Here is a 243793-nt window from a genome sequence, read left to right as displayed (position 1 = left end):
ATGTTCCGAACAGGGCCGGTTCTAGACTTTTTGCTCCCTGAGGCAAACCTGTGAGCTGCCATAATTTGCTTTTAAGCCATACCAGTTGCCTGGCTATCCTGCTGATCCTCTGTCTCTAATACATTTAACCACAGACCCTGAACAAGCATGCAGCAGATCAGATGTTTCTGACATCAGATCTGACAAGATTAGCTACATGCTTGCTTCTGGTGTTAGACACTACCAGGTAACCGGTATTGTTTAAAAGGAAATAAATATGGCAGCCTCCATATACTTCTCACTACAGTTGTCCCTTTAAGGACAATAGTGGGTACAAGTTAAAAAAAAAAAAGCCAAGAACATTTCTCAACTCATTTTTCTGAGTTTAAAAGGGCTGTGGAGTCGGAGCAATTTTGGGTACCTGGAGTTGGAGTCGGTGGTTTCAATAAATTGAGAAGTCTGAGTCGGATTATTTTTGAACCAAATCCATAGCCTTTGTAAAAATTAGACTCGGAGGTTTCATAAACTGAGCAGTCGGATGTTTTTTGTACCAATGCCACAGCCCTGGTTTAAAAATTTTTTTTTGCATTTTAAAATCAAATTTTTTAAACCACCAGGTCTTTTTTAAAAAATGTTTTTAACTTGTATCCAGTATTCTCTAACATATGTAGCAGTTTCGGTGACAGTAGCATGAATGGGGAGTTAGCCATTCACTGCCAAAATTGGCACGAAATTATACGATAATTCATGCAAAATTCCAAGTGATTACACAAAATCAGTTGAATTAACAATTTGAAATTATGTGTAGGCAGCTGGGGGGGGGGGGGGGGGGGGTTGGGGGATGTTAAGCATTAGGAAGGCTGTGTGTGTGGGGGTGGGGGGGTGTGTGTGTGGGGGGGGGGGTGTTGTTGGGAGGGAGAGTTCTGTGTAAGAGTAGGATTAGGTTTAGCCATAGTAAAAGATTTAGATTTAAAACCAATATTTTACTATCAGCATTACTGGGCAGCCAAAAGTTCCAGGCACCAGACACGAGCTTTCGAGTCACGACGGACTCAAATGAAGTCTAATGACTCCGGGTGTGACTGCGGGATGGGGTGGGTTAACTTATCCAGAAGTCTTCGGGGATGTCTGCGTACGCGTCATGGGCGTAATAAAAGACATGTTGCATGACACTCACTTCACGCTTCCTCTTTCAAGTCGGAAGAAGGAAGCGCGGAAATTAGTTGTGGAGCGCGGCTTTCATTACACCTATGATGCTTAATGGAACGCAGACGTTCCAAAGACTTCTGGGTAAGTTAACCCACCCCATCCCGCAGTCACACCTGGAGTCATTTGAGTTCCAAATTTGAGTCCTTCTGGATTTGAAAGCCCAGGCCTACCAGGCACCTTTTATATGTGTGCAGGTAGGGGAGGAGTGGGGAAGTCTCCATGGCAACAGGATGCCATCTCCTCCCCATGGCCAAGCTCTCTGTCTCCCCACCAGTGTGGGGCTGTAGCCTGTAGCAAATCATTTTGATTAGGCAGGGAGAGGGAATTGTACTTTTGAGCTTTTGAGTGTCTCACATTACAAAGAAAGACAGAAGTTTGCCTTCTTAAAACAGAAGGTATTTGCTATCATTCAGGTTGCAGTGAGCATATGAGGTGTCCCACAATGCATCATTGCTGAATATGCATATTAACCCTTGTTGTCCCTGTAAGCTAGCCACACCTCCAGAACCGCTGCCATGCAATGAGGTGTTAGCTTGTTAACTGTACAGAGGCATAATAATCCAACATGCATGCAGAACTTCAGATTGACTGATCCTCATCAGTGCATGGCATGGATTAATGTGGCTCTATGGGGTAGGACCTGAAACACCCATCAAGCTCGTGGTGAACCAGGAAGGATTAACTAAGTAAACCAGGACAAGGTCCTCCAGCACCCAAGGCTAAGACACTAAAGTGCGCAACCCCCCCCCCCACCCCTCATCCCTCCCACCCCAGCCGGCACACACTGATTGCTATTAGACTAAGAGGGGCCCGCCCAACACCTTAATCTCTAGTTATCTGGCTTGCAGTCACTGCCATGTATCCCCTTTCCTTATTTCTCTCTGCTTCATACACAATAGGGGACTGATAGATGAGTGAGTTGTGCGCCCCCCTCCTACACTGCGCCCTGAGGCTGGAGCCTCTCACCTCTGCCTGGCCCTGTACAGTATTATGGTGTGATGTTATTGGGAGGGAGGAGGGTGATAGCTGAGGGAGTTGTGCGCCCCCTCCTACACTGCGCCCCGAGGCTGGAGCCACTCTAGCCTCTGCCTGGCCCTGGGGTAAACAACAACAACCCATAGCCTGGCAGCACCATACATTACCCTCTAACACTCACACCTGCCAAACTTTTTATTTTTAATTTTAAGTGACTGATATCTACTGTCCACTCATCCTAATAAATTTGACTCACTCCATCTTTCTTTGTAGTTATACATTTATTGTTGGCTAAAGCAAAAAAAAAAAAAAAAAAAAAAAAAAAAAAAATTCACATGAATAAAAACAAAAAGCAAACAAACATGCAGAACAGTGCAAACAACATTGTGTAACATTAACAACTCTTCCAGTCTCCGTCCCTCCCCATTGGCTTTACTACTTGGCGCTTTGAGTCCGCCAGGAGAAAAGCGCGTTATAAATGTTCTGTGTCTTGTCTTGCTAGTGGCAACTGAGGAGCCAACATAATCCCAGTCCCGTTGTCTGCCACAACCAGCTGCCACCCTGGGGAGGGACCGCCGCAGCTGTGACCATCTCAATCCTCTGAATCCGTGCCAAAAGACCCTGATGAGTTCCAGCCGCATCTGCAGCCCCCTCTTCTCTGTCGGAGCAGCCACTCAGGGGACATAAGAGTGGCCAAAAATCCACGCCACACAGCATCCCGAACCTGTAAGCAAAAACAGAAAACCCGACTTTAAACTGCACATGGTCCACTGGAAATGAAACTGCCAACTATCTACCAGATGCCCTTTTCACAGAATTTCATCCTGCCCAGGATGCATGTAAATCCAATACCTACCAGACTGCCAATGGCCAAGCTTCTTTACCGTTTCCGTGGACAAGCCCAATCCCACCATCTCCATGCTAATCCTAAACTAGTGCAATGCATAATCCCCGCTGTTCAGCCCCAATGCAGCCAAACACTTCATTAAGGCTATAAAATGAAAATAGACAGTGCCAACCCGTCCGTGTGAATCAAACGGTTTAAGTTTGGGACGAACCTCCTGGTACTGACCCCAGACATACACAGGACATGTGGCAGCCCCGTAAAGTATGCACAGGCAGCTCAACCCCCTTTTCCCTCTGATCAGTTTTCAAATGCTGAATTGTTACTATCAAGACCCCCCCCCTCAGCCAACGGTATATCCTCAGACCCCCCCCCCCCCCTCCTATTCCCATTGACTAGCTCACTAACCCTCAGTAGAGATGTCGCGAACGGTTCGCCTGCGAACGGTTCCAGGTGAACTTTGGTGGTTCGCGTTTGCCTGAGGAAGGCGAACTTTCCCGGAAGTTCGATTCACCCCATAATTCTCTATTGAGCAAAACTTTGACCCTCTACATCACAGTCAGCAGGCACATTGTTGCCAATCAGACTGCACTCACTCCTGGAGCCCCACCCCCCCTTATACAAGGCAAGGTCCTTGTGCCATTTTACTCACTAGTCTGCCTGCACTAATTAGTTAAGGGACAGCTGCTGACAGACTGCTAGAGAGAGTTTAGTTAGACTTATAGCCTCCCTCCTCCCTTCCTCCCGGAGGGTCTCATCTTCCAGGGAATTGTAGGCTTTTAAAAGCCAGCTTACATACCTTGGCCGGGAATTGAACTCAGGTCTTGGCTGGGAATTGAACCCAGGTCTTAGTGCTTGGTAGTCAGCTCTCTTAACCGCTATACTACCACCCACACTACATGCTGAAGGCAGCCTAGCATGTACCATTATGATATATCTAGAGAAAAACGAGCTTGCTTAAAGATTTGTAGGCTTTTAAAAGCCAGCGTACATACTTTGGCCGAGAATTGAACCCAGGTCTAGAGAAAAATGAGCTTGCTTAAGGATGTGTATTATGTCAAAAGCCAACTCACATTGGCCAAGAATAGAACACAGTCTCTGTGGCACAATTGGTTAGCGTGTTTGGCTGTTAACTAAAAGGTTGGTGGTTCAACCCCACCCAGGCATGGCCTTGCCTTTTGTGTTCAACAGTTGTCCGAAGAGAACCCCAGATAGCCATGTAGATTCATCTCTCTCTAGTAGGGATGGTCACCGATTTCCGCGGAATTGTATTTTCCGCAATTTTGGGCGAAAATTGGTCATTACGTTTGGTTGGAACGGAATTGCTTTTTCAATCCGGTAGAATACCGAAATTGCCTGTGAAATTCTGCTGGTATCCATTGATGCCATTGAAGTGAATTTTCAGCTTAAAACCATCAAGTCCTAAAGAGAGAGAGAAAGAGCAAGCTCATTTTTCTCTTGGGTATATCACAATGGTACATGCTAGGCTGCCTTCAGCATGTAGTGTTGGTGGTGGTGGTATAGCGGTTAAGAGAGCTGACTACCAAGCACTCAGACCTGGGTTCAATTCCCGGCCAAGGTATGTAAGCTGGCTTTTGAATTCATACAATTCCCTAAGCATGCTCATTTCTCTCTTGGATATATCACAATGGTACATGCTAGGCTGGCTTCAGCATGTAGCATTGCAGTGTGTTGTGTTGGTGGTATAATGGTTAGGATAGCAGCCTACCGAGCACTAGACCTGGGTTCAATTCCCGGCCAAGGTATGCAAGCTGGCTTTTAAAAGCCTACAATTCCCTGGAAGGAAGGGAGGAGGAAAGGAGGAAGGATACACTGCCTGAGCTTGTAAAGCAGTGTAGGCCTGTAATTGAACATTGAATGAGATGTGTGACCTTAAAATAGGGGTTTATGTGAAATCTAGATTTTTGCCTGGGACTTTTGATGCGTATGTCACTCAATCATGTGTTCCTCCAGGGATTAGAACCCTTGAAACATGTTTTCTATCATTTTTCCAGCCGGTAGAAATTCTAAATTTTTAAGTTCGCCTCCCCATTGAAGTCTATTGCGGTTCGCAAACTTTTTGGCGAACCAAACCTTTCGCGGAAGTTCACGAACAGGGTTCGGGAACCGAAAATCGGAGGTTTGCGACATCACTAACCCTCAGAGCCACATTATTATTATTATTATTATTATTATTATGCCAACATATTACGCAGCACTGTACAATAAATAGGATTACAGACAATGATAACAGGGGTGACAGAACAATACAAGTAACAAATCATAGATACAACAATACAGGTAATAAGCGATAAGATACACAACACAATGCAGATAGTAGTACATACCAGATCATAAACTGGAGTGGTAGTGGTAAAATTACCAGTTCCAAATTCTGGGTAAAGTGCACAGTGTCAAGTAAGATACACAAGGGGAGAGGGCCCTGCCAAAAGCTTACAATCTAGAGGGAGGGGTTGGTGACACGAAGGAGGGGGTACAGCAAGAAGTTATTGGCAGAAAGGATTAGGGCAGTGTTGAGTTGATGTAGGCCTCCTTGAAGTAGTGAGTTTTTAGTGCTTTTTTGAAGGTGTTGAAAGTGGGAGCGAGCCTGATGGGCAGTGGGAGAGAGTTCCACAGGATGGGGGCGGCTGTAGTGAAGTCCTGCAGTCGTGCGAGATGCGTGGGGGGTTAAGAGGAGGTCGTTGGAGGAGCGAAGTGGACGGCCAGGTGTATATCTGCTGACCAGGTCAGAGATGTAGGTTGGGCAGGACTTGTGTATGGATTTGTATGCCAAACATAGGATTTTGAAGCCGATTCTGAAGTGAATTGGAAGCCAATGAATGGATTTGCGTAGTGGAGTCGTGGAGACAGAGCGGTGGGAGGAGTATATGAGTCTGGCTGCTGCGTTCATGATGGATTTTAGGGGGGCGATGCGGTTTTGAGGAAGGCCTGACAAGAGGGAGTTGCAGTAGTCCAAGCGGGAGATGATGAGGGCGTGGACAAGGAGTTTGGCAGTGTCTGGGGTCAGGAAAGGCCGGATTTTGGAGATGTTGCGCAAGTGGAAATAGCAGGCTCTAGCTACGGTTTGGATGTGGGAGGTGAAGGAGAGGGCTGAGTCCAGGGTGACACCCAGGCAGCGGGCATGTGTGGTAGGGCGAATGATTGTGCAATTGACAGTGACAGGTCAGTGGGGGGTGAAGCAGCACGTGGCGGGAAGATTAGGAGTTCAGTCTTATCCAGGTTTAATTTTAGGAACCTGGCAGACATCCAAGATGAAATAGCCAAGAGGCCAGAGGATACCTTCTCCATGGTGGTGGAGAGGTCAGTGGTATGGAGGTAAATCTGGGTGTCATCTGCATATAGGTGATAGTTGAAACCCAGAGAGGAGAGGAGTTTTCCAATGGAGGCGGTGTAAATGGAGAAAAGCAGGGGACCAAGAACAGAGCCTTGGGGGACCCCAACTGAAAGTGGGAGGGAGGTTGAGGAGGAACCATTAAAGGAGGTCTTGAAGGAGCGATTTGAGAGGTAGGATGAAAACCATGCTAGGGCAAGGTCTTGGATACCCACAGATTGCAGGGACTGGAGAAGCAGGGATTGATCGACAGTGTTGAATGCTGATGAGAGGTCTAGGAGGAGAAGGATAGTGTATTTTCCTTCGGCCTTGGCAAGCGTGAGGTCATTGACGACCTTGGTGAGGGCAGTCTCGGTGGAGTGGCCTGGCCGAAATCCTGATTGTAGGGGGGTCAAACAGGGAGTTGGAGTCAAGGTAATGGGTCATGCGTTGGTGGACTACACGCTCCAGGAGTTTAGATGCAAAAGGGAGTAAGGAGATAGGGCGGTAGCTGGATGGAAGTGAGGGGTCTAGTGAGGGTTTTTTTAAGTAGGGGAAGTACAGTGGCCTGTTTGAAGTCAGAGGGGAAGGTACCCGTGGAGAGGGAGAGGTTAAACAGATGTGAGGACAGGAGCCAGAACAGGGAAGTGAGGACGGAGGCATTTGGATGGCACAGGGTCTAGGGGGCTGGAGGTGGCAGGAGAAGTGGCTAGGAGACGTCTGACTTCATCCTCTGATTGGCGTAAAGGCAGTGAGTGGTGGGTGGGGTGAGGAATAGGTATTGGTGGGAGAGGAAGAAGTGGTGGAGTGGAGGCATGAGATTTCCCGTCGGATGGTGGCTATTTTGTCGGTAAAGTGGGTGGACAGATCAGTGGCTGAGAGGGCGGAGGTGGGGGGAGGAGTGGTGGGGTTAAGGAGGGAGTTGAAGGTGGCGAAGAGGCGCCGAGGGTTGGAGGCTTGGGATCCGATCAAGGCAGCAAAGTATTTTTGTTTAGCATCAGTTAATGTGGAATAGAACAGCTGCAGGTTGGCCTTGTACACCAAGAAGTCGGAGTTCAGGCGGGATTTCCTCCATTTGTCCTCATAGGTGCGTGTCTGTTTTTGGAGGTTGCGAGTGTGTGCATTGTGCCAGGGCTGAGGGTTGATGGGACGGCTGGGGTGGAATGTGGGGGGTGCAGCAATGTCTAGGGCTGCTGAAAGGGCCTGGTTGTATTTGGCCACGGCTTGGTTTGGGCAGGTAACGTTTGGGAGGGTGGATGTGAGGGAGTGGAGGGGGTTGGCTAGCGCAGTTGGGTCTAGGTTACGCAAATCTCTCTGCCAACGACCTGAGGGTGGTGGAGGGTGGGGGGGGAGCATGATGGGGAGATGGAGAAAGTGAGAAGGTGATGGTCGGAGAGGGGGAAGGGTGTGATGTCCAGGTTGGGGAGGGTGGCGGATTTTGAGAGAATCAGGTCGAGAGTGTGGCCAGCACGGTGGGTGGGGGAATTGGTGTGTTGGGAGAGGCCAAGGGAAGTAGTGAGGGAGAGCAGTTGAGAGGCTTCAGGGGAGTAAGGACTGTCCATGGGGATGTTGAAGTCTCCAAGTATGATGGTGGGGAGGATGTGTGGGAGCCAAGAGGCCAGGTTGTCCAGGAATTGTTTAATGGAGGTGGATGGGGGCCGGTAAAGGACTGCAATGACTGCTGGAATGGGATGGTAGAGGCAGATAACATGTGTCTCAAAGGAGGTAAAGTGTAGGGAAGGGGGTGGCGTGAGGACACGGAAAGTGCAGGACGGGGAGAGAAGCAGACCCACCCCTCCCCCAGACCTGTTCTCTGGTCTGGGGGTGTGACTGAGGTGAAGCCCCCCATAAGAGAGGGCCGCTGCAGCAGCAGAGTCAGAGGGGGTGAGCCATGTCTCTGTGAGGGCAAGGAGGGTGAGGGAGTTGGAGAGGAAGAGGTCATGGATTTCAGTGAGTTTGTTACGGACTAATCTAGCATTCCAAAGGACGCAGGAGAGAGGGGTGGTGTGCTTGTGAGAGGTCTGGATGGGAATGAGGGAGGAGAGAGAGTGAGTGTGGGTGCGGGAAGGAACTGTGAGGGGGGGTGGAGACATGTTTAGAGTGGGGTGTGCATGGAGTCAGTGATGGAGTGGTATGGGAGAAGCGTGGGGCTGGAGGGCAAAATGGGAGGCTAGAATTAAATGAGGGGACCTTAGTGAGGACTAGGTGGTGAAGGAGCAGGTGGAGGAAGAGCATATTGTGATATGTAGATAGTGGAGGAAGAAGTGTGCAGAAAGGTGGAGGAGTCATGGAGTTTGAGAGTAGGGAGAGATGGTTTGTAAAGGCTGAGATGTTTAGCAGTGTTTAAATTTGTAAATAATGCAAATACCTCAGTGCTTAATGCTGCTGTATTGCTGGTGAATTCTGGTAAATTCAATTAGTAAGATCCTTAAAGCGATCCTTAAAATGCGAGCCGACAATCGTCAAAGCCGATGACATAAGACACCAGTGCAAAGGCCATATGAAACAATATAGTCCACCTCCCCAATTTCACCCATCACCCTGAACATACCCTTCAGAATATCCCAGGTCACCAGCCTTTCATCCTCTGGTTTATTATTCTTCTTCCAACCCTCCTTGGCCTGCCATGCAACAAAGGATTTAGTGATAAAAACAGGGAACACCAAGAGCCCCAATAGTGTAATTCGTACTGGACAAGGTGGCAATAAGTTTGTATTGCTAGATACTCACAAGTCAGGGTCACCAGCAGGCAACCACTGTAAAGGCAGGTGGGGAGATTGTCCTGACCCCACTCAGGATTAAAAAGTCGCTCTCTGTAGACAGGAAGAAAGGGCAGCAACCCTCCACCAAGGGTGGACTCAAAATTGTATACAATGAACAGAGGCGCCAAAAGTATAAGATTAGATTAAATGAGCTTAAAAATTTAAATGGCAAAATTGGAGGAAGTGGTGGTCTTACCTCCCTCAAGCAGACACGACAATGACTGCGATTCAGACAGTCAAACACATTTATTAGGAACTCCAAAAAGAAATGCAATGCGTTTCGCAGGTTCAACCCCGCTTCATCAGGCAATATAGGGAGGAGTATCAAACAATCTGCACAAGGATTCAAGTTAAGCGCCTCTGAGTCAGAGGCGCTTAACTTGAATCCTTGTGCAGATTGATACTCCTCCCTATATTGCCTGATGAAGCGGGGTTGAACCTGCGAAACGCGTTGTATTTCTTTTTGGAGTTCCTAATAAATGTGTTTGACTGTCTGAATCGCAGTCATTGTCGTGTCTGCTTGAGGGAGGTAAGACCACCACTTCCTCCAATTTTGCCATTTAAATTGGTTTTTAAGCTCATTTAATCTAATCTTATACTTTTGGCGCCTCTGTTCATTGTATACAAAGGATTTAGTGAAGTTAGGCCAACCCTGCATTTAGCCACCTTATCCATGCCCGCTGGAGAAACGCTGTTCTCCATCCAGTACCGCAGCAAACAATGGAACTCCTCCTCCCGGCCCACAATATTCTCCATGGTCCACACCTTATTACAACAGCCAAGTGCTTGGAGCCACTGACTTAATCCACAGCCACAACCCCCTCAGACCTTCCAGACAAGGCCCCACCCCATCACCAAGGTCCAGAAAGGATCCTACTTAAAATGAGACAATGCCTTCAGCAATCCATGACTTTTCCCAGGAATGTGCACGCCAGTAAAGTGATTATTAAAGCACAGGCAAGCCAACACAAACCAATGTAACACTCGCATGACTGGTGGGGATCCCGACTTCAAAAGCTGACACAGACATTGTCCAACCGAAAACAAACCACTCTTAACTCCAGGGAGAAGTCATCTGGCTACCCTATATACTATACTAGGGAGGAGGGGAGGTCCTCTGTTTAAGTGTGACTACTTAGATATGCAAGACTACTGAATATACTTATTTGGAGGCATATGACCAATTCTCTTATTTTTTTCTGTTTTTTAATCTTTAGCACCTAGCTACTGTATTTTATCTGGAGGCATGTGGCTACTGGATTCTTTTGTTTATAGGTTTATAGGCATGCAAATACATAATTATCTGGAAGCATGTGACTTTATATTACAGCACATGGCTACCTAAAGAGGTTCTCCATCCTAAAATACAAAATTCTGCAGCGCTGCTGTGATGAAGTTATAATGACCTGCGGAGTCTCGTCCCACGAATCAGCCCCAAAGATCCCGCCTACCCTTTCCTCCTACTCCCTGCAGTAAATAACTTGGCATTTTTTTCTCAGAGGAGAGAGGGGAAGGTGGAGCCAGGTGCCAGAAGTGGAGTGATGTGGGGGTCTTCAGGACGGCTTTGTGGGACAAGACACTGCAGGTAATTATAAGTCATTACAGCAGTGTTGCAGGATTTTCTTTTTAGGATGGAGATCCTCTTTAATTATCGTATCTAGGAAGGCTATGGCTATTTAACTGCTTGAGGACCATACCCCCCTCCCCCCAGTGACCAGGCCATTTTTTTCATTTCAGTACTCTGCAAAGCCAACTTAGCACACACAAAAGAGTCTTCCCTCCTTTTCTTTCCACCAACAGAACTTTCTGTTGGTGGAATCTGTTGCTGCCAGATTTAGTTTTTTTTATTGTAATTGTAATTTATTTAATAAAAAATGACTTAGCCTATTATTTTTTATTTATATAGCACCAACATCTTCCGTAGCGCTGTACATAGTACAAACAAATAATGGGGAACAAATATACAGAAGAAAAGAAATACAAGACACTGTACAGTCATGGCATTGAATAGAATAAATACAGATACATACATAGTTGATATGTAGTTGGTACATATGCATATGTTAAAATTACAGCAGTATGAGAAACACTAGGAGGAGGTCCCTGCCCTTGCGAGCTTACAATCTAGAGGGTAGTGGGGAGGAAACAAAGGGGAAGGAAACACCAGGATTAGTGGGTGAGCCAGTGTGCCTTCAGTGCTGCCTATAGCAAATTATAGGCTTTTCTGAACAGGTGTGTTTTCAGAGTACGTTTGAAGGTTTCCAGACTCGTGGCATGACGAACCGGCTGAGGGAGAGAGTTCCAAAGGAGAGGGACCGCCCGTGAGAAGTCTTGGATGCGAGAGTGAGAGGAGGTGACTAGGCTGGAGGACAAAAGGGTCTGTGAGGAACGGAGGGTCCGAGCGGGGAGGTATCTGGAGAGTAAAGAGGAAATGTATGGAGGCGACAGCTTGTGTAGAGCTTTGTATGCAAGTGTGAGAAGTTTAAACTGGATCCTTTGGGCAACTGGTAACCAGTGGAGGGATTGGCAGAGAGGGGCTGCCTCAGAGGATCTAGAAGAGAGGTGGATGAGACGGGCCGCAGAGTTTAGTAGGGATTGGAGAGGTGCCAGTCTGCTTTTTGGTAGACCACAGAGTAGGGTGTTGCAGTAGTCAAGACGGGAGATGATTAGGGCATGCACAAGCATTTTAGTTGCTTCTTGCGAAAGGAAGGGACGGATTCTGGAAATGTTTTTGAGATGGAAGTAGCAGGAGGTAGTTAAAGTGTTAATATGTGGTTTAAAGGAGAGCTCAGAGTCCAGAGTTACCCCTAGGCAACGAGCTTTGGGGGTTGATGCTATTGGGGTGTTCTCTACATTGATTGGGACAATGGGAGGTGGAACAGAGAGTGAAGGTGGAAATATCACAATCTCCGTTTTGCTCATATTGAGTTTAAGGAAGCGGGATGACATAAATGTAGATACAGCGGATAGACATTTGGGGACTTTTGATAGTAGTGTGGAGAGGTCTGGGGCAGAACAATAAATTTGGGTGTCATCAGCATAGAGGTGGTATTGAAACCCAAAAGAGCTTATTATCTGTCCCAGGCCATGGGTGTAAATGGAAAAGAGGAGGGGTCCAAGGACGGACCCTTGTGGTACTCCCACAGACAGTGGGCGTGGAGAGGAGTTGGTATTGGCATAGGAGACCATGAAAGAACGTCCAGACAGGTAAGAGTTGAGCCAGGAGTGTGCTAGGCCCTTGATTCCCAGTGTTGAGAGGGTCTGGAGAAGCAGGGTATGATCAACAGTGTCGAAGGCAGAGCACAGATCTAGGAGTATTAGTACCGAAAATCTGCCTTTGGCTTTAGCAACTAGGAGGTCATTGGCAACCTTAGTGAGAACTGTTTCTGTAGAGTGTTGAGGGCGGAAGCCAGACTGGAAGGGGTCCAACAGGGAATTAGCAGAGAGAAAGTTAGACAACTCTGAGTAAATGTGGCGTTCCAGCAGTTTGGAGGCAAAGGGAAGGAGAGAGACTGGGCGGTAATTAGAAAGGGCAGTAGAGTCTAAAGAGGGTTTTTTGATTAGTGGTGTTATCTGATAGCTTGTTTAAATGAAGAAGGGAAAGTGCCAGTTGAGATGGAAAGGTTAAACAGTGTTGTTAAAGCAGGAATGAGGGGGGAGGAGAGCTGGGGGATAAGATGAGAGGGAATAGGGTCTGAGGCGCATGTAGTAAGATGAGCTTTAGAGATTAGTGAAGAAAGACGCTGTTCAGTTAAGGCAGAGAAGATTGTTAGCGGGGAGGAGGTTTGAGTGGGTGAGTGGTTATGTGGAGAGGGATAGTTAATAGTAGGGGAGCTGCCAGGAGGAGAGGAAAAAGGAAGAGGTGATTGGACCGGTGAAGAGGGGTGCTTTTGAAAGCGGTTCTGTAGCGTTTCAATTTTGCTCACAAAATATGAAAGCGATAGCTTTGTGAGCTGCTCCAGGGAACAGCCAAGTGACAGGGCTGTCCCCAGTACAGTGCTGCACTAGATTGCAGCTCTGTACAAAAAAAAAAAAAAAAAAAAAAGGGCTGTTTCTTTCCCCTGTAGCCTGCCAGCAACGATCACAGCTGGCAGGCTGTTTACCGAGCAGAGCTCTGTCACTCAAGTGGGGATGCACATGCATGATCCGCTAATCTACAGCTACATGACCTGACCCCAATGGATAGATTGCATAAACAGCGACTGTATACATGAAGAGGAGTGTGAACACAACATATCCAACAAGCCCTTGTCAGGCATGTTCCGGGGTCCACATGCAGCAATGGTGGGACACCGGAGGCTTTGCAGGATGCAGATTCCCCCTCTCTTCCTAGGCATCTCTTGTCCTCAGTCTGCCTCGGGTACAATTTAAGTGTTCGGCCAGCTTATAAGTTGTTCAATTGATGAAGTGATTTATATTGGGCTGAAAAATCAATGATGCTCGAGCAGGGTGGAAGATTTCAGCACATTGCACAAGTATGTCCAATTGTCTGTCCCATTGCTACTTCGATCGATAAATTTGTATCTTATGACTACCAGTGTGTGGGGCTGTCACCGATATCTTCTCAATAGAAACATTTTGATATAAAACAATCTATTGAGCGATTAAGAACTCGATGACTGTATTTGGTTTGGGTGTGTAAACACCCTCTGGAAAAATACACAGGAGACAAAAGAAGGGAGCCCAATGGTGTGGTACGTAAAGACAAGTGATAATCATGGAAGTAAAAAGAACTACTCACAACGGTGGGTTGCAGAGGGGCAACCGACCGCAGGAAGCAGGTGGAGACAATAAACCGACTCCACTCAGGGACGGGGGTCACCGGGGATCTAGACGTGGTCACACTCCTTCGAAAAAAGAAAGGAGACAGATCTCTACCATGGTGGAACCACGGACACTGTCTCCACCCCTCAGATGGGTGACGTGTGGGGGTAATGGGTGCACCATTTGGGTTAAAAGAGGCGCCCTGGTGTGTGATCACGTTTAAAGACAGTTTAAAAAGGTAATGAGGTAGCTTACCCCAATGACGACAAAATCTCCAAGCTAAACCTATCACTTAGTTCGGCACTGCTATTGGCCTGAGGAAGCGGGCTCAGACCCGCGAAACGAGTTACCTGTGCGATCACTAAATAAAATCTTTTGTTACAAACATTTTGTCATCATTGAGGTAAGCTACCTCATTACCTTTTAAACTGTTTTTAAACATTTTTATCACACACCAGGGTGCCTCTTTAACCCAAATAGTGCATCGATGACCGTATGGCTACATTACTTTCATACAAGAACCATGGTTGGCTTCACGATGTCACAGGATCAGTCCTGGACTGACCCACGTCTACTGATCATCTCCCATGTATGGTAGATGCCTTAAAGTGAATGTTTACCAGAAAAAAAAAAAAAAAAAAAAAAAAAAAAAAAAAAAAAAAAAGAAAAAAAGTCAGATACTCACCTAAGGAGAGGGAAGGCTCGGTCCTAATGAGCCTTCCCTCTCCTCTCCCGGTGCCCAGTCCCGCGCAGGATCCCCCGTGGCAGTATTCGACCAGTTCGGTCAAATACTGCCACTTCTGCATGCCTTCGGGAGCACTCGGGCTCCGGATGACGCGGCCGCTCCATACTACGCATGCGCGAGCGCCCTCTATGACGCACTCGCGCGTACGTAGTATGGAGCGGCCCGTCTTCGGAAGCCTGAGTGCTCCCGAAGACCTTCGAAGTCCCTGCGGCGGCGGACGCGAACGGGAGAGCCAGCGCAGCACCGAGGGCACCGGGAGAGGAGAGGGAAGGCTCATTAGGACCGAGCCTTCCCTCTCCTTTGGTGAGTATCTGACTTCTTTTTTTACCGGTACCCATTGGCTTTAACCTACAGAAAGCACCAACTCCATAAGGCCAGAAACCCACTAGGAGCATTTTTTGTGAGCGCTTTGTGATGTGAGAAGCTCTTGCTAATGTAATGCTATGGGTGTGATCCCACTGGAGGGATGTGATTTTATAAACATCCCCCATAGCATTGCATGAGAAAGAGCTTTACAAATCACTGGCGCTTAGAAAAGGCTGCTAGTGGGATAAGCCCCTAATCACTATCACTGGTAATCAGCTTTCCTGGACCATGGAAGTGCCAATGCTGGTGGTGCCATCTGTGGGTCATGGCAGCTACCACAAAAGGTGAGAGCCATTTCTGGCGGTGGTGGAACAAGAGTGTTCAGGGCGATCCTGTAAAAGACCACACAGGGAATTCAGCTTTTCCTTTTGGTGTCCTCTGGAAAGTGCCGGCTGCTTACCTGGTAGCAGTGTTCCGGCGAGTCCTCCAGGACGGCCCCTCCTGAGATTGTGTAAGTCCCCCCTCCCAAATCGGAAACACCTTAAGAGAATTAAAATAATTAATTGATGCAGTATAAATCCCACCTCCTCACAATCTCCCACAGTTTATGCAAAGAGAAGAATAACGAACCACACTCCCCTTATAAATAAAAGTTAAAAAAGTCAGGGTTGGGAACTAGGCGGCCGTCCTGGAGGACTCGCCGGAACACTGCTACCAGGTAAGCAGCCGGCACTTCCTCCCTTCGTCCTCCAGGACGGCCCCTCCTGAGATTTAGCGAGAAATTTACCCTAGGGCGGGATGACTGCTTGCAGAACTTTACGACCAAAAGATTGGTCTTGAATGGAGGAGTTTAACTCCGTAATGCTTAACGAATGTCGAATGCCTGGACCATGTCGCAGCCCGACAATCTGTTCCAAAGAGACTCCCGACCTTTCTGCCCATGACGTCGATAAAGATCTGGTCGAGTGTGCTGTAATATGAGCAGGTGCTATTACCTGAGCTACTGAGTAAGCAAGAGTAATAACCTCCTTAATCCATCTAGACACCGTAGCTCTAGAGACCTGAACTCCTGTTCTAGAACCTCCGAAAGCTATCAGAAGGTTAGCTTAATTTCTCCAGTCCTTGGTTCTTCCCAATGGGACATGAAGTCTAAGATGCAATATAAGTACCACCTCATTCTACCTATCCTGAGTGCATTGAAGATTACCTTGAATCAGTAGGAGATTTAGCAATGGATTTAGGTGGGATATATCCATTTGTTGTGGAGGTTACGTGGAAAACTAATTACCGGTAACCATACTTTTTGGCTTCTGCTTGCCTACACCATAGGTGACCAATGAGAGTTAGAATATAACCTCTTCTCAGGATAGGACCACTCCAAGGATTGATTTCTTGGTAGATCCAAAACGATAGAGCTTTATGAATGTGACATAAGAGGCCCATGCGGTAGCTTCACCCTCATATCCAGTGAGCTTAATTTCCCTCTTTTTTAATTGAGAAATTAGCACATAAGGAAAAGATAAAGATTCCCTGATCCTTGTGGAAATCAGACCTAAGTTTCGTAGAAATAAGAGCGGTAACCTGAAATCAATTCTATTCTTCAGGACAGACATGGATGGTGGTTAAATGTATTGGGCCTGTATTTCTCCAATACACCTGGCCACCGCTGTCACCACCAACAAACATCTAAGGACTAAGTCTGTATAGTGATAGCCTTACTAATTCAGACGAATGGCAGCCTCACTTTAGGATGAGCAGACTGTTGGAATGTAAGTATACTTGAATTCTAGTCTCAAGTACTGAAGTCTAGTAAAGACGAGATACAGGGTCTCTTTAAGCAGAGTTTCTCGGAGAGAAATGATACAGTCATGTACCAGGAACATGTCCCTGTTGGAAGGCCACATAATGGGTTATCAGGTCTAACTGCCCCCGACAGTAGACGGACACCGTAAACAAAGCCAATATTTACAAAACATTGCATTCTTTGTAACTAGGTTATAAAGCAATGGCTTATTAATTAATAGAGGTGGGTCACATGCCCATGCCAACACAAGAATGCTTAATAAAGCCCTTTGAAAGGTGAAGAAGGCTGTCTCCGCTCTATCCCCTGTATGCTGATGAGTTTCTGGTGCCGGAGCAAAAGGTGTGTGGTGCTGTTGCCAATGGCAACCAGCATATAAATTCTTACACAGACCATGCCTTCAGATATCGAGAGGCCACTATAAAAATGGCCTGACCCTGCTTCACAAAGATCATCCAAGATCTGCAAGAACAATGGCACCTTTACCAAAGGTAGGGCTACAGCAGATGCCAAACCTGTTTTGGTCAGTCTGACGCAAAAAAGAATACCTGTGGTCTGATCCTACATCCCTTTTCGAAGTACCCTTCAAGGGGGAAAAAACAAAAACGTATGCTCCCCCCTGTGCCGCAAAAAAGTGTTCACACTCTGGAGAAAAAAAAAAAAAAACGAACAACATTGTTCCAAGCAGAAACCAGGTAGCTGCAAATTGTCAAACATTTGTTTGGACACCAGTTCTGAGATGGTTGTTTGCAACTCAACCTACATGTTAGAATAATATCCCTTCCTTTGAGATAAGCTGATCTCAAGGAAGCACCTTGTTCACTGCCCAGCAGAATGTCTGAGCATAGGAAGTTTAAGATTATGGGTGGACTATAAGTCCCACTTGTTAGTTTAAATTGAGTCACAAGTGTAATTCCCAGCGTGAAGATTCACGAATCTGTTTTCCAACCGATTCTCTCATTTCTGGAGAGTACTCCAGACTGCCAGTAGATTAAAGAGAATATTTTCTCCAGTGAAGCACACCTGTCATGCATTTAATTGAGATTCAGATGCCCTGTACAACTCCATAGTCTTGCATCTGTCGTAATAACGAATGGATTTTATAATTCATTCGATTGCAGATTTGGTTGAGAAGTCCATTTTTAGGGAGAGTGTCACTGGATCTGACATCCAGATCGATTTCTCTATCCAACCACTGACATAGAATTGCTGTTTGAAAGATTTTGTAGACAGCTTGTGCATAAGCAACAACTGGAATACAGGCAAAAGGAAAGACATAGCTTGTCTGTGACCGCCTTTGCTCTGAAGAACTATCAGAGTGTTTTTGATCCAATCCTTTCTGCAGATCCATCCTAAATACTCTACAGTTGTAAAACAACCTGCATATTATCATAGGTCTTCATTTTCACAGCTAGGTAAAGCTAGAAAATATCTTCTGTATACTCAGATTGCTGCTATTAAAATAATGTTCTTTCATAAAGATCCTGGGAACACTTGTAACCCATCAAGGAAGTACTCAGGACTGCAAATGAAAAAGACTTGGGATTGAATCCTGAATTGCTGCCTCAGCATTTATGTTGCGCTTCTGTCCCGACGGACGGAAGGCGTCTGAGCTGCAGCCATTAAGGTACGCTCAGTAGGCAGTAGCAGTTCCAAAGAGCCTCGCCCAAGGACTCCTTACCGAACAGGTGTAGGCTTTCTGATCAGGGAGAGCTAAGGTACTAATCCCAGTCCCCAGTGTCAGAGGTAGAGCCCTTAACCACCACACTAGCCACTGTCCCTTTAACAAACTTGCCATCAGAATAACTTATGCATCAACCTTGCATCTATTTATATGCAAAAAACAGTGTTGCATTTCAAATGTCTATGTGCAGAATCCCTGCACATAAGTAAAAACACATCTGCTAATAGCTTGACTCCTGTGCATATTCCCTGCACAAAATTATCTTCTGAAAGCACACCTGCTACCAGCATTATCTGAAAAGAGCACTTGCTATTGCAAACAGAATGTCTGTGTATAATTATTACACACCATTGTTATCTGAAAATTAGCTTTGCAAACTGAAGGTTTCTGTGCATATTTTTTGCATGTAATTCTGCATTGCATTCAGAACCCTGCATTCAGACTATGTGCCAATCCCTGAACATAACTCCTATCTGAAATGCACCATTGCATTCAGAATATCCATGTGCTAAACCCTGCACATAATTCTTATCTGATAAGTAGCATTGCATTCAGGATCTGTAAAGCACACCTGCTGGCAGATAAACTAAGCATGCATATAATTGTCTGAAAATGTATGCACACAAATCATTAACAGAAAACCCAAACTTGTTATAACATTTGTGCACAAATCATTACATGAAAGTATAACTGCTTTCAGAATATTATGGCCAACCAAAATATGTATGCATGTATTTGCATAATCCGCACCACAGCCATTCATTGTAATCAGCCATGCTTCAATCAAAATGCACAATCCCTGATTGTGGAAAAATCTACTTTGAGACCCAGATTTAAATGATTCCAACAATCAAGCAATTGATTATGTATATGGCTGCTCCCCTGTGGTATGAACGCTTGCATTCGAGGGAATTGCCAGAACAAAAAGGTGTAGCCTGCATAGGGCAAGAGGGTAAAGCTGCCCTGAAAGCTGAGAAAGTTGTAGCCATTTCCTGTTTCATGGGTTTCATCAGGTCAAATAAAGCTACTGTGGTACTTTCAGGTCCAGGAGCATAAGACTTAGACTTGATATAACAGACCAAACAAAGTCTTAGAGGTTCCTTCAGGCAACTTGCAACCACATTTAGTACATCAGCTAGACTTCGAAGTGCTTTTGAGTTTCTGTAGTACAAAACAACTCAAACACCAAGAGTCTTACTAACATGTACCCATTAACAATATGACAGGAGTCTGCAATAAACACTGCAATGTGTTTGCTTACCAGTGGATGTGACCTGACTGCTCAGTCTCACCAGTTGCAGCACTCTCCTGAGCTTCTGTGGTGGGCCCACTTGACTGCACCATGACCCCCTCAGAGCTGTAGCGTCTGCGTGTATAGCGTGGCCATGGTGGTTTACAAAACTCGCACTCAGCCGTCTAACACGATCAGTACGCATGACGGTTTATGCATGACGCAGTACGCACCACGCGCTCACGCGTATTCAATGATGCATACATGCAACCTATCATGCAAACTTGCGTCATATTCGGGCATGCGGAAAATCCGGCATCTCTGCTTACCGCCGCCATGCCCGCAGAAAGTATAATGAAGAGAGGGAACCTCTCCAGTCCCCTTCATTCAAAATAGGAAAAAACAGGTAACCTCCTGCTTAGCTTCCTATTCTAGGCCGCACACCAGTAACAAGCCTAACTTATACTTTACAAAAAAAATAAAAAAACAAAGAAAAAACAATAAAAATGGTGCAGCAGGTGCCAACAGGCTCCCCTACTGAAAGGAACAACCTTCCCTGGTGCTTCCGTGGTGAGGTCTGGGAAACAAACAAAAAACTGTGGGAGATTGTGAGGAGGTGGGATTTATACTGCATCAATTAATTATTTTAATTCTCCTAAGGTGTTTCCGATTTGGGAGGGGGGACTTACACAATCTCAGGAGGGGCCGTCCTGGAGGACGAAGGGAGGAAGATTAATTACAGTCTATGCGATGTTTTGGGTTTTTTTTTTGTTTTTTTGTTGTTGAGCACGACAAGCCAAGTGGGAGACTTAAAGAGGACATGTAACTTTAAAAACGACCCCTGGGGGTACTTACCTCGGAAGGGGGAAGTCTCTGGATCCTGTCGAGGTTTCCCCTGTCCCATGGTGGCAGCACTAGAGGTCCCCAAAACCACAGCCAACAAGGAAAGTCAGCTGTGGAGCAGTAGCTCCTGCAATATTTACTTCCCCAGCTCCAGCGCAGTAGCGGCTCTATGCTCAGGGAAGGTCAATATTTACATGGCCACCATTTGGTTATAGGTCCTCTGTAAAGGTTTTTGTGGACTATCAGTGGTCTTTAAAGCTGCAAAACCTCCTGAGCGGCGCAACACTCAGGAGGTTGATGGGCCATTACAGTCCCCCAGGATTAATCCAACTGATTGCATGACTACAAAGGGCTTAGCTAGCAGGTATAGGTAGCCGGCACCCCCCCCGATCCAGCCACTGTATACATTACCCAGCCTGGCTTCAGCGATTGGCTCAGCCTCCCCGCACAGCTCCGGTCTCTCTATGGGGCGGATCGGGTCTGCGCATGACGTGATGTACGATCCTCCCCATAGAGAGACCGGAGCTGTGCGGGGAGGCTGCGGCGATCGCTGGATAAGGTATAAGCGGGGGGGGGGGGATTCTGGGCGATCGGGGGGTGCCAGCTACCTATACCTGCTAGTCTAGTGCTAGCTAAGCCTTTTAAAGCCATGCAATTAGTTGGATTAATCCTGGAGGACTCCTGAGGTGAGTGATCGGTATGTCCAACACATTGTCAGGCATACCGCTAAGGAGATTAACTAGTTGTGTCTGTGAGGCTGCACATGTTAGTGTTGAATGTGACATTGTGAACAGGTGCAGCAAGCCTACAGTGACGTATTTAGGATATAGCATTAGGAGTGGGGAACGCACCAAACAATGTAAATGACCCATGTCTTCTGCTCGGCCTCTTGCCCTAGTTACATCACGTTACATAAAAGGCTTCAGCTAGCCATAACAGATTTTCTTACCTTCTCCAGAGAGACGGGAACCTCATCAATAATATTTTCAAATCCATTCAAGATGGTCCATTTTGTGTTTATGAGATTTACATTGATGGATGCTTCTGGATTCAGAATAGATTTAATCACCTTCTCCAGAAAGGTGGGAACCGCATCAAATACGTTGATCCTCAAGCATGGTGTCCAAGAGTACTGTACTTATTCAATTTGTGTCATACCCCAGAAAGGAATGCAATAACCTTGACTGTTACCAAGGCCCATATCTGCTAATAGACACCTTGTCCTGTTCTTAAAGTTTTTCTATTCTGCTCTTAATGAAATCCCACCTCGAGTTCTCTTTATGTTAGTGGGGCACAGAGGTTAAGCTCCTCACTTGGGTGCATTTTGAAAATATTCTATTGATGTCATTAGGTTGACATTCTTTGCTTCTTCTTTACCTTTACACACATCTACAAAAAAAAAAAAACCAAACAAAAAAAAAAAAAACAATTACTATAGGCATACAAAAGCCAGCTTCATAATATGAAACCAGATCAGCAAACATAGTACAATTTGATAGCAAAGCCTTGTACATTTAAGTTAGCAGCCTCTGCTGAGAATCTACCTTGTGTACAGCAGTCCCAGATCTCCTCTGACACAGCAAGAGATCAGCCTGGCAAATGGTCTTAGCCAACCACAAGCATGCTTCTCTTACTCACCTTACCAGCTCTGTCTTGCCATTGTTTCCCTCCGCCCTCAACAGCAGAAGAATACTTTGTTAGCGTAGAGGCTAGATAAGTGCCTGTACAGCACTGGGCACCACACGGTTGCTGAGGTTGAAGTATGTAGGCAGGTTAAGGGAGAGGTTGCAGGTGTACTTTCAGTTAAAGCATGCCGAGTATACCATGAACAAGCCCTTCCCTGTCAAAATGCTCTTGTACATGGCCTGTAGCTGTCAGAAGAAGAGGGTCCTGGGTGGAGATGGCCCGAACGGTTCGCCGAATGGTTCCAGGCAAACTTTGGGTGGTTCGTGATCGCATGCGAATGCAAACTTTCCCAGAAGTTTGGTTCGCCCCCATAGTGCACCATTAGGGTCAACTTTGACCCTCTACATCACAGTCAGCAGGCCTGTTGTAGCCAATCAGGCTACACCATCTCCTGGAGCCACCTCACCCCTTATATAAGGCAGGCAGTGCCAGCCATTATAGTCGTTAGTGTCCCTGTAGTAATTAGTGAAGGGAAAGCTGCTGGCAGACTCTTCGGTTAGGCTCTTGTAAGCTTGTTAGCTTGCTCCTAGCTGATTCTTATTCCTAAAATAGCACCCCACAACAGCTCTTTTGAGAGCTAATCTTGTTTTTTTTTTACCCTCCACCTTCCTTCCTCCTCCTCTCGTTTTGTCTTCCAGGGATTTGTAGGATGCCAGAAGCCAGCTTACATACCTTGGCTGGGAATTGAACCCAGGTCTGAGTGCATGGTAGGTAGCTCTCTTCACCACTATACCACCAACACTACATACTGAAGCCAGCCTAGCATGTACCATTGTGATATACCCAAGAGAAAAAAAAAATGAGCTTTCTTAGGGATTTGTAGGATATCAAAGGCAACCTCACATACATTGGCCAGGAATTGAACCCAGGTCAACTGCTTTGAAGGTAGCTATGCTCAACACTATACCACCAACACTACATGCTGAAGCCAACCTAGCATGTACCATTATGGTATATCCGAGAAAAATGAGCTTGCTTAGGGATTTGTAGGATATCAAAGGCAACCTCACATACATTGGCCAGGAATTGAACCCAGGTCAACTGCTTTGAAGGTAGCTATGCTCAACACTATACCACCAACACTACATGCTGAAGCCAACCTAGCATGTACCATTATGGTATATCCGAGAAAAATGAGCTTGCTTAGGGATTTGTAGGATGTCAAAAGCCAGCTCACATACATTGGCCAGGAATCGAACCCAGGTCAGCTGCTTGAAAGGCAGCTATGCTCACTACTATATGCTGAAGCTTCTTGGAGCAGACTTACTTCCTCCAAAAGACACATACATCCCCATAAAAAAAATCATTCAACTGCATGCACAGTCTCTGTGGCACAATTAGTTAGTGCATTCAGCTGTTAACCCGAAAGGTTGGTGGTTCAAGCCCACCCAGGGACAGCCTTGCCTTTTGCATTCAACAGCTGTCCAAAGAGAACCCCAGATAGCCATGTAGAATCATCTCTTTCTCTCTGGGCTTGAACCACCAACCTTTCGGTTAACAGCTGAACACACTAACTGACTGCACCATAGAGACTGTGCACACAGTTGTTGCTAAACGATTTTATGTGGATGCATGTGTGTCTTGAGGAGGGAGGAAAAAGTCTGCTCCAAGAAGTTTAACGCCACTTTAAACAAAACCTGTATATATCAAATTTCTACATATATTTTTATGATCCTTTCATGATGACAAAGGCCAGAAATAAGTAGGCAAAGGAGTGCCCATTTTTCAGTACGGCTAAGCGGTCTCACTCACTTTTTCCTACAACGAAGCATCTGCTATACTGCAGCAGAGTGGCGCAGTGGAAGCGTGCTGAGCCCATAAACCAGAGGTCGATGGATCGAAACCATCCTCTGCTAGGCATGATTTCATTTTTGCACCTCGCTTTATCGCATGGGCAAAACGGTTTCCATAGCCCTGTAAGAGAAAGTGTAATAAGGGTCCTGCCGTAACATAGATATTACGGTAGCTAAGACTACTCCTGGGCCTTTCTTGTAGTTGGAGATGAGTGAACTGTGACACCGCACTTAAAAAAAACAGCAAACAGAGAAGCTTCCCCATATTGGAGCATTGGATTTGGTAAAGTCTTAAGCCAATGTGTTGTAAGGCACAAGTAAGCTTTGGGTTAGCAGGAAAGGTTGCATGGCCACCTAGCTTTTCATCCTTCCCACCCTTGCCCTGGAATCTTCCAGACTTCATAGTGCTGTCCTTTGCTGTGTGTGTTGCACCAGCATCATCCAGGGGGGCACATGATCTTTCTGAAGTCTTGAATTGAAGCCTGTAAGCAGTATCACCATGTGTCCCACTGCTTTCATCTAGCAAATTAGACAAATAAGCAAGCTCATTTTTCTCTTGGGTATATCACAATGGTACATGCTAGGCTGGCTTCAGCATGTAGCATTGGTGGTACAGTGGTGAGCATAGCTGCCTTCCAAGCAGTTTGCGGGGTTCTTCACGACCCCTTAAAACATCTCTTCCATCACTTTTCTGGCCAGCATAATTTTATCTAATTTTCCAAGTTCGCCTCCCCATTGAAGTCTATTGCGATTTGCGAAAGTTCGCATGAACAGATCTTTCGCAGTAGGTTCGAACCTAAAATCAGAGGTTCGGGCCATCTCTTGTCCTGGGCTATGAAACTCACTGTCACATGTCTCATCTTCTCAGAGTACAGTTGCGCCTGATGACCAGCTCTAACCTTAACACTAAGTTTTAAATCTTACTTCCTCTTGCCCTATTCCCCAAAACAAAAGCCTTTACCCAACCAACGCTCACATAGGTCATCTTCATACCTCGCCAAGTAATAAACCAGCGTTCAGATGCAGAATATCAAACTACATACTGGGAGCTGTAACAGGTACAGTGAAGGAAAGAGAAAACGCAGGGGTACCAGGAGCCCTTATGGTGTATTATCGTCAGATGGTTTAAATAAAAAGAGTAGTAGATATACTCACAAGTGTGGGTTGCTATAGATGCAACCACTTCATCAGGCATGTGGGGAAGTCCCGTCCCCACTCGGTATTTATAGAGACTTTCTCTCTGACTACTACAACTACCTCATCTACAGGCCTCTCCCCTGTCCACTGCTTTAACATCCGCACCCGCAGCAGGCACTGGGTTTTCACTGAATTTGATCAGCACTCCAGCTACAAGCAAAGCATCCACTGGCTTAAGTCTTGGGCTTACTGGCTCCCTTTATCAAAATACAAATCCATCAATTGCAGCACCTTTATTTGACCTGAGAAAGCGGTTTGAGCCACAAAACGCGTTGTCTGAAGTGCTTATGTTTAACCTAATTCTTCACCAAGTGAATTCTCCTTATATAAGGGTACATTTGAACATACTACAAGGGCGCCTCCTATCCTTCTCAGATCATACTACATAGATTGGCCACAAGCAACTGCTGTATAAAAACACCAGCTACCACCAGTAAGGCCTCTTTTCCACGGGCAGTTAAACTGTACTGAGCAAGTGGTTGCCAGGCAGCAGCAAGCAGTTGCGAGAGTTGGAGAGGCATTTCACTGCCTATCAACTACCCGTGGAAATGAGGCCTCAGACCACATATTGGGCACCAGCATTTGGATATAAACCCTATGCAAAACCTGGCTAGAATACAGACATACATGGGTGCCCACTTAGAGCTGCTATGCTGCATGGGCTCTATGGCCACTCTAAGGGCAGGTTCGCAATTGTAAAACCAGTGTGAAATTTCAGCAGTTGTGCCACCGGCGTAACTACCGGGGATGCGACCCCATCAGCCGCAGGGGGGCCCAGGGCCCCTTTAGGGCCCACCCACCGTGTGCAGGGGAAGCGCTGCCACCCGCCCGATTCTGGACCCCCCCAGCCAGGTGTTCAACTGGCCGCAGCGTCTAATAGACGCCGCGCCAGTTCATTCCCCGCAGCCCCCCGGGGAGGCAGAGCAGGGCTACAGGAAGATGGCTGCCAAAGCCCTGCACTGGAGACTATTTGTGTCTCCAGTACAGGGCTTCGGACGCCATCTTGCCATAGACCTGCACTCTGCCTGTCAGCACGGGAGATGTGCTGCAGGAGTATCGTCGGGGGACCTGCGCACCAGAGGCTGGGAGAGGAGACTTCTGCCAGGTGAGTGAAATTTTTTTTTTTTTTTTTTTTGGCAACTGCTGCCCACGTTACAATTTTCTGGTGATTGCTGCCCACATCATGATTTACAGTGAAACGCTGCACCATTATGATTTGGCACCTATAGGGGGGGGGCATCCTAATATTCGTAGGGGGGCCCAGTGATTTCCAGTTACTCCCCTGATTTGTGCATGCAGCACTTTTGCAATTTTATACAAAATCTCATTAAGTCACTAAACACACCTGTAGCTGCAAACTAGCTCAAATGCATTTACAATAAACACATTGGTGTCAATTCTGGTAGGGTTATCAAACCAATGACCTCATGTGGTAATTACATTTAGGCCTCTTTTCCATGGACTTGATAGGCATTGAAATGCCTGGCAACTGCTCGCTGCTGCCTGGCAACTGCTCGCTGAGCACACAGCTCAGCAGTCCATGGAAAAGAGGCCTTAGCAATTCTGGTAGGTTTTAGTCACGTTTTACCTCATGAGGTAATTTGCATTAATTTTACTGAAAGTAGCTATTCTCATGGAAATTAGGGGGCATGTTAGCACATAATTTACTGATCAGTTGAAGACCTGCCTGTACCTGGCAGTAAAGTCAATTTGTATGCATTTTGCAGTTTTTAGTGGAGTTCCTATTCAGACTGTGTAATAGAAAATGGTAGAAAAAAAAACTCCAAATATTGACTGGATTTTTTTCTTTAGAAGGGATGCTTATAAATATAATTTTCATAGGTTGCTACATAATCAAATACACCTCCTCCCCCCCCATCCAAAAATAAATAGGATAGTCTTTGGAAGATTTTTTTTTCTTAACTTAAGACAATTAAAGACTACTATTTATTTACTGCACGGTTACTGCTGAAATACCTCACTTTATGCATTTACCTCATGTTCGGAAATTGAGAAAAATCTTTCAGAATCGCTAACAAAAGTGAAAAATACCGGTACTTCTTTTAGCCGGGTGCATCCAGCAGGTGGCGCCAATTACTATTCCCCCTCCAGGCCGCCATGGATAGTAGGGAAAGATGTAACTGGTGGAGTTTTGTCGCCACCTGCTGGATGCGCCCGGCTAACGGATAAGTACCAAAATACCTCATGAAATATTTTACCTACCTACCTACAAAAAAAAATTTACCTCACATAGCTACCAGAATTGTGGCCATTATTACCACAGAACTGTCAGTTATAAAACTTCATATGAACAGAACACACATTACATTCTAGCGGTGAGGCCTGATTTTCTCTTCTGCTACAAATCACTAGAATGGCTGGGTGGCTAATTGCCTAACATGTAACACCTATAGCAGTGACATGGCTGAATGGCTAGCTGCCTGATATATAACACAGCTCTGCTCAGTGTAACCACAAACAGATCTCTGCTTCATACATTTACCATGTTCATAAGTTGTTCACACATGGCATCCAATAACTGTCTAGCAGTCACGGATTCATTTTGAGCTTACAATGGCCTCTGTTCATAAAGCATTCCCACATGCGGTAATGCTCAAAACAACTGACTTTCCCGACCATTTAGCAAAGTGGGCATTCATAAAAGCTGTTTCCGCATGAAAAGCTACAATTCCTGAGCAGTGCAGGGAAATTACCGCCTTGTGCGGAGATTATCACAACACATCACTGAAGGTTAATTCATAAAGATTAGAGCAGACGGAAAGTGTGCGGAGAAACCTGGCTGTTTAGATAAGGCAATAAGCCAGAGGTAACAGGCAAGCTAATGGAGACAGACCTCCCAGGCAGCTGCAGAGAGAGGAGAGCAGACAAGGCATTCCGGAATACCAAGGCTGTGTTTAACCCCTTGGGTACCTGTTTTCAGATAAATTTCACATCAGAAAGCCTGCATGTGTAACATTTCTTGAACTTCTTGTAAGCTGTGGCAATTAGATTGTTTAGGAAGACTAAAGGTGCATACACACATCAGACTATAGTCTTTGGAAAATGAAAGATCACAGACCAATCTTACCACCCTTCATGTAGTATGAGAGCCATACTCTACACAGTCTTTTCTATGGAGCTGAACACATCAGAAAAAAAAAATCTTTGCAAGATGCTGCACACACAGATGCTGTACAGACACAAAAGATCAGTATCTGCAAAAGATCTGTTCCTGCCAAAAATCCATTCCTGCAAATTGCAATGATAGTCTATGAGATCTGCAGATCATCATACACACATGATTTAACCGACATTCATCTGCAGATCAAGCAATCATCCGAAGATCTGAAAATCCATCCTGGTGGATCTGATCTGCAGATGAATGTCAGTTAAATCGTGTGTATGATGATCTGCAGATCTCATAGACTATCATTGCAATTTGCAGGAATGGATTTTTGGCAGGAACAGATCTTTTGAGTGTGTGCAGCATGTTTGTGTGCAGCATCTTGCAGATTTTTCTGATGGGGAGTTCAGCTCCATAGAATAGACTGTAGGTATGGCTCTCATACTACATGGAAGGGGGTAAAATTGGTCTGTGATCTTTCATTTTCCAAAGACTATAGTCTGGTGTGTGTATGCACCTAAATAGACAGATTCAGGAGGAGGAGAGGCAGAAAATGCACATGTAAAGGGATGCTGGGGCTGCCTCCTTTATACTAAGGCTGTCTCTGCAGGAGAAAATGTAACAACTCAGCAGCACCACCAGTTTAGTGCAGGAATTCCCCGGCCTATTATCGCAAGTGTAAACTTTTATATGAATTAGCACACACAAGTCTAAAATACCGATGCGGTATTTTCCCTCCAAGATTTTTTTTCCTGCAAATGTTTTATGAATAGAGCCCAATATGGATAAAATACCTGAAAAAGGTAATTTCACATAGGTGATCTAAGGCCTCTTTTCCACGGACTGTTTCTAGCCAGTGAAATGCCTCTCAAACTCTGGCAACTGCTGCCTGGCAACTGCTCGCTGTGTACACAGCTCAACAGTTCGTGGAAGAGATGGCCTGGTCTCTTGCCTCATGTCTGATGAGAATAAGGTAGCCAGGCCAAGAGCCACCCCCTTAGTACTTTCCACAGGTAAAACTAATTGCTAAACATTAACAGACTCAGCCAATAGGTAGCCAAATCCTCATCTTGTATTTCAGCCGGTTACTTACATAGATATTTCAAATAATCCTATTCTTTTCCAATAGCTAATTGAGAAGTTACTGCTTTGCAGATTTTACTACTCAGAAATCAGTCTATTATATCAGTGATTCTCAAACCTGTCCTCGTGACTCCCCAGTGGTGCATGTTATGCAGGCAGCCTCACCTATGCACAGGCGGGGTAATTAGTGTCTCGGCTACATGGAATCCACCTAGCTGAGACACTAATTACCCCACCTGTGCATAGGGGAGGCTGCCTGCATAACATGCACCGCTGGGGAGTCACAAGGACAGTTGTGAAAAACACTGGATTACATCATGCTGAGCTTTTGAGCCACACACCTGCAACAAGAAGAAAGAGGAGAAGCGGGCACTGCTGCGTAAAATCCCTTTATAGTGGCCGGGTTACAGAGTGGTTGCAGTGGGGGGAGAGGGTTGCCTGACAGCTGTTTCGCAGGTATGCAACCTGCTTCTTCAGAGGCTAAAAGACATCTGCAGGAGATTCCATATTTATACATTAAGCCATCGCACTCACCATTCCAGACGTTCACCGTAACCAGCCTGAGACGCACGCCAGTGCCGGCCACTTCCTAGTCACGCCCCCCTCCTCGTCTGCACAGCATGTGAGCGGCTCCAGCCAATCAGCGAGCCGCGAGTCTCCCCGCCAATCTGCTCACTGCTCAGCTCATGTCACTGGGGGACGATCCATGGAGAGGCTCCAGCTTCTAGCAGGTCACCATGGTAACCCCGTCGCGGCTCACGTTGGCTGTGTAGTACGGATTAACCCCTGTGTTCCCATAGAAGGTACCTCCGTGGACCCAGCTGGATATGCGGTATCGCCGCAATTCCACGCAAAATGGTCCTAGTCATCGGGACTCGTCCATTGGGGCATCAGGGGTGGTTTACATAGTATGAGTGATCATTTGGCTCTATAAATAAAAAATAAAAAATATTTCTGTATAGACATTGGCATGTCCTGCAGGGTGAGCCCTGCCTTGCCACCATTTCTAAACAGAGACCACTCATATCTTTCAGGAGGGCTCGCACTGTGGGAGATGTCATAACTAACAGTGAATATGCTGCCCCTGAGGAACCTGGATGGTTGCAGAGATCAATACCTACTGGAGGCTTTAGGTGTGGCAATTGTAATCACTGCCACCAATACGTAGCGGGACGCAGCATCAGATTGGGAGGTCAAGTTCTACCCATCAAGCAATTTTTGCATTGTCGCAGCAAGTTTACTGTTTATTGTATTTTATGCCAGTGTGGCAGTTTTTACATTGGCCAAACAACTCGGATGCTGTGTACCCGGTTTCAAGAGCATGTCAATTCAGTAAGAACAGGTGTAGGAGCAGGTAGACTTATCCGACATGTAAGGGAGAATCACAATGGAAATGCTACATGCCTGAGCTTTGCTGGTATCATGACTGTGGAAGTACCCCGGAGGGGTGGGGATCGGGAACAGATGTTGCTGCAGCAGGAAGCTAGGATAATCTCGGTCACTAAAGCTTGTGGCCCTTTGGGATTGAACGATAGGAATGAGCTGCACTGCTTTCTAAACAAGTATAATTGATGCAACAATGTATATCATCCTCTTGCCCTTAGCTATGAATGTAATAATTACTTAAATGTCCATTATTCTTTTATTTTCCTTTCTCTCTCTTCCTTTTTCAAAAAATTTTTTTTTGGAAACAACAACTTTATGTAACATGTAGCAGGATGCTAGGCATAAATGTATGCATATAGACTGTTTGCATTTTTATTTTTTATTTTTTATTTATAGAGCCAAATGATCACTCATACTATGTAAACCACCCCTGATGCCCCAATGGACGAGTCCCGATGACTAGGACCATTTTGCGTGGAATTGCGGCGATACCGCATATCCAGCTGGGTCCACGGAGGTACCTTCTATGGGAACACAGGGGTTAATCCGTACTACACAGCCAACGTGAGCCGCGACGGGGTTACCATGGTGACCTGCTAGAAGCTGGAGCCTCTCCATGGATCGTCCCCCAGTGACGTGAGCTGAGCAGTGAGCAGATTGGCGGGGAGACTCGCGGCTCGCTGATTGGCTGGAGCCGCTCACATGCTGTGCAGACGAGGAGGGGGGCGTGACTAGGAAGTGGCCGGCACTGGCGTGCGTCTCAGGCTGGTTACGGTGAACGTCTGGAATGGTGAGTGCGATGGCTTAATGTATAAATATGGAATCTCCTGCAGATGTCTTTTAGCCTCTGAAGAAGCAGGTTGCATACCTGCGAAACAGCTGTCAGGCAACCCTCTCCCCCCACTGCAACCACTCTGTAACCCGGCCACTATAAAGGGATTTTACGCAGCAGTGCCCGCTTCTCCTCTTTCTTCAAGACGCTTCTGCAATCGGTGCACATTGCAGGTAAACCCATCTGAGGCCGTTCCATCCCTGCCGCATACTGGTGCCAGTTTTTTTCTGTTTTCTTTTCCCTAAGCACACACCTGCAACAAGCATCCAGCTAGTGGAGTCAGTCCAGAGACAAAGCATGTTCATTCTGGGCCAGTGACTCAAAGAGTATCATTCATTAAATGCTGAAAACAGCTGACTTTCCTGACCACGTAGCAAAGTCTCAATTCATGAAAGCTGTTTCCTGCATGAAAAACTACACTTACCGTGCAGGGAGATAAATCACCGCCTTGTGCAGTGACCACCTCCAGCACGTCGTAAAATGTAATAAATGTCAATTCATAAAGATAGGAGCAGCCAGTATTGAGACAAAGAAATGCCGGCTGCTTTGAATAGGCAATAAGCCAGCTGAAGAAGCGATAAGCCAGTGGATAGATACAGATCTCCCCCAGGCAGCAGCAGGGAAGAATAAACACAGCATCCTACAATATCAAGGCTGTGTTTTTAACCCTTTGGACTCTATTCACAAAACCATGTGCAGTAACTTTTTTGGGTGAAAAATTACCTCCAGGGATAATTCACTAAAAATAGTGAAAATAGTGAGTATTCACTAAAAATATACCAAGTGTGATAAATGTTTGATAAAAGTGCAGTGATAAACCTGTCAGTAATATGCATGGAAATAAAGCTTTTTTGACCACTGTAGGGCAGCCCATATGCTTGCCGCCCATTACACAGACGGCCCAGGAAAGCCTGTCACATTTACAGTGGGACCTCAACTCTTGCACAGGACAGAAGGAAAACATATAGAAATGTACCCCATATTATATAATTTAGCCTGTCTAATTCCCCCTCATCTGTGACTAATCACAACTGTAATTTTATCCCAGCTGTGCCAGCTGGCTGCCTCAGCAGAGCAGCTAATGTGTAAACACAGGATGTTAACCCTATGTCTGCTTCCATGAAAGCAGGGAGTACATACAAATTCAGCCAAAAATCTCCAGTGTATCAGCTGTAACAAAAATGTTTTTCTTTAAAGGTAATTATGCTGTTGCTCATCTTTTAGAGCAGAGATGAATTTCCTCCTCGGCATCTATAAAATCATCTAAAAGACTGTATGAGGTCTGAAAGGACACCCTGAGATTAGACACTCGTTTTTTCTGCCTTCTGTGTAAAAATAAACTCAAGCAGAGAAAGCTGAAAAGGCTCCATCCTGAAGGCCAAAAGCAGAGAAGTGATAATTATCACAGGCCATTTGTAGTGGGAAAAAAAAAAAAAAAAAAAAAAAAAAAAAAATCCTTAACACCAACTTTTCAATGGAGAATCTCAAATTGGAGATAAATGTTGAGGTAATTACCACACTTTTACCACATGAGGTAATTTAGGGAGAAAAAAAAATTGTGAATTTGAAAATGGAGATATTTTGGTCTGTGTTTATCACTACCTAATTTAACTCATGCAGTAACTCATTGAGAATAGAGCTCATAGTGGGAATTCCCTGCCAATAACAGAAATCTAGATAGATAATCCAACAATGGGCTCTCTTCACAAAGCATTACCACATTCAGCAATGCTGAAAACAGCTGATTTTACCGATCACCTTCCCAAATTACAATTCACAAAGATTCTGGCATACAGGAGCTCCCCCTGGTGGCTGCAGCACAGCTAAAGGTATGATCGGATACACAGCAGATAATACCCGAGTCATACATGCAGCTCCCTGCCTGCCTGCTGACCTGCTCCCCAGCTGGTAGGTCAGGGGTCCCCAACCACCGGGCCGCACCCCACTGCCGGTCTGTGGGCAGTTTTCAGCCGGGCCGTGGTGGGTCTGGCCTCTCACCCCACGGCCGCTGCTCCTGTTACCTTATGAGCTGGTGGGCGCTTCCTCAATTAGATTCCCTCGTAGCTCCTCTCCTCTTTGCAGCATCTTCTATTACAGCAGCGCATCACATGGCTGCTGGCAGGAGGGAAGGAAGCAGGACAGCGGTTCCCATGGCTACAGTGATGGCCACTACAGAAAGCCTCTCTCCTGCTCCCTTCCCTCCTTGCAGCAGCAGCGGGCCCAAGAGGAAAATGGCGGTCCCCGGCTGATAAAAGTTGGAGACTCCTGTGGTAAGTGACTTACCGAGCAGGGCTTAGTGAATTGAACCAGGCTTGTTTTGTTTCGGTTTTGGTAAATTGCAGAACTTCTGCCTCATACAGAAAATCTTTAGTGAATTTGGAGCAAAAAGTGTAAAATACCAAATGAGATATTTTACCAAACAAACTGCTTTTACTGACCTGCCTTTTGTGAATAGACCTCAATACCTGTTTGCTGTATCTCTCTCCACACTTCTCTCTTGTCACTTCTCTGCACACGGCCACGCCTTTATCCTCCCATAAGCCGCACCTCCTCATTGTATATTCACGCCTTCTCTACCTGTGCAGATAATTGGCAGGATTCACAAAGCTTTTTCACCTGTTTTCCTCTGTTTTCACCTTATCTATGTAAGGCCTCTTTTCCATGGACTGTTGAACTGTGTGCTCAGCAAGCAGTTACCAGGCAGCTATGAGCAGTTGTGAGAGTTTGAGAGGCATTTCACTGGCTATCAACAGTCCGTGGAAAAGAGGCCTTACATTTTTAAGCTTCCACAGAGCAACAATGTAATGGGCTCTATTCATAAAAGGTAGTGCGGTATTTCCCGATGTAGCGAGATATTACCGCTTGCGGAAAATTGTGTGTTTTGAGGTCATTCATTAAAAAAAAGTCTCATGCGGCTCGCTTGCGGTGTGAGGCGAGATGTATGCGATAATGTTGTGGTAATTGTGCGGTGATCGGCTAAAGTGTGCGGGAATATGGCGGTATGTTGGCGGAAATAGGCGTAGGTACTTATCCGTTAGCCGGGCGCATCCGGCAGGTGGCGCTAATTACTATTCCCCCTCCAGGCCGACATGGATAGTAGGGAAAGATGGGTACTTATCCGTTAGCCGGGCGCATCCGGCAGGTGGCGCTGTTGATGTTAATTCCAATCATAATTACTTCACGTAAACCTTGCCCTCTCTCCTATAGAACACTGGGGAGGGGACATGCGTGTCCCCCCGGAGTCGTTCGTCGCGGCATTGCGACTCTGGGGGGACACACATGTCCCCTCCCCAAGGCTCATACGAGAAAGGGCAAGAGGGAGAGGAGAGCGAGACACGAAGCAAGCCGGCGGCTTGATCTGTTTAAGCCGGGCGCATCCGGCGTTTACATTCACAGGTTTACGTGAAGTAATTATGATTGGAATTAACATCGACAGCGCCACCTGCAGGATGCGCCCGGCTAACGGATAAGTACCCATCTTTCCCTACTATCCATGTCGGCCTGGAGGGGGAATAGTAATTAGCGCCACCTGCCGGATGCGCCCGGCTAACGGATAAGTACCTAGGCGTATTTAGCGTAGTTTTCCCGCCGGAACCCTTGCCTTTTTAGAAGAAGTGGCGTAAAGGTCACGTGACGTGTTTAGGCGCCATTCGTACTTGGGAGTGGCGGTGGAGCAGGTGCTTGGCGAAAAAGAGAAGGAGAACAAAGCGCGCATTGGAGAGAGAGAGAGAGAGAGAGAGAGAGAGAGATCGGATCGGAGGTCAATAGGTGAGTGGTGATGTCGGGATCGCGAGGTGTGGTGCAGCAAAAGCAAGCATGTGTAAGTTTTCATTTTTCCCCATACATGCTGCAGCAGCGAGGGGCAGATTATTAAGGCCTGAACAACACATACCGCCATGCTGGTGCCAGTGATACATGGCCATGTGACGTGAAATCTGATGTGTGTGACGAACTGTATTTCTCCAAAGGTCAGCGTTCTATTGGCCACTGCATTTGTGATGGAAGATGTATTATCAGACGTCGTAATGTGTAGCATACTGAAATGCAGTAGTTCTCTATGTGAAATAATTGTATATGTGGACTGTACTCTGAACTGTACCTAGTGTAGTCAGTTCAAATGTTGGTATGGAGCAGGGTAGGGAATGTAATGAATACTATAGTTGTGTAGTGTATATTATGAAATGGAAGCACATGGATTAGTGTGTATGGAATTTTCTGCAGATGTGACATTTTCTTTCATGCAAGCTGCTCCCTACACATATGCTGCTAGTATTTGGATGGGAGGGCGAGCGACTGTAGGACATGAGGCCTAGTGTGTTGTTGCAGAAGGGATGGAGTAGTAATGGCTCTTGTACTGATGAGGGAGTGTGGGTGAAGGCGATATGGCAAGTCTAATGCGTGATCTTTTTGGCCATATTAGTAGTGTAATGTGGCCAAAGGGTGTGGCTTTCATTAATGGTGTATTGATGGAGGTAGTGCCTTCCATGTATACTTTACTTCGGACACACATTGCCAACATGTGTTGACTGGCGTTACAACATATCCTGCCACAAAACCATCATGAGTTTGAAACACACGTCACAGCAGCCACAATTGTGTAACAATAACACAGACTTTAAATTAGCAGTAAGTGCTCATGATGTACAGTATTGCCATAGTAGAGTAGCTTATCATGCATGTAGCCTTGTGTGTTCACTAGGTGCATGTTAAAGCTATTTTTGGATAGTGATTGTAAGTCATCAGCAAGTAATGGCCAAACTAAGGAGCAAAGGAGAAATGTTATACTGTGTAAAGCATTCGGTGCATGCTGCCATCTCTCATAAGTAGGATTACTTTCTGCTGTCATGTGGTGTAGTAGCATTGTTATGTTGTCCAATGTAAAAGAGGGGAACAAACATTTTTGGAGAATTCACCAATTTCTCACACTTGAAACAGTCAGAAACATGGAAGTGCGATTAGATTGTGCTGGTTGTTTCACACAAATACCAGTTGTACAGATCCCCCTGGTGGTCAGTTTGTGAAATAAGAAATCATTAACATGTACAATGCTTAATGAACGTATGTTTGGGCTCCCTTTGGAATATTGTTGATGTTGTGTTGTTAAAACAGTGCTGTTGCGTTTGCAAAACCACTACTCATTATTTACAAACATACTTCACATGCTTCTGCTATAGTGCATGGATGTTGCATATATTCTGAAAAAATTTCACTTAAACATTGTACAGTGTGTGTGCACCTTTAAGTCTGTCCTTGTTAGCTAGGTCATAAATCATTTGGCCCCAAAAGAATGGTGGCGGTCTTACAACATCAAAATTGTAGCATTGTGACCCATGGAAGATGTATTTTGCCTGTTTATCAGTCTTCCAGTGTATTACATGCAGGACCCCAGATGGCTGGTTCTAAACATACATCACGTATGTGTTGAACCATCCATCTGTGCTCCTGCATTTGAAGAGAATCTGTATTGTTAAAATCGCACAAAAGTAAACATACCAGTGCGTTAGGGGACATCTCCTATTACCCTCTGTCACAATTTCGCCGCTCCCCGCCGCATTAAAAGTGGTTAAAAACAGTTTTAAAAAGTTTGTTTATAAACAAACAAAATGGCCACCAAAACAGGAAGTAGGTTGATGTACAGCATGTCCACACATAGAAAATACATCCATACACAAGCAGGCTGTATACAGCCTTCCTTTTGAATCTCAAGAGATCAATGGGCTCTATTCTCAAAGAGCCAGATTTTCCGCAAAATTTTACCGCTATATTCCCGCCAGCGGTAAACTCTGCATTTTTTCAGCATTCACTAATATTTTCCGCATGTTTTCCGCATGCGGGAAAAAAGATGCGGAAACAGCCATTATTCATGCGGGAATCATGCGGTAAAAAGGACGCATGAAAAAGTGTTTAAAAAAAAAAGTTAAAGTCCAGCAAGCACAGCCCTTAAGCCTCCACACTTTATTAAAGTCAATGGGATGCGGAATATATCACCTACTACTTGTAGGTGATAAAAAAATCGGTAATTAACGACGAAATGATGCGCCTGAACATTTTTGAGAATTGATCTTTTATTGCGGAAAATACCGACTTTTGCGGAAAGTTTTCCGCAAGAATCCCGCACTTTTACCACACTTTTTCCGCATGCAGAAAAAACATGCGGAACATTTTGAGAATTCCAACTTGACGGTATTTTGGGTGCAAACTTCCCGCATGTACTTTACCGCATGCGGGAAGTCTTTGAGAATAGAGCCCATTGGGCTCTATTCTCAAAAGCATGTGCGGTATTTTTTATTTGTGCGGAAATTAAGCGCATGCGGAAAACGCCGCAAAATTTCCAGATTCACTAATATTTTCCGCATGTTTTCCGCATGCGTGAAAAAAGATGCGGAAACAGGCATTATTCATGCGGGAATCATGCGGTAAAAAGGTCGCATGAAAAAGTGTTTAAAAAAAAAAAGTTAAAGTCCACCAAGCACAGCCCTTAAGCCTCCACACTTCATTACAGTCAATGGGATGCGGAATATATCACCTACTTCTTGTAGGTGATAAAAATTCGGTAATTAACGAAGAAATGATGCGCCTGAACATCTTTGAGAATTGATCTTTTATTGCGGAAAATACCGACTTTTGCGGAAATTTTACCGCATGAATCCCGCACTTTTATCACACTTTTTCCGCATGCGGAAAAAACATGCGGAACATTTTGAGAATCCCAACTTGCCGGTATTTTGGGTGCAAACTTCCCGCATGTACTTTACCGCATGCGGAAACTCATTGAGAATAGAGCCCATTGTGTGTTTCTTTCCCCCTGCATCTCTCATGCACTGAAGTTTCAGGCTGCTCTTTTCTTCCTGCAAACAGCTTTGCCCTTGTCTGTAATTCTTCAGTATGTGAAAGCCCAGCCAGCTCAGAGGACGATTTATCCAGCTTGTAAAAGATAAGAGAGAGAAGAGAGAAGCTGCTCTAATCTAAACAACACACAGGCAGTGTGCTGTGCATAGAGGGGCCTGGAAGGGGGAGTTCATAGCAGAACCACAACACTGAAGAACTTGGCAGCCTTCCAGACACAGGCTGACAAGTCTGACAAGGGAAAGATACATTGATTTATTACAGAGACAGTGATAGTATAAAGTGCTGCAGTAAGCCAGAACACATTAGAATAGCTTTTGGAACTTGTAGGATGATAAAAAACAGGATGCAATTTTTGTTACGGAGTCTCTTTAATACACTGCCAGACTGATAAACAACCAACCTCTTCACTCCCACATAACGCTAGTCACGCACTCAATTATTTGCCTACCGATACAATAGAGTGTCCCATTCAAGAGTTCCATAATGACATTGCAATTCCAGAATAATATGTTTCTACGATAAAGCCAATAAATGTTGCAGCTGCGTAACAATCCCTGCAATTTCATATCCACACCTTTTAATCATCTAGTCATACTCAGAGGCCTGGTGCACACCAAAAACCGCTAGCAGATCCGCAAAATGCTAGCAGATTTTGAAACGCTTTTTCTTATTTTTCTGCAGCGTTTCAGCTAGCGTTTTGCGGTTTTGTGTAGCGGTTTTGGTATAGTAGATTTCATGTATTGTGTTGTACTGAACAGCTACTGTAACAAAAAACGCCTGGCAAACCGCTCTGAAGTGCCGTTTTTCAGAGCGGTTTGCGGTTTTCCTATACTTAACATTGAGGCAGAAACGCATCCGCAATCCAAAATCTGCAGCAGCCCGGGAGTATGCGTTTCTGCAAAACGCCTCCCGCTCTGGTGTGCACCAGCCCATTGAAATACATTACCCTAGCGGATCCGCACCCGCAAGCGGATCGCAAACCGCAGCAGAACCGCTCTGGTGTGCACTAGGCCAGAGTCCACGTTGTACATTTTTGGCCCAGAGCCTTGTGTCATGCTGCCGCTACGTTGTGGAACTCATTACCTGAACAGATCCGGACAGCTCCATCCCTGCCTGGTTTGCAAGCCACACAGATAACACACTGGTTGTGTTAGACATGTGCATAAATACAAATCTTCTTCTTGCAGAAGAATTATATCCCACTATCAATTAGTGAAGGAGAGAGAGGCTAAGCACTCTTACTCCTATGGGATCAAAGGAATACATGAAGGTCATGGTATTGTTTATAGTATGTTTACCTTTTTTCATGTGTATTGCAATGACCTCTGAGTAATTGACATATGTGAATATTTTCTTTAGGTTCACAGTCCCATCGAATCTTTTTCATATATATGACTCAGAAGAAGATGTATGTATACTTTGTTATGGGATATTCACATCAATGCACATATGCATATGTAGGTAATGTGTATTGGTTATAAATGTGTTGTGTTGTATGTTAAAGGTTGATGTCACGCAAATGGAGCACACACGGGAGGATATGGGTGTGGCAAGCCATCATGTCACGCAAATGGAGCACACACGGGAGGATATGGGTGTGGCAAGCCATCATGTCACGCAAATGGAGCACACACGGGAGGATATGGGTGTGCCAAGCCATCATGTCATGTTAAAGTCAAAGGTAATCCAAAATTCACATGTATGTTTCACATTGTTGAAAGGCTACCTTATGGGTTAATCAGGAGGAATTTTTGTTTGCACATATTTCAGAAAAATGTTACAATGCAAAAGGGCTCCTTCTGTGCAAAGAGTAAGAATAATTCCACAGCAGGATTAGGTGCAACTACACAACAGAACCCCAACCCAAAGCATAGTGTGAGTCACGTTATCATTTCATACATGTGTGTATTTTCTTACAATCATATGTAATACTTATATGTGATGGTGGACCTTGTGTTCCTTTACATAGGACAAACGTCATCCTCAGCAGCATAGAAAAGTATCTCTACAAACACCACAACAAGCCAAAGAAATGGTGAAGGTATGTGTACTTGATGTGCAGTATATGTCCATAGCTCATGATATTTGGTAATATTAGGAAACCTTGAGATTGTGAGCTGGTCCACACATGTCAAGTATTAGCGTATGTTACAAATGGATGTGAAGCTACAATGGTGACACTGTAAGCAGCCACGTACTACGTCACATGATGTCATTTATTTAGGATTGTGCAACAATCTGTTAATGACGACCACTGTTCAAAATATCTATACGTCTAATTATTAATATCACAGCACTAATAGAGATAACATAGTATATCTCAAGGACGGTCCTTAGTGGGCCCAAGGGCCACGATGTTTTTGAAGCCTGTGTGTGTTGTGTATTTTTGTTGACAAGAGGTGGTGCTTGGACATGGCAACTCCGAGCCAGTGTTTGACAAACTTGACAGTGTGCCATTCCTTAACGGAACAGGAGTTGACTATGGCCCAGCACTCAGTGTGTGTGCCCACACAGGATGTCTGTCTGGGAGCATTACAGGGCCTGGGGTTGTCTGCGTTCTTTCCACAAAAAACCATACACTAGTGGTTTACAGATCGTACATAAGTGCCGTGTACCGACATAATAATAAAGAATGTGATGGCCATGATTTTTATTAACCCACACCAAAATACCATTATACTCTGTAAGGTATATGATTATGCATGCGTCAACACATCTGTGTATGTGCAGCTGTAGTGTCGACATTGCTGTTGATATTCTCAACCCATGAAACATGTAATGTGTCGCACATGACATAATTTACACAAGGACATCAAGTCATGGATGTAATGACTCTGTAATATGTCCGTTTCATTTTCAAGTTAGGATATGTAATGTCTAAAAGAAAAGAACAATTTAAGAAATAGCATGATGATTATTGGAGTACAGATTTGTCCATTTCACTTCCATTTATGATGTATGGCTAATACAGTATTGTCTTTTGGCCCACCTTTAGGGACATGAAACACAGTACACTCCCAGTAAAGTGGATGGAGGAAGAATGATACAAAACAAATATTCTGGTGATCGCATCAAAAAGGTTAGTTTTGTTCTGCTTTTTATGTAGTCACATCATTGCCTTTCCATTGCTATTTTGTTCTCTCTCTCTCTTTTTCTCTTTCTCTTTCTTTCTCTCTTTCTTTCTCTTTCTCTTTCTCTTTCTCTCTCTTTCTCTCTCTCTTTCTCTTTCTCTCTCTTTCTCTCTTTCTTTCTCTCTCTCTTTCTCTCTTTCTCTTTCTTTTTCTCTCTCTCTCTCTCTCTCTCTTTCTCTTTCTCTCTCTTTCTCTCTCTCTCTTTCTTTCTCTCTCTCTTTCTCTTTCTCTCTTATAATACTGTGCAAGTAAGGTTTGCAACAATGAATGTTGTACTTTGTTTTGTAGTTGAAAGATCATGCCAACAATACATCCAAGACAAAAGCAAAACAATTGGATACAAAACAAACAATGCAAGAAAGTGAAGAAAGCCGAATGCAAGGCAAAAAACGGTGTACAGCACAAGATCCAAACGTAAGCACAAACATGTAGCCTAGATTGCACGTGACCACCGTATGCACTTATGTTGTATGCAGCACAAATGTACTAATGACCATGTATTCACTTGCTTTTACAGCATGAGGAACAAGCAGAAGAATATTTTTATGGTGGGAATGAGTTCGAGCAAAAAATATATGGAGGTCAGCGAGCATCAAACGAAGACAACACACAAGAGAGTGGAAGCCAAAATGGCAAAGGAAAAGCTGCAGTACAAGAGAGTGGTGATGTAAATAAAAGCAAGAAAAAACAACAAGTGCCCAAAAATGATGATGTTTCGTGTGACAGTGTTGATGAGCAACCTGTAGCAACAGTTGCCAAGAAAAAGACGCAGGAAAGAAACGCACGTTTTTCCTTTCAAGAAAATGTGGCTTTAGTTGAGAGTCTCATTCCTTTTTTTGATAAACTTCAAGGGAATTTAAAGCCATCGACTGATAGCTACTGGAAATTAAAAAAAATGGCAAGATATTACAGAGGCTGTGAATAGTGTTGGTGAATGTAAGCGAGACGTGGGGAATGTAAAAAAACGCATTCAAGATATTAAAAGGGATGTGTGTAATAAAATAACACAGGACGTAAAACAGAAGTAAGTGATGTGAAGCATATTATGATACTATTATATGGTAACTCGTATGTGGGAAATTATAACTGACATTACTTACTATGTTTGGTAATGATGTTTTCTAATATTTCACAGACAAAAAACCGGCAACTGTGGAGTACGTGTTTATTTTAAGGACTATGAAGAAGCCCTAAGGCCATACATAGACCAAGATTCAATTGTGGGCATTGAGGAAAAACATGACACTTTTGAGCAGTCAGGTAATGGATAGATATGTCATGTGTATATTAATTATCATCTTGTACAACGTCTATTGTTTTCTAGGTTCATTATGAAAACGTGATGGCGAGTAAAGGCATGAATGTCCACGTACTTTGACTTTTGCCCTCGTATACAGTACAGTACTATTAGATTCTGAGTTATGTAGTAGCTACAAAATGTGGGTACATGTAAGAGTGCTGTGCAGGTACTCAAAGGAAGACTCCCCTCATTCTCCATTATTTACAACTTAGTCATGCACAATCAGAACCAGGTTTATGGGTTATAGACCACACGTCTGTGTGAAATGTGCACAACATTCTCAGTGGATTCCCTACAGCTCTGCGGGGAGTCCATATGTAGAGTATAGTACTACTGTGTAACAAAGGAAACCTGAGACAGATGCAAATCGCAATCGCTAGCGGTTTGTATGAGTGGTTTGCAAGCGATTTCATGAGCGTTTTCAGGAGCGATTTTAAAAGTGTATTCAATTTGCCAGCAGTTGTGTATCAATTAGCGTTTTAATTCTGATTGGTCCTTTCAATTCATTTTAGTTGTGTTACAGTGTGCAGTCACGTCAAAACGCTAGCAAACGATTATGGCAGCGATGATATACTTTACATTGCAGAACCGCTAAACGCCAAAAATGCTGCATGTCCTGCGTTTTGCGATTTGGTAATCGTAGTCGCTCCAGTGCAATTTGGCCCATCCATTAACATTAGCTGAGCGTTTAAGGAAATCGCTAGCGGTTTGAATTGCTCCCTGAACGCTAATGGCCAAATTCCACTGGAGCGATTACCAAAATCACAAATGCAGGACATGCATTTTTACCATTTAGCGTTTCTGCCATGTAATGTATATAAACTCTGGCGTAATCACTCATCAAAACCTGCACAGAGTGAGTTTGCTAGCATTTTTACATTACTGCACACTGTAACAAAATTAAAATTGAAAGGACCAATCAGAATTACAATCGCTAAACAATCGCTAGCAAAACGCTTACACTTTTTTAAATCGCTACCGAAATCACCAGAAAAAGTTCATGAAATCACTCATACAAAACGCTAGCAAATATTGCGATTAGTGATAGCGATCGTGGGTTCCAGGCCATACCCAGCATGCACTGCGTCTGCAATGGTCACATGTGCACACAAGAGCCAATCATCATGTCTGTAACTGCTGACATCATGAGTTAGGCCTCTTTTTCGCGAAAAGTGGCTGACTCAGTCCTGACTCAGACAGGAAGTGACTACAGTGTGACCCTCACTGATAAGAAATTCCAACTATAAAACACTTTCCTAGCAGAAAATGGCTTCTGAGAGCAAGTAAGAGGTAAAAGAGGGGAATTTCTTATCAGTGAGGGTCACACTGTAGTCACTTCCTGTCTGAGTCAGGACTGAGTCAGCCACTTACATACCTGATATTTAACGCTTTCAGGCAGAGAAAGAAAAAAAGGAACACAGCATAGTTATCTGTATGCTAGGCACTGTACATACCCATGTCTATCTCATTATGTCACATTTCAGTTGGGGTATCCTTTAAAGTGGGACTTCAACTCTTGCGCTTGACAGAAGGAAAACAGAAATGCACCCTATAAGTATATAGAGAGTTTAGCCTGTCTAACTCCCCTTCATCTGGGAATAATCACAACTGTAATTTTAGCTCTCAGCTGTGCTAGCTGGCTGCCTCAGCAGAGCAGCTAATTTGTAAGCACAGGATGTTCATCCTATGTCTGCTTCCATGAAAGCAGGATGTACACACACTGGAGATTTATTGCAGAATTTGTATCCGCTGTAACAAATAAATGTTTTTTGTTTAAAGGTTATTATGCTGTTGCTTATCTTTTCGACCAGAGAGGAATTTCCTCCTTGGCACCTATAAAATCATCTAACAGACAGTACGAGGTCGGGAAGTGCACCTGACATTAGGCCCACCCGTCTTCTCTGTCTCCTGCTACGTACAAGTGACATGAATGCAAACAAGCAAAGCTCGAAAAGCTCCATGTTAGACTGCAACAGCAGATATGTGACAATGATCACCTGCCCTCTATAGGGGATAAAAGTCCTAATTTATCACCACTTATCCGCACAATGGGCTCTATTCTCAATGAGTTTCCGCATGCGGTAAAGTACATGCGGGAAGTTTGCACCCAAAATACCGGCAAGTTGGGATTCTCAAAATGTTCCGCATGTTTTTTCCGCATGCGGAAAAAGTGTGATAAAAGTGCGGGATTCATGCGGTAAAATTTCCGCAAAAGTCGGTATTTTCCGCAATAAAAGATCAATTCTCAAAGATGTTCAGGCGCATCATTTCTTCGTTAATTACCGAATTTTTATCACCTACAAGAAGTAGGTGATATATTCCGCATCCCATTGACTTTAATGAAGTGTGGAGGCTTAAGGGCTGTGCTTGGTGGACTTTAACTTTTTTTTTTTAAACACTTTTTCATGCGACCTTTTTACCGCATGATTCCCGCATGAATAATGGCTGTTTCCGCATCTTTTTTCCCGCATGCGGCAAACATGCGGAAAATGTTAGTGAATGCTAAAAAAATGCGGAGTTTACCGCTGGCGGGAATTTACCGGTAAAATTTTGCGGTACTTTTGGCTCTTTGAGAATAGAGCCCAATGGGCTCTATTCTCAATGAGTTTCCGCATGCGGTAAAGTACATGCGGGAAGTTTGCACCCAAAATACCGGCAAGTTGGGATTCTCAAAATGTTCCGCATGTTTTTTCCGCATGCGGAAAAAGTGTGATAAAAGTGCGGGATTCATGCGGTAAAATTTCCGCAAAAGTCGGTATTTTCCGCAATAAAAGATCAATTCTCAAAGATGTTCAGGCGCATCATTTCTTCGTTAATTACCGAATTTTTATCACCTACAAGAAGTAGGTGATATATTCCGCATCCCATTGACTTTAATGAAGTGTGGAGGCTTAAGGGCTGTGCTTGGTGGACTTTAACTTTTTTTTTTTAAACACTTTTTCATGCGACCTTTTTACCGCATGATTCCCGCATGAATAATGGCTGTTTCCGCATCTTTTTTCCCGCATGCGGCAAACATGCGGAAAATGTTAGTGAATGCTAAAAAAATGCGGAGTTTACCGCTGGCGGGAATTTACCGGTAAAATTTTGCGGTACTTTTGGCTCTTTGAGAATAGAGCCCAATGGGCTCTATTCTCAATGAGTTTCCGCATGCGGTAAAGTACATGCGGGAAGTTTGCACCCAAAATACCGGCAAGTTGGGATTCTCAAAATGTTCCGCATGTTTTTTCCGCATGCGGAAAAAGTGTGATAAAAGTGCGGGATTCATGCGGTAAAATTTCCGCAAAAGTCGGTATTTTCCGCAATAAAAGATCAATTCTCAAAGATGTTCAGGCGCATCATTTCTTCGTTAATTACCGAATTTTTATCACCTACAAGAAGTAGGTGATATATTCCGCATCCCATTGACTTTAATGAAGTGTGGAGGCTTAAGGGCTGTGCTTGGTGGACTTTAACTTTTTTTTTTTAAACACTTTTTCATGCGACCTTTTTACCGCATGATTCCCGCATGAATAATGCCTGTTTCCGCATCTTTTTTCCCGCATGCGGCAAACATGCGGAAAATGTTAGTGAATGCTAAAAAAATGCGGAGTTTACCGCTGGCGGGAATTTACCGGTAAAATTTTGCGGTACTTTTGGCTCTTTGAGAATAGAGCCCATCGGGCTCTATTCATAAAACATTTGCGGAGGGAAAACACCACATCGGTATTTTACACTTTTGTGTGCTAATTCATAAAAAAAGTTTACAGTTGCGATGAAAGGTCTGGGAATTCCCACATTAAACTAGCGGTGCTGCTGAGTTGATACATTGGGCTCTATTCATAAAAAAGTTGTGGCGAAAAAACTCCTGGAGGGAAAATACCGCAGCGGTATATTACACTTCTGGGTGGTCATTCAAAGAAATCTTGAAAGCTGCGATGCAAGTGCGGAGATCTCCCGCTGAAGGCTGGCGGTAAGCTGTCGGAAGGCATGCGGAAACACTTCAGCCGGCAGAGTCCCTTCTTGCACTGCTCTCTCTGGGAGGTCTGTCCCATTCACTTGTATGTAATCCGCAAAATCAGAGGAAGCGGTATTTCCCGTCCACATACCACTTCCTCTAAACTTCATGAATGGCCATTTTGTTACTTTTTTCTAGATAAATCTAGAAAAACACTGGAGAAGGCGGAAATTTCTCGCTCTGCTGGGGGATTGTAGATTTTCATGCGGGAACAGCTTTTATGAATGCCCACTTTGCTAAATGGACGGGAAAATCCGCTGTTTTGAGCGGAAAACTTGCGGTAACCTTTTATGAATAGAGCCCATTTTCTCCGTGCAGAGACAGCGTTACTATGGAAGAGGCAGCTCCAGCATCCCTTTAGGGCCTGTTTCCACTACATGCAGATTGGATGCAGAAAAACTCCAATGAATGCCTATGGGAAAATCTGCATCAGAAAAATCGTGTTTAGTGGAAACAAGCCCATAGACATTCATTGGAGTCAGTTTTTCTGCATCCAATCTGCATGTAGTGGAAACAGGCCCTTAGATGTTCTTTTTTTTTTTTAAACTGCCTCTCCTTGCCCTAAATCTGCGCTGAATCTGTCTATAATGCTGGGTATACACGGCACATTTATGCGCCGGAATCGAGCCGCTGTCCCCACTCGTCCCCGCGGATCGATTCCCGCTCGTCCTTATCCTTATCAGCGCTTCGTTTCTGTTCATTGTCCGCCCGCGGAGATCGAGCGCGGTATCGATACGCTGCGGTGATCGGAAAGGTTGGATCTTATCAATTGAGTCATCAGCTGCTTGATTGATAAGAACTATCTAGCCGTGTATGCCCAGCATTAAGGTAGCCATACACTGGTCGATTTGCCATTAGATCGACCAGCTGACAGATCCCTATCTGATCGAATCTGATCAGAGAGGGATCGTATGGCTGCGTTTACTGCAAACAGATTGTGAATCGATTTCAGCCTGAAACCGATCACAATCTGTGCAGCCGCCGCTACCACCTGTCCCCCCCCCCCCCCTATACATTACCTGAAGCTGGCTCCGGGTCCTCTTCTCCGAGCTGCACCCCGCACCGCATCCCAGCGTACACTGTGTCACTCCGTGACCAGGAAGTTCAAATAGAGCGCCCTCTATTTGAACTTCCTGGTCACTGGAGTGACACAGGAAATTAATGTACGCTGGGATAGAAGCGCGGAGAAGATGCCCGGGAGCCAGCGTCAGGTAATGTATAAGTATCGAATTGGCCGCCGCTAGCGACGCGCTCCCTACCCGCGGGCGATCGACGGAAAAAACCCGCACGGCACGATCGACGGACCGATCCGATTTCGGGAGGAAATCGGATCGGCGGGTGCGTTTAGCGCAAACGATTGGCAGCAGATTCGATCACAGTGATCGAATCTGCTGTCCAATCAGCGGCAAATCGGGCCAGTGTATGCCCAGCTTTAGTCTTTCTAAACAATTTATTTAATTGCTGCAGCTTAGAAGAACTTCAAGAAATGTTACACATGCAGGCTTTCTGATGTGAAATTTATCTGAAAACAGGTACTCAAGGGGTTAAACACAGCCTTGATATTCTGGAATGCCTTGTCTGCTCTCCTCTCACTGCAGCTGCCTGGGAGGTCTGTCCCATTAGCTTGCCTGTTACCTCTGGCTTATTGCCTTATCTAAACAGCCGGTAATCTCCGATCCCATTCCACCTGCTCTAATCTTTATGAATTGACATTTAGGGCTGGTGCACACCGAGCGGCTTTTTGGGCGTTTTCATATCCGCTTGCGGCTGCGGATCTGCTTGGTCAATATATCTCAATGGGGTGGTGCACACCAGAGCGGGAGGCGTTTTGCAGAAATGCATACTCCCGGGGTGAGGCATTTTTTGGATTGTGGATGCGTTTCTGCCTCAATGTTAAGTATAGGAAAAACACAAACCGCTCTGAAAAACGGCACTTCAGAGGGTTTTGCCAGGCGTTTTTTGTTACAGTAGCTGTTCAGTAACAGCTTTACTGTAACAATACAGGAAATCTACTACACCAAAACCGCTAGACAAAACCGCAAAACACTAGCTGAAACGCTACAGAAAAAGAAGAAAAAGCGTTTCAAAATCTGCTAGCGTTTTGCGGATCTGCTAGCGTTTTTTGGTGTGCACCGGCCCATAGTGACGTGTTGTGATAATCACCGCACAAGGCTATAATTTCCCGCACTGCTCAGGAATTGTAGCTTTTCATGTGGAAACAGCTTTTATTAAACCTCCTGGCGGTTTATTAAAATTCGCCAGGGGGCAGCAAAGACTTTTAAAAAAAAAAAAAAATTTCATGTAGCGAGACCTTGTCTCGCTACATGATTGCCGCTGCTCAGCGGCATCTCCCCCAGCCCCGTTCAAAGAACGGGATCTCCTGGAGGGCTTCCCCCGTCACCATGGCGACGAGCGGGATGACGTCATCGACGTCGTGACGTCAAAGGGGACTCTGATCCACCCCACAGCGCTGCCTGGCACTGATTGGCCAGGCAGCGCACGGGGTCTGGGGGCGGCTGCAGCGCGACGGATGGCGGCGGATCGGTGGGCGGCGGCGGCGGCGGCGATCGGATGTTACACGCACCTAGCAAAGTGCTAGCTGCGTGTAGCAAAAAAAATATGCAAATCGGACCAGCGGGGCCTGAGCGGTGCCTTCCGGCGGCATAGCTCGTGCTCAGCATGGGCTTACAGCCAGGGAGGTTAATGGACACTTTGCTAAATGGTTGGTAAAGTCAGCTGTTTTGAGTATTACCGCATGTGGGAATACTTTATGAATAGAGACCTTTAACTTCATTTCAATCTTCCTTTTCTTACCTTAATTATACTAAATTGTTGCTCTGTGGAAGCTTAAAAATGTAAGGCCTCTTTTCCACGGACTGATGATAGGCAGTGAAATGCCTCTCAAACTCTCACAACTGCTCATAGCTGCCTGGTAACTGCTTGCTGAGCACACAGTTCAACAGTCCATGGAAAAGAGGCCTTACATAGATAAGGTGAAAACAGGTGAAAAAGCTTTGTGAATCCTGCCAATTATCTGCACAGGTAGAGAAGGCGTGAATATACAATGAGGAGGCGTGGCGTATGGGAGGATAAAGGCGTGGCTTATGGGAGGATAAAGGTGTGGCTGTGTGCAGAGAGGTGACAAGAGAGAAGTGTGGAGAGAGATGCAGCAAACAGGTATTGAGGTCTATTCACAAAAGGCAGGTCAGTAAAAGCAGTTTGTTTGGTAAAATATCTTGTTTGGTATTTTACACTTTTTGCTCCAAATTCACTAAAGGTTTTCTGTATGAGGCAGAAGTTCTGTAATTTACCAAAAACAAAACAAACCTGGTTCAATTCACTAAGCCCTGCTCGGTAAGTCACTTACCACAGGAGTCTCCAACCTTTATCAGCTGGGGACCGCCATCCAGACCAAACTTTCCTCTTAGGCCCAGTGGAGTCGGGGTTAGCGGGGGGGAGTTGGGGTTAGCAGCAGGAGTCCCCCTGTTTGGAGTATATACACAGGTAGGTAGCCAGGTATGTGCCCCCTGCATAGCTAATATAGTTTCCCCTGTATAGCCCACTCCCTCCGTGGCTGCAGATCCTGTTACCTTATGAGCTGGCGGCTGCTTCCTCTCCTAGATCTCCCCATAGCCCCTCTCCTCCATGCAGCATCTTCCATTACAGCAGCGCATCCCACTGCTGCTGTAAGGAGGGAAGGGAGCAGGAGAGCCGCTTTCTGTAGCGGCGATCACTATAACCATGGGAACCGCCGCCCTGCTTCCTTCCCTCCTGCTAGCAGCCATGGGATGCGCTGCTGTAATAGAAGATGCTGCAGAGAGGAGCTACGGGGGAATCTAATTGAGGAAGCACCCACCAGCTCATAAGGTAACGGGAGCAGCGGCCACGGGGGGGGAGAGGCCAGACCTGCAACGGCCCGGTTGAAAACTGCCCACGGACTGGCAGTGGGGTGCGGCCCGGTGGTTGGGGACCCCTGACTTACCAGCTGGGAAGCAGGTCAGCAGGCAGGGAGCTGCATGTATGACTTGGGTATTCTCTGCTGTGTATCCTATCATACCTTTAGCTGTGCTGCAGCCACCAGGGGGAGCTCCTGTATGCCAGAATCTTTGTGAATTGTAATTTGGGAAGGTGATCGGTAAAATCAGCTGTTTTCAGCATTGCTGAATGTGGTAATGCTTTGTGAAGAGAGCCCATTGTTGGATTATCTAGCTATATTTCTGTTATTGGCAGGGAATTCCCACTATGGGCTCTATTCTCAATGAGTTACTGCATGAGTTAAATTAGGTAGTGATAAACACCGACCAAAATATCTCCATTTTCAAATTCATAATTTGGTTCTTATCCGTTAGCCGGGCGCATCCAGCAGGTGGCGACAAAACTCCACCAGAGTTACAGCTTTCCCTACTATCCATGTCGGCCTGGAGGGGGAATAGTAATTAGCGCCACCAGCCGGATGCGCCCGGCTAACGGATAAGTACCCATCATTTTTTTTCTCCCCAAATTACCTCATGTGGTAAAAGTGAGGTAATTACCTCCAAAATGTATCTCCAATTTGAGATTCTCAATTGAAAAGTTGGCGTTAATTAAGGTTTTTTTTTTTTTTTGTTTTTTTTTTTTACTTTTTTTTTATCATCACCTACAAATGGTATTTATCACTTCTCTGCTTTTGGCCTTCAGGATGTAGATTTTTGAGCTTTGTTTGCTCGAGTTTGTCAATTTTACACAGAAGGCAGAAAAGACGGGTGTGTCTCATCTCAGGGCGTCTCATCTCAGGGCGTCCTTTCAGACCTCGTACAGTCTTTTAGATTATTTTATAGATGCCGAGGAGGAAATTCCTCTCTGCTCTAAAAGATGAGCAACAGCATAATTACCTTTAAAGAAAAACATTTCTTTGTTACAGCTGATACAAATCCAGCAAAACATCTCCAGTGTATGTACTTCCTGCTTTCATGGAAGCAGACATAGGGTTAACATCCTGTGTTTACACATCAGCTGCTCTGCTGAGGCAGCCAGCTGGCACAGCTGAGAGATGAAATTACAGTTGGGATTATTCACAGATGAGGGGGGATTAGACAGGCTAAATTATATACATACAGGGTACATTTCTATATGTTTTCATTCTGTCCTGTACAAGAGCTGAGGTCCCCCTGTAAATGTGACAGGCTTTCCTGGGCCGTCTGTGTAATGGGCGGCAAGTATATGGGCTGCCCTACAGTGGTTAAAGCTTCATTTCCGTACATATTACTGACAGTTTTATCACCTGTTTTACGCACTTTTATTAAACCTTTATCACACTTGGTACATTTTTAGTGAATACTCACAATTTTCACTATTTTTAGTGAATTATCACTGGAGGTAATTTTTCACCCAATAGTTACCGCAGATGGTTTTGTGAATAGAGCCCTCTGTCTGGATTTGCATAGTCTGTCTGCATGCGAGATGGGCGGGGAAACGCTGCCTGTGTAATGCCTTGCTGTCCAGCTCACACTGTGCTGTGAAAACTGGACGGCATGCTGTAAGGCAGCACGGTGGCGTAGTGGTTGGCTCTCTCGCCTTGCAGCACTGGGTCCCTGGTTCGAATCCCAGCCAGGGCACTATCTGCAAAGAGTTTGTATGTTCTCTCCGTGTCTGCGTGGGTTTCCTCCGGGCACTCCGGTTTCCTCCCACATTCCAAAACCATACGGATAAGTTAATTGGCTCCCCCTAAAAAATTGGCCCTAGACTACAGTACTTACACTACATAATATAGACATATGGTAATGGTGGGATTAGATTGTGAGCTCCTTTGAGGGACAGTTAGTGTGTGTGTGTGTTTTCTTGCCACTGTGCACACCCCTGGCCCCGCCCACCAGCTGTCTGGGTCCGTCCTGCGCACATTCACAGTAGCAAAAAGCGCGGAGCCAATTACAGAGACAGTGTATGCAGGGACACTTGTCTCTTATTACGTAGGATTATTATTAGATTTATATGGTGCCAACATAATACATGGGCTTCAATTCATCAAGCATTGCCGCATGCGCTAATGCTGAAAACAGCTGACTTTGCGGAGCACTTAAGAAAATGTTAATTCATCAAAGCAGTTACCGCATGAGAAGCTGAGATTACAGAGCAATGAGATAAATGTCCGCCTTGTGCTGTGATTATCTCCACACATGTCAGTAATATGTCAGCAAATGTCAATTCATCGAGCTTACAGCATTCGCTAACACATTCGCTAATTCTCTCCAGCTCTCCCCTGTCGGTAACTTGCTTTCAATGCCTTCCTGTGGATGTCCTCATGATTGACATGGGACTTACGAGGCACATACCACAAAATAAAATATAAAACTCAACACACAACCTTAGTGGATAAAAATTGGCCGTAAGGCATTTGTTGCGGCTTTCAAATTAAAGTTGTTGGATAATTTTATTCAATAAAATACTTTAAATATTTAACACTTCAAGCTCAACTTTATTAAAACTAGAAAAACAAAAATAATCCAAAGTTAAGCATATCCAATCACCAATCATAGTCCAACAACTTCTAAAGTACTTAGCCCGCCCACCACCGTGGCAACTTTTACCGCCAATAAAGGCAATAGCCGACGACAGTCCCAAAAATCCGAGAAGAGGGAGGGGGATGACAGACACTGAGGAGAAAATGATGGCATACACTGAGCTGTGACAGGAGATGAAAGATCATTGGCTGCCAACAGGGGTCGAGTCCTGCGTGAATGCGGGTGGACGGCGTCCACTCACTTTTTCCTGGGCGTGAACGCCATCCACCCTAGCAGCATAGGCATTGCTAGCGTCATATGTCCCTGGCCCAGCTCTAGCAGCTCCAGCTGACGAGTGCAGCCATCCATTCATCCGCCCCCTGCCCAATCACAAGCACCGGGCAGGGGGCGTGTAGTTAGGGGCTGGAGAGAGCTTGAGTAGCTCCGCCCCTGCATGTGCAGACACCAGAGACGTATTTGCCCATCTACCGCATGGCATTCTGCTTTCCCCAGCCTGCTGCTGTCCTCACTCAGCCTCAGTGGCATTTATTACAAGGGTGCGGGCATACAGGGTGCTTCTGCAGTCAGTCACATCACAGCACATAGGACAGCTGAGCTATTGAGTAATGCTGTGTACAGTGTTTCAGTGTGTAGCCCCGCCTACCTCAGCCGTGCCTTCCTCCATTCACTTTATCGTGGCTGCTCAGAAATGTCTCTGCTGTGTCCAGCTAGAGCAGAGAGAGGCTCAGACTGAAGTGTGACACTGGAGGGGAAAGGGGTAAGAAGCTGCTGCAATTAATAAGACAAAGACAAATAACATTTATATCGCGCTTTTCTCCTGGTGGACTCAAAGCACCAGAGCAGCAGCCACTAGGGCGCGCTCTATAGGCAGTTGCAGTGTTAGGGAGACTTGCCTAAAAGGTCTCCTACTGAATAGGTGCTCGCTTACTGAACAGGCAGAGCCGAGACTCAAACCCTGGTCTCCTGTGTCAGAGGCAGAGCCCTTAAAGAGGAACTCCAGTGAAAATAATGTAATAAAAAAAGTGCTTCATTTTTACAATAATTATGTATACATGATTTAGTCAGTGTTTGCTCATTGTAAAATCTTTCCTCTCCCAGATTCACATTCTGACTTGTATTACATGGTGACATTGTTACTGTGGGCAGATTATGGAGCTGTTTCTAGCTGGTCTGGCTTTAACAGACAGCTATTTCCTGTCTGAACATTGTTACATTGTGACAGTTTGCCCAGAGTACCGTACGGTACCAGAGCCTCTTGTGGGAGGGGTTTCAGCACAAAATCAGTCATACAGCGCCCCCTGATGGTCTGTTTGTGAAAATCATTATTTTTCTCATGTAAAAGTGGGTATCAGCTACTGATTGGGATAAAGTTCAATTCTTGGTCGGAGTTTCTCTTTAAAGGGAAGGTTCAGGGAGGGGATTAAAAAAATAAAAAAAAAATGTCCACTTACCTGGGGCTTCCTCTAGCCCGTGGCAGGCAGGAGGTGCCCTCGCCGCCGCTCCCGGGGGTCTCCGGTGCCAGGCCGGGCTCTTTTGCGCTCCATTTCCTGGCACTTCTGCGTCCCACGCTGACGTCATCGGACGTCTGCCGGGCTGTACTGCGCAGGCGCAGTACTGCGCATGCGCAGTACAGCCCGGCGGACGTCCGATGGCGTGGGACGCAGAAGTGCCAGGAAATGGAGCGCAGAAGAGCCCGACCTGGCAGCCGGCCTGGCCAGGTCGGGCACCGGAGACCACCGGGAGCCTGCGGAGCGGCGGCGAGGGCACCTCCTGCCTGCCATGGGCTGGAGGAAGCCCCAGGTAAGTGGACATTTTTTTTTTATTTTTTTAATCCCCTCCCTGAACCTTCCCTTTAACCATTACACCATCCAGCCACTTATAAGATTCACACTTTTGAGAGTTTAGAAACAAATGTCCGTTTTGGAATTCACATGTAAATGCCCCCAGCACGGGGTGCCTGGCTGGCTGTGAGCTGCCAAAGTTGACTCAAGTAGCATTTGCAAAACAATGGCATCCAACACCAATGTAAACACTACATACAGGCAAGGCACTCTGCTGATAACCCAGACATCAGATAAGATGAAACAAGAATCCTTGCAGTATCCCTCTCCCCCCAGCATGCCCCGCATCTCTGCAGTTTCCTGCCAACCCTGTTGTTTTTAGCTGGTAAGTAGCAAGTGAATATGAGTCTGTCTGTCTGTCTGTCTGTCTGTCTGTCTGTCTGTCTGTCTGTCTGTCTGTCTGTCTGTCTGTCTGTCTGTCTGTCTGTCTGTCTGTCTGTCTGTCTGTCTGTCTGTCTGTCTGTCTGTCTGTCTGTCTGTCTGTCTGTCTGTCTGTCTGTCTGTCTGTCTGTCTGTCTGTCTGTCTGTCTGTCTGTCTGTCTGTCTGTCTGTCTGTCTGTCTGTCTGTCTGTCTGTCTGTCTGTCTGTCTAGATAGTAAACTAGCTGCAGCGTGTGCTGATCTGATACCTCCTGTATGTACGCTGTTCATTTCTACCCCCAGTATGTATATTAAGCCCCATCTACACAATACAATTCTTTATACGATTCGATTACGATTCTATTTACAATCCGATTAACCACTTCACCACTGAGGGCTTTTACCCCCTGACCACCAGAGCAATTTTCACCTTTCAGCGCTCCGTCCATTCATTCGACTATAACTTTATTATTACTTATCGCAATGAAATGAACTATATCTTGTTTTTTCCGCCACCAATTAGGCTTTCTTTAGGTGGGACATTATGCCAAGAATTCTTTTATTCTAAATGTGTTTTAATGGGGAAAATAGGAAAAAATGTGGGAAAAATTATTTTCAGTTTTCGGCCATTATAGTTTTTAAATAATGCATGCTACTGTAATTAAAACCCATTAAATTTATTTGCCCATTATTCCAGATTATAAAACCGTTTAAATTATGTCCCTATCACAATGTTTGGCCCCAATATTTTATTTGGAAATAAAGGTGCATTTCTTTCAGTTTTGCGTCCATCCCTAATTACAAGCCCATAGTTTATAAAGTAACAGTGTTATACCCTCTTGACATAAATATTTAAAAAGTTCAGTCCCTAAGGTAACTATTTATGTTTTTGTTTTTTTTATTGTATATATTTTTTTTTTCAAAATTACAAAAAAAATAATGGGGTGTGGGAGGTAATGAGTTAATTTATTATGTAAAACAATTTATTTGTATGTGTAAAATGCATTAGGGTGTAGTTTACTATTTGGACACAAGATGGCCACAGTGAGTATGTTTACATGCGACCGGAAGGACTCATACAGGAAGCAGTAGGAGGCTGGGAGACTCACAATGATCTCACTGTTTCTGAAAGAAGCAGCAGATCATTGCGGGGGTTTAGATCAACGAACGGGAATGGATTTTCCCGTTCATTGATCTCCGGGCGGGCGGCGGCGTGCACGAGCGGCGGGAGCGCGGACAGCGGCGGAAGGTACGGATTTCTCCGTCCCTGGTTTTTTAGGAGGGAGAAAAGGGGCGGAGAAATTCGTACCGCCGGGGGTAAAGTGGTTAAATCCAACATGTCCGATCGGGATTCAATTCGTTTTGCCATTGTTTTGCAATGGCTTATCGAATTGAATCGAATCCTGATCGGACATGTTGGATTTAATCGGATCGTAAATAGAATCGTACTCGAATCGTATAAAGAATCGTATCATGTAGATTGGGCTTTAAGAGCGGTTACTGTGTACTGAATGTAAACCAGCTGTATTGTGTGCTGATACTTGCTACCTCCAGTATAAGTTTTTTAAAGCCTGGTACACATACAATTTTGATTAGCCAATTGTAGTACTTCTAGATATTATGAGAGGCCCTAATACTACATGGGGGTGGTGAGATTGGTTAGAGATTGACCAATCAAAATTGAATGTGTATGCATCTTTACTCGGCTTTTACTGTAAACTACATGTATATTTGACCACACCCACATTCTGATGCGTGACCACACCCTTTTTTGGCTCAAATCGCGTGGCGCAGGGGTTTTTCGGGTGAGTCCACTCACCTTTCCCAGGACTAGATCATTGGCTGCCAATAACCCCGCTCCTTCTGACAGCTGCCAATCAGGCTCATCTCCAGATGCTCTTTGCCCAGATACCTGGCAGCCTCAGAAATCACCAGCCGGCCCCTGCAAGAAAGGAGGGAAAAGCAGTACCACAGAAAGACAAGTGTATATGAACCAATACATATATAATAGAATACCAATAACCTGTATTTTGTGGCCACAAAGTCCCAAGAGGCCCTCGCTCCATTATGTCACTCAGGCCTTATAGGAGCAGGCAGCTAATAGAAACAGCCCCTGTTCTCCTGCAAGTGCTGCTGATAGGTGGCATAGGCTTCTCCAGTGAAACACCCACTGCAGTGAGCAGAGAGAATGGGACAAGATATTTCCCAGGTTCCCTTCAGTGGTGTAACCCTTTGAGTCCCTGTTTGAGAATGCCAAGTTGCTAGTTGTGAAATCAATAAGCATGGCATTTGTAATGTCTCTGGGAAGTTAACCTCCTCAGCGGTATGGACGACTATACACGTCCATCACCGCCGGAGGTCGCCGCTCAGGCCCTGCTGGGCCGATTTGAGCGAAATAAAAAGCAGCACACGCAGCCGGCACTTTGCCAGCCGCGTGTGCTGCCTGATCGCGGCAAAAGAGGGACCCCCCCCAGCCGCCCGAGCCCTGCGCAGCCGGAACAAAAGTTCCGGCCAGCGCTAAGGGCTGGATCGGAGGCGGCTGACGTCAGGACGTCGGCTGACGTCCATGACGCCACTCCGCTTGTCGCTATGGCGACGATGTAAGCAGAACAAGGAAGGCTGCTCATTGTGGCCTTCCTTGTTTATTCTGGGCGCCGGAGGCGATCGAAAGAACGCCTCCGGAGCGCCCTCTAGTGGGCTTTCATGCAGCCAACTTTCAGTTGGCTGCATGAAACAGTTTTTTTTTAATTATAAAAAAACCCTCCCGCAGCCACCCTGGCGATCTTAATAGACCGCCAGGGAGGTTAATCTAAGTTGTGGCAATTAAGTAAAATGTTAAAGATTGATTGACAGATTCAGAGCAGCAGAGGCGGTATAAAAAAAACAGTAAATATAACACACGTTTACATCTAAATGGATGTCGGGATGCCTTCTATTGTAAGGCAGCTTGTAACACAGACACTCCAAGCTGCTCTGCACTGCTCTGCTGTTATCCAACAGCCTTTGTTGAATTGAACCCTTTGGGCTCTATTCACAAAACCATGTGCGGTAACTCTTTTTAGAGTGAAAAATTACCTCCACTGATAATTCACTAAAAATAGTGAAAAAAGTGAGTATTCACTAAAAATGTACCAAGTGTGATAAATGTTTGATAAAACAGGTGATAAAACAGGTGATAAAACAGTCAGTAATATGTACGGAAATAAAGCTTTTTTTTTTTTTTTTTTTGACCACTGTGGGGCAACCCATATACTTGTCACCCATTACACAGAGACGACCCAGGAAAGCCAGTCACATTTACAGTGGGACCTGAACTCTTGCACAGGACAGAAGGAAAACATATAGAAATGCACCCTGTATGTATATAATTTAGCCTGTCTAATTCCCCCTCATCTGTGACTAATCACAACTGTAATTTGAGCTCTCAGCTGTGCCAGCTGGCTGCCTCAGCAGAGCAGCTAATGTGTAAACACAGGATGTTAACCCTATGTCTGCTTCCATGAAAGCAGGAAGTACATACACTGGAGATTTTTTGCTGGATTTGTATCAGCTGTAACAAAAATGTTTTTCTTTAAAGGTAATTATGCTGTTGCTCATCTTTCATAGCAGAGAGGAATTTCCTCCTCTGCATCTATTAAATCATCTAAAAGACTGTACGAGGTCTGAAAGTGCGCCTAGAGATTAGACACACTCGTCTTTTCAGCCTTCTATGTGAACTTGAGCAAACAAAGCTCAAAAGGCTCCATCCTGAAGGCCAACAGCAGAGAAGTGATAATTATCACCTACCATTTGTAGGTGATAAAACAATCCTTAACACCAACTTTTCAATTGAGAATCTCAAATTGGAGATACATTTGGAGGTAATTACCACATTTTTACCGCATGAGGTAATTTAGGGAGAAAAAAAATTGTAAATTTGAAAATGGAGATATATTGGTCGGTGTTTTTTCACTACCAAATTTAACTTATGCGGTAACTCATTGAGAATAGAGCCCATTGTCTTACTATTGCTCAGGGCCGGATTTGTACTTTCCAGTGCCCTAGGCCTGCTGTCACCAAGCCCCCCCCCCCCAAAAAAAAATTTGTCCAACACTCTGACCAGCGATCATTGGTTTGAATGGGCTCATCTCAGTTGTGCTGCTCTGCCTCCCATTCAACAAATAATTCCTGTAATTTGTGCTCCTGCCCGGATGTGCACAGCAGCCGATAGTGTTCTGGGCATGCATACTTGAAAAAATGACGCTTATGTATGACCGGTACTTGTCAAGAATGCATAACACTGTACCGGCCTCGGTTGCTGTGCACATCTGGGCAGGAGCGAGATATTACAGGGAGCGCGAGTGGCCAGAGCATGCGCTGCTTCTTTGTCCTCTGTGCGACTGGCTGCAGTCAGAGCCACATACACGTGGCAGGGAGCGCGAGTGGCCAGAGCATGCACTGCTTCTTTGTCCTCTGTGCGACTGGCTGCAGTCAGAGCCACAGACAGGTGACAGGGAGCGCGAGTGGCAGGAGCATGCACTGCTTCTTTGTCCTCTGTGCGACTGGCTGCAGTCAGAGCCACAGACAGGTGGCAGGGAGCGCGAGTGGCCAGAGCATGCGCTGCTTCTTTGTCCTCTGTGCGACTGGCTGCAGTCAGAGCCACATACAGGTGGCAGGGAGCGTGAGTGGCCAGAGCATGCGCTGCTTCTTTGTCCTCTGTGAGACTGGCTGCAGTCAGAGCCACATACAGGTGGCAGGGAGCGCGAGTGGCCAGAGCATGCACTGCTTCTTTGTCCTCTGTGCGACTGGCTGCAGTCAGAGCCACAGACAGGTGACAGGGAGCGCGAGTGGCCAGAGCATGCGCTGCTTCTTTGTCCTCTGTGCGACTGGCTGCAGTCAGACCCACATACAGGTGACAGGGAGCGCGAGTGGCAGGAGCATGCGCTGCTTCTTTGTCCTCTGTGAGACTGGCTGCAGTCAGAGCCACATACAGGTGACAGGGAGCGCGAGTGGCAGGAGCATGCGCTGCTTCTTTGTCCTCTGTGCGACTGGCTGCAGTCAGAGCCACATACAGGTGGCAGGGAGCGCGAGTGGCCAGAGCATGCGCTGCTTCTTTGTCCTCTGTGTGACTGGCTGCAGTCAGACCCACATTCAGGTGACAGGGGGCGTGAGTGGCCAGAGCATGCGCTGCTTCTTTGTCCTCTGTGTGACTGGCTGCAGTCAGACCCACATTCAGGTGACAGGGGGCGTGAGTGGCCAGAGCATGCGCTGCTTCTTTGTCCTCTCTGCGACTGGCTGCAGTCAGACCCACATACAGGTGACAGGGAGCGCGAGTGGCAGGAGCATGCACTGCTTCTTTGTCCTCTGTGCGACTGGCTGCAGTCAGAGCCACAGACAGGGGGCAGGGAGCGCGAGTGGCAGGAGCATGCACTGCTTCTTTGTCCTCTGTGAGACTGGCTGCAGTCAGACCCACATACAGGTGACAGGGCAGTTCAATGGAGAGAAGCCCATCCAAAACAGAGAACAGGTAAGTAGCAAACATCCTGTCAGGACCCACTTTGGATGTTCTGTTGTAATTACAGTGGACCTGAACTCAGAACTTCCTCTCTGCTCTAAAAGATACGCAACAACATAACCTTTCAATAAAAAACATTTTTGTTACAGCTGATACAAATCCTGCAATAAATCTGCAGTGTGTCTACTTCCTGCTTTTATGGAAGCAGACATATTTTTAACATCCTGTGCTTTCAAATGAGCTTAGCTGTTGTGGCAGTCAGGTGACAGTGTAGAGAGCAAATTACAACTTGTGACACAGAGGAGGGGGAATTAGACAGGCTCTCTAAATACATACAGGGTACATTTCTCTGTTTTCCTTCTGTCCTGTACAAGAGTTCAGCTCCACTTTAAAGCATCTGAATGACATTTATTTACATTTGCTGAAAAATCTATGCATCTCTTTTGAATGCTGAATGTACATATGGTGGTGTGCTCTAACATATTGACAGTATACAGGAACAAAGTCTGAAGAAGGCTTATTTAAATTGCCTTTAAAACGTTTTTTTAGGGTAAGTGAGGCATGCAGCATCATGTTTTTTTAATGATGTGGGGACTTAAAATCCCTCTCTCAGATGGGAAATTCGAGTTTGCTCGGCTAGTGCTATTCAGATTTTTTTTTTTTGAAACATATTTTATTTGTTTTTTTGCAGAGTTTAATGACAAACAGTCGGTAGGGTTTACATGTTCCCTACATCAGTTAGAAACCTGAGGCACCAGGTCAAGTTGTATAAAGTTTACATTACTTGCTTTAACAGTGAAGGTGCCTGATATTTACCTATCTAAAACCATAAACTCCCCCCTCCCCCTCCCGCTAAACAAGGAGAAAAACTCCCCCCCCCCCCCCCCCCCCTTCCCCCTCCCTTGGTCAATCCTTTTTAGAAGGTTTATCATTAGGGTGTGTTTTAGTTGAGTTCCAAAAAATTTTTTGTCGTGGTTTGTCTTGTACGAGAGTCCAGAGGATGTCTTTACTTTAATTTGTGATTTCCAGTCTCCCCAACGTGCCTTGTAGTTGGGCAGTGCAATACCAGCCAGTGTATTTGAAGTGATCCATGAGGTTGTTCTTTTCGGTTGAGGTAAAAGTGGCTAAGATGAAGGGTTTCCAGGTTTTGAAAAGGTGTTTGGTTCGCTTTTCCTTGTGTACCAAGGCATCTAGCTTGTCTAGGTTGAACAGGTGTGTTAATTCTTCCTTGACATCCCATATGGAGGGGTGTGCTGCGTGTATCCATTTATTGAAGATCACTTTTCTAGAAGCAATAAGGACAATGTGCGGGAATGTGCCTATGCCCTTGGCTGGGGTACTTTCACCCTCATCACATGCCTTAGGGGCTTCGTAGTAATTAAATAGCAATAGGGCCGGGTCTAGCTGGAGTTTCTGCTTGCATGTTTGTTGTATGTAGTCCAAAACTTTCAGCCAAAATGTTTTGATGTGTGGGCATGACCATACACAGTGTACTATGTCTGCATTTGGTAATTGGCATTTGGGGCATTTTGGGGTATAATGTGGTGGAGGTCTGGCATATTTAATGTTGAAAGCGTATTTCGCTCTATGGATGAATTTGAGGTGCGATTCTCTCCACTTTTCTCCTATCATCAGCTTTCTAAAGGTGCCTAGTCCTGATACTATTTTTGTTGCCATGTTTGGGTCTGACAGGTCCTTGTTCCACGCCTGGAACGAGGAGCATGTCTGTGCGGAGTTGTCCTGGCTTTGTAGGGAGGTTTGTAATTGCGATAAGGATACCCTGGTTAAGTGTGGGGCTATGAAGGTGTCAAAGGCAGTTAAGTTCACTAAGCTAGAGAGGTCTTTTAGCTTGCTGGATATAAAGGCTCTCATTTGCCCGAAGTACAGAAAATGATGAGGGGGGAGGGAGAATTTTGTTCTAGCTTCAGAGAATGTTAATATTTTGTTTCTTCTTAGTTGTATGAGCTGGCCTAACTTTATCAATCCCCTCCTCTCCCAGTCCAGAAATCCCCTGTGTGTTAGGCTAGGGGGAAACCCAGGACTGCCCCAAAAGGGCATGTATTTTGTGACCTGGTAGGGGGTTTTAAATTTTTTGCAGACCTCTTTCCAGGTGATTATTGTATCTCGCATCGTTTCGCTGTATCTAAGGCGTAGAGGGAGAGATGCGGTTTTACTATGCAAAAGACCTGCTAGGGTCCATGGTTCGGCGTATGTTGCCTCTAGTGTGTAGTTAGAAAATATACTGGTGCCATTTATCCAGTCTCTGATGTGTCTGGTCATGCATGCCAGGTTGTATCGTCTGATGTCTGGTATGTTTAGTCCCCCTTTTTCTTTGGGCATCTGTAGTTTACGTAGGGCAATCCTGCGTTTTCCTCCACCCCATAGGAAGTGTGCAAAGGCCCTGTTTAAGTCTTTAATATCTGAGTGTTTCACGAGAATTGGAAGAGTTTGAAGTGGGTATAGTAGCCTGCCAAAGCTGACAGACTTGATCAGTGCCGCCCTGCCCACCAAATTGATTGGGAGGTTGGCCCAATTTGATAGTTGGCGTTTTATGCTGGAGATCAGTGGGGTATAATTCAGTGTATATAGGTGGTCTGGGTGTTTGCTGAAGTTTAGTCCCAAATATTTGATTTGTGAAACTATTTTTATGGGACACGTGGACTGTGGAGGGATAAGGGCCTGTTTGGATAGGAACATGATTTCGCATTTTGATACGTTGGCTTTAAAGCCGCTCTCTTTTCCCACTTTCTCTATTAGACTAAAAACCCTTTTGATTTGGTTTTCAGGATCCGACAGGAAGATCATGATGTCGTCGGCAAATAATGCTTGCGACAGCACCATGTCTCCTATTCGGATGCCTTCTATATTTTTATCTAGAATTCGGGCCAGTGGATCAAGCGCCAGGTTAAAGAGAAGAGGGGACAGGGGGCAGCCCTGTCTTGTTCCCTTTTCCAGTCTAAACCTGGGTGAGAGGAATCCTGGCGTATAAATTTGAGCACAGGGGTCAGTATGTGTAGCTTCGACTAATTTACGGAAGGGACCTGTGATGTTTGTCTTGTCTAATACTTTATTCAGCCAGTCCCATTGTACATTGTCGAAGGCTTTTTCCGCGTCTATCAATAGAACAGCATAGTTTTTACATGTGGATGGGTATGCTTTAACATAGTCCTGGGCAATTAAGAGTTTGCGTATATTGGAGACCGCTGATCTCTGTCTGACAAAACCTGTTTGGTGGGCGCTAACTAGTTTGGGCATTAATTCGGCAAGGCGGTCTGCCATTATTTTTGATAATAATTTAAGATCCTGGTTTATGAGCGATATGGGTCTATATGAGCAGGGCATCAGGGGGTCTTTACCTGGCTTTGGAAGTATTTTAATATATGCTATATTTGCGGAATTTGGGTATTTGCCTGTTTTTAGTATATGATTAAACAGGGATGTTAGTACAGGGGCTAGGTCAGTTTTTAGTAACTTATAAAATTCTGGGGTCAGTCCGTCTGGTCCGGGAGCCTTATTGTTAGCTAGATGTTTAATGGCTGAAATAGTTTCAGCGGTGGTGACTTCTGCGTTTAGGAATGTGAGGTCATCTTCATTAAGTTTAGGTAGGTCGATATTCTCTAGCCAGTCTGGGGGGGAATTCGTTTGGGTCTTTTGATTTTGGTACAGGGATTCATAGAAGATTTTAAAGGTGTCATTTATTTTGCGTGGATCGTGTGTGATCTGTTTAGCGTTTGTATATATGCTAGATATTACTTGGGTTGTATGGGGGGGTCTTGCTAGTCTGGACAGCATTGTGCCCATTTTGTTTCCATATTTGTGGTAGTATAGGTCTCTGTAAGATCTGAGGTATTTATCTCTAGTTTTCAGGCAAGTGTCTGTGTGGCCTTTGGCTCGGAGCCAGGCTAGTTTGTTTTCTGGAGTTGGTAAATCTAAAAAGGTTTTATGTGCCATGCGAAGAGCATCCACTGACTCTAGGTATTGTGCATTTGAGTGTTTTCTTTTGCCTGCAACATAGCTAATTATCCTTCCCCTTAGGACCGGCTTAGCTGCTTCCCAGAATAAAAAGGTGTCGGTTATGTGTTCTGTATTGGTGTCCTTGTATTCCCACCACCATTGTTGGAGCAGAGCTGCGAACCCTCATCCTGATATAAGTGATTTGGAAATCTCCAAAGGATGTCCGTGCCTTTCGGCATTTTGGGAAATATTGACAGTTGTATAGGGGCATGATCTGAGATTAGTAGGTCGAGTATTTCCGTGGACTCTATTTGTTGCATTAAAAGGGGTGAAGTAAAAAAATAATCTAACCTGGACCAGGAATTATATGGGTTAGAGAAGAAGGTGTATTGGGATTCGTCAGGATGAAGGGTTCTCCAGCTATCACATAAGCCTGCTTCTTTTACATAGTCTGCCAGCAGTTTTGATTTGTTTCTGGTCAAGGGGCTGGCTGGGGCGGGTCCAGACCTATCTTCTATGATATGCATTAGTGAGTTGAAATCTCCCCCTTGTATAAATTTTGCTGAGCTAACTGAAAGTGAGTTGGCAAGGAGAGACCCAAAAAAACTCTTATCTTCGTCTGTGGGGGCATAAACATTCATAATCTCATATTCCTCACAGTGAACCCGCAGTCGGATCTTCACCCATCTACCCTTATCGTCATTGCTGTGTTCTATCAGTTCTCCCGGGAAATTTTTGTGGATTAAAATTAGTACCCCTGATTTTCTCTCTTGAGATGGAGAGCCATAAATTTGTCCCACCCACGATTTTTTCATATAAATGAATTGTTCTTTGGTTAGGTGGGTTTCCTGCAGTAAAGCTATATCTGTGTGGATTTTTTTTAGGTGTCTCAATATCAGTGATCTTTTACCTGGGGATCTGAGTCCCTTTACATTCCAGCTAGTGACCTTGAAGGACATCCTAACCTGGGTCCAAGAGTCCGACTGCGCGTTTCACCTCCCTTATAGATTCAAATATTAAACAGTAGAAAGGATTGACCAAGTTTGACCCTCCCCCCCCTCCCCTTATGATAGCTAGTATTTGGCTGGAAATCAGCGACGTGGAGAATTGCTGAAATTAGCAGAAGTCCCAGCAAGCCATGACCGAAGCCATGGAGCATGTCGTGCCGGGAGTGTCTGTATATCAACCGAGCTCCATATATCTGAAAAGTTACTCCGAACATAAAAACTAAAACCAAAAACCAAAACATGAGAAAAATGACTTCGCTTCTTCCCTGGAAGCAGATAGTTACGTGTTAGCTCCAAGACTCGGCCTCCTATTGTGCAGCCTTTGCGAGTGTTCATATTGATCCTATGCGCTGTAAAAGTTGCAGAGGTAGCTGGTGAAAATTTTAAGCTGCATAGCTATTTCTAGTGCAGCAGTGCCCCCTAGTGGTTCTGAGAATCTAGTCCAGAATAAAAATCAATCCGGAGAGTTTTGTGATGCAGATATTGCATTGCTTTTAAGGAATTTTAAAGCCTCCTTTGCTGAGGTGAAAGAGTGGATGTCCTCATTTCCATCAGTAATTTTTAATATAGCAGGATATTGTAGGGAGAACCTTATCTTCTTCTGGATGCATATGGCGCATGCCGGGTTAAAGGCCTGTCTTTGTTTAGAGACCTCTGCGGAGTAATCATTGAATAGTCTAATGGTGTTTCCCTGGAATTCAAGGGGGCCCTCCAGTGCTCTGTATGCCCTCATTAGAGTTGTTTTGTCTGCGAAATCAAGGTAACGGGTCATTACCATTCTGGGGGGTCTTTTGTCGTCTGGGCTGCGGGGGGGCCCGACTCTGTGGGATCTCTCGACTTTGTATCCTTTTTTTAGGCCTAAAAGTTTGGGCAGTGTCGCAGCAGAAAAGTCATGGAGGGCCTGCATTTGCATGGATTCTGGGAGGCCTACTATTCTGATATTGTTCCGCCTAGAGCGGTTTTCTAGGTCTTGTAGCTTGGAGTACATCTGCTTATTATCATCTAGAAGGAATTGTACCTTGCTTTCTCTCTGCTTCTCTCTGTCCTCTAGTTTCTGTATACGGTCTTCCGCGTGTGCAAATCTGGTGTCTTGTTTCTGCAGCTGTCTGTGTATGTCTTTCATGGACCTGTCCAGGGCGGCTTGTATTGCAGCGTGTAACTCAGGTTTGAGGGTTTCTACAACTTCCGCAGCTATCTTGTTGTAGTCCACAGCCGGTGTCAGCTCACCTGCTTCCTGGGGGTTTGTTGTGGGATCCCAACCATCCCGCTGTTGGCTGTCTCCCCATTCGGGGGATTGGCTGCCGGCATTTGAGTGCTGCGGGGAGGTATCGGGCGCCATCTTGTCTTCCCCTTCCTCTCCCTCCTTGCTGCGTTTGCGACCCGACCGCATGACGTATCGGTCCATGTTTGGTACCGGAGTGAGCGCTGGTCTCACGGGGAGGTGTCCGCAGTCCGTTTAAGTGAGTGGGGGCACTTTATCTGCTGCTACGGCTGGTAACAGTCAGCGTGGTCTGCGGAGCTCCTCTCTCCTCCTGCTTACATCCAGGCGCCGGAACCGGAAGTCTTTTCGCTATTCAGATTTTAAAAAATATCCGAATTGCTATTCAAAGTTCGGATAGTGGAAAAAGTTCAGATTATCTGGGTAGTTCGGATACCCAAATATTGGATGAGCACTAGTGTTGGGCGAACATCTAGATGTTCGGGTTCGGGCCGAACAGGCCGAACATGGCCGCGATGTTCGGGTGTTCGACCCGAACTCCGAACATAATGGAAGTCAATGGGGACCCGAACTTTGTGCTTTGTAAAGCCTCCTTACATGCTACATACCCCAAATTTACAGGGTATGTGCACCTGGGGAGTGGGTACAAGAGGAAATTTTTTTTTTAGCAAAAAGAGCTTATAGTTTTTGAGAAAATCGATTTTAAAGTTTCAAAGGGAAAACTGTCTTTTAAATGCGGGACATGTCTGTTTTCTTTGCACAGGTAACATGCTTTTTGTCGGCATGCAGTCATAAATGTAATACATATAAGAGGTTCCAGGAAAAGGGACCGGTAACGCTAACCCAGCAGCAGCACACGTGATGGAACAGGAGGAGGGTGGCGCAGGAGGAGAAGGCCACGCTTTGAGACACAACAACCCAGGCCTTGCATGAGGACAAGAAGCGTGCGGATAGCAATTTGCATTTTGTCGCCATGCAGTCATAAATGTAATACAGATGAGAGGTTCAATAAACAGGGACCGGAAACGCTAACTCATCACAGATGTTCATTGTTCATGTTACTTGGTTGGGGTCCGGGAGTGTTGCGTAGTCGTTTCCAATCCAGGATTGATTCATTTTAATTTGAGTCAGACGGTCTGCATTTTCTGTGGAGAGGCGGATACGCCGCCGATCTGTGACGATGCCTCCGGCAGCACTGAAACAGCGTTCCGACATAACGCTGGCTGCCGGGCAAGCCAGCACCTCTATTGCGTACATTGCCAGTTTGTGCCAGGTGTCTAGCTTCGATACCCAATAGTTGAAGGGTGCAGATGGATTGTTCAACACAGCTACGCCATCTGACATGTAGTCCTTGACCATCTTCTCCAGGCGATCGGTGTTGGAGGTGGATCTGCACGCTTGCTGTTCTGTGTGCTGCTGCATGGGTGTCAGAAAATTTTCCCACTCCAAGGACACTGCCGATACCATTCCCTTTTGGGCACTAGCTGCGGCTTGTGGTGTTTGCTGCCCTCCTGGTCGTCCTGGGTTTGCGGAAGTCAGTCTGTCGGCGTACAACTGGCTAGAGGAGGGGGAGGATGTCAATCTCCTCTCTAAAGTCTCCACAAGGGCCTGCTGGTATTCTTCCATTTTGACCTGTCTGGCTCTTTCTTCAAGCAGTTTTGGAACATTGTGTTTGTACCGTGGATCCAGAAGGGTATAAACCCAGTAATTGGTGTTGTCCAGAATGCGCACAATGCGTGGGTCGCGTTCAATGCAGTCCTAGGCCGAAGAGGTCATAGCCTAGGGTCACAAAACCTGTTTATTTGGGCAATTTCAATGGTGGCGAGTCTGACGTACATAAATCGCAGCAATGGCCGTTAGCAACGTCTGAATCTCACGAAATGTCTCATGCAGGTAGAAGACATATTGTTAGACTTGGGCTCCAAAGATGGGTTCCCTACATCTCTGCAAACCAGAGTTACAGGGGTCCAAAATTGGTAAAATCCCCCATAGGATTTCATTGCCTCCCTATTTCACTTTCCAAAATCTCACATCTTTTCAAAGGGCAATGGCTCAGCAGTACCAAATTTTCTAGCATTGTAGGGACCCTTAGGGGGATCATGACTGGTGAGTTTTGCCACTGCTGAGCCATTGCCCTTTGAAATGGTGTGAGATTTTGGAACGGTAAATAGGAGGCCCAATGAAATCCTATGGGGGATTTTACCAATTTTGGACCCCTGTAACTCTGGTTTGCAGAGATGTAGGGACCCCATCTTTGGAATCCAAGTCTAACAATATGTCCTCTACCTGCATGAGACATTTCGTGAGATTCAGACTTTGCTAACGGCCATTGCTGCGATTTATGTACGTCAGACTCGCCACCATTGAAATTGCCCAAATAAACAGGTTTTGTGACCCTAGGCTATGACCTCTTCGGCCTAGGACTGCATTGAACGCGACCCACGCATTGTGCACATTCTGGACAACACCAATTACTGGGTTTATACCCTTCTGGATCCACGGTACAAACACAATGTTCCAAAACTGCTTGAAGAAAGAGCCAGACAGGTCAAAATGGAAGAATACCAGCAGGCCCTTGTGGAGACTTTAGAGAGGAGATTGACATCCTCCCCCTCCTCTAGCCAGTTGTATGCCGACAGACTGACTTCCGCAAACCCAGGACGACCAGGAGGGCAGCAAACACAAGCCGCAGCTAGTGCCCAAAAAGGGAATGGTATCGGCAGTGTCCTTGGAGTGGGAAAATTTTCTGACACCCATGCAGCAGCACACAGAACAGCAAGCGTGCAGATCCACCTCCAACACCGATCGCCTGGAGAAGATGGTCAAGGACTACATGTCAGATGGCGTAGCTGTGTTGAACAATCCATCTGCACCCTTCAACTATTGGGTATCGAAGCTAGACACCTGGCACAAACTGGCAATGTACGCAATAGAGGTGCTGGCTTGCCCGGCAGCCAGCATTATGTCGGAACGCTGTTTCAGTGCTGCCGGAGGCATCGTCACAGATCGGCGGCGTATCCGCCTCTCCACAGAAAATGCAGACCGTCTGACTCAAATTAAAATGAATCAATCCTGGATTGGAAACGACTACGCAACACTCCCGGACCCCAACCAAGTAACATGAACAATGAACATCTGTGATGGGTTAGCGTTTCCGGTCCCTGTTTATTGAACCTCTCATCTGTATTACATTTATGACTGCATGGCGACAAAATGCAAATTGCTATCCGCACGCTTCTTGTCCTCATGCAAGGCCTGGGTTGTTGTGTCTCAAAGCGTGGCCTTCTCCTCCTGCGCCACCCTCCTCCTGTTCCATCACGTGTGCTGCTGCTGGGTTAGCGTTACCGGTCCCTTTTCCTGGAACCTCTTATATGTATTACATTTATGACTGCATGCCGACAAAAAGCATGTTACCTGTGCAAAGAAAACAGACATTTCCCGCATTTAAAAGACAGTTTTCCCTTTGAAACTTTAAAATCGATTTTCTCAAACTATAAGCTCTTTTTTTTCCTCTTGTACCCACTCCCAAGGTGCACATACCCTGTAAATTTGGGGTATGTAGCATATAAGGAGGCTTTACAAAGCACGAAAGTTCGGGTCCCCATTGACTTCCATTATGTTCGGATTTCGGCCATGTTCGGCCCGAACATCTAGATGTTCGCCCAACACTACACGTGACCCGTTCGGCCAATCACAGCGCTAGCCGAACGTTCGGGTAACGTTCGGCCATGCGCTCTTAGTTCGGCCATATGGCCGAACAGTTTGGCCGAACACCAACAGGTGTTCGGCCGAACCCGAACATCACCCGAACAGGGTGATGTTCTGCAGAACCCGAACAGTGGCGAACACTGTTCGCCCAACACTAATGAGCACCACTGCTCAGGTGTATTTAAAATGACAGTTTAGCAATGAAAGGGGGAAAAAAAACAGCTTTTTTTTTTTTTATCCTGCAGTCTCATAGATGGTAGGAGCTGGAAGACAGAAAATAGTCAGGAAAGAGTTAACTAAGGAAGAGAAGCGACCACTGCTAAAACAGTCATAAATTAGGACTAGCTAAATAACTGCTGGGGTCAGTGTCAAAGTTGTAAAAGTGGTGAAGAAACTGCAGAGCTCTCTTATGTTTGGGAATGCCTGCATTAAAACTCAGCGGGACTTAGTTCTATCTGCTTTGTAATGTAAATCCCTGGTATTTCTCACATCAATCTGTAAGTCTATCATGCAAAGAAAGGAATGGATTATCAGGTGACCGTTATGATTGATCCTGATTGTTTTAACATATCAGGAAGTGAGAGAGAGATGCAGGGATTGGGGAACTCTGGAATTCAGCTATTAGTGCAGGGCGCTGGCTGGCTGCGGGACCAGAAGAGATGATTTACTTTGACATATGACCTCTTCTCTCTCCAAGTCATGCCGCCCTTATCTTATCTAATTTTATCGCCCTAGGCCGTGGCCTTCCTGGCCTTTCCAGAAATCCGGCCCTGCTATTGCTATAAATGAGCGTTTTGCTGATTTGTCATTTATTGTATCTCTTTCAGTCTCAGCCTTTTGCTTTGCAATATATTATTAAACATAGGCTGACGGACCACCATTATATTGCAGATTGCACAGAAGAAGGCACAAGGGAGAATGGACATTTCTTCTGATCTATGCAATACCTGGTGTTCTTCAGAAGGTGAGTAAATCTACTTTGACTAGCTGAACCCTTTTATGTATTGTGATGTAATTGGGGCAAGCGTCCGAGCAGAAGACATGGGTCAGTCCAGGACTGGACCTGTGAAATCATGAAGCCAGCCATGTTACGTGTATCAAAGTAACAGTAGCCATACAATCCATTGAGGTATTATTGATCAATGGATTGTTTTATAAGAAAACACTTCTATTGAGAAGAGTTCAGTGAAAGCCCCACACAGTGGTAGTCATAACTAGAGTGACCAGACGTCCCGGATTGCCCGGGATGCGTCCCGGATTCGGGGTCCGCTGTCCCAGGCTTAATGAGGTCCCGGGAAACGTCCCGCTTTCATCGGGACGTCCCGGCCTCGGGACTCTGGCCACTCTCTCCTCAATGAACTGGCAGCAGCGTCTATAGACGCCGTGCCAGTCCATTGCCTGCAGCCCCGCTCCAGCCTCCTCTTCCGGTGTCTGTTCCGACACCGGCAGAGCAGGGCTACGGCAAGATGGCTGCCGAAGCCCTGTACTGGAGACTATTTTTGTCTCCAGTACAGGGCTTCGGGCGCCATCTTGCCGTAGCCCTGTCAGCGCGGGAGACTGCAGGAGAAGTAAGACGGTCCCAGGATCAGCGCGCCAGAGGCCGGAGACTTCTGCCAGGTGAGTAAATCAATGCTTGTTTTTCCGGTGAAATGTTTGCCCGCATTGTTTCTTTTCCGGTGAAATGTTTGCCTGCATTGCGTTTCTTTTCTGGTGAAATGTTTGCCCGCATTGCGTTTACTTTGTACTGACATGTTGCCCGCATTGCAGTTATTTTGTGCTGACATGTTGCCTATTGCGTTTATTATCTGGTGTCCGGGGTAACAGTTACTGCATTTATTATTTAATGGTCATAGATGGCTATGTTTGCTGCTTTGTGGTTACGGTCTACTATTAGCATCACACAGTTTCTGCATACCCATGATGCAAAGTCTCGTTTGTCCACATCATGGCGTAAACACTGCTTTCTTATGCCTCGCTGTTACATCATTACGTTAGCTCCGCCCATACAATGTCATGGCCACGCCCATTTTTCGCCGCTGCGCGCGCCGCAGCCCCCCCCTAGTCTTCGCCGCTGCGCGCTCCTCAGTCCTCCCCACTTTTCATAACATGGGCCAAACTGTTCCCCGGCAGACATTTCCCAGTGAACATCGGGTGTTAGCATCAGCAGGAGAGCACATGGCGTGTTCGATTCACCCCTATACATCAAAGTCAGCAGACACATGGCAGCCAGCTAGGCTCTCCCCACCCCCCCACCTGGACCACTCCCGACCTATCAGAAAACCAGCACAGCAGCCATTTTACACTCTGCCTGTGGCTGCTGTGAGTGTAGGGAGAGAGCTGTGCTGCTACTAGGGAAAGTGTTAGGTCTGTGTTCTGTGTCCCCCAGTGGAGTTTCTTGCTGCTACAGTACCAATTCACCACCTACGTAACCCCAAAGGCCTTCTAAGGGCTGTGTTCTGTTCTTGTGATTATTGCTGTTCAGTGTGTCCACACAGTGCACGTTAGCTGTTGCAGACAGGTGCAGTCAGTGCTTAGTGCAAAAGTTCTTTACCCTTCTCAGGGCTGTTTTTTTTTTTTTTTTTCTCTTACTATTGTTATATTGCAGTTCTGTGTGTCCAGTACACCCATTAGCTTTTGGGCAAGGATACAGAGGCGCCAGTAGGATAAAACAAGATAAAAGGTTTAAAACGGTTTAGGTGGCGGTGGTGGACCGTCCACACACAAACAGACAAAAATCGCTGTTGATTGTAGAAAAAAAATCACAATTTATTCACATACTCCTACATAAAAGTGCAACGCGTTTCACAGGCAAACATCCCGCTTCATCAGGCAATAAACGAACGGAGTATCTCACAGCTCTGAGTATATTGATAGCTTGGCACCTCTGTGAACAGGTGCCAAGCTATCAATATACTCAGAGCTGTGAGATACTCCGTTCGTTTATTGCCTGATGAAGCGGGATGTTTGCCTGTGAAACGCGTTGCACTTTTATGTAGGAGTATGTGAATAAATTGTGATTTTTTTTTCTACAATCAACAGCGATTTTTGTCTGTTTGTGTGTGGACGGTCCACCACCGCCACCTAAACCGTTTTAAACCTTTTATCTTGTTTTATCCTACTGGCGCCTCTGTATCCTTGCATATTAAGTTGTCCACCCTTGGTGGAAGGGTGATATAACCTCTTTTCCTATCTACAGAGAGCGACATCTTAGTCCTGAGTGGGGTCAGGCTTAATCTCCCCACCTGCGTATACAGTGGTTGCCTTAGAGCAACCCAGGTTTGTAAGTATAATACTTACTTTTAACATTTTTCTCTATTTATACAACATACTACACTATATTGGGCTCTCGGTCTCCCTTTTCTCATTAGCTTTTGGAGACAGGTCTGTTGGTCCTAGTAGTGCACCGACCATAACCCAATTCTCCAGCCTGCAGAAATATGGCCGCCGGAGCTGGCTGCGCAGTTTGCATAGCCGCGAGTGCGGCTGCGCAGCTCTAAGGCCAACCCCCGATCTACGCTACAGGAAACAGCCTGTTACGTGGATTGGGGGTTGGCCCTAGCGCTGCGCAGCCGCGGCCAGCTTGGGTGGCCATCTTTCTGCAGGCTGGAGAGCCCGGGCAGTGCGGTCGGGGGCCGTTCAGGGGGCTACTGAGCGGCGGGAACCCAGCGAATGGCACAGAGGGTGCGAACGGCGTCCTCCGTGCCTTAAAAACTGATTCAGGTATCTAACTTTTTTTTAAACTGGCCTCGTAAGTCCTTTAAAGAGACACTGAAGCGAGAATAAATCTCGCTTCAGAGCTTATATTAAGCAGGGGCATGTGTGCCCCTGCTAAAACGCCACTATCCCGCGGCTGAACAGGGGTCCCTTACCAAACCCCCCTCCCCCTTGCAAAATCCACGACCAACTTGGTCGTAGATTTTGCTGCTGTTGAGGCAGGGCTAACTGATGCAGCCCTGCCTCTCAGCGCCGTCTATCAGCGGCGCATCGCTGCCTCTCCCCTGCCCCTCCCAGCGAAGGAAGACTGAGAGGGGCGGGGGAGAGGCGGGGATGCATGCCCCTGCTGAATATAACCTCTGAAGGGGGAGTTTTATTCTCGCTTCAGAGTCTCTTTAAGGGCAGAAATCACATTGCATGCTCAATTGCAGGCCTAAAGTGCTTTGAAACATCTTGCCTGTGTATACATCAATCAGGGAGTGTAATTAGTGTACTGCTTCACACTGACACACCAAACTCACTGTGTAATGCACTGCAAACAGCTGTTTGTGTAGTGGCGGCCATGCTGGACTGATGCGCACCATGGCGAGAGTGCAGGCCATGGTGGTTTTCAAGCCCATATGGTCACCGGGCTGTGGTAGCTCAATGAGAGAACAGCAGGGACTGTCCAGCTGATCAAATTTGATCTGTCCACAATGAAGCAACGACCTTATTATCTTGGGTGTGCCCCCCAACACTTTAATATAGCCAGCGGTCATTGCTTCATTGGGATACGCAAGCCCCTTCTCCGCGGCAAGGTAATGATCACGAAGGGGGATACATGCCTTTTGTTTGTTGTTGCAGCTGCAGTGCAGCCAGAAAAATTAGGCAGGCATGTACACGCACCAGAAAAATTATTATAGCCGCTGCTAGCAGCGGCCTTAAATTCTGGAATCCGCCTGGAGTCCTGGACCCTGTTGGTGGTGGCAGAGAAGGCAGTCAAGCGGCCTGCAGGCAGAGATGCTGTGTGTGGGGACTGACTTAGTCTTCGGTCATGCAGTAGCCCTCCGTGATCCATTCCTCATTCATTTTGATAAAGGTGAGGTACTGAACACTTTTGTGACTTAGGTGACTTCTCTTCTCAGTGACAATGCCTCTAGCTGCACTGAAGGTCCTTTCTGACAGGATGCTTGAGGCAGGGCAAGACAGAAGTTGGATGGCAAATTGGGTCCGCTCTGGCCACAGGTCAAGCCTGCGCACCCAGTAGTCCATCGCTGCTCATATTGTAGATGGTTCTTCCTCTACCATTGACAGTGTACGGCTGGGGAGTCTGTTCGATTCCGGCCCGGAGTTGGAGCCTAAAACTGCTACCACCACACATCCAAGGAAGTCAGCAGGCATGGCATGCCTTGCAAGTCCTGAGGTAGTGACAAACAATAATACAGGAGGACTTTCGAGGCCCTGCTATATATGACACTAATCAAATTTACTACCTTTAACGAGAATCTGTTATGGAGGGCAAGTCTGCCATCCATTCAAGTGAAAGGTATGCACTGACTGCCAGGTATAATACAATGTGCAGTCACAGATGCAGTGACTGGTATTACAATACAATGTGCAGTTGTCACACAGGTGCAGTTAACAGTTCTCTGCACAGCAGCTATCCCTTATCTAATTACTGCAGGCACATGAGTGAGTCCAATGCCTGATGCTGCCTGCCTTTTATAGGGGGGAGTGGCTCCAGGAGGGAGTGTAGCCTGATTGGCTACAATGGGCTGCTGACTGTGATGTACGGGGTCAAAGTTGACCCTCATAATGCACTATGGGGGCAAAGTGATCTTCCAGAAAAGTTGATGGTTCTCCGCGATCGCGAACCCCAGAAGATCGCCAGTTCCCGTTTTGCGGGCGAACCATTCGGGCCATCTCTAATTTTTAGTCCAATATTAATCACTTTTCATAAGTTGAACAAACTGATAATTTAGCCATACACTTAAGGCCCGTTTCCACTTGCGTGGTACGAATTTGTTGCAGAAAACGCAGATGTGAATTCGTACAAGTTTGTATGAGAATATTAATGCAAATTAGTGTACGTTTTTGTGTATGTTTGTAAGTATGCAAATTTAACCATGTCAGTGCCTGTGTGCTTTTACATTGATTGTAGGCAAAAATTTCAAATAGCGAAAACGCATGCAAAATTCCTATTACATTGCATGCAAATCACACACTAACCTTGCGGTGTGCGAATTCTGATGGCTCTGCTGGGCAGATTTTCTTGCACAGCAAACTGCACAGATTTCCTGACAAGTGGTAACAGGCCCATTTACTAGCATTGGTTATGTGAATCTGCCTGCAGAAAACCCACGCAGATTCGCTGTAGTGGAAACGGGCCCTAAAACTTTATACCTAATTAAGTGGCCCGGGTACCCCGATTCAATGCGTGGATTCAGGAAAACCAGCTGACTGATAAAATATGCAGACCAACTCCTTTATTACCTTACCGTGCAACGCCTCATCAAAAATGTACCCAGAGACTAGCATTTCAAGCTATACAATCAAATTGGCTAAATCTGTGGAACTTTGCGGGTCGTGGGAAGTAGCACTCACTGACATACAATATCCACATTCATGGTATTGCTTTTGAAGGTTCCCAGGGTATTTTTCACACCGGGAAATGTAGAGAACTGTTAAGAGATTGTTAGAGCCAGGTATAGCCACCGGGACAGGTAAAAGTGGTGCACATCGCCAGGGGAATAAAAATGGTGCTGCAATGACTTCAATTATATAATGCTATTTAGAATTATAAGTGTTAAAAATGGCGCATGCAGTGTGCCTTACGGTGCATACATACACCAGACCATAGTCTTTGGAAAATGAAAGATCAGAGACCAATCTTACCACCCTTCATATAGTATGAGAGCCATACCTACAGTCTATTCTATTGGCTGGCTGCATGACTACAGCAAACTGAAGGAGCGATTGCTGGCCGGGACAAGGTAATGTACGCAAATTGCACACACCCTCCACCTATGCCTACAGTGTCCCGCTGCGCCACTCCCCGCTGCCCATACTAGCCCCCCTGCATTTTTTAATTGTGCACCATTCTGCAATAAATCATAAAACGCTATTTACTGTTTTAATGTATTTACATTAAAACGGTAAATGGCATTTTAAGAATACTGAATACTGGAAAAAGGCTCTTGATCATGGCTATGCCGTGATCATGAGACCGTGATGAGCACCACTAGTGTTTGCAGAGTGGTATATAGTCTGGTCTGCTGTATCTTTATTCTACTGCAATGGTCCTCAATAATTGAATGTAGGCATCCCCTAGTAGCTGATGTTCTGTTCTATCTGTACACAAACACCATATAAAATCCTGCTCTGATATCAGGGTAGAGTGTTTTGGGTTGAATTACCAGTTTGATCTGGGTAAGGATGGTAACTTTCAGTTGTTGGTACAGGTAAACCTAATACATGCCCCAACATTGAAAGTGTGTGGTTAAATTGTACAGGTTTACAGTTTTCAGCCTTATCCTACATCAATTTCATCTGGTCTTGAGGCAGCTTTGCCTTTTCGAGTCTGATTAACTCCTTTGATAAGATCCTCAATAGTGTGGTAATGCGTACATCTAAAAATGGTGCAGGGAGAAAAATGGCGCACCGTTCCGCCGATAAATGCATCTTATTTGCAAAAAAAAACCCAACTTGTTTACTATTTCACGGTCACTTCCCCTAAGCGCTTTGAGTCCTATGGGAGAAGAGCACTATAGAAATGTTATTGTTATAGTTGTATGTGTATTGTTTTTGTAGACAGGTCTTTTCAGTACTTGCGCAGTCTGCACATTTTTTTTTTTATTTATTTTTTTCTATTGTCAGTTTAAAAAAAAAAAAAATCAATAACTAAAGCCCCGTTTTTATATTCCATCTGTCTACACACACATTGAAGTAAAAAGCAGCACACTTTCCACCTTCAAATACAGTGTACAGAGAAAGTCTGCCAGGGGCTGAGGCAGGAGAGGGAGTGCCATTGCTGCTGCCATGTCTGGGACTGGTTCACCGCCAACAAGAGGGTGCTCAGCTGTAAGGGATGCAGCAGAGAGGCATCCAGCAGCACAGCGGCCGCCGTTGGCATCCATTTTCAGCACCTTGGCTCACCATATGGCCATTCAGGACAGGCAGGCAGAGGCAGTGGTGGAGAAGCAGCCAATTACTTGTTCCCAGAACTCCGATTTGACCAGCAGCCGCAGCAGGCAATGCCCCCCCACTTGTTGTGACATCCACCCCAGCAGCCAGTGGTCAGCCCTCCCTGGATGAGAGCGTTCTGCCCCTCAGTTCATTGATCATTGGGCCTGATGTGGAGGAGGTTGGGCTCGGGCCAGCACAAGCAGATTTTGAGGATGAGGGGTCTGTGTCTGGGGATGTTGGAGGAAGAGGTGGTGGGGGGTCAGGAGAAAAGCTGATGGGAGGAAGAGGTGGTGGGGGGGTCAGGAGAAAAGCTGATGGGAGGAAGAGGTGGGGGGGGGGGGTCAGGAGAAAAGCTGTTGATGACGAGGATGATTGGCAAGACTTTCTTCATGTGCCTGAGGTCTCCAAAGGCAGCTTGGAGGATGGGGCACAGGAGCGTAGGCAATTGAATTGCCATATGTCAGGCAGGGGCAGGTCAAGCAGTGGGCATGGAAGGCAGGAGCCACAGCTCACTGCTTCAGCCGGCACCACCATCAGCAGCACCACGCAACCCCCAACCAGAGGGAAAGCCACCACACCCTCCTTCACACTGTAGCGTTTTTTTTTGTTTTTTTTTTTGTTTTTTTTTACATCCCCAATATGGAATTATTTTAATTTGTCCACCCGTTATGCAGTGTGTAACTCCTGCAAAAAAAACCTTGATCTCTGGGCGCAACATGGCTATGATGGGTACCTAAAGCCTCCAGACCCACCTGAGGAGCCAGCACTAGAATGCTTTTGCAGAGTTAAGAGGCTGAAGGTCCAGGAACAGGGTGGTCAGAGCAGGAGACCCACCCCATGGCATTCAGGAGCAGCCGCATCCCTCCCTCATGGTCATCAAGCCACTGCAGTACGAAAACGCATTTCTCACTCAAGTGCACCCTTGGCAGCTCATGCCACAGACATTGAGGCTGGTGAGGCAAGCCAGTCCTCATTGGCCTCCTCTGCTCCCTCAGCTTCCCATGTAGGACATTGGCAGACCCTGCTGAGTGGCAGCTTTCATGGTTTGACCAAGCCTCTGTCTCCTGGCCACAGGCACATCCGGAAGCTGAATGGCTTGCTGGCCTGGGCCATGTGTTTCCTGCTCCTTCTGTACTCCCTGGTGTAAGAGGGGAGTGATATGCGTGTGCTGCTCCAGTTTGGGAGCAGTTTTGGGAGCCGCTAGCTGTCCCTTATCGTGCACTGGGTGACATTGGTGGTAGGAGTGAGAACGCAGCAGCTAGCATGGCAGCAAGCCAGTTGGTGGTGCCACCAGTTCACGTGGGATCAGGGGGGATGCAGCAGGCTCCTCTGATCTCATAATAATTTTTTTTTCTTTTTTCTACACCCCACAAGCAATCAAGCCCACCTCAGCAGAAGCGAAAAGCCTCACCACTGCCAAGCGCTGCTGAAATTTCTCAGCCTGGGGAAGGATAAGCTTACTCGACCATATCCCCTGTTTGGCCCACGTTCTCAATTGGTGGCACAGCACTTCCTGCGCACCTAGCCGGAGATGGACCAGCTGCGCAGAAGCTGATGCACGATTTCCAATGCTCTGCCTCTGCAATGCTGGCCAACCTACAGCAGCATGAGGGCCTGCCATCACACCACTTGATCATAGATGTCCCAACTGGAACTCAACCCTGGCCATGTTGGAGTGGCTGCGCCAGCACAGGATAGCTGTCACCAGGTACAACTGTGAGGCAAACTTCTCTGGCTCCACCAACCTGCAGCTGATCTCCTCAGCTGAGTGGACACATGCAGCAACTGTGCCTGGTCTTGGCTCCCTTCCTGCATGGAACCAAGATGGTGAGCCGGGAGCGGGCCGTTTGAATGGGTTTGCCTGCTGGACAGGGCAGTGTATGATCTGATGGAACAGGGAGAGGCAGCCCTGACCTATCTGGATCAGGAGCAGTTGGCAGCACAGTCCACCTCCACAGGAGGACAACGACTTTTAGGCAGTGGAGTAGGAGTTGGCGGTCCCTAACCTGGATGCTGAGGGGGAGCAGCAGAGCACTGCTGCTGTTGTGCGCGGGGGGGGGGGGGGGTTCAGGAGGACATGGTGCAGGAAGACGAGGACAGGCATGTTGTCTCAGGGAGGGATGAAGATGTGTCTGCCAATGCCGGCCTCTTCCCCATGGGTGTGCACATGTTGCGCTGCCTTTTCAGGGACCCCCAGGTGACCCAGATGCATGCAAGGGAGGACATCTGGATCACCTTGATCCGGGACCTGCATCTGAAGGGGAAGCTGGGACAGTTCATGTTGTCACCATCCACCACTGAGCGCCGCACAAGGGATTGCAGGGGGCCCTTGTGCACAGACTTCAGGAAGCCTTCCCCCAGCCTTCCACCCCCACTGTTGCTATTCTGCCAACCCAGCAACAGGTGCCTGTGGCCACCAGCATCCGGCATACCGGAGACCTGCTGAGCCTAAGAGCCTGTATGCAGTGGAGCTGCCCAGAGCAGAGGTGCCAGCCATAGCATCCTCCAACCAGCAGTGACTTACCAGCATGGTGTCTGACTTCATGTCATTCAGCGGGCTGGGCATAGACAACCCCATGGAGCACTGGGTCAAGAGACTGGAGATCTGGAGTGAGCTTACCCAGTATGCCCTAGAAGTCCTGTCCTGCACCCCTTCCACTGTCCTATCCAAAAGATGCTTTAGTGCGGCCGATGGTGTGGTCACCAATAAACACTCAGCTGTTCAATGACTGTGTCAAAAACCCTGAGCAGTTCTTGCCTTTTTCATGATTGCTAACTCAGTAAAGGACCAGCCTTTAAAGCGTTGCTATCGTATAAATCCGGCATAGCGTGGTCTGAACCCTCTATAACAGTAATTATAGATTGACGGTATACCTTGAAATGAATCAGAGCACTCAGTATATGATTATATATAAAAAATTGTATTTGCTTATCATACAGCATATATACAAAATATGAACAGTTCCAAGTACTGTTTCCTTCTAACAGTATTCCATCTTATCAAGGCTTTATAGCCAAGCGATCATCAATCTTCTAAGTACATTCAAAAAAGAATATAACAGTTGTGTTATGTAGAATAAGATCAAAAATAGTCTCATCTGTGTCAATAGCTGTGTATATAATAGCTGTGTAAAACTTGTAGTAATCTTCTAGAAATAGCATAAAAAATAGCTTCTAAAAAAAACTTCTTGCTAACATCTTAACAAAACTTAATGCTGAACAATTTAATAAAGTAAGTCACCAGAATATTAAGCATATTACCCCTTCTCTGTCATCTCTTCAGCATCTAGAACCACTTGTGGAAAGGTAGCTTCTGCCTCATGTCTTCTCAGGAGATTGTTGGGCTTCTGCAAACTATGAGCTTTCAGCCCCTACTTTTATAGGGATAGGAAGCAATATGGCTGCCTAATCTGGAATTTCCCTGGATCCCAGGTTCTGATTGGCTAAAACTTAGTGCGTCAAACGCTATCTGTTTTGAATACCTAAATCACAATATTGTTTATAAATTCTTAATTACCTTATCTTGTGGGAATTAACATCATTTGGAGTGCTTGACATTTGATATAGGGTCATTTCTGACGCAGTTAATTAAAAATGGACGTCACCAGCCATCTTGTCTGCTGGCTGCCCCAGACATTGAGACTAAACAATGTCATTCATGACGCATTTCTGATAATATCCCCTTCTGCTAATTAGTTTTTGGAATGTGTCTGTACTTTCCCAGGTCAGGTTGACACCAACACAGACCTGTAAGAGCCTTCAGCAATGTAAGGCTTATTGAAGCATACAGGGCTTCTAATATACTTATTTAAATATAAAGCTTATTATATAATTCTTCTTAAAACAATGACTCATATAAGAAATAATTGCATATTAAATCTTAATATAAAATCATGTTTTATATATTTGTCTTTCAGGTGAATAAATCTATCATTTCAACCGGCAGAGGTAAGCATTTCAGAACATAACAATCTATTCAGAATTATAAAACTATGAAACTGCCAGGTGGCATCATTGAATCTTCTTTAACTAATTCGAAAACCTCTTATTTTAGATCTTTCATATTTTGACTTTCTCTAGCTGGGAAATTTTTCCTTGCTGGCTGTAACGACCTTGTACTAGAACACGTCAACTCTCTAGAATCCTAACAATCTCACGAGAATGTTTTACTGTCTCAAACCACCAGTTTTTAAATATATTTCATAGATAGATATATAAAGAGAGAGAATAACTATTGCTTTCTTTAGGACTGTATTGATCATTAATATTTTTATATATACATACACATGACAGCTTTTCCTGCATAAATAAAACCGCTAGAATTCTGACAACTGAATAAACTCACCTTCCTCAAAATTAAACCAGGCTTGGGTGGGAAGCAATTTCCTGGCCCCTGCTGTTGGTGACGGGGACATGAAGTGGCCGGGAATTTCAATAATGCCTGCCTTTCCAACGCAAGTTAGAACCTACTCCTAATTGTTGTTTTTTTTAGAGAGGTTAGAAGGCGGCCGGTCAGATTTATAAATAAGTTTACACTTTATCTGGTAGAGACAACAGCAACCATGAAAAAGGTGGGGTCCTACCTTAAAGTTGTCCCCTTAAGGGAAGTACTACTCCTAATTGGCCTGGTTCATTTAATCTTTTGCTGTGGTGCCACCCGGCATGTCTCCTGGCCTCATATGCTGCTGCTGCTCCTGCTGCAGCATTTCACTACTGTTCCCACCACCAGGGTCCATGGATGCTTATATTTTTGGCCAGAATGATGCTGTAATACCACCAGTGAGGTGCCATGGTCTTCTGTGCTGCTGCTGAGTGCTTAGTCCCCCTCCTGCTGCCGCTGATGTATTTCTCTACTAAAGTCTGTATCCACCGCCAGGGTTCATGGATGCTTTCATATTTGGGTGACATTTTTTTCATGCTGAGTTACGAATTAGGTGCCATGCCCTTCTGTGCTACTGCTGAGGACACACCTTAGTCCTCCCCCTGCTGCTGCCATTGATTTATTTCCCTACTACAGTCTGTGATCCTACCGCCAGGGAGCACTGCCTAGTTTGCCACCACACCTTACTACTTCTGCTTATGGGAATTACATAGCTAGCTCCCAGGGGTGTAAGAGAGCCTACTGGCGGTTCCACCCGGCTCACCAATTTGCCCAGTGCCCCTTTTTGATGTACATCCTAAAAGTGAACACCGCAGGCTGAAGAATAGTTGTTTGTATTCATGTCCAGCAGAGGTTTGTGAAGATTGTTGTTTCCTTCCTCAGACTAAACTGGCAAGAAGACCACCCCCCCCCCTTCCTGTTTGAATCGGCCTTTAGAACTCTGGATCTTATGGGTATGCAGAATATTGTGCAGGAAAGAGCCTACAAAAAAACACTGAAACGGTGAGTGTTGAAGGACCTACTAAAATAAAAATACATTTTAAATCTGGGCCCAGGTGGTGGTTTTTTTTTTTTTTTTTTTTTTTTTTTTTTTGACTCCAGTCCTAAAATTCCACTTTTTTTTTATTCAATAGTTAGCTCTTGCAATATCGGAATGGGTAAACAGCTTTCCCTGCGGCAGAATGCGGTTTCAAACCCCCGAATCCCCTGGGGAAAAAATGTGGGGAACGCTTCCTAGTAGCGGCAGAGCTTAGGGCTGTAGCTCTGCCTCTACTTGTGTCTATCGCTCCCCGCCCCTCTGTCTTCTTTCACTGAGAGATGGTGATCAGCGGTGATTGATGATGGAGGCAGAGCTACAGTGCTAAGCTCTGCCTCCCTGGTCAGCAAAATCCACGACTTTGCAAGTCATGGATTTTTGCCCCGGTATTTGGGGGGGTTGTGGGGGGTTAAACACAGCATTCTGGTTCTTACCTATTCTGATATTGCAGAAGAGAAATATTCAATAAAAAGAGGAATTTTCGGAGGCTTCAGAGTCTTTCACAGCCAGCATAGGCCACTCTTAGCGTTGTGGAACACTAGAAATGAAAAATGCCATTAAGCTTCTCACTCAGGACAACACCCCACCCATGAACTGTTAAAGAGAATAGTTTGTATTCAAGTCCAGCAGAGGTTTGTGGAGATTTTGGGGTTCATTGTCTTTCCTTCCTCCTCAGACTACAGCTTTGCTGATTCCAGTGGGGCCTTTCCAGCATCAATGACGGTATTGGAAGACATTGCCAGGCAGAAGAGCCATTAGAGACATTGGTGGAAGCGGTGAGTGCTGTAGCATCTACTGAAGAAACACCAGGGCCTGACCGGGAATGGCCAGCAGAGGCCGCTCTTTGGGCTGGGGCACACTAGACATGACAAAATGCAATCGCTTAGCTCTTGTCCCAGGAAAACACTCTGATACTAGTCTCCTCCCCCAGCTGTGGGCAGGAAGCTAGATTAGCATAACTCTTACATTTTTATTAGAAAATATATATTCTAAGGAGTATTAAAGATTTATGCTAATCTCGATTCCTGTCCAAAGATTGGGAAGGAGAAGAGTATTGGGGGAGCTGTCCTGAGGACCTCCTGGAAAACATGTTCCTGTAACTAATTTTGGTCTTTATTTTTGCAGCATTTTCCACATTGATTTCTGGTGCTTTGTGAAGCACCTTTGAAATGACTGCCAGTTATTTGTACAGCAATTGTGATTTCCTTTTTGTGTGGTTCTGGGTTGAAAAGAGATATAGATACCCATATCTGGGGCTTCCTCCTGCCCCATGGGCACGGATTGCTGCCACACTGCCTGTAGTTCCGGGTCCTGCAAATTCCTCCAGTCGCAGCTATTTACATATCTCTCAGCAGCTGCTGGAGAGATACATAAAGGGCGCACTTCCTCTTGTGCAGACTGGATGAAGTAACAGGACCCAATACCGGAGCTACAGGCAGCGGAGGACGGTGGCGTAGGAGCAATCCATGCCCATAAGTGATCCCACTTATTAAGATGAATGAGGCATGGATCCCGGAGGGTTACTGCATGCAGGATGACTTGTGACTCAGTCTCCACACAGCTGTCCTTCACCACCACCAACTAGGGTCCAAGAAACAATGGTTTTAAAAAATTCCTACAGGTAAATCCTGAAATATTAAGGCTGCTGCTACAAAACATCATTTTTCTGGCATGTGACTGTACATGCCTAATGATTCTGGCCTCTGGTGCTACACTGGCTGCAACAGCCAAAAAAGCCTGTACATGAGTCCATTCCCCTTTGTGATCGTTGCCTTGTCATGGTGAAGGGGCTTGCATATCTCAATGAAGCAATGACCTATATGAGTGAGTGTGTTGCCACACCAAAGTAAAGATCATTGTTGACAGACCAAATTTGATCAGCTGGATAAGTTTTGGCAAAAATACAATTTTTTTTGTTTGTTTTTTTGTTATGGATCTCCTCAGGTGATCAATAAAGCTTACAGGGCCCACACTGCAGAATCAGTGTACAGGGTGGACAATTTATATGGAAACACCTTAATAAAATGGGAATGGTTGGGGATATAAACTTCCTGTTTGTGGCACATTAGTATATGTGAGGGGGGAAACTTTTAAGATGGGTGGTGACCATGGCGGCCATTTTGAAGCTGGCCATTTTGAATCTAACTTTAGTTTTGATTTTTTTTCAATTAAGAGGGTCATGTGACACATCAAACTTCTTGGGAATTTCACAAGAAAAACAATGGTTTGCTTGGTTTTAACATAACTTAAAAGGTGTTCAATGTGTTCATGAAAGAATTAAGTGGTGAGAGGTCCAGGGCCCACCCTAACTTCCCTCTGGCTATTGCTTGGGGGCCCCAGCCAATGAGACTGGGGCCCCAGCTGTCTAGCGAACCAGTGCACCCGTGTGTCAGCTGTATACAGCCTGCCGCCCACAGTGCACCCGTGTGTCAGCTGTATACAGCCTGCCGCCCACAGTGCACCCGTGTCAGCTGTATACAGCCTGCCGCCCACAGTGCACCCGTGTGTCAGCTGTATACAGCCTGCCGCCCAGTGCACCCGTGTGTCAGCTGTATACAGCCTGCCGCCCACAGTGCACCCGTGTGTCAGCTGTATACAGCCTGCCGCCCACAGTGCACCCGTGTGTCAGCTGTATACAGCCTGCCGCCCACAGTGCACCCGTGTGTCAGCTTGTTGGATATGGTTTCTATGTTGGCATAGGTGTGGAACAGGGTGAAACCATCCCAAAGGCATGCTGAGGGGTAAAAACAGCTGGTGGTGTTTACAGAAACTAAAGTGAGATCCTGTTCAGCAAATCTACATCTGACACTATGCATTACCCTTGGGAACAGAAACAATCAGAGCTGGTCTAGCGACTAAATAGCCAGTGAAACTGGTGTTCTCCTATCTCAAAGAATGGGACCCTTGGATGCTAAAGCCATAAAAACCGAGGGGACAATGGAACTTCTCATGGGAACAGTCTTATTAGATGGGCAATAGCTAAATAGTTTCTATTTGTCTCTATGATGCCTGAGAAAGTTTCTATGAAAGGGTCATCTTTCAGATCCAAACACCTGTATGATCAGAGTGCCCCCTGGTGTCTTGCAGCCAACATCACAGGACTTCATGAGTGAGGTTATCATGCCATCTAGAGGTCCAAAGAACACAAATGGCAAGGACAGGGGGGGAGAGGAATGACACCTGAGCTTGAGGTGGTCGTGTAGGGGTGTATGTGAATGAATTTCTTGGCTTTTTAAGACTGAGAAAGGGACTCCATGAGAGAGAGCTTCCATAACATCCCAGAAGAAAAGCTTCCATAAGGTTCTATGAGATTCCACCAGCAGGAGCATAGAGCGACCTCAGACTCCACCAAGCCTCCATTTTGATGTTAGAAGTAGCCATCTTGCTTAAAATTTAGTACCTGCATTTATACCCAAATTAGTCAGAGTAGAAGACTAGAGGAGCGAACCCTAACATGTAATTTGATTCTACTTTGTTATACTTTTAATTTGGAAAAACAATAGAGTTACTGCAACAAGACTGTTTTATTTACCAAAGGAGCCGATACATCAGAGTGTTTCTGCCAATTGACCAGACAATTGAAGTATCGATCCATTTTGTGCATGGTTTATCTGAAATGATCATATTTATACTTTTAATCCAGTTGATGCCACTGAGGGATGATTTTTGATGGTTTCCTTTCCGATCGTGGTTGTCAAACTGGAAGGTTGATAATTTGCTAAAATGACAGATAGTGGGTACTTCAAGTCATCAGTACAGCAAGTTGTGCAAGTTACCATGAGATAACCATAAAGAAATCTAGGGATTATTGTGTTCACTTTGGGAAGTTTTCTGCATCAGATTGTTAGACTAATGGTGTCCATTAACAGTGACATTTTCTCAGATGATAGAATGTCCGATACAATAGCAATTGAAAGGAAAAGATCAGAAATCTGGGTCATAAATAGGATGAAAAATAGCTACTAATGCGATCATTTTACAATAGAAGGTAGATCAGCACATCAGCAAGCTGCCTCAGATGCCTAGAAACGCGCCTTGTACCCAAAATAGAAGCTGTGCATATACATTAACAGTAAATGCAGAACTACAGTGGGATGCTAAAGTTTGGGCAACCTTGTTAATAGTCATGATCATCCTGTATAAATCCCTGTCTCCTATATGATATATTTAACTGACATTTTTTATCATAACCACCACAGTGATATTTGAGAAGTGAAATGAAGTTTATTGGATTTACAGAAAGTGCACAATAATTGTTTAAAGGATTTTACTCAGTATCAGCAGATTCTGGAGACCAATGTCCAGGAATCAGTAACAAAGTTGACGCCACACCGGGGCTGGATCTGCCAACAAGGCAACAACCCTAAAGGCTGCTCAACATCCACTAAGACATTCATACAGAGTTCACCTAGCATGTCAGCAATAGATATACAGCAGGAAGACAAGTAAACGCTGCTACAGATATTGCTGTTATATTGCAACACCTCCAGTTTTTGCCTCAGTTAAGGGATTACTGTAACTGGGAGATTATGGAGATTTATGGAGCTTGGGAGAAGCTCCACAAGATGCCCCTGTACCATAGATGCACCAGGGTTGTGTATTTTTTTCCCTTATTTTTGTCCTCTAAACCTAGGTGCGTCTGATGGTCCGGAGCGTCTTATAGTCCGAAAAATACGGTATTTTTTATGACCTTCTGCTTTCCTGACTACTCTTCTGATCTCTGATTTGGTCCTTCGCTATATCTGATACTCTGTTGCCAAACTCTGCTTGTCTTAGGATTCCGCATCTGTCTCCTGTCTCTGTCCCTGATCTGTCTGTCTATTGCCGACTTGGCTTGCCCGACCTTGAGAGCTATCTCCTCAGTCAAGAGATAGCTCACAGACCTGTGGGTGACATCCTTCCTTGGGGTCACTCACACTCTGTCCTTCCCACTCCTAGCCTGACCCCTCCCTCGGGAGAGTCTCAGGCTTGCGGAAGGAACGTGTTATTGTGCAGTACTCCTTACTGCTGTGCACCTGCTCCTCAGGTGCAGTCCTCAAAGTATTACTGTTGCACCAAACACTCTTATTACTCAGGTGTCCAGAGGTTAGAGATATATCTGATTATCGGTGATACTGCAGATCATCAATAATTGGGTATATATATCTGTATTCTCGGTGATACTGCAGATCACCGGTAATCAGACCCTCTCTGTGTTACACCGATCGTTGCAATGCAGTTTTATAATATCTGTTGAATAATTTGGGGGGCGCGGGCCCCTTAAAATGAGTTTCCTGCAAACAGATCAAACTGGCTCGTTCCCTGCGGCATAAGTTCAGCATGGCAGACCTCTTTTCTGGGATGTTTAACCCCCTGACGTTGAGGGAAAGCCCCTTAAGTGACTGTTTGAACATAGGGCAAAAGCCCCGAGAGCCCCCCAGACCACCCGAACCCCAACCCCAGCCATACACTCACAATAGAAGGAAAGGAAGAGAGAAAAAAGAGAGAAAGGCACAGAAGGAAATAAAATTTTTAGTAGCTGTGTAACAAACCACAGAAAAATCACAGGAGGTATACTCATATATATATATATATATATACCGTCCTGCTACTAGGCCTCAAATAGGCCTGTGTATGGATAAACATATCCAAGACCTCCAGAAGCCTGAAAGGCTCACGGAATCGGGGTGGTAAAACACCCTGGGGTAAAAGTCCGCACCATGGTTAGGAGTGGAGTCTTTGCCTCCAAAACCCTGTGTGTCAACATGACATAATATAGCATATCCTCAGAAAGTAGAATGAAAGATCAGTAACGTTGCAAATATAACCATTTTATAACTGTCAGAATGTGTATCTGTATTCCCAAATCTAGGAGAACCAGGACCCAGACCCCCCCCCCCCCCCCCCCGGGGTCCACCCCCATTACCATAAAAGCCCAATAAGAAGAGGGGCAGGTGCTCTGTAAGAGCTCATCCTGTATTAACTGTAAACCAAAACCTCAGCTGCGGTCTGTATAGGCCTAGGCCCTACTCCGATGGAGGGCATTGAGCTAGCTCCTATCATGCTGATAGAGAACTTAAGTGGAACCCCCTGTCACCAGCAGCCCCCCCTCCCCGGGCCTAGGACCCTATGTCCGCACCTCCCAAGCTAACAACATCATGTAAGGTACATATGTGTAGCACATTACATCATAGGAAAACAGAGACTGGATGATATGAGGTAGGTATATAGCAACTAACCTATTACAGCATAGATGTATAGAGCACAAGATAAAACAAGAATTGTTGTGTGAATACACATAATGCAAACTGGGAGGGAGGCACGGGGATCCATCATTGTACTAGGGGGGACAGGGGGAGGCAGTCCAACGACACAGGGCCCCACCATCCATGGAACACCATCTTCAGAAGTCCGTGGAGGCAAGAAATAAGTCATTTAGATCCAGGTGTATAGGGCTGTCGTAAGTGTGATCCGAAAGAGACAAGGAGCTTAGCAGGCTGCAGTAGTCAAAACATTAAGCCTCGTCCCATAACAGCTCCAGGTCAAACACAGTCGTGATGGAGTTTTAAGCAGCCCACGAGTCTGTAGAGGATAAGGGGCAGACAAAGAGGAGGGAAATCCAGGCAGAGGCTCAAGTCTGTGGGATAGATCGTGTTAAAGTTAACAGGGGATCTGACAGCAAATCAAGATAGCAAAGTACTCACACTACTGACGCTTCGATCTGCGGTTTTTCAGCGGGCGGGATTGGTCAAGAGTCTGGGTCCCACTCTGGAAGATCAACCGACTGCATGGAGATCGCTGCAAAGAACTCAGGGAGCTCACGTGGATGGCGTAAAATGGCCGATTTGGATCCTTTTCGCACCACGAGCTGAAAGGGGAACCCCCAATGATAAGATGCTCCGGCTTTCTGAACAGCTTTGATAAGCGACCGTAGCGCCCATCGCTGCGCTAGGGTGGAGGGCGCCAGATCCTGGAAAAGGGAGATGGGAGAGCCCTGCCATTCCATATGATCTTTTCCACGAGCGGTTGCCATTATTTCCTCCTTCTCTTCATAATTGTGCAGGCGGCAGATGATGTCTCTCGGCAGGTCTTGATCCGAGGGGGCAGCACGCAGAGCTCTATGTGCGCGATCAAATTTGATTCTCTGATCCTCCGGCCGGTTCCGTACTCCATTAAAGATTTTACAGAGCGTGGGAATAATTTCCTCTGCTTGCACGGATTCCGGGACACCACGAATCCTAATGTTGTTTCGGCGCCCTCTGTTCTGCAGGTCCTCTAATTGCCAGCGGAAGGACTGTGAGGAGGCCAGTTGCTTTTCCCCAGCTGCTTTGAGGGATGCAACCTCAGCCCGCAGTGTGACTATGTCCGATTCCGTTGTGGAGACCCTCTCCGACAGGCCTGAAATGTCCGCATGGATCACCGCTATTTCAGTTCTGGTGGACGCGACTATCCTTTCTGTCTGCTCGTCCAGATCTTGCTTGGTAGGTAGGCTGCGGAGGTAACGCCAGATGTCCTCCAGGTTACAAAGTGCAGAAGGCCCCGCTCTCAGAGGTCGATGTAGCAGCCTGTTCTTCCTGAGCAGCGGGATCCGCCATCTTAGATGGAGCTGCGTTCGAGTTCAGGGTTTGGAAATAGCGGGTTACCGGTCTCTGTGTGGTAGGTTTCTGGCACCCAGCAGCAGCAGCAGATTGCTTCCCAGCTTTCTTCATACCCCTCGGGGTGGATTTTAGCGAGGACTTGTGCTTCTAAATAGCAGATTAAGGCACACGGGGACGGGAGCTCCACTACCACACAACTTCACTCCTCCATAGCCGGCTCCGCCCCCCCAACAATGATTGATTTAATTGTGGGTGAGTGGAAACAACCTGATAAGAGGCTGTTAATTACTAAATCATTTAAAAGGTGATATCCTTTTAATGAGGAGGAGGTTGCTAAATGGTCAAAATGTCCTAAAATTGATGCTGCCATTTCTAAATTATCCAAAGATTCTGCTATCCCTTTTGAAGATACGGGATTCTTGAAAGACATTTCAGATAGGAAAATGGAGACTCTTCTCAAAAAAAGCCTGGGAGGCAATCTCTGCCTCATTATCTCCTAATTTAGCAGCCACCTGCACTCGCATCAGCTAAAAATGGCGCTAATAGATATGGGCGTGGCTATATTTCTAATGTTAATTATTGTTTTTGTAAATTTACACTCAATTTTGCATATGTTTGGGCGCAAGTGCCTAAAATTGATATTTTACTTAAATCGATAAAGTAAACTCAATAATATTCCTAATTTTATTGTGGAATCGGCAATACCGCTAATTTGAAGTTTATGATGATATATCAGAACGAATATCCTAACGCTAAATAAAGATATATGTGAGTCATAATGATAACTTAAAAAGTCTATTGGTGTAATAAAGGTAAATGAACATGTTTAATGATGGAATGTAAGCAAATTCTGTCCAAATGCAAATCATTTTTTAATTATGAAAATATAACATCCACTGTATGGATGTAATGATATTTGACATTTCTATTTTACGATAATTTAGGGGTAGAAACCACCAGGGGGGTGGTTAAGGTTAGGCACCACCAGGGGGGTGGTTAGGGTTAGGCACCACCAGTGGGATGGTTAGGGTTAGGCACCACCAGGGGGTTGGTTAGGGTTAGGCACCACCAGGGGGTTGGTTAGGGTTAGGCACCACCAAGGGAGGGTTGTGTGTGAGAGTAGGGTTGGGTTAAGCTGTCTTGTTGAATTACATTACGATATTTAATGTTATTAGATTTTCGTTTTCAACTCACATATGTTTTAAAACTAATAATTGGAATTAACAATTTTACGTTACAAATACCATTAAATTATTATTTCTAAATTACGATATTTTTATTTTCCCAATAAATCGCGCCTGAATTTGACCAACTTTTTTAAATGTACGCCCTGCACTGCTCGTTGTTTAATTCTGTGTCTGCAGGAGATGCAGGCTCGTTTGAAAGATGGTGCTCCACTTGAAAACATTTCTCTATCAGTTGCCACCCTGAAACTAGCAGCTAAGTTCCTTGTGGATGCTTCTAGTGAGGCTGTCAGAATTTCTGCCAGATGCCTAGCCTTAATTCTGTTCGCAGACTTTTATGGCAAAAAAATTGGGAAGGTGATATGGCAACTAAAGTTACTGTGTGGCCTCCCATTTGAAGGAGACCTGATGTTTGGTTCAGCCCTTGAGCAAGCGCTAGAAAGGGCAGCTGAAAAGAAAGCCTTTTCCACCTCTCGAGAAAAAACAGGCTCCCAGAAAAAGATTTTGGGGTCCTAGAAAAAAATTAGAGGTAAGAAACTGAATAAAAAATTGCAAGTGGAAAAAGACCTCAAAGGTGTAAGGAAACACTGAAAAGCCGCCGCGTGTACTGATAGCAAGGCGGCTGGTTCTGCGTCTAGTACGGCGGGTTGCACGCAGCAGCATGCGTCTGGTGTGGCTGGGTCTGTTAGTTCACACAGATTCAGGAATACGCGCGCGCGCTGAGAGGCAGAACTTTTATGACGGCCAAGGGGGGGATCAGCTGACCGGCTGGTCAGCTGACCTCCGAGCAAGTAACTATTGGTCTATCACTTAGGGGTGGCGCCAGAGAGCGCTGCTCTATATATAGTTACTGCTGGCCAGTCACAAGTTGTCTGCCGTTGCGAACACTACGTGAAAGCACTCAGACCTTAGTCAGATCCTACAGTGTGCTTGAACCACGAGGACCTGGGAATTCACACTGAGCCAGATTTTGTGTTATCATTCTGTTATACTTCAGACTAGTTCCAGGGTGTAGAGACCACGGACCTCACACCCAAGACTAGGCATTGTTTGATATCTGTTATGACCTGTTGCTTTCCTGACTATCCCTCCGCTCTCTGATTCGGTATCATGCACATCTGATTATCCGTTGCCAACCCTGCCTGCCTTGGATACCGAATCAGCCTTCTGTCTTTGTACTTTATCTGTCCGTGTGTTGCCGACCTGGCTTGCCCGACCTCGAGAGCTATCTCTCCCCTTTAGGAGATAGTCTTCAGATCAGTTAGTGACATCCACCTTCAGGTGTCACTCACTCACTGGCCCTTCCTACTGTCAGCCTGAGACTCCACCCCTTGGAAGGTCTCAGGCTGCTGGAAGGTTCTCGTGCTTCTCTAAAGAGCAGTATTTCCCATACTGCCAAGGATCACCTGCTCATCAGGTGGTTTACTCAAAGTCATTACTGTTGCACCAAACACTCATGATATATACAGGTGTCCAGAGGTTAGTACTATATCTGTATTATTGGTGATTCTGCAGATCATCAATCAGGTATATATCTGTATTCTTGGTGATACTGCAGATCACCAATAATCAGATTCTCTCTGTGTGCTGACAACGATCGTTACAAAAGGCAAGGGCTTTCTCTTCAATCCACAATCCTCAAACACCCCCAAACAACCCAATACTGAACAATGACTATGTTCAGGTGGGGGACAGTTTGAAGGCATTTTCCCAGCTTGGTAAAAAAAATTTAAAAAGCAAATATATTTTCCAGACAATCGGGGAAGGGTACAGAATTACATTTTCCAGAAAATCTCTGAAACATTTTTTTTCGAGTGACAAGTTTTTTTGTTTTTTTTTGCAGCCCCCAGTGACGCAGTCTGCTATGGAAAAAGCGGTGGATAATCTTTTCCAAAAGGGGGTTGTGGAAGAGGTTCCATTTCAGGAGAGTGGAAGAGGGTTTTACTCCACTCTTCCTGGTTCCAAAACCGAATGGTGGTTTTGGCCTGATCATAAATCTTCGGTATTTGAACAGTTATGTAAAATACAAAAAGTTTCACATGGAATAAGTTTCTTCCACAATTCTGCTTCTGGTGAAGGATTACTTCATGGCGTCCATAGATCTTATGGACGCTTATTATCATGTATCCATTCTGCCGGCTCACTGGAAATATCTGAGAGCAGCAGTTTGCATTAGATCCCAGGTCCTTCACATGCAGTTCAAGGCAACTCCCATTTGGGATTTTAAGTGCGCCCAGGATCTTTACAAATATCATGATAGAAGTTGCAGCACATCTGAGAATGCAGAAGATCATTCTAGTACCTTATCTAGACAATGTGCTGATAGCTGCAAAATCCAAAGGTACTCTCCAAGAGCATATTCAGATAGTTCTGAAGGACCTGGGATGGATCTTGAATATAAAAAAATCCGACCTTACACCAGATCATAGAAGAGAATTTCTTGAAGTATCACTGGACACAGTGAACCAGATCTCCTGTCTTCCACAAAAGAAAGTGTATGAGATCTCCTGTACTCAGGAATTTCTGAGAGCAAAGTCTGTCACAGTAAGACAAGCTATGTCTCTCCTAGGCAAGTTCTCGGCATGTATTCCAGCTGTAGCCTGGGCTCAGGCAAAGTACAGAATCTTTCAACTGACAATACTGTGTCAGTGGATGGACAGACAGGAGGACCTTGATCAAAAAATCGATTTGTCAGATCCGGTGATTCAGTCTCTGAACTGGTGGACTTCCAGGCAAAACCTGCAAAAAGGTGTAAGTTGGATCTCGCAAAATCCAGTGATTACGACAGATGCGAGCCTCTGGGGATGGGGTGCTCATCTGGGTCGAATACATCCAAGGCAGGTTGTCTCCAATAGAAAAGACCTTCTCATCCAATCACAAAGCGTTGACGATCTGGAAGTCTCTACAGAGATGGGAAAATCTGCTTCAAACAAAAACATGATTGGTCACTCAAACAACCAGACATCAGTGACTCACATAAACGAACAAGGAGGAACTCCCAGTCCTCCACTAATATCTCTATTTTGCAAATTTCCGCTGGGCAGAGAACAAAGTTCTTTCCTTAAAGTCGGTTCACCTCAAGGGAAAGAACAATGTTCTAGCAGAATGGTTAAGCCGCCAGGGGCAAAATCGGAGCAACTGGTGTCTGAACAAAGAGGTCTTTCTGATGATTTGCAGCAAGTGGGGTCTTCCATCCATAGACCTGTTTGCTGCCTGGAACAATGCACTTCTTCCCAGATTCTGCTTCCTCAATCCCAGAGGCTCTCCGATATGTCTAGACGCATTCCTGCTTCACTGGGGTCTGCAGAGAGCATTTGTACACCCTCCCTTGAAATGAATCGGCAGAGTTCTACAGAAAGTGATCAAAGACCAGGCCTTGATAATCCTTATTGCCCCAGACTGGCCAAGAAGGCATTGGTATCCTCTGCTACTCTCCCTAGCAGTAGAGTAACCCATGGCCCTGCCGATCAGGGAAGATCTGCTGTATCAGGGACAAGTGTACCATCCCTCAATGGCAAGTCTGAACCTGAAGGCATGGCTTTTGAGTGCCGCCTGTTGAATCAAGGCCTATTCAAAAAAGTGGTTTCTACCTTGCTTCATGCAAGGAAACCGGTCACTTTCACTATCTCCGAATTTGGAAAGTGTTTTGTGAACAAAGGAAGAGTGAGGTTAAGTGGCAAAGGAAGAGAGGAGCTAGACAGCGATGGTAGGGGTGCACAGCGAAATGATAGCAAATGCTGTGCACACGCTTTCCGGCAGGACTGGAGCCACAGCTTGCCCATCTGCATGGCAAGGAGATGGAACAATCTGGAGTGCGGTGGAATTCAGTGTTGTGCCGTCCAGGTCTCAAGCTCTCTGGAGGAAGCCAGGAGACGCTGGCTGAAGATGCATGGCAAATCCCCTAAAGCTTACTGTTTGTACCACCTGCAGTGTGCACTGTGCAAACACGCTTGGCTGCCCGGGATAGTCTGCACAGTGGCATCCTTCAGACCAACCTCTTCTGGACAGCTGGAGAAAAACAGCTTTCAGTGGCAGCATGTGTTGGAGTGGGTGAGAACATGCTAGCCTGTATGACTATATCTGGGGGGATTACTGTTTATGGAGAGGACTTCTGTGACTATTGTGATTACTGTAATGGCTGGGGAATAATGTAATTTGGTCTTTACTATAACTGGGAGGGATTGCTGTAATGGGGGGGGGGGGGGGGGATTGCTGTAACTGTAGGCGATTACTGTAATTAGGTTACTGTATATGGGGGTTATTGTATATGGGGGTAACAGTAAGTTTGTGGGGGGTGGAGCTCCACAAGACGCCCCTGCACTATGGATGCACCTGATTTAGTATATATATATATATATATATATATATATATATATATGTATATATATATATATATATTTCCCCTGGTTTCTGTTCTCTAAACCTAGGTGTGTCTTATGGTCCAGAGCGTCAGATAGATAGATAGATAGATAGAGAAATAATTATTTGACCCCTCACTGATTTTGTAAGTTTGTCCAATGACAAAGAAATGAAGTCTCAGAACAGTATCATTTCAATGGTAGGTTTATTTTAACAGTGGCAGATAGCACATCAAAAGGAAAATCGAAAAAATAACCTTACATAAAAGATAGCAACTGATTTGCATTTCATTGAGTGAAATAAGTATTTGAACCCTCTAACAATAAAAGACTTAATACTTAGTGGAAAAACCCTTGTTTGCAAGCACAGAGGTCAAACGTTTCTTGTAATTGATGACTAAGTTTGCACACATTTTAGGAGGAATGTTGGTCCACTCCTCTTTGCAGATCATCTCTAAATCCGTAAGGTTTCGAGGCTGTCTCTGTGCAACTCTGAGCTTGAGCTCCCTCCATAGGTTTTCTATTGGATTAAGGTCCGGAGACTGACTAGGCCACTCCATGACCTTAATGTTCTTCTTCTTGAGCCACTCCTTTGTTGCCTTTGCTGTATGTTTTGGGTCATTGTCGTGCTGGAACACCCATCCACGACCCATTTTCAGTTTCCTGGCAGAGGGAAGGAGGTTGTCCAGGATTTCACGATACATGGCTCCGTCTCCGTCCATTTTCCCGTTAATGCGATTAAGTTGTCCTGTGCCCTTAGCAGAAAAACACCCCCAAAGCAAAATGTTTCCACCCCCATGCTTGACGGTGGGGACGGTGTTTTGGGGGTCATAGGCAGCATTTTTCTTCCTCCAAACACAGCGAGTTGCGTTAATGCCAAAAAGCTCTATTTTGGTCTCATCAGACCACAGCACCTTCTCCCAGTTACTCACAGAATCATTCAGGTGTTCATTGGCAAACTTCAGACGGGCCTGCACATGTGCCTTCTTGAGCAGGGGGACCTTGCGAGCCCTGCAGGATTTTAATCCATTGCGGTGTAATGTGTTTCCAATGGTTTTCTTGGTGACTGTGGTCCCTGCTAATTTGAGGTCATTCACTAACTCCTCCCGTGTAGTTCTAGGATGCTTTTTCTCCTTTCTCAGAACCATTGACACCCCACGAGGTGAGATCTTGCGTGGAGCCCCAGAGCGAGGTCGAGTGATGTTCATTTTGTGCTCCTTCCATTTTCGAACAATCGCATTAACAGTTGTCACCTTCTCTCCCAGCTTCTTGCTAATGGTTTTGTAGCCCATTCCAGCCTTGTGCAGGTCTACAATTTTGTCTCTGACATCCTTGGACAGCTCTTTGGTCTTTCCCATGTTGGAGAGTTTGGAGTCTGCTTGATTGATTGATTCTGTGGACAGGTGTATTTTATACAGGTGACTAGTTAAGACAGGTGTCCTTAATGAGGGTGACTAATTGAGTAGAAGTGTCTAACCACTCTGTGGGAGCCAGAACTCTTAATGGTTGGTAGGGGTTCAAAAACTTATTTCACTCAATGAAATGCAAATCAGTTGCTATCTTTTTTATTTAAGGTTATTTTTTCCATTTTCCTTTTGATGTGCTGTCTGCCACTGTTAAAATAAACCTACCATTGAAATGATACTGTTCTGAGACTTTTCATTTCTTTGTCATTGGACAAACTTACAAAATCAGTGAGGGGTCAAATAATTATTTCCTCCACTGTATGATTTGAAGTCTCCCCTGATTCACCTGACTGCCGTGGCAGATTTAAAAAGTACAGGATGTTAACAATCTAGCCATTTGGTTCCCAACTGCTGCTGTGCTAAGTGCTTCTGCCTTACTGTTACATTTTTTGCCTGGATGCTGAATACTCTCTGCCTGCTGTCTGCACCGACCTCTGCCTGGATTCTGACTACTCTGCCTGCTGTCTGCACCAACCTCTGCCTGGATGCTGACTACTCTCTGCCTGCTGTCTGCACCGACCTCTGCCTGGATGCTGACTACTCTCTGCCTGCTGTCTGCACCGACCTCTGCCTGGATTCTGACTACTCTCTGCCTGCTGTCTGCACCGACCTCTGCCTGGGTTTTGACTACTCTCTGCATGCTGTCTGCACCGACCTCTGCCTGGATTCTGACTACTCTCTGCCTGCAGCGACCTCTGCCTGGATGCTGACTACTCTCTGCCTGCTTCCTGCACCGACCTCTGCCTGGATTCTGACTACTCTCTGCCTGCTGTCTGCACCGACCTCTGCCTGGATTCTGACTACTCTCTGCCTGCTGTCTGCACCGACCTCTGCCTGGATTCTGACTACTCTCTGCCTGCCGCCTGCACCGACCTCTGCCTAGATTTTGACTACTCTCTGCCTGCCGCCTGCACCAACCTCTGCCTGGATTCTGACTACTCTCTGCCTGCTGTCTGCACCGACCTCTGCCTGGATTTTGACTACTCTCTGCCTGCCACTTGCACCAACTTCTGCCTGTATTAGACTCTGCCTGCCGCCTGCACCAACCTCTGCCTGGATTCTGACTACTCTCTGCCTGCTGTCTGCACCGACCTCTGCCTGGATTTTGACTACTCTCTGCCTGCTGTCTGCACCGACCTCTGCCTGGATTCTGACTACTCTCTGCCTGCCGCCTGCACCGACCTCTGCCTAGATTTTGACTACTCTCTGCCTGCCGCCTGCACCAACCTCTGCCTGGATTCTGACTACTCTCTGACTGCTGTCTGCACCGACCTCTGCCTGGATTTTGACTACTCTCTGCCTGCCGCCTGCACCAACCTCTGCCTGAATTTTGACTACTCTCTGCCTGCCGCCTGCACCAACCTCTGCCTGAATTTTGACTACTCTCTGCCTGTCGCCTGCACCAACCTCTGCCTGGATTTTGACTACTCTCTGCCTGTCGCCTGCACCAACCTTTGCCTGGATTTTCACTACTCTCTGCCTGCCGCCTGCACCAACCTCTGTCTGGATTTTCACTACTCTCTGCCTGCCGCCTGCACCAACCACTGCCTGGATTTTGACTACTCTCTGCCTGCCGCCTGCACCAACCTTTGCCTGGAATTTGACTACTCTCTGCCTGCCGCCTGCACCAACCTCTGCCTGGATTTTGATTACTCTCTGCCTGCCGCTTGCACCAACTTCTGCCTGGATTTTGACTACTCTCTGCCTGCCGCCTGCACCAACCTCTGCCTGGATTTTGACTGCTCTCTGCCTGCACCAATGTCTGCCTGGATTTTGACTACTCTCTGCCTGCCTTATTTGTACAGTTTCACAATTTAAGTTCAAAAATTTAATTCATTACACAAATTTGCGTTCCAGTCTTTTATTTGTATGCAGAATGTCTATCAGGCTTTTATTCTCATGTATTGTGGTGAGTTATTACTTAAGAATTGGATACCTAAAATTATTGAAAAAAAAATGTATTGCTTTTATACCCATAAATCCAGACACAAATGCACTGCTAGGGAGGTTAAAAAAGAGTTCTCTAACTTCACAGTTTACAAGGAAATTTTTGCAAAAACATATACATATGGCTTCTTTTCCTGCATGAACAAACCGCTATAATTCTGACTATTTCTATGCACGATGAATGTCACTATTGGGGTGCGTTGCAGTGAGGCAAGCAGTCATTATGCCGCACCGCAATGTACTACTGTGAAGATATGCTGCTAAGTGCATTTCATATACGTCGGAGGTAACGTTTGCCAAATTTCATGTGTCGGAGGTAACGTTTGCCAAATTTCATGTGTCGGAGGTTATGTTAACTGCATTGCATGTGTTGAAGGTTACATTTGTTGAATTTATTATTTGATGGGCAAAGTAGCTGCATTTGCTACTTTGGAGTTATAGTTGCAGCATTTGGAATTTTGTGGCTCATGATTATTAAATAGTATGCTAATACAAAAAAACCCACAATTAAAGGAAAATTAACCTGTTTACAACCGCATCATGCCGCTGGGCCTGAACGCGGTGGCTCCCCCAGGACTGCCTAACGTCTATTGACATCAAGTCCTGGGGGAGTGTTTTGTCGTCGATCACGTGTATGCGCATCACCCGGCATACAGTGCAAGCCCCCCTGTGTCATCAGCCTGCCGGCCAATTAGCAGCGCCAGCGGGCTGTAGCATTAGGATCTGGCCTATAGAACGCGTATAATACACGTTGTTTAGTAAACAATGTGTATTATACTGGCTGCCTCCTCCTCTGGTTGTCCCTTTGCTTGATCGACCACCAGAGAGGATGGCAGCCCTGTGAGTAATTACACACACACACACACACACACACACACACACACACACACACACACACACACACACACACACACACACACACACACACACACACACACACACACACACACACACACACACACACACACACACACACACACACACACACACACACACACACACACACACACACACTTTTTTAGGTTCCCTGACCCCCTGATCTCCCTTAGATCCCCTCAGATACCCCTCTGATCACCCCCAGTTGATTGTTTACACCTGATCTCCCCCCTAATCACCCACTGTCACCCATCAGATCACCCTCCCTGCCCTCTGATTCCCCCCCCCTTGCTATTGTTTACATGTGATCTACCCTATAAGGCCTGTAAACCGCCTTCTTTTCATCCCCTGATCACCACCTGTCACCATCTTTCACTCTCACCCATCAGATCAGGCCCTAATCAGCCCTCTGTTGGGCCCCTGTCCTCAGTTCCCATCACCCCCTGCTATTGTTTACTTGTGAGTTCTCCTCTGTAAGGCCTATTAACAGCCTTTTATCACCTCCTGCCAGCCCCCTTTGACTGTCATACATCTGATCAGGCCCTAATCAGCCCTCTGTGGGCTCCTGATCACCCCCTATTCCCCTCTTTCTGATCACTCCCCTGTTAGAGATGGCCCGAACCTCTGATTTTCGGTTCGCGAACTTCCGTGAAAGGTTCGGTTCGCGCGAACCGCAATAGACTCCAATGGGGAGGCGAACTTGGAAAGCTAGAAACACTTATGCTGGCCAGAAAAATGATGGAAAAGATGCTTCAAGGGGTCTAGTACATGGACGGAGACATGGTTGAGTGGGATAGATGTCAAAAGCCTCAAAAACCAGGTGGCCATAGCCCCTTAAGAGAAAGTGTCATTAGGGCCTTGCTGTAACATAGATTGTAGTGTAACTATTTCAACTAATGTACCCTTCTTAAACTTGAAGATTGTATACAAATGTAAGCAGAGTGGCGCAGCGGAAGTGTGCTGGGCCCATAACCTAGAGGTTGATGGATCAAAAACATCCTCTGCTAGGCATGATTTCATTTCAAGGGCCCTGCCGTAACATACATATTAGGGTAGCTAAGACTACTCCTGGGCCTTTCTTGTAGTTGAAGAGTTGAGTGAACTGTGACACCACACTTAAAACAAAAAAAAAACAAAAAAAAGACAGCAAACAGAGGAGCTTACCCATATTGGAGCATTGGATTTGGTCAAGTCTTAAGCCAATGTGTTGTAAGATACAAGTAAGCTTTAGGTTAGCAGGAATGGTTGCATGGCCACCTAGCTTTTCATCTTTCCCAGGCCAGCTAGGCTGGCTTCAGCCTGTAGTGTTGGTGGTATTGTGGTGAGCATAGCTGCCCTCCAAGCAGTTGACCTGTGTTTGCTCCCTGGGCAATGTATGTGAGCGTGCTTTTGAGATCCTACAAATCCCTGGAAGACAAGATCCTCCAGAGGAGGAAGAGGGAGAGAGGGAGGAGAGAGAGAGGCTATTCAAGGAATAACAATCAGCCAGGAGCAAGCTAACAAGAGCCAAACTAAGCTTTCCCTAGCAGAGCCTGTTAGCAGCTGTCCCTTCACTAATTACTGTAGGCAGACGAGTGAGTGTAATGGCCGGCGCTCCCTGCCTTTTATAAGGAAGGGGGGGGGGGCTCCAGGAGTGAGTGTAGCCTGATTGGCTACAATGTGCCAGCTGACTGTGATGTAGAGGGTCAAAGTTGGCCCTAATGGAGCATTATGGGGGCGAACCGAACTTCCGCAAATGTTCGCCTTCGCCGGCGAATGCGAACCACCCAAAGTTCGCCTGGAACCGTTCACCAGCGAACCGTTCGTGCCATCTCTAACCCCTGTCACTATCCTAGTGATCAGTGAAAACTGTCACTGTTTTAGTATCACTAGTGTTAACAGTTAGACCAGTGAGTTAGCTAGGCCCCTTTGTTAGGTAGTTAGCGTCAGTTAGCGCCCAGCCCACTACACTGCAGTGACTAATTAGTCGCTGATTAGCGTCATCACTGTCGCTAAACGGCATTGGTACTATATAGCATCTGTAAGTGATCAGTACTGATCGCAGTCAGATCTATATCAGCACGTTAAGGTCACCTTAGTGTAGGCTCCACTAAAAAGGCAGGGTTTGCCCAACCAGGCCTGATCGTTCGGCCACGCTTGCGTTCAGCCTGCCCCATCGCAGTGACATAATTTGTTTTTTTTCTGATCACTGCAAAAACACAACACAATAGCTGCGGTTTTGAGAGACCCAAATACACAGGGCTGCCAGAAACCTCTCCTTTCACTTGGGAAAAAGTGCATAGTGTGATTCGCCACATCTCTGTACAATTTGCGCTTTGCACACTGTGCCATGGGGAAGGAGAGGTTTGTCCTTGGAAAGTAAGAAAGTAAGTAAAAAAAACAAAAAAAAAACAGGTAAGCAAAACAGTTAAGTTTCAAATGTTAATGTTAGGCTAAAAAGGTTCAATAAAGTTTATCAAAGTTAGGCTACTTTCACAGTAGGACGTTGCATTTGGTGCAACGTTAAGGTCGCACAACGCGGCCCTAACGCAACACATATACACTTTCACAGTGTGACGTTAAAGTGCACGTTAGAAAATGTATTTACTATGGAACAAAAACGGCGCATGCGGAACATTTTTTTTAAAAAACATTACTCAGCATGTGCAACACAAGTAATGCAGCAGATTCATTGCTAAATGCACAGCATGCAGCACTTTCTAAAAACTCTACACGTTACACACTAACGCAACGTGTGCACTATGAATGGCATACAGACTTTGCATTGCTGTGCGTTACTCTGCCTTAAAATATTTTATAACGTGCGACTTTAACATCGCACTGTGAAAGAGGCCTCAATGTTAATGAATTAATTGCATTGCTGCTTGCTTGTTTTTTTGTTTGATGGTGATTGATTGGTCTGATGGTGCATCCTGACAGAAGCATTGCACGTCTGTCAGATTACACACAAGTCGGTGCATGCAGCGCTGCAGGACGAGATTTTTTTTCTCCACAGTAAGTTACGTTTGCTGAGTCTTGTGAGCTGAGGGGCGGTGTTGGAGTTCCTATGCTTTTGGTAAGCACTTTGTATCAAAATTGGCAACTGTTTTTTCATCCACATCGATCAATGTGAATGGATTAATCGGGTTTGCCAAGGCATATGAGCAGAGGGGGTTTGGACAGTTAGGCGGAGCTCCTATGCCCTGACAGATGCCTTGCCCCTCTTTTTTCACTTTTTTTGGCAGGTATGTATTCATCCACATTGATCAATGCGAATGATAGAATCTTTGCCATTCATTTTTCCTTTTAGCTCAGAGGCTGAATGGAAAAAAAGTGCATTACCCGTATGCCCAATATAAGGAGTATAGCAGAAACTCCTAATACTGGCCATACATGTAATGATTGCAGAGACACTAAAATGCCAGGACAGACCCCACGAATGATCACATTTTGGAAAGAAGACACCTCAAGGTATTTTCTGAGGGGCATGGTGAGTACATCGCTTTTTGTTTGTTCTTTTTTGTCACAAGTTAGCAGATTTTTTTTTTTTCTTCACAAAGTGTCATTTTCCGCTAACTTGTGACAAAAATAAAATTTTCTATGAACTCACTATGCCCCTCATGGTATACCTTGGGGTATCTTCTTTCCAAAATGGGGTCATTTGTGGGGTGTATTTACTGTCCTGGCATTTTTATTTGGGGGGATGGGGGTTAATATGTGAACACCCCTGTAAAGCCTAAAGGTGCTCATTGGACTTTCGGACCACTAGCTAGGCCACCTAGGCTGCATAAAAAAGTCACATGTGGTATTGCCGTACTCAGGAGAACTAGTATGTGTGTTGGGGTGTCTTTCCATGCATACCCATGCTGGGTGGGAGAAATATCTCTGTAAATGACAACTTTATGTAAAAACAATTTTGAAAAAATTGTCATTTACAGAGATTTCACACACACAGGAGAAGTATTTGTAAAAAGACACCCCAAAATGCATTATGCTACTTCTCCTGAGTATGGGGATACCACATGTGTGGCACTTTTTTGCAGCCTAGCTGTGCGAAAGGGCCCAAAGTCCAATGAGTACCTTTAGGATTTCACAGGTCATTTTTACTTATTTTGTTTCCAGACTACTCCTCACGGTTTAGGGCCCCTAAAATTATAGGACAGTATAGGAACCCAACAAGTGACCCCCTTTTGGAAAGGAGATGCCCCAAGGTATTCCATGAGGGGTATGGTGCATTCATTAGAATATTTTATTTTTTGGTCAAAAGTTAGTGGAAATTGATTTATTTTATTTTTTGTTTTTTCTCCTTGTCATTTTTCCACTAACTTGTGACAAAAACAAAATCTTCTATAAACTCTCTACACCCCTAAAGGAATATCTTGAGGTGTCTTATTTCCAAAATGGGGTCACTTGTGGGGTTCCTATGCTTCCCTGGCATTTTAGGGACCCTAAACCGTGAGGAGTAGTCTGGAAACTAAATGAGTAAAAATGACCTGTGAAATCCTGAAGTTGCTCATTGGACTTTGGGCCCCTTTGCACAGCTAGTCTGCAAAAAAGTGTCACACGTGGTATCGCTGTACTTAGTAGTATAATGTGTTTTGGGGTTTATTTTTACACATACCCATGCTGAGTGGGAGAAATATCTCTGTAAATAGACAATTTAGTTTAAAAAAATCGAAAGTTTTTTTTTTTTCCCCTCCCACCCAGCATGGGTATGTGTGAAAATACACCCCAAAACACATTATACTACTTCTGAGTATGGCGATACCACGTGTGACACTTTTTTTGCTGCCTAGCTGCGCAAGGGGGCCCAAAGTCCAATGAGCACCTTTAGGCTTTACAGGAGTGCTCACAATTTAGCCCCCCCCCCAAAAAAAAAATGCCAGGGCAGTAGAAATACCCTGCAAGTAACTCAATTTTGGAAAGTAGAAACCTCAAGGTATTCACAGAGGGGCATGGTGAGGCCGTCGCAGATTTTATTTTTGTTTTTATTTCACAATTTAGCAGTAATGGAAACACTTTTTTTTTTTTTTTTTTTTTTTGTCACGAAGTGTCTTCTGCTAATTTGAGACAAAAAATAAAATCTTCTATGAACTCGCCATGCCCCTCAGCAAATATCTTGGTGCCTTCTTTCCAAAATGGGGTAATTTGGGGTGGGGGGGTATTTATACTATCCTGGCATTCTAGGACCTCAAACATGACAGGTGCTCAGAAAAGTCAGAGCTGCTGCAAACTGTGCAAATTCACTTTTTTGTACCATAGTTTGTAAACGCTATAACTTTTAACCAAACCAATAAATATAAATTTATTGGATTTTTTTAAATCAAAATCAAGTCGCACAATAAATTTGAAAAAAAACCTTGTGTAGAAATTTTACTTTATTTGAAACCTTTTACCACAGAAAATTTAAAATATCATTTTTGACAAAATTCCTGTCAGTTTTATTCAAATTCATCAAAAAAAAAAGATTGCAGCAGCAATCAAATAGCACCAAAAGAAAGCTGTATTAGTGACAAGAAAAAGAGGTAAAATTTGTTTGGGTTGTAAGTTGATTGATCGAGCAATAAACCGTTAAAGCTGTTCAGTGCTGAATTGTATAAAAAGGCCTGGTCACTAGAGGGGTTTAAGTCTGTGGTCCTTAAGTTGTTAATGTTTTGCAGCAGAACTACTGGCTGACCCAGAACATCAGCCGGGGACTTAAAACACGAGGCAGCCAAAGAATACCAGGATAACGCGTCAGAGAGGTAAGGAGACACTCTGCCTATTATTGTTAAATGCTTCCTATGTCAAACCTGCACGGTTCTTGCCTTTTGCATGATCACTAACTCAGTAAAGGATCAAGCTTTTAAAGTGTTGCTATCAGGGGCGTGACTAGCAAGCTGGACGGAGAGGACGCTGTGTAGCTGAGCTCCCCACGGAGAGCACTAAAACATGCTCAAAGCAAGCTCATACCACAGGCTTCCAAAGGTTAAATGGAAGAGGAGATGCAGCTGGAGGTAGACAACACCAAACGGAGGAAAAGAAGCCCTCCGCAACCCAGGAAAGTCTCAGATTTCTTCAGGGCCCAGCCAGCTCGCAAGACAGACATCAGAGAATACGAAGTACAATGTCAGAAAGCAGAGAATAGTCAGACTAGCAAGGATCAATACCAGGAGTTCAGAATGCAGGAACAGAGTTCAGGAAGGTGGGCCAGAGTCACAACCCTGCAAGGATTCACGCAAAATGGCCTAGCAATGTGCTGCTAGGAAGTCCGGCCTTAAATATGCAGCACATTGCTCAGGTGACTGGCCAGAATCTTCCACAGTTCCATCTGCTGGTGAGCCGAGGAATTGCACAGCTCCCTGCAATATGAGAGCCATCTGCTGGTAGACAGCGGAAGTCTACCTCAAGTTCCTCAGTGCTGCCACCAGCAGGATGACACAGGCACAGATCGTTACACCTGTACTCTAAATACCTAGAAGCCTGTGTTTTGGAACACAAGTCATTGTTTGGACTTAGACATCCCAGGCTTAGACAGCCAGTCTGCACATCACATAGATAATGCTGCATTCTGACCTTTACTGTTCCCTGTAATGTTCCCTCTTCTATTCAACATTCTGGCCTTCTAGAATCTGTATAGAGAGAGAGCTCTGCACATAATCTTTGACTGAAACACTGGTCAATTTGGCTGCAATAAGGGCCATACCTTGCAAGACCCTCTAAGGATCTTACAAGGTACACAGCGGCTGCATTTGCGTATTGAGGTACATGGCGGCTGCATTTGTCAACTGGGGTTTCTGAGGTTTCTGCTAATGGAGGGGTGTGAAATAGCATGTTGCCCTCATTAATGTAGCCTAAAAAATGTAGTGTGTGTCCACACTCACAGTTTAACTCCACCCACATTACCTCTAAAAGTGCGCTTCTGACTCCAACCCCATCCAAAAGTTGGGGTGTGCAGATTTTCTTGGTGGATTTTGTCCATAAAAAAATAGGAATTAGGTTAGCAACCCTGATGAGGGTAGATTTCCTTAACGACTACTCTGGTTCATGAATAAATAGAAAGTGCTAGACCAGTTAATGCGATAGCATTACAAATAGGGGTGGGGAGAAAATTTCAATGGCAGTAATGTAGTCTTAGGAAAGTGTAAACTAATGTCTGCTTTCCTCCTGGTAAATTATTCCTAAACCATGTTTCTCATTTTGTTCAACAGGAAGAAGTTCCCAAACCACTGCATGGACAACAAAAAGCTATGTGGTAAGCATATGCAATGTGAATGTGACAACTCCCTCAGTGGTGTTACCTTGAGGTATAGCTGCCATGGCCAGATTTGCACTTTTCATTACTCTAGGCCAGCTTTCACCATCCACCCCTCCAGAGTCTAAAGTCAATAATCTTTATTGTACAATCTTACCATTATGTGGTATATGGTGTATAAATGAGGTACTACCTAAAGTATCCATCCAAAGTGTATCTATATAGTTTATCATTTGTAAGATTGTACAATCAAGATTGTATCATTGCAGATCACTAGAGATGTCCCGAACATCAAATTTCCCATTCATCGAACTTGAACTTCCGGAAAAGTTCGAGTTCATGTGAACCGGGCAAACCTCCATAGATTTCTATGGGCAGGTGAATTTAGAAACCTACAAAGACTTACAATCTAATCCCTACCATTATGTCACTGTCCACAGAGGCGCTTACAATCTAATCCCTACCATTATGTCACTATCCACAGAGGAGCTTACAATCTAACCCCTACCATTATGTCACTATCCACAGAGGAGCTTAGAATCTAATCCCTACCATTATGTCACTGTCCACAGAGGCGCTTACGATCTAATCCCTACTATTATGTCACTATCCACAGAGGCGCTTACAATCTAATCCCTACCATGATGTCACTGTCCACAGAGGCGCTTACAATCTAATCCCTACCATTATGTCACTATCTACAGAGGATCTTACAATCTAATCCCTACCATTATGTCACTGTCCACAGAGGATCTTACAATCTAATCCCTACCATGATGTCACTATCTACAGAGGATCTTACAATCTAATCCCTACCATGATGTCACTGTCCACAGAGGCGCTTACAATCTAATCCCTACCATTATGTCACTATCCACAGAGGAGCTTACAATCTAATCCCTACCATGATGTCACTGTCCACAGAGGCGCTTACAATCTAATCCCTACCATGATGTCACTATCCACAGAGGATCTTACAATCTAATCCCTACCATTATGTCACTATCCACAGAGGCGCTTACAATCTAATCCCTATCCACAGAGGCGCTTACAATCTAATCCCTACCATTATGTCACTATCCACAGAGGCGCTTACGATCTAATCCCTACCATTATGTCCCTGTCCACAGAGGCGCTTACAATCTAATCCCTACCATGATGTCACTATCCAGAGGCGCTTACAATCTAATCCCTACCATTATGTCACTATCCACAGAGGAGCTTCCAATTTAATCCCTACCATGATGTCACTGTCCACAAAGGTGCTTACAATCTAACCCCTACCATTATGTCACTGTCCACAGAGGTGCTTACAATCTAATCCCTACCATGTAAGGCTTATTGAAGCATACAGGGCTTCTAATATACTTATTTAAATATAAAGCTTATTATATAATTCTTCTTAAAACAATGACTCATATAAGAAATAATTGCATATTAAATCTTAATATAAAATCATGTTTTATATATTTGTCTTTCAGGTGAATAAATCTATCATTTCAACCGGCAGAGGTAAGCATTTCAGAACATAACAATCTATTCAGAATTATAAAACTATGAAACTGCCAGGTGGCATCATTGAATCTTCTTTAACTAATTCGAAAACCTCTTATTATTTTAGATCTTTCATATTTTGACTTTCTCTAGCTGGGAAATTTTTCCTTGCTGGCTGTAACGACCTTGTACTAGAACACGTCAACTCTCTAGAATCCTAACAATCTCACGAGAATGTTTTACTGTCTCAAACCACCAGTTTTTAAATATATTTCATAGATAGATATATAAAGAGAGAGAATAACTATTGCTTTCTTTAGGACTGTATTGATCATTAATATTTTTATATATACATACACATGACAGCTTTTCCTGCATAAATAAAACCGCTAGAATTCTGACAACTGAATAAACTCACCTTCCTCAAAATTAAACCAGGCTTGGGTGGGAAGCAATTTCCTGGCCCCTGCTGTTGGTGACGGGGACATGAAGTGGCCGGGAATTTCAATAATGCCTGCCTTTCCAACGCAAGTTAGAACCTACTCCTAATTGTTGTTTTTTTAGAGAGGTTAGAAGGCGGCCGGTCAGATTTATAAATAAGTTTACACTTTATCTGGTAGAGACAACAGCAACCATGAAAAAGGTGGGGTCCTACCTTAAAGTTGTCCCCTTAAGGGAAGTACTACTCCTAATTGGCCTGGTTCATTTAATCTTTTGCTGTGGTGCCACCCGGCATGTCTCCTGGCCTCATATGCTGCTGCTCCTGCTGCAGCATTTCACTACTGTTCCCACCACCAGGGTTTATGGATGCTTATATTTTTCGCCAGAATTATGCTGTAATACCACTAGTGAGGTGCCATGGTCTTCTGTGCTGCTGCTGAGTGCTTAGTCCCCCTCCTGCTGCCGCTGATGTATTTCTCTACTAAAGTCTGTATCCACCGCCAGGGTTCATGGATGCTTTCATATTTGGGTGACATTTTTTTCATGCTGAGTTACGAATTAGGTGCCATGCCCTTCTGTGCTACTGCTGAGGACACACCTTAGTCCTCCCCCTGCTGCTGCCATTGATGTATTTCTCTACTACAGTCTGTGATCCTACCGCCAGGGAGCACTGCCTAGTTTGCCACCACACCTTACTACTCCTGCTTATAGGAATTACATAGCTAGCTCCCAGGGGTGTAAGTCTACTGGCGGTTCCACCCAGCTCACCAGGCTGTTAAAAAATCGTTGTTTGTATTCATGTCCAGCAGAGGTTTGTGAAGATTGTTGTTTCCTTCCTCAGACTAAACTGGCAAGACCACCCCCCCCCCTTCCTGTTTGAATCGGCCTTTGGAACTCTGGATCTTATGGGTATGCAGAATATTGTGCAGGAAAGAGCCTACAAAGAAACACTGAAATGGTGAGTGTTGTAGGACCTACTAAAATAAAAATGCATTTTAAATCTGGGCCCAGGTGGTTTTTTTTTTTTTTTTTTTTTTTTTTTTTTTTTTTTTGACTCCAGACCTAAAATTCCACTTTTTTATTCAATAGTTACCTCTTGCAATATCGGAATGGGTAAACCGCTTTCCCTGTGGCAGAATGCGGTTTCAAACCCCCGAATCCCCTGGGGAAAAATGTGGGGAATGCTGCCTAGTAGCGGCAGAGCTTAGGGCTGTAGCTCTGCCTCTACTTGTCGATCGCTGCCTCTCCCCGCCCCTCTGTCTTCTTTCACTGAGAGATGATCAGCAGTGATTGATGATGGAGGCAGAGCTACAGTTTTAAGCTCTGCCTCCCCGGTCAGCAAAATCCATGACTTTGAAAGTCATAACTCTTTGCCCCGGTATTTGGGGGGGGGGGGGGGGGGTTGTGGGGGGTTAAACACAGCATTCTGGTTCTTAGCTATTCTGATATTGCAGAAGAGAAATATTCAATAAAAAGAGGCATTTTCGGAGGCTTCAGAGTCTTTCACAGCCAGCATAGGCCACTCTTAGGGCTCGTTTCCACTATCGCGAATCCGCATGCGTCAAACGCATGCGGATTCGCACATGTAATGCAAGTGGATGGGCCTGTTTCCACTGTAGCGTTGAGGTGCGTTTTTTTCAGCATTAAAAAAACGCACAAAAGAGCCAACGAATTCGCCTGTGAGTGGAATGCATGCGAATCGCCGCTAATGTATTTAATAGGGAATTCGCATGCGTCTATGGTATGCAAATTTTCATGCGAATTTTCATGCGAATTCGCATAGGTTCCAATGTAACTTCAAACAGGCAGTGACATGGTTAAATTCGCATATAACCTCACCTATGCGAATTCGCGGCAAAAAACGAGAAAAATCGCATCCGCATGCTATTTCATTAGCGGTGGAATTCAGGCGATTCTGCACTGCAATAGTTGAAACGAGCCCTTAGGGTTGTGGAACACTATAAATGAAAAATGCCATTAAGCTTTTCACTCAGGACAACACCCCACCCATGAACTGTTAAAGAGAATAGTTTGTATTCAAGTCCAGCCGAGGTTTGTGGAGATTCTGGGGTTCATTGTCTTTCCTTCCTCCTCAGACTACAGCTTTGCTGATTCCAGTGGTGCCTTTCCAGCATCAATGACCATATTGGAAGACATTTCCAGGCAGAAAATATTGAAGTTAGAAGAGCCATTAGAGACATTGGTGGAAGCGGTGAGTGCTGTAGCATCTACTGAAGAAACACCAGGGCCTTACCGGGAATGGCTAGCAGAGGCCGCTCTTAGGGCTGGGGCACACTAGAAATGACAAAATGCAATCGCTTAGCTCTTGTCCCAGGAAAACACCCTGATACTAGTCTCCTCCATCTGTGGGCAGGAAGCTAGATTAGCATAACTCTTACATTTTTATTAGAAAATATATGTTCTAAGGAGTATTAAAGATTTATGCTAATCTCGCTTCCTGTCCAAAGATTGGGAAGGAGAAGAGTATTGGGGGAGCTGTCCTGAGGACCTCCTGGAAAACATGTTCCTGTAACTAATTTTGGTCTTTATTTTTGCAGCATTTTCCACATCGATTTCTGGTGCTTTGTAAAGCACTTTTGAAATGAATGCTAGTTATTTGTACAGCAATTGTGATTTCCTTTTTTGTTTTGTGTGGTTCTGGGTTGAAAAGAGATATAGATACCCATATCTGGGGCTTCCTCCTGCCCCATGGGCACGGATTGCTGCCACACTGCCTGTAGCTCCGGGTCCTGCAAATTCCTCCAGTCGCAGCTATTTACATATCTCTCAGCAGCTGCTGGAGAGATACTTAAAGGGCGCACTTCCTCTTGTGCAGACTGGATGAAGTAACAGGACCCAATACCGGAGCTACAGGCAGCGGAGGACGGTGGCGTAGGAGCAATCCATGCCCATAAGTGATCCCACTTATTAAGATGAATAAGGCATGGATCCCGGAGGGTTACTGCATGCAGGATGACTTGTGACTCAGTCTCCACACAGCTGTCCTTCACCACCACCAACTAGGGTCCAAGAAACAATGGTTTTAAAAAATTCCTACAGGTAAATCCTGAAATATTAAGGCTGCTGCTACAAAACGTCATTTTTCTGGCATGTGACTGTACATGCCTAATGATTCTGGCCTCTGGTGCTACACTGTGGCTGCAACAGCCAAAAAAGCCTGTACATGAGTCCATTCCCCTTTGTGATCGTTGCCTTGTCATGGTGAAGGGGCTTGCATATCTCAATGAAGAAATGACCTATATGAGTGAGTGTGTTGCCACACCAAAGTAAAGATTATTGTTGACAGACCAAATTTGATCAGCTGGATAAGTTTTGGCAAAAATACAATTTTTTTTTTTTTTTTGTTATGGATCTCCTCAGGTGATAAAGCTTACAGGGCCCACACTGCAGAATCAGTGTACAGGGTGGACAATTTATATGGAAACACCTTAATAAAATGGGAATGGTTGGGGATATTAACTTCCTGTTTGTGCATTAGTATATGTGAGGGGGGAAACTTTTAAGATGGGTGGTGACCATGGCGGCCATTTTGAAGCTGGCCATTTTGAATCTAACTTTAGTTTTTTTTTTCAATTAAGAGGGTCATGTGACACATCAAACTTCTTGGGAATTTCACAAGAAAAACAATGGTGTGCTTGGTTTTAACATAACTTAAAAGGTGTTCAATGTGTTCATGAAAGAATTAAGTGGTGAGAGGTCCAGGGCCCACCCTAACTTCCCTCTGGCTATTGCTTGGGGGCCCCAGCCAATGAGACTGGGGCCCCAGCTGTCATGCGAACCAGTGCACCCGTGTGTCAGCTGTATACAGCATACCGCCCACAGTGCACCCGTGTGTCAGCTGTATACAGCATACCGCCCACTGTGCACCCGTGTCATATACAGCATACCGTCCACAGTGCACCCGTGTCATATACAGCATACCGCCCACTGTGCACCCGTGTCATATACAGCATACCGTCCACAGTGCACCCGTGTGTCATATACAGCCTACCGCCCACAGTGCACCCGTGTGTCATATACAGCCTGCCGCCCACAGTGCACCCGTGTGTCATATACAGCCTGCCGCCCACAGTGCACCCGTGTGTCATATACAGCCTGCCGCCCACAGTGCACCCGTGTGTCATATACAGCCTGCCGCCCACAGTGCACCCGTGTGTCATATACAGCCTGCCGCCCACAGTGCACCCGTGTGTCATATACAGCCTGCCGCCCACAGTGCACCCGTGTGTCATATACAGCCTGCCGCCCACAGTGCACCCGTGTGTCATATACAGCCTGCCGCCCACAGTGCACCCGTGTGTCATATACAGCCTGCCGCCCACAGTGCACCCGTGTGTCATATACAGCCTGCCGCCCACAGTGCACCCGTGTCATATACAGCCTGCCGCCCACAGTGCACCCGTGTGTCATACAGCATGCCGCCCACAGTGCACCCGTGTGTCATATACAGCCTGCCGCCCACAGTGCACCCGTGTGTCATATACAGCCTGCCGCCCACAGTGCACCCGTGTGTCATATACAGCCTACCGCCCACAGTGCACCCGTGTGTCAGCTGTATACAGCCTACCGCCCACAGTGCACCCGTGTGTCATATACAGCCTACCGCCCACAGTGCACCCGTGTGTCATATACAGCCTGCCGCCCACAGTGCACCCGTGTGTCATATACAGCCTGCCGCCCACAGTGCACCCGTGTGTCATATACAGCCTGCCGCCCACAGTGCACCCGTGTGTCATATACAGCCTGCCGCCCACAGTGCACCCGTGTGTCATATACAGCCTGCCGCCCACAGTGCACCCGTGTGTCATATACAGCCTGCCGCCCACAGTGCACCCGTGTGTCATATACAGCCTGCCGCCCACAGTGCACCCGTGTGTCATATACAGCCTGCCGCCCACAGTGCACCCGTGTGTCATATACAGCCTGCCGCCCACAGTGCACCCGTGTGTCATATACAGCCTGCCGCCCACAGTGCACCCGTGTGTCATATACAGCCTGCCGCCCACAGTGCACCCGTGTGTCATATACAGCCTGCCGCCCACAGTGCACCCGTGTGTGTCATATACAGCCTGCCGCCCACAGTGCACCCGTGTGTGTCATATACAGCCTGCCGCCCACAGTGCACCCGTGTGTGTCATATACAGCCTGCCGCCCACAGTGCACCCGTGTGTCATATACAGCCTGCCGCCCACAGTGCACCCGTGTGTCATATACAGCCTGCCGCCCACAGTGCACCCGTGTGTCATATACAGCCTGCCGCCCACCGTGCACCCGTGTGTCATATACAGCCTGCCGCCCACAGTGCACCCGTGTGTCAGCTGTATACAGCCTACTGCCCAGTGCACCCGTGTGTCATATACAGCATGCCACCCACAGTGCACCCGTGTGTCAGCTTGTTGGATATGGTTTCTATGTTGGCATAGGTGTGGAACAGGGTGAAACCATCCCAAAGGAATGCTGAATGTAAAAACAGCTGGCGGTGTTTACAGAAACTAAAGTGAGATCCTGTTCAGCAAATCCACATCTGACACTATGCATTACCCTTGGACAGAAACAATCAGAGCTGGTCTAGCGACTAAATAGCCAGTGAAACTGGTGTTCTCCTATCTCAAAGAATGGGACCCTTGGATGCTAAAGCCATAAAAACTGAGGGGACAATGGAACTTCTCATGGGAACAGTCTTATTAGATGGGCAATAGCTAAATAGTTTCTATTTGTCTCTATGATGCCTGAGAAAGTTTCTATGAAAGGGTCATCTTTCAGATCCAAACACCTGTATGATCAGAGTGCCCCCTGGTGTCTTGCAGCCAACATCACAGGACTTCATGAGTGAGGTTATAATGCCATCTAGAGGTCCAAAGAAGACATAAATGGCAAGGACAGGGGGGGAGGGGAATGACACCTGATCTTGAGGTGGTCGTGTAGGGGTGTATGTGAATGAATTTCTTGGCTTTTTAAGACTGAGAAAGGGACTCCATGAGAGAGAGCTTCCATAACATCCCAGAAGAAAAGCTTCCATAAGGTTCTATGAGATTCCACCAGCAGGAGCATAGAGCGACCTCAGACTCCACCAAGCCTCCATTTTGATGTTAGAAGTAGCCATCTTGCTTAAAATTTAGTACCTGCATTTATACCCAAATTAGTCAGAGTAGAAGACTAGAGGAGCGAACCCTAACTTGTAATTTGATTCTACTTTGTTATACTTTTAATTTGGAAAAACAATAGCGTTACTGCAACAAGACTGTTATTTACCAAAAGTAGAACTGGGAAACCAAGTAGCAGATACATCAGAGTGTGGATTCTGCCAATTGACCAGACAATTGAAGTATCGATCCATTTTGTGCATGGTTTATCTGAAATGATCATATTTATACTTTTAATCCAGTTGATGCCACTGAGGGATGATTTTTGATGGTTTCCTTTCCGATCGTGGTTATCAAATCGGAATGTTGATCGTTTGCTAAAATGACAGATAGTGGGCACCTCAAGTCATCAGTACAGCAAGTTGTGCAAGTTACCATGAGATAACCATAAAGAAATCTAGGGATTATTGTGTTCACTCTGGGAAGTTTTCTGCATCAGATTGTTAGACTAATGGTGTCCATTAACAGTAACATTTTCTCAGATGATAGAATGTCCAATACAATAACAGCAATTGAAAGGAAAAGATCAGAAATCTGGGTCATAAATAGGATGAAAAATAGCTACTAATGCGATCATTTTACAATAGAAGGTAGATCAGCACATCAGCAAGCTGCCTCAGATGCCTAGAAACGCACCTTATACCCAAAATAGGAGCTGTGCATCTACATTAACAGTAAATGAAGAACTACAGTGGGATGCTAAAGTTTGGGCAACCTTGTTAATAGTCATGATCATCCTGTATAAATCACTGTCTCTATGATATATTTAACTGACCTTTTTTATCATAACCACCACAGTGATATTTGAGAAGTGAAATTAAGTTTATTGGATTTACAGAAAGTGCGCAATAATTGTTTAAAGGATTTCACTCAGTATCAGCAGATTCTGGAGACCAATGTCCAGGAATCAGTAACAAAGTTGACGCCACACCAGGGCTGGATCTGCCAACAAGGCAACAACCCTAAAGGCTGCTCAAAATCCACTAAGGCATTCATACAGAGGAACAAGTACAACGTTCTGGAATGGCCATCTCAGTCCCCAGACCTGAATATAATTGAACATCTGTGGTGAGTTAGAGAGCTGTCCATGCTCAGAAGCCATCAACCCTGAATGAACTAGAGGTTTTATAAAGCGGAATGGTCCAAAATACCTTCAAACAGAATCCAGACTCTCATTGGAACCTACAGGAAGCATTTAGAGGCTGTAATTTCTGTAAAAGGAGGATCTGCTAAATATTGCTTTCATTTCTTTTTTGTGGTGCCCAAATTTATGCACCTGCCTAATTTAAATTATTATTGCACACTTTCTATAAATCCAATAAACATCCTTTCACTTCTCAAATATCACTGGGTGTCTCCTATATGATATATTTAACTGACTTTTAACCACCAACGATTTTATACAGGAAAATCATGCCGATAACCACGGTTGCCCAAACTTTCGCATCCTACTGTATTGATGGGAGCAGCTGGTTGAAAAATACTTAATGTGTGTACACAGCGAACAATGGACAGTGCTACTTCGGGCAGACTGCATCCATATGACTACCAGCAGGAAGTGTGCAAAGACTACGAATAGACAAAGTGCACACCCTGCATTCAAATAAGATGCACCTGACTACCACTGGAGGATGTTAGTTTTCATAATAGCTTGCATGCAAATTATAAAGTACTCTACCCACCCACCATGGTGAGGTCATCCTCCGCTGTAAGGTTGTGTATTTTGTCTATTAGTAGTCCTTGCACACTTCGTGCTGGTAGCCATTTGAATGCAGTCGGTGCTAGTAGCGCTGTCCATTGTTCGCTGTGTACATAATCCAATCATTTTACTTTACCAATAAAGCAGTGTTCCCCTTTATAATCTGTTTTCTGTCTGCAGAGTGGAGTCCACACACCATGGGGCCCAGAAACCTGGCCCTTTTTTTTGCATTTCCAAACACCTGAGACCTCAGGCTGGCTGCAGTTAGACCACTGACAGCTGATTTTTTTTTTATTTATTTTTATTTATTTTTTTTGAGTGGTTTTATTAGATCTTGTTTTATTTAAATCTTAATCTTTATATTTTCAAATAACCAAATAAAATTTTGAAGCAGAGACTTCTTGGCTCTCGCGCTCGCTCGCTCGTGCTCTCTCGCGCTCTCTCTCCGATGTTTTTGAAGTTTTCATAATATTTTGCATGCAAATTATAAAGTACTCTACCCACCCACCACGGTGAGGTCATCCTCCGCTGTAAGGTTGTGTATTTTGTCTATTAGTGGTCCTTGCACACTTCGTGCTGCTAGTCATTTGAATGCAGTCGGTGCTAAGTAGCGCTGTCCATTGTTCGCTGTGTACATAATCCGATAATTTTAGTTTACCAATAAAGCGGTGTTCCCCTTTATAGTGTATCTGTTTTCTGTCTGCAGAATAGAGTCCACCAGCAATGGTGATCTGGCCAAGAAACCTGGCCGTTTCTTTGCATCTCCGATCCCCTAAGACCTCCTCAGGCTGGCTTATCCAGAGCTGCACAGTTAAATGACCATTAAATGCTTTTTTTTTTTTTTGAGCTGTTTTATTCCAGATTTTGCATGTTGTTTTGTTTAAATCATTAATCTTGTTGATATTTTTGTATTTTCAAACAAAATAAAATTTTGAAGCAGACACTACTTGTGTCTGTGTCCTCCCTGGATGAAGGCTGCCTAGCAGGGATGCTCATCTGGAGTTCGGATATCCGGGTAAACCGGATATCCGAACATTTTTACACTATCCAGCCGGATCCGGATTCCGGATAGTTGAGCAGAAATCCGGATAGCTATCTGCGGATAGTTTGCCGCCTGACCTGGATATCCGCAGATATCTCCCAGATCAGGGCCGGCCTTTGACCTGAGCGACCTGTGCGATCGCTCAGGGCGCTGGCTTCCAGGGGGCGCTCCTGCCGCATGGAAGCTCCGCCTCCTGGTGCCGTGATAGGCGCAAGCATGATGCCCGTGCAGACAGCCACCGTGATGGAGGGGGAGCCGCGGGGAGGGCAGCCCGACCTCTCCCTCCCTTCCTCTCCGGGCACTCTCCCTGCTCCCCCTCCGATGTACACTGCAGCAGAGCCAGACAGAACAACTCACCTCCCTGGTTCCGATCGCCGGCGCCTCTCACTTCCCGCTGGTCGCCTCTTCTACATTAGTTACTGATACACACTAAACTTCCTGTTAAGCAGGAAGTTTAGTGTGCATCAGTAACTAATGTAGAAGAGGCGACCAGCGGGAAGTGAGAGGCGCCGGCGATCGGAACCAGCGAGGGAGGTGAGTTGTTCTTCTCTGGCTCTGCTGCAGTGTACATCTGAGGGGGGAGCACGGAGGGCGGCCCGGAGAGGAAGGGAGGGAGAGGTCGGGCTGCCCTCCCCGCGGCTCCCCCTCCAGTATGAGGGGGCACCTACCTACCTACTCTATACTGGGGGCACCTACCTATCTACCTACTCTATACTGGGGGCACCTACCTATTTAACCAATACTGGGGGGGGGGCAGCTACCTATCTAATCTATACTGGGGGCACCTACCTATCTAACCTATACTGGGGGGGCAGCTACCTATGTAATCTATACTGGGGTCACCTACCTATCTAACCTATACTGGGGGGCAGCTACCTATCTAACCTATACTGGGGGGCAGCTACCTATTTAATCTATACTGGGGGCACCTACCTATCTAACCTATACTGGGGGGGGGGGGCAGCTACCTATCTAATCTATACTGGGGGCAGCTACCTATCTAATCTATACTGGGGGCAGCTACCTATCTAACCTATACTGGGGGCAGCTACCTATCTAACCTATACTGGGGTCACCTACCTATCTAACCTATACTGGGGGGCAGCTACCTATCTAATCTATACTGGGGGGCAGCTACCTATCTAATCTATACTGGGGGGCAGCTACCTATCTAATCTATACTGGGGGGCAGCTACCTATCTAATCTATACTGGGGGCAGCTACCTATCTAACCTATACTGGGGGCAGCTACCTAACCAACCTATACTGGGGGCAGCTACCTATCTAATTTATACTGCGGGCCACCTACCGATCTAATTTATACTGTGGGCCACCTACCTATCTAATCTATACTGCGGGCCACCTACCTATCTAATTTATACTGGGGGCAGCAACCTATCTAATCTATACTGGAGGCAGTTACCTATCTAATCTATACTGGTGGCAGCTACCTATCTAACCTATATTGCAGGTACCTACCTATCTAACCTATACACTGGGGGCAGCTACCTATCTAACCTGTACTGTGGGCACCTACCTATCTAACCTATAGCTGGGACAAATGCCTATCTAGCCTATACTGGGGAAAGTATACTGGCTACCTATACTGAGGACACCTACCTGGCTAACCTATACTGGGAGGGATCTACAGCTGGCTACTTTTACTGGGTCACCTATGCCTGGCTACCTATACTGGGGGGGGACTTATAGCTATATGTCAGGATGGACGGATACGCCCCCCCCCCCCTTAGTGTATGTGTGTGGTGCGCTGAAACACGAAGAGGATGAATTGGGGGGGGGGGGGGGGGGCACCAAAACCTGGTTACGCTCAGGGCGCTGTGAAACCTAAGGCCGGCCCTGTCCCAGATATCCGAATCCTGATTACAAGAAGGACCAGGAACACCTCTCTCTATCTCTATCCTCTACCCTCTACTCTCTCGAACCCAGGGCAACTGCTTGGAGGGCAGCTATGCTCACCACTAAACTACCGACAGTACTACATGCTGAAGCCAGCCTAGCATGTACCATTGTGATATACCCAAGAGAAAAATGAGCTTGCTAGATGAAAGCAGTGGGACACATGGTGAAACTGCTTACAGGCTTCAATTCAAGACTTCAGAATCAGGGCGATCATGTGCCCCCCCTGGATGATGCTGGTGTAACACACAGCAAATGACGACAATTTGAAGTCTGGAAGATTCAAGGGCAAGGGTGGGAAGGATGAAAAGCTAGGTGGCCATGCAACCCTTCCTGCTAGGGGACGGCCTTGCCTTTTGTGTTCAACAGTTGTCCGAAGAGAACCCCAGATAGCCGTTTAGCAGCTATTGTGTGCACAGCGTCTGGCACAATTGGTTAGCGCATTTGGCTGTTAACCGAAAGGTTGGTGGTTCAAGCCCACCCAGGGACGGCCTTGCCTTTTGTGTTTTTGTGAAGGGAACTAATGTACCCTTCTTAAACTTGAAGATTGTATACAAATGTAAGCAGACTGCAGAGTGGCGCAGCGGAAGTGTGCTGGGCCCATAACCCAGAGGTTGATGGATTGAAACCATCCTCTGCTAGGCATGATTTTATTTTTGCACCTCGCTTTCTCTTACAGGGCTATGTAATCCGTTTTGCCCATGCGATAAAGTGTAATAAGGGCCCTGCTGTAACATAGATATTATGGTAGCTAAGACTACTCCTGGGCCTTTCTTGTAGTTGAAGAGATGAGTGAAATGGCTGGCTTCAGCCTGTAATGTTAGTTGACCTGGGTTAGATTCCCGGCCAATGGTGGTATAGCGGTGAGCATAGCTGCCTTCCAAGCAGTTGACCTGGGTTTGATTCCTGGCTAATGTATGTGAGCTTGCTTTTGACAGCCTACAAATCCCTGGAAAACAAAATCATACAGAGAAGGGGAGGGAGGATTGAAGGTTAAATGTTTTTAAAGCATTTTAAAAGGCACTTTCGGTCTGTCTATCCGGATATACAAATACGTCGGTCATCCCTGGACTTCCCAGATGTGCAGGTCACTGTTAACGACACTATCTTTCGCCCTACCTCTCAAGCCCGCTGTCTGGGTGTCACCCTGGACTCCGCACTCTCCTTCACTCCCCACATCCAAAACCTCACAAAGTCCTGCAACTTCCACCTTCGTAACATCTGTAAGATTCGCCCTTTCCTGACCCCTGCCACCACAACTCCTCATCCATGCCCTCATAATTTCCCGCCTAGACTACTGCAATGCCCTTCTGTCTGGTCTCCCTATGACCCGAATTGCCCCACTGCAGTACATGAATGTGGCAGCCAGAATTATCCACTCCTCCCATCGCTCCACCAGGGTGGCTCCCCTCCGTTAATCCCTCCACTGGCTTCCTATCCAGTCCAGAATCAGATTCAAGATATTGATTTGTAGGTCAAACTTACATTTCTGATCTTACTCAGAGATGCACACCAAGCCGCTCACTCCGTTCCTCCAATGAACTTTGCCTGACTGTCCCCCGCATCACCCAGTCCCATGCACGCCTCCAGGACTTCTCAAGAGCTGCTCAAACACTATGGAACTCCCTACCTCCACCCATTAGGGCAGCCCCCTCCTTCAACACCTTCAAGAAGGCCCTTAAAACTCACCTTTTCACTCTGGCCTACCACTCCTCACAATTGCTCTAAACCCACAGCTGAGCTCTGTTATAAATCACCTTTTTCGACACCAGCAACTTCTTATAGTTGCGTCTCACAGACTGTGAGATAACTTGACTCTCAACACAGCAAGCAGGAGATAGACTTTTCTCAGGCTTCTTCCATATTTAAGGAGTTTATTCAGGAAACATATATACAGATATAATTCATCATATTTAGCAAAGCAGATCCTCATGTTCAGTCCTTGGCGTTACAGCTTCTTGATTAACTTCCTGCTGAAGTCAATCAGGTCGTCTTGTGTCTACTCTACATTACACTAGACTACCTATGTACAGCATACATTAGATCAGATTACATAAGGAATAGAAATATTTAGATGTCCCAGTCAGCATATGAGAGATAGCATGAAACTATGAAGCAGAGCAGGAATCAGAGAGACCTTTTTCAGCTCGTCCCCTCTTTTAATACCGACTCGGAAAGAGTTAAATGTGACCTCATTTTGCCATCCCCCGGACCCGGCTATTGGCTGAGCCCCCTCGTGGTGTCATAATACACACCTACTCTAATATTTAATGAGGCTTTTGACATACTTACAGGATTCTGGTATTTAGAAAACATGGCCTATGTTTACTGTTCTTGTGGTGTACATGTTGAGGTCAGTGCAGGCCTGTGGCCTTCTTTCAGGAACATGTTCTCAGTATCTGCTTGTTTATTCAAGCAGATACTGAGATGCCTCTGCCTGCATCACAAACTCTAAAGGTATACACTGCGGACAAGCCTTTTACCCAAACTCAGGCCAAGTAACTGAGGCCTACTTAAATTCTAACAAGCTCTTGTCCCCTACCTCGTGTCCCTACCACTCCCTCTAGATTGTAAGCCTTTGAGCAGGGTCCTATTCCTTTTGTGTCCTACCTGATCATGCACCTCCATTACTGTGCACCCATGCTATGCATCTGAGTGAACCTAACTTGCCTAATCTCCATGTTCCCCTCCAGTGACTGACTAAGCATTACCTTGTACTCATACTGTGCTGTGTGATCTCCATGCTCCATCCGTGACCTAGCATTACCTTGTACTCATACTGTGCTGTGTGATCTCCATGCTCCCCTCCAGTGACTAAGCATTACCTGGTACTCATACTGTGCTGTGTGATCTGGTTTTCTTGTATTTCAGTATTCTCATTTTGCTGTATGTCACCCCTAAATATTGTCTGTAACCTAAATTGATGTCCAGCGCTGCATAATATGTTGGTGCTTTCTAAATACAAATAATAATAATATCTGGGTAATTGTTTCACACTTTTGCTCACCTGTCAGGCTAAAGTAGCTTTGACCAGCTGCCGGTGCCTGAACTCCTGCACGTCCACCACTCCCGCACATACATGTACAATAAGAAAGAACGGAGACGGCACACCAATGGCTCAGAAAACCACTGTATTGAGTATGCAGAGGCACAGACACGACATGTTTTGGGCGTAGCCCTTCCTCAGGTGTGCCCCACCCTACATCAGTGACACCTTTATACCCCACCCACAGGAAACCACCTGACCATACATCTGGTCACATGGTGGACAAACCATCATAGTGCAAAATAGTAAACAATATACATACAAATTCATCACAATCATTACATCGATTGTCCATTAGTCCATATTTGGGAAACTACACCAAGCGGTGTCTACCCCAGATAATCACTGAGGAAATGGTTACCCCGAAAACTAAATTCAAAATAGTTTACAATACCATTCTTGATGCATTCAATTTTCAGATTTCAATATCTTTTCTAGGGCTGTCATGTATAGAGCCTGTAAGAGAAGACCTATTAAAACACTTGAGGCTCACGTTTTCATTAAGACCTTTTGGTTGAATGCAATCAAATTTCTTTATCCACCTAGCCTCGTATATCAAGAGAAGTTTTTTCCGATCGCCTCCTCTAGACAGGACTGGTACATCCTCAATTACAAACCATCGCAATTGAGATGCGCTGTGGCGACATTCTAAAAAATGCCTTGACACAGACGTCTCGTAACTCTTTTTTTTCCCTTTAGCAAAGTTCACAATATTTCTTTTATCTTCTTGTATTCGGGTTTTCACCTCTCTCTCGGTCTTTCCGATATACACCTTGCCGCAGGGACACTTGAAGCCATACACCACGTATGGACTTAGACAAGTGTATCTGCCTTTAACCAAAATCTTTTCACCTGTGAATGGATGGGAAATACTGTTGCCTTTAATAATACCACTGCAGCAGTTACAACTTAAGCACGGTACAGTGCCTCTCCTCTGTTTAGGTACACTAACTTTAGGTTTAATGACATCAGATTTGCATACCCAATTTTTTACTGTTTTCCCTCTGCGGTATGCAAACACTGGTGGATCAACAAAGCGTTTCCCGAAATCGGGATCCTGTCTGAGGATTGGCCAGAACTTCCGCACCACAGAGCATACCCGATCAGATAAATAGCCATAATTACACACAAAAGGTAACCGATTAGATGTTTGTTTTTTCTTTTTAGGAAGTAACCAATCCCCCTTTTCCATGGACTTCACCTGCTCACTGACCTTTCTAAGGGTTGTTTCATCATATTCTCTTTCCAACATTTTATCAATCAGCAATTCCACCGATTTCTCGTAATCCTCGCTTTTCGCCGCGATTCTGCGCGCTCATAAAAACTGGCCTTTGGGGATACCCTTTTTAACTGTGGCCGCATGGAAGCTATCCGTACGTAACAGATTGTTCCTTTCAGTAGGTTTCTGAAACAGACGTGTACACAATTCACCATTTTCAATATAGACTGTCACATCAAGATAATTAATATTGCTTACAGAACAATCTGCTGAAAATTTGATGGTCGGATGGGCTAAATTTGCCGCATCCACCATCTCCTTCAACAGCTCCTGAGATCCGTTCCACAAAATAAAAATGTCGTCCATAAACCGAAAAAACGTTATGACCTGCTTCCCGTGGTTCGGGCATTTTTATGCGGAATATGATGCTACATATGGGGGGAATCTGAGGACTATTGTGGTCCATACAGCCTCCCACTTATGATGCTGATCTGCATATGTCACTTTGAGTTTATACTCTGCGTTTTGATTAATTATTCGGATGATTAATAATCACTGAGTGGTTTTATGTTTAGAATTTTTTTTTTTGTTTTGTTTACTTATTCACCTTAGGTTTGGTGTTGGGCCTTGTTGTTTATACGGATATGGGGGTGAATACTCCCCGCTATATATATTTTTCACTGAGGTTTGGATGCATGAATTTTCATATGCATACATGTGTATGTGCACATAGGACTATCTATTTGTAGATGGATACACATTTGATGGTGGGATGAGATAAGTTTTTGAGTATGGTATCCATCTTTGAAAACTTTTTAGATTACGGACTTACGTTTGTTGAGGGTCCACTATTGGTAAGATCTTTTTATTATATTGGCCGCTGTATCCTGATATACGCATAGATCTTGGTCGGTATGTAACTACTTGTACAATCTATATTGTGTTTTTAACAGATGTATATGTGTACTGTATGCCTCTGAGGAAGCGGCTTTTGGTCGTGAAACACGTGTCAGGCATCCTTTTTTGTGATTTGGAAATCCGAAAATAATCCGCATGTCTGTCTTGTATATGGAAGAAAACTTTTGTCAAGAGAAATTAAAGGACTATTTGTTCATTTAAAGCCCCGCGAATGTTTTGGATTGTATATAATTGATTTTGGTGTGGAACAATACGAGCAGGTTTTATCAGTATCTGTATTGCTACAGATAAACAACGAACCGGCCCAGTACATCTCTGAAAATCTCATTCACCAACTCCTGAAACACTGCAGGGGCATTGCACAACCCGAAGGGCATAACCAAGTATTCATAATGCCCGTCGGGTGTGTTGAAGGCCGTTTTCCCCTCGTCCCCCTGTCTAATACATCTCCAAATTAGACCTGAAAGGGGCATACAATTTGATAACAGTTGGGCCCCAGATACTTGTGAAAACAAATTCTCTAACTGCAGGGGGTAGCGATTCGGGATGGTAATTTTGTTCAAAGCTCTATAGTCAATATAAGGTTATACACATGACCCCTGGGAGGCATGGTACCGGGCCTTAAATCTATGGGACAATCAAATTCTCTGTGAGGAGGAAGTTTTTCTGCAGAGCGTGGGCAAAACAAATCCGAGTATGCGGCATACTGAGGAACACACTCAACGTGGATCACAGCAGAACACAGGGTAATTTTCTCTAGACCGTGTTTTTGACAAGCTGGGGACCAGGCCAACAATTGCCCCGTGACCCCTGAACAAGCAGGCAGATCAGATGTCTGACAAATCTGACTAGATTAGCTGCATGCTTGTTACAGGTGTGTGATTTAGTCCCTAATGACCAGAAACGTCAGTAGCACTGTCAGGCAACGGACATTGTGTAAAATGGAGGAAACGGTTTAGCCATTTATTTAGGAAAAGGTTCTTTACAGTAAGAGTGATTAAGATGTGGAATGCCTTGCCACAGGAAGTAGTTATGGCAAATTGTATTCCGGCATTTAAAGGGGGCTTAGATCAGGGATCTAGTCCTGGGAAAAAATGAGTGGACTCACCCAAAAAACCCCTGCACCATGCGTAGTGCGGTGCGCCAAAAATGGGTGTGGTCACGCATCAGAATGTGGGCGTGGTCATGGGTGGGGCCAAATATACATGACTTTAGCGGGTATTTGTAAGCCCCCTAGCCTTTAATGAAATCGTTTACAGTAAATGCAGAGTAAAGATGCATACACATTCAATTTTCATTGGTCAATCTCTAACCAATTTTACCACCCCCATGTAGTATTAGGGCCTCTCATGATACCTAGAAGTACTACAATTGGCTAATCAAAATTGTATGTGTACCAGGCTTTAAAACTTATACTGGAGGTAGCAAGTATCAGCACACAATACAGCTGGTTTACATTCAGTACACAGTAACAGACAGTACTGTACTGGGGGTAGAAATGAACAGCATGCAGTACAGTGAGTATCAGTACAGAGTAACAGCTCATACTATACATACAGGAGGTAGCAGAGCTCAGCACACACTGCAGCTAGTTTACTATCAATACAGGAACAGGGTAACACCTTATAGTGTACATACTGGTGGTAGCTCTATCAGAACTGGAACAGAGTAACACCTTATACCATACATAATGGTGGTATCAGATCAGCATACGCTGCAGCTAGTTTACTATCTGTACAGGCACGGAGTGCATGAATGCAAGGCTGATCATTCGCCTGTGCAGTAAGGCTGCGATAGCTCACCGACAAGGACCCTGGCTGTAGTGGTAGTCTGGAATAGGATGTGGGAAGCCATCAGAGGGATAAGGCTGTTTTCCAGTATGACAGTATTGAAGAAAAAACTGAGGAAGCTATATGGGAGGCAAAACATATGCTCACTTGCTGCTTACCAGCTAAAAGCAGCAGGGTTGGCAGGAAACTGCAGAGATGCGGGGCATGCTGGGGGGAGAGGGATACTGCAAGGATTCTTGTTTCATCTTATCTGATGTCTGGGTTATCAGCAGCATGCCTTGCCTGTATGTAGTGTTTTCACTGGTGTTGGATGCCATTGTTTTGCAAATGCTACTTGAGTCAACTTTGGCAGCTCACAGCCAGCCAGGCACCCCGTGCTGGGGGCATTTACATGTGAATTCCAAAATGGACCTTTGTTTCTAAACTCTCTCAAAAGTGTTAATCTTATAAGTGGCTGGAAGGTGTAATGGTTAAGGGCTCTGCCTCTGACATGGGAGACCAGGGTTTGAATCTCGGCTCTGTCTGTTCAGTAAGCCAGCACCTATTTAGTAGGAGACCTTAGGCAAGTGTTCCTAACACTGCTACTGCTTATAGAGCGCGCCCTAGTGGCTGCAGCTCTGGCGCTTTGAGTCCGCCAGGAGAAAAGCATGATATAAATGTTATTTGTCTTATTCATTGCAGCAGCTTCTTACCCCTTTCCCCTCCAGTGTCACACTTCAGTCTGAGCTAGAGTTGGGCGAACAGTTCGGCTGTGTTAGCCGAACTGCAGCCGAACTGTTCGGGTGCCCAACCTGTCATTTATCTATGGCTCTTACTACTTCCGGGTCGCAATGACCCGGAGTAGTACGTCTGCGCTGGCCCGGCGGAGCGCGTCCTAGATCGCGCTCCCGTTGCCGGGCACTCTCTGCGCATGTGTGTGATGTCATGAGTGACGTCACACACATGCGCAGAGTGCCCGGCAATGGGAGCGCGATCTAGGACGCGCTCCGCCGGGCCAGCGCAGACGTACTACTCCGGGTCATTGCGACCCGGAAGTAGTAAGAGCCATAGATAAATGACAGGTTGGGCACCCGAACAGTTCGGCTAACACAGCCGAACTGTTCGCCCAACTCTAGTCTGAGCCTCTCTCTGCTCTAGCTGGACACAGCAGAGACATTTCTGAGCAGCCACGATTAAGTGAATGGAGGAAGGCACTAGTGTTGTCTAGATCATGAACGATTTGGATCTTTGATCCGAATCTATTTTGTGAGTCGAATCATCCGAATCATCAAAATGAGTGATTCGGATCACAAAGGGGGCAGGGCCAGGAGCGACACGCCCCCGCAGCGGGGTCCTGGAAGCAGAGCAGAGATGGATCGCTCGGTTGGAGGGGAGGCAGCCTTGCAGCCAGGGACAGGTAGATGAGAGAGAGGGGACATGGGTGCCACTGCCAGATATGTGTAGAGCACACGTACTGGCTATAATGTGCTGCTCATTATTGGCTGTCTGTTCCGTAGTTGTGCACAGTGATCACATTGGAAACTTTTGGCACAGCTCAGTAACGTTACAGGCAGCGTGCTGGGCTAGGACAGGGCAGGCACTGTGATTGCAGGGCAATATGATCCTCATGCACTGCTCTAAACAGCTGCATTTCACTTCGGGGAATGCTTTGGGGAATGGGAGTTGGGAGTATACAGATGAACATATAGGTGAAATATATGTAAAGCATATGATTGCAGCATGTGGGTATTGTGTACAAACAAACATTTCTGCTCTCTGCTCGTCCCTCCTCCCTTCTCTGTCCACTCCCTGCCCTCTGTCCATCTTCTCCCCTTCTCTGTGGGTCCACCCCCCTCCCCTTTTCCTGTCCTGCTAGTCATTTCACCCCCGAACGCTTCCCTTGTAAAATGATCCGAGATTCGGATCAAAGATCCGGATCTTTTCAATGATACGATTCGAGTCATCCGGATCATTGAAAAGATCTGAACTTCGCATCTCTAGAAGGCACGGCTGAGGTAGGCGGGGCTACTGAAACAATGTACACAGCATTACTCAATAGCTCAGCTGTCCTATGTGCTGTGATGTGACTGACTGCAGAAGCGCCCTGTATGCCCGCACCCTTGTAATAAATGACACTGAGGCTGAGTGATGACAGCAGCAGGCTGGGGAAAGCAGAATGCCATGCAGTAGATGGGCAAATACGTCTCTGGTGTCTGCATGTGCAGGGGGTGGAGCTACTCAAGCTCTCTCCAGCCCCTTGCCTTTTGAATCTAACTACACGCCCCCTGCCCGGTGCTTGCGATTGGGCAGGGGGCAGTTGAATGGATGGCTGCACTCGTCGGCTGGAGCTGCTAGAACTGGGCCAGGGACATATGACGCCAGCAATGCCTATGCTGCTAGGGTGGACGGCGTTCACGCCCAGGAAAAAGTAAGTGGACGCCGTCCACCCGCATTCACGCAGGACTCGACCCCTGGCTTAGATGCTTTCCTGGCGTTGAAAGACCCCCATGGCTACAATTACTAGGTAATGCCAATGATGTTGATCTAGGGATTTTATCTGATTGCCATCTGGAGTCGAGAAGGATTTTTTTTCCCTTTTTGGGGCTAATTGGACCATGCCTTGTAAGTGTTTTGCCTTCCTCTGGCTCAACAGGGATATGTGAGGGAGCAGGCTGGTGTTTTTACTTTGCTCGCTGGGTTGAAAAAAGACATACGTCCGAGTTCAACCCAAATAACTATGCAACTATGAAATATGGCATTCACCCTATCCTTCTCCATTCAGGTGTACTTTAAACATCATATTTTTTTTTTAGTTATCTGGTTATTAGATTTTTTTTGTCCCCTCTTTGGCCATGTTTCTCACTGGATTGGCAGCAGACAAGCCTACACTGCACTAAGCAATTAAATAGATTTCTACAAATGCATATTTTTTTCTCTATTGACATTAATGAAAACTTATAAAGAATGCAAAAACTGAAATGTCATGTGGCATGCAGACTGACAACACTGAAGAGCCTCTTGTCTGTTCCCCTCAGGTATTCCATTCTGCCTAGCTGCAATAAACATTCTTGAGTGAACAGACAATTATAAATTATATATTTCACTTGTAAGCAGGGTTGTGGAGCCGGTACAAAAACCCTCCTACTCCAGTTTTATTCCAGATTCCTGGACTTGGGCCTCTTTAATTTGCATATGCAATAACTTTAGAATTGGAAGTGTGCATTCCTGGATCTCTTCATTGCCTTTTCAACCCTGTCAGGTCTCGCGTTCCACCTGTCTTCTTTCTGCCATCTTCACTGCTATGGCGCTGACCCGGAGGTACTTCCAGGTCAGTAACACAGCAGTGAAGATGGCGGCAGATATGAGGATGTGGAGAACAAGAGCTGACAGGACATAAAAGGCAGTGAAGGGGTACAAACTCACCCACTCTTAAACTGCCAGTGCAGGAGTACTTTATGAGTGGATGCACCTGTGGGCAGCGGCTTGGTGTAGCAGAGATTAGTTTCCTCCATTTTGTGTCAGTTTCATTTTAAGAATTTGATTATTCTGGAAATAGTTGCTGACTAAAGGATTTACTTCTCCCCTTACAGAATTACAATCCTGGAACATCTCTATCAAGCTTAAAAGAAGCAGTAATCTCACCGCAATCCTATTCGCCATTACTCTAATTTGAATGAGTCTGAAAAGGAGTTCGAACACGCGTAAAGTTAAAAAAAAAAATTCTTGGACTGTCTTTTTTTTGATTGAATAATAAAGTAATATTTCTATGTCCAGTTTTGTTAAATATATTGTGCTACATGTCTTTGATGAAGGAAAAAAAAAAAAAAAACACCCATGGAATGATGCATTTCATATTATGTCTAGCCTCACTCCTCCTCTGAGAGCCAAGTCGCCCACGCTTGCTTTATTTTTGATCGGAATAGATGTCTTCCCACTGTCTTATAGGAAAATGGTAACCCACCTAATATGTGCAACCAGACACCTAATTCTAACAAACTGGGCCTCAGAATCTGTCCTAAACATTTCCCAGGTTACACAATGAGCTAGATGTAACTTAGAAATGGAACAACATTTGTCCAGGAGACTATCCCCTAACAGACCAGACCACTGCAAGCTAGCAGATTGGGACCTGATTGTAACTCCTACACTACTTGCTACCCCTTAAATCCTACAGCCCAAACTTCTAATCTAACAGCATCTCCTTCACCCTTGACTAATGGCCCGGATATGGTGCACTCCCCTTACCCCCCCCCCCCCCCCCCCCCCCCCCAATCCCGTTCAATATCCCACTGCTCAGAGGCAAATCTTTATGAATCGCCCCTACTACCAAGAATCCCAGTAGGTAGAGGTAAAGTGGTTCTCATACATACCAGGCCCAGATCTCGGTTACTAATTGGGCTTAGTTTTGTTTCTTCTCTTTTTGGTTTTACAGGTATATATACCTAGGCGATAGATCTTTATAGAAGTTGCATAGTACAGCATGTTAATGCTTATTAATAGAGAATATTGATTATAGTAAGTTCATCTGTTATGTATCAAGTGATTTCTTGACCATATCCTATTTGTAAACATACTCAGCTATCTTATATCAGTTATTTAACTATGTACGAAAACTCAAAAATTTATTGGATAAAAAAGTGTATATTTATTGGTTTGGGTAAAAGTTATAGCGTTTACAAACTTTGGTGCCAAAAGTGAATTTTCCCATTTTGAAGCATCTCTGACTTTTCTGAGCACCTGTCATGTTTCATGAGGTGTTCCAGGATAGTATAAATACCCTCCATATGAGCCCATTTTGGAAAGAAGACATCCCAAAGTATTCAGTAAGATGCATGGTGAGTTCATAGAATTATTTGTCACAAGTTAGCGGAAAATGACACTTTGTGACAAAAAAATGGAATCTGCCACGGACGCACCATGCCCCTCTCTGAATACTTTGGGGTGTCTACTTTCCAAAATGGGGTCATTTGTGGGGTGTTTACTGTCCTGGCATTTGGGGGGTGCTAAATTGTAAGCACCCCTGTAAAGCCTAAAGGTGCTCATAGGACTTTGGCCCCCTTAGCGCACCTAGGCTGCAAAAAGGGGTCACACATGTGGTATCGCCGTACTCTAGAGAAATAGTATGTGTTTTGGGGTGTATTTTTACACATACTCATGCTGGGTGGGAGAAATCGATCTGTAAGGCTGCTTACACACTAAGACGTTACAGGCACACGTTAGTGCAGCCTGTAATGCTCCCCCAACGCACAGCAATGTAACACAAGTGGGCTGTTCACACTGCCCACGTTGCGTTACATGTAACGCTGCACGTTCTTCAGAAAGTGCAGCATGCTACGGCGTTAGAGCGGCTTAAGCCGCGTTAGACTGCTTGCACATGCTCAGTCGTGTTGGGGAGGAGGGGAGAGCGGCCAGGCACATGGCTAATATTCACTGCATGTTGTGAGGTGCAGTGTTTACTTCCTGGTGCGGCCGCTCTGTGCTGCGATTGGCCGGCGGGACCACGTGATGCCGCATGCGTCCAAGAGTATGTATCACGGACGCCAGAGTGAGCTGCACAACGCGGCTCACTCTGACGTCCATCAAAGAGCACCAGTAGCCTAAATGAGTGGCTTCCCCCCCCCCCCCCCCCCACACACACACACAAAATTGTCCATTTACAGAGATATTTCTCCCACCCAGCATGGCTATGTATAAAAATACACCCCAAAACACATTATATTACTTCTCCTGAGTACGGCGATACCACATGTGTGACTTTGTTTTGCAGCCTAGGTGAGCTAAGGGGCCCAACGTCCTATGAGTACCTTTAGAAACCTAATGCCTGAAAATAACCTGTTAAATCCTAGACTACTCATGCTTTAGGGCCCCTAAATTGCCAGGGCAGTATAGGAACCCCACAAGTGACCCCATTTTAGAAAGACACCCCAAGGTATTCAGTTAGAGTATGGTGAGTTCATAGAAGATTTTATTTTGTCACAAGTTTGCGAAAAAATAAAAATCCATTTCCGCTAACTTGTGACAAAAAAAATCTATCTATCGTAGAAAATAGGTTCCCTATTAATGAGGCTAAGGCTAATTAATTGTTTTAATTGCCTAAAATTAGATCCAGCTGTCTCTGGGCTTTCAAGGCACTCTCCCATACTATTATCAGATACATCCTAAGGACACCTGTATCTTCAAGAGGCATAGGATGCTTTTTGGTTTCATTTGGCTGTGACTTGTACTGCAAGGTGTTTTTAATATTTTCTGGCAGGTTTGGAATTAAATCTTAAAAATGGTACACCTCATGCTGAGTTGCTTGGGTCCGTTTTTTTGTTCTTATACTTGCCGCTAAGTGGTAGGCTCAAAACTTAAAAAAAAAAAAAATAATTTTAACCTTTTCCAATCCACTTCTGGGGCCAGATCTTCACAGCAGTCTCAGCAATGGTGGTTGTTAAGTTGGAGGTCAGTTCATACATCTTTCCTTTTTAGGAAGAGATAAAATACAACAGTTTCATTCTGATCATTATTGCGTAGTCTGGGACTGCTATTTGTCTGGCATCCTCTGATGACATTTATGTCAATACTGTCAATTGCAAGGGACTGTGGATCTGGCTGTGGAAACTTTGTTTCAGAAAGTGTTTCTGGAGGAGGTCCCAATTCTAGAGCAAAACATTATTGCTCTACTCCAAAACTAAAGAGTTTAGTTCAATCATAAACTTGGGGTACTTGAACCATTACACAATGTATCGGAAAGTTCAGAATGGTGACTTTAGCTTCAGCAATACTTCTTCTTCGGAAGCAGTGTTCTTTTATTGATAGACCTTACAGATACGGGCTACCACAATCCGATTCATTGGTTTTATATCTGGGGGCTGCAGTGTGGGTTCTGTTCACTTTAGTCCCTCTGCAATTCAGCATTGCCATGCAGACTGTCTGCAGCACTCAGTTTTCATTAAGGTGATGACTGAGGTAGCATTGTATTAGTCCCAAGGTAGATATAAAGAACCGGCACTGCAGATCTCAGTGAAAGCGTGTCATTGATGTTAAGATTGCTTATAAGGATGATATATCGGGTATAGGTGCTGAAAAATTGCGTGCTCAGGCCTTAAAAGCAGAAAAGTTCAATGTGGTATATGTAGAAAATAGGTCGGTACATGCAAAGCAATCAGCATAAAAGTAGCTTTATTTGTCTGGCTAGTGCAATAAGCAAAGCAGTCAGCAATAGGCAGTCAACAATGAGTACAGTTGCATAAATAGTCCTACCCGATATTTGATGGTTGTGGGGTGAGGTGGGAGCGATGGGGGCTGCCTTACGACCGGTTTGCTCTCCTGAGCGTCTTCAGAGGCAATGCGCACCATTGTATCTGACGTAGCATTGTATCTGAGGTTGCAGGAGATAATTCTATACCTGGTCTCGATGCTTGACGGCTCAGGATGTGGTCTCCCTTCAAAACCATTGTACTGGTTCAGAGTGTCTTGAAGGATTTAAGTTGGCTGATAAATCTAAAAAATCAATTTGATCCCAGATCAGAAAGATTTTTCTAGGAATAGTGTTTGGCTTGAGGGTTCAGACTTAATCCTTCCTCAAGACAAAGTGGAATCTTTGATTGTGAAAGTCAAACAGTTCCTTTCTGCAAAGAAAGTGTCTAGCAGGCAAGTAATGTCACTACTGGGGAAAATGTCCTCCTGCATTCCTGCAGTGAAATGGGCTCAGGCAAGATTCAGGATCTTACGGCTAAGCTTTCTGTTACAGTGGGATGGTCTTCAAGACTCCCTGGACAATCAATTTTGGGTATCAAGCCCAGTAGTAGATTCCCTTCAGTGGTGGTTAAAAAACAGCGACTCTAGAAAAAGGGGTTCCTTGGTTAATGAGGCATCAAGTAGTCATCATTACTACAGATGCAAGCGGACAAGGTTGGGGGGCTCACCTCAGGTACCTTTTGGTTCAGGGGCTATGGTCTCCCCTGGAAAGTTACTTTTCCTCAAACCACAAAGAGCTTCCAGCCATTTGGTATGCCCTAAGGGAATTCAAAATTCAGCTGGTAGGACTAGACGTTCTGATAATGTCAGACAATCGCATAGCGATCTTACATAAATTACCAAGGGGGAACAAGAAGTCCACCTCTGATAGCACTAGCTCAGATCATCTTTGCCTGGGCAGAAAAGAAAGTGAGGTCGCTAAAAGCAGTCCATCTAAAAGGAAAGAAAATAAAGTTGGCCAATTTTCTAAGTCGACAGTCTGAGGCAGGGGGAGTGGAGTCTGAACCCTCGAGTCTTCAGCAAAATTTGCAACAGATGGGGTTTCCCATCAGCCGACCCCTTCACAGCTCACAAATGTGCAACTTCCTTAGTTCTTCTCACTAGACCCTACAGGTCATCCAGATGCGCTGGACGTGTTCCTGCAGGATTGGGGGTTGGAAAATGGTTGTGTTTCCACCGCTACACCTGATAGGCTGAGTAATTCAAAATCTAGTATCTGATCGAGCTCAGGTCATACTAGTGACCCCGTATTGGCCCAAAAGGGCTTGGTTTTCAATGATCCTATCGTTATCGATTGTGGAACCATGGAAGCTACCTGTGAGTCAGGGACCAGAAAATCACCCAAATCCAGAGCAATTGGCTCTGACAGCCTGGCTATTGAAAGGCTAATCCTCCAAAGGAAAGGAGTTTCAGGGAAGGTGATTGAGACTTTGCTTCAATCTAGGAAGCAAGTCACTATGGATATTTATCTCCATATTTGGGAATCTTTTTGTATATTTAACCTAGAAAAACCATTTATTGGAAAATTATCAATTCCAAATATTCTTTTTTTTTTTTTTTTTTTTTTTTTTTTTTTTTTTTTTGCATAACGGTTTTGATTTGGGCCCTAAGTTGAGTACGCTCAAGGTCCATATTGCCACGTTATCGGTTTTCTTTGTTTTAAAGCGGTGGATCCGCGTATTAAGCGTCTTGTTAGAGCCATTAAACGGAAATTGGCTGTCAAGCCAAAAGCAATGGCTCCTTGGGATTTAAGTTTTAGTCAAACATGTTGACTGGTGAACTGTTTGAACCTTTACAAGACGTTCCCCTGAAATACCTTTCCTGGAAAATGTGCTTCCTTGTTGCAATTGTCAGCTAGATGGATAAGAGAAATACAGGTGTTAGGTATTTCTCCTCTGTATATGACTATTTCAGAACAGAAGGTAGTTTTTCAACTTCCTCCAGAGTTTTTGCCAAAAGTGGTATCTTTTCATGTAGAGCAAGAAATTGTCATACCATCTTTTTGTTCGCATCCGAAAACTCCAGGTGAGAAGTTTTCCACACTGGATGTTAGATGTTAACCTATCTAGATAGGACTAAAGATTGGAGGAAGGACAGTCACCTTCTTTTACAGTTTCAGTGGGCAAGAAAATGGTTTAAAGCTTCTAAACCCACTTGGTAATTGGTTGTCTCAAACCATTTCATTAGCTTATTGTAATGATCGGTGATGTATTTGATGATCAGAACGAGCTCTATCGGCGCAAAAGTCAGTATTTTATTCAAAGTGTGATCACGCGTGATTGGGTGCACAGTAATGAATTTGAACCTTAGTGACCAACTGCACCAGGTTTGAGGCATGTGCTATTAACAGTGCAGGAATGACAGCAGGCACATTTTGATTGGCTTTTTTAGGCTCCAACCACTTTACTGAATATTAATCCCAGTCACCCAGTGACCAACTGTGCAAAGTTTGAGAACTCTGCCATTAACAGTGAAGAGGGGCTGCAATTTACATTTTCCCAGTAACATTTGTTTTTAAATCTACCCACTTTTTGTAACCTTTGTATGGCTCACCGCAGTGAGGAAGACCACCTGATTCGGGGTTGACTACAAGAGACCGAGTGACCTCTGTCATGGCAATCTGTCCTGTCTGGTTCAACAGTCAGATTTACAGCTGTCATAGTACCAGGCAGGGATGAGTGATCACGGTGTTGCTGCCATGTCGGGCGGAACACAGTGATGTCATCCTGTTAAGCACCTGCAATTGTGCTTGCTTTCCAACAGGTCACTCCAGGCTTGTTGAAAGGTGACTGGGGCATTAATCACCCCAAAAGCATCTGCAACAAGGCACCAAGGCCATGATGGAAGAAGATTCCTTGCACGCTTCAGACACACTTGGAATCTGCCATAATCTGTGACTCAGATCCATGATTGTTAGATAGTTGGCAGACACCAGCCAATCCAAGAGATCACTGAGTTGAGGCATGGAATCTGCATTGGTCATGTCATCTGGCCTCCTATAATCCTTACAGAACCTGATGGCCTGTGGGCTAGAGGATTTTTGGAGGACAGCGATCCGTGACATCTCCAAGTTTCCTCTTCTGCTTGCACCTCCAGGAAGGGTGCGATGGGGACTCAAAAGCCCTAATGGCAGATTCCTTGAGTCCCTAGTGTGAACTTCTGTAGTGGTCTGCCCTGGGCCCTGGCAAAGGTTTCGCTGAGTGCACTCCAGTGGGAGTAAGAGAGGGGAGGGGGGTGATCACGCCATCCACCACTTCTCATGTGGGAGCTATCAAGCCTGACAGTGGATCTGTCTCACCTCGTTCTAACTGGCTGCACACACCTAGAACTTCCTGTGTTCTGTCTGCATGGGCTCCTAACAGATTCACATGGACCATTTTCTCACCCGGGGTGTCTGTTAAATGAGGAATGGATTCACTGGGGTATTTACCATTCTCCCTGTACACCTTTGATTGTGTTTCCTCTGCTGGTGGCTCAGTGGATTGGCCACTAAGTGCACACAGGTTGGGGTTGCTCGGTAGTACCAACATAGATGTAAGTACAAGACTCAGCTAGCTGCCTAGTGACATCTGAGTTTAGCTGCTGCAAGTCTGACTCCCTGAGGTCAGAGTTAGGCAAAGTGACCTGCTCTTAGCTCAGGTTACTGGAAACAGTGTCTTCCAGCATATTTACACATGTATTGTCCTCATCACACAATGTCACTTTCAGAATTGTCACAGGCCTGGCCAGAACCCCTTCTGGTGGCTCTTAGCCATATTACATGCAATGGCTAAAATGGGCTCAACACAATCTACATCACATTTTGTGTAAATTAACCATTGATGCTGCCTGGACGTGATCCTCACATCCAGGCGGCTGCTGTCCTGCTGATGCGCGCCCCCGTGCCGCGGCCCCACCCCGGTAGCCCGGAGATCAATGACTGGGAACATGGTTCCCATTCACTTATCTAAAAGCCCCCAAGCAGAAAAACCGACTACCTCTTATCAGATGTTGCAGTCTTTCTAAAAAAAAAAATCTCACTGTGGCCAAATAGTAAAACTGTCAAACGCGGAAGAGCCGCCGCCATGAATCAGCGGCAGGCGGCTCTTTCCGCGCATAGCACTGCAGAGCATGCAGAGGCAGCCGCCTCCACTCAGTCTGAGGCGGCTGCCCCCGTGCAGGGCATGGCGGAACGCGGAAAAACCGCCGCGTTAGCGCGCATGGCCCCATTGTCATTAATGAAAAAAAATTACAAAAAAAAAATAGGTACCTAAGGGTCTGAACTTTTTAAATATGAATGTGAAGAGGATATATTACGAACATTTTTTTTTTAAATTATAAGCTTGTAAATGGTGGCGTATGCAAAACTGAAAAAAAACCCACCTTATTTCCAAATAAAATATTGATGCCATACATTGTGATAGGGACAGTGCTGCTCATCCAGATTCCAGATATCCGGGTAACCTGGATATCCGACCTTTTTTCAGCTATCCGACTGGATTCCAGATACCTGGGCCCAAATCCGAATAGCTATCTGCAGATAGTTGGCTGGCAATGGGGATATCCAGAGAAATCTGACTATTGAGATACTGTAAGAGGTCCAGGACATCATTGAGACAATCAGAGGGCTCCCAACAGAAGCCCTAGCAACCAATCACAGAAAGGAACACTGGCCATCCCCCCTGTATAATGAGGGCTGCCATGAGACATATCGTCTTAGCTTGCTGAATGCTCACTGAAAGACATGCTCCAGTGCTGCTGGCCTAGCTAGTGCTGTATACAGTGATAAACCTAAGCTGTAAAGAGATTAACCCCTTCACTATCACTACACTATTGTTGTATTCTTAACTAGCTTGATTTCATTGTGTGACAGTCAGTGTGTGCTCCAGTGCTGCTGCAGGCAGCTGCTATGTGTCTGTGTGTGTGCTGAGCCTGTGCACAGACCACCAGGCCAGCTGCTGCCTGCTGGCCAGCTATTAGCCTTAGCTAGCTACAGTATAGGTTAGGTTAGGGATTAGGGAATAGGATTAATGTGTTATTGTGTAGTTAGTACTATAGTACTGCAGTCAGTGCTATTAGTTGTAAGAGTAGTAGTACTACTGTGTTAGCCTACTACAGAACTACTGTGCTGCTGAGCAGTGACAGTGTCTTCTCCTCTGACTGTCATTTGGCCTGTGGCACTTTGCGCTTGCCAAGTGCCACGTCCAGCATGCTCCTGGCAGACGTTATACCTGCTACTGCTGCACTGCCCTGCTCCTGCTGCCTGTGCTACTCACACTGCTAGGGTGACACAGGCTACTGCTGCTGTGCTGATACCACCTATATTTAACCTAAAACACAATTGCTGCATAATTTTTTGGAGGTGTCTGGGTTAAAAACTGCCATGTCACAGTTGTGCGGTTAGACTTTGGACACAATGTGGGCTGCACGACCGCTGTCTGGAACCTAGTCCTGCTGTTAATTGACTGCCTTTTTTGCGGGGGGATTTTAAGTCCCCACATCATCAATTAGTGTCCCACTTTAAAATAATCATGATGGTACATGCCTCATTTACCCTAAAAAAACGATTTTAAAGGCCACTTCCAGGTTCTCTATCCAGATAGCCGAATTTGCCCGGATATCCCGGATATTGTAAGTCGGATATCGGATTAGGTTTCGAAAATTTTGAAATCTGATATCCAATAGAGGTGTACCGAACGGATCGCCGGCGAACGGTTCCAGGCGAACATTGGGGGTTTGCGTTCGCCTGCGCCAGGCGAACTTTTCCGGAAGTTCGATTCGCCCCATAATGCACTGAGGGTCAACTTTGACCGTCTGCATCACAGTCAGCAGGCACATTGTAGCCATTCAGGCTACAGTAAGCCCTGGAGCCCCACCCCCCCTTATATAAGGCAGCCTCCGGCGGCCATTACACTCACTCGTGTGCCTGCTAGAGAGAGGAAAGGGACAGCTGCTGCAGACTTTTTCTCTTAGGGACAGATTAGTTAGGTTCTAGGCTGCTTTGCTTGTTCCTGACTGATTAATATTGCTTTTAAAGCACCCAGCAACAGCTCTTTTCAGAGCTCAACCTGTACATTTTTTTTTTTCTGACACTTTTGTTGCATGCACAGCCTTGCTAATTGATAGTGTGTGTGCCACTGCCAGCAGCCCAGCACATTCAGTGACTGACTGCCTGTGTGTGTGACAGGGAGCTGCACATTGTACTACCCAGTACTGCATATACCCCAGTACCTGTTGTGTTTACTTAACCCACCTCATCACTGCATACACCTAGCTTTGTGTTGAGTGAACCCAGCTCACTGCATCTAACTACCTGTTGTGTTGAGTGAGAACCCACCTCACTGCATCTTAAGTACCTTTACTGTATACTGTTCAGTGAACCCAGCTCACTGCATCTAACTACCCAGTACCTGTTGTGTTTACTTAACCCACATCATCACTGCATATACCTAGCGTGGTGTTGATTGAACCCAGCTCGCTGCATCTAACTACCTGTTGTGTTGAGTGTGAACCCACCTGGCCACCTCACTGCATCTAACTACCTGTTAAGATGCAGTGAGGTGGGTTCTCACTCAACACAAGTACCTTTACTGTTGAGTGAACCCAGCTCACTGCATCTAACTACCCAGTACCTGTTGTGTTTACTTAACACAAGGCTAGGTATATGCAGTGATGAGGTGGGTTAAGTAAACACAACAGGTACTGGGTAGTTAGATGCAGTGAGCTGGGTTCACTCAACAGTAAAGGTACTTAAGATGCAGTGAGGTGGGTTCTCACTCAACACAACAGGTAGTTAGATGCAGTGAGCTGGGTTCACTCAACAGTAAAGGTACTTAAGATGCAGTGAGGTGGGTTCTCACTCAACACAACAGGTAGTTAGATGCAGTGAGCTGGGTTCACTCAACACAAGGCTAGGTATATGCAGTGATGAGGTGGGTTGAGTGAACCCAGCTCACTGCATCTTAAGTACCTTTACTGTTGAGTGAACCCAGCTCACTGCATCTAACTACCCAGTACCTGTTGTGTTTACTTAACACAAGGCTAGGTATATGCAGTGATGAGGTGGGTTAAGTAAACACAACAGGTACTGGGTAGTTAGATGCAGTGAGCTGGGTTCACTCAACAGTAAAGGTACTTAAGATGCAGTGAGGTGGGTTCTCACTCAACACAACAGGTAGTTAGATGCAGTGAGCTGGGTTCACTCAACAGTAAAGGTACTTAAGATGCAGTGAGGTGGGTTCTCACTCAACACAACAGGTAGTTAGATGCAGTGAGCTGGGTTCACTCAACACAAGGCTAGGTATATGCAGTGATGAGGTGGGTTGAGTGAACCCAGCTCACTGCATCTTAAGTACCTTTACTGTTGAGTGAACCCAGCTCACTGCATCTAACTACCTGTTGTGTTGAGTGTGAACCCACCTGGCCACCTCACTGCATCTAACTACCTGTTAAGATGCAGTGAGGTGGGTTCTCACTCAACACAAGTACCTTTACTGTTGAGTGAACCCAGCTCACTGCATCTAACTACCTGTTGTGTTGAGTGAGAACCTACCTCACTGCATCTTAAGTACCTTTACTGTATACTGTTCAGTGAACCCAGCTCACTGCATCTAACTACCCAGTACCTGTTGTGTTTACTTAACCCACATCATCACTGCATATACCTAGCGTGGTGTTGATTGAACCCAGCTCACTGCATCTAACTACCTGTTGTGTTGAGTAAGAACCCACCTCACTGCATATAGCTAGCATACCCCCGAGATGGACAAAATGGACAAACCAGGTAGAGGAAGAGGTAGAGGCAGACCCAGAGGAAGGCCACCAGGCACCGGCAGGTCTGTGGCTGTGCGAGGTGGTGTTGCTGTGATTTCATGCGGACCTGCCCCAAAATACAGTGCTCAGAAGAAGGCACGTGCCATCACTTCCCAAAATCGTGAGGAGGTGATTGAGTATTTAACACAGAACACCTCATCTCCCGCAGCCACCAGCGCTACAACAAGCACCACATCCGCTGCATTTGACACTTCGCAGGAGTTATTTGGTGGTGGTGGTGAAATCACTGATTCCCAGCCACTACTGCAACAACAACAAGAAGGCGCAGGTACACCACCTCATACGTCTGAGTTAGGTGGCGATAGTATGGACCAGTGGTGCTCACCGCCAGGTCGTGATCACGCTTACGCGTGGATTCACGACCATTTTGACACATTCCGCCTCGGACACGCTAAGCCGTGAATAGATTTTCAACCACGAAAATCTACTTCGGCTTCGCGTGAATGCGGACAGAAATCCGCATTCACGCTCGTGAAACCCGGGGCTGAAGTCGTGGTTTGCGGAAATGCGTCAAACTATGCGGAAGTGACACATTGCAGGCCAATCAGAGTGCCCCAGCCAGGCCCTAGCAACCAATCACAGGAGGGGAGCTATGCCCTCCCCTCCTGAATATAAAGCGGCGGCCATGATGGAAAAGCTCTGTCCTTGCTACTAGACTGTGGTGCTGAGAGGATTATCTCCAGGCCATTGTTGTTTGAGCAAGTGCATTTATTGTGTTAAAAACAAAGCTTTTTTTTGCTAACACTGCTCTTATACTGTACACAGTTAGCTAGTCAGTGAGTGATTGCTGTAGTTAGTTGTAGTCAGTGTAGTGTAGTGGGAGTGTGGGAGTCTAGTGATTATTTAACTGTGTGTAGTGCTGTGCAGGTAGGTTCAGTGCTGCAGTGTAGTGGGAGTGGGGATTATCTGTGTGTAGAGTGCAGGCAGGCAGGTTAGTGCAGCTGCAGTGTTCACTTGTATATTCCAGTGACAGTTATACACTTGTACTATTTGCAGGCAGCCAGTCACACCGCCAGCGCCGCCACTCTCTGCCAGCGCTGTTCATTCATTCTGTCAGTGACCTTGTGCCGTGCCCAGTGCCCACTGCTCGCTCGCTCGCTGGCATATGAGCATCTCATTACACAGTGTGACATCCTTGTGTGCCCACTGCATCCTTCAGTGACCTAGTTGTATATCCAGTGCCCACTGCTGTGCCCACTGCATTCTTCAGTGACCTTGTACTGTGGCCACTGCATCCTTCAGTGACCTTGTACTGTGCCCACTGCATCATTCAGTGACCTTGTACTGTGCCCACTGCATCCTTCAGTGACCTAGTTGTATATCCAGTGCCCACTGCTGTGCCCACTGCATCCTTCAGTGACCTTGTACTGTGCCCACTGCATCCAGTGATTCATTACTAGCAACATGTCTGGCAGGGTTTCGCGGGGTGAGAGGAAAGGGAGTTCAATTGCCTCAGCCACTTCTGGGACTGCTCCACGTCCAGGGAGAGGACGCCCAGCTGTACGTGGTCGTGATGCAGCAGAAAAGGGGGCAGCAAAGCCTGGGCCGAGTCAGCGGACGCCATTGTCCAAATATTTTAAAGTTTCTGGTCCCCGTGTGGTGGTTGAGCAAATGGAACCTGACGTACTCATGGACATCATGACTTCCTCCCAGACCTCTACTGTGAGCACCACTCCAAGCAGCAGCAGCAGCAGCCTACGTCCCACGCTTGTTGTGACATCCACCCCAGCACCCACTGGTCAGCAGCCCTCCCAGGATGACAGCGTTCTGTCCCTCAGTCCGGCATCTGGGAACCTGCTGATGCAAGAAGCACAGGACTTACTGGGGACTGATGTGGCAGAGATTGAGATCGGGCCACAATCACAAGCGTTGTTGAGTTCTGGTGATGAAGAAGAGGGGTCTGTGTCTGGGGATGTAGGGACAGAAGAGGAGGTGGGGGAGTCAGAGGAAGAGCTGGATTATGATGATGCTGCTGATGACGTTGTGGACCCTAACTATGTGCAGCCTGCTGAGTCCGTGGAAGAATGGTCAGAGCAGGATGACGAGTCACCTCGGCCTAGGCAAGGATATCGCCATATGTCAGGCAGGGGCATCGGCAGCAGTGGGCGTGGAGGAAGTAGACAGGACACTGCTTCAGCCGGCACCACCACCATGCAACCCCCGGCAACTACGACCACACATTGCTCCGCTGCACCCTCTGCTAGTGGGGGCCGCAGTAAATTAAAGTCACCAGTGTGGGATTGCTTTGAGGAATGTACTGATGACAAAAGGTATGCGGTGTGCAGGTTATGCAGCAAAAGATTGAGCCGTGGGAAAAGTCTGAGCAAGATGGGTACCTCATCCCTCCAGGGCCACCTGAGAAGCCGCCACTGCCGCGAGTATGCGGACTTTAAGAGGAAGCAGGCACTGCTGGCAGGGGTTCCTGAGAGCAGAAGGCCCACCAGCGCAGCAGCATCCTCCCTCCCTCAGGGTCGTGAATCCCCCACAGCAGCAGCAGCAGTAGTAGCACGCAAGCGCTCTTCCACCTCGGCTGCTCAGGACACAGACATTGAGGCTGGAAGCCAGTGTTCGTCTCTCTCCTCTGTCTCCCCTGCATCCCAGCGTCGTCAGACCCTGCTGAGCGACACCTTTCAGGGTCTGACCAAGCCTCTGCCTCCAAGCCACAGGCGGATCCGCAAACTAAATGGCTTGCTGGCCCGGGCCATGGCATCACAGCTGCTTCCCTACTCCCTGGTGCAGGAGGGGAGCGCCATGCGGACGCTGCTCCAATTTGGCATCCCCGAGTGGCAAGTCCCCAGTCGCCACTATTTCAGCAGGAGCGCGATCCCAGCACTCCACAAGTTTGCGGTGGAAAACGTGGCCCGTTCCCTGGACTACTCTGTGGGCAAGCGGGTCCACGTGACCATGGACTCGTGGAGTAGCAGATTTGGGACAGGTCGCTACCTGTCCTTTACGGCCCACTGGGTGACACTGATGGAAGGGAGGGAGGACAAGAGCGCATCAGCCCAGCTAGTGGTGCCACCACGCGGGATCAGGGGGGATACAGAAGGGTCCTGTCACGACACTCCCTCAGCACCCGGAAAGCAAGCCCGCCTCGGCAGCAGCAGCGCCAAGCAGGGATGGTGGTAGTCAGTAAACTTCGCTACGGTACAAATACGCGTAGTTTTCCGCAACTACGCGTAGAGTAAATACGCTAGTTCGACTGCAACTACGTTACGAAATGTTCTACGGCGATACAACCTTAAATTCGCGTAGTCGCGTAGCGGACCGTAGTTATATGCCTACATCCATAAGCTCATGCGGAAATATGTTCGCTTGATCAGTTAGTGATACACGCAAGTTTTCGCGCATGCGTACTTTTAACCCGTAGCCGTAAAACTACGCGTACGGCAAATACAGGAAGCAGTAAAAGTAGAGGAAGTAGAGGAAGGAACTTATGCGTGCACACTGTGCGACTGTACGCGCATTGCACAGCACTGACTGACTGGTGGTCATCTGCCTGTCTGAGACTGAGTGACACCTGTCTTTACAGCAAACATGCCTCCCAAAATGCCACCGGGGATGAAAAGAATGGTTATTGAGGTAAGCAATCTTCTATTTTCAGTTAACAAAATGCATTTTTTTGGGGGTTATTTTTTCTGAATGCTTTTCTTTAATGTTTAATGCTCCCACATGGCGATTGTTTTCTGGTGAATTCTGCGCTCATAACGATTGTTTTGTTGTGAATGCTGCGCATGTATTTTCTGGTGAATGCTGCGCACATAACGATTATATTCCGGGGAATGCTGCGCACATAGCGATTATTTTGCGGTGAATGCTGCGCAAGTAGCGATTATTTTCTGGTGAATGCTGCGCACATAACTATTGTTTTCTGGCGAATGCTGCCCACGTAGCGATTATTTTCTGGTGAATGATGCGTACGTACATAACGATTGTTTTCTGGTGAATGTTGCGCACATAACAATTAATCGCTATGTGGGTAGTATTCACCAGCTAATATTTTCCTTCCCACTGGCATCTTGCTACTAATTGCCCTATTTCCTCTGGGTGCTGCGTATGTTTGCAAATTGAACGTGGCACCCATGCTGCTGCAAAGCTGAACTGATATATCCATGCCATGCACAGCTATAGGGATTCAGATATGTGTGTGCGCTTCGGGTGTTGCGGAGGCGGGGGGGAGGAGGGGTTGGGGGGCTGTTGTTGCCAGGAGGGGGGGCCACATCCAGATTCCGCATCGGGGCCCGGAGGTTTGTAGCTACGCCACTGGAAACAAGCATGCAGCTAATCCAGTCAGACTTCAGAGCACTTGATCTGCATGCTTGCTCACGGTCTATGGCTAATGCCAGGCATACACGGTACGTTTTTCTCCGCAGATCGAGACACTGGCTTGATTCCGGCGCGCCCCCCCGATCTTCTCTGTCAGTCAAATCACACATGAAATGATGTCGTTATTATGGCTAGCAATATCTGTCAGCAGCAGTTATAGGTGCCACTTATATCCTCTTGTAGTCATCCTTGATCCCTAGTATCTGTCCGCAGTCATAGTTGGTCGGTTCACACAATTTTTTAACACTGTCATTATGAATATTATAATCTTTTACATTATGCTGCAAGTAAGAAGATTCTTCGTTAATGTATTATACAGTGGTCATTAATACAGTAATATTTCTTTTTCAGGAGTTCACCAGAGGCAATTATGACCTCTCCGCCCCTGCAGCTAAAAAAGCTGTTGTGAGGAGGGTGCAGGGGCTTCTAAGGGCCGACTTCCGAAGAGCCCTAACCCCGAAGCAGGTCCAGGTCTTATGGAGTGACCTGAAACGGAGGGACCTGGACCTGGTGAAGCGGGTGGCGGCAAAGATGAGGTGTAAGTCAGCAAAATATTTGTTTATGTATGTCTATCTTGGGTTTTATATGCTATATGTATTTTTCTTAAAAAAATTCCATGGGCTGAATACTACAGAGTTGTGCAGTATGTACAGTTACAGTATATATCTGTAAGGTATTCACAGTGCAGCACTTTTCCTACTTTTTGTTAGGGTCTTGTTCCAAAATGGGTTGCTCCTGTGTGGGCATAGTGATATTTGTGCAATATGTGCTGTTTATACTGCATTCATGCAAATAAAAAAATAAAAAAAAAATGGGCCCCTAGGCTTAACATTGGTTTTTGATAACCATTGATCATATTTATTTTTTGTTTAGAAAAATTTGATAGGTGCTGTCGTCCATCTGGACGCTAGATCATGTCCAGGACCTAGGCAAGTGCCTTGGTTTGCCTTGTGGATGATCCGGCTCTGGTGCACAGCCAATTTTTTAAGATCTCTCCAGAGCTATTCAAGTGTATTGAAGCCTACGCTCTTGCTGGGTCACTCAAGGACATACATAGAGTTGTATCGAAGCCACTCCATTGATATCTTGGCTGTGTGCTCAAAGTCTTATTCCTACTACAAGGTGAACCATTGCCCCAGTCAGCGTTCCAAGTGCTCTCTTCAAAGCCTATCCTAGTTTTATTTTACTGTATTGAAGAGTCATATTCTTTCATGTCCAATAAATAAATAAAAGGTAGAAGAATATGATTTGTTGTTCTGTGTTTAAATAGAGTAAGGTCCTTATCAAAGTTCACTTGAAAATAGAAATAAAAGTAGTTGTAGTTCAACCAAATAAGTTATTACTTTTTATCCATATTATAATATATTTTGATCACAAATTCACAATCTTTATTCATTACTCCTTATTACAGCTGCAAGTGGTACCCGGGAAGCCTCTGCACCCAGGCCTTCCTCCTCCTGGCCCCAGCCATCACAGCGAAAAGGGCCCACAGAAGGAGAGCCAGCGCACCGCTATATGGTAAAATGCTCTTACTGTATGATTAACATTGCATACTACGGGAAAGCAATTAAATGCTATGGTAATGTTATATGTATTACATTACTGGTTCTTATTTTTAGGGATGATCAATGAGATTGAAATATGCACAAGTTGATGGTGTACTGAGTTAACCTATTTTCCCCATTTTTTTCTACAGTTCCTCTATCGACATACCTGAGGAACCGGCGGATCCAGCGCCGGACAATTAAGGTCCTCAAGGCCCAGGTGCTGGAGCTGCGGGAAAATATGGCCCGAGTGCAGGAGGAGATCCAACAGCTCAAGGGCACAGGGGGTCGAAGAGAGTAAAAATGGACTCAGCAGCATTGAAAAGGCTTTGTGTTTCTTTAACAGTTTCACAGCCTCAGAACTTTGTTTCTCTTATACAAGCCTCATTTTTAGCTGCACAGAAGAAAACTGCCTGGGCTTTTTCCCCCTGATGCTGTGCAAAGCATGATGGGATTTCTGATGTTGTTGTTCTCGTTCTGCTGTTTTGTTGCAATTTTTTTTTTTTTTTTTTACATTTTGAATTTAAAATTTGACACCTAGAGTGTTCAGCTGTGAGGGGTAATCAGGACACAGGACAGTTGGAACTGTGTCTCCTGCTCCTTGTCACCTCCTTTCAACCAAAAATATGGCTGCCCCCATGACAAAGATGGCAGTCCCCATGAATCACAAACATTTGCCTGTTCTTTTAAAACAGGGTGGGATAAGAGATTTAGGCCTCGATTCATCAAGACTTATCGAATTGGTTAACGACAGTTCGGTAAAATACCGAATTCGTTAAGTTGATTTCAGGATTCATCAAATTTATCTACAGCTGTTAGCGAGCATTCGGTAACAATTCGGTAATCATTCGTTAGTAATGCGTTAAAATGGAAGGAAGTGCAATTCATGAAAATGAAAGTGGGCGTGGTTTAACGTTACATTTAGGATTAGTTATCTCCTTCACTGCTCTGTCGTTATTCCTGTCAGATCATTGCTGACAGAGAAGATGGAGTCATTTGAAGTGGTTATGTATCAGCTGAGAGTGATTCAAAGGCACAGAAGGGCAAGAATAAGGTCTAGAACCATATCAATTTGCAAGAGAATAGATTTATTTGCTATAACAGGACATCTGCATCTCTCTTGAATCCTCTTGTAAGAGAACACAGGCAGTGCCAGGGTTAGCTAATTTGCTAGCTGCACTATATTTTTATAGAAAAGGCTCCTATCAAGCCGCAGCTGGCTAAATTGTGGGATTGTCCCAAGCCACTTCCAGAATCCTGGTCCAGGTATTAAGCCCTATTCAGAATGTTGCTACGTAGTGTTCAAAGGACTGCCTTTTACCCACAATTCCATGGGAATCTTATGGCCTTGTGTTAAATTACCGCAGTAAAATGGTAATATCGACACGTTACCGAATGGTTACCGAATTGCTAACGAATTCACACCGAATGCGGAAAAACCTTGATGAATGCAACTAGAAATCGATAAACTTCGAATTCGGAAATTTAACAAACTGGAAAAAGTTATCTCTTAAATTCTGACATTTATTACATGGTGACATTTTTACTGTTGGCAGGTTATGTAGCTGCTGCATGTTTTTTTGGCAGTTGGAAACAGCTGCAAACACCAGCTATTTCCCACAATGCAGCAAGGTTCACAGACAGGAAACTGCCAAGAGTATGTACTCAGAATTTCTTTGTGGGAGGGGTTTTGCCACAATATTAGCCATACAGCGCCCCCTGATGTTTTTTTGTGGAAAGGAATAGATTTCTCACGTTAAAGGGGGGTATCAGCTACTGATTAGGATAAAGTGCAATTGTTGGTTGGAGTTTATCTTTAATACACTCAGACCAGTTGCTGTTGAAATTTGATTTTTATGGTGACAATACCGCGTAAAAAGAAAAACAAATAAAAAAAAAATTTGCAAGTTGCAAAAAAAAAAAAAAAAAAAGATAAATGTTTTTCTTTAAAAAAGTATACGTTTCTTCTCTTTTGTTGTTCAATCTCTGACACTGACACATTGTGTTGGACTAAATAATCGCAACAGAATTACATTGATATTGCTAGTGCACTGCTTTTCTGAAACATATTTTTATGCAGTATGCTTAGTTGTATGTGTCACATTGCTTGTGTGATGCAATCCCTTAATTTTTTTGATCTTCTGTTTCCAACACAAAGCACCAGTGTGCAAAATAGACATTTAAAGTGTAAAGAGTATATATAGCAATTATTCATTGCTTTTTAGTTCTCTTTTACAGCGCATGCAGGTTCAGTCTACTCTACTTTCTTCCTCCCCTCTTCTGCATGGGCCGCGTCATAGTGCACGGAACTATGATGCGCTGCAGAGAGTCGGAAAATAATTAGAGGAGACAGAGACTGTGCATGCGCTGTAAGGACCCACAGACATCATTTTTCAGGTTTCAGCTATACTTTCTGTAGGAGCCATGGTTTCAATAGCATTGAGAGTGGGCATACCGGGATGGAGAGGGATTAAGAGAGGAAGTGTATACTCTTCATAAACACTTGGGTATACTTAAAGGGACTCCGGGGCTTTCTGTAGCCCAGTGCTAGTCGGGATTTCCCACGACGTACCTCCGGGTCTTCTACAAATGTCTCTTTATAAATGGTTGGCCGGCGGATCCTGGCGACACTCGGGCCGAGTGTTGGGGTCCTTCTTCTGCATACATCACGCGTAACGTCATTACGACGGCCGCCTCGTGTCATCACGGCGTCCGGCGTCACAGTACGGCGCATGCGTGGTTTAATCGCACATGCGCCATACTGTCACGCCGGACACCGTGATGACGCAAGGTGGCCGGCGTAATGACGTTACGCGTGATGTATGCGGAAGAAGGAGCCCGACACTCGACTCGAGTGTCGCCAGGATCCGCCGGCCAACCATTTCTGAAGAGGCATTGGGAGAAGACACGGAGGTACGTCGTGGGAACTACAGGCCAGCACTGGGCTACAGAAAAGCCCGGGTAAGTTCACATTTTGTGTTTAATTTGATCTTGGAGTCCCTTTAAAAGCATACCCAGTGCCCCTGCTCAGTGTCCCTTTCAGGGTTTTTTTTCTTTAGGGGGGGGGGGGGGGGGGGGTGGGAGAAGAATTTGGGCCTGGTTTGCAGGCATTACAAAATACTTAATTAGCCTCCAGCGGCGTTTTGTAGCCTTCCTGAAGCTCCTAGCATGCTCCTATTGGCTTTCCGACGTCACTTGACTCTAGGCAGGTCAGGTAACACGCCGGCTTCCATGCAAGGAGGATGGCAGAAAGCCGCTAGGAGTTTCAGGAGGGCTGCAAGATGTTGCTGGAGGTTTCAGTGAATATTTTGGAGCAGGTTTGCGTTTTTTCTGCTGGTGGTTCAAGTAAGCAACCGACAAGCACATGAATACGGCTTCAAGTTATCCCAGCTGGTGGATACTGGGGACATATGTATATACACAGTATGTATATATGTGTGTATCTCTATCTCTATCCTCTCCCCCCAGTAATTCATAGGTAGGCAGCCCCCCCCCCCCCCATTTAAATATATAAGTAGCAAAATAAGTTGAATTAATAAGAATGTGGGGTGCACCCTAATAGCGGGGACACTGATAAAAATAACAGTTACATCTATTTTTTTTTTTATCCTTCAGTGCTACCTGACACTGGAAACACTGCTGTCTGTCAGGAACAGAAGGAAATAAATTAATGAAAATGTATGGCGCACCTTCAAGGTGGGGACACCAATAAACAAAAAAGCAATTTTTTATTTTGGGTCCTCCCTGACCGTGGGAACACTGCTATCTAACAGGAACAGAAGAAGGTAAATGAGTGAAAAGGTATGGTGCACCCTAAAGGTGGGGACACCAGTAAACATAACAGCAACAGGTGGGTTGTTGTTTTTGTTTTTTTTTTGGGGTGTGTGTGTGCTCCCTGGCAGTGGGAACACTGCTATCTATCATCAACAAAATATGGTACATCAATAAAAAGGTGAGGTGCACGCCAACGGTGGGAACACACTAATACACATAAAAGCAATGTTTTTTTTCCTTGCTCCCTGACAGTGGGAACACTGTTATCTAACAGGAACAGAAGAAGGTAAATGAGTGAAAAGGTATGGTGCACCCTAAAGGTGGGGACACCAGTAAACATAACAGCAACAGGTGTTTTTTTTTTGTTTTGTTTTTTTGGGGTGTGTGCTCCCTGGCAGTGGGAACGCTGCTATCTAGCATCAACAAAATATGGTACATCAATAAAAAGGTGAGGTGCACGCCAACGGTGGGAACACACTGATACACATAAAAGCAAGGGTTTTTTTTTTTCTTTTTGCTCCCTGACAGTGGGAACACTGTTATCTAACAGGAACAGAAGAAGGTAAATGAGTAAAAAGGTATGGTGCACCCTAAAGGTGGGGACACCAGTAAACATAACAGCAACAGGTTTTTTTTTTGTTTTTTTTTTGGGGGGGGGGGGGGGGGGTGCTCCCCGGCTGTGGGAACGCTACCTATGAGAGGAGCAGGGGCTCAGTCAAGATGACCATCACCCTCAATAAAAGTACATTTTGGCAGTAAGTAGGCAACATTTCACCTTGTCTTGTACCTATGAGAGGAGCAGAGGCTCAGTCAAGATGACCATCACCCTCACTGCCAAAATGTACTTTTATTGAGGGTGATAGTCATCTTGACTGAGCCTCTGCTCCTCTCATAGGTACAAGACAAGGTGAAAAGTTGCCTACTTACTGCCAAAATGTACTTTGAGAGGAGCAGAGGCTCAGTCAAGATGACCATCACCCTCAATAAAAGTACATTTTGGCAGTAAGTAGGCAACTTTTCACCTTGTCTTGTACCTATGAGAGGAGCAGAGGCTCAGTCAAGATGACCATCACCCTCAATAAAAGTACATTTTGGCAGTAAGTAGGCAACTTTTCACCTTGTCTTGTACCTATGAGAGGAGCAGAGGCTCAGTCAAGATGACCATCACCCTCAATAAAAGTACATTTTGGCAGTAAGTAGGCAACTTTTCACCTTGTCTTGTACCTATGAGAGGAGCAGCGGCTCAGTCAAGATGACCATCACCCTCAATAAAAGTACATTTTGGCAGTAAGTAGGCAACATTTCACCTTGTCTTGTACCTATGAGAGGAGCAGGGGCTCAGTCAAGATGACCATCACCCTCAATAAAAGTACATTTTTGCAATAAGTAGGCAACATTTCACCTTGTCTTGTACCTATGAGAGGAGCAGGGGCTCAGTCAAGATGACCATCACCCTCAATAAAAGTACATTTTGGCAGTAAGTAGGCAACATTTCACCTTGTCTTGGTCATCTTGACTGAGCCGCTGCTCCTCTCATAGGTACAAGACAAGGTGAAATGTTGCCTACTTACTGCCAAAATGTACTTTTATTGAGGGTGATGGTCATCTTGACTGAGCCGCTGCTCCTCTCATAGGTACATCACCCTCAATAAAAGTACATTTTGGCAGTAACTACTAAGTAGGCAAAATTATTGGCAGTAAATAGGTTGGATTCGGATGAGGGAATGAGAAGCAGTCCAGGAAGGGCAATTTAAAGCGGTGAAGTTGTGTCCCTGGATCCAACGACGGGGGCCAAGTAGCCACTTTCAATCCATGAATGGTTCATTTTTAAAAATGTCAGTGCGTTTACTGAATCAGTGGACAAGCGGGATCGCTTATCGGTAACCACCCCACCTGCCGCGCTGAAAGCCCGCTCAGAAATAACACTGGAAGGAGGGCATGAGAGAAGTTCCAGCGCATATTGTGCAAGCTCAGGACAGGTGTCGAGTCTGGCTGCCCAGTACTCCATGGGGTCCTCAGTGCGCATGCTATCTGATGCACTGAGTGAAGACATGTAGTCGTTGACCATGCGGGACAGCCGCTGCTCCTGATTTCCAGGTGCTGCTGCTGATGCTGTGGTAGGCTGAACAGACTCAGAGCTGTAAAACTGCCTCATCGCACCAAACAAGTCTCCAAGATGTCTAGGTCTGCTGGGCATAGGCACCTGCTGGGCACCATGAGCAGGGATAGCTGGGTTCTCAGGCTGTGGATGTGGAAAGGCTTCCTTCAGCTGGTCGATCAGGGCCTGCTGCAGCTCTCCCATCCTTTCCTCCTGCTGGCTGGTTGGAATAAATTGACCCAGCTTCCCCTTGCAGCGTGGGTCTAAAAGGGTGGCCAGCCAGTAGTCATCTATTTTCTGGATCTTTTTGATCCGAGGGTCCATCCGGAGGCATCGTATCATATGAGCAGCCATTGGGAAAGCAAGAGCTCGCTCCGCCAAATCCCCATCGTCATGTCTGCTCGAAACAGACAAATCCTCTGCCTGCTGCTGCTGTTCCTCCTGACTTCCAAGGTCACCCCACCCCTGAATAACAGAAGCTGCACCCGCCACCTCCTCCTCTTCACCAAGGTCAGGCACCTCCATGATATCCTCCATCACATGGACATCCTCCTCCTCTTCCTCCTGTGTCTGAGCCTGGCTGCCTTGGAGCGAGCTTTGTTGCTGCAGCTCAAGTTCAGTAACGGCTTCCTCACCAGCAGTCATTAGGCTACTAAGTGTTTGTTCCAGCATGAACACAACAGGGAGCACGTCGCTGAGACTGACTTGCTCCCCGCTTACAAACGTAGTAGCCTGTTCAAATGGGGCCAACACATGGCAGACCTGTTGCATAAGCCGCCACTCTTCCCGTGTGATGTAGGGGAGTGTTTCTGCTGATTACCTTCTGGAGCAGGACGACATCCATGGGTCCTCAGAGACTGCTTTTTTCTGCTCCACCATCCTCTCCAGCATGTAAAGGGTGCAGTTCCACCTCGTTGGAGTGTCTACTATGAGCCTGTGAGGGGGCAAGCTATGCTTTCGCTGATAGCGACGGAACAATGAGGTGGCCGTTGAAGAGCGGGCCATATGGCCGGAAATCTTCCTTGCATGCTGCACCACGTCACTCATACCTGGGAAGGTGCGCAAAAAACGATGAACCACCAAGTTGAGGACATGGGCAAAACATGGCACATGAGGAATGTTGCCATTGTTCAGGGCAGCCAGCAAATTTGCTGCATTGTCACAGGCAACATGGCCAACCTGTAGTCTTCGGGGGGGGTCAGCCACTTTTGTGCCTGTTCCTGGAGTAGGGCCAAAACATTTGCTGCCGTGAGCCTCTGCTCCCCAATGCTCACCAGCTCGAGCAATGCTTGACATCGCTTGTGACACACGCCGGTGTAGCAACGGGGCCACTTATTAGGGGGCTCGGCAGTGGCAGTAGAGTCACCAGCTGAGGTGAGAGCAGACCTGTTCCCCTTGACCCCACGGGGAGGCTCAACAAGCTCAATGGAAGCACCAGGACCGGAACCCTCCTGCTCACTATGTAGGGTGACCCAGTGAGCTGTAAATGAGACATATCGGCCCTGACCATGCTTGCTGGTCCACCCATCCATGGTGAGATGTACCCTGTCGCCTATGGAATAATCTAGCGACAGGGCGACATTTTCAACTGTGCGTCGGTACAGGTTAGGAATTCCCCTTCGTGAAAAATAGTGACGGCTGGGTATTTGCCATTCAGGAATGGCATACTCCAGGAGGTTGCGAATGGCTGACCCCTTCTCTACAATGGAGTAGGGCAGCAGCTGCTGGACCATGGCCTCTGCCAATAGACCGTTTAATCTCCGTATCCTGCGGCTACGGGGAGGCAGTGCTCTTGTGGACCTTATAGCCTCAGTTATCAATGGCTGGGTGCTTTGAGCTGATGATGGAGTGGAGGAAGGTGAAATCTGCCCTCTACGGCCAGAGTGTATTACAGATGGAGAGCAGGCAGGATGGGTGCCAATCTCAGAAACTGAAGCAGGATGGGAAGGTGGACGGGTCTGTGCTATAGTCCTCTGCATGGTGCTGCTTTGTGGTCCTTTAACACTGCCATATTCCTTTTGGTGGTTACTTTTTAGGTGTGTGTGCAGAGCACCTGTCCCCAACCTTTTCAAATTTTTTCCTAGGCTCAGCCTGGCACCGCACAGCTTACACACAACTATTAAGGGATCACTGGTTGACTCAGTAAAGTACTTCCAAACTGGGGCCTTCCTCCGAGAAGTGTTTATGCCTGAGGTTGCAGTTTTACCACTTCCAGTTCGGGACATAGGGGTTTCAGCTGGAGGCTGTGACTGTAACTCCTGCCTTCCTTGAACTGCACTAGCAGAGGAGCTCATGTTGCCACTAGGCCCCCTGGTGTGCCGATGTCCAAGCTGCCTCCTCTGCCAGCTTGCCTCTGATTCATCTGAGCTGGCATCATCATGCTCAGGCTCATAGGTGATATCCATGTCATCGTCAGCATAATCATCACTGTGGCTGCCTCCCTCATAGCCCACCTCCTCAATGTTCTCATCCTGACCCTCCACTGCTTGAATGTCAACTTCTTGAATGTCAACATTATCATCATCCAAAATAAAACTCTGGGCATCATGCGACATATCGATGTCTGACTGCTGCAGAGCCTTATCAACAAGTTCTGAAATTGTGTCATCAAAGGAAAGGACACATGGGTTAAGGGCAGCTTTTGGAGGAGGCATGGAAGTGCTGCTGGTGGTACTGCTGGTACTTTGTAACTCAGCTTGTGAGGACTGACTAATAGGGCTGTCTCTTGACACCCAGTTCACAATGGCTTCAGTGTGGCTCTGCACAATAGCCCTGTGGTTTCTGTGACGTGAAATATGATCGTATCAGACTGGACCCCCTTTTGGGATTTGATGCATCACTGCCTGATACTGAGTGTCCACTACCTGTGGCTGAGTGGCTAGTACTTGCTGCTAATTGGCTTCTGGTTCTGCCTGCAGAAGTCTGTCCCCGGACTGCTGTGGACTGACCCCTGCCTGGTGCAGAGTGTCCCCTGCCAGCTGCTGACTTTGCTGGTGGACCCTTGCCTGCACTGTCTCGACCACGGCGAGCTTCACCTCTGCCGGACATTGTTTATTTGTCTCAAATTTTTAATAGAAGTATAGTGGAAGGGGAACAATGTCAAAACAATTTTGCTGAATAAGTGAGATAAAAGAAAGAATGAATAAAGGAAAGGAATGAATACAATAATACAGGGAAATTAAAATAAGGAAAAAAAAAAGAGAAAAGGATGAGATGGCTATTTAATTTATGTTTCTTTCCACACAGTTCCTTTCTGTAACTAAATCCACTCTCCTCTACACATCACAGCATGGAACTACACACACAGTCGTCTGTAGCTGCTTAACACTAAGTCACAGAAATCCTTACACAAAGTAGGACTAGTAGCTACTAGCTAGCTAGGCTAGCAAAAACAGAACAACAATAAGAAAAATAACAGAATGAATAAAGGAAAGGAATGAATACAATAATACAGTGAAATTAAAATAAGGAAAACAAATGAAAAAAGGATGATAGGACTACAGATCACAGCATGGAACTATATAGCTATATACACAGTCCTCCTCCTATCTTCTGTAGCTGCCTAACACTAAATCACAGAAATCCTTACACTAAATAATAGTACTAGTAGCTAGGTAGCCAAAACACAGATTAGAAATAAGGAAAATAACAAAAGAATGCAAGGAATGTGGATGTGTATGTCACTGGCTGCAGCCTGTGTAAGCTGTTTCTTCTCAGAGTCCTCACAAAGCCAGCACACAGCACAATAACACCCAGAAACTGAAACCAGAGCTGTTGGAAGAAAGCTTTTATACTGAGGGGTGGGCTAAATTTCTATTGGTTGCTAAGGGTATAGCAGCCACCAAAAGTTTTACCTGATTGGCCAAATAGTCTGTTTGTGAAACTACGCGTATAAAAATACGCGTAAGCGTAATCTACGCCTAAGGCGTAGCTACGAATGCATTAACTAAGTGACAGTGTAAACTTCGATTTACGCGTAGTATACGCCTGGCTGCGTATACATACGCATTAAAACTACGCATGCGAAGCTACGCAAATTACGCAATCGCGTGCGTATATAGCGTAGCAATACGGAACGGCAAAAATGACTACGCGTATTTTGCTACACGTAGTTTTAGGCATACGAAATGCTACGCCTATGCGTATTGCGGAAACTACGTTGCGTAGATTCGCATATGCGTAGTTTCTGCCCAACCCTGGCGCCAAGCCTCGGCACTGCCAAGCCCTTTTAAAATTGGTGACCCTGGGGAAGGAGAGGCTTACGGCCACCAACGTCCTGGCCGCCCTCAGGAAGCAGGAGCGGAGGTGGCTGACCCCCAGAGGCCTGGAAGTGGGGTATGTGGCAGCCGATAACGGGGCCAACCTGGTGGCAGCAGTGCAGCAGGGAAACCTCCAGCACATCCCCTGCTTGGCCCACGTGCTCAATCTTGTGGTGCAGCGCTTCTTGCGCACCTACCAGGGGATGAGCGAGCTGCTGCAGGATGCCCGGGCGGTGGTACGCTTTTTCCGCCTGTCAGCCACTGCCTCTGCACTCTTGTCCACCTTACAGCAGCAGTATGGAAGGCCACAACACCGGATGATCATCGACATGCCAGTTCGCTGGAATTCGACTCTGGCCATGTTGGAGCGGCTGTGTCAGCACAGGCTGGCTCTTAGGGCCTACATGCTAGACCCAAGTGTCCCCAGCAACCAGCAAGTCCCCATGATTACTGCCACTCAGTGGACACTGATGCAGCAAGTATGCCTGGTGCTGAGTCCCTTCCTGGAGGCAACCAAGATGGTCAGTGAGGAGCGGGCCTCTGTGTGCCAGTGGGTGCCCTTGGTTTGTCTACTGGAGCAGGCAATGGACAATTTAATTGAGCGTGGGGATGAAGCCCTGAGGCAGTTGGAAGAACAGGAGCAGATGGCAGCACAGTCCAGCTCAGAGGAGGGCTCACAGCAGGTAGTGGAAGAGTTGGAGGTCCCTAACCTGAATGAGGAGGAGGAGGAGGAGCAGAGTGCAGCAGGCATTGTACGTGGATGGCGGTTTGAAGAGGACAACGACATGGCACAGGAAGAGGACAGGCATGCGTTATGGGACAATGGCGAGGACGAGGGAGATCTTGCTGGCAGGGCCCACTTGTTTCCCATGGCTGTGCACATGTTGCGCTGCCTTCGCAGGGACCCCCGGGTGATCCAGATGCGTTCAAGGGAGGACATCTGGATTACCTTGATGCTTGATCCCCGTCTGAAGGGGAAGCTGGGAGACTTAATGACGCCATCCACCACCGAGCAACGCACAAGGGAGTTGAAGGAGGCCCTTGTGCGCAGACTACTGGAAGCATTCCCCCAGCCTTCCACCCCCACTGTAACTGCTCTGCCAAGCCAGCAAGAGGTGCCTGCCATTGCCACTAGCAGCACAACAACAACCACCAGCAGCAGCAGCAGCAGCAACTGGCGCCCCGGAGACCTGAAGAGCCTAAGCAAGAGCCTGTATGCAGTGCAGCAGCCCAGAACAGAGGTGCCCGCCACAGTATCCACCACCAACCAGCACAAGCAACGACTGACCACCATGGTGTCTGACTATATGGGGTCATCCAGCGGGCTCAATGACACCGACAGCCCCGTGGACCCCTTGGAGTACTGGGTCAAGAGACTGGACATCTGGAGCGAGCTTTCCCAGTACGCCCTGGAACTCCTATCCTGCCCTCCTTCCAGTGTCCTCTCAGAGAGATGCTTTAGTGCGGCCGGTGGCGTGGTCACAGAGAAGCGCTCTCGGCTCTCCCACGCCTCTGTGGACAAACTCACCTTCCTGAAAATCAACCAGGCTTGGGTGGAAGGTGAGTTTCTGGCCCCTATTGTCGGACACAGGGGGACATGAAGTGGCTGCTGCATGTGCTGTTGTTAACTATGCCTGCCTTTATAAAGACATTTACTACCTGCCTAGTGCCTACCTTGGTTAATTTTTTGGTGTTATGGTACTACTACCAGTAAGTTGCCATGGTCCTCCTTCTGAGCTGCTGAACTGACCGCCCGCTTTGTCCTCCTGACTCAGTCGCTACTACACTCTGCGTTCACACTGCCCGGGTCACCGGGTGCATTTAATTTTTTGGCCAGCACTATGACGCTGTGCTACTACTACTGTGCTGCTGCTGCTGAACTGACCGCCCGCTTTGTCCTCCTGACTCAGTCGCTACTACACTCTGCGTTCACACTGCCCGGGTCACCGGGTGCATTTAATTTTTTGGCCAGCACTATGACGCTGTGCTACTACTACTGTGCTGCTGCTGCTGAACTGACCGCCCGCTTTGTCCTCCTGACTCAGTCGCTACTACACTCTGCGTTCACACTGCCCGGGTCACCGGGTGCATTTAATTTTTTGGCCAGCACTATGACGCTGTGCTACTACTACTGTGCTGCTGCTGCTGAACTGACCGCCCGCTTTGTCCTCCTGACTCAGTCGCTACTACACTCTGCGTTCACACTGCCCGGGTCACCGGGTGCATTTAATTTTTTGGCCAGCACTATGACGCTGTGCTACTACTACTGTGCTGCTGCTGCTGAACTGACCGCCCGCTTTGTCCTCCTGACTCAGTCGCTACTACACTCTGCGTTCACACTGCCCGGGTCACCGGGTGCATATAATTTTTTGGCCAGCACTATGACGCTGTGCTACTACTACTGTGCTGCTGCTGCTGAACTGACCGCCCGCTTTGTCCTCCTGACCAGTGCAGTTTCTAGGCTAAAATGCACCCAGGGCGAGGGTGTAAAAATTGCGCCCCCCCCCCCCCCCCGGAGCAAGGTATGGATGCCCACAGTGTAGGTTAGCCAGGTCTAGTTGCACTCAGTATAGATTCCCCCAGAATAGGTACCCCAGTATAGGTAGCCAGCTATAGGTACCCCAGTATAGGTAGCCAGGCATAGGTGAGCCAGTATAGTTGCCTCCGGTATAGGTTAGCCAGGTAGGTGCCTCCAGTATAGGTAGCCAGTATAGTTGCCCACAGTATAGGTTAGATAGGCAGGCGTCCCCGGTATAAGTTAGATAGTTAGGTGCCCCCACTACAGGTTAGCTAGGTGGGTGCCTCTAATATAGGTAGCCAGAATAGTTGCCCCCCGCATAGCTTAGATAGGTAGATGCCCCCAGTATAGGTTAGTTAGGTAGGTGCCTCCAATATAGGTAGCCAGTATAGTTGTCACCTGTATAGACTAGCTAGGTAGGTAGGTGCCCCCAATACAGGTTAGATAAGTTAATGCTCCCACTATAGGTTAGATAGGAAGGTGCCCCCCAGTATAGGTTAGGAAGGTGCCCCCCAGTATAGGTTAGATAGGTAGGTGCCCCCCAGTATAGGTTAGATAGGTAGCTGCCCCCCAGTATAGGTTAGATTAGGTAGCTGCCCCCTCAGTATAGGTTAGATTAGGTAGGTGCCCCCCAGTATAGGTTAGATTAGGTAGGTGCCCCCCAGTATAGGTTAGATAGGTAGCTTCCCCCAGTATAGGTTAGATAGGTAGCTGCTCCCAAGTATAGGTTAGATAGGTAGCTGCTCCCCAGTATAGGTTAGATAGGTAGGTGCCGCCCAGTATATGTTAGATTAGGTAGCTGCCCCCTCAGTATAGGTTAGATTAGGTAGCTGCCACCCAGTATAGGTTAGATTAGGTAGGTGTCCCCCAGTATAGGTTAGATTAGGTAGGTGCCCCCCAGTATAGGTTAGATTAGGTAGGTGCCCCCCCCCCCCAGTATAGGTTAGATTAGGTAGGTGCCCCCCAGTATAGGTTAGATTAGGTAGCTGCCCCCCAGTATAGGTTAGATAGGTAGGTGCCCCCCAGTATAGGTTAGATTAGGTAGGTGCCCCCCAGGATAGGTTAGATAGGTAGGTGCCCCCCAGGATAGGTTAGATAGGTAGCTGCCCCAGTATAGGTTAGGTAGGTGCCCCCCATGATGGAGGGGGGAGCCGCAGCCGCGGGGAGCGCAGCCCGACCTCTCCCTCCCTCTCCCTGGGCCGCCCTCCATGCGATCCCCCCTCGGACGAAGTGCAGAGTAATGCGCAGGGAAGCGCTATAGAAAACTACTCACCTCGCTGGCTCCAAGCGCTGCTCTCTCGCCGCCAGTCTCCTCTCTCTGCCTACACGCTGATACACACACACGCTGCTTCCTGTTTAGCAGCGTGTGTGTGTATCAGCGTGTACGCAGAGATGAGACTGGCGGCGAGAGAGCAGCGCTTGGAGCCAGCGAGGTGAGTAGTTTTCTATAGCGCTTCCCTACGCATTACTCTGCACTTCGTCCGAGGGGGGATCGCATGGAGGGCGGCCCAGGGAGAGGGAGGGAGAGGTCGGGCTGCCCTCCCCGCGGCTGCGGCTCCCCCCTCCATCACAGCTACCCCCTCCCAGCAGCGCCCCGGGCGGCGGCACGCCCCGCACGGGGGTAGAAACGGCCATGCTCCTGACTCAGTCGCTACTACACTCTGCGTTCACACTGCCCGGGTCGCCGGGTGCATTTAATTTTTTGGCCAGCACTATGACGCTGTGCTACTACTACTGTGCTGCTGCTGCTGCTGAACTGACCGCCCGCTTTGTCCTCCTGACTCAGTCGCTACTACACTCTGCGTTCACACTGCCCGGGTCACCGGGTGCATTTAATTTTTTAGCCAGCACTATGACGCTGTGCTACTACTACTGTGCTGCTGCTGCTGAACTGACCGCCCGCTTTGTCCTCCTGACTCAGTCGCTACTACACTCTGCGTTCACACTGCCCGGGTCACCGGGTGCATTTAATTTTTTGGCCAGCACTATGACGCTGTGCTACTTACTACTACTGTGCTGCTGCTGCTGAACTGACCGCCCGCTTTGTCCTCCTGACTCAGTCGCTACTACACTCTGCGTTCACACTGCCCGGGTCACCGGGTGCATTTAATTTTTTGGCCAGCACTATGACGCTGTGCTGCTACTACTACCACCAGTATGTTGCCGTGGTCCTTCTGTGCTGCTGAACTGACCGCCCGCATAGTCCTTCTCCTGACTCAGTCGCTACCACCACTGCACTCTGCGTTCACACTGCCCGTGTCCACTGACAACTCTGCTGCGATGTCATTGCTAATTGCTGCAAAAAAAAAATAAAAAAAAAAAATTACTCTCTGGAGCCTTTTTGCAGTCAGCCACTCATCCTCCTCCAGCGGTACCTTCGCCGCCAAGTGCCATTGGAACTCGCCTTCACCTCTTTGACTGCTTAACGCGTATATCCCTTTTTAAAACCACTTATTACCAATTAATAGCCCCATTTAAAGTGTTGATTTCACTTTAAAATCCATTTTCTCTAGAAAAATTTTTTGGGGGGGAATTTTTTATGTTGAAGTTATGTTGCCCCTTATCACCTCGATAATCCATGCTATTTGGGGGACTGTAGCATGTATGGGGGCTTTGTTATTAACGTTAAAAGAAAATCCGCCTCCGGGCGTGAATCCGCGCGTGATTACGCCATTCACGGGAAAAAATCCGCGTGGTTGCGTGGACGCGGACGAAAATCCGCATTTTTTTGCAACCACGCGGATTTCCGAATTCGTGGATGAGGCACATCCGAGCAGCTCGAGTATGAACGTAACGTGTGTGGATGGGGATGATGGTGGACCACCTGAAGTTGGTGCACTTGAGGAGGAGTCTGAGGAAAGCGCAGCTGGCCAGGAGGATTATGATGACGATTATACGGATAGCACATATGTTCCCGGTAGAGGAGATGACCAGGGGGACAGTTCAGAGGAGGAGTCAGAGAGGAGTAGGAGGAGACGACTCCATGATAGAAGCAGAGGGAGCTCGTCCTCAGAAACAGCTGGGGGCAGTGTCCGGTGCCATGTATCGCCAGCTATGGCCAGGGAGCACACATGCCCTTCAACGTCAGCTGCTGCTGATGCCACCGTAGCGCCATCAGCCCAGGGGGGCTCAGCGGTTTGGAAATTTTTTCACGTGTGTGTCTCAGATCGGAGCAAAGCCATCTGTTGTCTCTGCCAGCAAAAATTGAGCCGTGGAAAGGCCAACTGTCACGTAGGGACAAGTGCTTTACGAAGGCACCTGGAGAGAAGGCACAAACAGCTATGGCAAGAACACCTGAGGAAAAGAAGCACCCCTCAAAAGACAAGCAGCGGAGAACAACTGTGGCAGCCGTCACAGGGGGCTTCTGCTGCTCCACGTTCCCATGGTATTGTTCGTGGCTGCGGTGGAGGAAGAATGGATACACTTTTAAACAATTTAAAAATACAACCATCTAAACTTTCAAACAATTTAAAAATACAACCATCTATCATTTTCAAAAAATTTAAAAAAAGGGCAAAAAAACTTGCCCTCCGTAAAACATTCTTGGCAAATGCTTTCGACTTGGTTTGTCTTCCGCTGGCTCAAGGGTCCATCTGACCACAGATGCCTGGTCTGCAAAGCACGATCAGGGCAGCTACAGCATGGGTCTCAGCAGGCTCCCACTTCGGGCCGCAATCCAACCTTCATTCCCCGCGGTGACAATGGCAGATTTGCCCCCCATAACGGATTCCCGTTAAAGGATTTAAAGTTAATTCATTTCAAATACACAGCAGGGCCTCGAAAGTCCGCCTCCTGTATTGTTATTTTTGGTCACTACCTCGGGGCGGGCGTGCATGCCTGCCTGCTGCCCTCCTTGGATGTGTAGTGGTAGCCGTTTCTCAGGCTCCACACCGGATTCCATCTCTCATTTCCCGGCCATTACCCGGGGTCACAAATGACAGACTTGCCCGCCTCCATATGATTCTCGTGAAAGGAATGTGGTGTCATCTTTGCCCGCCATAACTGGTTCTCGTTAAAGGATTTAAAGTACATTCATTTCAAATACACAGCAGGGCCTCGAAAGTCCTCCTCCTGTATTGTTATTTTTGGTCACTACCTCGGGGCGGGCGGGCGTGCATGCCTGCCCGCTGCCCTCCTTGGATGTGTAGTGGTAGCCGTTGCTCAGGCTCCACACCGGATTCAAACCTCTCATTCCCCGGCCATTACCCGGGGTCACAATGGCAGACTTGCCCGCCTCCACAGGATTCTCATTGTAGCGGTACTGAACAAGTACACAGCAAGTAGAAAATGTAAATTAAAAACAAAACGTAAGCTTTTTAACAATGCCATGGAAAGTTGAGAAGGAAGTCACACATTACCTGACATCACTGAGTGAGGAAGAGCAATCACGCCATGTTGCGCAGTAGTCCAGCATGGCCGTCACTACACAAACAGCTGTTTGCGGTGCGTTACACAGTGAGTTTGGTGTGTCAGTGTGAAGCAGTACTCTAATTACACTCCCTGTTTGATGTATACACATGCAAGATGTTGTAAAGCACTTTATGCCTCCAATTTAGCATTCAATGTGATTTCTGCCCTTAAAACGCTGCTTTGCGTCACATCCAGATTTTTCACCGGGACTTTTGTCATGTATCCCACTCCGCCATGCCCCCCTCCAGGTGTTAGACCCCTTGAAACATCTTTTCCATCACTTTTGTGGCCAGCATATTTTTTTCTATTTTTCAAAGTTCGCCTCCCCATTGAAGTCTATTGCGGTTCGCGAATTTTTCCGCGAACCGAACCTTCTGCGGAAGTTCGCGAACCCGGTTCGCGAACCAAAAATCGGAGGTTCGCGACATCTCTAATATCCAACCCGGATCAGATATCTGGGTATCCGGATCCAATCGGACTTTGAAAAGGGGTATCTGAGCAGCACTGGATAGGGACAAATTTTAAATGGTATAATAACCTATAAATCAGCAAATAAAATACATAGGTTTTAATTATGGTAGCATGTATTATTTTAAAGCTATAATGGCCGAAAACTGAGAAATAATGATTTCCACTCGACTCCATGACAGGTCCACCAGGAGACTGGACCCCCCATCCCTGGGACAGGAAGAACAAACAAAGTTTAAGTAATTACCTCCCACCGCCTACCTTCAGTGTTCGTCCTGTCCCCGGGAAGGACATATGGAGTTTCCTGGGCTGCTGGGGCCAGAAGGTGAGTCCGGGGGAAAGCTGTGGCCACCTGGTTGCATCCCTCTCATCCTTGTAGTCAGGCACAGTGCTCCCCTCAGATCAGTAGATGCGGAAGTTCCTCCGCTTGTTGCAGCGCACGCGAGGTGTGTTCCAGGGCGGGCGGGCATCCCACAATGACCGCATCCGGCGGAAGTTATTAATCCTGGCTCTTCCGCCAGCTAGTGTGGACCAGGCTGCACGTGGGACGCCGCATTATGCGGCATCTAATACAAATACCAGCGAGAGTAGCAGCAGCTAATGCAGTCTTTTGACTGACACTGCTGGAAGGATCCACCGCTCCCTCTGCTACTATGGAGCTCTCCTCTTCTCAGGCCACGGGGCCAGCCGCACAAGCCAAGTAAGTATGCTTGAATGACAAAAATGGAAACCGAGAGCCCGATCTAATGTAGTATTTTTTTTATATAACTGAAAAAATAGTGTATAAGAAATATACTCACAAGTGTGGGTCACCTCAAAGGCAACCACTGATCAGGCAGGTGGGGAGAATTAGAACCTGACCCCACTCAGGTCTAAAATAGTCACTCTCTGTAGATAGAAAAAGGATGGGGAAACCCCCCTCCACCAAAGGGTGGACTAGATATATGATAAACATGAGAACAACAGAGGCGCCAATGTAGGATAAAAACGTTTAAAAACCGTTTAAAAGGAAGAGGGTGGGTGGACTCGCCTCCCTCAGTAACATTTAATAAAACAACGGCTCATTTGGCCTGATCATTATTTACCTGAGGGAGGTGAGTCCACCCACCCCCTTCCTTTTAAATGGTTTTTAAACTTTTTATCCTACATTGGCGCCTCTATTGTTCTTGTGTTTATCAAGCCAAGTAAGTACTTTGATACTAGCAAGTTTGTTGGCAGCTCACTTATGGTGGTCCTATTATTTTTCAGAACCCAAAACCTGCTTACTCCATGGATGAATCTGAATATAGTACCTGTGGGATCTGTCGTTAAAAAAAAAAAACAAAAAAAAAACCTTGCTGTTTACTATCCAAATCCCTTATGTAATGCTTGTATTTTGTCTGTGGTGAAGCATGAAGAAGGAGACATGTTTAATAGTATGCTTACGAAATTTCAGGATCAGTTATCTGAAAAATTTCTGAATGCAAATGTTCCCACTGCTTTACCATCAGAGTCTAGGGTAGCTCAGCAGGATGAGGATGCTGACTTACCTAGGCCTAGTGTTGGGCGAACAGTGTTCGCCACTGTTCGGGTTCTGCAGAACATCACCCTGTTCGGGTGATGTTCGAGTTCGGCCGAACACCTGACGGTGCTCGGCCAAACCGTTCGGCCACATGGCCGAGCTAAGAGCGCATGGCCGAACGTTCCCCGAACGTTCGGCTAGCGCTGTGATTGGCCGAACGGGTCACGTGGTTCGGGCCCGAACGCGCTCTGATTGGCCGAACGGTCACGTGGTTCGGGTAAATAAATACCCGAACCACGTCATATCTCCGCCATTTGTCTGTGGGTTTAGCTTTGGGTAGGCAGGCAGGGTAGTTCGCTCTCCAGCCACGCTAGCCAGGGTCCCCCCCAGTCATTGTGTGTCGCTGCTGGGAACAGTAGTACACCGCTCGCTCAGCCACACTATATATAGCATTGTTTACTGCCACTGTGTACCTCGCTCAGCCACGCTATATATATAGCATTGTGTTTTCTGACACTCTGTGTACACGGCTTAGCCTGACTAATATAGCATTGTGTGTACTGCCACTGTGCACCTCGCTCAGCCACGCTATATATAGCATTGTGTGTACTGCCACTGTGCACCTCGCTCAGCCACGCTATATATAGCATTGTGTGTACTGCCACTGTGCACCTCGCTCAGCCACGCTATATATATAGCATTGTGTTTTCTGACACTCTGTGTACACGGCTTAGCCTGACTAATATAGCATTGTGTGTACTGCCACTGTGCACCTCGCTCAGCCACGCTATATATAGCATTGTGTGTACTGCCACTGTGCACCTCGCTCAGCCACGCTATATATAGCATTGTGTGTACTGCCACTGTGCACCTCGCTCAGCCACGCTATATATAGCATTGTGTGTACTGCCACTGTGCACCTCGCTCAGCCACGCTATATATATAGCATTGTGTTTTCTGACACTCTGTGTACACGGCTTAGCCTGACTAATATAGCATTGTGTGTACTGCCACTGTGCACCTCGCTCAGCCACGCTATATATAGCATTGTGTGTACTGCCACTGTGCACCTCGCTCAGCCACGCTATATATATAGCATTGTGTTTTCTGACACTCTGTGTACACGGCTTAGCCTGACTAATATAGCATTGTGTGTACTGCCACTGTGCACCTCACTCAGCCACGCTATATATAGCATTGTGTTTTCTGACACTCTGTGTACACGGCTTAGCCTGGCTCTATAGCATTGTGTGTACTGCCACTGTGCACCTCGCTCAGCCACGCTATATATAGCATTGTGTTTACTGCCACTCTGTGTACACCGCTCAGCCAGACTATATACCGTTGTTTACTGACACTCTGTGTACACCGCTCAGCCAGACTATATACCATTGTTTACTGACACTCTGTGTACACGGCTCAGCCTGACTATAAAGCATTGTGTGTACTGCCACTGTGCACCTCGCTCAGCCACGCTATATATAGCATTGTGTTTTCTGACACTCTGTGTACACGGCTTAGCCTGACTATATAGCATTGTGTGTACTGCCACTGTGCACCTTGCTCAGCCACGCTATATATAGCATTGTGTTTACTGCCACTCTGTGTACACCGCTCAGCCAGACTATATACCGTTGTTTACTGACACTCTGTGTACACCGCTCAGCCAGACTATATACCATTGTTTACTGACACTCTGTGTACACGGCTTAGCCTGACTAATATAGCATTGTGTGTACTGCCACTGTGCACCTCGCTCAGCCACGCTATATATAGCATTGTGTTTTCTGACACTCTGTGTACACGGCTTAGCCAGACTATATAGCATTGTGTGTACTGCCACTCTGTGTACACCGCTCAGCCAGACTATATAGCATTGTGTTTACTTCCACTCTGTGTCTGCTAGGCCTGGGAACAGTAGTACACCGCTCACCCGCCACTGTATAGCATTGTGCTCTGTGTCGCTGCTGGGAATAGTGGTACTGTATAGCATTTCTGTACTGCCACTGTACTGCTGCCAGTCAGCGTGTACTGTAAGGATAAGTGAAATGAGGAAGAAATCCGGTGAAAGAGGAAGGGGCAAGGGAAGAGGTGTTTCCCCTGACGGTTCACGTACAGGCCACAGGGGAGCACCCAAGAAAACCCACTCAATACCGCCCATGTTGTCCAGGACAACAACCCTCACAAATCCAAAAGAACAGGACCAGATAATTACTTGGATGACCTCTCAAGCGTCCAGCAGTGGGTTAAGCAGCACCAGCACATCACGCACGAGGTCCGAGTCCTCAGCCAGTTACAAGGAGCCAGTGGGCACAAAGCTGACACAACCGGCAGCGACACCACGCACACAACTGCCAGATAACCAGTCCTATGAATTACCTCAGGACACAATGGGGGTATTCGCAGGAGCTATTCCCAGCCCAACAAACTTCCACCTATGAAAGGTCAATGGAGGAACAGCCAGAAATGTTGTGCCCGGATTCACAACCATTAACTGTGGGAAATGCACCGCGCACTGAAATACAAGGCGAGTCCGAGGAGGACTCGGAAACCCAAATCCCAGAGCAAGTTGGGCAGGAGGGGTTGCAATTGCAGGAGGTCGGCCGACAAGATCTGGAAGACGACGTTGGAGTGAGCTGCGCAGAGGTTGTTCTGGGGAGCTCTACTCCACGGCGGCGGCCCCCCACAATGACATATGACGAGTTTGAGGAGATGGAAGAGGAGGGTATGGACAATGTGGACAGAGACCCAGATTTTATTTGTGAACGAGAACATTGCTGTCGTAGCAGCAGCACAGATGAGTCTGTTGAAGAACCCACTGCTGCACGAGTTCGCCTTGTGCCACAAGGTAGGCGGCGCGCAATTTCAGGCACCACAAGCGTGGAAGTTCAAGTGAGAGGCAAAAGAGGAGGAAACAGAAATCGCCAGCAAGGAGGCAGGTGCTCCAAAGTCTGGGCTTTCTTTGAAGACTGCACTGAGGATGTTACCATGGCGATTTGCAAGGTGTGCAAGACTCGCCTGAGCAGGGGGAAAAGTATTAACAACCTCTCCACCACCAGCATGAGCCGCCACATGCTATCCAAACATCCCACTCTGTGGGCAAACGCGGCAGGACAGGGTACCAGCAACACTGCCTCCCTTGGGTTCACCAGACTCACCACCAGACCCGCCTCAGCAGCAGCAGTAGCCCAGCCATTGCGTGGTTCACAACATTCACAAACATCAGACGATGCTGACACTGTCACTTTCCGGAGTAGTGCTCTTGAGGTCTCCCAGTGTTCATCAAACACAACAACCAACAGCCCTTCCGTGTGCAGCGCAACGGTTCAGTTGTCTGTGTCGGAGATGTTTGAGCGCAAGAGGAAATTGCCAGCAAATGACCCCCGGGCCGTGGCAGTAACAGCCAGCATAGCCAAGCTTCTGGCCTGCGAAATGCTGCCATATCGAGTGGTGGAGACAAACAGCTTCAAGGGCATGATGTCAGTGGCCATCCCACGTTACGTGGTTCCCAGCCGCTACCACTTTGCGCGCTCTGCACTGCCTGAGTTGCATGAGCACGTGGTCAGCAAAATAACCCGAAGCTTGAAGAATGCCGTTGCCTGCAAGGTTCACCTCACCACTGACACTTGGACGAGTGCGTTCGGCCAGGGTCGATACATCTCCCTTACCGCGCACTGGGTGAACCTTGTGGAGCCTGGCAGCGATTCCTCACCTGCTACGGCGCGGGTGTTGCCCACGCCGCAAACAGCTGCACCGCCGTCCCTCCCACTGGATAACAACAGCAGCACCTACCTCTCTGACTCCTTCTCCTCCAACGCATCTCAAAGCTGTACCTCATCCGGAAACGCTAACCCAGCAGCAGTAGGATCGTGGAAGCAGTGCAGCACAGCTGTTGGCATGCGTCAGCAAGCGTTGCTGAAGCTGATCTGCCTTGGGGATAAGCAGCACACAGGGGAGGAAATTTGGAAGGGAATAAAGGAACAGACGGATTTGTGGCTGGCACCGCTGGACTTGAAACCGGGCATGGTTGTGTGTGATAATGGGAGTAATCTCATTCGCGCTTTAAGGTTGGCTAAGCTGACACACATCCCTTGCCTGGCGCACGTGATGAACCTAGTAGTTCAGCGGTTCCTGAGGACATACCCAGGCGTGGCCGATCTTCTGTTGAAGGTGCGTCGAGTGGCCAAACATTGTAGAAATTCCAGTACTGCTTCGGGGGCACTCGCCAAGATGCAGGAGCGCTTCAATCTCCCCCACCATCGCTTGCTGTGTGATGTCCCTACGCGCTGGAATTCTACGCTGCACATGCTAGCACGCTTTTGTGAGCAGAAGAGTGCAGTGGTCCAGTACATGACGGCGCAGTACCGAGGCGCATCCGGACAGCTGCCAAGCTTCTGTGGATCCGATTGGGCCAACATGTTGGACCTCTGCCAAGTCCTCCAAAATTTTGAGCAATCCACGTTGCTTGTGAGCAGTGACAACTCTTCAGTCAGCATTACCATACCACTGCTGTGTTTACTGAAGAGGTCAATGTTGAAAATCAAGGAAACAGCTGTCATGATGCAACTGGGGGAATCTGAAGGAGAAAACGATCAGCGTGATGGTACCAACATCAGGCCATCCGCCTCAGGGAACGCTGGCCCCAGCAGCTATGACGAAGAAGAGGAGGAGGAACAGCTGGAGTTGGAGCAGGAATTTCATGCCACCACTGACGAGGGCCAGAGCGGTGCACGTTGGACTTCCACAATTCAACGCGAATGGTCAGCAGAAGCAGACCAGGAGGAAGGTGACGACTATGATGCATCACAACAACTATCACAACGCTCACAAGAGGATGATGAGGATTCTGGTAGGACTCTGGCACACATGGCTCAATTCATGCTAGACTGCATTGAACGTGACCCACGCATTGTGCGCATTCTGGACAACACCAATTACTGGGTTTATACCCTTCTGGATCCACGGTACAAACACAATGTTCCAAAACTGCTTGAAGAAAGAGTCAGACAGGTCAAAATGGAAGAATACCAGCAGGCCCTTGTGGAGACTTTAGAGAGGAGATTGACATCCTCCCCCTCCTCTAGCCAGTTGTACGCAGACAGACTGACTTCCGCAAACCAAGGACGACCAGGAGGGCAGCTAACAACGCAAGCCGCAGCTAGTGCCCAAAAGGGAACGGTATCGGCAGTGTCCTTGGAGTGGGAAAATTTTCTGACACCCATGCAGCAGCAGCCCACTGAACAGCAAGCGTGCAGATCCACCTCCAACACCGATCGCCTGGAGAAGATGGTCAAGGACTACATGTCACATGACGTAGCTGTGTCGAACAATCCATCTGCACCCTTCAACTATTGGGTATCGAAGCTAGACACCTGGCACGAACTGGCAATGTACGCAATAGAGGTGCTGGCTTGCCCGGCAGCCAGCGTTATGTCGGAACGTTGTTTCAGTGCTGCCGGAGGCATCATCACAGATCGGCGTATCCGCCTCTCCACAGAAAATGCAGACCGTCTGACTCAAATTAAAATGAATCAATCCTGGATTGGAAATGACTACGCAACACTCCAGGACCCCAACCAAGTAACATGACCAATGAACATCTGGGATGGTGTAGCATTTCCGGTCCCTGTTTATTGAACCTCTCATCTGTATTACATTTATGACTGCATGGCGGCAAAAAGCATTGCTGCTATATCTGCACGCTTTTTGTCCTCATGCAAGGCCTAGGTTGTTGTGTCTCAAAAACCGTGGCCTTCTCCTCCTGCGCCTGCTCCTGTTCCATCACGTCTGCTGCTGCTGGGTTAGCGTTGCCGCGTGGTCCCTGTTTATTGAACCACTTATCTTTATTACATTTATGACTGCATGGCGGTACAAAGCATGCTATCCGCACGCTTCTTGCCCTCATGCAAGGCCTGGGTTGTTGTGTCTCACAAAGCGTGGCCTTCTCCTCCTGCGCCTCCTCCTGTTCCATCACGTGTGCTGCTGCTGGGTTAGCGTTACCGGTCCCTTTTCCTGGAACCTCTTATATGTATTACATTTATGACTGCATGGCGGCAAAAAGCATGTTACCTGTGCAAAGAAAACAGACATTTCCCGCATTTAAAAGACAGTTTTCCCTTTGAAACTTTAAAATCGATTTTCTCAAAAACTATAAGCTCTTTTTGCTAATTTTTTTTCCTCTTGTACCCACTCCCAAGGTGCACATACCCTGTAAATTTGGGGTATGTAGCATGTAAGGAGGCTTTACAAAGCACAAAAGTTCGGGTCCCCATTGACTTCCATTATGTTCGGAGTTCGGGTCGAACACCCGAACATCGCGGCCATGTTCGGCCTGTTCGGCCCGAACCCGAACATCTAGATGTTCGCCCAACACTACCTAGGCCTTACCAACAGCCAAGGGTTTTGGGATCCTCTTTGGAGGAAGTGAAGCCAGCTGGGGGGTCTTCTGGCCAGGAAGACGAGACACCTAGGTGCTCCTCAAGGGGTACATTTAAGTTACACCCTGAACAATCAGATAAATTATTGGAGTTCATTTATTCAGTCTGATTTTCCAAAACCCTCTACAGTAGAAGATGAGATGTATTCGGAATATTTAGGCCCACATGCAATTCTCTTTTTCACCTAAGTTTTCTCCTAAGTGATATTTTTACAACTTGAAGCCACTAACCAGCAAGAAAATACTCAAAATAAATTTGATAGTACTTTTTCACCAACTTTTGGGTACTTTTTTAATTGTAAAATGCTGAAAAGTTATTTGATAGAGAAGATGAAAATTACCTCCTAGGAGATAACTTAGGTGGAAAAGTTAATTGCATATGGGCCATAGTGCCAAAAGGGTTAGTGTTTCCGGTTCACAAAACAATGTGTGACTTAACCACTTCCTGACCGCCGTATAGACAATTGGCGGCCGGGAAGTGGACCCCGCAAGGACCGCCGTATAGACAAATGGCGGCGGTCATTGTAGGGGCATGGGCGGCGCGATCGCGTCATTTGTGACGCGATCGGCCGCCGGCGACTGGCTCCGCCCCCCTCGCGCTGTGAGCCGCCGTACACCTAACGGAATACCTTGGGGTGTCTTCTTTCTAAAATGGGGTCACTTGTGGGGTTCCTATACTGCCCTGGCATTTTAGGGGCCCTAAACCGCGAGGAGTAGTCTAGAAAACAAATGCCTCAAAATGACCTGTGAATAGGACGTTGGGCCCCTTTGCGCACCTAGGCTTCAAAAAAGTGCCACACATGTAGTACCGCCGTACTCAGGAGAAGTAGTATAATGTGTTTTGGGGTGTATTTTTACACATACCCATGCTGGGTGGGAGAAATATCTCTGATTTTTTTTTTTTACACACAATTGTCCATTTACAGAGATATTTCTCCCACCCAGCATGGGTATGTGTAAAAATACACCCCAAAACACATTATACTACTTCTCCTGAGTACGGCGGTACTACATGTGTAGCACTTTTTTACACCCTAAGTACGCTTGTACGCTAAGGGGCCCAAAGTCCAATGAGTACCTTTAGGGTTTCACAGGTCATTTTGCGACATTTGGTTTCAAGACTACTCCTCACGGTTTAGGGCCCCTAAAATGCCAGGGCAGTATAGGAACCCCACAAATGACCCCAATCTAGAAAGAAGACACCCAAAGGTATTCCGTTAGGAGTATGGTGAGTTCATAGAAGATTTTATTTTTTGTCACAAGTTAGCGAAAAATGACACTTTGTGAAAAAAAAAAATTAAAATCAATTTCCGCTAACTTGTGACAAAAAATAAAATCTTCTATGAACTCACCATACTCCTTACGGAATACCTTGGGGTGTCTTCTTTCTAAAATGGGGTCATTAGTGGGGTTCCTATACTGCCCTGGCATTTTAGGGGCCCTAAACCGTGAGGAGTAGTCTTGAAACAAAAATGACCTGTGAAATCCTAAAGGTACTCATTGGACTTTGGGCCCCTTAGCGCAGTTAGGGTGCAAAAAAGTGCCACACTTGTGGTATCGCCGTACTCAGGAGAAGTAGTATAATGTGTTTTGGGGTGTATTTTTACACCTACCCGTGCGGAGTGGGAGAAATATCTCTGATTTTTTTTTTACACACAATTGTCCATTTACAAAGAATTGTCATTTACAGAGATATTTCTCCCACCCAGCATGGGTATGTGTAAAAATACACCCCAAAACACATTATACTACTTCTCCTGAGTACGGCAATACCACATGTGTGACACTTTTTTGCAGCCTAACTGCGCTAAGGGGCCCAAAGTCCAATGAGCACCTTTAGGCTTTACAGGGGTGCTTACAATTTAGCACCCCCAAAATGTCAGGACAGTAAACACACCCCACAAATCACCCTATTTTGGAAAGTAGACACTTCAAGGTATTCAGAGAGGGGCATGGTGAGTCTGTGTGGCAGATTTCATTTTTTTTTGTCGCAAGTTAGAAGAAATGGAAACATTTTTTTTTTTGTCACAAAATGTCATTTTCCGCTTACTTGTGACAAAAAATATCTTCTATGAACTTACTATGCCTCTCAGTGAATACTTTGGGATGTTTTCTTTCCAAAATGGGGTCATTTGGGGGGTATTTATACTATCCTGGAATTCTAGCCCCTCATGAAACATGTCAGGTCAGGTGCTCAGAAAAGTCATAGATGCTGGAAAATGGGAAAATTCACTTTTTGCACCATAGTTTGTAAACGCTATACCTTTTACCCAAACCAATAAATATAGGCTGACTGGGTTTTTTTTTTTATCAAAAACATGTTTGTCCACATTTTTCGTGCTGCATGTATACAGAAATTTTACTTTATTTGAAAAATGTCAGCACAGAAAGTTAAAAAAAAATCATTTTTTTTACAAAATTCATGTCTTTTTTGATGAATATAATAAAAAGTAAAAATTGCAGCAGCAATCAAATAGCACCAAAAGAAAGCTTTATTAGTGACAAGAAAATGAGCCAAAATTCATTTAGGTGGTAGGTTGTATGAGCGAGCAATAAACCGTGAAAGCTGCAGTGGTCTGAATGGTATCGATAGTATTCCTTTAAGGACCAGGCACTTTTTTTCCAAAGTGGTTTAAAATGACAGTGTACAAATAATGTCTAAGTAGCTGTGTAAACATTTTCCTACTTTTCATATTAAATATCAGAGGCAAAAGCTGTAATTTATTGAGGGTAGGATTTAGCTATATTGGGACAAATCAATTGCAGAAGGGGTGTCTGATATGCAACTCTGGCTGTGCATTGAAGCAGACTACAGAAAGCAAATATCAAACATCTCAAACTCTGAAAGCAAAAACAGTATGAAATGCTGTGAGAATTTAGTTACATTTCCTCTGCTCTCTTCAGACACGTCAGTCAGAAACACAGGACACAGGAGCTGCAGCTGTTGGGAGCTCTCTTCTCTGTCACACACAGAGCTACACATAGAGTTAACTGATCAAGTGTGAGGGGAATTTCCCCTCTCCTCATGGCTCAGTCAGCCGTCAGTTTTGGCGTCAGTAAAGTTTAAATGTATTTTGATAACAGTAAACAAAGAAGTTGCTACTAAAATCACCAGTACTTAGCAGCACTTCCCAAACAATTCCTGTGTCAATTGAAAAAAATATGTGAATCGATAGTATTCCTTTAAGGGGGGTAAAGCCCACGGTGCTCAAGTGGTTAATGGAAACCGAGTGGAAGGAATCAGACAAAAAGCTGGTTATTAATAAAATGTTTAAAAGACGCTATCCATTCAATGAAGAGGAACAGTCTAAATGGACAAAAATGTCCAATACTAGACCTTGCCATTTCAAAATGATCTAAAAATGCACCCATCCCATTTGAAGAGACAGGTGCTCTGATAGATCTTTCTGACAGGAAAATGGAAGCTCGTAAAAAATCATGGGAAGCAGTTTCTGCCTCATGTGCCCCAAATTTAACAGCGACCTTTACTGCTCGGTGCTTGATCATTTGGTTGCAGGAATTGCAATCACTTTTGAAGAGTGGTTCTCCACCTGAGAATATTTCTCAGTCAGTTGTGATGTTGAAACTTGCTGCAAAATTTCTTGCAGACGCATCTTGCGAAGCGGTCAGAATTTAAGCCTGCAGTCTAGCGTTAATTAACGCTGTCAGAAGATTCCTGTGGCTAAAACATTGGGATGGGGACGGTGTCACAAAACAAAGACTTTGTGCCCTACTGTTTGAAGGAAAATTGCTGTTTTGCTCTGCTTTAGAGTCTGTACTCGAAAGGGCAGGAGAAAGGAAAAAAGTTTACATACAAGCAGGCATTCTCAGATGTACCAAAATTCAGTTCGGGTACATTCGAATTTGGGTCCGCATGACATTCGAATTTGCCTTCGACCGCGAAATTTGGTTCGGATTTGGTTCGGGTGTCGATGACAAAATTTGCTTAAAAATGTGTTTGGGAATTCGGTTGCATTTTTGTTTTTAAAGGGAAATCACATTGAAATAGATGTAATTAAAAAACAAAACAAAAAAAGTGACGTATGGCATTGGCAGCAGGAGAAGGAGGAGTGACGTGTGGCACTGGCAGCAGGCAATGTATTGTGTGGACCCTGGCGGTGGGACCACTGACAGCAGGAGGATGAAAATCAGCACGGCATAATATGTTGCCACTTTATAAATACAATAAATACATAAATAAATTCATGAATGAATAAATGCAGCAGGCCAGCAGGAGGAGTCACGTATAAATACAATAAATTCATAAATAAATGCAGCAGCAGGAGGAGTCACATATAAATACAATACATAAATTCATAAATAAAAAAATGCAGAAGGAGGAGGAGTCACGTATAAATACATAAATAAATTCATACATTCATAAAAAAAATAAATAAATAAATGCAGCAGGCCAGCAGCAGCAGCAGGAGGAGTCACATATAAATACAATAAATACATAAATAAATTCATAAATAAATAACTACAGCAGCAGGAGGAGGAGGAGTCCTGTATGGCAGCAGGCAATGTATTGTAATTCCCAGGCACCTCATGTCCTCCTCTCGCCGACAACAGGTGCCAGGAACGAGCCTTCTATCCAGGCCTGGTTAATCTTCAAAAATGTCAGTCTGTCCACGCCCTCTGTGGACAGACGAGAGCGCTTCTCGGTGACCACACTACAGGCCGCACTGAAGCACCTCTCGGACAGCACGCTGGAAGGGGGGCAAGACAATACCTCCAGGGCGTACTGCGCCAGCTCCCTCCAGATGTGCAAGCGCTCCACCCAGTACTCCATGGGGTCCACAGGCTCCTCGCTGCCAGTGTCAAGCCCACTGAAGGACCCCATGTAGTCGGCCACCATCCAGGTCATGCGCTGGCTGTGACTCTCAGCGAAGGTGGCTGCTGCACGCACCTCCTCTCTCGGCTGCTGTACCATCATGTAGAACGCCTGCGTGAATGACAGCAGGTCTCCTGGGTGCCTGAAGCTGCTGCTGCTGGCCGCAGGCACCGGCTGCTGTGCTGGCTGCTGGACAGGGACAGAGGGGGTGGAAGGCAGGGGGAAGGCTTTCTTCAGTCGCCGAACATGGATCTCCTGCAACTCCTTTGCTCGCTGCTCACGGTCTCTGGCAGGCAGAAACTGATCCCACCTCCCCCTCAGCCGTGGGTCCAGGATCATGCTGATGCAGGTGGTGTCCTCCATCGCTCGCATCCGCTTGACCCTGGGGTCTGTGCGCAGGCAGCGCAGCATGTGCGCTGCCATAGGGAACAGGGTGGACCGTTCAACAGAGACATCAGGGTCAGCGTCCTCCTCTGGCCCCTGAGCCTCTTCCTCCTCTCTCCACCCTCGCACCACTGCTGCTGCGCTCCGATGTTCCCCCCCCAGCAGCAACGTCCAGCACCTCCAACTCCTCCTCCTCCTCCTCCTCATACTCCTCCAGGGACTCAAATACCTGCGCAGCAGTGGACAGCGCAGGCAGCTGCTGTTCCAGCTGCTTCAGGGCCTCCTCTCCCAAATCCACCAAATCGCCAAGTGCCCTGTCCAGCAGACAAACAAAGGGCACCCACTGGCAGAGGGATGCCCGTTCTTCGCTCACCAGGTTGGTTCCCTGTAGGAAGAGAGCCGACACCAAGCAGACCTGCTGCATCTGCCCCCATTGCGCGTTGTTGAGGAGCTGGAGTATGGTGGTGGTGGTGCCGGCGACAGTGGCATCATAGATGTACCGGTTGACAGCCCTCCCCTGCTCAACCAGCCGCTCCAACATCGCCAGGGTGGAGTTCCAGCGAGTTGGCACATCGATGATTAGAGTTGGGCCGAACGGTTCGCCTGCGAACGGTTCCATGCGAACTTCCGTGGTTCGCGTTCGCGTCCCGCAGGCGAACCTTTGCGGAAGTTCGGTTCACCCCATAATGCACCATGGAGGGTCAACTTTGACCCTCTACATCACAGTCAGCAGGCCCAGTGTAGCCAATTAGGCTACACTAGCCCCTGGAGCCCCACCCCCCTTATATAAGGCAGGCAGCGGCGGCCATTACGGTCACTCGTGTGCCTGCATTAGTGAGAGTAGGGCGAGCTGCTGCAGACTGTCTCTCATAGGGAAAGATTAGTTAGGCTTAGCTTGTTCCTGGCTGCATACCTGTTCTGTTCAGTGAGACCACTGCATACCTGTTCAGTGAACCTGCCACTGCATACCTGTTCTGTGAACCCACCACTGCATACCTGTTCTGTGAACCCACCACTGCATACCTGTACTGTGAACCCACCACTGCATACCTGTTCAGTGAACCCACCACTGCATACCTGTTCAGTGAACCCACCACTGCATACCTGTTCAGTGAACCTGCCACTGCATACCTGTTCTGTGAACCCACCACTGCATACCTGTTCAGTGAACCCGCCACTGTATACCTGTTCAGTGAACCTGCCACTGCATACCTGTTCTGTGAACCCACCACTGCATACCTGTTCTGTGAACCCACCACTGCATACCTGTTCAGTGAACCCACCACTGCATACCTGTTGTGTTCAGTGAACCCGCCACTGCATACCTGTTCTGTTCAGTGGACCCGCCATTGTATACCTGTTCTGTTCAGTGAACCCGCCACTGTATACCTGTTCAGTGAACCCGCCACTGCATACCTGTTCAGTGAACCCGCCACTGCATACCTGTTGTGTTCAGTGAACCCGCCACTGTATACCTGTTCTGTTCAGTGAACCCGCCACTGTATACCTGTTCTGTTCAGTGAACCCGCCACTTTGGTGTGTCAGTGTGAAGCAGTACCTTAATTACACTACCTGAATGATGTATACACATGCAAGATGTTTTAAAGCACTTTAGGCCTGTCATTTAGCATTCAATGTGATTTCTGCCCTTAAAACGCTGCTTTGCGTCAAATCCAGATTTTTCCCGGGGACTTTTGGCGTGTATCCCACTCCGCCATGCCCCCCTCCAGGTGTTAGACCCCTTGAAACATCTTTTCCATCACTTTTGTGGCCAGCATAATTGTTTTTTTTCTTTCAAAGTTCGCATCCCCATTGAAGTCTATTGCGGTTCGCGAACTTTAACGCGAACCGAACCTTCCGCGGAAGTTCGCGAACCCGGTTCGCGAACCTAAAATCGGAGGTTCGGCCCAACTCTATCGATGATGAGGCAGTGTCGTGGCAGGCCCTCCTGCTGCTGGATGTCTGCCAGTTTTGCTGCGGCAGCTGCTGAGTGGCGGAAAGCAAGCACAATTTTCCGCGCCGCTTCTAACAGTTCCTCCATCCCCTGGTAGGTGCGCATGAACTTTTGCACCACCAGGTTCAGGACGTGGGCCAAGCAAGGGATGTGGACCAAGTCTCCCCTGCTGATGGCAGCCAGCAGGTTGGCGGCATTGTCGGACACCACCAATCCCACAGTGAGGCCTCTGGGGGTCAGCCACGTCTTCTCCTGCTCCCTGAGGTACCGGAGCACGTTACTTGCCGTCAAGGAGTGTTTCCCCAGGCTTTTATTTTCCAGCAGCGCTTGGCAGTGGTGGGCCTTCACGCTGCTGGAGAGACGGGATCGCTTGGCGGTAGTGTTGGGCGAACAGTGTTCGCCACTGTTCGGGTTCTGCAGAACATCACCCTGTTCGGGTGATGTTCGAGTTCGGCCGAACACCTGATGGTGTTCGGCCTTTTCAGTTCGGGTTCGCCTGAACTACTCAATGCCCGCCGAACAGGGCTGAACTGGGCCCCTGTTCGCCCGAATACGGCCCCCCTATGGGGTCGCAGGCATAAGGGGGGAGCATGCCTCGATCGCGGGGGGGGGGGGTCGGAAATTCCCCCCACCCCCTCCGCTAGCGCTCCCCCCTCTGCCCGCTTCCCCATAAAAAAAGTTTGCGTAAAGTTAATAGTACCTAGTGGTGGCTGGCTGGCTGTGGTGATGACGAGATGAGTGAGGAGGAGTCCGATCGACTAAGAGACGCGTTGAGGCCGGGCAGCGGGCGGTTCAGCGGAAGTAGTGCCCTGGTGGTACTTCCGCCCTTTCTCTGACCTCACGTCCTCTGCATACGAGGGTACGCGTCACGCGTACCCTCGTATGCGTCATCACGTAGAGGACGTGAGGTCAGAGAAAGGGCGGAAGTACCACAAGGGTACTACCGCTGAACCGCCCGCTGCCCGGCCTCAACGCGTCTCTTAGTCGATCGGACTCCTCCTCACTCATCTCATCACCACAGCCAGCCAGCCAGCCACCACTAGGTACTATTAAATTTATGCAAACTTTTTTGATGGGGAAGTGGGCAGAGGGGGGAGCGCTAGCGGAGGGGGTGGGGGGAATTTCCGACCCCCCCCCCCACGATCGGGGCATGCTCCCCCTTTATGCCTGCGACCCCATAGGGCCCCCAAAAGCGACATGTTCGGGGGCCCATTGACTTCCATTGAGTTTGGGGTTCGGGCCGAACATGCCGAACATCTGGCCCATGTTCGGCCCGAACTCGAACATCCAGGGGTTCGCCCCAACACTAATTGGCGGCGGGAGCTGCTGCTTCTCCCCTGACCCCGCACGGTGGCACCACATAGTGGGCGACTGGTGCCGCTGCTGCTGTGCCTGAGGGTGAACCTGCTGCTTCCTCGCTCGGGCTTTCCACCAGGCTGACCCAGTGGGCCATAAAGGACAAATAGCGGTCTGTCCCAAAACGGCTGCTCCATGAATCCATGGTGACGTGGATCCGCGCACTCACGGCGTGATTGAGCGCGCGGCCCACGTTCGCCATGGCAAAGCAGTGCAGTGCTGGGATCGCCCTGCGGGAGAAATAGTGGCGGCTGGGGACTTGCCACTCCGGGATCCAACCTGCAGCAGTGCTCTCATGTCACTCCCGTCCTGCACAAAGGAATATGGCAGGAGCTGGGAGCACATGGCCCGGGCAAGCAACCCAGTCAGCAACCGGATGCGCCTGTGGGCAGGAGGCAGCACCTTGGTCACACCGGGGAATGACTCGCTGAGCAGAGTCTGGCGGCATTTGCCTGCAGGGGAGGATGAGGAGGCCACTGTGGAGAGAGCTGATGAGGCCACTGAGGACTGGCTGCCCAGGGGAAGGGTGGGAGTGAGTTGCTGCTGTGCTCCTGCTGCTGGATGGGCAGGAGGGTCGGATGCTGCTGCTGCTGCTGAAATCTGTGCAGTGGCTGTCTGGGTTTGACCACTGCCTGCGCCACTGTCTGTCAGCTTCTGATACTCATTAAACTCATCCAAATGTCTGATCTGTAAGTGGGTCTGCAGGCATGAGGTACCAAACTTCATCAGATCGCGACCTCTGCTGAGACTGACACCGCAAGTGTTGCAAATTGCACGTGTCACGTCCTCTGGGCACTTGGTAAAGTACTGCCAGACTGGGGACTTGGGACAACCTGGGGACAACCTGCTCTTTGAGGTTGAGGGCTGGGGTTTTTGGGTGCCCTTGGAGGATTGTGCCTTTTTTTTTGGTTTGCTGCAGGTGGTGGTAGCGATTGAAGCAGCAGGCTGTGGCTTCTGCCTTCCACACCCTGTGCTGGCCGCCTTGCTGCTGCCGCGCCTCTGCGCCAGAGACACCTCCTCCTCCAATGACAAGCTGCCTTCAACCAACTGTGCTGGTGGTACTGGTGGCACATAGGAAGGATCAAGCAAGTCATCATCATCATCCACAAACCTATCCTGTGAGCCCACCTCAACCAACTCCTCTACCCCAACATCCCCTGCATCACGCCCCTCCACCTCACAGCGACAACCACAAACTTCTGCACCTGTAACTCCTCATCCTCCTTGCATTGCCCCATCATATCCAACTCATACTTCTCCAAAACATCCCTGTACATGCTCACAGTCTCAGGGGAGAAGAGCGTGTTCATTGAGGGCAGGCTGGTCGATGGGTCACCATCATCATGGCCTCAAGCGGTGGTGGAGGCTTGCTGCGGACCGGAGTGCTGGTGGTGGTGGTACTGGTCTCGCTGGTGCTGGAGGCCTGGCTGGAAACGGTGGCTTCCTGCTCCACCATCATTTCCACCACAGCCTGCACCTGGCTCTCCACAATGGGCCAGGGGCGACGACCCGTCTCAAAGATGGGCGCAACGCACTGCTGTTGTGCCTCTGCTCCCTCCTCCACAACTCTGCGGTCAGTGGCTGGCGGCGGACCAGTCACAGACCTGCTGCTGCTGGCAGTGGCTCCTGCAATGCCGCTGCCTCTCCTGGTGGTGCCTCGCCTTCTACCTCTGCCAGTCATTGTACAATTATAGAAATAATAGCTAATAAAATCACACACTAACAGTGCAAATAATTAACGGAACGGGTAGTAGTAGTAGTAGTAGTAGTAGTAGTAGTAGTAGTACGCACGCAGGTAACTAAGAAATCCCTAGCGTACTACAATAACAAAGTCGTGCGGCAGACAGTGCCAATTAAAATCGGTCACACACGGTCAGACTCAAACAAATAATCAATAGGGTCGGGCAGGTGACAGACTGACAGTTGAAAGGATATGTAGGTATATATGTATATATATATATATATATATATATATATATATATATATATATATATGTATGTATATATATTAGTATATAGATCAATTTCATATATGTCATGATCGCTGCTGCAGCAGCTATTGCTGGAAGTAGTAGTGCTGCAGCTCAGGCAGTTCTGATCTCTTTCCATGCAAGCTGCATAGATTTGTCTGCCTTTCCCTGCTGTCAGCTTGTGACTGATTATCATTCACCTGTGTGGGAATCTGCATGTCTGCTCCCATTGGATGACCTCAGTATAAAGATCTGCTTCCTGCAGGGTTTCCTCGGGTTTTCATAGCTTCAGCTTAAGCCTGCCTTGCTGTCGCTTTAGCCCCCGATCGTGTTTCTTGTTATAAAGATACTTTGCTGGTCTTTGCATCATATATTGGTTCATTGCCAATATATATGCATACCAGCACGTTTATTATTTTCCTTGTATTCGTGTTACGTTTGATACATCAGTGTCGCTGATGTATACGTACACGAACTGTTTATATCCTGTGTGCAGTTAGTCAGCTTTCCAGCACGTTTTGGTAGGTTGCGCGTACCGTGACCACCCGTGCTGAGGTAGTTACCCTGCTCCTGTTACTGTTTGTGGATTGCGTTCATCTCTGCGAAGAGATAACGAATCCTTCTGAATCCTGTTCTGTTACTGTTTGTGGATTGCGTTCATCTCTGCGAAGAGATAACGAATCCTTCTGAATCCTGTTCTGTTACCGTTTGTGGATTGCGTTCATCTCTGCGAAGAGATAGCGAACCTTTCTGAGTCCTGTTCCCTGTATTACTCCATTCCTAGTCAGCGTTCCTGCTTATGTCATATATCGGTTCATTGCCGATATATACATATGTTAGTCAGACGTTACAAATAGTTTCTTTGATAGCTGTAATTGTAATACGCTAGGAAAACATACTTATTGTATATTTGTCTGTGTTACGTTCATCTATCTCGATCCTGCTATCCTGTCCTGTCTTTGTGAGGCACGCCATCGCTGCAACGCATTGGCTGCCTCATTCCAGTCTGTCTCGTTGTGGACGCTTGCTGTCGCTAAGTAGCGGCTGGCTAGCAAGCGTTCATTCTGTCTACCTGTCCTGATCTCCTCAGTTCTGGTTTATGAGCTCAGCGCTACCTTGCGCTGAGACGTTATAGCGAAAGTATTGTTTGTGGCTGTCGGATCTGCACCGGCTCTGTGCGCCACAATCTCCTATTGGAGTCAGTCCTCCCCTCCACTACACTAGGGATAACCTGTTTCCGTGTGCTAGTGTGTGTACCTCCTCCACGTCAGCTCATGCGTTGCATGCTGACTGTGGAGAATACACCACCAAGCTTTACATTATGAAAACCCCATTACCAATCCCCATTGTGGGGGGGATTCCCAGAAAGTATGACACTGTTAATTATGGTTCCTGTTCCTTTAAGAAATTTGAAGAACTTAACTCTGAAACAGAAAATGAGTTTTTCTCTGAATGTGCCAGGTTCCTGGCCAATCCCGATCTCCAAGCGACTCCTGTTTCAACCTGGGCACTCCAATTAAGTTATATTTTGTTTAAAGGGGAATTATTCCAGTGGGCATTTGATGTTCTCAATCATTCCGATTTGAAAGAGAGACCGCTGGAATTTCTAGCGTTTGTGATTCATAACTGGTTGCGCATAGATCCATTGCCTTTTCCTCTTAATGAACTCCTGGCAGCAGGCCAATCAGCTGCTCCTTCAATTGCTTGCAAAAATGATCAGCAAGCAGAGAGTGTTCCTGATAATTTTCCTGCAGCTTTGAATAAATCAAACGCAGCAGGGTCTAAGGCCAAACGCAAACGCAAACGTTATAAGAAACGTGTCCGATCTGCAGAGTCGTTACCCTTAGCGACTGAGACCTATAATGAGATTCTGCCATTAACAGATAATGAAATGCAATTGTCTTTCAGGGGAGTTAAATGGACTTATGAAACTACTAATGAACTTTCCTCCCTGGCTAGGGAAAATAAAGATTTTTGTTTAAAAGAATTATCTGAGTATGATTATGAGGAGATATTACAGAGTATTGAACAAATCAACTTATTTGTGAAGCAAGGAAAGTTTGCATACACTACAGTTCAGCACTTGCTACAGGTATTGGAGATTCTTAGGAATAAGGAATCTGCCAATCACCTGCTAATTAACCCAATATATGTCCCTGCTACAATCATATCTGCAAACCATGATCTGCCTGTTAAGTATGCTTGGAATCCTCCATTTGAGAAAGGAGAGATGGAAGCTCTGGTCAATGAATGGAAGAATGATTCAAGTTCATTTTGTCAGTTTTACAGTGCAAAAAGTGAATTAGTATTGAATGCATGCATTAAGTCTGCCTATAACCTAATAAAAACTGGTGTGTGTGGGTATGACTTTGTGGCTCCATTGGTTGATGTGTGGGAACTGATTTTGGATGATTTTTATGTGACTCCGAATTCGCAAATTTGGCGTTCTGACCCGCCTGCTTCAGCACCTTTGGCTGATTCAGCAGGTGATTCGGAGCTCTGTTTGTGTGAAATTGAAGTTCCTGCAATTCCACCCTGTACCATGGATAACTCAGTGTTACTTACCAGTAAAACAGAAGCCACTGATACATTCTTAACCTTGCCCTGTGCAAATTTCTCAGCAGAGAATCCAGAGGTCCTGCTGACTTCCGAGTCCAGCCTAGCCAGTACTCATGACTCTTTGTTCAGTGAAACAGACACCAGAAAAATCTTGCCTGTCTCTGCAAACACTTCTGCAGAAATTACCTGTGTTAATAAAGTTCAACTCCTGTCTGATCCAGCAGATGCCAATAGATGCACTACATCAGTTTCCGAGTCCCAGCAATCCTGTCTAGAAATCTCAGAACCCCAGCATCTGAATTTTCCAATTTTACAAATGAATGGTGATTCAGATGCGCAAACATTGTGTCTTGATCTTCCTGTTTCTACACCTCGCTCTAGTTTCGTGAATAGCTCAGAGCATCTGCTCTGTGAACCTGAAATCGCAGAATTATTACCTTGTTCAGAAAATGTTCCAATAAATTTGCCCTGTACCATGAATTGTGCAGTAGATCTCTCCAATGAAACTCAGGTCACAGAATCATTATGCTGTCCAGCAGGTGCTTCCATGGTTTTGCCCTGCAATATGGACTGTTCAGTGATCCTGTCCAGTGAAGCTGGGGTCGCAGAGTCTTATGCTTCACCCAGTACTTTGGATACTTCAAACCCTCTAGCAGAAGACGCTGAGACACTACTTACCTCAGTGGGTGTTGCAGCAATATTCACTTGTTTAGCAGCAGTTTTGGAATTACAGTCTGCTCTAATAAAACTTGATGAATCTCTGCCCAGAGAAGCAGAAGCCATTGAAATATTGTCCTCGTCAGCAAGTGTGTTAGATACCTTGCCCTGTACACAGTCTGATTTAACCAATGTTGTGGAGTCCCTCTCCAGTGTTGTAACAGCCGAGGAACTCCAGCCCTGTCCTCTGCATGGTTCAGAAGTCTTGCCCTGTAACATGGATAATTCTGATTCTCTGGTCAAAATAACAGAAGTCTCAGAATTTCAGTCTGATTTAGTAAGTGTTCCTGAAAACCCGTCTGGTATCTTGGAAAATTCCGATTCTCTGGCCGGTGTGGCAGAGCTTCCGGAGTTCCCTTCCTGTCCAGGGAATCCCTCAGTTTTGCCTGGTCCAGTGGGGGCTGCTGCAATACTGACTTGTTCTGCAGCCCCTCATGAGCTCCAATCCAGTGTATTAGATGAGTCTCTGTCCAGTCCAGAGGTAGTTGTGGAGTCCCTATCTGGTTCAGTGCATACATCAGAAGATTTGTCCTGTCTTGTTAGTGCCCCTGAACCTGATTTGTTACTGACTTTGCTGGAATCAGCGACATCTAAGTCTGATCCTGCATTCTTGTGTGAAAGTCCAGTAGTTGCGAAGTCTAGTCATGATGATTTTTTTTTGGCCAGTCCTGGTTTTGGTCCTGTCTTGGCTGACCCTGAGGCTCACAGTTCCTTGACATGCCCAGAAGTTTCTCTTGTGCCAGTGTGCCCAGATGTTCTTTGTGTGCCAGAATGCCCAAGTGTGTCTAAGGTGTTAGCGTGCTCTGATGCTTCCTTAGTGGGAACATGTTCTGATGTTGCCAGTCTGCCTGCATGCCCAGAGATGGTTCTGGTCCCTGAAAGCCCTGATTTTGATGTTTGTCCCTGTGGCCCTGACTCGGGAATTGCCCTAGGTTCCATAGGGGTTCTTGATAGTTCTCCATGTGAGCCTAAGGGGCGTTCTGACCTATGGGGGTCTCTTTGGAGCTTCGAAGTGTTCTGGGAGATCTGAGGAAACTTGTCCTGGTGCCTTGGACTGGTTCAACAGTGGGTTTTGTGTTGGTAAAGACAGTCCCGGTGGGCATTGCAAAGGCTTTGGCGTTTTTGAACGGTTCTTGGAAGGCGGTGGGTATCGCTCAGGGAGTTTCGGAGGGCTTTCTTCTGGAAATCATGGTTCTGATGGGTGTCACACTGGGGCTTGTAGTACTGATGGGTATGGTTCTGTAGGTTCTGGTTCTGATGGGTCCAGTCTTGTGGGGACTGATTCTGGAATTTGGTCTTGCCGGGCTGTCCCGGTCATTATGAATTATCAGTCAGACTGTTTTGTTGGGAATTTCCGTTTTGAAAAGCGTCTGGAATCCGCTTTTAAAGGGGGAGGTACTGTCATGATCGCTGCTGCAGCAGCTATTGCTGGAAGTAGTAGTGCTGCAGCTCAGGCAGTTCTGATCTCTTTCCATGCAAGCTGCATAGATTTGTCTGCCTTTCCCTGCTGTCAGCTTGTGACTGATTATCATTCACCTGTGTGGGAATCTGCATGTCTGCTCCCATTGGATGACCTCAGTATAAAGATCTGCTTCCTGCAGGGTTTCCTCGGGTTTTCATAGCTTCAGCTTAAGCCTGCCTTGCTGTCGCTTTAGCCCCCGATCGTGTTTCTTGTTATAAAGATACTTTGCTGGTCTTTGCATCATATATTGGTTCATTGCCAATATATATGCATACCAGCACGTTTATTATTTTCCTTGTATTCGTGTTACGTTTGATACATCAGTGTCGCTGATGTATACGTACACGAACTGTTTATATCCTGTGTGCAGTTAGTCAGCTTTCCAGCACGTTTTGGTAGGTTGCGCGTACCGTGACCACCCGTGCTGAGGTAGTTACCCTGCTCCTGTTACTGTTTGTGGATTGCGTTCATCTCTGCGAAGAGATAACGAATCCTTCTGAATCCTGTTCTGTTACTGTTTGTGGATTGCGTTCATCTCTGCGAAGAGATAACGAATCCTTCTGAATCCTGTTCTGTTACCGTTTGTGGATTGCGTTCATCTCTGCGAAGAGATAGCGAACCTTTCTGAGTCCTGTTCCCTGTATTACTCCATTCCTAGTCAGCGTTCCTGCTTATGTCATATATCGGTTCATTGCCGATATATACATATGTTAGTCAGACGTTACAAATAGTTTCTTTGATAGCTGTAATTGTAATACGCTAGGAAAACATACTTATTGTATATTTGTCTGTGTTACGTTCATCTATCTCGATCCTGCTATCCTGTCCTGTCTTTGTGAGGCACGCCATCGCTGCAACGCATTGGCTGCCTCATTCCAGTCTGTCTCGTTGTGGACGCTTGCTGTCGCTAAGTAGCGGCTGGCTAGCAAGTGTTCATTCTGTCTACCTGTCCTGATCTCCTCAGTTCTGGTTTATGAGCTCAGCGCTACCTTGCGCTGAGACGTTATAGCGAAAGTATTGTTTGTGGCTGTCGGATCTGCACCGGCTCTGTGCGCCACAATCTCCTATTGGAGTCAGTCCTCCCCTCCACTACACTAGGGATAACCTGTTTCCGTGTGCTAGTGTGTGTACCTCCTCCACGTCAGCTCATGCGTTGCATGCTGACTGTGGAGAATACACCACCAAGCTTTACAATATACAAGCATACATGTATCTAAGTCTGTGCCTCATGTATCTATTCAGTGTGATATTAATGTGTCTATAGAACAATCAGCCACCCACACACATCTGTGCAGGAAGAGCTGGCTGCATGAGGTACAGAATAGCCAAATTCTTCTCTCTGGGCAAAACCCATAAAATGCCCCAACTGGGGACACCTGGAATGTCATAAATAACATGTTTTCCCCGTGATCATTGAACTGTGTTAATTCTCGTAAATCACATGACTTTCTGTAATTATGGTGACATATGATGATAAACTGCGCATGAGCAAAATCCTGTATTGAGTAGGATATAAGGAAAGCAACTGTAATAAAGATTCAGCATAATTTGTGCTCACAACTCCTGTGTGTGTGTGTGTCCTGTTAACCACGTTATGTGACATGTCCTGGCGCCAGGAAATGAAGTAGTCTAAAGCATCTGATATCTGACATGAACTTAAATAGATCCAACTCCTTTCAACAGTCACAGGTCACTCAACGGATGCTGTCCTGTGATGTAACTATTATCTATTATTACACAGTACAGAAGCTAATAAAATCACACAATAACCATGGAAAAAATTAACGGAACGGGTACTAGTAGTCATACGCAGGTAACTAATAAATCCCTTGCGTACTTCAAATAACTAAGTTGTGCGGCGCAGACAGTTGGGGACAAATACAGTCAGTCACACACGTTCAGACGCAATCAATTGGGTCGGGCTAATGACTGTCACAGATCACAACAGGTTTGCTGGCCTGTACAGTGTACACAGTCAGTAACTAACACAGTACTAGTGTAGTTAATTAGACTGTTAGTTTATTAGCTTCAGTACTAAGTACACAACTAATTAGAATTCCTAACCTACCTAAGCTAGTAGTAGGCTAAGGCTGCCCTAGGCTAGCAGGCCTAGCCTGCACACAGACTAACACTAGCCTAGCACAGTATACACTATACACTAGCTGACTACAAACAATCAAGATACTATCTAACTATAAATGAACTATATAGATGTGTTTAGGAGGTGATTAGTAAGCAAAACACTGGGTTTACAACAAGAAAAATGCATTTGCTCAGACGCAGCAGCACTGGAGATGCTCTCAATACTACTAGTCACACAAGTACGTGGCTCCGCAAGATGGCCGCCGCCTTATATAGAGGAGGGGAGGGCCAGGCTCCTCTCCTCTGATTGGTTGCTAGGTCCTCGGCTGGAGGACGTCTGATTGGCCCAATGACGTCATCCACGAATCCCGAAGCCGAACCCAAACCCATTCGGCCATGCGGTCGAATTCCATTGCGCACATTCGGGAAACTTCGCATTCGGATTTGCCATGGATTGAACTATTCGGGTTCGGGTTTGCATTTGGCAATGCGGAAAAACCACCCGAATTTTCAGGTAAAATTCACATTCAGGGTCCTGCTGAGCATGCCTGCATACAAGACAGGTGGTCTCCCCTAGAAAGAACATTCTCTTCAAACCACAGGGAATTGCTTGCGATCTGGAAAGCTTTGCAGAATTAGGAAGACCTGTTGCACTAAAATGTGATGATCCAGTCAGACAGCTGTTGCTCATATAAACCAACACGGGGGGACCTTCAGTCCACCCCTAATCTCTCTTTCCCTCCAGATATTTGGCTGGGCAGAGAACAGAGTTCTTTCCTTTAAAATCGTTTCCCCTCAAAGGAAACGACAATGTTCTAACAGATTGGTTGAGCCGCAAACTAATATATCAGAGCAACTGGTGTCTGAACAGAGATGTGTTCAAAATGATTTGCAACAACTGGAGTCTTCCATCCATAGACCTGTTTGCTGCATGGGACAACACCAGTGGTGCTCATCCAGATTCAGGATATCCAGGTAACTCGGATATCCGACCTTTTTTCAGCTATCCGATTGGGATTCAGATTCCGGATTTCTGTGCAAATCCGGATAGCTATCTGCAGATATTTGGTCGCATACCCAGATATCCACGGATATCCAGATCCGAATACTGTATCTAAGGAGATGACATCATTGAGCCAATTTAGAGGGCTCCCAGCAGAAGCCCTAGCAACCACTCACAGAAGGGAACCCTGGCCAGCCCCATCTGACCTCATTGAGCCAATCAGAGGGCTCCCAGCCTACGCCCTGGAACCCAATCACAGAAAGGAACCCTGGCCAGGCCCCCCTGTATAATGAGGGCTGTCATGAGAAATCTCATCCTTGCTTGTGAATGCTCACAGAAACATGCTCCAGTGCTGCTGGCCTAGCCAGTGCTGTATACAGTGATAAACCTAAAGCTGTTCAGTGATTAACCCCTTCACTATCACTACACTATTATATTGTTAATTAGGTAGCAGCTAGCTTGATTTCATTCAGTGAGTGACAGTCAGAGTGTGTGCTGCAGGCCTGCTACAGCTGCTATATGTCTGTTTGTGTGCTGTGCACAGACCAGGCCAGATGCTGCCTGCTGGCCAGTTAGCATTAGCTACAGTATAGGTTAGGGAATAGGTTGTGTAGTTAGTACTGTAGTACTGCAGTCAGTGCTAGTAGTTGTTAGAGTAGTAGTACTACTGTGTTAGCTTACCAGTGCTGCGCCGATACCACTTTTCACGATCCGGGTCGGATATCTGGACCAAAAATGTTTCAATCCGGGTCGGATATCCGGAAGTGGCCTTTAAATTGCCTTAAAAACGTTTTTTTAGAATATATGAGGCATGTAGCATCATTATTTTGTAAAGGGAAACACTAATTGATAATGTGGGGACTTAAAATACCCCACAAAAAAAAATGGCTGTCAATTAACATCAGGACTAGGTTCCAGGATGCGGTCGTACTGCCGCAGTTGGGGCCTCCCCACATCTCGGACAGCACAGATACCTCCAAAAAATGTACACAGCAATTGTGTTTAGATAGTTCACCATGGCACCATGGCTCAGTAAAAAATTAGGAGAGGTTCCAGGAAGCGGTCGTACTGCTGCAGTTCGGGTCTCCCCACAACTCAGACAGCACAGACACCGCCAAAAAAATTACACAGCAATTGTGTTTACATAGTTGACCATGGCACTTAGTGTGTTGGTACTAGTGTTGATCGAACAGTGTACGCCACTGTTCGTTATTCCCCGAATATCGGGGTTTTCGAGTTCTGCTCGAACTCATCCAAGCACCTCATGGTGCTCAGCCGAACAGCGCGATCTCCTCCCCTCACTTATTAGCACCTTCAGGCAGCCAATATGCGGCGACGATGCTGTTTTGCACAGCTATGGTTGCACAGCCTAGCTGGCTGTGTCTATAGCTGTGATTGGCTGAGCGGGTCACGTGATCGGGTGTATAATACCCGAAGCGTGGCTCGCTCCGCCATTCCTATTTGGGTTTAGCTTGGGGTAGGTAGGGAGTAGAATAGGGACAGAGAGACCAGGCGGTTGGGTGCCAGCTAGGCCAGCCACAGTGCCCCAGCCTCACCACCATTGCCACAGTGCCCCAGCCTCACCACTGCCAGCGGCCCACCAGAAGCCACAGAGCCCCTGCCAGGCTCCTCACTGCCAGCGACCTAGCTGCAGCCACAGAGCCCCAGCCTCACCACTGCCAGTAGCAGCCACATAGCCCCTGCCACACCACTGGCAGCAGCCACAGGGCCCCTGCCACACTGCCAGCCCACTGCCAGCAGCCAGCCACTGTGCTTTCAGTACTTTCAGTGCCAGCTGTTAAAACTTGTGCCCATAAAAAAACAGTATATTGCATTTTACTCTTTTGCTTAGTGTTGAAAAAAAAACACTACTTTCAGTGCCAGCTGTGATCAGTTGTGCCCATAAAAAAATGTATTGCATTTTTCTGTTGCTTATTGTTGAGAAAAAAAAAGTACTTTCACTGCCAGCTGGGAACAGTTGTGTCCATAAAAAAACACACTTTATTGAATTTTACTCTTGCTTAGTGTTGTATAAAAAAAGCAGTACGTGATTAGTGTTTAGTGCAGGCAGGCAGGTTCAGAGTTCTCACTTGTATTCAGCTAGCCAGTCATACTCTTCAGCTACTACTTACAGACAGTCAGACTGAGTCTGCCACTGCAGTTTGTTCACCATGTTTCGTGAGCCCATCATGAGTTTCTCACGGACCTCGGCTGTTGCTGCTGTTAGTGCTGCTCACAGTGAACGCCCCACGCAAGTTATAACATCCACCCCAGCAGCCAGTGGTCAGCAGCAGCCCTCCCCGGAGGAGAGCGTTGTGTCCCTCGGTCCAGCGCCAGGGCGATTAATGAGGGCTGCTGTTGAAGAGAGGATGGGGCCTGATGTGGAGGAGGAGGTTGGGCTCGGGCCAGCATCCCAAGTTAATGTTGAGGACGATGAGGGGTCTGTGTCTGGGGATGTTGGGGTGGCAGAGGTGGTGGGGGGGGGTCAGAAGAGTTCTATGATGATGATGATTGGGACCATCTGTATGTGCCTGAGTCCAACCTCGTAAAACATGTTGTATCGTGTGTTTAGGTACTCAAATCTGCGTCCCCACTGCCCGGGTCGACGAATGCATATAATTTTTTGGGCAGCACTATCAAGCACCTACCTCTCTGGCTCCTTCTCCTGAAATTTGGAAGGGAATACAGGAACAGACCCAGTTGTGGCTGGCACCGCTGCACCTGGAACCAGGCCTGGTTGTGTGTGATAATGGGAGCAATATCATTAGCGTGTTACAGTTGGCAAAGCTGAGACACATCCCTTGCCTGGCCCACGTTCTGAACATAGTGGTTCAGCGGTTCCTGAGGACATACCCAGACGTGGCAGATCTTCTGCAGAAGGTGTGACAAGTAGCAAAGCATTTTCACAATTCCAGTACCTCTTCGGCCGCACTCACCAAGTTGCAGCAGCGATTCAGTCTACCCAACCATCGCTTGGTGTGTAATGTCCCCACGTGCTGGAATTTCGACGCTGCACATGTTAGCACGCCTTTGCCAGCAGAAGAGTACAGTAGTCCAGTACCTGATGAAGCAGCACCGAAGAAGTCAGCCTCAATCAGACTGACTTCCGCTAACCCAGGACTAGAAGGGGAGCTAAGAACAACACAAGCTGCAGCTAGTGCCCACAATGGAATGGTATCGGCAGTGTCCAAGGAGTGGCAAAGTTTTCTGACACCCAAGCAGCAGCTCACAGAACAGCGTTTGCGCAGTTCCACCTCCAATACCGCTCGCCTGCAGAGGATGGTCAAGGACTGCATGTCAGATGGAGTAGCCGTGTTCAATGATCCATCAGTCCCCTTTAATTAGTGGGTCTCTAAGCTAGACACCTGGCACGAACTGGCAATGTACGCAATAGAGGTGCTGGCTTGCCCTGCCGCCAGCGTTATGTCTGAACGTTGTTTCAGTGCTGCCGGAGGCATCGTTACAGATAGGCGGAATCCACCTCTCCACAGCAAATACAGACCGTCTGACACAAATACAAATGAATAAATCGTGGATTGGAACCAACTTCGCAACACCCCCCGACCAACCACCATGAACATCTGTGCTGGGTTAGCGTTGCCGGTCCCAGATAGGAATAGGACTGCTTTTCAGGAATATCTCCTTTGTATAATATTTATCAATGCATGGCGGCAAAATGCATTGGTTTAAAGTGAACCTGAGGAGAATGAGATGGAGGTTGCCGTATTTATTTCCTTTTAAACTATACCAGTTACCTGGCAGCCATAATGATCTATTTAGACGCAATGGTGTGTGAATTAAACCAGAAAGAAGCATGCAGGTAATCTTGCCAGGTCGGACATTATTGTCAGAAACACCTGATCTGCTGCATGCTTGTTCAGGGTCTATGCCTGAACGTATTAGAGGCAGAGGATCTGCAGGACAACCAGGCAACTGGTGTTGCCTAAAAGGAAATAAATATGGCAGCCTCCATGTCACTCTCGCCTCGGGTTCACTTAAAGGAGTCATCAGGGCAAATCGAGTAAAATGAGTGGTACTTACCGGGGGCTTCCTCCAGCCCCAAGCTCCCAGGACCTCCCTCGCCGCACCTCAGCGCGCAGCAGTTCACCGGAGCTCCGTCCCGGTCCCCGGCGATGACGTACTGCGCCTGCGAGAGCGGCGCTGTCAATCACCGCCACGTGGGCCGGAGCGGACTGCGCAGGTGCAGGCGAGGGAGGTCCTGGGAGCTTGGGGCTGGAGGAAGCCCCCCCGGTAAGTAGCGTTTATTTTCTTTATATAGCCCGGATAACTCCTTTAAGCATGCATTTTATCCTCATGCCAGGCCTGGGTTGTGTCACAAGCGTGGCCTTGCTCTCCTGTACCTCCCCTTCCATCCGGTTTGCTGGGTTGGCATTGCCGGTGCCATTGGTAGGACAGCTTTTCAGGAATATCTCATTTCTATTCTATTTATCAAGCTGTAGTAAGTAATTGCCACTGCACCGATGGTTGGATAGACGTGCTGGAACCAACTTTGGAGTCACACGTACAATGTAGACCACTCCATAAGATTTGCACCATCTAAAAAATATCCTTTATTAAGACGTCTTTAAAATCTCATAGCAAATTAAGAAACTTGTGGGTCTGTGCTAGATGACGCACAGGCGTTTCGGGCCATCATAGGTCCTTTCTCAAATCGTGACCAGCCCACAATGTTCTTACAATCCAAGAGCAACACACATTTATAGTCTTATAGAGGACCACATAGGGAACTTAATGATTAGCATATTTACATATTCATCACCTTCAATGCACCAATCAGAATGTCACATTTCAATAACCCCCAAGTTTGCATATGTATATTCCAAACATCATAATGGGAGGCAAGATATATCATGATGTCATTTATAATGTATATAGGACACTCACCCGACCGGTCTTCCGTGTCCCAAAATGCAGGAAAACCGTATACGTTAAAACAGATCATTGTGTCCAATCACAACGACGCCTACAGCGTCCGCTCATAAACTTCCTCCAATTGTAAAGGAGAATGGCGGAATCCCCTGCCCACTAAATATTTCATAAAGGTGCCAACCAACCAGGCTGTGGGCAAATAATCCGCCCATCGCATACCGTCACCGCGTCCCCACCAATCAAGGGGACGCCGGCAGCATCCACTTGAAGACTGCAAAGAGACACGTGATCGGAAGATTCCGCATCACGTGTCCCCACTGGCCAATCCCTAGATGGCCCCCAGCATCCGCTTCAGAGCATCCACGCTCTACCGTTGACAATGTTCACGTGATCGGTTGCGCGAGTCTAAGGAATTCATTTTTTGATCTAATATATGATGGCCTCCGTTTTATATCCCCTGATCTGCCTCGTCCCAGCCTTAGTGCTCTTTGGGTGCTGTGACACTGTGTTTGTAATATCACACATAGATAATAGGTCCACATGGCTAATTTATATGGTCTCCGTCCGATTGGTGTATTGGACGGGAGACTTGGCCCCTCTATTGGGACACGTGATGAACCCTTTAAGTCTGGCGACTGTGATGGCCACTCCAAAATGTTCCAGCCTTTAATCTGCAACCATGCTCTAGTGGACTTGGACCTTTCAACAGGACAATGATCCCAAGCATATCACCAACGTCTCCCAAGCCTCAGGTTTGTGACAGACTGCATCATATTTTCATCCAATATCTCCTGGTACTGAAGAGAATTCATGGTACCTTGCACACGCTGAAGCTTCCCTGTACCTGCAGAAGCAAAACAGCCCCAAAGCATGATTGACCCCCCGCCATGCTTCACAGTAGGCAAGGTGTTCTTTTCTTCATAGGCCTTGTTCTTCCTCCTCCAAACATAGCAGATCTATGGGCCCAAAACAGTTCTAATTTTGTTTCATCAGTCCACAGAACACTACCACAAAATGGGGTTGAATAAAACTGATAATGATGTGAGCACAGAAAAGACATTTGTGGTTATTTCATTATAAATGTTGTTATATTTGTCTGACTTACAAGTGCCTCTTTGATTTAATTGTAAACAAGATGACTGAAATGATCAAAATCAATGTTAAACTGGCCAAAACACTCAATTTCAGTGGGGGTTGAATAATTTTGAACACAACTGTAGTTATCTACTTATATATGTGGTTTTCCTGGCATAGTATGGCTGACCCTGCTGCTTTACACATTTACAAAGTAGATTGAATGTTTTGTTGTCTCTGATCAGTGGCAGCCTATTTAGTGTCCCTGAGGTTTTTTTTGTTGTTTTTTTTATATCTCTCCCTGCTCTCAGAAGTTGTATTCTGCCAGAAAAACGTTTATGGCTGTACTTTGCTTATCAGTGATGTTTACTATATTCCCAACAAGATACCGACAAAACAGGACCTATCACTCCCATGTCTAAAAATGAAGTTTTTCAGGGGGTATCCATAGTCAGTCAGCTGTATTACTCTTCAATGAGCACATGTGAAGAGACGTGAACAGTTATGCACCGGTCTTCTTATTTATATTATACAAGAGGAAGCGTTTTGTTGGTGTGATTGGGTTGGTACGACCAATATTCCTATGTATCTAATGTTTACTTGACTTGAGATGCAGATTATGTATATTAACTATTAGTTATTCACTGTTTTATTCTTTCCTGTTTTATTCTTATCCTGATTAGCGGAAGCACAGTGGGCGGCATTGGAGGCGGAGACCTGTAACGTCATGATGCTATGATGCTGCGCTCCACGCTTGGAACGCGGAAATCAGGTAAGTAATTGTCCATGCGCCTCCGGCCGCCCCGCACTTGTCGCCGCTATTCTGGAGGGGGAAGAGAGAGGCAGAAGGAGGGGTCCCAGGTGAGGGAGGGGGGGGATATTTCCCCCCTCCCCACCGCTGCCTCCACAGCCCCTCCATCTAGCCCTGCTTCTCCCTCCTGCTGTGGGGGGTCGTGGCGACACCCCCCTGGATGTCTGACACCCAGTGCGCCACGCCCCCCTGCACCCTATTATAGAGACGCCACTGATTGCATTCCTTTCTGGGATGTTTGATGCAAGTTTAATCAGTACGATACTCGTGTGCTAACAGAGCTTTGCTGATTGCCTGAAGCAAATGATCAGTGAAGCGCAACAATGCGGCGGACGAGTGCAGGCAAGGGACTTGGGGGACACAGGAACAACCAATCACTGCACTGATCATAGGGGAACAGAGGCAGGGGACCTGGGAACAAGCAATCATTACACTATAGGGAGACATTGATGGCTGTTCCTGTGCCCCCCTATGTGATCAGTGCACACAAATACACTTTATTCAACATTAAATACATTTCATGATTCATAAAATCATATTGCACATTCTACAGTACCTTACCGCTAAGCACGCTTGATCCCAAGTATTCTGAGCAGTGACATTACTGTAGAAAAAAGATTTTATTTAATTTAAAATTATTGATCAGTGTCATTGGCTTAGATACTGATTATTCACACCTCTGGGGACACTGATTGGTTACAGGAATGAATGTTCCTGCTCACCAATCACTGCAAACCCCTGCCGGGGGCGTGTGCCTCTGTGCCCGCACAGACTAAGATTCACATCCCTGGGACTTGACGAAGTTTCCCAGGACGTGATTGTACTGCGCACTGTGCAGAAAGTGGTTAAATCTACTTTTTAAACTACTTGCGGTTTTGTTTTTTGCTCAATGACGCATTTATTGAAGTATGCCATAGTTAAAATGTATGAACTATTGATCCTTTAGCTCTTTCCTGCTCTCAGAAGCTATTTTCTGCTAGAAGTGTTTTATAGTTGTAATTTCTTATCAGTGAGGGTCCAGACCCAGTTCTCAGAGTAGTCTGACCCAGTCCTGACTCAGGCCCAGTGCACACTGAGCGGTTTTAGGTGCATTCCGCCGGCCGCATCCACCTGTAAAAACGCTTGGCTAATGTATTTCAATGGGATGGTACACACCAACTGATTGAGTTTTTTTCCAAACTGCAAACGTGCCTCCTGCTGCACATTTGCGGTTTTCTGAAGCGTTTCGTCCTCAATGTAAAGTATAGGAAAAAATGCAAACCGCTCTGAAAAAAAACGCTAGATCAGAGCGGTTTGGCAGGCCTTTGTTACAGAAGCTGTTCAGTAACCGCTTTTACTGTAACAATGTGTAATCTGCTACCCAAAAACACACCCAAAACCGCTAGGTATGTTTAGAAAAAAAAAGTCTTTGAACATGCTTAGAATCGCTCTGAAATCAGCTCCAAAAAACGCTAGCGTTGTGGATCTGCTAGTGGTTTTGGTATGCACTGGGCCTCAGACAAACTGCCACTTTCATACCTGATGTTTAACTATTTCAAGCAGACAAAGTTAAAAAAAAAAAAAAAAAGTAATGTATCCATTCCATACATAGTGAAAAAAAAAAAGTCCCTAACTACTATGTATTTTTTTTTTTTTTAGGCTAAGTGTTTTATTTTGGTAGCTATGGGGCAGGGTTGGGGAAAAGGAAGAATTCATTTATTTCAATTTTATGTAAAATGTAGTGTACATTTTTTTAAATGTATGCATTTACCACTAGATGTCCCCACACTCAGTCTGTGTGCTTTAAACAAGGCCACACCGTGTTACAGAAAAGATCATTGACTCCTTGTTGAAGCCATGATCTTTACACCACAGGCACTTTGATTGGTTCAGGAAACACTTGTTCCCTTACACGGTCTCTGAGTTTTTATGGGTATGTACAGCGCGCGTGCATGGCAGTGGTGGCGGAGGACATGTTGGTACTTATCTTGATATGTTCTGAGGCACCAACAGGACATTTTAAAATGACAAGTGGTCCAGTAGTAAAGTTCATGGACTAGATGGTCCATCCATCAGCAGGTTCAGGTGTCCATCAGTATCAGGTGTGACATCTTGTGGTCTACCTAGATGTTTCCTGTGAACCAGTTTCAACATATTGTCTTATTACTGCTATAAATGAGCATTTTTTTGATTTGTGTCTCTGCTGTTTATATTTCAACATATCAAAAATAGGCTGATGGACCATCACTATGTTGCTGAATGCACAGAAGAAGTCACAAGGAAGACAATATTCAACATACTACTTCCAATGATTAATGCCATAACTGCCTTTGAGGTGAGTAAATCTACTTTGACTAGCTGAACCCTTTTATGTATTGTGATGTAATCGAGGCAAGTGTCCGAGCAGAAGACATGGGTCAGTCCAGGACTTAACCTGTGAAATCATGAAGCCAGCCATGTTACGTGTATCAAAGTAACAGTAGCCATACATTCATTGAGGTCATATTGATCAATGGATTGGTTTTTATATGAAAACCCTTCTATTGAGAAGAGTTCGGTGAAAGCCCCACACAGTGGTAGTCATAACATATAGAGATGGCCCGAACTGTTCCCTGGCGGACATTTCTCGGTGAACAACGGGTGCTAGCATCAGCAGGCGAGCACATGGCGTGTTTGATTCACCCCTATACATCAGTCAGCAGACATGGCAGCCAATCAGCTATCCCTCCCATCTGGAACACCCCCGACCTAACAGAAAGCCAGCACAGCAGCCATTTTACACTCTGCCTGTGGCTGCTGTGAGTGTAGGGAGAGAGCTGTGCTGCTATTAGAGAAAGCGTTAGGCCTGTGTTCTGTGTCCCCAGTGGAGTTTCTTGCTGCTACAGTACTAGTTCACCACCTATGTAACCCCATCTACAACCCGTATGCTTGAATCGGGCACAGACAAGAGATCTGGGGCCGATCCCTGCATACAGCTAAGGGTTAAGTTAGCGTTCTCAGTGTGTCAATATAGTTACAGCCATGTGCTGACTCGCACGTGGTGGCAAGCATTTGAATTGTATTTGTGTGGTGAATCTTTTGGAGTCAGAATGCTCCTCTCGGCTAGTCTGTTCATAGATTGCGAATCCACATATGAGCATTTATGCGCAAAGTGACTGCGAGACCGAATTTCTGACTGAGCGATTTACCCAATCAAGGATCGGCCCTTGCGGTTCTTGACATATCTCCGCAGCACGTGGTGATGCTGGGCAGGTCTGCCGTGGAAACCAAATGGAGTTAGGATGAAGGAGGAGGCACAGATCAATATGTGGACCTTCTACCTCACAAAAGCTGCGAAGGCTTTTGGGAATGGACGGATGGCAGAGTTTGAACAATTCAAAGCTATATTAACTGGTATCCCACTCCATGCTGTTCCTGCTGGGCTAATGTGAGGGGTATGTGAAAGCACAGGCTGGGGTGGGCGGCACATCATCTGTAGCTGCAGCCATACAGGAAGGGCCTGGAGCCAGGGTTGCTCAGCAGGACCCCGAATGCGAAGTTTCCCCGAAAAATTCGGGTGTTTAGGTTTGCCGCATGCGAACCCGAACCCGAATGCTGTGATTCCAAGCCGAACCCAAATACGAAGCATGCCGAATGCGTGCGCTGGAATTCGGCCGGATGGAGCTGTGGGTTCGGTTTCGGCTTCGGGATTCGGGGATGACGTGATTGGGCCAATCAGAAGTCCTCCTGCCGAGGAGCTGGCAACCCTAGCAACCAATCAGAGGAGGGGAGCCTGGCCCTCCCCTCCTCTATATTAGGCGGTGGCCATGTTGCGGAGCCACGCACTTGTGTGACTGCTGCTGGTACTGAGAGATTCTCCAGTGCTGTGCTGTGTCTGAGCAAGTGCTTTTCACTGCTAAACCTAGCGTTTTGCTTCCTAAACACCTCCTAAACACCTCATGTGGATCTAAATCATTTTACACGCAAATTAACATTAAAAAGGTATTTTACAATGAGAAAACTGAAAGGTCATGCCACCAGAACTCCTGGAGGAGAGGAGAACAGGATCATACTAAAACGATGACAACACACCTGGCATCATCTACAATCCAGAGGAACTGAAGATGGAGAAATACATACACACACAACTTCGAAACAAATCTAACTTCTACCTGACGACCTACAGAGGACCCCAAATAGAAGGTTTCTATAACCAAGTACTGGCGGACTTCAGGAAACTAAAAGCAGAGGAAACCACACCAAATCTTACTAAATCAGAACAAAGGGCAATTAAAAGTTTGAAAAAGAACCATACTATCATAATCAAAACAGCGGATAAAGGAGGGGCATAGTAATCATGGATAAAGTGGATTACATCAAAGAAGCTGAACGGATACTGAGGGACGATTAGTAGTATGAAATCTTGGACCTTGATACACTTGTGATGGGGGCATATGAGGAAGGTATCCTGAATGGAGCAGAAAAAGACTTTATACTAATAAAAAACCTCACTACACCTCATTTTTATCAACTACCCAAAATACATAAAACCACCACCAATCCACCGGGCAGACCTATCATAGCAGGCATCAACTCCATATCTCATCTCTCTGAACTAGTAGACCATCATCTACAAGCAATTGTAAAGAAACTTCCTTCCTTTCTCAAAGACTCCATGCAACTACTGAGGGAGCTCATGAACATCCCCTGGAAAGATGGATATAAATGGGTGACACTGGATGTGTCCTCATTATACTCCAATATTCACCACAAAATTGGCTTGAAATCTGTCTGGTACTTTCTACAAGAAAATACAGCGATGCCATACAAGCAAAAAATATTTCTCATCAACTCCATAGCTTTCATCCTAACACACAACTATTTCACCTTCTTGGATAACATCTATCTACAGAAACGGGGGACGGCAATGGGATCGAGCCTAGCCCCCAGCTATGCCAATCTAACCATGGGCGTTCTAGAACACCAACTGATAGGGCAAAACAACTCCTTTACCCCCAACATTATTTACTACCGCAGATACATTGGCGATCTGATTCTAATCTGGAAGGTAGACACGCCCTCTATAAACTACTTTGTAAGCTACATGAACAACAATGATTGGGGAATCTCGTTCACCTCTAATCATAACAACAAAGAAATAGAGTACCTCAATGTAGTCCTATACACAGAGAACAACATTATCAAATCAAGAAATCACTTCAAACCAGTTGACTCAAACGCATACATTGATTATAAAAGCTGCCACCATAGACCATGGAGAAACAACATCCCCTATGGACAGTTTTTAAGAATACGGAAAAATTGCTCGGATATAAACACATTCGACACCCAGGCCAAAACTCTTACGAATAAATTCAAAGAAAAGAACTTCCCCACTAAACTTGTCGCCACAGCTAGAAAACGAGCAAGAGCCACAGAGAGAACAAAGCTTCTCACAGGAAAAAGTGAAAACAAAAATGAAGAACATACAAACAGACCATTGAACTTCATCACCAAGTTCGCCAGTAACCATGCCTCAGTAAGGAATATATTAGAGAAACATTGGTCTCTCCTAAGAGACGACCCATACCTAAAGAATGAAATTGAGGAAAAACCCCATTGCACCTATAGGAGAGCGAGAACACTGAAAAATGAACTAGCCCCCAGTAAGCTGAGGAATCATGGTACCGGAACCAACCCTGAACATCCAGAAACTCCAGGAACCCAAAAATGCGAACAGAGAGGTTGCCTGTGTTGCCGGAAGATGGCAATGGAACAAAAGACTTTCACTTCCACTGTTACAGGAGAAACATTTGAAATCACGGATAGGATGGATTGCTCATCCACATTTATTATTTACCTCCTCACATGTACATGTGGCTTACAATACGTGGGACGAACTACCCAAACACTCAAAGCAAGATGGGGACAACACAGAAGAAATATAGAAAAAGGGTACACCAAACATGGCCTATCTAGGCATTGCAAAGAAAGACATAACCAGGAATATGAAAAGATCAAAGTATGTCCGATAGAACAGCTACCCATTCACACGCAGAACAGGAATGACAAACTCAAGGCCAGAGAAATGTTCTGGGTGTTCAAGTTGAGAACCCTCCAACCTGAAGGACTAAAAACATATGCCTAGAACATAATTTATGAAGGTTCCATCTAGGGTGGACACTTAACACACACTCACCACGCTAATTTCATATGTATTCTCCAGGGTATACACGATCCGCACCCTCTACCCTTTCCCCTCCCCCTTCCCCCCCTCCTCCATTTCAACACACCCCATTACCCTCTCCTCCCTCCTTTCCCCTACCGCCCCTTATTATCCTGCGGAGTTACCACTTACCTTTAGTCCACTATCCCTGTCCTGGTCACCTCCCCCCAGCCTACTGACATTGAACACAATGAGTCATTCTGTAGCTCCATTTTCCCACCCATGTAACTGGCTAGGTATATCTCCCATTAGGGACATTAAGTTACATACATTCCCCTAACCTATAATCTGATACCCCTATATCTCTTTATACAGAAGTGGTGAGAAGTTTTTTCTCAATTAATCTGTACAGGAACTTGTCTATGATGCAAATATATATAAAAGTTTATTAATCTTATTGTAAAGAACCGCATATTTCATTTAGATAGAAGTTATTATAACTTCATGTCAATTCCATCTACTAAGTAACTATCCATATCGTTGATAGGGGTACAAGATCATCAATACACAATGAGACGTACTGTATGGTGCACCGTGGACAGTGAGGTTTTTCTAGCACATATTAATGGTGATACACACATCTACAAGCTTATATGGTACCACATATAAGTGTTATTTTTCAGTAGCTCTGATGTAATATATCTAATCACCACCAGATGGCAGCAGTCACCCCTTGGAACTGACTAATTACATACTAACACTAGTCCCTATCTGTATATTTCTGTTACTGTTTGTTGTTATTTTTATTTTCTAAGTCGTGTTCGTAATATACCTATCCATCTTCCTTTTAGCTCCTTGAAATATTATATACCTATTACTCTAGATAGTTTTTTTCATTTGAAATATATGGTTTTTGGCACATCTGCCCATTACTACAATGGCCACTACCACCTCCGCTACAAGCGTAGGGCACGTATATTACGTCCCCCTGCGTTCCACCGGACACTTCCGTATTCCAACATTTATGTATAAACCCTCTCTGACACCTGCCCATAAACAAAATGGCCGCGACGAACTCCTGCGCATGCGTAGGGCACGCAATACCTTTTCCGCATGCAGCCACGTCTAACTTCCGCTCTCTTTGGTGTGTGACGGGCCAATTACATACACATAGGCACGCCTCCCAATAGGCTAGAGCTATGTGACAGCTTGTACCGACATTCTATGTGGCCAATCCACGATAGTCTTCACTCAGCTGAGCACCCGCCCCCTTATGCCCACGCCGCTTGATCCACACTCTCTCTTACAGCTCGTAAAGGGACTCACTATATCTATGAGCGCTTTGCCTCAGTTCGGCTTGGCGCCCAGTCCTTCCACACCAATTATCAGGTTAGTGTTTCTACCTTAGTTCCTCACTGTTTTATGACTCCTCCATACAGTAATTAGGACGCTAGTAGCACATAGGGGCTACATTTTACCTATTATCTTCATACTTTCTGCTATACACAGGCTCTCTCCCTTACACTTTTTCTGAAGCTGATCCCCTTAGGACTGATTTATACATATAGCGGGCTCTTTTATTTAGATCTCATATTTTATTTTGGATTTTAATAGGTCTTAATTACCGGCAAGATAGTGACTTAAATTTAAATATATGTAAATTTATGCATATTTATTTTGGACTATTTTATATGATATTGAACTAATTATTTACACTAAATGTATTAGCTATGCATTTATCTCCTCATATATTTTATGAATTTCAAATAAGATGGTCTTTTTAAATTTTTATTATATTGTAATTATGTTTATGGTATGGCAGCGTACTGAGTGTCCACTATTGCTATATTTTTTCTCTTAAGCACCATATATAGACCTGATGAAGCGGTTTACACCGTGAAACGCGTTGTCCAGAGTGCATTCTACCAATAAATGTTTTTCACCATCCCTACTGAGTGAAGTGTCGTTTCATAAGGTAGGCGGTTTATTTCACCATTATATACTGCACCTTATACAACACCACTAAACCTACAACAAGGGCGCCTCCTACAGCCTTCCTGTTTAAGCATGCAGTTAGTCTTGTCAGAAATGATAATGTCACAAACACATGATCTGCTGCATGCTTGTTCAGGGGCTATGGCTACTACTATTAGAGGCAGAGGATCAGCAGGTGGACCAGACAAGTGCAATGGGTTTTACCTGGGAATATGGAAGCCTCCATATCCCACTCACTTCATTTGTCCTGTAATGTACTTAGATAGAAGTGTCTACTGATTATATGTAATGAATTGGCTGGAAAAAATATTGTTATTGTGCCTAATTTTGTATTTTATGTGATCATTTTTACAGTTTCCAAAAACCACAGAGGATTGGCTCGTGATAGCTAATGATTTTGAAAGTTTGTGACATTTTCCAAACTGCGGGGGAGCCATTGATGGCAAACCTATTCGTATAACACCACCTCCGCATTCCGGATCTTTCTACTTTAATTATAAAGGTTTTTTTAGTATTATTCTTATGGCTATAGTGAATGCAAATTATGAGTTTTTGTACGTGGATATTGGGAAAACCGGTCGCATGTCAGATGGCGGAGTCATCGACCAAACATCTTTTATGCAACAGTTGAAGACCAACAGTCTACATCTTCCACATACCTCACAGACCAAGTTTGGCTGAACTTTGTATTTGTAGCAGATGATGCATTTCCATTACATAAGAACATCCTTAAAGAGAATCTGTATTGTTAAAATCGCACAAAAGTAAACATACCAGTGTGTTAGGGGACATCTCCTATTACCCTCTGTCACAATTTCGCCGCTCCCCGCCGCATTAAAAGTGGTTAAAAACAGTTTTAAAAAGTTTGTTTATAAACAAACAAAATGGCCACCAAAACAGGAAGTAGGTTGATGTACAGTATGTCCACACATAGAAAATACATCCATACACAAGCAGGCTGTATACAGCATTCCTTTTGAATCTCAAGAGATCATTTGTGTGTTTCTTTCCCCTCTGAGGGGGGAGTGCATAGCAGAACCACAACACTGAAGAACTTGGCAGCCTTCCAGACACAGGCTGACAAGTCTGACAAGGGAAAGATACATTGATTTATTACAGAGACTGTGATAGTACAAAGTGCTGCAGTCAGCCAGAACACATTAGAATAGCTTTTGGAACTTGTAGGATGATAAAAAACAGGATGCAATTTTTGTTACGGAGTCTCTTTAAGCCATACCCACAAAAAACGCTAAACTATCCCCGCAAAATCTTTAATTACCGGCTGTCAAGAGCTAGGCGAATAGTTGAAAATGCCTTTGGCATATTAGCTAATCGGTTTCGTGTATTACACACACACATATTTTTATGGATGGATAAAGTGGACAATGTGGTATTTGCATGCTGTATGTTGCATCATTTTATGCGTAAACACTATGAAGCCACATACATGCCAACCAGGGCCGGATTACCAACCAGGCAACAAAAGCAGTCGCTTGGGGCCCCATTCAGAGTCAAAGGGGCCCCATCAGCATCTAAACCAGCCCGCGCCATCCTGTCAGTGGTGGCTGGATGGTATAATGGTTAAAGGGACTCTGAGCAGTGCAGTAACTATGGAAAGATGCATATCATTTTAAAGCTCTCTCTTTCTCCTCTTTCCAATGATATATAAACGGTCGCCCTATGCCTTTTAGTTTTTGCTATTTTCGCGATTGAAATCTCTGCCACAGGACGACTTTTCTCCAAAGTCGGCAGCTCGATTCAGCACAATGCAATGAAATATAAGGAACCCAGGGGGATATAATTACAAACATCATGCTGGTAGGTGTGAGGATGTAATTAATTAGTTGTGGGTATGCTTAAAGGCATACCCACAGGCACTGCTCGTCGTCCCTTTAAGGGCTCTGCCTCTGACACAGGAGACCAGAGTTCGAATCTCGGCTCTGCCTGTTCAGTAAGCCAGCACCTATTCAGTAGGAGACCTTAGGCAAGTCTCTCTAACACTGCTACTGCCTATAGGGCGCGTCCTAGTGGCTGCAGCTCTGGCGCTTTGAGTCCGCCAGGAGAAAAGCGCGATATAAATGTTATTTGTCTTGTCTTATAAAATGATGCCGTGCGCTGCTGATTGTCTTCAGAGCCAGGCTCTCCTCCTAGGTCCCCCTCCTGCTACTGTGTGCTCTGCCGCTGCCCACTCCTCCCTCCCTTCCCACAGAGAACCACAGCTGCAGCAAGAATGATAGCAACAGATGGCAAATGCTCACTCACCTATCCATGATCCAAGCGATAGAGATCCCGTCATCTGAAACCCATCTGTCTCTTCTACAGTGCAGCCGCTCGCTCTGAACTTCCTGATTCTCAGATCAGACAGGAAGTAGTAATAGTAGTAGTAACAGAGCGGCAGCACTCTAGAGGAGACAGATGGGCTCCGGATGACGGGACCTCTATTGCTTGGATCGCAATAGGTGAATGTGAGTCATCTGATGCTGTCCTTCTCCCCCGCTGCGGCTGCCTTCTCTGCTGGACTATTGTATTCACTGGGATGGAGGCTGCATGGTGGCTGTCTAGTTTGGGAGGAAATCGGTTGTTCGGTGGTGGAGGTGGTTATGTAATTCTGTCTGGGGAACGGCTTCCGGTTTGGCGGTGTCCAGAGCTTTCTGCTATTGCCAGGCTGGAGATGCAGGGGGAAACTGCAGCTACTGTGATATCTGGTGCCCTCTTCACAGGGGTGCCCCAGTCCCTGAGTGCAAATGTCCCAGCCATTCATCTCTCACTCTGCATTTAACCGCTGCTATTCCCTGCATTGTGCACCCACAGAGGAAAGCGGGCTGTTGCCCCGGTGTGTGCAGCATGTTGCTGTGCAGCTGCATCTTCTGATTCTATTACGACATGATGGGGGGCCCAAATCAGTTACTTTGCTTAGGGCCCCATTTAGCCTTAATCCGGCTCTGATGCCAACACAAGCTGTGGATGTTGAGGACATAAGTGCTGGGACTATCTTGCCAGGGGATTGGAGGTCAAATGCAAATAATCTGACAAATCTCCAAATTTCAGCACCTCGCAAGGCAACATGTGATGCGAAAAAATGCAGAGAAGATTATAATGTGTTTAAAGGGGAACTGAAGAGAGAGGTATATGGAGGCTGTCATGTTTATTTCCTTTTAGACAATACCAGTTGCCTGGCAGCCCTGCTGATCCTCTGCCTCTAATACTATTAGCCATAGCCCCTGAACAAGCATGCAGCAGATCAGGTGTTTCAGTGGTTCAGACTTATAAGTCTGATCTGACAAGACTAGCTGCATGCTTGTTTCTGGTGTTATTCAGATGCTACTGCAGAGAAATAGACCAGCAGGGCTGCCAGGCAACTGGTATTGATTAAAAGGAAATAAACATGACAGCCTCCATATACCTCTCTCTTCAGTTCCCCTTTAATGGTGTCGGTTCTGTTCCATGGCAAGACTCCATGATTCATTGATAGTATTGGAATCTTTTGAAATACTGTGTGTGTTTGTGTTACCTTATATGTCTACATTTACGTTTAAAAATTACATTAAAGTATTGAGTTATGCCACAGTGCTTTTCTGAGTCCTGCAAGAACCATGTTTGGTACCTTTGTTATTTTAAGTTATTTGTGTACTGCTCTTTAAAGGTCACCTTGAGGAAGAGTGATTTGTAGGATAGCATATTTGTTTACATTGGAACATTGCATATTGGCTGCCTGTCGTGATGATCCTCTGTTGCTAATTCGTGTAGCCATACACCATCAAAAAGCATACAGCAGACTAGGTGTTGCTGATATAATTGGCACCTCTCACAAGATTAGTTGCATGCTTATTTAGGGCTTGAGTTCTCATTTTCAACATCAAAATAGATCATCATGACTGCCAGTGAACTGTTAGTGTTTACAAGGAAATGCGTATGCCAGGATCAAGATCATTGACAATGTAGTTCACATGTAAGGTAACCAGTTGATGAACTACAGTGTTTCAAGTTTAGCATGCCATAAACTGCATCATTTCTGGATTAAAAAATTCCCATGTACAGAAAGCCAGTCATGCATCCTTGGTGCAGTTGAAATCAAATAATATTTATTTTTCACACACAAAACAAACAATATTGAAGCCAAATTGGCTGTAAACTTGTCCTTAATTAGTAATACACATTATTATTGATACAGGACCGATGTGGCAAACACCTTCTTTCACATAATTGTATCACAGAGTTGTATAGTTTCCCTCAATTGGGTAAAAATTTTCAGGGGGTTGTGCATAATGTTGCTCATTGGAATGTTGATGATCAATCTGAGTTGCAGGTGTGTAAAGGTGAGTATGCTGGTATGGTTGGACAGGGTAGTTAACAGGGTATTGTGTTGGCAAAGGCGTCTGCATGTGTGGAGGTGGTAGGTGATGATGTTGTGTAACTATATGTAAGGGTTTGGGTAATATATTTAATTGTGTTTTATTCAATAAATCAAGAATAGAGCTTTGTGCTAGGTAGCTATTTTCTGTAGTCATGGCCGGCAATTTTGCTGCCACTATATTTCCAAATGCATCAAATTCATCATCCTTTTTATTCATTAAACATTTGGCTTGCTCAGGGCCGGTTTAAGCAACGATGGGGGGCCCCCCAACAGATACCCCGGAGCAAAAATTGGCATTAGGGGACCTTTTTTTTGCAGCTGGTATAGTGAGGGTTTGAAGCCCCAATCGGTCGGAGCTCCACATTCTGGCTACCCCAGCCTGCATGGGGGACAAGGGGTTAAAAAGTTTCAGGAAAGGGACCCCACATAAATTAAAAAAAAAAAAAATTCCCACACTCTAAACAAAAAAAAATTGGAAAATAGGAAAAAAATGCCAGGGCTCTTCATACAGCCATATTGCGGCTGTATAGCGCTCCCTGGCCAAAGCGCTGCGGCTGCGTATGGACCCCCTGGAAACCCCGTCAGGAAATGTATTACTCTTTCTTTTGATGCATGTAAAACTACACTACCGTTAGGTACTAAAAGTGACATTTACCGCATTTAAAAGTATACTTTTTTCCTTCGAAAAACTTTAAAATCGATTTTCTCAAAAACTATAAGGTCGATTTGAATTTTTTTTCCCACTTGTAGCCACTGGGGGCCCCTACAAGCTCTGGGGCCCTGGGGCAGCTGCCTCCTTTGCCTCTATGGTAGCACCGGCCCTGCCTTGATAACACCTATGAAGAACTGGAAGTGTTAAAATGCAATACATGGGCAGCTATTTCAAAACAGCAACAACACATCAACAATTTGAAGGCAAGGGTGGCTACTTTGTGCAAACTATAAGTTTATTACCAAAATTTTGCATTCTATTATTATTCTATAATTTTTTTAACATTTTCATGGTATAGCTTTGTACCGTTTGTAATATTATACTGTTATGTTTTTATACTATACTAGTATAAAAAAATTAGACAACATTGCTTGGTTTGTTTTTATTTAATACATACATACATACATACATACATACATACATACATATACATTACACTACCCATTATACATTAATTAGTAGCATACATACAACATTATATAACATGACATATATAATTATGAAAAACACAATTTCAAATAAAAATCTCATGACATTCAATTCTCATATAAATTTCAGTAGAATGATAGGTTCAAGTACTATTTGCGCATGTGTGCACTTTCCAGAACGATCGTTACACGACCGATCACTTTACAGACATACATCGGGTAACGACCATCGCCAGATAATATCCGGCAGGCTGGATCTTTTAGGTAACAATGATAACCCTCGTTCGTCGTTTAGAATAATGATCGTTGGCTTCTTTTTTTTTTAACGATCGTCGGTAGATGTCATCGGTAACGATCGTTACCAACAACTATAGTCCTATGTCTGTATGAGGCTTAAGGAGTTGGAGCTATTTTGGGGTACCTGACGGTGGCTTATTTTTGTACCAACTCCACAGCCCTCGTAAAACCAGCTGTAATGGAACCTGAGGTGAGGGAGATGGAGGCTGATGTGTTGGTTTCCTTTTTAAATGCATGTTGCTCGACTATCCTGCTGATCCTCTAATACTTTAAGCCATAGACCCCTGAACAAGCAGGCAGATCAGATGTCTGACAAATCTGACTAGATTAGCTGCATGCTTGTTACAGGTGTGTGATTTAGACCCTAATGACCAGAAACATCAGTAGCACTGTCAGGCAACGGACATTGTGTAAAATGGAGAAAAAAAGTTTTAGCCATTTATTTAGGAAAAGGTTCTTTACAGTAAGAATGATTAAGGGCCCGTTTCCACTGTAGCGTTACGTTTTCGCCTGCAAAAAATCGTATAAGATTTTTCTGATTGGTGAAAATTTGCATGTAAATTTGTATGCGTTTTTATGCGAATTTTCGTACGCGAAAATTCGCATTAGTTACATATGCATAATCTGCCTAGTAACAGCTTAGTCATGACTGCTGACAACTTCCTGTAACCATGGATCCAATGCGAATTTTTGGGCAAGTAACGCGAAAATTCGCATTGCCTATACAAAGCATTGTACGCGAATCGTACGCGATGTCCGAAAAAATGATACAGGACCTCAGATTTTTTCACGCGTACGAACGCTAACGAAAATTCGCATAGAGTGGAAACAGCTGCATTGACTAACATTAGTTTTAAAATCTATGCGAATTTTCTGAGCAGAAAAACTGACACAAAACGCACAAGTGGAAACCTAGCCTAAGATGTGGAATGCCTTGCCACAGGAAGTAGTTATGGAAAATTGTATTCCGGCATTTAAAGAGGGCTTAGATGCTTTCCTGGCGTTGAAAGACCTCCATGGCTACAATTACTAGGTAATGCCAATGATGTTGATCCAGGGATTTTATCCGATTGCCATCTGGAGTCAGGAAGGAATTTTTTTTTTCGTTTTTGGGGCTAATTGGACCGTGCCTTGTAAGTGTGTTTTGCCTTCCTCTGGCTCAACAGGGATATGTGAGGGAGCAGGCTGGTGTTTTTACTTTGCTCGCTGGGTTGAAAAAAAAGACATACGTCCGAGTTCAACCCAAATAACTATGCAACTATGAAATATGGCATTCACCCTATCCTTCTCCATTCAGGTGTACTTTAAACATCATATTTTTTTTTAGTTATCTGGTTATTAGATTTGTTTCCCCTCTTTGCCCATCTTTCTCACTGGATTGGCAGCAGACAAGCCTACACTGCACTAAGCAATTAAATAGATTTCTACAAATGCATATTCTTTTCTCTATTGACATTAATGAAAACTTAAGAATGCAAAAACTCAAATGTCATGTGGCATGCAGACTGACAACACTGAAGAGCCTCTTGTCTTTTCCCCTCAGGTATTCCATTCTGCCTAGCTGCAATAAACATTCTTGAGCGAACAGACAATTATAAATTACATATTTCACTTGTAAGCAGGGTTGTTGGAGCCTGTACAAAAACCCTCCTACTCAGTTTTATTCCACAGATTCCTGGACTTGGGCCTCTTTAATTTGCATATGCAATAACTTTAGAATTGGAAGTGTGCATTCCTGGATCTCTTCATTGCCTTTTCAACCCTGTCAGGTCTCGCGTTCCACCGCCATGTCTTCTTCTTTCTGCCATCTTCACTGCTATGGCGCTGACCCAGAGGTACTTCCAGGTCAGTAACACAGCAGTGAAGATGGCGGCAGATATGAGGACGTGGAGAACAAGAGCTGACAGGACATAAAAGGCAGTGAAGGGGTACAAACTCACCTACTCTTAAACTGCCAGTGCAGGAGTACTTTATGCGTGGATGCACCTGTGGGCAGCGGCTTGGTGTAGCAGTTTTGCACACTTTTTTTCCTCCCCCCCCCCCCAGAGATTAGTTTCCTCCATTTTGTGTAAATTTCATTTTAAGAATTTGATTATTCTGGAAATAGTTGCTGACTAAAGGATTTACTTCTCCCCTTACAGAATTCCAATCCTGGAACATCTCCATCGAGCTTAAAGGAAGCAGTAATCTCGCCACAATTCTATTTGCCATTACTCTGTAATTTGAATGAGTCTAAAAAGGAGTTTGAACATGCGTAAAGTTAAAAAAAAATGTGACTTTTTTTTGATAAATAATAAAGTAACATTTCTATATACACAATAAGGGAAAGAGGCGCCCTGATTTGAATAAAAGCTTTTAAAACCAGTTTAAAAACGAAAAAGAAAAATGAGGTATCTTACCTCAATGACGAAATCTCTGTAAACTTACAAAAGATTTTTATTTGAGCACAGGCAACGCGTTTCGCGGGTCTGAGCCCGCTTCCTCAGGCCAATACAGTGCCTAGAACAGCAGAAAGAGTTCCTCAATGTACATACATATACATATTTCATAAAAAATTATAAAAATAATAACGGTCAGAGTACATATATAAATGAATAAATAGCATAACATGAATTTAATTTGGCAGATTTATCCATGCCCTAATAGTTGATTCCATGCTGTGCATATGCAAACGCATATTTATGCACATTACGGCAAATGGAGCTTAGACTAAACCATCAAGTTTGCCCTTAGATATGAGACACAGTAGTGTGTTCTCTTTGATGTGTGTGTGCGTGCGCATAAATATGCGTTTGCATATGCACAGCATGGAATCAACTATTAGGGCATGGATAAATCTGCCAAATTAAATTCATGTTATGCTATTTATTCATTTATATATGTACTCTGACCGTTATTATTTTTATAATTTTTTATGAAATATGTATATGTATGTACATTGAGGAACTCTTTCTGCTGTTCTAGGCACTGTATTGGCCTGAGGAAGCGGGCTCAGACCCGCGAAACGCGTTGCCTGTGCTCAAATAAAAATCTTTTGTAAGTTTACAGAGATTTCGTCATTGAGGTAAGATACCTCATTTTTCTTTTTCGTTTTTAAACTGGTTTTAAAAGCTTTTATTCAAATCAGGGCGCCTCTTTCCCTTATTGTGCATAGTTATACCCCCGTACATGTTTGTCCGAGGGGTGGTGACAGAACACCCGTTGTTTTACCACGGTTAATGTTTTGTGCATCCTTTTTCATCTAAGAGAGCGACCGCAACCAGGTCCGTCCAGGACCACCCCGAGTGGAGTCGGGTTTATGGTCTCCACCTGCTTCCTGTGGTCGGTTGCCCCTTGCAACCCTCCTTTGTGAGTAGCCCTTTCAATCAATTGATTTCTCCACACACCTACTATTGACATACTGCACTATCGGGCTCCCTTTTTTGTCTCCTGTATCTTTTTTTTCCCATAGGGTGGCAAGACACCCCAACCACGATTTCTATATACAGTTTTGTTCAAATATATTGTGCTTCATGTCTTTTTAAGAATTGGTTTCATTTTAAGAATTTGATTATTCTGGAAATAGTTGCTGACTAAAGGATTTACTTCTCCCCTTACAGAGTTCCAATCCTGGAACATCCCCATCGAGCTTAAAGGAAGCAGTGATCTCACCGCAGATCTATTTGCCATTACTCTGTAATTTAAATGAGTCTAAAAAGGAGTTTGAACATGCGTAAAGTTAAGACCTTAAGATGGCGCTAGGAGGCTGCCTCGGCACACAGGGCTCTCCTGTATCTTCCTTTTTTTTTTTTCTTTCCTCTGTCTTTCTTTTTATTTTTACTTTTTATTTTAGTTTAGGTTATTTTAGTTGTTAGCTTTAGTTTAGTTCTGTAGCTTAGTTGCAGTGATACAGTGTGTAGATACAGTGTGGCAGTAGCCCCCTACAACAGCCCGGACTACATGCCACACAGCTGGGGTCAGACAGACGGGCTGTGTGTCCCCTCTTTCTTGGGGCTGAGCACTCCTCCACTGCCAGTCGCTTCACTGTCCGACTCCCGGAGGCATCCCCCCGAAAGATCTGCCGGGGCTGCGGCTGTCCGCCCAGCACGAGGGACTACGTGGCGAGCTGATCGCAGGCTGCCTACTCCCCGCTCCACTGCACAGGATACACGGGTCCTGGCACTCCACCGCCGCTCAAGAGCATCCCCCCGAGAGATCCGCCGTGGCTGCGGCTGTCCGCCCAGCGCGAGGGACCACGTGGTGAGCTGATCGCAGGCCCTCACCGCCGCTGTGAGTACCGCCGGCTGCCTATTCCCCGCTCCACCGCACAGGGTACACGGGGCCTGGCACTCCACCGCACACAGGCACAAGGGTCCGGCACAGCAGGAAGCCCTCAGCACGCAGACCACACCAGCCCCGACAGCCGCTCAGAGGATTGCTGGCAAGCAGATCCACGCTGCACACAGTCCCAGCACTGCACAGCTGGTAGGCCTCAGCCCGCAGAGGCCCCCCCGAGCAGCACATAGGCTTGGCCGATCCAACCCCACGTGGCTGGCTGCCATCACTAGCCACAGGGCGGCCACTACTACACTGCAGGCCCCTGACATCCACACTGGAACCCGCACGACTGCTCCAGCCTCACTAATCCAGCCTCCACAATCACTGCAGCCCCACAGAGGCAAGGGACCACCGCTGAGGACCCAGCTGCCGGAGCTCCCATCGCTACACATTCCGGAGGACCCCAGCCCAATGGACTACACAGCTGGCTTCCTCTCTGGGCCTACACACCCTGCTGGAGGACTCTTGTGGATGACCCCAGCCCAATGGACTGCACAGCTGGCTTCCTCTCTGGACCGGGTAAGAGTGTTTCTGCCTGCCACTGACTGCTTAGCAGTGCACTGCTTTGCCACTGCCACAGACTGCTAACATTGCAATTAGTAGGGGCCAGCTGCACTCCCATGGCTACCCCACAGCACTCCCATGGCTCCCCCACAGCCACGGCTGCTGACACTGGCCCACGGACTGGAAAGCATCTTTCTGTACCAAATGCTGCCGCTGGAGTGTGCAGACTTATGGACTTATGGACTGCTCTGCTACTGCTTGGACTTAGTAACCATTGACCTATGGACTGAGCTGCAATGCGTTATTAGTATTAGAAATGACTTATGGACTGTTTTGCACTGCAACTGCTGCTATGCACTGATGATGGACTGCTATGCACCAGTTCCCCGCACGGCTGTTGCTGCTATGCACTGACGTATAGTATGTCCCGTGCTGCTCCCACAAGGTCACTATTGTTACTTTGGAGCGTAAGCTCAGCCCTGCGCTGTTCCTGCGAGATCATTGCTGCTGCACAGCGCTCAGCACTGCACGGCGGCCATGCCTCCCACAACACCCCTATCCACACGTACCACCTACACGTACCACCTACACCAGGTCACAGCTACTCAGGTGGGAAAAGGTCACTGCCCTGCACCCGGAGGATAGGCTCCTAGCTGATTCCGTTTGGAGCCATGTTAGGAAAATGATGGCCTCCCTGACAGAGTCATACACACGCAAGCGCCGGAGGGGCTGCCGGGCGGGTGCCCGCGCAAGGCTGCAGAGGAAAGGCTTGAGGTCAGCTATACCAGCAATCCTCCTGGCAAACGTCCGCTCCCTCCCTAACAAGCTAGAGGAGCTGCGACTTCTGGGGGAAAAGAGGGATCTCGGCAGCAATACCCCAGTCTTCTGTTTCACAGAGACGTGGCTCCACGACAATATCCCCGGACGGTGCCCTTCACCTCCCAGGCTACAACCTCATCCGAGCAGACCGCGACAGCACCCTCTCTGGGAAAAAGAAGGGGGCGGCGTCTGTTTCTACATTAGCCCCACTTGGTGCTCTAACACCTCTGTCCTGGCCAAAAAATGCTCACCAGAGCTTGAACTCCTAATGATTAACTGCAGGCCCTTTTACTCTCCCAGAGAGGTCTCATCCTACGTCCTTGTAGGTGTGTACATCCCACCGGATGCCGATGCCAAAACCGCCCTGCGCAACCTCAGTGACACTGTCACGCAATGGGAGTCCACCCTGCCAGACTCATTGTTCATCATCCTAGGGGATTTTAACAGGGCCAACCTCCGCCAAGAACTTCCATGCTTCTATCAGCACATCACCTGCCCCACTAGGAATGCGAACACTCTCGACCACTGCTACACAGTCTTGAGGGACGCCTACAAAGCCACCTCATGGGCAGCACTAGGCGCATCCGACCACTGCCTCATCCACCTGATTCCCACCTACAGGAGGCGCCTTGAAACCGCAAAACCAGTCCTTAAATCAACCAAAGTGTGGTCAAGCGAGGCCAAGCTTCAACTTCAGGCCTGCTGCGACTGCACAGACTGGAAGGCCCTGGAAGCACCAGACCTGGATGAGTGGGCAGACAACGTGAGCTCGTACATTAGGTTCTGCGAGGACTCCTGCATACCAACAAAAACTCACAAACTATCCAAACGACAAGCCATGGTTCTCGAAGAAACTCCGGCAACTGCGAAGAAGCAAGGAAGCCGCACACAAATCCGGGAACCAGGAGGAATACAGGAAGGTAAGAAACTTGCTCGACAGAACTGAGAAGCGCAAAGAAGGGATACGCAGACAAGCTGAAGGAGGACCTGTCATCAAACGACTCACAAGCTGTTTGGCGGGGACTTAAGGCTGCAACAAATTACAAGCCCCCCCCCCCCCCCAAAGTGCACCTCCCAGCACTGAGCTCGCTGAAAACCTCAGTGACTTCTACTGCAGGTTCGAGGAGAATGAGACTCCTGCGAGGCTTCCGAAGCTGAAGGCTTCAACCAATACCGCAGTACCACCATGCCAAAACTTGCCCCCTCTGGCCGTAAATGAGTTGGATGTGGCGTGCCACCTGTCCAGACTAAAGGCCAGGAAAGCCTCAGGCCCTGACGGAGTGTCGCCAGCCTGCCTGAAAGCATGCGCACAGCAGCTTGCCCCTATACTTTCCTCTGTCTTCAACAAGTCCCTACAATGTGGCAAAGTACCAGCATGCTTCAAGAGGTCCACCATCATCCCTGTACCCAAAAAGCAAGGCGCATCCGACCTCAATTTCAGGCCTGTCGCCCTCACATCGGTCATAATGAAAACTTTCGAAAAAGTGGTCCTGCCCCTCCTTAAACACAAAGCAGAAACCCAGCTGGACCCGTACCAATTTGCTTACAGGGCAAATAGGTCGACCGACGACGCCATTAATATCTGTCTGGAGCCTGTCAACAATCACCTTGACAAACCAAATTCATATGCCAGGGTTCTCCTCCTTGACTTCAGCTCGGCATTTAACACCATTAGCCCCCAAATACTACAAGAGAACCTGGCTGAGCTCGGGGTCCACCCCACACCAACTGTGGATCAATGACTTCCTTACAAACAGATCCCAGGTGATAAAGCTGGGCTCCACCTCCTCGCAACCAAAGACCACCAACACAGGGGCCCCACAAGGCTGTGTCTTGTCACCATTCCTGTTCTCCCTCTACACGAACAACTGCAGATCCTCGGCGAGCTCTGTCAAGGTAATCAAATTTGCAGAGGACACCACCATAGTCGGCCTGATCTCCAATAATGACGAGCAGGCATACCGCCACCAGGTGGACAGGATCTGCCACTGGTGCAAGGAGAACAAGCTGGTCCTCAACAATGCAAAAACGGTTGAGATTATCATTAACTTTAGGAAACATGCCTCCACCCCACCTCCACTGCACATTGGTGGAACGGAGGTGGAGAAAGTGCCCTGTGTCCGCCTCCTGGGCACCACCATCTCCAACACCCTGAAGTGGAAGGCAAACACTGTCTCCACCAAGAGGAAAGCCCAGCAGAGGCTTTACTTCCTCCGCCAACTGAAGAAGTTCGGCATGTCACGGGAACTCCTGACGAACTTCTATACCGCAACCATCGAATCAGTCCTCTGTTCTTCCATCACTGTCTGGTATGCTGGCTCCACCGAAGACGAAAGACGCAAACTACAGAGGGTCATCAGGTCAGCGGAAAGGATCATCGGGAATACACTCCCTGCCCTAGACTTCCTCTATAATGCCAGACTACGCTCCAGAGCACTGAAGATCGCCAAGGATCCCTCCCACCCTGGCCACCAGTTTTTTAATCAGCTCCCCCTGGGGCGGAGGTACGTGAGGTACTGGTCCATTGCCACAAAGACCGCGAGACACAAAAACAGCTTCTTTCCCTCAGCTGTAACTTCGCTGAACTCTATAAACTCTGCCCGTGCTCTCCCCCCGCAGACCCTTCACGGTGACTTTGACTCTCTGCCTGCAAACCACATGGCAGATGTTTGAAAAAGTATTATGTATGTATGTTTTGTGATGAAGTGATGTCTACTATGTGCTATGCTCTCGACTTCTATGTTTTCTTTATATATGCCCTGTATTCGTGTGCCAAACCCAATTCCGGGCACAACCCAGTCGTACTTGGCGAAATAAATGCGATTCTGATTAAAAAAAAAAATTGACAATGTTTTTCTGATGTTTATAAGCTCCATCGAGCTTAAAGGAAGTAGTAACCTTGCCGCAATTCTATTCTCCATTACTGTGCGGGTCTGAAAAGGAGGAGTTTGAACATGCGTAAAGCTAAAAAAAAATTTTTGACAATGTCTTTTTTTATGAATAATAAAGTAACATTTCTATATACAGTTTTGTTCAAATATATTGTGCTTCATGTCTTTTTAAGAATTGGTTTCATTTTAAGAATTTGATTATTTTGGAAATAGTTGCTGACTTAAGGATTTACTTCTCCCCTTACAGAATTCCAATCCATCTCCATCGAGCTTCAAGTCACAGAGGTGCCAAGCATCATCCTGACTAAACGCTGTGTATTGCTCCTGTCCTTTATTGCCTGAAGAAGTGGGTTTTTGCCCGTGAAACGCGTTGCGACTGTTTACTGGGAGTAATTGAATAATTTGTATATATGTTTTGAGAATCGACAGCCTTTGTTTGTTTATGGTTGGCTGGTCCACCACCGCAACCAAGACAATTTTTTAGCTACTTTTATCCTTCCGGCGCCTCTGTACACGTTTACGCATCCAGAAGTCCACCCTTGGTGGAAGGGTGATCTACCCTAAAATTTCCTTCTATCCACAGAGAGCGACGTTTTATTCCTGAGTGGGGACAGGCTTATTCTCCCCACCTGCTTGAACAGTGGTTGCTTCATGGGCAACCCTGGTTTGTGAGTATATTACTTACATTTCATAATACTTTCCATCCCCTACTAATACATACTACACTATATTGGGCTCTCGGTCTTCTATCTCCTTAGAATTCCAATCCTGGAACATCTCTATCGAGCTTCAAGGAAGCAGAAACCTCGCCGCAATTCTATTCTGCCTTACTGTGCGGGTCTGAAAAGGAGGAGTTTGAACATACGTAAAGTTAAAAAAATTTTTGGGGACAATGTCTTTTATGAATAATAAAGTAACATTTCTATATACAGTTTTGTTCAAATATATTGTGCTTCATGTCTTTAATAGAGTTGGGCCGAACCTCCGATTTTAGGTTCGCGAAGCTGGTTCGCAAACTTCCGCGGAAGGTTCGGTTCGCGTTAAAGTTCGCGAACCGCAATAGACTTCAATGGGGATGCGAACTTTGAAAAAAAAAATAATTATGCTGGCCACAAAAGTGATGGAAAAGATGTTTCAAGGGGTCTAACACCTGGAGGGGGGCATGGCGGAGTGGGATACATGCCAAAAGTCCCGAGGAAAAATCTGGATTTGACGCAAAGCAGCGTTTTAAGGGCAGAAATCACATTGAATGCTAAATGACAGGCCTAAAGTGCTTTCAAACATCTTGCATGTGTATACATCAATCAGGTAGTGTAATTAAGGTACTGCTTCACACCGACACACCAAACTCACCGTGTAACGCACCGCAAACAGCTGTTTGTGTAGTGACGGCCGTGATGGACTGGTGCGCACCATGGCGAGAGTGCAGGTTTTGGTGGCTTTACAGCCCATATGGTCGCCTGGCTGATGTAGCTGAATGACAGAACAGTGACTGTCCAGCTGATCAAATTTGGTCTGACCACAATGAGGCAACGACCTTATTATCGTGGGTGTGCCCCCCGAGACACTCATCTAGGCGCCGGTCATTGCTTCATTGTGATACGCAAGCCCCTTCACCACGGCAAGGTAATGATCACGAAGGGGAATGGGCGCATGTACATGCCTTTTCTTTTGTTGTTGCAGCTGCCCGCAGTGCAGCCAGAAAAATTAGGCAGTCATGTACACGCACCAGAAAAGTTATTACAGCGGCCGCTGCTAGCAGCGGCCTAAAAAATTCAGCAATCCGCCTGGAGTCCCGGACCCTGTTGGTGGTGGCGGAGAAGGTAGTCAAGCGGCCTGCAGGCAGACATGCTGTGTGGAGGGACTGGGAGCGACTTAGTCTTCTTGGGGCAGGCCAGGCAGCCAGTCACACGGCGTGCAGGCAGAGATGCTGTGTGTGCGGGGACTGACTTAGTCTTGGGGCGGGCAGCAGCCCTCCGGGATCCATGCCTCATTCATTTTGATAAAGGTGAGGTACTTAACACTTTTGTGACTTAGGCGACTTCTCTTCTCTGTGACAATGCCTCCAGCTGCGCTGAAGGTCCTTTCTGACAGGACGCTTGCGGCAGGGCAGGAGAGAAGTTGGATGGCAAATTGGGACAGCTCTGGCCACAGGTCAAGCCTGCGCACCCAGTAGTTCAAGGGTTCCTCATCGCTGTTCACAGCAGTGTCTACATCCACACTTAAGGCCAGGTAGTCGGCTACCTGTCGTTCCAGGCATTGGTGGAGGGTGGATCCGGAAGGGCTACGGCGAGGCGTTGGACTAAAGAACGTCCGCATGTCCGACATCACCATGAGATCGCTGGAGCGTCCTGTCTTTGACTGCGTGGACACGGGAGGAGGATTAGTGGCAGTGGTACCTTGCTGGCGTTGTGCCGTCACATCACCCTTAAAGGCATTGTAAAGCATAGTTGACAGCTGGTTCTGCATGTGCTGCATCCTTTCCACCTTCCGGTGAGTTGGTAACAGGTCCGCCACTTTGTGCCTGTACCGAGGGTCTAGTAGTGTGGCCACCCAGTACAGCTCATTCCCCTTGAAGTTTTTTATACGGGGGTCCCTCAACAGGCAGGACAGCATAAAAGACGACATCTGCACAAAGTCGGATCCAGTACCCTCCATCTCCTCTTGCTCTTCCTCAGTGACGTCAGGTAAGTCAACCTCCTCCCCCCAGCCGCGAACAATACCACGGGAAGGTTGAGCAGCACAAGCCCCTTGCGATGCCTGCTGAGGTTGTTCTCCTGCCACTGTCCCCTCCTCCTCCTCCCCCAAAGAAACACCTTGCTCATCATCCTCTGAGTCTGACTCGTCTTCTGCACACGACTTCTCTTCTTCCTCCTCCTCCCCCCTCTGTGCTGCCGCAGGTGTTGAGGAAACAGCTGGGTCTGATGAAAATTGGTCCCATGCCTGTTCCTGCCGTAACGGTTCCTGGTCACGCTCATTCACAGCTTCATCCGCCACTCTACGCACAGCACGCTCCAAGAAGTAAGCGTAGGGAATTAAATCGCTGATGGTGCCCTCACTGCGGCTCACCAGGTTGGTCACCTCCTCAAACGGCCGCATGAGCCTGCATGCATTTTCCATCAGTGTCCAGTTGTCGGGCCAGAACATCCCCATCTTCCCAGACTGTTTCATTCTACTGTAGTTGTAGAGGTAGTGGGTCACGGCTTTCTTCTGTTCTAGCAGGCGGGAGAACATGAGCAGGGTCGAGTTCCAGCGAGTCGGGCTATCGCAAATGAGGCGTCTCACCGGCATGTTGTTTTTGCGCTGAATTTCCGCAAAGCGTGCCATGGCTGTGTAAGACCGCCTCAAATGCCCACAGAACTTCCTGGCCTGCTTCAGGACATTCGCTAAGCCAGGGTACTTTGCCACAAACCTTTGAACCACTAGATTCATGACATGTGCCATGCAGGGTATGTGTGTCAGCTTCCCCATATGCAAAGCGGCAAGCAGATTGCTGCCGTTGTCGCACACCACGTTGCCTATTTCCAGGTGGTGCGGGGTCAGCCACTCATCCACCTGTTTCTTAAGAGCAGCCAGGAGAGCTGCTCCAGTGTGACTCTCCGCTTTGAGACAAGACATGTCTAAGATGGCGTGACACCGTCTTACCTGGCATGCAGCATAGGCCCTGCGGAGCTGGGGCTGTGTAGCTGGAGAGGAGAACTGCCACTCAGCCAAGGAGGAGGAGGACAGCGAAGAGCATGTAGCAGGAGGAGAGGAGGTGGCAGGAGGCCTGCCTGCAAGCCGTGGAGGTGTCACAATTTGGTCCGCTGCGCCCTGCTTGCCATCGTTCACCACCAGGTTCACCCAATGGGCTGTGTAGGTAATGTAGCAGCCCTGCCCGTGCTTGGCAGACCAGGCATCCGTGGTCAGGTGTACCCTTGACCCAACGCTCTTCGCAAGAGATGACACCACTTGCCTCTCAACTTCACGGTGCAGTTGGGGTATGGCCTTTCTCGAAAAATAAGTGCGGCCTGGCATCTTCCACTGTGGTGTTCCGATGGCCACAAATTTACGGAAGGCCTCAGAGTCCACCAGCCGGTATGGTAACAGCTGCCGAGCTAACAGTTCCGCCACGCCAGCTGTCAGACGCCGGGCAAGGGGGTGACTGGCCGAAATTGGCTTCTTCCGCTCAAACATTTCTTCACGGACACCTGACTGCTGCTGTGGGCAGAGGAGCAGGAACCGCTCAAGGGCAGAGGCGGAGTGGAGGAGGGTGCCTGTGAAGGTGGAAGGGAGAAAGCGGCAGAAGCAGATAATGCACCTGATGGAGGAGGAAGAGGAGAAGGAGGGTGGCTTTGCTTTTGTGTGCTGCTGCTGCTGCTTTTGCTCAGGTGGCCATCCCATTGCTGTTTGTGCCTTTTCTCCAGGTGCCTTCGTAAGGCACTTGTCCCTACGTGAGTGTTGGCCTTTCCACGGCTCAATTTTTGTTGGCAGAGCGAACAGATGGCTTTGGTCCGATCTGAGGCACACACATTAAAAAATTTCCACACCGCTGAGCCACCCTGGGATGTGGGCACTATGGGGACCGTCACCTCAGCAGCTGATGCTGAAGGGCAAGTTGGCTGGCTGTACATAGGTGGCGATACATGGTGCCGGACTCTGCCACCAGCTGTTTCTGACGAAGAGCTGCCCCAGCTTCTTTCAGCAACTTCTCTCCTCCTACTACTCTCTGACTCCACCTCTGAACTGTCCCCCTCTTCATCTCCTCTATTGGGAACATACAGAGGATCCCTATCATCGTCATCATCGTAATCATCCTGCCCAGCTTCGCTTGCCTCAGACAAATCCAAACATGCACCATCAGTAGGTCCTTCATCCTCCTTACACGTTACATCCATAGTGTTGCCGGGTAACTCAAATATATGAGCTGGTGAAAATTCATCTGGCTGTAACAACAATGGCTGTGCATCAGTGATTTCAACACTAAATAATTCTTGCGAAGTGTCAAATGCAGCGGAAGTGGTGCTAGTAGTAGCGCTGGTGGCTGAGCAAGATGAGGTGTTCTGTGTCGCTAAATACTCAACCACGTCCTGACAATCTTGGGAGGTGATGGGACGTGCCTTCTTCCGAGCACTGTACTGTGGGCCAGGTCCACACGAAATTACATTTACATGACCTCGCGCAGATCTGCCAGGTGGCCTTCCTCTGGCTCTGGCACTACCTCTTCCTCTACCTGTTCTGTCCATATCGGGTATGCACGGAGTGGTATATCACACTGCGTGCACTCACGTAGGTAGGTGGGTTCACTTAACTGCACAGGTATGCGCACTGATGCGGTGGGTTCACTGAACAGAACAGGTATACAGTGGCGGGTTCACAGAACAGGTATGCAGTAACAGGTTCACTGAACACAACAGGTATGCAGTGGCAGGTTCACTGAACACAACAGGTATGCAGTGGCGGGTTCACTGAACAGGTATACAGTGGCAGGTCCACTGAACAGAACAGGTATGCAGTGGCGGGTTCACTAAACAGAACAGGTATACAGTGGCGGGTTCACTAAACAGAACAGGTATACAGTGGCGGGTTCACAGAACAGGTATGCAGTGGCAGGTTCACTGAACACAACAGGTATGCAGTGGCGGGTTCACTGAACACTACAGGTATGCAGTGGCGGGTTCACTGAACAGGTATGCAGTGGCGGGTTCACTGAACAGGTATACAGTGGCGGGTTCACTAAACAGAACAGGTATACAGTGGCGGGTTCACTGAACAGAACAGGTATACAGTGGCGGGTTCACTAAACAGAACAGGTATACAGTGGCGGGTTCACAGAACAGGTATGCAGTGGTGGGTTCACAGCACAGGTATGCAGTGGTGGGTTCAATGAACAGGTATACAGTGGCGGGTCCACTGAACAGAACAGGTATGCAGTGGCGGGTTCACTGAACAGGTATACAGTGGCGGGTCCACTGAACAGAACAGGTATGCAGTGGCGGGTTCACTGAACAGGTATACAGTGGCGGGTCCACTGAACAGAACAGGTATGCAGTGGCGGGTTCAATGAACAGGTATACAGTGGCGGGTCCACTGAACAGAACAGGTATGCAGTGGCGGGTTCACTAAACAGAACAGGTATACAGTGGCGGGTTCACAGAACAGGTATGCAGTGGCAGGTTCACTGAACACAACAGGTATGCAGTGGCGGGTTCACTGAACAGGTATACAGTGGCGGGTCCACTGAACAGAACAGGTATGCAGTGGCGGGTCCACTGAACAGAACAGGTATGCAGTGGCGGGTTCACGAAACAGAACAGGTATACAGTGGCGGGTTCACGAAACAGAACAGGTATACAGTGGCGGGTTCACTAAACAGAACAGGTATACAGTGGCGGGTTCACTAAACAGAACAGGTATGCAGTGGTGGGTTCACAGCACAGGTATGCAGTGGTGGGTTCAATGAACAGGTATACAGTGGCAGGTCCACTGAACAGAACAGGTATGCAGTGGCAGGTTCACTGAACAGGTATACAGTGGCGGGTCCACTGAACAGAACAGGTATGCAGTGGCGGGTTCACTGAACAGGTATGCAGTGGTGGGTTCACAGAACAGGTATGCAGTGGTGGGTTCACAGCACAGGTATGCAGTGGTGGGTTCAATGAACAGGTATGCAGTGGTGGGTTCACAGCACAGGTATGCAGTGGTGGGTTCACTGAACAGGTATGCAGTGGTGGGTTCACTGAACAGGTATGCAGTGGTGGGTTCACAGCACAGGTATGCAGTGGTGGGTTCACAGCACAGGTATGCAGTGGTGGGTTCACAGCACAGGTATGCAGTGGTGGGTTCACAGAACAGGTATGCAGCCAGACAGGAACAAGTTAAGCCTAACTAATCTTTCCCTGAGAGACAGTCTGCAGCAGCTCGCCCTACTCTCACTAACGCAGGCAGCACACGAGTGACCGTAATGGCCGCCGCTGCCTGCCTTATATAAGGGGGGGTGGGGCTCCAGGGGCTAGTGTAGCCTAATTGGCTACACTGGGCCTGCTGACTGTGATGTAGAGGGTCAAAGTTGACCCTCCATGTGCATTATGGGGCGAACCGAACTTCCGCAAAGGTTCGCCTGCGGGACGCGAACGCGAACCACTGAAGTTCGCATGGAACCGTTCGCAGGCGAACCGTTCGGCCCAACTCTAGTCTTTAAGAATTTGTTTCATTCTTCGCAAAATTTTATATAGGTGGTACATTACCCCCAGACGCATCGCTTCCTTCTCCACGGAGATGTCTCCTCTATGTTGGAGGTGCCACAAGGAAATTGGCTCATATGTACATATGATATGGAACTGTCCCATTGTCTCAGAACTCTGGGAAAATATAGAGAACTTAATACAGAGGACAATGATGTGGCAATTCAAACTGTCGCCCCAACTAGCACTGCTATTCATTGGTGCAGAGACTCTTCCCCCCCCAAATTTAAACCCGCTATCTGTCACATCATTTTCGCTGCTCACCACATAATTTTCACAAACTGGAAATCTCAGGAGAGTCTGTCTCTACCCCAAGCTATAGCGACCGCTCATAATAATATCATTATGGAAGACAAAATTAGAACTAGGATAGGCCTAACACATGGTGAATTTTTCTTTCCAAAGACTTGGTTGCATGTATAACTACACATACATATTCACTCTAATATTTATGTCATAGTACAAGATCCTTAAGATATATTGTATGCCGCTAATATATTATGATAAGTTGTCACAGATGTTACTTTTTCAGGTTCATGTATACTCTTCCGTGTATGAATATTATTATACTCCCTAGCATAAGCAGGTCCATGTAATACATGCTACTGCCAACCTACTCCCTATATAAGGACCAGTAAGACTCTGGATCCAATAGACTAAATGGGTAAAAGATCTTCAGACTAGGACATTTTGATGATTGTGACTGACGGAGGTTTGACCTACTCTGCTGAAACCGTCAGATCACACTCCTAGCAATGGCTCTCTGACTACCGAGAAGGTCAAGTAAAAGTCAGAGAGTTCTGCCATAACCCTATGTAAGATACCTAGACCTGTACTTATGAGAAAATTCGTTGTCTGTTAATATATATTTTACATCTCAATGATAGTAATACTAGTGATGTTGCTGTACACCAATCTTTCTTATAATAAAATACTAAATGATGAAAAAAAAAAGAATGTTTCATTTTAAGAATTTGATTATTCTGGAAATAGTTGCTGACTAAAGGATTTACTTCTCCCCTTACAGAATTCCAATCCATCTCCATCGAGCTTAAAGGAAGCTGTAACCTCACCGCAATTCTATTCTCCCTTACTGTGCGGGTCTGAAAAGGAGGAGTTTTAACATGCGCAAAGTTAAAAAATGTTTTGACAATGTCTTTTTTTTATGATTAATAAAGTAACATTTCTATATACACTTTTGTTCAAATATATTGTGCTTCATGTCTTTTTAAGAATTTGTTTCATTTTAAGAATTTGATTATTCTGGAAATAGTTGCTGACTAAAGGATTTACTTCTCCCCTTACAGAATTCCAATCCTGGTACATCCCCATCGAGCTTAAAGGAAGCAGTGATCTCACCGCAGATCTATTTGCCATTATTCTGTAATTTGAATGAGTCTAAAGAATTATAGAATTCCAATCCAGAAACTTCTCCATCGAGCTTAAAGGAAGCAGTAATCTCACCGCAGATCTATTTGCCATTACTCTGTAATTTGAATGAGTCTAAAAAAGGAGTTTGAACATGCGTAAAGTTAAAAAAAAAAATTGACAATGTTTTTCTGATGTTTTTTTGATGAGTAATAAAGTAACATTTCTAGATACAGTTTTGTTCAAATATATTGTGCTTCATGTCTTTTTAAGAATGTTTCATTTTAAGAATTTGATTATTCTGGAAATAGTTGCTGACTAAAGGATTTACTTCTCCCCTTACAGAATTCCAATCCTGGAACATCTCCAACGAGCTTAAAGGAAGCAGTAATCTCACCGCAGATCTATTTGCCATTTTTCTGTAATTTGAATGAGTCTAAAGAATTATAGAATTCCAATCCAGAAACTTCTCCATCGAGCTTCAAGGAAGCAGTAACCTCGCCGCTATTCTATACTCCCTTACTGTGCGGGTCTGAAAAGGAGGAGTTTGAACATGCGTAAAGTAAAAAAAAAATGTTTGACAATGTATTTTATGAATAATAAAGTAACATTTCTATATACAGTTTTGTTCAAATATATTGTGCTTCATGTCTTTTTAAGAATTTGTTTCATTTTAAGAATTTGATTATTCTGGAAATAGTTGCTGACTAAAGGATTTACTTCTCCCCTTACAGAATTCCAATCCAGAAACTTCTCCATCGAGCTTAAAGGAAGCAGTAATCTCACCGCAGATCTATTTGCCATTACTCTGTAATTAGAATGAGTCTAAAAAAGAAGTTTGAACATGCGTAAAGTTAAAAAAAAAATTGACAATGTTTTTCTGATGTTTTTTTGATCAGAATCAGAATCATATTTATTCGCCAAGTGCAGCGGTTGCCACCCTCGGAATTGTTTGTGGTACACATCGGTATAGAGCATAGTGCAAGAACAACATTAAAACATAGTGGTGCAATACACAAAACAGAAAGCATTGAAAAACAGATATAGGCATTTAAAACATGTAGTGCAAGTACGCTATGCAGTGAAGACAGAATAATAAAGTACCATTTCTATATACAGTTTTGTTCAAATATATTGTGCTTCATGTCTTTTTAAGAATTTGTTTCATTTTAAGAATTTGATTATTCTGGAAATAGTTGCTGACTAAAGGATTTACTTCTCCCCTTACAGAATTCCAATCAAGAAACCTCTCCATCGAGGAAGCAGTAATCTCACCGCAGATCTATTTGCCATTACTCTGTAATTTAAATGAGTCAAAAAAGGAGTTTGAACATGCGTAAAGTTAAAAAAAAAAAAATTGACAATGTTTTTCTGATGTTTTTTTGATGAGTAATAAAGTAACATTTCTATATACAGTTTTGTTCAAATATGTTGTGCTTCATGTCTTATTAAGAATTTGTTTCATTTTAAGAATTTGATTATTCTGGAAATAGTTGCTGACTAAGGGATTTATTTCTCCCCTTACAGAATTCCAATCCAGAAACTTCTCCATCGAGATTAAAGGAAGCAGTAATCTCACCGCAGATCTATTTGCCATTACTCTGTAATTAGAATGAGTCTAAAAAAGGAGTTTGAACATGCGTAAAGTTAAAAAAATAAAAATTGACAATGTTTTTCTGATGTTTTTTTGATGAGTAATAAAGTAACATTTCTATATACAGTTTTGTTCAAATATGTTGTGCTTCATGTCTTATTAAGAATTTGTTTCATTTTAAGAATTTGATTATTCTGGAAATAGTTGCTGACTAAAGGATTTACTTCTCCCCTTACAGAATTCCAATCCTGGAACATCTCCATCGAGCTTAAAGGAAGCAGTAATCTCACCGCAGATCTATTTGCCATTACTCTGTAATTTGAATGAGTCTAAAAAGGAGTTTGAACATGCGTAAAGTTAAAAAAAATGTTTTGACAATGGCTTTTTTTATGATTAATAAAGTAACATTTCTATATACAGTTTTGTTCAAATATATTGTGCTTCATGTCTTTTTAAGAATTTATTTCATTTAAAGAATTTGATTATTCTGGAAATAGTTGCTGACTAAAGGATTTACTTCTACCCTTACAGAATTCCAATCCTGGAACATCTCCATCGAGCTTAAAGGAAGCAGTGATCTCACTGCAGATCTATTTGCCATTATTCTGTAATTTGAATGAGTAAAGAATTATAGAATTCCAATCCAGAAACTTCTCCATCGAGCTTAAAGGAAGCAGTAATCTCACCGCAGATCTATTTGCCATTACTCTGTAATTTGAATGAGTCTAAAAAGGAGTTTGAACATGCGTAAAGTTAAAAAAAAAAATTGACAATGTTTTTCTGATGTTTTTTTGATGAGTAATAAAGTAACATTTCTATATACAGTTTTGTTCAAATATATTGTGCTTCATGTCTTTTTAAGAATGTTTCATTTTAAGAATTTGATTATTCTGGAAATAGTTGCTGACTAAAGGATTTACTTCTCCCCTTACAGAATTCCAATCCTGGAACATCTCCATCGAGCTTAAAGGAAGCATAATCTCACCGCAGATCTATTTGCCATTACTCTGTAATTTGAATGAGTCTAAAAAAGGAGTTTGAACATGCGTAAAGTTAAAAAAAAAAAAATTGACAATGTTTTTCTGATTTTTTTTTGATCAGAATCAGAATCATATTTATTCGCCAAGTGCAGCGGTTGCCACCCTCGGAATTGTTTGTGGTACACATCGGTATAGAGCATAGTGCAAGAACAACATTAAAACATAGTGGTGCAATACACAAAACAGAAAACATTGAAAAACAGATATAGGCATTTAAAACATGTAGTGCAAGTACGCTATGCAGTGAAGACAGAATAATAAAGTAACATTTCTATATACAGTTTTGTTCAAATATATTGTGCTTCATGTCTTTTTAAGAATTTGTTTCATTTTAAGAATTTGATTATTCTGGAAATAGTTGCTGACTGACTAAAGGATTTACTTCTCCCCTTACAGAATTCCAATCAAGAAACCTCTCCATCGAGGAAGCAGTAATCTCACCGCAGATCTATTTGCCATTACTCTGTAATTTAAATGAGTCAAAAAAGGAGTTTGAACATGCGTAAAGTTAAAAAAAAATGTTTTGACAATGTCTTTGTGATGAATAATAAAGTAACATTTCTATATACAGTTTTGTTCAAATATGTTGTGCTTCATGTCTTATTAAGAATTTGTTTCATTTTAAGAATTTGATTATTCTGGAAATAGTTGCTGACTAAAGGATTTACTTCTCCCCTTACAGAATTCCAATCCTGGAACATCTCCATCGAGCTTAAAGGAAGCAGTAATCTCACCGCAGATCTATTTGCCATTACTCTGTAATTAGAATGAGTCTAAAAAAGAGTTTGAACATGCGTAAAGTTAGAAAAAAAAAATTGACAATGTTTTTCTGATGTTTTTTTGATGAATAATAAAGTAACATTTCTATATACACTTTTGTTCAAATATATTGTGCTTCATGTCTTTTTAAGAATTTGTTTCATTTTAAGAATTTGATTATTCTGGAAATAGTTGCTGACTAAAGGATTTACTTCTCCCCTTACAGAATTCCAATCCTGGAACATCTCCATCAAGCTTAAAGGAAGCAGTAATCTCACCGCAGATCTATTTGCCATTATTCTGTAATTTGAATGAGTCTAAAGAATTATTGAATTCCAATCCAGAAACTTCTCCATCGAGCTTAAAGGAAGCAGTAATCTCACCGCAGATCTATTTGCCATTACTCTGTAATTTGAATGAGTCTAAAAAAGGAGTTTGAACATGCGTAAAGTTAAAAAAAAAATGTACAATGTTTTTCTGATGTTTTTTTTTGATGAGTAATAAAGTAACATTTCTATATACAGTTTTGTTCAAATATATTGTGCTTCATGTCTTTTTAAGAATGTTTCATTTTAAGAATTTGATTATTCTGGAAATAGTTGCTGACTAAAGGATTTACTTCTCCCCTTACAGAATTCCAATCCATCTCCATCGAGCTTAAAGGAAGCTGTAACCTCACCGCAATTCTATTCTCCCTTACTGTGCGGGTCTGAAAAGCAGGAGTTTGAACATGCGTAAAGTAAAAAAAAAAATGTTTTGACAATGTCTTTTTGATGAATAATAAAGTAACATTTCTATATACAGTTTTGTTCAAATATTTTGTGCTTCATGTCTTTTTAAGAATTTGTTTCATTTTAAGAATTTGATTATTCTGGAAATAGTTGCTGACTAAAGGATTTACTTCTCCCCTTACAGAATTCCAATCCTGGAACATCTCTATTGAGCTTAAAGGAAGCAGTAATCTCACCGCAGATCTATTTTCCATTACTCTGTAATTAGAATGAGTCTAAAAAGGAGTTTGAACATGCGTAAAGTTAAAAAAAAAATTGACAATGTTTTTCTGATGTTTTTTTATGATTAGTAAAGTAACATTTCTATATATAGTTTTGTTCAAATATATTGTGCTTCATGTCTTTTTAAGAATTTGTTTCATTTTAAGAATTTGATTATTCTGGAAATAGTTGCTGACTAAAGGATTTACTTCTCCCCTTACAGAATTCCAATCAAGAAACCTCTCCATCGAGGAAGCAGTAATCTCACCGCAGATCTATTTGCCATTACTCTGTAATTTAAATGAGTCAAAAAAGGAGTTTGAACATGCGTAAAGTTAAAAAAAAAAATTGACAATGTTTTTCTGATGTTTTTTTGATGAGTAATAAAGTAACATTTCTATATACAGTTTTGTTCAAATATGTTGTGCTTCATGTCTTATTAAGAATTTGTTTCATTTTAAGAATTTGATTATTCTGGAAATAGTTGCTGACTAAGGGATTTACTTCTCCCCTTACAGAATTCCAATCCAGAAACTTCTCCATCGAGATTAAAGGAAGCAGTAATCTCACCGCAGATCTATTTGCCATTACTCTGTAATTTGAATGAGTCTAAAAAGGAGTTTGAACATGCGTAAAGTTAAAAAAAAAATGTTTTGACAATGGCTTTTTTTATGATTAATAAAGTAACATTTCTATATACAGTTTTGTTCAAATACATTGTGCTTCATGTTTTTAAGAATTTGTTTCATTTTAAGAATTTGATTATTCTGGAAATAGTTGCTGACTAAAGGATTTACTTCTCCCCTTACAGAATTCCAATCCTGGAACATCTCCATCGAGCTTAAAGGAAGCAGTGATCTCACCGCAGATCTATTTGCCATTATTCTGTAATTTGAATGAGTCTAAAGAATTATAGAATTCCAATCCAGAAACTTCTCCATCGAGCTTAAAGGAAGCAGTGATCTCACCGCAGATCTATTTGCCATTACTCTGTAATTTGAATGAGTCTAAAAAAGGAGTTTGAACATGCGTAAAGTTAAAAAAAAAAATTGACAATGTTTTTCTGATGTTTTTTTGATGAGTAATAAAGTAACATTTCTATATACAGTTTTGTTCAAATATATTGTGCTTCATGTCTTTTTAAGAATGTTTCATTTTAAGAATTTGATTATTCTGGAAATAGTTGCTGACTAAAGGATGTACTTCTCCCCTTACAGAATTCCAATCCTGGAACATCTCCATCGAGCTTAAAGGAAGCAGTGATCTCACCGCAGATCTATTTGCCATTACTCTGTAATTTGAATGAGTCTAAAAAAGGAGTTTGAACATGCGTAAAGTTAAAAAAAAAATTGACAATGTTTTTCTGATGTTTTTTTGATGAGTAATAAAGTAACATTTCTATATACAGTTTTGTTCAAATATATTGTGCTTCATGTCTTTTTAAGAATGTTTCATTTTAAGAATTGATTATTCTGGAAATAGTTGCTGACTAAAGGATTTACTTCTCCCCTTACAGAATTCCAATCCTGGAACATCTCTATCGAGCTTAAAGGAAGCAGTAACCTCGCCGCTATTCTATACTCCCATACTGTGCGGGTCTGAAAAGGAGGAGTTTGAACATGCGTAAAGTTAAAAAAAAATATTTGACAATGTCTTTAATGAATAATAAAGTAACATTTCTATATACAGTTTTGTTCAAATATATTGTGCTTCATGTCTTTTTAAGAATTTGTTTCATTTTAAGAATTTGATTATTCTGGAAATAGTTGCTGACTAAAGGATTTACTTCTCCCCTTACAGAATTCCAATCCTGGAACATCTCTATCGAGCTTCAAGGAAGCAGTAACCTCGCCGCTATTCTATACTCCCATACTGTGCGGGTCTGAAAAGCAGGAGTTTGAACATGCGTAAAGTAAAAAAAAAATGTTTTGACAATGTCTTTTTGATGAATAATAAAGTAACATTTCTATATACAGTTTTGTTCAAATATTTTGTGCTTCATGTCTTTTTAAGAATTTGTTTCATTTTAAGAATTTGATTATTCTGGAAATAGTTGCTGACTAAAGGATTTACTTCTCCCCTTACAGAATTCCAATCCTGGAACATCTCCATCGAGCTTAAAGGAAGCAGTGATCTCACCGCAGATCTATTTGCCATTACTCTGTAATTTGAATGAGTCTAAAAAAGGAGTTTGAACATGCGTAAAGTTAAAAAAAAAAAAAATTGACAATGTTTTTCTGATTTTCTTTTGATCAGAATCAGAATCATATTTATTCGCCAAGTGCAGCGGTTGCCACCCTCGGAATTGTTTGTGGTACACATCGGTATAGAGCATAGTGCAAGAACAACATTAAAACATAGTGGTGCAATACACAAAACAGAAAACATTGAAAAACAGATATAGGCATTTAAAACATGTAGTGCAAGTACGCTATGCAGTGAAGACAGAATAATAAAGTAACATTTCTATATACAGTTTTGTTCAAATATATTGTGCTTCATGTCTTTTTAAGAATTTGTTTCATTTTAAGAATTTGATTATTCTGGAAATAGTTGCTGACTAAAGGATTTACTTCTCCCCTTACAGAATTCCAATCCTGGAACATCTCCATCGAGCTTAAAGGAAGCAGTGATCTCACCGCAGATCTATTTGCCATTACTCTGTAATTTGAATGAGTCTAAAAAAGAAGTTTGAACATGCGTAAAGTTAAAAAAAAAATTGACAATGTTTTTCTGATGTTTTTTTGATGAGTAATAAAGTAACATTTCTATATACAGTTTTGTTCAAATATATTGTGCTTCATGTCTTTTTAAGAATGTTTCATTTTAAGAATTTGATTATTCTGGAAATAGTTGCTGACTAAAGGATTTACTTCTCCCCTTACAGAATTCCAATCAAGAAACCTCTCCATCGAGGAAGCAGTAATCTCACCGCAGATCTATTTGCCATTACTCTGTAATTTAAATGAGTCAAAAAAGGAGTTTGAACATGCGTAAAGTTAAAAAAAAATGTTTTGACAATGTCTTTGTGATGAATAATAAAGTAACATTTCTATATACAGTTTTGTTCAAATATGTTGTGCTTCATGTCTTTTTAAGAATTTGTTTCATTTTAAGAATTTGATTATTCTGGAAATAGTTGCTGACTAAAGGATTTACTTCTCCCCTTACAGAATTCCAATCCTGGAACATCTCCATCGAGCTTAAAGGAAGCAGTGATCACACCGCAGATCTATTTGCCATTATTCTGTAATTTGAATGAGTCTAAAGAATTATAGAATTCCAATCCAGAAACTTCTCCATCGAGCTTAAAGGAAGCAGTAATCTCACCGCAGATCTATTTGCCATTACTCTGTAATTAGAATGAGTCTAAAAAGGAGTTTGAACATGCGTAAAGTTAAAAAAAAAAATTGACAATGTTTTTCTGATTTTTTTTGATGAGTAATAAAGTAACATTTCTATATACAGTTTTGTTCAAATATATTGTGCTTCATGTCTTTTTAAGAATGTTTCATTTTAAGAATTTGATTATTCTGGAAATAGTTGCATACTAAAGGATTTACTTCTCCCCTTACAGAATTCCAATCCTGGAACATCTCCATCGAGCTTAAAGGAAGCAGTGATCTCACCGCAGATCTATTTGCCATTACTCTGTAATTTGAATGAGTCTAAAAAAGGAGTTTGAACATGTGTAAAGTAAAAAAAAAAATTGACAATGTTTTTCTGATTTTTTTTTGATCAGAATCAGAGTCATATTTATTCGCCAAGTGCAGCGGTTGCCACCCTCGGAATTGTTTGTGGTACACATCGGTATAGAGCATAGTGCAAGAACAACATTAAAACATAGTGGTGCAATACACAAAACAGAAAACATTGAAAAACAGATATAGGCATTTAAAACATGTAGTGCAAGTACGCTATGCAGTGAAGACAGAATAATAAAGTACCATTTCTATATACAGTTTTGTTCAAATATATTGTGCTTCATGTCTTTTTAAGAATTTGTTTCATTTTAAGAATTTGATTATTCTGGAAATAGTTGCTGACTAAAGGATTTACTTCTCCCCTTACAGAATTCCAATCCTGGAACATCTCCATCGAGCTTAAAGGAAGCAGTGATCTCACCGCAGATCTATTTGCCATTATTCTGTAATTTGAATGAGTCTAAAGAATTATAGAATTCCAATCCAGAAACTTCTCCATCGAGCTTAAAGGAAGCAGTGATCTCACCGCAGATCTATTTGCCATTACTCTGTAATTTGAATGAGTCTAAAAAAGGAGTTTGAACATGCGTAAAGTTAAAAAAAAAAATTGACAATGTTTTTCTGATGTTTTTTTGATGAGTAATAAAGTAACATTTCTATATACAGTTTTGTTCAAATATATTGTGCTTCATGTCTTTTTAAGAATGTTTCATTTTAAGAATTTGATTATTCTGGAAATAGTTGCTGACTAAAGGATGTACTTCTCCCCTTACAGAATTCCAATCCTGGAACATCTCCATCGAGCTTAAAGGAAGCAGTGATCTCACCGCAGATCTATTTGCCATTACTCTGTAATTTGAATGAGTCTAAAAAAGGAGTTTGAACATGCGTAAAGTTAAAAAAAAAATTGACAATGTTTTTCTGATGTTTTTTTGATGAGTAATAAAGTAACATTTCTATATACAGTTTTGTTCAAATATATTGTGCTTCATGTCTTTTTAAGAATGTTTCATTTTAAGAATTGATTATTCTGGAAATAGTTGCTGACTAAAGGATTTACTTCTCCCCTTACAGAATTCCAATCCTGGAACATCTCTATCGAGCTTAAAGGAAGCAGTAACCTCGCCGCTATTCTATACTCCCATACTGTGCGGGTCTGAAAAGGAGGAGTTTGAACATGCGTAAAGTTAAAAAAAAATATTTGACAATGTCTTTAATGAATAATAAAGTAACATTTCTATATACAGTTTTGTTCAAATATATTGTGCTTCATGTCTTTTTAAGAATTTGTTTCATTTTAAGAATTTGATTATTCTGGAAATAGTTGCTGACTAAAGGATTTACTTCTCCCCTTACAGAATTCCAATCCTGGAACATCTCTATCGAGCTTCAAGGAAGCAGTAACCTCGCCGCTATTCTATACTCCCATACTGTGCGGGTCTGAAAAGCAGGAGTTTGAACATGCGTAAAGTAAAAAAAAAATGTTTTGACAATGTCTTTTTGATGAATAATAAAGTAACATTTCTATATACAGTTTTGTTCAAATATTTTGTGCTTCATGTCTTTTTAAGAATTTGTTTCATTTTAAGAATTTGATTATTCTGGAAATAGTTGCTGACTAAAGGATTTACTTCTCCCCTTACAGAATTCCAATCCTGGAACATCTCCATCGAGCTTAAAGGAAGCAGTGATCTCACCGCAGATCTATTTGCCATTACTCTGTAATTTGAATGAGTCTAAAAAAGGAGTTTGAACATGCGTAAAGTTAAAAAAAAAAAAAATTGACAATGTTTTTCTGATTTTCTTTTGATCAGAATCAGAATCATATTTATTCGCCAAGTGCAGCGGTTGCCACCCTCGGAATTGTTTGTGGTACACATCGGTATAGAGCATAGTGCAAGAACAACATTAAAACATAGTGGTGCAATACACAAAACAGAAAACATTGAAAAACAGATATAGGCATTTAAAACATGTAGTGCAAGTACGCTATGCAGTGAAGACAGAATAATAAAGTAACATTTCTATATACAGTTTTGTTCAAATATATTGTGCTTCATGTCTTTTTAAGAATTTGTTTCATTTTAAGAATTTGATTATTCTGGAAATAGTTGCTGACTAAAGGATTTACTTCTCCCCTTACAGAATTCCAATCCTGGAACATCTCCATCGAGCTTAAAGGAAGCAGTGATCTCACCGCAGATCTATTTGCCATTACTCTGTAATTTGAATGAGTCTAAAAAAGAAGTTTGAACATGCGTAAAGTTAAAAAAAAAATTGACAATGTTTTTCTGATGTTTTTTTGATGAGTAATAAAGTAACATTTCTATATACAGTTTTGTTCAAATATATTGTGCTTCATGTCTTTTTAAGAATGTTTCATTTTAAGAATTTGATTATTCTGGAAATAGTTGCTGACTAAAGGATTTACTTCTCCCCTTACAGAATTCCAATCAAGAAACCTCTCCATCGAGGAAGCAGTAATCTCACCGCAGATCTATTTGCCATTACTCTGTAATTTAAATGAGTCAAAAAAGGAGTTTGAACATGCGTAAAGTTAAAAAAAAATGTTTTGACAATGTCTTTGTGATGAATAATAAAGTAACATTTCTATATACAGTTTTGTTCAAATATGTTGTGCTTCATGTCTTTTTAAGAATTTGTTTCATTTTAAGAATTTGATTATTCTGGAAATAGTTGCTGACTAAAGGATTTACTTCTCCCCTTACAGAATTCCAATCCTGGAACATCTCCATCGAGCTTAAAGGAAGCAGTGATCACACCGCAGATCTATTTGCCATTATTCTGTAATTTGAATGAGTCTAAAGAATTATAGAATTCCAATCCAGAAACTTCTCCATCGAGCTTAAAGGAAGCAGTAATCTCACCGCAGATCTATTTGCCATTACTCTGTAATTAGAATGAGTCTAAAAAGGAGTTTGAACATGCGTAAAGTTAAAAAAAAAAATTGACAATGTTTTTCTGATTTTTTTTGATGAGTAATAAAGTAACATTTCTATATACAGTTTTGTTCAAATATATTGTGCTTCATGTCTTTTTAAGAATGTTTCATTTTAAGAATTTGATTATTCTGGAAATAGTTGCATACTAAAGGATTTACTTCTCCCCTTACAGAATTCCAATCCTGGAACATCTCCATCGAGCTTAAAGGAAGCAGTGATCTCACCGCAGATCTATTTGCCATTACTCTGTAATTTGAATGAGTCTAAAAAAGGAGTTTGAACATGTGTAAAGTAAAAAAAAAAATTGACAATGTTTTTCTGATTTTTTTTTGATCAGAATCAGAGTCATATTTATTCGCCAAGTGCAGCGGTTGCCACCCTCGGAATTGTTTGTGGTACACATCGGTATAGAGCATAGTGCAAGAACAACATTAAAACATAGTGGTGCAATACACAAAACAGAAAACATTGAAAAACAGATATAGGCATTTAAAACATGTAGTGCAAGTACGCTATGCAGTGAAGACAGAATAATAAAGTACCATTTCTATATACAGTTTTGTTCAAATATATTGTGCTTCATGTCTTTTTAAGAATTTGTTTCATTTTAAGAATTTGATTATTCTGGAAATAGTTGCTGACTAAAGGATTTACTTCTCCCCTTACAGAATTCCAATCCTGGAACATCTCCATCGAGCTTAAAGGAAGCAGTGATCTCACCGCGGATCTATTTGCCATTACTCTGTAATTTGAATGAGTCTAAAAAAGGAGTTTGAACATGCGTAAAGTTAAAAAAACAATTGACTATGTTTTTCTGATGTTTTTTTGATGAGTAATAAAGTAACATTTCTATATACAGTTTTGTTCAAATATATTGTGCTTCATGTCTTTTTAAGAATGTTTCATTTTAAGAATTTGATTATTCTGGAAATAGTTGCTGACTAAAGGATTTACTTCTCCCCTTACAGAATTCCAATCCTGGAACATCTCCATCGAGCTTAAAGGAAGCAGTAATCTCACCGCAGATCTATTTGCCATTACTCTGTAATTAGAATGAGTCTAAAAAGGAGTTTGAACATGCGTAAAGTTAAAAAAAAAAAAATTGACAATGTTTTTCTGATGTTTTTTTGATGAGTAATAAAGTAACATTTCTATATACAGTTTTGTTCAAATATGTTGTGCTTCAGGTCTTATTAAGAATTTGTTTCATTTTAAGAATTTGATTATTCTGGAAATAGTTGCTGACTAAAGGATTTACTTCTCCCCTTACAGAATTCCAATCCTGGAACATCTCCATCGAGCTTAAAGGAAGCAGTGATCTCACCGCAGATCTATTTGCCATTATTCTGTAATTTGAATGAGTCTAAAGAATTATAGAATTCCAATCCAGAAACTTCTCCATCGAGCTTAAAGGAAGCAGTAATCTCACCGCAGATCTATTTGCCATTACTCTGTAATTTGAATGAGTCTAAAAAAGGAGTTTGAACATGCGTAAAGTTAAAAAAAAATGTTTTGACAATGTGTTTTTTTTATGATTAGTAAAGTAACATTTCTATATACAGTTTTGTTCAAATATATTGTGCTTCATGTCTTTTTAAGAATTTGTTTAATTTTAAGAATTTGATTATTCTGGAAATAGTTGCTGACTAAAGGATTTACTTCTCCCCTT

General features: G+C 45.6%; 1 protein-coding gene and 1 long non-coding RNA gene across 3 annotated transcripts; one reads left to right on the top strand and one right to left on the bottom strand.

Moving 5' to 3' along the window:
- Window positions 1–2476: 2476 nt before the first annotated feature.
- On the bottom strand, window positions 2477–25592 carry LOC137525256 (uncharacterized). The gene is made up of 3 exons (XR_011022901.1): window positions 25109–25592; window positions 21424–21863; window positions 2477–2887 (listed from the first exon to the last, which is right to left on the bottom strand). It is a non-coding gene; the product is annotated as an uncharacterized lncRNA (long non-coding RNA).
- Window positions 25593–26189: 597 nt separating this feature from the next.
- On the top strand, window positions 26190–132299 carry LOC137525255 (titin homolog). 2 transcript variants are annotated; one of them, XM_068246280.1, is made up of 19 exons: window positions 26190–26255; window positions 39784–39832; window positions 39929–40105; window positions 40195–40299; window positions 40394–40465; window positions 41420–41503; window positions 41844–41969; window positions 42073–42579; window positions 42691–42815; window positions 71823–71895; window positions 82727–82757; window positions 84073–84192; window positions 84903–85002; window positions 107277–107357; window positions 108804–108847; window positions 110329–110359; window positions 111624–111740; window positions 112879–112994; window positions 132147–132299. In XM_068246280.1, the coding sequence occupies exons 1-8, from the start codon at window positions 26191–26193 to the stop codon at window positions 42478–42480; spliced, it is 1086 nt and encodes a 361-aa protein (XP_068102381.1). In that variant the 5' UTR covers window position 26190; the 3' UTR covers window positions 42481–42579; window positions 42691–42815; window positions 71823–71895; window positions 82727–82757; window positions 84073–84192; window positions 84903–85002; window positions 107277–107357; window positions 108804–108847; window positions 110329–110359; window positions 111624–111740; window positions 112879–112994; window positions 132147–132299. The 2 variants fall into 2 exon arrangements, with proteins under 2 accessions (XP_068102381.1, XP_068102380.1); XM_068246279.1 differs by having other exon boundaries at window positions 107274–107357.
- Window positions 132300–243793: the final 111494 nt, after the last annotated feature.

The sequence above is a fragment of the Hyperolius riggenbachi genome, chromosome 7 (genome assembly GCF_040937935.1).
Source record: "Hyperolius riggenbachi isolate aHypRig1 chromosome 7, aHypRig1.pri, whole genome shotgun sequence".
NCBI classification, from domain to species: domain Eukaryota; kingdom Metazoa; phylum Chordata; class Amphibia; order Anura; family Hyperoliidae; genus Hyperolius; species Hyperolius riggenbachi.
This window is presented reverse-complemented; position numbering and strand designations above follow the sequence as displayed.

Bases quoted from the DNA above. Each gene is read 5' to 3' on its own strand.
- LOC137525255 (XM_068246280.1), top strand. From the start codon at position 26,191: ATGTGCTGCAGGAGTATCGTCGGGGGACCTGCGCACCAGAGGCTGGGA. The intron at 40,466-41,419 runs GTATGTGTACTT...GCCCACCTTTAG, and splicing joins AAGCCAAAGAAATGGTGAAG to GGACATGAAACACAGTACAC. The intron at 41,504-41,843 runs GTTAGTTTTGTT...TTTGTTTTGTAG, and splicing joins CTGGTGATCGCATCAAAAAG to TTGAAAGATCATGCCAACAA.